We start from the raw sequence: 264157 nt of genomic DNA, 5'->3' as shown, positions 1-264157 counted from the left end.
GGAGGCGGAAAAATATTTCCATTCACATTTTCTACCGATCGGCCGCCAAAATCTAATTTTCATGCTTTTTTATTAATAATTTTGATTTAGGGTTTGTCCTAACTAAAGAGAGCAGTTACATGTGTAAGTTCTTTTTTTTAAGCTTAAAAACGATATGGTATCTCGTGAGGTCTAAATATTTCTTTCGAGCGCAAAGCGCGAGCTCAATTTTTGTTATACATGTCTTTCATGTACAGATGTAATTAGACCAAAAAATGTAATATTTTGGGCATTTTTTGTAATCATGAACAAGGCGCGTATCTATCTTAATGCGATCAAGAAGCGCGAGATATTTTGAATATACTGACCTGCAAAAGCACCCGATGCAGTGACTCATGAATAAAATACATATCTCACCAATCAAATAGTACAAGCGAAGCGCGAGCTGAAAATTTTTAATATCTCGACATAAACTGGACATTCTAAGCACCTTAAGCATGAATAGGATGGGTATATAGGCCTAATTTATTGATGCGAGAGCGAAGCGCGAACTGAAATTTCGATTTTCCGAACTGAAACCAGGACATTCTAAGTACTTTTTGTCTTCGTAAACAATGTTTTTCTAACTAAACATGCAAGTGCAAAGCACGAGCTGAATTTATTAATATACAGAAAAGGGACCTATTAATGATTGTTTGCAGTGACTCATATATAGAATATATATATCTCACCAATCATATAATGCGTGCGCGAAGCGCGAGCTGAAAATTGTTTAGATTCTGATTGAAAATTGGACAGGTTAGCAACTTTTTGCAATCAAAGGATGAGTATCAAATCAAATAGTTAATGAGAGCGCTAAGAGCGAGCTGATTTGTAAACTTAAATTTTCGACCTAAAACAGGACATTCAAAGCAATGTAACAATGAATAGGATGGGTGTAATATGTCTAAACAATTGATGCTATAGTGCGGAGCGCGAGCTGAAATTTGTGGATATTTAAACATGAAAACTGGATATTCTAAGCATGTTGTTCAATCATGAAAATGATATGTAAATAACTGAACAGTCGATGCGAGCGTGAAGTGCGAGCTAGAAATTTTGATTTTCCGATCTGAAAGCTGGACTCTAGGCACCGTTTGTAATCATGAATATTCATGCTGGCGAATAGCGCTATCCGATTTTTTGTTAGTATATTGCAGTGACCCATAGAATGAATGTCACATGAATAGAATTCATATCTCACCAACCTATATACCCTAAATGGTATACAAATTTTGTAACTTTTCTGCTGATGCTCAATGATAATTGTATTCCCGAATTTCTACTTAAATGCAATATCATTATCCAATATGCTACGAATCAACCTTCAAATCTAACTAATTTCCTTCATAAATCTTGCTGAATTATTGAATGTGTCAATGATATCACATACTTTGGTTTACATTTTACTGTAATTGTTTTGTCTATGATAACTTTTCTCTTTTCACCGATTCCTCAAACAATTATTTTATATTGAACAATTTTTGAATCATTGATTTTCTGTAATGTATTGAATTCATTATTTGTATAGAACCTAAATTACTCTATATTTTTATTTAGTGTTAACAGGGCCATGCTGTTAAACAGTCAATCTGAGCTTGTTATCCTGTATAAATATACTGTAATAAATAAATTAATTAATTAATGGATGGATGGATGGATGGATGAATGAATGAATGAATGAATAGATGAATGAATGAATGAATAGATGAATGAATGAATGAATGTGGATGGATGGATGGATGAATGAATGAATGAATGAATGAATGAATGAATGAATAAATAAATAAATAAATCGGCCTTGCAGACAGACTGGTAGAACTGGCTTAGTGGACAATGGCTTTTGTTCAAAATTCCTTCATGGATGCATCCCTCTGTATACTTGACTGGACTGACCAGTGTAATTGACCATTGAAGAGTCAATTGGGGTTTCAATTATGTACCCCCAATAGGAGGCTATCTTTTCAAGCCAGGGCACATGATTTTGGCGGAAAATGGACAGAAGCGATTGAACTTTTGAGGAAGCAGGTTGTCTTACCAGTGTGCAATTAAGTGAGTTGATGGTTATTGTTATTTTATGATATTACTGGTATATTTCTTAACTTCGTATGATAATGTGTTTACTTATTGCTCGATGATTAATGATGCCCATGGAATTTTAACTAACATTAATGACTTTGCAATTGTTATAATTCTACAGTGCATTATCTAGTAATGATTGGATAGCATACAGTACATGAACACAAGGTAAGCTTTTACTGGTTTATGTTGATGTGATTGTTTTTTATAATTGTTTAACATATTTCAGATAATACCATCAGATCTGGTTCATGATGTTCATTGTAGTATATTGCCCATTTTACTCCTATTTAGCTCAACATATGATTTGCAAAAAAAGGATATTAGTACTTGTAGGTCTAGAGAACAGCTACGGGAATTGAGAGGTGTGTTTTTATTTAGTCACATTTGTTTTATTACAAAAAAACACATGTCTTGTTATTGTGCAATATATCCAGGAATTATTTAAATTGTTATATTCATACTGCAATTTGATTACTGGTTACATTTTAGAACATATACATTTGCTCAAACCTCATGTGTGAAGTTATAATATATGGCATTTTGTGACTTATAACCATACTGCATTGTATCACCTGTTTCTTAAAAACTATTTGAAATGATATGAAAATTGTGATTTATTATTTTTTATCAATATGTATTTACAATGTAGATTTATCATTTGTATTCCACAGCGAGGCTGTTGATTTTCTTGAAATAAACTGAAATTCCACATACTGCAGTCTGGTTTTTGCCTTCTGTCAGTAAATATATTTGGCATTTAATGAAACAATGCTAGCGCGAAGAGTTTGCTGATTTTTTTTTATATTATGACCTAACAACTGGACATTCTAAGCACGTTATTTTTTATAAAGATCAAGGTATATGTATCTTATCTTATGGAAATGCTATACGCAGATGTGGATCACCTCAAAATAAGTTGCGGCAATAAATACTTAATGCAAGTTGTCAATCCAATTGTTGTAGTTCTTGGTTTTTTGACTAAACATAATTTCATATAAAAAAAATACAAAAGAAGAAGTGGGAATATGACATCATTAGCCCACCTAAAGAATATTCATAAAGACATGCCTAGAACTTTTTCACCGGAATAATGCAAATCTTTAAAATTCAATAACCCTGTTTAATATTTGTTGTCCGATTTTGATCAAATTTTCAGCATTTAGCTTTGTGAATATTTCTCTATGAATTGAGAGGTAAACATCTCCAGCCTGGACCGTCCCTTTAGTACATATCAAGGGTCCTGTTCAGGTCACACCCTAAAACGAAACCAAAAGTTTATTTTATTAATTAGACATCTGGCCTGGTACAGTCATATAATACAGACTGACGTGTATTGTATATAACTTTCTATCATTCCCTTCAGGCTATATTCCCAAGAGTTATACTTGCACCTGTTAGTATTTTACATAACTTTCATTCAGACTCTATGCCCAAGGACAGATTTAAATTGCACCTTTAATTCATAAACTACGAAATACATATTCCAGTGGCGTAATGAACCAACAATTTCGAAGGGGCTACATAAGGCGTATCTTATAAAAATTACAAAAAAATCGGTAGCGAGCAAATTTCGATATTTCTATTCGCAAAAATCAAATTTTGTAATAGATTTTGATACAAAATTCAGAAAATACTATCATATTTCACCCTTTTCTCTTATTTTTCTTGGTCGTGAAAACTTTTGAGATCAAGGCCCCCCCCCTCCCATCTTTACGCCAGTGATATATTCCCTTATGACGACCTCGTTTCCTTCGCTCACTCCTGTTCAGATTTCTATAAAGAAACATGCGTCTAGTGCCCAGGGGAGCGTTTCATCAATATTTTAATCAGACAGGTCGTCAGATCTGACATCTTTCCCTGATTTTGATTGGCTGAGAGGTACTGTTCCTATGGTAACTGTCGGATAAAATGGGACTTGTCGGATAAAACTTGAGACTTTTAAGTCCTTTCATGAAACGCCCCCCTGTTTTCAGATCGGAAAATCAAAGCAGAATAGGCATCTTACTATGCAACTGATGCGAGCGCGAAGCATGAGCTGAAATGTTTCGTGTTCCGAATAATTTTTTTTACATTAAATATTATTTGTAACCATGAAGACAATTGGGTATCTGATCAAATAATTGAAATGAAAGTGAAATAATATACTGATTTGAGAAGGGCTCTTTCAAGCTCTGATTCCTTTTCTAATTGTTATTTCTCCCTCTCTCCCATAATCGTCTTTTTTATGTTTTGCATGATGTTTACCCACTTTGCCTGTATGCATTATATCATAGGGATGAAAAAAATTAATGATGACTGGTGTTTGGAAGGGTGTATGGTGTGTATCTGTTTGTGTGTATGTGCGAGTGTGTAGTGTTAGAGTTTTCCTCAATAATTCAAATTAACCAATTTATAATTATGTATCTGAGTAATATTTCACCCTATAATTTTTTTCTGTATTATGTATTCATATTGAAGATATTTCTGTATATCACCAACTTATCATTTGATTACAATTCGTTATTATTTTCATAAACTTAACTTTTTGTATTATCACCTGGTAATAATTACGATTATCATGTTTCATGTATTTATTCATGTAAGTTTGAGTGCCTTTTACTTTGTACATTTTTATTAATGGCACGGCCCCAATGTAAATCAGACTTTGTATCTGTTTGGGGTTTTTTATGTGTGAAAACAAAATTTTTATCTTTCTATCTATAACTAGGGGAGAGGGGCGACCCCTTTGCCCCCTCGATCCGCCTATGTATACTGACACGAAAAAGCGTTTTAAGGACTTATATATGTGTAATCCATGAAGAAGATATGTAACGTATTACTCAAATATTTGTATCGCGAATTGACAGAATTCCTATTATCGTAAAGCAGGATATTTTAAGTCGCATTTAATCCTTTGGGCAGGATATGTATCTCACTATAACAAGGCTATTAAAGGATCAAGGCGTCCATGGTCGAATATAAAATTGGCCCCCATAAGATTGGATATCACTTCGGCGCCCCCAGGTCAAACTTTAATTCAGCAGCCCCCTGGTCACAGTAAATTTGACGGTCCTAAGTAGAGCATCACTTTGGCGGCCCCCCTTTCTAGTTTAAACATCAATCGGCGCCCCTTAGTAGAATATCAATTAAACGTATCCTAGATTGAACATCAAATCAGCGCCCCTAGTTATAGTATCAATACGGGACCCGCCCTGGGTTTAACAAAAATTCGGCGTCCCTCTATGTCGAACATCAATTTGGCGCCCCCTTTGTCGAACATCAATTTAGAGCCCCCCCCCCCCCTCTTATGTCAAATATCAATTTGGCACCCCCCTATGTCGAATATCAATTCTGCGCGCTCCCCTATGTCGAAATTAAATTCGCACCCTCCTATGTCGAACATCGATTCGGCATCCCCTCTGCCGAACATGAATTTGACATCCCCCCTCGATCGAACATCCATTCGGCACCCTCTATGTCAAACATCAATTTGGCACACTCTGTGTCGAATATAAATTTGGCACCCCCTATGTCGAGTATCAATTCTGCGCCCCCCCCCCCCTATGTCCAAAATCAATTCGCATACCCCTATATCGCACATCGAAATGGCACCCCTTATGTCGACCATGAATTTGACATCCCCCCTCGATCGAACATCCATTCTGCACCCCCTATGTTGAACATCAATTCGGCGCCCTTTACCATCCGAACAACCTCGACCATATCAATTTATGGTTCATAAATAAAATGATAAATAAATAAATAAAAGGAACGCCGAATTTTTGTTTGACAATGGGGCAGGGGGCGCCGAACGGATGTTTGATCTAGGGGGGTTAGCATCACACTGATATTCGACAGAGAGTGTGTGTGTGTGTTTCAGTTTTGTCAGACGTGTATCAATCAGAAGTGATTATTTACGTCTGGGACCGACCTTTAACGTCACCATCCGAAAGACGTGACAGGGCTCGAACCTCTGCATCAATTTGTAACTTCCTCACAGCTTGGATTACAGGCGCACGCCACAACGCCCAGAGAGGGTGCCAAATTGATGTTTGACATAGAGGGCGCCGAATTATTCTTTAACCTAGTTATGGTTCATACTCACATGAACCATATCTTCTTTCCAACGACAACTCAAGTCACATCTTTTTCAATTATCTAGTTTTCTATTTTATTTATTTGATATGTATTTGTTTTGATGATTTTTGCTATCACTGTTTGGTTGACTTGGCTAGCCTATCTGGGGCCTGGTGGCCTCAAGTGCTATACTAGAGCTTCTGTGAATTATGTGCTGACCGGGCTTGTCCCTTAAATTGTTGGTGAACGAAGCAGCAAGCAAGAGGCCACCAGGCCTCATCTGGCGCAGTTGAGAACACCAATAGTTGATGCAATTTAATGTTTAAAATTCTATACTTTTTGTTATTTCATATTTTAATTTTTTCTGACCATTGCAAGAAATGTGATACTTTTTGTGTATGACGCATATAAATAACCGTTTTTATTATTATGTCGAATGTCAGTTTGATGTCCCTTCTAGATCAAACAATCGTTCGGCGCCCCGCTATCTCAAACATCAATCCGGTGCCCCCTATGTCAAAAATGAATTCAACCCCCTCCCCCTAGGAAAACATGAATTCTGTACCTATGTTGAACATCAATTTCGTGCCTTTTATGTCGAACATCCGTTTGACTTCCCCCACTTCTATATCGAACATCCACTCCGCGCCACTAAGTAGAACATTAATTTACCCCCCACTAGGTCATAGAATAATTCGGCGCCCCCTATGTCAAACATAAATTTGGTACCCTCTTTCTTAATTATCAGTTTTATGTCCCCCCCCCCTAAATGAAACATTCGTTCGGCGCCCCCGCCCCCAAATGTCAAACATAAGTTTGGCGTCCCTTTTTAACAACTAGGCGTCTCCAGGTAAAACATCAATTTGGGGCCCACCCCAAGGTTAAACATCAGTTCGGCGCCCCCTATGTCAAACATAAATTTGGCACCCTCGATGTCGAATATCAATTTTGCGCCCTCCCCTATGTCCAAAGTCAATTTGCATACCCCTATATCGCACATCGAAATGGCACCCCTTATGTCGACCATGAATTTGACATCCCCCCTCGATCGAACATCCATTCTGCACCCCCTATGTTGAACATCAATTCGGCGCCCTTTACCATCCGAACAACCTCGACCATATCAATTTATGGTTCATAAATAAAATGATAAATAAATAAATAAAAGGAACGCCGAATTTTTGTTTGACAATGGGGCAGGGGGCGCCGAACGGATGTTTGATCTAGGGGGGTGAGCATTCATCACACTGATATTCGACAGAGAGTGTGTGTGTGTTTCAGTTTTGTCAGACGTGTATCAATCAGAAGTGATTATTTACGTCTGGGACCGACCTTTAACGTCACCATCCGAAAGACGTGACAGGGCTCGAACCTCTGCATCAATTTGTAACTTCCTCACAGCTTGGATTACAGGCGCACGCCACAACGCCCAGAGAGGGTGCCAAATTGATGTTTGACATAGAGGGCGCCGAATTATTCTTTAACATAGTTATGGTTCATACTCACATGAACTATATCTTCTTTCCAACGACAACTCAAGTCACATCTTTTTCAATTATCTAGTTTTCTATTTTCATTTATTTGATATGTATTTGTTTTGATGATTTTTGCTATCACTGTTTGGTTGACTTGGCTAGCCTATCTGGGGCCTGGTGGCCTCAAGTGCTATACTAGAGCTTCTGTGAATTATGTGCTGACCGGGCTTGTCCCTTAAATTGTTGGTGAACGAAGCAGCAAGCAAGAGGCCACCAGGCCTCATCTGGCGCAGTTGAGAACACCAATAGTTGATGCAATTTAATGCTTAGAATTCTATACTTTTTGTTATTTCATATTTTAATTTTTTCTGACCATTGCAAGAAATGTGATACTTTTTGTGTATGACGCATATAAATAACCGTTTTTATTATTATGTCGAATGTCAGTTTGATGTCCCTCCTAGATCAAACATCCGTTCGGCGCCCCGCTATGTCAAACATCAATCCGGTGCCCCCTATGTCAAAAATGAATTCAGCCCCCTCCCCCTAGGAAAACATGAATTCTGTACCTATGTTGAACATCAATTTGGTGCCTTTTATGTCGAACATCCGTTTGACTTCCCCCACTTCTATATCGAACATCCACTCCGCGCCACTAAGTAGAACATTAATTTACCCCCCACTAGGTCATAGAATAATTCGGCGCCCCCTATGTCAAACATAAATTTGGTACCCTCTTTCTTAATTATCAGTTTTATGTCCCCCCCCCTAAATGAAACATTCGTTCGGCGCCCCCGCCCCCAAATGTCAAACATAAGTTTGGCGTCCCTTTTTAACAACTAGGCGTCTCCAGGTAAAACATCAATTTGGGGCCCACCCCAAGGTTAAACATCAGTCGGCGCCCCCTATGTCAAACATAAATTTGGCACCCTCGATGTCGAATATCAATTTTGCGCCCTCCCCTATGTCCAAAGTCAATTTGCATACCCCTATATCGCACATCGAAATGGCACCCCTTATGTCGACCATGAATTTGACATCCCCCCTCGATCGAACATCCATTCTGCACCCCCTATGTTGAACATCAATTCGGCGCCCTTTACCATCCGAACAAGCCCGACCATATCAATTTATGGTTCATAAATAAAATGATAAATAAATAAATAAAAGGAACGCCGAATTTTTGTTTGACAATGGGGCAGGGGCGCCGAACGGATGTTTGATCTAGGGGGGTTAGCATCACACTGATATTCGACAGAGAGTGTGTGTGTGTGTGTTTCAGTTTTGTCAGACGTGTATCAATCAGAAGTGATTATTTACGTCTGGGACCGACCTTTAACGTCACCATCCGAAAGACGTGACAGGGCTCGAACCTCTGCATCAATTTGTAACTTCCTCACAGCTTGGATTACAGGCGCACGACACAACGCCCAGAGAGGGTGCCAAATTGATGTTTGACATAGAGGGCGCCGAATTATTCTTTAACATAGTTATGGTTCATACTCACATGAACCATATCTTCTTTCCAACGACAACTCAAGTCACATCTTTTTCAATTATCTATTTTTCTATTTTATTTATTTGATATGTATTTGTTTTGATGATTTTTGCTATCACTGTTTGGTTGACTTGGCTAGCCTATCTGGGGCCTGGTGGCCTCAAGTGCTATACTAGAGCTTCTGTGAATTATGTGCTGACCGGGCTTGTCCCTTAAATTGTTGGTGAACGAAGCAGCAAGCAAGAGGCCACCAGGCCTCATCTGGCGCAGTTGAGAACACCAATAGTTGATGCAATTCAATGTTTAAAATTCTATACTTTTTGTTATTTCATATTTTAATTTTTTCTGACCATTGCAAGAAATGTGATACTTTTTGTGTATGACGCATATAAATAACCCGTTTTTATTATTATGTCGAATGTCAGTTTGATGTCCCTTCTAGATCAAACAATCGTTCGGCGCCCCGCTATCTCAAACATCAATCCGGTGCCCCCTATGTCAAAAATGAATTCAGCCCCCTCCCCCTAGGAAAACATGAATTCTGTACCTATGTTGAACATCAATTTGGTGCCTTTTATGTCGAACATCCGTTTGACTTCCCCCACTTCTATATCGAACATCCACTCCGCGCCACTAAGTAGAACATTAATTTACCCCCCACTAGGTCATAGAATAATTCGGCGCCCCCTATGTCAAACATAAATTTGGTACCCTCTTTCTTAATTATCAGTTTTATGTCCCCCCCCCCCTAAATGAAACATTCGTTCGGCGCCCCCGCCCCCAAATGTCAAACATAAGTTTGGCGTCCCTTTTTAACATCAACTAGGCTTCTCCAGGTAAAACATCAATTTGGGGCCCACCCTAAGGTTAAACATCAATTCGGCGCCCCCTATGTCAAACATCAATTTGGCACCCTCTATGTCGAATATCAATTCTGCGCCCTCCCCTATGTCCAAAGTCAATTTGCATCCCCCTATGTCGAACATCGGTTCGGCACCCCCTATGTCGACCATGAATTTGACATCCCCCTCGATCGAACGTCCATTCTGTACCCCCTATGTCGAACATCAATTTGGCGCACTCTACCATCCGAACAACACCGACCATATCTTCTTTCAAACGACAACTCAATTCACATCTTTTTCCAATTATCTAGTTTTCTATTTTCATTTATTTGATATGTATTTGTTTTGATGATTTTTTCTATCACTGTTTGGTTGACTTGGCTAGCCCATCTGGGGTCTGGTGGCCTCAAGTGCTATACTAGAGCTTCTGTGAATTATGTGCTGACCGGGCTTGTCCCTTAAATTGTTGGTGAACGAAGCAGCAAGCAAGAGGCCACCAGGCCTCATCTGGCGCAGTTGAGAACACCATTAGTTGATGCAATTTAATGTTTAGAATTCTATACTTTTTGTTATTTAAGATTTATGTTTTATTTCTGACCATTGCAAGCGCTTTGATACTTTTTGTTTATAGCGCATATAAATAACATTTTTTGTTATTATCTCGAATATCAGTTTGATGTCCCTCCTTGATCAAACATCCGTTCGGCACCCCGTTATGTCAAACATCAATCCGGTGCCCCTATGTCAAACGTGAATTTTGCGCCCCCTAAGTCAAACATGAATTCATCACATCCTATGTTGAACATCAATTTGGTGCCCTTTATGTCGAACATCCGTTTGATTTCCCCCCTTCTAGATCGAACATTCACTCGACGCATCTAAATAGAACTTCAATTCGTCCCCCCCCCCAGATCAAACATCCGTTCGGCGCCCCCGCCCCCAATGTCAAACATAAATTCGGCGTCCCTTTTTAACATCAACTCGCCGTCTCTGGGTTAAGCATTAATTCGGCGCTCCCCTTTGTAGAACATGAATTTTGCACCCGCTATATCGAATATGAATTTGTCCCCCCCCCCCTACGTCGAGTATCAATTCTGCACCCTCCCCTATGTCCAAAATCGATTCGCAACCCGCTCGGTCGAATAACGATTCGGCACCCCTTATATCGATTCTGCGCCCCCTATGTAAAATATCAATTTGGCACCCTCTGTGTCAATATGAATTTGGCACCCCTTATGTCGAGTATCAATTCTTCGCCCTCCTCTATGTCCAAAATCAATTCGTATTCCCCTATATCGCACATCGAAACAGCACCCCTTATGTCGACCATGAATTTTACATCCCCCCTCGATCGAACATCCATTCTGCACCCCCTATGTCAAACAAGAATTCGGCGCCCTCTACCATCCGAACAACTATGTATTTGTTTTGATGATATTTGCTATCACTGTTTGGTTGACTTGGCTAGCCTATCTGGGGCCTGGTGGCCTCAAGTGCTATACTAGAGCTTCTGTGAATTATGTGCTGACCGGGCTTGTCCCTTAAATTGTTGGTGAACGAAGCAGCAAGCAAGAGGCCACCAGGCCTCATCTGGCGCAGTTGAGAACACCAATAGTTGATGCAATTTAATGTATAGAATTCTGTACTTTTTGTTATTTAATATTTTTATTTTGTTTCTGACCATTGCAAGCGCTGTGTTACTTTTTGTGTATAGCGCATATAAATAATCGTTTTTTATTATTATGTCAAATATCAGGTTGATGTCCCTCCTAGATCAAACATCTGTTCGGCGCCCCGCTGTGTCAAACATCAATCCGGTGTCCCCTATGTCAAAAATGAATTCTGCCCCTCCCCCAAGTCAAACATGAGTTCAGCACCTCCTAGATGTTGTACATCAATTTGGTGCCTTTTATGTAGAACATCCGTTTGACTTCCCCCTTCTACATCGAACATTCACTCGACGCCCATAAGTAGAACTTCAATTCGCCCCCCCCCCCGCCCCGCCCTCTATGTCAACCATCAATTTGGCACCCTTTGTGTCGGATATGAATTTGGCACCCCCTATGTCGAGTATCAATTCTGCGCCCTCCCCTATGTCCAAAATCAATTCGCATCCCCCTATATCGCACATCGAAACGGCACCCCTTATGTCGACCATGAATTTGACATCCCCCCTCGATCGAACATCCATTCTGCACCCCCTATGTCGAACATCAATTCGGCGCCCTCTACCATCCGAACAACCCCGACCATATCAATTTATGGTTCATAAATAAAATAATAAATAAATAAAAAGGACGCCGAATTTTTGTTTGACAATGGGGGCGGGGGCGCCGAACGGATGTTTGATCTAGGGGGTGAGCATTCATCAAACTGATATTCGACAGAGAGTGTGTGTGTTTCAGTTTTGTCCGACGTGTATCAATCAGAAGTGATTATTTACGTCTGGGACCCACCTTTAACCTCACCATCCGAAAGACGTGACAGGGCTCGAACCTCTGCATCAATTTGTAACTTCCCCACAGCTTGGATTACAGGCGCACGCCACAACGCCAAGAGAGGGTGCCAAATTGATGTTTGACATAGAGGGTGCCGAATTATTCTTTAACCTAGTTATGGTTCATACTCATTTGAACCATATCTTCTTTCAAACGACAACTCAAGTCACATCTTTTTCAATTAGCTTGTTTTCTATGGTCATTTATTTGATATGTATTTGCTTTGATGATTTTTGCTATCACTGTATGGTTGACTTGGCTAGCCTATCTGGGGCCTGGTTTCCTCAAGTGCTATACTAGAGCTTCTGTGAATTATGTGCTGACCGGGCTTGTCCCTTAAATTGTTGGTGAACGAAGCAGCAAGCAAGAGGCCACCAGGCCTCATCTGGCGCAGTTGAGAACACCAATAGTTGATGCAATTTAATGTTTAGAATTCTATACTTTTTGTTATTTAAGATTTATATTTTATTTCTGACCATTGCAAGCGCTGTGTTACTTTTTGTGTATAGCGCATATAAATAACATTTTTTGTTATTATCTCGAATATCAGTTTGATGTCCCTCCTTGATCAAACATCCGTTCGGCACCCCGTTATGTCAAACATCAATCCGGTGCCCCTATGTCAAACGTGAATTTTGCGCCCCCTAAGTCAAACATGAATTCATCACATCCTATGTTGAACATCAATTTGGTGCCCTTTATGTCGAACATCCGTTTGATTTCCCCCCTTCTAGATCGAACATTCACTCGACGCATCGAAATAGAACTTCAATTCGTCCCCCCCCCCAGATCAAACATCCGTTCGGCGCCCCCGCCCCCAATGTCAAACATAAATTCGGCGTCCCTTTTTAACATCAACTCGCCGTCTCTGGGTTAAGCATTAATTCGGCGCTCCCCTTTGTAGAACATGAATTTTGCACCCGCTATATCGAATATGAATTTGTCCCCCCCCCCCCTACGTCGAGTATCAATTCTGCACCCTCCCCTATGTCCAAAATCGATTCGCAACCCGCTCGGTCGAATAACGATTCGGCACCCCTTATATCGATTCTGCGCCCCCTATGTAAAATATCAATTTGGCACCCTCTGTGTCAATATGAATTTGGCACCCCCTATGTCGAGTATCAATTCTTCGCCCTCCTCTATGTCCAAAATCAATTCGTATTCCCCTATATCGCACATCGAAACGGCACCCCTTATGTCGACCATGAATTTTACATCCCCCCTCGATCGAACATCCATTCTGCACCCCCTATGTCAAACAAGAATTCGGCGCCCTCTACCATCCGAACAACTATGTATTTGTTTTGATGATTTTTGCTATCACTGTTTGGTTGACTTAGCTAGCCTATCTGGGGCCTGGTGGCCCCACGTGCTGTACTAGAGCTTCTGTGAATTATGTGCTGACCGGGCTTGTCCCTTAAATTGTTGGTGAACGAAGCAGCAAGCAAGAGGCCACCAGGTCTCATCTGGCGCAGTTGAGAACACCAATAATTGATGCAATTTAATGTATAGAATTCTGTACTTTTTGTTATTTAATATATTTGTTTCTAACCATTGCAAGCGCTGTGATATTATTTGTGTATAGCGCATATAAATAACCGTTTTTATTATTATGTCGAATGTCAGTTTGATGTCCCTCCAAGATCAAACATCCGTTCGGCGCCCCGCCGCTATGTCAAACATGAATCCGGTGCTCCCTATGTCAAAAAGAAATTCTCCCCCCCCCCCCGACAACATGAATTCAGCACCTATGTTGAACATCAATTTGGTGCCTTTTATGTCAAACATCCGTTTGACTCCCCCCCCCCCCTTCCTTCTATATCGAACATCCGTTCGGCTCCCCGCTATGTCAAACATGAATCCGGTGCTCCCTATGTCAAAAAGAAATTATGCCCCCCCCCCCCAGGCAACATGAATTCAGCACTTCCTATGTTTGACATCAATTTGGTGCCTTTTATGTCAAACATCCGTTTGACTCCCCCCCCCCCCCCTTCCCTTCTATATCGAACATCCACTCGGCGCCACTAAGTCGAACATTATTTTACCCCCCCCCCCACTAGGTCATAGAATAATTCGGCGCCCCTATATGTCAAACATTAATTTAGCACCCTCAATCTTGATTATCAGTTTCATGTCCCCCCCCCCATGAAATATTCGATGGTGCTCCCGTCCCCAAATGTCAAACATAATTTCGGCGTCCCTTTTAACATCAAATAAGCGTCTCCAGGTTAAACATCAATTCGGCGCCCCCTATGTCAAACATCAATTTGGCACCCTCTATGTCGAATATCAATTATGCGCCCTCTCCTATGTCCTAAGTCAATTTGCATCCCCCTATGTCGAACATCGATTCGACACCCCTTATGTCGACCATGAAATTGACATCCCCCCTCGATCGAACATCCATTCTGCACCCCCTATGTCGAACATCAATACGGCTCCCTCTACCATCCGATCGACCCCCGACCATATCAATTTATGGTTTATAAATAAAAATAATAAATAAATAAAAGGGACGCCGAATTTTGTTTTGACAATAGGGGTGAGCATCAAACTGATATTCGACAGAGTGCCAAATTGATTTTTTACATAGAGGGCGCCGAATTATTCTTTAACCTAGTTATGGTGAACCATATCTTCTTTCAAATGACAACTCAAGTCACATCTTTTTCAATTATCTAGTTTTCTATTTTCATTTATTTGATATATATTTGTTTTGATGATTTTTGCTATCACTGTTTGGTTGACTTGGCTAGCCTATCTGGGGCCTGGTGGCCTCAAGTGCTATACTAGAGCTTCTGTGAATTATGTGCTGACCGGGCTTGTCCCTTAAATTGTTGGTGAACGAAGCAGCAAGCAATATACCACCAGGCCTCATCTGTCGCAGTTGAGAACACCAATAGTTGATGCAATTTAATGTATAGAATGCTGTACTTTTTGTTATTTCAGATTTATATTTTATTTCTGACCATTGCAAGCGCTGTGATACTTTTTTGTATAGCGCATATAAATAACCGTTTTTTAGTATAATTATGTCGAATATCAATTTGATGTCCCTCCTAGATCAAACATCCGTTCGGCGCCCCGCTATGTCAAACATCAATCCGTTGCCCCCTATGTCAAAAAAAAATTCAGCCCCCCTCCCCTAAGACAACATGAATTCAGCACATCCTAGATGTTGTACATCAATTTGGTGCCTTTATGTCGAAGATTCCGTTTGACTTCCCCCTTCTAGATCGAACATTCACTCGACGCCCCTAAGTAGAACTCCAATTCGCCCCCCCCCCCCCAGGTCAAAGAATAATTCGGCTCCCTTTATGTCAAACATCAATTTGGCACCCTCTGTGTCGAATATGACTTTGGCACCCCCCCCCCATGTCGAGTATCAATTCTGCGCCCTTCCCTATGTCCAAAATCAATTAGCATCCCCCTATATCGCACATCGAAACGGCACCTCTTATGTCGACCATGAATTTGACATCCCCCCCCCTCGATCGAACATCCATTCTCACCCCTATGTCGAACATCGATTCGGCACCCTCTACCATCCGATCGACCCCGACCATATTAATTTAGGTTTATAAATAAAATAATAAATAAGTAAAAGGGACGCCGAAATTTTTTTTAATTTATGGTTCATGAATAAAATAATAAATAAATAAAAGGGACGCCGAAATTTTGTTTGGCAATGGGGGCGGGCGCCGAACGGATGTTAAATCTAAGGGGATGAGCATCAAACTGATATTCGACAGAGAGAGTGTATGTGTGTTTCAGATTTGTCAGACGTGTATAAATCAGAAATGATTATTTACGTCTGGGACCGACCTTTAACGTCACCATCCGAAAGACGTGACAGGGCTCGAACCTCTGCATCAATTTGTAACTTCCCCACAGCTTGGATTACAGGCGCACGCCACAACCCCAAGAGAGGGTGCCAAATTGATGTTTGACATAGAGGGTGCCGAATTATTCTTTAACCTAGTTATGGTTCATACTCATTTGAACCATATCTTCTTTCAAACGACAACTCAAGTCACATCTTTTTTCCAATTATCTAGTTTTCTTTTTTCATTTATTTGATATGTATTTGTTTTGATGATTTTTGCTATCACTGTTTGGTTGACTTGGCTAGCCTATCTGGGGCCTGGTGGCCTCAAGTGCTATACTAGAGCTTCTGTGAATTATATGCTGACCGGGCTTGTCCCTTAAATTGTTGGTGAACGAAGCAGCAAGCAAGAGGCCACCAGGCCTCATCTGGCGCAGTTGAGAACACCATTAGTTGACGCAATTTAATGTCTAGAATTCTATACTTTTTGTTATTTAAGATTTATATTTTATTTCTGACCATTGCAAGCGCTGTGATACTTTTTTTGTATAGCGCATATAAATAACCGTTTTTATTATTATGTCGAATGTCAGTTTGATGTCCCTCCTAGATCAAACATCCGTTCGGCGCCCCGCTATGTCAAACATCAATCCGTTGCCCCCTATGTCAAAAAGGAATTCAGCCCCCTCCCCCTAAGACAACATGAATTCAGCACCTCCTATGTTCATCCTCAATTTGGTGCCTTTTATGTCGAACATCTGTTTGACTTCCCCCCTTCACATCAAACATTCACTCGGCGCCCTTATTTGCCCCCCCCCGGTCAAAGAATAATTCGGCGCCCTCTATGTCAAACATCACTTTGGCACCCTTTATGTCGAATATCAATTCTGCGCCCTCCCCTATCTTCAAAGTCAATTTCCATCCCCCTATGTCGAACATCGATTCGGCACCCCTTATGTCGACCATGAATTTGACACCCCCCCTCGATCGAACATCCATTCTCACCCCTATGTCAAACATCAATTTGGCACCCTCTACTATGTCGAATATCAATTCTGCGCCCTCCCCTATCTTCAAAGTCAATTTCCATCCCCCTATGTTGAACATCGATTCGGCACCCCTTATGTCGACCATGAATTTGACACCCCCCCCCCCCTCGATCGAACATCCATTCTCACCCCTATGTCGAACATCAATTCGGCGCACTCTACCATCCGAACAACACCGACCATATATTCTTTCAAACGACAATGCAAGTCACATCTTTTTAAAATTATTTAGTTTTCTTTTTTTCATTTATTTGATATTATTTGTTTTGATGATTTTTGCTATTACTGTTTGGTTTGACTTGGCTAGCCCATCTGCGGTCTGGTTGCCTCAAGTGCTATACTAGAGCTTCTGTGAATTATGTGCTGACCGGGCTTGTCCCTTAAATTGTTGGTGAACGAAGCAGCAAGCAAGAGGCCACCAGGCCTCATCTGGCGCAGTTGAGAACACCAATAGTTGATGCAATTTAATGTATAGAATGCTGTACTTTTTGTTATTTAAGATTTATATTCTATTTCTGTCTATTGCAAGCGCTGTGATACTTTTAGTGTAAAGCGCATATAAATAACCGTTTTTAGTATAATTATGTCGAATATCAATTTGATGTCCCTCCTAGATCAAACATCTGTTCGGCGCCACGCTATGTCAAACATCAATCCGGTGTCCCCTATTTCAAAAATGAATTCTGCCCCCCCCCCAAGTCAAACATGAGTTCAGCACCTCCTAGATGTTGTACATCAATTTGGTGCCTTTTATGTAGAACATCCGTTTGACTTCCCTCTTCTAGATCGAACATTCACTCGACGCCCCTAAGTAGAACTCCAATTCGCCCCCCCCCCAGGTCAAAGAATAATTCGCTCCCTTTATGTCAAACATCAATTTGGCACCCTCTGTGTCGAATATGAATTTTGGCACCCCCCCCCCCCCCATGTCGAGTATCAATTCTGCGCCCTCCCCTATGTCCAAAATCAATTCGCATCCCCCTATATCGCACATCGAAACGGCACCTCTTATGTCGACCATGAATTTGACATCCCCCCCCCCCTCGATCGAACATCCATTCTCACCCCTATGTCGAACATCGATTCGGCACCCTCTACCATCCGATCGACCCCGACCATATCAATTTAGGGTTTATAAATAAAATAATAAATAAGTAAAAGGGACGCCAAATTTTTTTTTATTTATGGTTCATGAATAAAATAATAAATAAATAAAAGGGACGCCGAAATTTTGTTTGGCAATGGGGGCGGGGGCGCCGAACGGATGTTAAATCTATGGGATAGGCATCGAACTGATATTCGACAGAGAGTGTGTGTGTGTTTCAGTTTTGTCCGACGTGTATCAATCAGAAGTGATTATTTACGTCTGGGACCGACCTTTAACGTCACCATCCGAAAGACGTGACAGGGCTCGAACCTCTGCATCAATTTGTAACTTCCCCACAGCTTGGATTACAGGCGCACGCCACAACGCCCAGAGAGGGTGCCAAATTGATGTTTGACATAGAGGGTGCCGAATTATTCTTTAACCTAGTTATGGTTCATACTCATATGAACCATATCTTCTTTCAAACGACAACTCAAGTCACATCTTTTTCCAATTATCTAGTTTTCTATTGTCATTTATTTGATATGTATTTGTTTTGATGATTTTTGCTATCACTGTTTGGTTGACTTGGCTAGCCTATCTGGGGCCTGGTGGCCTCAAGTGCTATACTAGAGCTTCTGTGAATTATGTGCTGACCGGTTGTCCCTTAAATTGTTGGTGAACGAAGCAGCAAGCAAGAGGCCACCAGGCCTCATCTGGCGCAGTTGAGAACACCAATAGTTGATGCAATTTAATGTTTAGAATTCTATACTTTTTGTTATTTAAGATTTATATTCTATTTCTGTCTATTGCAAGCGCTGTGATACTTTTTGTGTATAGCGCATATAAATAGCCGTTTTTATTATTAATATGTCCAATGTCAGTTTGATGTCCCTCCTAGATCAAACATCCATTCTCACCCCTATGTCAAACATCAATTTGGCACCCTCTATGTCGAATATCAATTCTGCGCCCTCCCTTATCTTCAAAGTCAATTTCCATCCCCCTATGTTGAACATCGATTTTGCACCCCTTATGTCGACCATTAATTTGACACCCCCCTCCCTCGATCGAACATCCATTCTCACCCCTATTTCGAACATCAATTCGGCGCACTGTACCATCCGAACAACACCGACCATATATTCTTTCAAACGACAATTCAAGTCACATCTTTTTACAATTATCTAGTTTTCTATTTTAATTTATTTGATATGTATTTGTTTTTGATGATTTTTGCTATCACTGTTTGGTTGATTTGGCTAGCCTATCTGGGGTCTGGTGGCCTCAAGTGCTATACTAGAGCTTCTGTGAATTATATGCTGACCGGGCTTGTCCCTTAAATTGTTGGTGAACGAAGCAGCAAGCAAGAGGCCACCAGGCCTCATCTGACGCAGTTGAGAACACCATTAGTTGACGTAATTTAATGTCTAGAATTCTATACTTTTTGTTATTTCAGATTTATATTTTATTTCTGACCATTGCAAGCGCTGTGATACTTTTTTTTGTATAGCGCATATAAATAACCGTTTTTATTATTATGTCGAATGTCAGTTTGATGTCCCTCCTAGATCAAACATCCGTTCGGCGCCCCGCTATGTCAAACATCAATCCGTTGCCCCCTATGTCAAAAAGAAATTCAGCCCCCTCCCCCTAAGACAACATGAATTCAGCACCTCCTATGTTCATCCTCAATTTGGTGCCTTTTATCTCGACATCTGTTTGACTTCCCCCCTTCGCATCAAACATTCACTCGGCGCCCATAATTGCCCCCCCCCCCCCCCTAGGTCAAAGAATAATTCGGCGCCCTCTATGTCAAACATCACTTTAGCACCCTTTATGTCGAACATCAATTCTGCGCCCTCCCCTATCTTCAAAGTCAATTTCCATCCCCCTATGTCGACCATGAATTTGACCCCCCCCCCCCCCTCGATCGAACATCCATTCTCACCCTATGTCAAACATCAATTTGGCACCCTCTATGTCGAATATCAATTCTGCGCCCTCCCTTATCTTCAAAGTCAATTTCCATCCCCCTATGTTGAACATCGATTTTGCACCCCTTATGTCGACCATTAATTTGACACCACCCCCTCCCTCGATCGAACATCCATTCTCACCCCTATGTCGAACATCAATTCGCGCGCACTGTACCATCCGAACAACACCGACCATATATTCTTTCAAACGACAATTCAAGTCACATCTTTTTCAATTATCTAGTTTTCTATTTTATTTATTTGATATGTATTTGTTTTGATGATTTTTGCTATCACTGTTTGGTTGACTTGGCTAGCCTATCTGGGGCCTGGTGGCCTCAAGTGCTATACTAGAGCTTCTGTGAATTATATGCTGACCGGCCTTGTCCCTTAAAATGTTGGTGAACGAAGCAGCAAGCAAGAGGCCACCAGCCCTCATCTGACGCAGTTGAGAACACCATTAGTTGACGTAATTTAATGTCTAGAATTCTATACTTTTTGTTATTTAAGATTTATATTTTATTTCTGACCATTGCAAGCGCTGTGATACTTTTTTTGTATAGCGCATATAAATAACCGTTTTTATTATTATTATGTTGAATGTCAGTTTGATGTCCCTCCTAGATCAAACATCCGTTCGGCGCGCCCCGCTATGTCATACATCAATCCGTTGCCCCCTATGTCAAAAAAAATTCAGCCCCCTCTCCCTAAGACAACATGAATTCAGCACCTCCTATGTTCATCCTCAATTTGGTGCCTTTTATCTCGACATCTGTTTGACTTCCCCCTTCACATCAAACATTCACTCGGCGCCCATAATTGCCCCCCCCCCCCCCTAGGTCAAAGAATAATTCGGCGCCCTCTATGTCAAACATCACTTTGGCACCCTTTTATGTCGAATATCAATTCTGCGCCCTCCCTTATCTTCAAAGTCAATTTCCATCCCCCTATGTCGACCATGAATTTGACACTTTCCCCCCCCCCTCGATCGAACATCCATTCTCACCCCTATGTCAAACATCAATTTGGCACCCTCTATGTCGAATATCAATTCTGCGCCCTCCCTTATCTTCAAAGTCAATTTCCATCCCCCTATGTTGAACATCGATTTTGCACCCCTTATGTCGACCATTAATTTGACACCCCCTCCCTCGATCGAACATCCATTCTCACCCCTATTTCGAACATCAATTCGGCGCACTCTACCATCCGAACAACACCGACCATATCTTCTTTCAAACGACAATTCAAGTCACATCTTTTTACAATTATCTAGTTTTCTATTTTAATTTATTTGATATGTATTTGTTTTGATGATTTTTTCTATTACTGTTTGGTTGACTTGGCTAGCCTATCTGGGGTCTGGTGGCCTCAAGTGCTATACTAGAGCTTCTGTGAATTATATGCTGACCGGGCTTGTCCCTTAAATTGTTGGTGAACGAAGCAGCAAGCAAGAGGCCACCAGGCCTCATCTGACGCAGTTGAGAACACCATTAGTTGACGTAATTTAATGTCTAGAATTCTATATATTTTTGTATTTTTCAGATTTATATTTTATTTCTGACCATTGCAAGCGCTGTGATACTTTTTTTGTATAGCGCATATAAATAACCGTTTTTATTATTGTGTCGAATGTCATTTGATGTCCCTCCTAGATCAAACATCCGTTCGGCGCCCCGCTATGTCATACATCAATCCGTTGCCCCCTATGTCAAAAAAAATTCAGCCCCCTCTCCCTAAGACAACATGAATTCAGCACCTCCTATGTTCATCCTCAATTTGGTGCCTTTTATCTCGACATCTGTTTGACTTCCCCCCTTCGCATCAAACATTCACTCGGGCGCCCATAATTGCCCCCCCCCCCCTAGGTCAAAGAATAATTCGGCGCCCTCTATTGTCAAACATCACTTTGGCACCCTTTATGTCGAATATCAATTCTGCGCCCTCCCTTATCTTCAAAGTCAATTTCCATCCCCCTATGTCGACCATGAATTTGACCCCCCCCCCCCCCTCGATCGAACATCCATTCTCACCCTATGTCAAACATCAATTTGGCACCCTCTATGTCGAATAATCAATTCTGGCGCCCTCCCTTATCTTCAAAGGTCAATTTCCATCCCCCTATGTGAACATCGATTTTGCACCCCTTATGTCGACCATTAATTTGACACCCCCTCCCTCGATCGAACATCCATCTCACCCCTATGTCGAACATCAATTCGCGCACTGTACCATCCGAACAACACCGACCATATATTCTTTCAAACGACAATTCAAGTCACATCTTTTTACAATTATCTAGTTTTCTATTTTAATTTATTTGATATGTATTTGTTTTGATGATTTTTGCTATCACTGTTTGTTGATTTGGCTAGCCTATCTGGGCCTTGTGGCCTCAAGTGCTATACTAGAGCTTCTGTGAATTATATGCTGACCGGGCTGTCCCTTAAATTGTTGGTGAACGAAGCAGCAAGCAAGAGGCCACCAGGCCTCATCTGACGCAGTTGAGAACACCATTAGTTGACGTAATTTAATGTCTAGAATTCTATACTTTTGTTATTTCAGATTTATATTTTATTTCTGACCATTGCAGCGCTGTGATACTTTTTTTGTATAGCGCATATAAATAACCGTTTTATTATTATGTCGAATGTCAGTTTGATGTCCCTCCTAGATCAAACATCCGTTCGGCCCCCGCTATGTCATAACATCAATCCGTTGCCCCTATGTCAAAAAAAAATTCAGCCCCCTCCCCTAAGACAACATGAATTCAGCACCTCCTATGTTCATCCTCAATTTGGTGCCTTTATCTCGACATCTGTTTGACTTCCCCCCTTCACATCAAACATTCACTCGGCCCCATAATAGCCCCCCCCCCCCCTAGGTCAAAGAATAATTCGGCGCCCTCTATGTCAAACATCACTTTGGCACCCTTTTATGTCGAATATCAATTCTGGCGCCCTCCCTTATCTTCAAAGTCAATTTCCATCCCCCTATGTCGACCATGAATTTGACACTCCCCCCCCCCCTCGATCGAACATCCATTCTCACCCCTATGTCAAACATCAATTTGGCACCCTCTATGTCGAATATCAATTCTGCGCCCTCCCTTATCTTCAAAGTCAATTTCCATCCCCCTATGTTGAACATCGATTTTGCACCCCTTATGTCGACCATTAATTTGACACCCTCTCCCTCGATCGAACATCCATTCTCACCCTATGTCGAACATCAATTCGGCGCACTGTACCATCCTAACAACACCGACCATATATTCTTTCAAACGACAATTCAAGTCACATCTTTTACAATTATCTAGTTTTCTATTTTAATTTATTTGATATGTATTTGTTTTTGATGATTTTTGCTATCACTGTTTGGTTGATTTGGCTAGCCTATCTGGGGCCTGGTGGCCTCGAGTGCTATACTAGAGCTTCTGTGAATTATGTGCTGACCGGGCTTGTCCCTTAAATTGTTGGTGAACGAAGCAGCAAGCAAGAGGCCACCAGGCCTCATCTGGCGCAGTTGAGAACATCATTAGTTGACGCAATTTAATGTCTAGAATTCTATACTTTTTGTTATTTAAGATTTATATTTTATTTCTGACCATTGCAAGCGCTGTGATACTTTTTTTTGTATAGCGCATATAAATAACCGTTTTTATTATTATGTCGAATGTCAGTTTGATGTCCCTCCTAGATCAAACATCCGTTCGGCGCCCCGCTATGTCAAACATCAATCCGTTGCCCCCTATGTCAAAAAGGAATTCAGCCCCCTCCCCCTAAGACAACATGAATTCAGCACCTCCTATGTTCATCCTCAATTTGGTGCCTTTTATGTCGAACATCTGTTTGACTTCCCCCTTCACATCAAACATTCACTCGGCGCCCATAATTGCCCCCCCCCCCTAGGTCAAAGAATAATTCGGCGCCCTCTATGTCAAACATCACTTTAGCACCCTTTATGTCGAATATCAATTCTGCGCCCTCCCTATCTTCAAAGTCAATTTCCATCCCCCTATGTCAACCATGAATTTGACACCCCCCCCCCCCCTCGATCGAACATCCATTCTCACCCCTATGTCAAACATCAATTTGGCACCCTCTCTATGTCGAATATCAATTCTGCGCCCTCCCTTATCTTTAAAGTCCATTTCCAACCCCCTATGTCGAACATCGATTCGGCACCCCTTATGTCGACCATTAATTTGACACCCCCCCTCGATCGAACATCCATTCTCACCCCTATGTCGAACATCAATTCGGCACTCTACATCTACAACACCTGAACCACAAACCACAACACAAATATTTTTTTTCAAACGACAATTCAAGTCACATCTTTTTCCAATTATCTAGTTTTCTTTTTTCATTTATTTGATATGTATTTGTTTTGATGATTTTTGCTATTACTGTTTGGTTTGACTTGGCTAGCCCATCTACGGTCTGGTTGCCTCAAGTGCTATACTAGAGCTTCTGTGAATTATGTGCTGACCGGGCTTGTCCCTTAAATTGTTGGTGAACGAAGCAGCAAGCAAGAGGCCACCAGGCCTCATCTGGCGCAGTTGAGAACATCATTAGTTGACGCAATTTAATGTCTAGAATTCTATACTTTTTGTTATTTAAGATTTATATTCTATTTCTGTCTATTGCAAGCGCTGTGATACTTTTTGTGTATAGCGCATATAAATAGCCGTTTTTATTATTATTATGTCCAATGTCAGTTTGATGTCCCTCCTAGATCAAACATCCGTTCGACGCCCTGCTATGTCAAACATCAATCCGGTGCCCCCTATGTCAAAAAGGAATTCTGCCCCCCCCCCCAGACAACATGAATTCAGCACCTCCTATGTTGAACATCAATTTGGTGCCTTTTATGTCGAACATCCGTTTGACTTCCCCCTTCTATATCGAACATATAGCGCATATAAATAATTTTTTATTTATTTTTATTATGTCGAATGTCAGTTTGATGTCCCTCCTAGATCAAACATCCGTTCGGCGCCCCGCTATGTCAAACATCGATCCGGTGCCCCCTATGTCACACGTGAATTCTGCTGCGCCTCCTAAGTCAAACATGAATTCAGCACCTCCTATGTTCATCCTCAATTTGGTGCTCTTTATGTCGAACATCTGTTTGACTTCCCCCCTCAAATCGAACATTCACTCGGCGCCCTAATTGCCCCCCCCCCCCAGGTCAAAGAATAATTCGGCGCCCTCTATGTCAAACATCACTTTGGCACCCTTATGTCGAATATCAATTCTGCGCCCTCCCCTATCTTTCAAAGTCAATTTCCATCCCCCTATGTCGAACATCGATTCGGCACCCCCTTATGTCGACCATGAATTTGACACCACCCCCCCCCCCCCCTCGATCGAACATCCATTCTCACCCCTATGTCAAACACCAATTTGGCACCCTCTATGTCGAATATCAATTCTGCGCCCTCCCTATCTTCAAAGTCAATTTCCATCCCCCTATGTCGACCATGAATTTGACACCCCCCCCCCTCGATCGAACATCCATTCTCACCCCTATGTCAAACATCAATTTGGCACCCTCTATGTCGAATATCAATTCTGCGCCCTCCCTTATCTTTAAAGTCAATTTCCATCCCCCTATGTCGAACATCGATTCGGCACCCCTTATGTCGACCATTAATTTGACACCCCCCCCTCGATCGAACATCCCTTCTCACCCCTATGTCGAACATCAATTCGGCGCACTCTACCATCCGAACAACACCGACCATATATTCTTTCAAACGACAATTCAAGTCACATCTTTTTCCAATTATCTAGTTTTCTTTTTTCATTTATTTGATATGTATTTGTTTTGATGATTTTTGCTATTACTGTTTGGTTTGACTTGGCTAGCCCATCTACGGTCTGGTTGCCTCAAGTGCTATACTAGAGCTTCTGTGAATTATGTGCTGACCGGGCTTGTCCCTTAAATTGTTGGTGAACGAAGCAGCAAGCAAGAGGCCACCAGGCCTCATCTGGCGCAGTTGAGAACATCATTAGTTGACGCAATTTAATGTCTAGAATTCTATACTTTTTGTTATTTAAGATTTATATTCTATTTCTGTCTATTGCAAGCGCTGTGATACTTTTTGTGTATAGCGCATATAAATAGCCGTTTTTATTATTATTATGTCCAATGTCAGTTTGATGTCCCTCCTAGATCAAACATCCGTTCGACGCCCTGCTATGTCAAACATCAATCCGGTGCCCCCTATGTCAAAAAGGAATTCTGCCCCCCCCCCCAGACAACATGAATTCAGCACCTCCTATGTTGAACATCAATTTGGTGCCTTTTATGTCGAACATCCGTTTGACTTCCCCCCTTCTATATCGAACATATAGCGCATATAAATAATTTTTTATATATTTTTATTATGTCGAATGTCAGTTTGATGTCCCTCCTAGATCAAACATCCGTTCGGCGCCCCGCTATGTCAAACATCGATCCGGTGCCCCCTATGTCAAACGTGAATTCTGCGCCTCCTAAGTCAAACATGAATTCAGCACCTCCTATGTTGAACATCAATTTGGTGCCTTTATGTCGAACATCTGTTTGACTTCCCCCTTCAAATCGAACATTCACTCGGCGCCCATAATTGCCCCCCCCCCCCCCAGGTCAAAGAATGATTCGGCGCCCTCTATGTCAAACATCACTTTGGCATCCTTATGTCGAATATCAATTCTGCGCCTCCCCTATCTTCAAAGTCAATTTCCATCCCCTATGTCTATCCCCCTATGTCTATGGATGAATGAAATAGTGAACTTGACTCCAAACTTCAATACATTGAGAGTCAAGAGGTGACTAAAGTGCAGACTAAACGATCATCAGCATCCAAGCAAGATAATGTGCTTGTCACCTAAGGAATTGTGTGGTTGTCAACTATTCAAAGATTGAAGATTCATGATATAACTGACTCAGACAATTCAAGCCTGGATATTTGTTACTATTGTAATGTATTGATGTTACTTGTCATGAAATAAAATTTTGAGGAAGTTGTTCACTATTGTGATTGAAAAAAGAAAAACAAACTTTTCCAAGGTAAATGTATAGGTACATATAGTACAGAGCAACCTTGATGTCAAACATCGATTCGGCACCCCTTATGTCGACCATGAATTTGACACCCCCCCCCCCTCGATCGAACATCCATTCTCACCCCTATGTCAAACATCAATTTGGCACCCTCTATGTCGAATATCAATTCTGCGCCCTCCCCTATCTTCAAAGTCAATTTCCATCCCCCTATGTCGAACATCGATTCGGCACCCCTTATGTCGACCATTAATTTGACACCCCCCCCCTCGATCGAACATCCATTCTCACCCCTATGTCGAACATCAATTTGGCGCACTCTACCATCCGAACAACACCGACCATATATTCTTTCAAACGACAATTCGAGTCACATCTTTTTCCAATTATCTAGTTTTCTTTTTTCATTTATTTGATATGTATTTGTTTTGATGATTTTTGCTATTACTGTTTGGTTTGACTTGGCTAGCCCATCTGGGGTCTGGTTGCCTCAAGTGCTATACTAGAGCTTCTGTGAATTATGTGCTGACCGGGCTTGTCCCTTAAATTGTTGGTGAACGAAGCAGCAAGCAAGAGGCCACCAGGCCTCATCTGGCGCAGTTGAGAACATCATTAGTTGACGCAATTTAATGTCTAGAATTCTATACTTTTTGTTATTTAAGATTTATATTTTATTTCTGACCATTGCAAGCGCTGTGATACTTTTTTTTGTATAGCGCATATAAATAACCGTTTTTATTATTATGTCGAATGTCAGTTTGATGTCCCTCCTAGATCAAACATCCGTTCGGCGCCCCGCTATGTCAAACATCAATCCGTTGCCCCCTATGTCAAAAAGGAATTCAGCCCCCTCCTCCTAAGACAACATGAATTCAGCACCTCCTATGTTCATCCTCAATTTGGTGCCTTTTATGTCGAACATCTGTTTGACTTCCCCCCTTCAGATCGAACATTCACTCGGCGCCCATAATTGCCCCCCCCCCCTAGGTCAAAGAATAATTCGGCGCCCTCTATGTCAAACATCACTTTGGCACCCTTTATGTCGAATATCAATTCTGGCGCCCTCCCTATCTTCAAAGTCAATTTCCCCCCCCTATGTCAAACATCGATTCGGCACCCCTTATGTCGACCATGAATTTGACACCACCCCCCTCGATCGAACATCCATTCTCACCCCTATGTCAAACATCAATTTGGCACCCTCTATGTCGAATATCAATTCTGCGCCCTCCCCTATCTTCAAAGTCAATTTCCATCCCCCTATGTCGAACATCGATTCGGCACCCCTTATGTCGACCATGAATTTGACACCCCCCCCCCCTCGATCGAACATCCATTCTCACCCCTATGTCGAACATCAATTTGGCGCACTCTACCATCCGAACAACACCGACCATATATTCTTTCAAACGACAATTCGAGTCACATCTTTTTCCAATTATCTAGTTTTCTTTTTTCATTTATTTGATATGTATTTGTTTTGATGATTTTTGCTATTACTGTTTGGTTTGACTTGGCTAGCCCATCTGGGGTCTGGTGGCCTCAAGTGCTATACTAGAGCTTCTGTGAATTATGTGCTGACCGGGCTTGTCCCTTAAATTGTTGGTGAACGAAGCAGCAAGAAAGAGGCCACCAGGCCTCATCTGGCGCAGTTGAGAACACCAATAGTTGATGTAATTTAATGTATAGAATTCTGTACTTTTTGTTATTTAAGATTTATATTTTATTTCTGACCATTGCAAGCGCTGTGATACTTTTTTTTGTATAGCGCATATAAATAACCGTTTTTATTATTATGTCGAATGTCAGTTTGATGTCCCTCCTAGATCAAACATCCGTTCGACGCCCCGCTATGTCAAACATCAATCCGGTGCCCCCTATGTCAAAAAGGAATTCTGCCCCCTCCCCCCCAGACAACATGAATTCAGCACCTCCTATGTTGAACATCAATTTGGTGCCTCTTATGTCGAACATCCGTTTGACTTCCCCCTCCTAGATCGAACATATAGCACATATAAATAACCGTTTTTATTTGTATTATGTCGAATGTCAGTTTGATGTCCCTCCTAGATCAAACATCCGTTCGGCGCCCCGCTATGTCAAACATCGATCCGGTGCCCCCTATGTCAAACGTGAATTCTGCACCTCCTAAGTCAAACATGAATTCAGCACCTCCTATGTTGAACATCAATTTGGTACTATTTAAGTTGAACATCCGTTTGACGTGCCGCCCTTCTAGATCGAACATCCACTCGGCGCCCCTAATCCCCCCCCCCCAGGTCAAAGAATACTTCGGCGCCCTCTATGTCAAACATCAAATTGGCACCCTTTATGTCGAATATCAGTTTGATGCCCCCCCCCCCGATCAAACATCCGTTTGGCGCCCCTGCCCCTAATGTCAAACATAAATTCGGCGTCCCTTTTTAACATCAACTCGGCTTCTCTAGGTAAAACATCGATTCGGACCCCACCCTAAGGTTAAAGGGGAATGAAACCTTTGGAACAAAGAGGCTTGTGTAGAAACAGAAAAATCACAGAATAAGAATCAAGAAAGTTTGAGAAAAATCGGACAAATAATGAGAAAGTTATGAGCATTTGAATATTGCAATCACTAATGCTATGGAGATCCTCCCATTGGCAATGCGACAAGGATGTGTGATGTCACTGATGAACAAATTTCCTTTTGATGGACTATAAAATACCCTCAAAATGTCTCTTTTTACTTTTTCTAATGATGATACAAACTCTTTATCCAAGATGTATTCTTATAAAATATGTATTACATGCCCTCATGTAGAAAGAACACATGATCTATGGATAGATGTGATACAAGAGGCATTTCAAGTGAAATATACACTAAGGTAATGGGGAGAGTTGTTCACAAGTGACATCACACATCTTTGTCGCATTGCCAATTTGCTATCTCCTTAGCATTAGTGATTGCAATATTCAAATGCTCATAACTTTCTCATTATTTGTCCAATTTTTCTCAAATTTTTGTTGATCTGTTTCTTTGATTTTTCTGTTTTCACACAAGCTATCTTGTTCCAATGGTTTCATTCTCCTTTAAACATCGATTCGGCGCCCCCCTTTGTCGAACATCAATTCGGCGCACTCTACCATCCGAACAACACCGACCATATATTCTTTCAAACGACAACTCAATTCACATCTTTTTCCAATTATCTAGTTTTCTATTTTCATTTATTTGATATGTATTTGTTTTGATGATTTTTGCTATCACTGTTTGGTTGACTTGGCTAGCCTATCTGGGGCCTGGTTTCCTCAAGTGCTATACTAGAGCTTCTGTGAATTATGTGCTGACCGGGCTTGTCTCTCAAATTGTTGGTGAACGAAGCAGCAAGATAGAGGCCACCAGGCCTCATCTGGCGCAGTTGAGAACACCAATAGTTGACGTAATTTAATGTATAGAATTCTGTACTTTTTGTTATTTAAGATTTATATTTTATTTCTGACCATTGCAAGCGCTGTGATACTTTTTTGTATAGCGCATATAAATAACCGTTTTTATTATTATGTCGAATGTCAGTTTGATGTCCCTCCTAGATCAAACATCCGTTCGGCGCCCCGCTATGTCAAACATCAATCCGGTGCCCCCTATGTCAAAAAGGAATTCTGCCCCCTCCCCCCCCCCCAGACAACATGAATTCAGCACCTCCTATGTTGAACATCAATTTGGTGCCTTTTATGTCGAACATCCGTTTGACTTCCCCCTCCTAGATCGAACATATAGCACATATAAATAACCGTTTTTATTTTTATTATGTCGAATGTCAGTTTGATGTCCCTCCTAGATCAAACATCCGTTCGGCGCCTTGCTATGTCAAACATCGATCCGGTGCCCCCTATGTCAAACGTGAATTCTGCGCCTCCTAAGTCAAACATGAATTCAGCACCTCCTATGTTGAACATCAATTTGGTACTATTTAAGTTGAACATCCGTTTGACGTCCCGCCCTTCTAGATCGAACATCCACTCGGCGCCCCTAATCTCCCCCCCCCCCAGGTCAAAGAATACTTCGGCACCCTCTATGTCAAACATCAAATTGGCACCCTTTATGTCGAATATCAGTTTGATGCCCCCCCCCCGATCAAACATCCGTTTGGCGCCCCTGCCCCCAATGTCAAACATAAATTCGGCGTCCCTTTTTAACATCAACTCGGCTTCTCTAGGTAAAACGTCGATTCGGACCCCACCCCAAGGTTAAACATCCATTCGGCGCCCCTAAGTAGAACATCAATTCACCCCCCCCCCGAGGTCAAAGAATACTTCGGCACCCTCTATGTCAAACATCAAATTGGCACCCTTTATGTCGAATATCAGTTTGATGCCCCCCCCCCCTATCAAACATCCGTTTGGCGCCCCTGCCCCCAATGTCAAACATAAATTCGGCGTCCCTTTTTATCATCAACTCGGCTTCTCTAGGTAAAACGTCGATTCGGACCCCACCCCAAGGTTAAACATCCATTCGGCGCCCCTAAGTCAAACATAAATTCGGCGACCCCCCCCCCACATGGAATATCCATTCATTGCCCTTAAGTAGAACATCAAATCGGCGCCACATCATGTCTAACATCAATTTTACGCCCGCTATGTTAAACATCAATTTGGTGCCCTCTTTTATGAACAGCAGTTTGACATCTCCCCCCAGATCGAACTTCGATTCGGCGCCCCTAAGTAGAACATTAATTTGCCTCCCCCCACTAAGTCAAAGAATATTTCGTCGCCCCCTATGTCAAACATCAATTTGGCACCCTCTATGTCGAAGATCAAGCAATCTTGTGTTGAATATTAGTTTGATGTCCTTCCTAGATCAATTATCTGTTCGGCGCCCCACTATATCGCAAATCAATCCTGTGTCGCCTATGTCGAACATAAATTCGGCACCTCCTATGTCGAATATAAATCTGACATCCCCCCTAGATCGAACATCCATTCTGCATTCCTATGTCGAACATCAATTCGGCACCCCTAATGTCGAACATGAATTCTGCGCCCCTAAGTAAAACATGAATTCTGCACTTCTCATGTCGAACATCAATTTAGTTTGACGCCCCCACCTCCCTCTAGCTCGAATATCCGTTCGGCGCCCCTTAGTAAAACATCCATTTGGTGCCCGCTCCCCTCCCGATTAGGTCAACTAACACTTTGGCGCCCCTATGTCAAACATCAATTTGGCACCCTCTATGTCGAATATCAGTTCGACGCCCCCCCCCCCTAGATCAAACATCTGTCCGGTGTATCTCCCTCCCCCATGTCGAACATGAATTCCGTACCCCTATGTCACACTACAATTTGGCGCCCTGTATGTCGAATATCAGTTACATGTCCCACTTAGATCAATCCGGTGTCCCCTATGTCGAACATGAATTCTACACCCCCTAAGTCAAACATCGGCGACCCTAGATAGAACATCAATTCGGAGCCCTCCACCAGTTAAACATTAATTCGGCCCCCCCCCCCCCTTTGTCGAACGTCAATTCAGCATCTCCCCCTATATCGAATATTGATTCGGCGCCCCCTCCCCCTATGTCGAACATTCGATTCGGCTCCCCCCCGATCGAACATCAATTTGGTGCCCCTAAGTAGAACATCCATTCGGCATCTCCCCCTAGGTTGAAGATTTATTCGGCGCCCCCCTATGCCGAGCATCAATTCTGCGCCATCCTATGTCGAATATAAATTCGGCACCCTCCTATGTTGATTTTGCGCCCCTCCCCTAGATCGAACATTCATTCGGCGCCCTTAAAGAGAACATCAATTCTGCGCCCCTTATGTCGTCCATAAATTCAGCCCCCGCCCCCAGCTATGACAACTATCAAATCGGCCCCCTGTCGTTGACATCAATTCGCCCCCTCTCCATAGGTTCATCTTCGATTCGGCGCCCCCTCCCTATGTCGAACATCGATTCGGCACCATTATTTCGAACAAAAATTCGGTGCCCCTAGGTAAAACATCAATTTGGCGGCTCCTTAGGTTTAAAATCAGTTCGGCTCCAAACTATTTCGAACATAAATTCGGCACCCCCAATATCGAACATTGATTCGGCACCGTCTATTTCGAACATCAGTTTGACGCCCCCTCCCGATCGAACATCCATTCTGCCTCCCCCTATTTCGAACAATAATTCAACCCCCTATGTCAAACATGAATTTGGCTCCCTCTATGTCGAACATCAATTTGACGTCCCCCCCTAGATCGAACATCCATTCGGCGCCCCTCCCCCTTCCATCTCGAGCATCATTCTGTGCCCATGTGCTGAACAGCAATTCGGTGCCCCTAGGTAAAACATCGATTCGGTGCCCCTATGTCAGACATCATTCAGCACCCCTCCCCCTCCCGATGTCGAACATCAATTTGACTCCCCCCATGTCGTGGCGAACATTCATTCAGCGCCCCTCAGGAGAACATCGATTCGTAACCCCCCCCCCTTCCGGTTGAATATCAATTTAGCGCCCCCTATATCGAACATCAGTTTGATTCCCCCTCCCCGCTAGATCGAATATCCATTCTGCACCCATGTGTTGAATGTCAATTCAGTGCCCTTATGTAAAGCATCAATTTGGCGCTCCCTATGTCAGACATCATTCAGCACCCCCCCCCCCCCCCGATGTCGAACATCAATTTGGTGCCCTCTATTTCAAACATCAGTTTGACGTCTCCCCTAGATCGAACATCCATTTGGCGCCACTAAGTAGAACATCAAATCGGCGCCACCCCCTAGGTCAAACAATAATTCGGCACCCCCTATGACGAACATGAATTCGGCGCCACTTTTGAACATCAACTTGGAACCCCCTAGGTAGAACATCGATTTGGAACGCCCCTCTCCCCCGGTTGAATATCAATTTAGTGCCCCCTATATCGAACATCAATTTGATGCCCCCTACCCCGCTAGATCGATTATCCATTCTGCACCCCTATGGCGAACATGAATTCAGCACCCCCGATGTCGAACATCAATTTGGTGCCCTCTATGTCAAACATAAGATTGACATCCCCCTATATCGAACATCAATTCTGCGCCCATGTGTCGAACATCAATTCGGTGCCCCTAGGTAAACATCAATTTGGCGCCCCCTTGCCAAACATCATGCGTCATCCCCAATGTCGAACATCAATTTGGCGCCCCCTTGCCAAACATCATGCGTCATCCCCAATGTCGAACATCAATTTGACGTCCCCTCTGTGTCAAACATCCTTTCGGCGCCCAAAAATAGATCATCAATTCGTCCCCGCCCCCAAGTTCAATATCAACTTTGCGCCATTCTATGTGGAATATAAATTCGGCAGCCTCCTATGTTGAAATTCAAGTTGGCGACCCCCCTCCCCAATGTCGAATATCATTCGGCCTCCCCCTTATGTCGAACAGAAATTCGTCACTCCCGAGGTTGAACATCAATTTGGACCCCCTATGTTGAACATCAATTCGGCGCCCCGAGGTAAAACAATTCGGCGGCCCCTATTTGACGCCCCTAGTCATACATCGATTCGGTGCCCCACTAGGCTGAACACCAATTCAGCGTCTACCCTTTCTTTCTTTCTTTCCTTCCTCCCTCCCTCCCTCCCTCCCTCCCTCCCTCCTTTCTTTCTTTCTTTCTCTTCTGTCCCTCCTTTTTGTCTCCCCTTTCTTTTCCTCTCTTTTCTTCCTCGTTTTGGCGCCCCCCCCCATTCGCTTCGCCTACCCAGGGCATTCGGGACCCGAGACCCCCCCCCCCCTTGAATACGTGCATGGTTAAGAGCATATTGGCAGGATGGAAGGAAGAAAAAAAGAGAGGAGGGGTGCAAGGGGAGTAGGGCATGTGAGAACCTAATCGAGAAACTATTTGAGGGGGAGTGAGAGAGAGAGGGGATGCGTTTTTGAGTGGATATATACTGAACCGATGGAAGCACAATCATGTTTTAAGTTAACATTTTAATCGTCATTAAGATTATAAATGTACAATGCATATTTGATATCAAAGGGAATAGACTAAGCCAATAACTCGCAACTGGATTATTCTAAGATTTTCTTTGGGAGATGAGTAAACCAAAGTGGCCTACGGGAGTTGTAGGAACTTTCAACTACTCTACTTCCAAACAATATTACCCCATCGACATATTTGCTCAAATTCTGACATGGGGGAACGATTCATCATTCAGCATGTATTTATGTTTTAAGGACCCCATGGAAGAACAGGGGTATCTTATTGATACCGCTGAAATGGGCCATCCTCCATCTGTATGTTATGTCAAATAGATCATGTATATATCTTTTTATATGGAAATAAATACAAACAAACAAACAATTGTTGTCTGGTAACTTTCCTTGATTTTGATTGGCCGATAAGCACTATGGTAACTGTCTAACTTTCACACGTCTTTCCTGAAACACTCCACACAGGCTACCGGGTCCCTTCTAAGGGTTACGATTGGTTCAAACAATCGTAACTCTATGGAAATCAATCGGTGTCATTTGCACAATGCCCTTCGTAAACAAAGAGAAGCACAGTGAATTTTCAAGAAAACAATAATGCATGAACATACATCATAGTTAGAAAATATTTTTGAACAAACATAAATAATGTACGTTGACGTTGCTGGCCGTCCATAGTTGTGATTGATCGGATCAATCGCAACTCTTTGTAAGACGGGGCCCTGCATCCTCAACTGCTAATTAGAACGATAACGACCATATCATTGTATTATTCGCAAAAAAGAGAAGCTAAGAATAGTAGAGTTTGGACATAGCGATGTCGGGGTTTTAAAAACGTAGACAATGACCCATCCTAAACACCGCAGCTCGTTTTTTTTAACTATAAAGTCTACACCATCCTCGTATTAAACTCGGGCAAAACCATGAGAGAATATCAAGAGTATCAAGTCTTTTCATTTGTCAGAATGCTTTAAAAAAAAAATATGTCATATATTTTCCTGCCGCTGACGTGATTGCTCAGCCTCGAACCGTTCGACGAGCACGAACTCGTCATTCGCATTGATGGTACCGTCCAGCGCACTTCCTTTCCTCATGACGCTACGGAGCGATGTTGGCCGACCACTACGACAGCATCGACTGCAGGCACATTCGCCTCTTCGACAGCGTAGGCACCATTCTTCGCGACAGAGGATGAGTCGTTTGACATGGGGGTTGAAGCTCGGGTGTGTCATCCCGTAAACGATCGGGTGGAGGCTGGCTGTCATGATGGCTACCGTCTCACTCACCTGGGAAGCGATCTCCTCTGTTAGCTGAGAATAATAAAATGATAAATGTATGATGAGATGATTAGTTAACTGAGTTCATCTCGTCAAGAGAGAGAGCGAGAGGGGAGAGAGGGAGCGAGAGGGGGGAGAGAGAGAGAGAGATACAGAACATTATTGTCTTGTTTGTTTGTTTATTTATTTTCCGATTATTAAAAAACACAATGCATAAATATATATAACATAAATACATAACATAAATAGCATTAATAGAAATAAACAAAATGAATTGCAAATAATTATGTTGAATAGATAAGATAACTAAAATTATCGAAAGGATTACCTATTTCAGAGTTATTGACATAAATTACTCTGTTCTTCCATGGGGTCCATAAAAAAATATTGCAATACAAAGAAAATTTGATATTGAAAAACTAAAAAGAAAGAAAAGTGGGAAAGAAAAAACAAATATATAACAAATGTATAATTGAATATTGAAAAAATTGGCAACGGAACTATTCAAGGAGTGCTGTATTGTGGGGTAAACCCAGGAGCGTAGGTAAGCAGGGGGGTACACGCCATTTTACATTTTAGAAGTGAGTTAAATGTGATTTGCTCAAATACATGTATATTGGAACCTTTTCCCTATTCCCTGTCAAGACATTTCTCCGCTTTTTTTCTGTCGATATAATCAAATCCATCGCCGAAATCCCTTAGCCATTCATCTAATTAACGTTTCAATGCTTTAAGTTTTTTAAGGGTACTAAAATTATGGATAATGCAATATTACTATGGAAATCTTTCTCGCCAAATGTTTAGTTGGTGGGTGACGAAACTGGTTGACGAAGATGAGTGACGAATAGAAATCCTATGACAAAATGCCATTTTGATGATTGTGTTTTATATTGGGTAGATCTTTTGGTTCATTGCTTTCTGAATATAATAAACTATAAGAAAATTACATTTCCATGTTAAAAGGTTATTTTTAATTTGCTCGCTCATTTTGCCTTCTGATATTTCCCTGGAATTTATGACACACGCGACATACTCTGTCCTTTCAAAATTTGACGTTGCACGGCTATAAAGCATAATTATCAGATTATATATAAAGAAACTCTTTTAGAACTTAAACAAGAAGACTCTCAGAATGGTTATTTGATTTTTTGTTTAATGATCTTCAGAATTTGGTAAGTAATTTTTACACCGCTTTTGGGGTTATCATGGCGATGTTGCTAAGTTTGTAATTCACGTAATATGCATATGGTAGTCTGGTACTCATTTCATAAGGCTTTACGATTACGGCAACTATCATGGAAAATGATCTTGACTGGCTGCTAATAACGGGCCGAAAGTCTTAATACACCTATGAAGGGAATGGAGAGCGAGCTATTTTTTAAAAAGAGGTGGGGTGGTACCCATCACAAATTACTTAAGATGCGCTCCATAATTGCATGAACCACATGACTTGAATTTCGTAGAGGCCCATTCCTGTGCAGAACCTACTTTGCCACACCCACGAAATGCAATCATTAAAGGAAAAGTCCACCCCAACAAAAACTTGATTTGAATAAAAAGAGAAAATTTCAACAAGCATAACACTGAAAATTTCATCAAAATCGGATGTAAAATAAGAAAGTTATGACATTTTAAAGTTTCGCTTCATTTCACAAAACAGTTATATGCACATCTCAGTCGGTATGCAAATGAGGAACTGATGACATCACTCACTATTTCTTTTGTATTTTATTATATGAAATATGAAGGTTTTTTATTATTTTCATTTGTATTTATTTTTTATTAACAGGAAGAAGATTGTTACAATGGTGTTAAAAAGTTAGTAAACATCACCAGAAAATTAACATATTTTAAGGAGTTCCGGTTGTGCCATCTTTTCAATATCTAATTGTGAAATCGGGTGATAAAATGCTACATTCAATAAAGCTTATTTCTCTGGGCTCGCAAGACATAGTAGTGTTGATGTCAACATTCAACACTCAGCATGAAGGAGTTTATTTTCTGGTTGGGGTTCAGTAACTTTATAGCACCAATGTATACGATCAAATAATCCTACATCTTTCCTATGAAACTCGCCTTCCATTCATCTCGCCCCGTATCAAGATACTGTTGACGAAACCCGTATTTATAAACTGTACAAGTGTCACTTAGGGGGCGGTGCCACCGATGGACAAGAATGATTTCTCAAAACGGGGAAGAATGGGGAAAGAGGGAGAGATGGAAGGGAGGAATATTACAAAGAGAGGTCTGGATCATTAAAACTTTACAGACCTACTATGTCTATTTTTTTCCATTTTGACAAAAGCATGACGTCACTATTACATCCCCCTTCCTAATATCCCGGTGCCACCCTGGGGAGCATTTCATGAAAGGAATTGTCAGACGTTTTATCCGACAAGTCCTGTTTTATCCGACAGTTACTATAGTAACAGTGCTTCTCAACCAATCAGAATCGAGGAAAGTTGTCGGATCTGACAACTTGTCGGACGAAAATATTGATGAAACATCCCCCTGGTTTCAGTAACAGTTTCAATCACGTTCAAACCAACCTTGTCAAGAGGTAGAACCATGAGAACAATACTCGTAATGTAAAGACATCCGAAGTTGAATGTGAAGATGATGACGATGAAGACAATTGTCTTCAAGATCTTCAACTCATGCTTGTGATCATCCTCGGCCTTCGAGGTCGTGGTCGAATCCATCGACGATGCACCACCGGCCTTGATCTTCATGGACTCGAATCTGCGTTTACGGAGTTTGTGCCTGATTAGGAAGTAGATGACGGTGATGATGAGGAGAGGGGCGATGTAGGAGCAGACGAATGAGATGATGACAGCGACGCGGTACTGCGGATCAGAGTACGCGCTCGCTGCGTCGGAGTAGTTGCCGTAGAAGACGGGGGCGCAGATGATCAGCGAAACTATTTTATAAGAAAATGAATTATATTTGTATTTGAATCTATAAGCTGAAAGAGTTGTATAAGTATGTCATATCAGCTGGGCCAATAGCCAACATTTTGCATACAATCAAAACAATATATTTCCTCCTGGAAGTTACATATCATTTGCATTTTCACTCTAATTTCGATGAGTCATTAATCTGGCAGATAAATAATTCTGCTTTATGAAATGTACTACCGCTAATTTGCAAATTATCACCTCCACTCAAGTGAAATACAAATTACCAAGATGTTCTCAAGTTCAAAGTTTCGATAATTGTCATTAAAAAGCTACACCAAAATGATGTTGACCGATTCGGCCCCCCCCCCAAAAAAAAAGTCCCTGGCCCGGCATGAATCGGTCACTGCTGGTTCTTATTAACACACCGTTTCAATGCCAAGAAACACAGAATTGATCTAATGAAATTGTTTGAAATTATCGAATTCTTAGTTACCTATCCAGACGGCGATGCACGATATAACAGCAACCCTCGTTCTCTGGAACTTGGCGGATTTCTTTGGGTCGACAATAATCTTAATGTATCTCTCTATCGACAAGGCTGTAAGCATTGCACAAGTATTGTTCGTGATCACCTGTGTTATGAGATGGGGGTGCAAGAAAAAGTCTTTGTTGAAACATTGAATTCCCAGGCCGTTCCTCTTTTACCAACTTTTGCATGTATGTAATTGAAATGAATATATTGAAAATTTAAAAAACAACACTTTTTAGCATTTATTCAAATAGGGGCGTCAATCTTTGTTTTGGATTCGGGGAAAAAGTGGAAAAACATTTTTTTTTAAATGGGATAGATTGGTATTTTCAATATTATCTTCATGTCGAGTGCAATGGTTTTATAGGGATTTCTAATGCTCTTTAAAACATATTTGAATTCAATCACGAGCTATTCAGGTTGTCAAATTATGTGGGAGGCAAAGCAATGTGACCCACCGCCTCGATATTTTCATTGGAGCTAGGCGATCCCCCCCCCCCCCTCCCCTCATGGATCAACGTCTCTGCATTAAAATGAAATATAATTCAATATCTACACAACAATATTTATATGTATTATTTGATTTATATCGATGGTAAGGAGGAACCTATTGTTATAAAGAATGTACGGGATGTAATACAGGGTCATTCCCAATCGTGTGCTGTTGATTGGTTGAAAATCAAGTTGCGCATGATTTTTTAGAGTTGCGATTGATTGCAACTCTTTCTGCAACGGGCCACAGATCCTGTAGCGAATATGAAAATACATATGCCCTAAATGGCCATAAACGGTGATATCCCTTATTTAATATTCTACCAAAGTATCCCTATACAGCATATCGATACACAATCCAAGCTTACTAGATAGTCACTAAAAATCCTGATGATTTGTTAACAATATTCCCATTAAATGTTTAAAGGGGAATGAAACCTTTGAAACAAATAGGCTTGTGTAGAAACAGAAAAATCAAAGAATAAGAAAAAAGAAAGTTTGAGAAAAATCGGACAAATAATGAGAAAGTTATGAGCATTTGAATATTGCAATCACTAATGCTATGGTGATCCTCACTTTGGCAATGCGACAAGGATGTGTGATGTCACTGATGAACAACTTTTCTTTGGTGGACTATAAAATACCCTCAAAATGTCTCTTTTTGCTGTTTGTTATGATGATACAAACTCTTTATCCATGATGTATTCTTAAAAAATATGTATTACATGCCCTCATGTTGACAGAACAATGACTTATGGATAGATGTGATAAAAGAGGCAATTCTAGTGAAATATATACTAAAGTAATGGGGAGAGTCATTGGCGGCGGAAGCCAATAAATTTAGGGGGTGTCCACCTGAAATTTTTGGATGGACACATGTAAAAAATAGGACAAGCGACCCAAAAATTTTTGAGAAGCAAAAAAAAAAAAATAAATAAAGGTCATCAACCTAAATTTTAGGGGGGGACAACACACGTGTCAAGGGGGTCCACGTGAATTTAGGGGGGGACGCAGGAAAAAAAATTGACAAGCAAAAAAAAAAAAAAAAAAAAAAAGGTTATCAAAACAAAATTTAGGGGGGGACCGTCCCCCCCACCTAAAATTTACTAAAATTTAGGGGGGGACACGTCCCCCCCGCTTCCGCCGCCTATGGGGAGAGTTGTTCACAAGTGACATCACACATCTTTGTCGCATTGCCAATTCGCTATCTCCATAGCATTAGTGATCGCAATATTCAAATGCTCATAACTTTCTCATTATTTGTCCGATTTTTCTCAAACTTTCGTTGATCTGTTTCTTTGATTTTTCTGTTTTCACACAAGCGATCTTGTTCCAAAGGCCTATGTCACCAAAATTGCATAAAGTGGTGATTGCCAACCATTTTCAAAAAAGACGTCTAGAACGTTTGGAAACCTGAAGCAAGGGACCCTTTTCGACGCTTTTCCTCAGACGAGGATGTGAAGAGTGACAGCCCCCCCCCCCCCCGCCCCACCACCACTACCACCGGCTACAATTACATCTTACACCCCTCTGTTAATTACTTAAACAAAGAGTATGTAAATTTTGGTGATAAAAGGCTGTGACGAAGTGTAATGAGGTGCAACTGGGTGTGGGGTGCCCCATGCAGTCTCATTATGACAATTCATATTACTATATAATTTGTTTCAAAAAGAAGATCTTTAAACAAATTCATCAAGGAAAAAGCTCGTTCCCTTTATCATCCTAGGGGAGTGAAAATAATGTCATCATAAAACTTACCAAAGAAATATATAGGTAAGCTGATGATGATATGAGACTGGCCGTTTGAACCCCCATCGCTAACTTAAGATAATATACGACATCGGTGATTGCCAAGATGGTGAGATAGAGAAAGTGTGTCATACAGAGGTTTGCTACGAACAGGTTCGGGAAAGTATGCATATCCCGGTGGGCGATGATCACGTAGAGCATCAGAGAGTTGGCTAGGACGCCGACGACGATGAGGCCGAGAAGAATGGGAGAGAGGACGGTGTCGAACGTTGCGATGACCTGGCAGTCGGAAACGGATAGATCTACGCCGCACGTCGACGATTCCGTTGTCGAAATGGATTCCATTATTATGACGACGTCGAATGATTCGTTCGTTACATAAACTTATACCATGAAATGACCACAATTGAAATTCAGATCATATGTCAACCGGAGTGATAGAGATCACTCTTGATAAATATGTCATCGAGGCCGCTAGTTGAGTAACATTATTGAATGAGTATCAATATTTAGTATAGCCTGAATCGCTATTTTCCTATACGATAGTGCAGACAAATTACAATGCTAGTATCAAATCTAGCTATATGTTAGGTCTTCCCTGCTTCAATTGCTGTATCGGTACGTTGACATGATATAGCACCGTGTCATTGATACACATGTTGACCATAAGATGAAACAACATCATGGATTACTTTTCTTTATCGATAGTACGATGATCACCAACTTGAAAACAAGACGATCATCGAGTTTCTCAAGAGTGATACTTGAAACTACGAGGCTATGACGATATTAGGTGTGGCATGGCTTGTCAACTTGCCAAGTACTTGAACAGACCATGATGGATCTAACATATGATGATGTTTGTTTTTTCTTGTAAATGGATATGATAAAAAGTGGTAGAATACAGAGGATGTGGGCAACTTAAATGAGGAAACGAAGGGGGAGGAGAGGGTGGTTAGGAGAAGGAAGTAGAGAAAGAAGAAGAATGCGGAAGAAAGTGAAAGAAAGAGGTAAGAAAAAGGATTTGAAGGAGAAAGTGGAGGAGAAATGGTAAATCATATGAAAAGAAAAATATGGGAAGAATGCTGGAAGGCGGTACCCCCCCCCCCTCCAACAAAAACACAATGACGCCGGCCCAGAAGGATACAACGCAATTATGTGTGTATTTGAAGGACAAAAACTTGATTTGAATAAAAAGAGAAAAAATCAACAAGCATAACACTGAAAATGTCATCAAAATCGGATGTAAAATAAGAAAGTTATGAAAATTTTAAAGTTTCGCTTCATTTCATAAAACAGTTATATGCAAATCTCGGTCGGTATGTAAATGAGAGAACAGGGGCCCGTTGCAGAAAGAGTTGCGTTTAAACGCAAGTCAAAAAATCAATCGCAAGTGATTGGTTGAATATCAAGTTGCGCATGATTTTTAGAGTTTGCAATTGATTGCAAATCTTTCTGCAACGGGCCTCAGGTGACATCACTTACTCACTATTTCTTTTGTATTTTATTATATGAAATATGAAATATTTTTCTTTTTCGTCATTATCATGTGAAATGCAGTTTCATTCCTCCCTTAACACATGGAATTCCATTATTTTAACATTTTGTGCTTCAGGCAAGGTCCTAATCATCAAATTCATAAAAATTGAAATATTGTATAATTCAAACAATAATTTAAAAAAATAGTGACATCATCGACTCTCTTCATTCGGATGTAACCGGCTCGTTCATATAACTATTTTGTTAAAAATAAGCGAAACTTTGAAATCTCAAACTTTCTTATTTTACACTCGATTTTGATGAAATTTTCAGCATGTGCTTGTCTGATTTTTCTTTATTGATTCAAATCAATATTTTTCTGAGGTGGACTTGACCTTCAACTAAAATTTTAACTATCATCGATATCACTACCACCGTCCCTATCATCAGTTAAATCAACATCATCAATGTTATTATTTTCACATCATCATCATTACTCATTAAGCTAATAGAAAGAAGGAAGTATGAAATAAAGAACAAAAATATTCCCTAAAGTGTCGGGATCCCTACCAAAATGAATATAACTGCGATTTTTTTCTTCCTGTTTTTACTAAAATATTTTCTCTTAATTATAGGGAATGGGCTCATAATTTTACAATATAAACTTTTTGGAAGATATGTGATATTACTAAATATTCAATATAAATGTACCAATTACCTTTTCAAATGAAATGAAACATTGCCGAGAAAGCGCACTAGATCTCCCCAGATGTCAAATTTCACAATAATTTCACAGAGAGTGGAGGGGGGGGGGAGAATCACAGTTACAAAACTTGTGATACACTCCAGTAGAGACAGGCTTTAAACTTGAATAAAAAATGTCATTTTCAGATGGCATTGTTTCTGCATCACTACCACCATCACCATTTTTATTACCTTGATAACATTAACTATCATCACCACCTCCATCGTCTTAATCATTATAATTATCTTCAGTGTCATTTGATCATTTGCCTAATACTGTTATCATTCTTATTCTCATACATTCTTCGTCACCTTAATCATAAACAACTTATTTCACTTCATCAACTTCTTCATCATGAATCATCACCGTCGTTGTCATTGTTACCGTCAATTTATATTCATCAAATTCATATCAAATTCAACCTTTTCTTCTCCATCATCATAACCTTCATCATCATCACCATTACCATCATGATTGTCATCACCATCATCATCACCATCATCACTATCATCATCACTATCATCACCATCATCATTACCATCAACATCACCATCATCACCATCATCATCACCACCACCATCATCATTACCATCAACATCACCATCATCACCATCATCACCACCACCACCATCATCATCACCACCACCATCATCATCACCACCACCATCATCATCACCACCACCATCATCATCATCACCACCATCATCTTCATCACCATCATCACCATCATCACCACCATCATCATCATCATCATAATTATCACTATCATCAAATTCAGATCTCAAACATCACATTTCAAAAAGGAAAGAGAAAAGTGAAATATCAAATAAAGAGATAATTACCCATTTCATTCAAAGGAGAATAAAGGGTTTCCAATAGGTAATCTTATCATGCCTCCCCCCCCCCAAAAAAAAATGCCACTGCATACTCTTTATCAAGAAATGGTAATCATGAATAAATTGACAAAATCAAATAAACAATATATGATGATATCATTTTTAATGTGATATTGAATATCAAATTATTTTTTTATAATTTGACCTGATAGACACAATATCAGATGTTTATCTTTTCTGGTTTATCATTGAGATGGACGACAATGATGGAGATGAAGCATTCATTAATATTAATTTAGAATAAATTGATTATCCAAATGGCAGTGCCAAAGACTCCATGCTCATTCATACCATGGCATGCATGTATTAATAGCTGAATTCAAATTGTAGCAGTTACTTTAAATAATAATGCCTTGCACCAAATATTGAAAACAAATGTTCCATCAAGAATTAAATTCTATTTTGAAAGTATTTTCTGTCTCGGCAATTAGCTGCCCAAGTTAATCATTGCTATAGATACACCAATACAATTTCCTACAATTTCTTTCAATTTAAATCCTACTCATTTAATGCTTACAATCAGTAAACCAAATTTGCAATTTTGATAAAAGAAATTGCATCAGATATCCAGTTTACTTCAATATTTTTTTAAAAGTACTACTAACAGAAGATATAATGTACATGAAAACTCACTTTTCCAACTAATAGATTTAATTTTGGATAGCTTCCAATAACATTAGCAATTAGACATTGATGTATTAATGTATTCAGACCTTTAAAAAGACATTCTTTTTCAAATTCATCAATAAATCAAGGTATTTGAATGCTTAGACAAACCAAATGTTTTGATGACGAAAGATGTTTTGTGAAACTGGGGTCAGAGTTCTGCAATTTAACATGATATCACATCATCTTTACATGTACAGGGGTGCTCAAAAGTTTGAGAACCCCACCAGAAAATGAACATATTTAAAGAGTTCAAGTTCTGCCATGTTTAAATATAAAATTAAGAAGCCAGGTGATAAAATATTACATTCAATAAAGATTGTTTCTCTGGGCTTGCCGAACACTGTAGTGTTGTTGTCTACATTCAAGACTCAGCATGACGGAGTGCATTTTGTGGTACGGTTCACTAACTTTTGACCATAACTGTATGTATCGACATGAGCCCAAGTGCTCGGTGGGTGTCATAGACCGGCAATGACCATAAGATGGGGGAAAACTATTCAACTCATCTCTGGAATATTTTTTAGTGGGTTAAGATACATTTCTTCGACAATCGGAGCCCTGAAACATAAAGCTTAGCAATTGACTGAGGGGCTGATTTTTTTTTTTACAGCTGATTGCATGGATTACTATGATCAATCATAAAATTTTATCCCATAATCAAAATAATAAATTGCTTTTTTCCCCCAAAGAAAATGCATGATTTGCTGACTGCATTTAAAGAAATGTCAGCCCATAGAACAGATCAAACACGACTACTGGATATTGAGACTTAGTAGACACATACATTCATCTTGAGTTATAAGCTATATATCACTTTACAGTAAAATCAGTGATATTATATCAGTTTCAGATCAATTCCTATAGCAAGATATGAGCTTTCATCAGAGAAGATACAGTAAATGTAAACTTAAAGGAGAATGAAACCTTTGGAATAAGTAGGTTTGTGTCGAAACAGAAAAGTCAAAGAATAAGAACAAAGAAATTATGAGAAATATCGGACAAATAATGAGAAGGTTATCAGCATTTGAATATTGCAATCACTATTGCTATTGTGATTCTCCCATTGGCAATGCAACAAGGATGTGTGATGTCATATGTGAACAACTTTCTCTTTGATGGACTATAAAATACCCTCAAAATTTATCTATTTGCTTTTTCTCATGGTGATACAAACTCTATCCATGATGTATTCTTTAAATATCTGTATTACATGCCCTCCATTAGAAAGAACACATGATCTACTGATAGATGTGATAAAAGAGGCTATTTAGTGAAATATATACTAAGGTAATGGGGAGACTTGTTCACAAGTGACATCACACATCTTTATCGCATTGCCAATTTGAGGATCTCCATAGCATTAGTGATTGCAATATTCAAGTGCTCATAACTTTCTCATTATTTGTCCGATTTATCTCAAACTTTTGTTGATCTGTTTCTTTGATTTTTCTGTGTTCACAAAAGCTATCTTGTTCCAAAGGTTTCATTCTCCCTTAAGTGAAATATGAACATCGCTATCTACACACATTCAGAACAGGAAGGATGTAAACGTTATGTATCTGGGATGGAATACCACTTACAGATAAAGATTAAACCTACACAAATGACCCAAATATACTACTAAGATTTATGAAGATATTTTAAATGAAAGAGAGGTAAATTAGTTGAGTGCAATCTCAAGGGCAAACACAGTTTTCATCAGATATCCCAGTCACTTTTACTCACTGGGCACGACAGATTGACCCCCCCCCCCCCGTAAAGCCTTGATAGGCCTGAAAAGGGGAGTGGTCACGGTCTGAAATCATTCAAAGACCTAAGACTAGACATCTCTGTTTGCTAACGGTATTATCACTGTTACCTATTTGTTGAATTTATATCAAGAACAAAATCAGGATCATAGTTTAAGCATTTATGATTTATTTGTTTTAGGTATAATTATGATCATCCATTGGAGCTGCATCTCTTACATGAGCCTGGTGTAAATAACATCAATAGCAGCTCTGTGATGAATAAAGTGATTTTGTGAATGCCTTGCATACAATCTTTTAAACTCACATAAAACAATAAATTCTTCAAAACAGAGAGGAGGTCGATGGCTTATCTAATAAAACAAAAGGTACAACCGCTTGACCGTTTCGGCCAAAATGTAATATAATGATAGAAGCTATTTTGAAGTTTGTAAACACTGATTGTATCTTCTCACGTTACTGCAACCAGATCCCACTTTGAAGAATGAAAAAGAGTATCACCTTTTGCCTGTTAAGAAACAGAGAAAACGAAATAAAAGTGATGAACATTTGGTCTTAGCATGGGGGGGTGGGGGTGCCTGCAATGATTTGCGTTCCCCTTTCCTTACTACCCCCTCCCTTTGGGAGGGAAGATGGAAATAAGCCCATTTTTTGCTTGTCAATATTTTTTTTTTTTTTTAATGGTAACCTTTCTTGGGGGAAGGGGTGGGGGTAGTTGGATTCTTTTAGGTATTAATTGCCTTTATCTTGTTTGTTTCTTTGATGCTATACGACATAGATTTGTTTTCTGTGCACCCCCCCCCTCTTCAATATAACCCAAAATCCAACCACTGATATGGTAAGATGATGATATCTTTCTACACAATGTATCACCCGCAAAAAGAATAAAATATGGTAATCATAAATTGTGTTGAGCTTATCGAGATTGACTTGTAAGGCAGTAAGCCAATGCTTTCAAACATTAACAACCAAGTTTTTATGTAACATTTCTATAGTGCTTTATCCAATGTTTTTAAGTACTGCATACTATTACCCCAGCCTTACCATGACTACCCATAATGGGAACTTGTTATCGGTACATCTAAACAACTGAATAAGCTAGATTTTGACGAGATATCAGTTGGCAGTTCAGTCATAGAACCAAATTCTAATGTAAGATATCTTGGATTATTTTTTGACTCGCAATTGAATAAATCTTGAATAAATGTGTGTAAATCTTCATTTCATATGATATACAACCTCAGACGTATACAGAAATACTTTGACAATGAAAGCATGAAGACAATTGTCCATGCATGCATGATTAGTAAGCTAGATTATTGTAACAGTTTGCTGTATGGGCTACCATCATCTCAAATTGGGCGTCTTCAGCAAGTACAGAACGCATGTGCACAGCTGATTTGCAGTCAATCTAGATTTTTAAGGATTACACTGTCTGCACTGGCTTCCAGTTCGCCAACGAATATCTTTCAAGAATTTGTTAATCATATACAAGGCACTACGTGGCCAAGCCCCCAGTTACATTTCTGAGCTTTTACAAAGAAAAGTTCACAGACACTCTCACAACTTGCGTAGTTTTCAGGATAATTTGCTTCTTCATATCCCCACTCATAATACAAAGATAACTTTGGGAGATCATGCTTTTGCCTGTGCAACCCAACAATTATGGAATAGTTTGCAATGTAATGTAAATGTAATAAGATCCTGTCCAGTAGAAACGTTCAAACTTAAACAAAAAACTTATCTGTTCAAATAATTCCCATACATTTCTTTTCCCCCTTTTCTAAATTTGTCCTCAACCATTTCACTAGCTCGTAATTGCAGCACAGTAGGATATATGCACATAGTTTCTGCGCTACATAAATTAGTATATTATTATTATTACTTAAGCATTCAATTAATTTATTCTTAAAAGGTACCCATCTACTACCCCTAAATGGAGATCGACAAAATGTACAAAAACACCTTGTGCAATGATGCCAAAGGACCTACTGCCAATACAAAGGAAACTTACCCATCTTGAACCATTTGGGTACTTTGGTGGAGCCAATGGCCGAGTTGGATGGTGAAGCTTGCCTCTTCTGTTGAGTGGATGATGATGATGACCCAAGGTCCCCAGAGGTCGATGGCCTGTCTTCTATTGACGACAATGCAGCTGAACCAGATGTTGATGAATTGGATGTACTTTCTGATGATATTGATCTTGTAATGCCAGTATTCATACTGTGTATTGAATAAGAAATAAAATCACCAAATTGATGTCTAAGCATACATTCGGAAATTATTTTCTTTTCAAAATCATTCAGAAAGCTTCGCCAGTACTCAAACGATATAACATGAACATAAAGGCCCATATTCTGAAGTCAGGTTTAACTTAAACTCAGGTTTAAAGTTGTGGTTTAAGTATGAAATAATGAAAAAATTATGATTTTATGTAATAACATAAGAAAATGGAAAGTGGAGATGTGACATCATCAGCCCACCTAATGAATATTCATGACGACTGTTTAGACTACTATAGCTTTATTACTTGTTGACCGATTTTGATGAAATTTTCAGTATTTTGCTCAGTGAATTTTACTCATCTATTAGGCTATAAACATTTTCAGCCCGGACCATCCCTTTAAACTCGACTTCAGAATAAGGGCCAAAATGTTTTAATATTTGGAATCAGAATCACAGATGTAATAGAAGCCAACATCCCATTCACAAAAAACATATTTCCATCCATTTATTTTATTCTAAAATGTACATGTATATTAAACTTGCCCAATAATATGCACACTGATTTCAAATCCATTCAGAGTTTATCACAAGTAGAATACATTAACCCTTCATTGAACAATGTTCAGAGTCATGTCATAGATTCGATAAGATTAGAGAAGAAATTGATGCTCTGAATGTTGTCCCTGACACTAGGTTTGTTGATTCAGTTGACGAAACTATTCCTCTCTTTGAAAGCTTTCAATCATATACTCAATCTGATGTGTCCAAGCTTATTATGAATTTCACTAACACATCCTGTATGTTAGATCCAATCCCGACATGGCTTCTAAGAGATAATCTTGTTCAGTTATTGCCATTAATCACCGACATAATTAATAACTCTCTATCTACAGGTAGTTTCCCTTTAGGAGCACATTCATCAATTGTTAGACCTCTGTTGAAAAAGCCGAACTTGGATAAAAATGAACTTTCAAACTACAGACCAGTTTCTAATCTCTCCTTCCTTGCTAAACTCATTGAAAAAGCAGCTTGTTCACAACTAGTTCAACACATCGAAAGCAATAATATGTTTGATTCTGTTCAATCTGCTTACAGGTCGCATCATAGCACAGAGTCGGCATTGGTTAAAGTTAAAAATGATATCATGTTTTCCCTTGACTGTAACAGAGTTGTTTTGATCGCACTTTTAGATTTATCTGCTGCTTTCGACACGATCGACCACAAAATTCTTTTATCTCGTCTTTACAGCAGAATAGGTGTGAGATCTACAGCTCTGTCATGGTTTGAGTCATACCTCACAGGATGGTCCTCCAGAGTTAACATTACTGGTAAACTATCCAAACCCACTAACCTTGATTTTGGTCTTCCGCAAGGTTCGGTAGTAGGCCCTATCGGGTATTCTATATACACCCTACCAGTTGGTAATATTATTACACATCATTGTATCAACTACCATCTTTATGCCGATGACACCCAATTGTATATTTCATTTAATCCGAAAATCCCAGGAGATTTAGTTGTCGCTCTGTTTCGACTTCAGAACTGTATCTCAGATATTAGAAACTGGATGACAGTTAATAAATTAAAGTTAAATGACTCAAAAACAGAATTCTTCATAGCGGCCTCTCCACACAGTCTACGCAATCTGCCAGATCTGAAGTTAACAGTCGGCGATATATCCATAAGCCCTTCAGTTACTGTTAAAAATCTTGGTGTAATTTTTGATAGAGAAATGTCAATGGTGGACCGTGTTTCTCAAATATGCACTACTGTAACTTTTCATTTAAGGAATATTTCTCGAATTAGAAGATATATTACTCAATCTGCCTGTAACAATGCAATTCGTTCTCTAGTTCTGTCCCGTTTAGATTACTGCAATGGTCTTCTCTCTAACATTCCCGTTACTCAAGTAGATCGCATTCAAAGGCTTCAAAATTGGGCAGCTCGAATAATTTATCAAGTAACAAGATTTAACATCTCTAAACCACTCCTTGAATCGTTACACTGGCTTCCCATACGACATCGTATAGTTTTTAAGTTACTTTTGTTAGTTTTTAAGTCTCTCAATAAGCAGGCACCTTTATATCTGCGTGATTGTTTGACCCTATACACCCCTCGCAGGAATGTACGAGCCTCCAGTGACCCATTCCGTCTCACATGTAAAATCACTAAGAAACTGGCTGGAGATAGGACTTTTACCGTAACCGCTTCAAAATATTGGAATCGCTTACCTTTTACTCTTAGACAATCACCATCTGTTGCTTCATTTAAAAAGGGACTTAAAACCTTTCTTTTTTCCAATCCAGATTTTTAGGATTGTACGTTTTCATTTGTATACATGTAGTTGTAACAATCTCTTTTTCTTCTTGTAAGCGCTTTGGGCCATTCTGGGAAAAGCGCAGTATATAAATAATAATAATAAAAATATGTATACTAATGAAAATGTGGGTGTGGCTTGTATGACACACCCCTTCCATTCCCCCTGATATGTAAACATAAAGATTTTATACACTATCTTATTGCCCATTATATAATACCTACGTTTTTGCTACGACACATTCCGCTTGAAGAAGGGATGCCAAGTCGCCCAGAGCTTCCTCGTGGAGGTAATGATCTGGAATAGAAAGAAATAAATCAGAAGTCAAGTTTGGGATCCTACCATCCATTTAGGGATGAAAATCATCTTCAGCATTGTTCACATTACAAATATTTCAAAGTACAATAGTCATGTACACTATGGAAGTGACATGGCTGAGTGGTCTCGGGCGCCCAACAAGACACATGAAAGTCCATGGTGTGAAACGTGATGGGTGATTCATAAAGGTGTTTGTAAGTTAAGAGGGACTTTAAAAACGACTGGTGATACCTTCATCACATTTGCTCTACGGCTGCCGTATGGAGAATCGAAAACAGCCGTTTTCACATTTTATGTACGAGCTACATAGAGGTGGTTTGTATAAAAATGAATAAAACGGCTATATTTGACTTGCCGTACGGCCGCCGACGAGAAAATGTGACCATGGTATGATCCTTTCTTGTGGTAAATAGTGTATCCATTGGCGATGGTTTGGCTTGCAAAAAAGGTTCACTAGTCTTTCTTAAAGTTGCTCTTAACTTACAGTTTTATGACCCCCCCCCTGATGGGGGGGTCATAAAGCTGCTTGTAAAGTTATGCATGACTTTATGGATGACTGGAACATGTTCTCAGATGCTAAGTCAGTTACATAGGAATATAACATTAAGCACAAGAAAGGGTCACCAGTCATGCATAAAGTCATTTGTAACTTATGATCAGCTTTATGAAACACCCACCAAGTCATGACATGTATGTCCTGGAGCAATGTGACATTGAAGAGCCGTCCCAGGTGTAAACAAAATAATCTGATTAATAGAAATACATGTAAAAATAAAAAACCGATTTGTCACTGAAACAGATGCTGGACTTTTGTGGACTGTTCAGAGCTAGTGTCCCATCCCTGTCTGCAATTAATAACAATTAACAATGATAATAATTCTTCAAATCAACATGGTATAAATCTCAAGAAAGTCAGTTTTATAAACTTCTTACCTCTTATAACTTGGGAACCAAAATGGACAACAGCAGCAGGAAACAGCTTTGCCTGGAAAATATAAAATGTCAACAATCTTTATGCTTAAGAAAAATATGAATCTTATTCATTTTTCTTTGATGGTAAAACACACACAAGCCATTTACCAAACAGAGGTTCAATGTCTCAAACTGTTGGAGATGAGTAAATAGCATAAATTTCTATATTCAAAATAGCCAAACAGGTAAATAATGCAGAAATATAATTTACCAAAAACTTAAAAAAAGGGATTGTCAAGCATCTGAATGCAAAATGTGTTGTTTGAAGAAAAACAAATTATTAGGGTAATGGGAAATTAACTCCAATTATGTTAAAACAGGAGAATATTGGGCTTTCTAGTTAAGAAATAGAAGTCATATGTATTGTCATGAATAACTTTCTGAAATGGGCCCATAGTCTCAGGCCATGAATTCCTGGCATTCCAAGATGTACATGAATGGCACAAATTTCTTTTTCTAAAAGTGATTGTTTTCATGCTAATTTGTGAATTTATTCCATTTTCATACGTATGAGCAATAGATGGCTAACGTAAGTTTGCTTGGCTATTGTTCACAAAGCCATGTACATGTATATTGTACATTTCAATGCTTTTTGAAAAATATCAAAATACAGGTTTACAATACCTTGAAGAGGGTCTCTGACATATCTTTCAAGACTGTTTTTGGTGGAGTTGTATCTAAAATATCACAAGGGATAATGAGAAATAAATAAATAAATACATTTTATTCAATCAATTCTACTAGAAACAAAACATAGGATTAAGTTTCAATGTTTAATTTAAAAAAAAGTTTGTCAGGTTAAAAATACTCTCAGCTATGATGTATGGGTATAGCTGAAATGAAATAACATCTGTAATGGAAGTGCTGTACTTGCCAGTTAAAAATACTAGTACGCAAATGCACTGCATTGAATAAAATGTTCAATTTCAACTTATCTGAATTCAGATTTCTTTAGCACCATGATGGTATCTCTGATAATAAAATCAAACAAAGGATTTCACAGTAATTAACATTGGATGGTAAAGTTATGATAGTACAGCTCTTACACAACAGGGCCAATGACCCTCCACAGAGTAAATTATTCTTGTGTTATATTTATATTATGTTTTTCTTAATCCACAAGTACGATAAAAGATGATAGGAGTGACTTACAAAGATAAAATGATTGCTCTTTGTCCGCTAAATTTGATTTCACAAATTCCTTCACAGCTTCAACTACGGCAAACAAAAGAATAGGAAAGTATGCAACAGTCAAAACATGAAATATCAAAGGAAACATGATAGAAAACTGAATTATTTTGTACCTAACATAAACATATACATTTTTAGCATTATTTACATAAAACAGGTTTACATTGCAGTAACTTACATCAAAATCTTTATGTGCAGTTGAATTTCAAGTTAAATGGAATTAGGGAATCCCTGTCTCTTCACTATCAAAGCCTTTTTTGTGATTTCAATTGATAAGACTTTGACAAAGATAACTGCAGTCCCTACAGGTGTGAATCACTAGAGAGAAACACAATATAACACAAGACAATGAAAATTACTCCCCTTCCCCTTACAAAAATAGCATTAAAGATGAATGCCAGTTGTAGTAGCGATCTCAAAATGACTTTATTTACAGAATCCAATATAATGACCACCCAAGTGTCTGTATGAATAAAAAATATGTGCCAAAGGATTCTTGAAGAAATTGTGTAATTGCTGAGAAATAAGCTAAATTAGCACGGATTCAGGCACTTCCGTCAGGTCTTTATTCCAGCAATACACTGTCTACGTGAGCCTATCTGTTTGGCGATCTTCAGAGTTATATTTTTTCGGCTTAGATTTTATGATTTTACAAAGTTCAGTTTATGTAACAACACCAGATCTAGATCCACGATGACATAATCATACTTAACCTTGGTTTTACAGACTTTCTCACGTAATCAGTGTTTTACTGCAACTACTTTCATTTAGCTTGAATCCATGGAGAAGACTCATTTGTTACAAAAGTAAAATCATTGAATGAAGAAGATATCCTCAACTTACCCGTTTCCTGAGGCCTGAAGAATCCCTGTAAAATGATCCGGTCTGGAAAGTGGATCCTAACAACAACCTAGAATACAAATCATTAACAAATATCCAAATCAATGTTTTTGTAAAACCTTTGATAAGAAATGGTTAAAATCCATGGCCTGGTATGACTGCTAAAAAATCATATTAGGCATTTATATAGCGCCATCTATCTAGAAATATTCTATTCCAAGGTGCGTTGTTCTTATTATAATTACCCCCGGCTTTAGCTCGAGCTGCCTTTCAGCGCTCATGCTTTCAAGGAATTAATCCTGCCGGGTACCCATTCACCTCACCTGGTCGAGTGCAGCAATGTGGATAAATTTCTTGCTGAAGGAAATTATGCCATGGCTGGGATTCAAACCCACGACCCTCTGTTTCAAAGTTAGGAGACTTATCCACTGGGCCACAATGCTCCGCCCAGTACATGATAAGAAAAAGAAATGACTACAATAAACACCATACAGAAGAAAAGAATAGGAGAAAGACAATGAAAGAGTAGATGATAGTATTCTTGGTGAAAAATAAATCTTACCTTCTCATATTTCTTCATCTTTATCTCATCCTGAGCTTCTCTCATGGCCTTTGTTTCTAGTTGCTTTCCTGAGTCAGCACTATAAATGGAAAAAAGGGATTGTCATTTAGTTCAATGTAGATTCATAAATAAATAAAAGTAGTATTTGCTCTTCTTTTGGTCAGTCAAGGATTCAATTACTTGAAATAAATGCATAAATCACCTACTTCTGAACAAAAGGGTATCAGATGGAAAAGTTGACTTGAATGAAAAGAAAAAAGCTTTGTCATAATAGTACTCTATCATGATTCTATCAAAATCTTCTAAAAATTTACAATTGAAAAAAAATCATAATATAAAAATAGTTGTAGTTGACATCATTGCCTCCTCTATTTACATACTGCCCTGGACATACGTATTGCTGTTTTGTGGAAATAAGCAAAACTTTGTAACACAAATACTTTTTTATTCTACAGAAGGTTCTTTTCTGGATGAAATACAAAGTGTTTTCCAAAAGACTGATTTGTTTGAATGAAGAGAGACATGGTAAATCCCAAGCACAATCCAAAGATATTACTTTACACATCAAACGTTTTGATTCCAACCCTAGATGCGAATTGGTTGATTCAAACAAACCTTTGATGTCTGAGATCAGAAAGCCTCTTCCTCACATCATCAACCGTCAGATCAAAGAACTCATCAGGAACATCACTAGATTGGTCAAATTTGATCTGATCCTGGTCTGGAGAAAAGACTAGTTGATTCCTCTCACAAGGCTGTGATAATAATAATAAAAAAATCAATATTTGATTTTGCATTTTATTATTTTAGTAGTTAAATCATCAATACTAAAACCATACCAGTTGACGCTATCTTGAGACTAATCGAGTCAATTTTTCAATATCATGGATGAAATTACTTTTGTGATGATTAATATGATTCACAGGAGTCTGAATAAAGAATAAATGATATCCATACCTTTGAACTGATGTCTTGCTTCATTTTTCCTTTGCCTTTATCAGTTGCATCTGTGTTCTTTGGTTCTGGGAACTGATACAATGGAAAATTGTGTCATGAAGTGCAAATATAAATGATTATAAATGATATAAGAAAAAAGGAAAGAGAGAGAGAGATAGATACAAATTGTAACAATATATAACTTAATAACATAATTTGAAATTCTCATAAAACTTGAACTGCTAATGAAATGTATATTTGTTTGGTAAAATCTAAAGGTAATCTACACCAGAGGGATTGAGGCTGTTTCAAACAGAATCAAGAGTGACTTAAAGAGCACTTAACATCCCAGTTGCATGTCATATGTAACACACCAACGCACTGATCGTATTGTAGATAGGAGCACACTCATTAATGCTAATCTATCAACAAATTTATGCCTTAAATGATACACATGTTGACATTAGACAATTTATTCTGAAAAACAACCACAGTGGAGCGTTGTGGCCCAGTGGATTAGTCTCCGGACTTTGAAACAGAGGGTCGTGGGTTCAAATCCCAGCCATGGCGTAATTTCCTTCAGCAAGAAATTCATCCACTGTGTGCTGCACTCGACCCAGGTGATGTAAATGGGTACCGGCAGGAAGTAATTCCTCAAAAAGCTGTGTGCGCCTTAATCGGTTGCCTAGCTTAGCCGGGGTAATAATAATAGCAGTGCCTTTTTAAAGCGCCATGAGCACCGAAAGGTGGACCTGTGCGCTATATAAGTAGCCACCATTATTATTATTAATAACAAGATTCATCCATCCACAATGGTTTACCTTAAAGTCAGCAAAAGCATGAACAGGTGGTTTGGGTTCTCTCCTACGAGGAGGTTGATGGTTCGTGACTCCTTGTGATTGCTGTGTCATAGAATCCATCATAGCTTCCTCCATTGACTTCACCATCTGAAAAAAAATAACAGTGAATTGCCAAACAATGTACATATATCACTTTCCTTCAGGAACATATTAATCAAGGTCAATGGTTTATAACATAGTATTTATTTTCCAAATAAATACATAAATAAATATAAAATTTAACTTTTACATGGTATCGAATACACAAAACATAACCTAGAAAATGATTATATTTACCAAAAGTCAACCACTGACATAATATATACGAATATACAAGTGCATAGAATTTAGAACATTTTGTGCCATCAAATTGACATTTAAATTAAGATTGAAATTTGAATTTGAATCGGAACTTGAACTAATATTGGAAATTGAAATAGAATTGGAATTAACGTCACTAAAGGAAAATATAATGAGGCAATGGATGGAGTATAATGAGATCCTTTGTACAAAGAGTCACAATCACATGTAAAATTTCCAAATAATCAGGCAAGCATTTTTACCTGTGTATGATTTTACAGATGTGTTAAACTAATCAAAAGCAAGTATTTTTTACTTGTGTATGGTTTTACAGACGTGTTAAAGCACATTTCTCTCTGCAACGCAGGCACTGTAGAATGTTACTGTTGAGAATTAAGTGACCCTTCTTCTTTTTATTTAATTCAAGTTGGCTGCGCAAAGTGGTCACATGTTTCGTTTCAATGGGTCATTTTGATCACAAAATAAACATGAAATATATACAAATTAGTCAAAAACGCAATCAAATTTTAGATGAGGAATATGTGATTTCATTTCATAGTAATTTTTGCATGAGATGAGATCTGTGTGCTGACCAAATGGCTAAATTATAGACACACAGTAGTGTGTAAAGATCATAATTGAAATCTATTTAAATGACAGAACATTTGCTTTTGATCTAGAAAGGGCATGTTGGCATAATTTGTAATAGTGACACAATTACCTGTGTTGCCATTTTCAGTTTTTCAAACTGGATAAATAAAAACAATAGCTTTTCGAACTGGACATATAGAAAATTTAGTTCTGACTTGTAACAGAGCTGCCAACCTGAAAAGGAACATTTCAGTATTTTTGAAGCAAAAATCAGTATTTCGGTGAGGAAATCAGTATTTTCAAAAATACCATAGGACCATACATACAACTGAAGCTTTAGAAATCAGTATTTTACATGAAACTATCAATATTTTCCTCACTTTTCAGTACTAAATACTGAAAATAAGTACCACTTGGCAGCTCTGGACAGGTTATTGACTAACCTCTTCTTCTTTTTCAAGTAGGTTTTGTATCCTTCTCCTTGCGTATTCATCCAGGGTCATTCCTTCCTGCTTCTCAATGTCCTTCACAACTTTCTCTGTTTTCTCTTCCTTTGACATTCCTTCTTCTTCTCTGCTTGTAGAAGGTTGGTGGCTCTCTTTAGGCCTTACACTCTGATCTTGAGCTACTGTCCTTTCTTGGAGTGAGTTATCACATTCAATAGCAGGAGAATCAGCCTGTTCGGATTTCATTTCTATTGCATCAACTTCCATTGCAGAATCGTCCCTATTATCAGAAGTGGTACAGTCCATGGCTGTAACGTTGGAACTGGTTTTCTGGGCAAGTTCATTAGTGGGAGGTGCATTTTCAGTCAATGGAGGTGCTGGTTTTGATTGAATACTTGTTGGCAAATGGCATTCTGCCACTTGGCCACCCCTTTGTGCAGCTATGGACTGATCTGATGATGCTGAAGCTTGTACTGTGGTGGAAGAATCCATTTGATTTGAGGGGTGAGCAGGAGTATCAGCAATTGGCATTTTCTTTGGCTGGACTTTCTTTGGTGGTGGTGGAAGTTCAACTTCTCTATGCAATAACCTAAGAAACATTGAATTATGAAATAAAAATATGTGTCTTTGTCTAATAGAATAATTCATTTCTATCTAAACACAAAGAGTTGTATATCGTTAATGGGCTACGAAAATGCTGTGTCTCTGAATTTTATATTTTATGAACAACTCAGAAAAAAGTAGTACTCTATAATTAAGGCATACATTATATTCCACACTTTCCGATTAAAAACAATTATTCTAAATCTAAAATCAAGTTGTTATTTGATTTGGTCAAGAGCCATTCAGGTGACCAATCATAATTTCACCAGCAAAACAAAATTCATCAGAGATCAAAATAGTTTGTGACGTCAGAGTAGACTAGTTTTTTTTTACTATTTTGCATCCGACTGCAAATCATGCATTCACCCAGGAACTGGCAAGCCGATGATAAATCAATTTTGATTAAATTAGAGCTAAGCCAATCTAGCTTTTGTCCAGATCATGGAGATGAGCCACTTAGTACTAGATTACCAATATTTTTCATTCAAACTTAAATATGGAAGGGATACAAAACAAATATACCAGGCATTTCTTTCAAAAGTGTAAGGGAAATATTTTATCCTCGGTTGGTCTGGCACTCTTATTGCCAGACCAATTTTGGATAAAAATATTTCCACTATACTTTCTCCAACCCAGTATATTTGTATAATGCATCTGAATCATTGATATTGCAGTTTGCATTTAACATGACCCAGGAATTGAAACCAACCCCCTTCCCCTTCAAACCAGCTTAGTGGATTACATCATTACCTTATAATAGCTCTTCCTCCCATCAGCCCAAGGCCTCTCAGTGTGGTTGCTCTTAACCATTCCTCACCAATAACCTTGAAAAAGAAACACAAAGACAACTAGAACATCAATGTTAAATCAACACCCACTGCTGATATAGCTCAACAACACTTTTACCATAACAGAAACAAATGTTCATATTCACATTCAAAGAATGCATTCTGACCCTTGCTTAATTTTTTACTAAGGTTAGACATCTTTTTGGGAGTGTCATTTATGTATCTGCATAAATTGACTGACTGAACCTATGGCTTGTGTAATGAAAATGAAAAGGAAATTTTGATTTATTTGTGTAAATTAGAGACTGTGCATGTCATTCATTGAGCCTAAAATTTCATATTAAATAAGATATTCAATACAAAATATGCAACTCCCAAGAAATGATAAATGAATTAAATATAAATCAGATATCAATGAATAAATGAGCCCAGTACCTCCTCTGTCATGTAGATACAGATTGGATGGACAGATGACCCACTGCCAGATGGAGGACAAGTCAAAGAAGGCCTGTAAAGAATAAAATATGAGAAAGGAAATTACTATGCAAGCAGAATAGCTTCACACATGTTGCTTTAAGAGAAACTTTATTTTGGCTTAAATGATAAGCTTATATTAAATTCAGAAGGATCGTAAATTGATAAAATTATAACAATATGTACCGATTAGTGTTGCTTGACGTAGTGAAGGAAACAAAATATTGTTCACACATTGACAATTCAATGTACGGACAATATTGAGTAAATTATATGTCTTCTCATCTATCATGATATTGGTACATGGTCATTTTCAAACAAAAGTGGACATGGGGGTGAAAATTAAAACTTGCTAGAAATTAGTAGGCATTAATGGTTTTTGAAACTAGACATCTCAAAGTATATTTTTCCATTTCAGTTATGTAAAATTATTCATTGTGTCTTGAAATACAGTGAATTTAGTGCAAGGGAAATTTAATGTTACAAAATGTTGATTTTTGCATTAAAATTTACACATTGCCTATCACAATATAAAATTTGTATTAGAAGCATATTTGTTGGCAAGATATTAGCTCTGTATTGTATCTAACTCCTAAATAACAAAAAAAAATTATCTGAAGTGTTTTTCTGAAAAAAGTAGATCTTTAAAGTTTTCAAAACTGGTTGTCGTGTCACTCACGTTTTAAAGAGAAAAAGTTTTCTAGAGCTGTGTATTCTGAAAATTAATTTATCCCAGTACAGGAGCAAATACAGTTTTCCCATACCTTATTGTATATAAAGTAATTTGGTCCATTGTGTTAAGGTTAAGCTAAAATTAACTGTTAAAGTTGTGTCGTGTCACTCACAATGTCGTGTCACTCACGAAATGTCGTGTCACTCACGGTCTCATATCGTGTATAAAAAAGGACATCGAATAATTTTTAAAGCATTTTACTACATAAATTCAATGATGGAGTCAAAATGTTGTTCCTGACATCATTTAGGCCTATGTAAGGCTAATATTTTTTCTGTTTTCCCAACTTCACCCCTATCAATGGACATATAGAAATCGACATTGAGTTCATCCATTTTCTTTCCTCTCCATCGTTTTTTTCAGTTTCAAAAACCCTGACAACTTTCCATTCGTGTGAATACTCGGATCCTAATTCATATTTTGATGACGTACTGAGATAAAAGAATATAATACCGTAATCAATCAACACAAAAATATGAATATATTAAGAGAAAAACTACTATACATAGTAATGAACAATTGAACATATTTACAGTGCATAAAGATTTGGTGATGGTTCAAGTTAGTCAGGTATGACTTGAACATTCTCTGTCTCCATTTACAAAAATGAGTAGAACGTTCACCTATCTTTTTGGGAATGTTATTTCTTTGTCTTACTAATTAAGAAAGTTTAAAGCTAGCAAGGTCTGGGATCTTATTTTGAAATTTGCAGAAATCGCTAGAATATTCTAATGGTAGAAAAGTGTATGACAAGATCTCTGTGAACACCAAACATTCTTTCAAAATCAGATGAAAATCTTTCCCTTCTGATTAATTGAAATGAACTCTTTTTGCCACAAAGCTTGTATTCGAGGACATGAAATAAAATTTTTTTTTGCAAGAACATCTGAGGTGAAAATATAAAGAGATTTAAAAGAGCATTTTGGATATTGCTTGAAGTAGCTACATGCCTGGTTCAAAATCATTCTTTGTTCGGCCACGATTCATACCACTAGTGATGATGTAGGGCCTGCACAGCAAACTACCAAGCAGTGTTCAGGAGAAAACCAATGCTTGATGAGTTGAACTATTTAAGTTTCTCAAGGATTTACTAATAGTCCATCTGGAGTGTGCAGCCAAGTAACTGTGGTTTGATACAGTGTACAAAAAAAGACGTTGAAGCTGCCAAGGACTATTTGGACAATGTCTAAAATATTAAAGGAGGATAATATCCTCATCAAATATTTCAAGAAAGAAGAGTCATGCATGACATCATTGGCTACCAGACCATGCCAGAGGATGCGAGTGACAATTGAGAATACCTTTCTTACAAGGAAAAATGTTTCCATCCGTTGTGGATGCTGAATTGTAAACCTGTAAACTGTCATATACAGATAGGGAGAAACAGTTAAAGTTTTGAATGAAATCAGGCCACAAAAAGAATGTTTGAGTTGATGCCAATGCTAAGACCACATAGCACCTCCTTCAAGTGCCTCCTCATCCAAAGAGGAGAGTGGTATAAGCTCGAGTGTGACAATAATGTGGTATGGTATAGGGAATGTGAGTTGATGGGCAAATATGACCATAAACGAAGAATTAATCATCAGAATGACACATTATCAACTTTGAAGAAGGCAGTTGTTATGTAATTAAGCTTGTTTTATAGTTGATGGGATTTCAGTCTTGTACATCATGCCAAAAATAATTTCATTGTTGAGATAAATGTTGTATTTTTGCACTTGTCGTGTCACTCACGTTTTGGGTGTCGTGTCACTCACGGTATATAGGAGGGCACCATTTTCCCTAGAGAAGGTTTGATTGATACTAACTATATGTGCTAAATAGGTACACTATTTACGTACATGTATGGGTACTCGCAGTACTCCTGGTCAGCTACTTGGGCACGAATCCAATCATAAGTGATAATGGTCAGAAACCCATGTCCGAAATTTGTCGTGTCACTCACGCACCATTTTTCGATCATATCTACTAAACTAATTGTAGAATTCAAATCAAACTGGCAGTGGCCCATGCCAGTCCTACATTGTATATAATATAGTAGTCATGATAGATTCATAACCTTTAAGTTTAAAGATGTGATCCCTTAACCGTCTCCGATTGTCGTGTCACTCACGTTTGAAAATGACCACATGTAAAAATCAACATTTCAATGTGTTTCAGACAGTTAAATCTGTGTAAACATTATTCTTATCAATCCAGATCTCCCAAGGCATATTATTGTAAAATGAGGTTCGTTTTACTCAGAATAGGAAAGAAGTATTTCAAATAGGATTGTGCACTATAACAAGAAAGTAGGTGCAGTGCAATAAAGTCACCATGAAAATAGGAAAACCTTATCAAACAAAGATGTCAGAAAGGTCTAAATTCATATTCTTTCCTCAATAATCAGAATGGTTGAGAAGTCTGCTACTCCAATCCAAATCAACAGAGGCCAAGGAGAGGGTCGTAAAAATGAAATCCCTAACCAATATTCACTCCAGGAAGAGTTCCTGTTACAACAGGCACCCGAAGTGGAAAAAAAAAATATAGGCCTATATATTAGGGTTAGGGTTGCTGTCACAAAGGAACTCTTTGCTTACCTCCATCTCGATTCTAATTTGAGTAAACCATTACTTTGTGAATGTTCCCTCTACTCTCACCTGTCACTACTCTGACCATCCCAGTGCTCTAGAATATCCCATAGGGAGGATGAAGACTCGAAGCTATGCTGAAGTCGTTCACCCGTGAATAATTGCAGTGCCACCGTGGTGGAGCCAGACCGATTGCGTGGGACGTCTGATTTAACCAGCTCCAGCTTGGCATTGTTGGGTACATTGGAATATCGGAAAGGAACCTGGACATCAAGGATGGTCCTCTGGTGTCTGAAAGTCAAGGTGAAATAAAAGCAATCAACATTGGAATATCAGAGAGGAACCTGCCTACACGGTCAGTTCATGATGAAGACCACTCGCCTATGGTGCCCAGTTTTGTTCTGCCAAAGATATGACAGAATTAGCAAAGCTACTAACTAACCCCAGTGATCTTTTAATAATAATAAGCTTAGATCCATGATGAAATTATCCATCAGATGTCAAAGGTCCAAAAGATTCAATGTGTAATCATCAGAAAAACAACAAAATCAAGTCTGTCTTGGATTTTTGCATTCACATCATTCCCTATATCAAGAAATGCAAGCTAGAAATATTGCTCTTAGAGGGGGTTTGTTCCAAGATATTCACTTTTGAATGAAAATAATTACAGGTACTTATCTTATTGAATGGTGAACAATTTTGCAACTCATTCATAGATATTCTCATTTTTCTGAGCATCACCATTTATAAATTAAGCAATTATACACTTTATGATTAATAAAAATAAATGACATACATCCTTTTTCACAAAGAGATGGATCTACTGTGCAACTAAAAGCAACAGGATTTATCTCTTCTCATAAAAGAAAATAATATTTACAGATGCTTATATTTTCAGACCTGTACCACTGTAGTTACATACAGGTAATTAGAATTCTTTAAAATTTAAAAACTTTGTGAGGATAAAGATACTAGCCAGGGGCCATGGAACGATTTTCAATGTGGGGGGGCTGACCATGCAAAATTTTTACAATCCTATGGTAATTTTTATGTTTTTGTACATGGTTTTTGATAAAAGTGGGGGCTGAAGCCCCCCAGCCCCCCCCCCCTAGTATACTCTATCCAAAAATGAAAAAGATAAATTGTCAGGATTCCCTAGTAGTGACAACTATTATACTAACCAATACAATTCACAAATACAGATTTCATAATGATATGCATCTAGACAAAATAGCCCATGACTTTCAAGACTTTGCTCACTCCCTCCAAATCTTTGAAAGACTTACTTCAAATTGTGATCATCTGCATTAAACTTCTGTTTCTGACACACTGTCTCGATGATCTGAAAACGAAAATCAATGACATATTATTATATACCCAGTTGTTGTGTGTCCGGACAGGTTGTGTGTCCGGACGATCGATTTTAGAAAGTCATTTCGAAGAATTTACAAGTGAAGTTTCATCAATTTTTAGTACAAAATGTTAGTAAATATTATAGAGAACAAAATAGAAGATGATTTCAACTATTGAATTCATATTTTTAGTGTAATCCAAAGACAAAATAGAAGGCTTCAAAAATATTAAGTGTCCGGACACCCGACCCCCCATCCTACAAATAATTACAGAAGCTTTATTGCAGCCGTCACAAACCTTTTTTTTTAAATTGGACAGATTAAATGTCAATTTTTTTTCTCTTTTTCATGGAAAAGAACTTGGAATCACTGCTGTAAATCTAAACTAGCTACCTCGAATCTAATATGGATCTTATTTCAAAAGTTGTGCCATAGCATAGCCATAACTCGTAGGCGTAGCTGCACATATAGAGTCCATTGTACTTTTGTAGAAATTTTTTACTTGCACTGTACACTCAACACTTGACAAGCACAAGATATGACAATACGCCAGTGGCAGACTGTACCAGACTGGAAGAAGAAGAAGAACTTAGCCATAGCCATAGCATAGGCCTAACTGTTACTGCTACAGTGCAGTGTGGGCGGCGGCAGGGCTCTTTCACACACACTATCAGTATCACCGAGTCTTCATATAATCTAGCCCGGTGGTGACGGGCAAATTAGCAATAGCATACCCGTAGCTGTTCGCTAAGCCGCTCTCCGATGCGATGGATGACACAGCGCAATTTCTCATGTAGCACAAATGAATTATTTTCAAATTTCATTAGTAAACCAAACACCCTTGCACAAACGATTTTTTTACTCATTTGAATAATAGCAGACTTACCTCTAGGATTCTCGTATTAGGAGAAACTTTGACAATTTGTCGTCGTCCATTCGGACACAGGACGTTCACGTTGGATGCCATATTTTCACTCTTTAATACTAGTCTTCTTCGAAGCTTTTTAACAAAAACAACTTTTCGCTTATATCAAGCGCTTGAGCCATATGAAAGGGGGGGGGGGGATTCGACGGGCACACAATTTACAATAATAATACATTTTGTTGGGGAGGACTCAGGAGCGGGGTAAAATTCAGGTTTTGGCCTGTTATTAAATTGGAGAATATTTGGATGGGGGGCCAGTTTACACAGGGAAGCATGTCAGTTACCAAAAACTTGACTGCTATCATCCTACAGCTTAGTTAATCCAGATTCCAAATTAATATGAGTATAATAGAGATAGAGTTAAATATTGTGCCTATTAATATAGCAAAATCCCAAAGCAATCAAAGATTTACGACATACATGTAGAATTTTGTTGTGGCAGGGTGGGGGCAGAAGGGACCATCTCTTGCTGGATAAATAAGAAATCTTGAAAACCTAGAATATTAATCAATCTATTATTAGCTGAGTGTGATAGTTCATGTGGCATTGTTATACTTTTTTAATGCAACATATTGCACCACATCTATTTGCTAATGAAATGCCATTCATTTAGCAGATTAAGTTCCCATCTCACAATATCCTCAGTTCTGTATATTTATTTATGTTTACAGTCATAATAAATCTTTTAACTAATACAGTCATAAGTATTTTACACATTTTTGATATATGGCATTTATTTATAGTTGAGGATATATGGACTAATTCTCAATTTAAAAATGTATGAATAGCCCAAGATATAATCCTTTAATCTTTTTTCTTACATACCATTTGTCTGCCTGGCTCTCTTGACTTATTTCTTTTAACTTCATTGATTATGCAAATTTTTTGAAGGATAATTTTAACAGTCATCACACAGACTAATCAAATAAATAGACCTTGAACAAAATACCTGTATGAAGACCAATTAACTTCTTTATTTCTGAACTTCCTATGGCTTATGTAACACAACTGAGCACATATCGCTTTCTATGATACAGGGTTTCCTTTTTAAACCAATTAAGAAAGCACTATGAATAAAAACTTGAGTCACTACTGATACAATTGTATTTTTTAAATACAAATAAATAAGAAATATAACTACTCCAAATTCCCTCTCCATACCTAAGAATATCCATCAAAATCATTATGGGCTTTATTAAACCTTTAACAATTACATAACTGTACTGTATACTTTTCACTCCAAGGGTTCAAGATGATTTAAAGAGTTGAATTAAACAAGCAAAACACTAAAAAGTAACTGACATGAGACAAAAAATACAAAGTAATATGCTAGCATTTTAAAGCTTATGTTATGAGCCCCCCCCAAAAAAAAAAGTGACAAAAAATTGATGCCAAAGCCCACCTTTGTATTTTACTCTAAGAAAACATAAATATTTCACTTTCCTTCTCCAAGAAAATAAGGCTGTCACTCTGAAAATTATGGCAACAACTTCAACTCGGGCCAATCTCATCAATCGCCATCTGAAGAATCCTACAACACCGAACATCAATGTAGTACAAATATAAAAGAAGGTTAATCTCGATTAGAAGGATAATCTCAATTATGTAAAAAAAACTTTTTCATTTTAGGTAAGCCTTTGTTTGGCCCGTCAGTGTGTAAATTCATTGCTTCCACACAGTAACTTACGGTATTCCAAAAACAAGGAGCTAGCTCATACATCTATGAAAATGAAATATTAAAAATATTATGTATTAAAGTAAAGGTGTGCTGATGACATCATTAACTTACTCTCTTGCCCACCATAATTTCACAAAACAATGTAAACTTCAAAATTATATCACTTTGTTGCGTAATTTTGTTGACAAATTTATTGTTACACTTGATTAATTATCACTTACTTAATTTAAATCAACTTGATCTCAAGGACACAAAACTAGCACTTCTTGAATCCTGTAAATTCCTACATTTTCTCTACAATTTTACTCAAAGATGACCATTTACTTATAAAGGTATATGTGTTGACCATTTAAAAGAATTACATATCTATCAAATTTGTACAGTAAAAAACCCTTATCAAATGTGACAAAATTTAATGGCTAGTTTACATTTAAACTTATTAATTCTAACGAAGTACTTTTAATTTACGTTGATTTACATAAAAAAAATCTTATATTAATTTTCAAAATAAGATTGCAACATTCTAAACAACTATGAAATAAAGTTCATTATTAAATCACCATATTCCTAAGTTAAATACTTATTACCACACATAATCACCACAATTAAAAATAAAAGAAATGTGAAAAAATACACAGCTCAAAATAATGAGCATTTCATCCATTTCAGTTAAGTAATTTAACATAACATCAAAATATATATGCATTATATCATGAATAATGATTTGAAGTCTCAAATCTTCCTTATTAGTCCAGATAGGGCATTGGCGAATGGAAGCTCTCTTTCCCAAAGCTAACACAGAGGGCGTCCAGACTCGAAAACCAGTGCCAGGTGAGATGAGGGGATTAGCACTGGGTTAGGGATTGCGAGTCAGGACGCTCTCTATGTTAGTCTTGGGAAAAAGAGCTTCCATACACCAACATCCAATCTAGACTACTTCCTTATAGGATCTGGGGCACATTGTAATAAGAGTTGCGATCAAATACAACTCAAGAAATCAAACACAACTTGATTTTAAACCAATTAGAAGTGCGTATTGGGAACTGAGATTGATTTGTGTGTGTTTAACACCCCACTCTTTCTATCATGTGCCCTAGATAATGAAATTCGAAGCATCACATCAACACCATGAAACACATGGTTTATACCTCATATGAATATATTAAAAAACAGGCGAAAACACTGAAAAAAAAGTCCAGGATTCCAGATTAAAACATACATCCACTGCTGTGGAAAAAGATCACACAATATATCAAGTGTCATAAAATGGAATAAAATAAAGGGTTGATTCTCATATTGATCTTCCACTCAGTTAGTTTGAAAACACAAGCCTGGCACCCTCTAATCACAGCCACACCTAGACTTCAAACCAATCAAAGCTACATGTAATTACTTAAAATGGCATATCATTAGTCATTTTGAAGTAAGTGTGTCTGTAGGATACATAATGACCAATGAAATCTCTCATTATTCTCTCCCTTAGAGCACAATCTTTAGTCACCTACTTATCAAAATTGATAGTCCTACACTAAATCATGTGTTTGGCACTGGGTTGTTTTTTGGTCATAATCATTCTTACTATCATGCGTATCCATGTGCTTTTGCATGGTTTAGTAAAACAAGTTACATGTACCATAAGAAACATACAAGTCCGATCTCTACAGTATACTAATAATATACTTTGTTAGGTATTATTGCTTTAAAGTATAGCACACAAGTTATCTCAATGAATTCTGATGACTTGTGAGTTCAAAAACTATAATGGTACCTGTAGAAACGAGTGCAATCATTGGACTTTTTAAATTGTACGAGTGAGCTGGATCAAATGCATTTATACCATAGAACCTGTGCTTCTCATGGATTATAAAAAGTTAACAAATCTTTGTGAATTCTGGCCTATAAGAGGATTATTTGATGTGTCTGACTTATCTTACATCAACTATTAAAGCAAGTTTGACTTTTACTTATCTCTAAATACAAAATATCAATGGCAATTGTCTGGCCGAAGATGAACTTTCATAACTTATGAACTATAATTTTTTGTTTGAGTTTCATCACAAACACACACATTAAGCTGCTTTTAAAAATTATATTGTACATTACATATACCAAGATGAAACTTGTTCATCTAAATCAACCTACCATGGTATCAAGTTCTCAAAACAATTGAGACCACTCCAATGTACAATAAATATGACACAAAGTAAATGAAAGCCCACTCACTGCTATTCGAATGACAACAAAATAGCAATGCATTAGAAAATCCACAAAGGTAATTACAAAGTGAATATGCAAAATCTTTCTGCCCACCAGTGATATACAGCATGAGTCGTCTTGTGGTAAAATGTACCAGGGAGATCCACAAAAGGGATATAATATATCTGGGCCCTGTCTTAGAAAGAATTGTGATTGATCCGATTAACCACAACTATGGAAAGCCAGCAATGTCAACATCTTAAATACATGTTTGTTCAAAATGTTTTCGAGATATAATGTATATTCGTACATTCATCGTTGTCTTAACAACATGATGTACACCATTTTGTTTACAAAAGAATTTGTCCAAAATTTCGGTAGGGAAATTATGACTATGAATTTCCATATATAGTTGAGATAGATTGGATCAATCATAACTTTTTGTAAGATGGAGCCCAGAAATATAGTAATGGATTTGTTAGGATATAAAGAAATGAATTAAAGCCCGTCTTACAAAGTCTCTATGGAAATCCATCAGTCATAATTTTTTCTACAGGAAATTTGCAAAATGTCCTTTGTAACCAAAAGAGATCACACCCAATTGTCTAGAAATCAATGAATTTATGGATATTCATTCATATCTAGAATTTTTTTTTTTTAACAAACCTTTCCATAGTTGCGATTGATTGCATCAATTGCAACTATGTCAACATGTATTATGCATGATTGTTCAAAATATTTTCTAACCTATGATGTATATTCATGCATTGTTTTCTGAAATTACTGTGCTTCTCTTTGTTTACAAATGACATTGCGCAAATTTCCTGTGGGAAAATTTATGACACTGATGGTTTTCCATAGAGTTACCATTGATCGTATCAATCGTAACTCTTTGTACGACGGGGCCCTGATTTGGTCTCTCCTTTAAGGACCAATCTGTTGAAGACTGGACATTTACATAAAAAGATCAGACTTCAAAGTTCATTCTTTGTTCACATGTTGAAACTAACGGATCAACTGTCATTGTTTGTAAATAATCCTCATCTTACAAGAAACTCTCTGCCTTCTACAGCCTACAGGTCATCGTAGAGATCATACTTGTCTTTCTCGTAATCATTGACCGACATACCAGCTCCTGGAGAGGGAAACAGAGAGAAAAATGAAAGGTTTTTCAAACTGCAAGAAAGACATCAGTTGATAAGCCAGTTACTTAAAACTATATGGATCCAAAGGGGATTCACAACCACAGCTAAATTGTACGTTGCAAAGTGCCCCTGTAGTGTAGGTTGCTATTACATTACAAAATGCAATCTAGAATGGGTAGGAAAGGGAATAAGAGCTCTCATTCTGAAACAATAGTATAACCTCAGAATCACACTACATATATGACAACTTGAATCCCTCCACAATGCATAGCTGAAATCACACACAGCAATTATCTATAAGTTCCATGAGCACCTGTCCAGATGGAAATTAGCACCATAGAAGACTTACTTTCAATCAGCATTTATTATCATTATCATGATTTTGAGATACTGTAGATATTGTGTTGCCAAAAAGGGCCAAATAATTGTGCAACCTTGTAATTTGTGGAGGCATTGTGTCTATTGTTGCTGTTGTTTGATACTTATAAATATTCATGTAGGAGCAATTCATATATGCTCTGCTGTACTACTACATTCAAAATACACACATTATCTATTGAATGCACTTTGCATTTCAGAGATACAAAACAAAAGATAAGAAAATAAACAAGTTGGCATGATGGAATGACAATAGGTGACCATGCAGAACAAACAGAATGAGGGAAGGAATATTAAAGTCATGCTGGAGATTTCAAATCATATTAATGAAATAAGGATAAGATACAGGTGTAACACATATTCCTTTTAAGCTCCCAGCTAAAAAAAATTAAATCAAAAAATGGTCAGAGTGACAAAAAATATGAAAGATAAAATAAAATTCTTGCTGCTTGATACATAGAAGGTACAAATAATCTAAACAAGTCACCGTTGCTTATTGGGGGTTTCACCTTGGTGTTCAAATCTATACCCATCTCCAATTTCAAATCATTGACTAACAAATTCTGTCACTCTTATTCATACCCGCTTATTCTTTAAAAACATCAACGGTTAGTAATTGATCTTTAAATGAGCTTTCACAATTGATTGCATTGATCATAATGTCTAATCAATCATTGAAATCAGTCTAAGAATCAATCACTGTGTTTGGGTTATTGGGCCCAGAAGTTTGCTGATACTATAAAAAACAAAAGCACTATATCCATAGAGAAGTGTTTCACAATACTGCAATTCAAACGTACCAGCTCTTACATTTTGAATAAAGTGTGTTTTGTCACAGTAAACATTCTATTTAAAATGTAAGAGCTGCACTGTAGTACACACAGCACTATTGTGTGTACTGTATTTACATTAAACCATTAAAAAATATTGGGTATCATCTGCACCCCTTTCAAACAGTATCACTAACAAAGCACAAAACAAATATATATTCAAGATTGATGAGATGTTTGTAGACCTACATTAAGAACTAAAATATGAAAATGAATGATGCTGATTGAGACATACACTGAAAACTATAGAAACATCACTCATAATCAAGTTGAATAAACGCTTTTAGCACAGAATTTCTATGGTTATCAAGGATACCATAGGAAAAGAAAACAGAAAAAAAATGAATGAATGTAAGGTCAAGTTCATATTGCAAAATGGCATATGAAGGATAAAACAAAGAGAAGGGATGCATGCATGTATGATGCACAAAACAAAGTTACATCAAAAAAAATATTTCAGGGATGTCAACTCTCACTTTAGGTTATAGACAGCAATGAATGACAAAATATAAGCACAGGCAAATATATGATCTGAAAAGATATTATCTAAGTAAAAAAAATGAGCAAAAAATGAATGTCTTTGAAGAATGTCACACAGTTCACATTGAATTTATTAAGTATTCTAATATTCATGTTGTTATTACAAGAATACTTATCAGTACAATTTATTGTTTTTATATTAAACAGTATTTTTATAAAGGGTGATTGAAAACAGCAGTATAACTTACTTCCATCATTGGACCATTTCTCTTTTTTTTTAAGAAAAATGAAATGAAATTCTAATGATTTGTTCAATGTTACATCAACAGAAACATCAGAGTAAAAACTTCTACTTCTCACGTCCTTGTTTAATAGATTTTAAGGGAAACTGTACTACCCCAAAAACTAATTTTGTATTACCGGTATGCAAAATGAATTTTCATGCATGCAAATATGTTGATAATTCCAATTCATCTTGTTCCACACACCTGGAAATGTCACTCATAAAACAGATAATACTGTACTTATCAATGACATGTTGGAGAATGATGAAACGGCACAAGCATGGCAAAGGGAAGAGAAGATTGAAGGTTGGAGGGGGGTGGAGGGAAATATCACGTTTCAAAGTCTAAATGAATGCAACACATACTGCATAACAATAACATCAACATGTATTATACCTTCAATGCATTGAAAACAAATTGGGCTGATCACAACTACTAGTTATTTATGATATCTACAAAAGGGAGGAAGAGAAAGAGAAAATGTTTGGAAGAAAATGAAGGAGATGTTTTTACAATTATGAATAATTTATTGAAAGCAAAAGAATTAAGAATCATGAGTGAATATTGACACCAAGACCATGATACAGTGATCATAAGAAATATAAGTATATCATAAAAAGACTATTTAGATGATGATTGCTCATATAATAAATTTACTTTTCATCAATAAATAACTTTTCATAAGGATAGTTTCTCCATTTTGTTTCTCGAATATAGATATGAAAAATATTTTTAATGAAGAGAATCTATGCATACTGTGCCCATTTCCCTTGCAATCTATCATTCATTCAAAGTCAACAAACATTGTTAAAATAAACAGAAAATGTCTTAAATCAGCAAAGATATGGAAGCACCAATATTGGCAACAAAATGGCAGATTACTAACTTCTACACATATTTTTTGTCCATTTCAATTTATTCAAAAAGAAATATGCAGCAAGGAAAGAGAGATACCGAGTGTTGCATCTGAGAAATAAAGGTTTATTTCAAGGCTTGGAAATTGCTGAAAATGAAAAGCCTTGATGAATGCATCAAATTCTCCTCTGTTTGAATTACAGTGACTACAAGGTGGAACTTGATGTAACATACAATAATTTCACAAATTTTGAACTTGATTGACTAATGATTGGTACACATAAAAGGTTAACAACGACAAACTGATGGATGAAACACACTTTTGGATCACTTTGAGATTTCAATATCAAGTTAAATCAGTATCAGAGATATTCTAAAAATCATAAAGCCTCATTGCACAAGGTAACATATCTCATTTCAATAGAAGCATTTGGAAAAAAAAACTATTCAATTAAATTCAGGCTTTTTTCAACCTGTGATATAGTTGTTTAAACAGAATGGAAGCATTGAAGGTTGTTGGATGATTAAAAAAAAATGATAAAGTGAAAACTTGTTTGGTGTAGACAATCACAAAAGGTTAATGTTTTTTCAAGAATGGAAACAAGATGAAAAACATTATCGAAACATGATAAAGAAGGTAAATTCGTGGGAATTGAAGTCTTTGAACATTGAATAAGAAATTTAGCTTCTGGCTTAAAAAATTTGAATAAAACCATTATGAGTAAAAATTTTATAATACTGTGTGACAAAGAAAGTTTACCATCCATCCATGGGGGCCATTGTTCTAAGAGTGCAATTACAAGAATGAAAAGCAACACATGAAAGAACAATAAAAAAACTACTAGAAATTGTTTAGCAAACTCAGTTCTGCAGCAAAGACAACAACATTTAAGAGGGAACATATCGAGTTATTTCTCTGTGCATGTCTATTATGTATCACACAAGGCGCCCGTTGCAGAAAGAGTTGCGTTTAAACGCAAGTAAACAAAAAATCAATCGCAAGTAAAAAATGCGCGCTGTTGATTGGTTGAAAATCAAGTTGCGTGTGATTTTTGGAGTTGCGATTGATTGCAACTCTTTCTGCAACGGGCCCAAGATCCCTTTTCTTTATATAGCAAATATACTGATGCAATTACAATGGAAAAATATGTCTTCATCAATTTTTCACCTTTCTTTCTGATGAAGAGTGTATGACTTTCTGGACTGTGTATCATATTTTACTTGACTAAACTAAGATGATATGGAAACTTAGATGGTCCTTTCGGAAACATACTTATTTTCAAAGAATGTTCACTCGGTGCTTCACTGACAAGCTTTCTACTACCATCAGGGTTAAATAGCTAATGCACATGTATTTTTTGTTTGCTGTTGCTTATTCTAAATCTAGTGATATTTGGTTAAAAGTTCTCCCCTCTACACACATTCTGGGGAACTTCCCCACTTCATAAGGACTTACAATTATGGTAATTTTTACTACTAACTACCATGGAAACTTTGATTGGCTGCTAAGCCCTGTTACCATCGTAGTTGCCATGATTACTACAATTGCCAGTCTTTGTGAAACTGGGCCATGGAGAGTAAGCATGACTGTAAAACTCACAAACTACAACGACTTAGTGAAAACGAACATGAAGATATAACACCAAAAAATACCTGGTTGGTTCATTCTGGAGTCCAGCTCTGATTTCAGTCGCTCGACTTCAGCATTGAGTTTTCTATATTCCTACACAAAGAAAGGAAAAAGGTAAACCAGTATGAATGTAAAAATGGACATTTTGAACACAACTAGAATAATCAAATTCTAAAATTCACATATTGTCTGACCACACTTATAAGTGAGCATTGAAACCGTAGCTCAAACTGTACAAATGGTTAAGCAACATATGAAACTGAAGTTGAAAATCATTTCGATAGAAATATAGAAAGAGTAGAGGGGACTACTTGCTGCAAAAATACTTTGTTATTGCAAATGATTTGTAAATTACTGATGCTTCTCTTTAAATGAACCACCATAGAATAAAAAAAGTGAAAAAATTGGGCCTTTCACAAAAGAAATTGTGTAAACTTGAGTCAATGCGATCATTGCAATGAAAGACAATGACATCACTTACATCTTTACATGTATCAAGACTTGTGAAATCATCTGGATGCGCCTCATGATCTTGTTTGGCAGGAATAGGCTTGAAATTAGGGCTAAGAACGAATCCTGCAGACTCAAAGATTTTATGTAACATCTTCTTATAGCCCTGCATATCACAAAGAGAGAAAGAGAGAAGGGGCAGAAAATAAAGGAAACAAAAGAGATGGTTATAAAACACAGAAAATTAAGATTTAAAACTATGATAATGAATGGTACAAGTACCGTTAAAACAAGCAGATTCAACAGAGAAATTCAAATCCATGTTAAAAACCTAATTTTTTTTGTTAAATAGCCTTTCCCTTCGCATGTGAAGCCCCTCAACTGTCTACTGTGAACTATACAATTCCTTCTCTCTTTCTATTTTTTCCTTAGCACTTAGAGACATGTTTTGTGATGAGCGCTATACAAATAATATTAATTATTAATTATTTCTATTATTGGAAATTTGGAATCAAAATTGCATGTTTGCTAACTGAAGAAACAAAAATATTTCATGGACATCTGCACTGTCCTCACAGGTAATTAATCTATTTTGGTCTACACATACAGTTACTGACACTTTAGCCCACCTCAAGTACCTATATGATGTGTCATTTTTAGCAGATTAATTGCACGACCCTGTTCAGATAGCATGTTTGGCAGACAAGAATTTCTGCCTGTGATCTAACTTCCCTTACATCTAACAACATTCAAAAATCGTTTTATATATATTTATAACTTATCATTCAGGAAAGGAGGGCATATGAATTTACTAGTCATGTTTCTTTTTAAAATAATGAACAGCTTTATCTCTTTCACCTTGGGACACTGTTTTATGATCCATCTACTCCATAATAATAATAGCCAATATTCTTACAGTGATTTTCCTTTTAAATAAAGGATAGAATTCATAACTTAACTAGGAATTCCACATTTTCCACATCCTGAGGAGTATTTGGTCTTGTGTAAACATGTCTGGTATCAGTACCTAACTACTGATAGAATGGATCCTACCCCAGACACAACAAAAAACAAAATTAAAAGGTATAGGGACGTGTTGCACAAGAACTGCATTCAAACACAACTAAAACAAAACCCCAAAACAAGCCCAAGTCGAAAATGAGCAATTCTAACTGATTGAAAAGCCAAGTTGTGTTTGATCTTTAGAGTAACAATTGATTGCAACCCTTTCTGAAATGGACCCCTGGGTCCTGTAACACATGTCTTAGTGATTGCTCATAGGACTGATTTGTACGATTGATTGTACACATTAATCAATGAAATCAACCATAGAATTCAGCCTCGTGATCAAAGGGCCTGGTCTTCTTAAATCCAAGTTGTGTTTGATTTTAGAGAAACATCTGATTGCCACTTTTTCTGAAATGGACACCTGGGTCCTGTAATATAAATCTTAGTGATTGATCATGGAGCTGATTTGTACGATTGATTATACGCAATGCTCAATGTAATCAGTCAGTCCCACCATCAATTGCAACCCTTTCTACTACCAGGTGGGTGTTTCATAAAGCTGTTCGTAAGATAAGAGCGACTTTAAGAACGACTGGTGATCTTTTCTAGTGGCAAATGGTACCTTCATTGGCGATGGTTTAGCGCGCAAGAAAGGTTCACCAGTCATCCTTAAAGTCATTCTTATCTTACAAGCAGCTTTATGAAACGGCCCCCGGACCCTATATATAGTCTTGAGACAACCTTGAGGATGTACCTGTTGGGTCACTTCTTCTCTATATAACCTTCCTTCTAACTCGTTCCACTCGGCTTGTAAGTCTTCATCCAAGTTGGGATAAACTGGAGAGAGAGTAGGAAGATATACAAACAAATTGATAAACATAAAGGCCCGTATTCTGAAGTCGGGTTTAACTTAGACCATGGTCTAAATCTGTGCTAAAATTATGGGAAGCCAAAAGTGTCAAAATTTGTATTAAGTTGTATTGTTGCTTATGTTTACTGTGCTCTTTCTTGATTCATCGATGGTGAAGACAATCATCTATTTATACTTCCTAGACAATTATGAATGATTTGAGAGCCAAATGAGCTGAATTATGATATCTCTACTGTTAGTGATTTATGTAACAATTGGCTATCCATACTTAAACCACCACAACTTTAAACCTGAGCTTAAGTTAAACCCGACTTCAGAATACAGGCCAAAGATTCTTATGGTGTGGCCATGCTTTATTAGGGGGTCATTATTTGTAAGTAATCTACTACTAAATGTTAGGCCTACACGCTGCATACCAGTAATAGTATTAAGAACGTGTCAGCGTTGTACACTAAACAAAAACACTTTATCTGATTTACAGAGAACCATCAGAGACTTTAAGGACTAATGACAATTAAAGAAGAGCATTTTAATCTGTCTTACTAATGGAGTGTTGCAAGAAACTTGCAATTGATTTGAAGTCAACTTTAGATCCCCAAATCAATCATAAGTCTTGCTAATATCAAATTTGCATTTGGTCACTGAGCTGCTTCTTGTATTTACAATCATATGTCAATTTGTTTTAGTTAAAATTGATCTATCACTTGTAAATATGCAACTAAAATTTACAATTGAATGCAAATATTTTCTTGCAACATCCCCTAAAAGTTGTGATAGATTCAAATCAAAATCAAGTTGTTTCTGACCCAAAACTACCCCTACACAATGTGACATTATATCTATCTTTGACAGATGAAACCCAGGAAGTCTTTGAATGGACTCTGATTAATACTTTGTTGAAACAAATTGCTCTAAGCGGTGACAATTAAGTGCATTACAAGGCCCTTGCAATGAAACAGAAACGGTGATTTTAAACTATCCGCAGAATTGCTGGTGCACCTATATTTTTTTATTTCCATGAAACTAATTATGCATATTCAAATGGGCAGAGATAAAATTTTGCTCATCTTATCATGTAATTATAATAATGACAATAGTCAGTTTTATAAAGCACATATATCACATAACTTTGTCTCTATGCACTTCAGAATATAAAGGAAAGAATCAGATGTGCTGCTAAGTTCACTTCATTGAATCGAGGTACACTTTGATTAAGAAAGAACTTGTTTTAAATTGTTCTAATGCATCAATGTATTTGGTACTGTAATAATGACTCTACATCATAATTGATTGGGTAAAACTATAATATATGGATGGAGGTACTGGGCAATTTCAAGTCTGGTGTTGGCATTGGTGTTGGTGTTGAAATTTTGGATTGCTTCCCCTAGCTCCAAAATCTATTCTGAATTTGTAAAACCGATTCAGATCACATTATTGACATCTCAAAAACTAGTGAGTGACTTTTCAGGACCATATTCATTTTATGTTTGGTGTTATACTCGTGTAAAAATTGACCTAACACCAACACCAAAAGGTCAACACTAAACTTGAAATCACCCAATGTCATGAAAGGGTAATGATATCATGAAACTAACCAAGCATTGAGTGTTCATGGCAAACCAACGGCGTACGGAAAGTCATGGCATATTCACATGTAACAGGTTCCCCAACGGAGTCTATCTCATTCTTTGTACCACATTTCAGTTGTACCTATCAAAGAGAGAAAAGGACATTCCAGAAAACAATGTATAACAACACTGGGAAATACAAATATCAGTAATTGTCAATTAATAACTACCACAGTATCATGATTTATCTGATTGTCTGATTAGAGGGTTGTGGGTTTGAGTCCCAGGCAAGGCATCACTTCTTTCACCAAGAAATTAATCAACAATGAGCTACTCTTAACCCAGGAGACGTAAATGGGGACAAGGTAGGAATCTATTCCTTGAAACATGAAAGCGTGTAACAGCTGCTATGCTAAAGCCAGGAAAATTATGCTGCATCACTGAAGATGGCTTAAAGACTTCAGATACAGTGAGCGCTTTATAAGCAAAGTATAATGCTCAAATGTGAGTATTTGGAAGGCATTTAGACAAAGAATGCCACTTATAAATCCCATGCTGGCTGGGATGGCAGTACAAATTTTAACAACCATTCAACTTGTATTTCTAATAATGTTAACAAACTCCTTAGACATTTTTCAAAGACAGGGTCTAATATAATCTTGTCCCTGAAAGTATGAAAATTTATCAATTAAATAAGGTACTCACTTTAATTTGTCTTGTCTTTTCTCCACACTCATCACCATCTTTAAATACCATGGCATGGAATGTATTATTAACTATTTCCCATTCTTCATAGATCCTGTATAAAAATAAAAATAAATGTTATACTTCTAGTATTTTAGATCACATTGCTCCAGCATAACTACCCACAGGATGTCAAAGAATAAAAGAGAAGGGAAAAATGGTGGAATCAACTTTAATGAGTGATGCAGGTCAATCATTTGAGACATCTAAAGATCATTGAGTTAGAAAAAAAAGACTTACCAGTAAAACTTTGGAAAATATAAATGGTTAAATAAACTATTACCTAGACCTTTCCTCAAAACTAAACTAAAAGGCAATTATAATCAATCAGATACACCTTTGTCTCTTTGCTTGACAATGCTTGTACAAGAAAATGTTAACATGGTTTTATAATTCCTCAAATAAAACTCTTCATGGTTTATTTCCAGAAGAGTAAAATGATGTTTATTCCCCCCCCCCAAAAAAAATAAATAACATTAAAATAGAATAAACTTACCCTAGAATACCACTGTACGGATTCCATCTTAAACTCTGCTCATGTTGCGTAACATTTTGAAAAGGACATAAATCATACTTGTAACTATGATGTAAAACAAAAAAGAGGGGAAAAACATATTGGAAATGAATATATACAAACATAACATAATTAGATAGAACAGCATATTCTCACAGTATACATAGTATTATCTCATCACATCTAAGGTTATTCTGTGTAAGAGTAACAAGTTTAATAGTGATTTATTAAACCAATGCAAATAATATTCATATTTGGTTCAGAAAGATTACGAACAAATATTAAGAATTAGTAAGAAACCAATGATGTATGGCTGCATGATATCCCCAAAATTTAGAAATATTTTGATGAGAAAACTTCTTATATAATGCTCTAAGGGTTTCAAAAATAAGGCAAACACATACACTCATCTAAAACATATTTTTAATACTTCATTCAGAACTTTGCATCAATAGAAATCAACTTGAACCTTGATTGCAGGGGTCCTTTAAATGAAAAAAAAAGATTATGTAGATTGGATTGTTCAAGTGCAACTGTTTATCACCTGTACATTCATAAATGCTGATGCTACATATGTCATAGAGCAAAAAGACACTTATCATGACTAATGGTGGATGTTTCATAAAGCTGTTCGTAAGATAAGAATGACTTTAAGAACGACTGGTGATCCTTTTTTGTGGTAAATGGTATATTCATTGGCGATGGTTTATCGCGTAAGAAAGGATCACCAGTCGCTCTTATCTTACGAACAGCTTTATGAAACGGCCCCCAGGTCAGATATTCAAATGGTGAAAGGTTCAGGGCCCTGTTGTACAAAGAGTTACAATTGATCCGATCAATCGCAACTATGGACGGCCAGCAACGTCAACATCTATTATGCATGTTTGTTCAAAATATTTTCTAGCTGTGATGTATATTCATGCATTCATTGTTTTCTTAAAAATCTACTGTGCTTATCTTTGCATACAAAGGACGTTGTGCAAATTTTTTCGTAGAAAAAATTATGACACTGATGATTTCCATAGAGTTACAATTGATCGGATCAATCGTAACTCTTTGTAAAACAGGGCCCAGATCACATTATGACAACACAGATACTCACTCATTTTGTACTAATGAAAAGCATTTTCCTTTTAATCTCTGTAAATGTGGCGGACCTGCAAAATAATTATAGCATAAATACATCTTATATGTTTAATTCAGAAGTAGAAGGTCACATTTCATAAAGATTTGTTATAATGATTTTAAATGCACAATTTATTTCTACAACAAATTTACTATCGTCCAATCAGATTGAAGCATTTCATTAACTTTTAATTGTTAAAACAAATTCCTTATCATAACAAGTTATATGAACTGGCCACTGCACTTTTATCAACTATACTGCCTACATTAAATGAGATTCTTTAAAATTTTCTTCCAATGAATGATATGACATTGAGTAATAAAAAAAAATCAAAACCAAAATTGGCAAAAGTTAAAGTGTAATCTCATATCACTCTTCATAGAGAATATGTCCCATTTCAAATAGTTGATGCATAGTATTTTCAGTTTTCAATGTGCATAATTCTCTACCTTTTTTTTAATTTTCATTCTTTTTACGTGTGCATTAAATCTAAGATCAGGAGTAGAATATCTCTGACTTCCATACCTGAAAAATTTGAAAACTGAACTTTAGGAACGAGTGTTTTAGGCTGGGATGGTGCATTCCATTGTTGATTTCTGATGAGAGAAAATAATGAAAAACATGATTTGTATCAGATGCACAAAATTATTATGGTTATAAAATAGGTACCCAGTGGCAAAATGATATTGGTAGTCCTGGTCAAGAACAATATGTAGTTCGAAACAAAATACTTCATCATAAATATTTATTAATTGGGAATATGTGAGGATTCATTTATGCAGTGAGTGATGCTATAATTTTGCAAAAACACAGTAAACATACAGAAGGTATATTTGAATCAAAGGGAAAATTTGGGCTAGTAAACTATATCTCTACAGAACAATTGTTAACATGATCAATAATATCTTAGATGAAGTACTGCACATTCCTGCACAAATGAATATCTACTAGCTGGTCATTAGTATAAATGCGGGGAATACTTTTCTTGCTGAATATTATAATTATTTCAATTCAATTCAGCATTTATTTCCAATAATGAACGCCAAATCTATGCTATTTACAAAACAGCTTGTAGTTTTTCTGCCCCAACCAACCAATGATGAGCCTATTTCACTTCCATTAATATAAGTTCAAAAGCACTTACTAATCAAAAGCTAAGTCAAGATACACTACCAGTAACAATTCTTCAACTACCAGTTTCAATCAGAGAACAAAAGATTTATTCCACTGAAACTATTGTTCTCTGGTTGAAAGAGGTAAACAGGTAGTCAAAGAATTGTTAATGGTACTGTACTTTCAGTAACTTACCCTAGGTTTATTGGCTCCTCAACAAGTCTCATCCGAACCTCTTCACCAGAAACTGACCCTAGTATTTAATAACATTTAAAGGAACATTTTTTTTTATAAAATAAAAATGAAAATAAAACACTGGCAGACTGTTAACATACAGGATTGCGTTTAATCTTAAAAAATATTCATTACTCAACTTCCACTTATAATGAACATCATGGGGGACACAATCATGGCAAGTGCTGTGACTCTTCTTTTTCTTCTTCATCCTTTCCTTACTAATGATTTTTTTTCATCCTCCTTTTCTTCTCCCCTCTCCTCCTCCTACTTCGTTTCATTCTGTTAAATATTGATTTTAATTTATATTTTGGTGTCCTAATTCACGACTAAATTAAGGCTTGTTAAACCTTGTTAAATACTGTTTATTCGTGTTATTTATAGTTTGCCATAAGAAGCTGCTGAAAACTGCTTATCTAAAAAAAGAGCCAATGGAGTAAATTAGAGAGTCAAAAGGGGCCTAAGCTTTCGATCCTAGCAGAATCTTCTTCGGAGGCAAAATGACAAACATATAAAGTGGAACAACCACTGACATGATGCTACAGGGCATCGAATCTTTAGGTACCCGTCCTGACTCAGTACGCACTAGCAGAGAGAAGTTCTGGATGAGACGACTTCGCACCATCCAACCTCATGGCCTGAACATCCAAGAGAGGAACGACTGATCAATCCTTCTTACCCACTTTCCATCTGTACCCACATATTTTCCCCCCCTCAGCTTTTTTAGATTAGTTACATCATAGTTTTTGCCTCTACTTTCCTCCCATATCTCACATAAGCTCAGCTCCAATTTTTCCTCTCTTTCAGGTGATATAATAATTTTTTTATATATATATATTTTCTCTCCCTTCATCTCTTAGATTTACCACTTATTTATTTTGCTTATTTTCATGTTTACTATGTTATTTTCTTAATACACCCCCTTACTCATACAGCATCAGTTTCCTTATTTGCTTTTACCCTTTTAGGCTCTTGCTTCCCTTCCAAATATTATACAGGTTTTTTTTTTTCTCTCTCTACTGTATAGTCTTTTGTTTTTCCCCCTCACACCCAGCGGATTACAATACCAGTTACACCATTTCCTTTTTGGATATGTTTATATAATTTTATACTTACAGATTTATTTTTACACTTACTTTCTTCTCTTAGTTTGTTTAATGCTCTTACATACATACTCATGTCTTTTGCTTATTATCAGTTGTTCTCCATTCTTTACCTTTTTTCCCCCACTCTTATGCACCAGTTTACCAATTTATTATGCCTTTCTTTGTTTTTTTGACCCACCTCTCACTAATTCTCTTGTTATTCATCTCTTCCTCACACCCTCTATCACTGTTTTGTTCCAGATCCTGTTTGATGTTGCCTGCCTCATATCTTAATCCCTCTAGGCTTGAGGTCTTTCTTTGGCCTTACTTACAGTACACTAACTTCCCTTTGTGTCTGCATACTCCTTTTCTTTCATCCCCTTCATTAACCTGATTGGTCATCTCCTCACTAATGCCCCTTTTGTCTCCCTGTTTTCAGTGCTGCTGTTGAATGTCTGTGGTCTATATTATGGTTGTTCCACTTTATATGTTTGTCATTTTGACTCCAAAGAAGATTCTGCTAGGATCGAAAGCTTAGGCCCCTTTTGACTCTCTTATTTATAGTTTACAATATAATGATAGCCTACTGTCTAAAAGTGGCAGAGTGGTCTTGAAGAGGAGGAAATGAGGGGTAGATGGAATATACAGGTTAATTACCGTTTTGGTTTAACTATTTTTTGAGGGGAGGGGTGTCCTATTTCACGACTAGATTAAAGCTTTTCTCATTCGTATTATTTATAGTTTGGGATATTAGGATAGCCTACTGTCTAAAAGTGGCAGAGTGGTTTTGAAGAGGGAAATGAGGGGTAGATGGAATATACAGGTTAATTACCATGATTACTGATATTGTTTTGACTGATTTTGGTGTCCTATTTCATGACTAGATTAAAGTTTGGTCTTTCGTTAAAAATAAAAACATATTAAGATAAATGTGGTAGAGCGGCCTTAAAGAGGAGGGAAATGAGGGGTAGATGGACTGTTTTGTTTTACAATATACTTTGTGCCATATTTCACGCAATTCATATGATTCTGACTTTTGCGAATTCGTCAACTCGACTGGCCATAGAGCGCTTCGAGTGGGTGGATACTAGTCTGTACATGACTTGTATATTGTACGTGTAGGCCGCGAAACCTATTCAGATTTTAAGGCATGGTTTGTTTTGCTCAGTAGTCAAGCCGAACAGACCACTCCTACAAACTGTCTCACATAATTTTCATGCAATCATACATTCTCGAAATCTCCGGGCGAAAAGTACAAATTGCACGTGCATCAGATCGATAAAAGTATCCGTATATTGTAATCGACAAATTCCCTAAATAATTCGCGCCTATAATTATTGCAGTGGCACTGGGCCGTGTAATCAAACTCTCTCCACATTAGCCCCCCCCCTCCTCTACATGACCTGCACTGAAGTTCACGTTCAACAGATAGAAGAAAATAATTCGAACATTAATTGGCCACCCTTCGATCTCGCATTTAATAAGCTGCACAGGGGATATCATGGAGCTAAAATTAACCCGCTTTCAACTCAATAATATTATGGACAAATAATTCTGTTTGTGACGAGTTTTCATTATTTTATGATTACACGAAATTAGTGTGGCCGTGTAGTGGTTGCAATTGGACATTGATATACTTACCCCCCCTCCCATGAATGTCTACAAACAGTTCATAAAAAGTTCCTTCTCAAGTCAATATATCAAATAATTTCAGCTCCTGCTTTTTATGACCATACCACATCTTGTTTGTGATTACAAAAAAAAATATTTTATAATGTCACAATTTAGGTCTAAATTGCCAAAATATTTCAGATCGCGGGATTGTGAGAGCAATCAGCACTGGGAATTAAACCTAATTGTGGGCCTAATTGACGAAATAAAGAATAAAGCTTTGATTGTTTGCAAGTGCACAAATGCTAGCAATTGATATATTATTAGCCCACGTGTAGATACTCTACCCACGTGGCCACACACACACTCCCTCTATCTCTCACATCTACGAAGAAGCCAAAACGTAGATCGTGTGTGCCTTTCGCCGTGCGTGGCATGCATGCACGCACTGTACTGGCCTATAAGCTGATTGGTCGGAAGTGAGTTTGTACATGCGCATAATGGTGCCGCAGTCGCGTGCAGGGCCAAGTGAATGAAGTGTTGGCTAATATAGGGCGTGGCTCATCTCAAGAGTAATTGACGAGGAATACTTTCTTGCACGCGTATCCTTGGGCACGTATCAATCAAACTATGCCAAATAGCTGTCTGTCATGGAGTAAACTACAAGATCATGTAATTTACAAATAAATTCTCAGCGTGCAATGCCGGTGCAATGAAACTATGTTGCCAGTTCAATACTGTGATAGACTACACACGCACACACACGCATGCAAACACTCCGTGCATTGGCAAGCTGGCTAGATGGAGTGTACTCACGCTCGTACCCAGCCTCAATCTGATTGGTCAAAAGTCACTTCTTATGCTCACATATCGGCGCAGTACGGTATTCGCGTGCATATAGGAGGTCGTGCTAGAGATTTGTGTACATCCCTGTGTATAGTTTAAACTAGCTTTGCCTTGGCTTGCCGATCGAAAGCCGTGGCTCAAGTCATGGCCAGCTTGCAGGCACGTTTTTCAAAGGGGGGGGGGGGGGCTGACCATGCAAAAAATCCCAATCATATGGTTATTTTTGCGTTTTTGTACACTATTTAGGAAAAAAAAGTGGGGGGAGGGGCTGAAGTCCCCCAGTCCCCCGGTTCCGGGCCCCTGCAAAGATCCTATTATCTAGTAATTGATTATAAATATGCAAACTCCGTGATTCCTGTAATGAATGAGTGTCAAGGTGGCGACTTGCAGCATGTTAATGGTCATTAGCAATGTATGTTTCCCTCTCAGAATATTCATATCTTCATCTCCTCTCTCTCTCTCTCTCTCTCTCTCTCCCTCTCTCTCTCCCTCTCTCTCTCTTTCCTTGTGCATTTTAATTCTAAGCTGATTTGGCAGAAGTGTCTTCGTATAAAAAAATAATGGAAATTATTACGCAGGCGCGCGCACTTTGGTCGTCTGTATATAGTAGGGCGAGTGCCTCGGGGGTTGTGTGTGCATGTAGACTAGCTTCCATATATGGTTTTAAAAGGCGTGGTTTGTGATGAGCTCGCTGAGCAGAGTGCGAGCAGGTGTCATTCAGTGATTCTGGATAGTAAAGTACTACAAGATCCAGTGCAATCTACTCTTAAAATTCACAGCATGCAACTAACATGACTGCGAGTAGAGTAAAAAAAACTTTTTATTTATTCCACTACGCATGCTCAATATTTTGCCCTATGAGAAAATATGGAATGTACCATAATTTACAAAGGGTAATTACTGATTAGATAATGCATTGTGCAATCAATGCAAGGAAGTCTACTGCCACTTCTCGACTACATGTACAAAAATGACATCATAAACAGTGTATGCTCCATGAATTAAGGGAGGGTTTAGATTTCGTCTAATTTTCAATCAAGCATTCACTTTGAAACTAAAATAGGTCTACAATATACAACCCCATTGAAATATCAAAATGGAAAGGTCTTGCATAGTAACAAAGTTCAATGCTATATTTTGCGCATGCTCTAAAACTTGTCTGTGATGCCATTGGTTCATGGAAAATATGAGATTATGACATGGAACTAATACAAACCTCATAGGGGTGTTAAAAGTCATCTTGCGACTTGACAATAATTAGGCCCTTATCGTTTTTTATTATTCTATGAAAGTCGGAATGACTTCGAGAAATCGGGAAATCTATCATTTGTGGACCGATATACAGGATATTATTGGTGATGCTAGGAAATATTATAAGGAGGTGTTTTTGGACAAAAAATTTGAGACACTGGAACAGATGCTTAGTGGCAGCATTTGTTTTTGTTAATGGCCTTAACCCTGATGTATTTTTAGACTGGGCAACGCTTATGGAACTGTGTAGAGAAAGGTCAAGTTTCAACCACTTTAGAGCGTTGTTTAGATTGTTCAAAGGAGGAAGGAACTACCAACTCTATGAATGGAATGTATCGACAGGGCGCTACGAGTTTTTGGATGGAACACCCAAATATTATTAAACAGAGGTAAGTGCCCCTACTTTTTTTAGTAGAATATTCCTATTATTATGTTAATAGTATAATTATGCAAATTCTTTTCACTTAATATTTTTGGCGGCAATCAAGGGTATAAATAAGGGAAAATTGGAGGGAAATCACCACTTTGCCAACATGTCTTGGAGTAAGCGCCTTCCAGACCCTTCGACGGGGGGATTCGAACAATGGAAAAATCCATTCAACTTCTACAACCTTTTAATCAGTCTTGATGACAAGTCTTTGTATAGTTGGCTGAAAGAAAACCGCCTAATCACTGCATCAGTCAACTGTGCAGTCTGCACCAGGAGGTGCAAAGAAGTAACTAATGCGAAAAAAAAAGGTGACGTTATCTGGAGATGTCGAGGATCGGTCACTTGGCCTCATTCTACAAGCCACTCCGTCCATCACAACTCTATCTTTGAAGGCTCTCATTTCGATGTCAGAGAAATCCTGGTCTTTATCAGGGAATGGATACTATCCTCTTCACTCCATCGATGTTCCGTGACCACTGGATGGACTACAAACGTACTGCAGTGGACTGGGCGAATTTTATGAGAGACATTTGCTGCAAATTCGTCAACGAATTGTACTATGGTACCTTTCCGGAACAATTTTTCGGGGGAAGTAGAGATTGATGAAAGTCTATTCGGATGTAGGTGCAAGTTCAACCGAGGGGATCCTCGTGGTGTCAAGGTGTGGATTTTTGGGATGATTGAACGCTCCTCGAATCGCATCATCATCTACCCCGTGGACGAAAGGAACGAGGCCACTCTAATTCATCTCATCGAGCGTCACGTCACCAAGGGCTCAACGATATACAGCGATGGATGGAGGGCCTACAGCTTGTTGAACAGGACGGGGTATCAACATTTCACAGTCGAGCATAAGCATACCTTCAAACAGCTGTATGAGAACAACGACACTGGAGATGTAAAGGAAGTTCACACCAATACGATTGAGGGAGCGTGGAAACTGGCGAAAGACCACTTCAAGCAGATGAATGGCACTCGTCTCTCCAACTTCGAAGGGCATCTCTGTGAGGGGATCTGGCGAAATAGGGTCGCTTGTCAGAAGTTGGATCGTATCTGCAACTTCTTCGCCCTCATCCAAGAGTACTATTCACTGGTCCGCAAACCATCGCTAGAAGTTCGCTACCCGGTGTTTGACTCTTGGAATGCTCACCAAGAGGAAGATAGGATAACTAGAGCATTCGAGCCTGAGATTGAGCAGATCCCATCAGATGAGCCAACACGAACAGAGCCGATGGAGCAACATGAGAGACAGCGACCAGTGTCTGGAATGCCATCAACCTCTAAGGAGCAAGTCATCACCCCGCTACCCAAAAGTCCATCTCGTCCCTGCCTGGCCATGAAGCGTCACATTATGAGTCCCGGTCGCAAGTCCTCAAAAGGAAAAAAGAAGGCAGCAAAACGGGACAAAACTACCAGTACACTATGCCACCCAGCCGGTTTCATCCCTGTGGACAAAAAGGGAAAAGCAATTGCAACAAAGACATCTGAACGCCCTGGCTACGGAAAATGTGACTTCCAATATGAATTCTCATCGGACAGTGATTTTCAGTAAGAAACTCTCTAAATATTCTTTTTCACGAGCTAACCTATTCAATCCTTGCTGAAATAATTAAGAATACCTAACTCCATGAAATATGTTTTTATTCCTTTATAAAGTCTAAAGTGAAAATGATTATTTTCTCAATAACTCTTTCTTAAAGAAATTAGACTGAAATTATAAGATTCCATGCACATTTTGCAAGCCGTATATTTGAATTTATTTATAGTGAAATAATTTCTGTATCTTTTCCAAAATATTATTCAATGTGGCGTTCCTTTACGTGAAACTGCAGTGTACGGATCCTAATATTTATGTGTGATTGCCCTTTTGCTATAGGGCTGCATGACTCTGTGTTGACATTCGCAGAGTTGTAATACTGTAATGTACACATTTTTGAAATGTCGCATAGAGACGGCGTGCCCGGGGAAGTCTTTAATCTAAGCTTTATTTAGTCAGTATGCTATTGAATTGAAAACACAACCTATAGAGTAGTATGTATTTCTCGTGATAATTTTAATTATGAATGAAAACATAATTTTGTCCGTTAAAAGTCTAATCAAGCATTATAAATCAGAAACATTGTTGTTTATATTTCAAGACCGACACCCTGCAAGAAGTATTTCGACTGCTAACTTAATACACCTATATCACGGAAGTCAAGATGGCAAATGTATAAAGTCATATACAATGTTTGGGATTCGCGAATGGGTTTGATGTTATTTGGCCCTACGAGTTTGCTGGATCGAGGCACAAGCATTCTATTTTCACTCAAATAATGTTGTGATGCTTATAACGGATTAATTTGCATTATATGTAATAAATAAGAGTTTCGAAAGTTCAAGATAATCATATCAATCATTTCTGATGGAAAGGTCAATATTGAAAATCTCTTTTTGACAACAATTAATAGTCTGATAAATGCTTTAGCATATAATTTTTGTGATTCATGTTCAATGAGTGGGAACTTTTGGTATTAAATAAATAAATGTGATTAAACTTTAAAAAATGAAAATATACTTTTTAAATATTTTATGTTCTTATTAGTGACATTGATGTTTTTTGCTGCAACATTGGTCAATGATGGTAATCTTATGTGCTGATTGCTTAGAAGTGTGAATAATTCGCTGCACTTAAAGAGTCTGACTTCATGATCTTTGCTCTGGTGGAGCATGCTTTCAAATGACAATTGAATGAATATAAGGTGCATATTAGCATATTAGCAAGCCTTAATTTAGTCGTGAAATAGGAAACCAAAATACAAATCAAAATCATAATTTAACAAGAGTAAACAAGCTTTAATATAGTCATGAAATAGGACACCAAAATCAGTCAAGACAATATCAGTAATCATGGTAATTAACCTGTATATTCCATCTACCCCTCATTTCCCTCCTCTTCAAAACCACTCTGCCAATTTTAGACAGTAGGCTATCCTAATATCGCAAACTATAAATAATACGAATGAGCAAGCTTCAATCTAGTCGTGAAATAGGACACCCCCCCCCAAAAAAAATAGTTAAACCAAAACGATAATTAACCTGTATATTCCATCTACCCCTCATTTCCCTCCTCTTCAAGACCACTCTGCCACTTTTAGACAGTAGGCTATCATTATATTGTAAACTATAAATAACACGAATAAACAGTATTTAACAAGGTTTAACAAGCCTAAATTTAGTCGTGAATTAGGACACCAAAATATAAATTAAAATCATTATCTAACAAGGGTTAACAAGCTTTTATCTAGTCGTGAAATAGGACACCAAAATTAAAAGTAAAATCATTAGTTAACAAGGTTTAGCAAGCCTTAATTTACTCGTGAAATAGGACACCAGTCTGTAGAAACGCATGGAGAAACTCTCCATAGACTTGTACACAGTGGACACCTATTTCCCCACGTAACTTCTCATTGACATCCAACCACCAATTAACAAGGTTTAACAAGCCTTAATATAGTCGTGAAATAGGACACCAAAAACACTCTAAAAACACTATTTAACAAGGTTTAGCAAGCCTTAATTTACTCGTGAAATAGGACATCAGTCTGTAGAAACGCACAGAGAAACTCTCCATAGACTTGTACACAGTGGACACCTATTTCCCCACGTAACTTCTCATTGACATCCAACCACCAATTAACAAGGTTTAACAAGCCTTAATTTAGTCGTGAAATAGGACACCAAAATATCAATCAAAATCATAATTTAACAAGGGTAAACAAGCTTTAATATAGTCGTGAAATAGGACACCAAAAACAAAATAAATCACTAGTTAACAAGGTTTAGCAAGCCTTAATTTACTCGTGAAATAGGACACCAGTCTGTAGAAACGCACAGAGAAACTCTCCATAGACTTGTACACAGTGGACACCTATTTCCCCACGTAACTTCTCATTGACATCCAACCACCAATTAACAAGGTTTAACAAGCCTTAATTTAGTCGTGAAATAGGACACCAAAATATCAATCAAAATCATAATTTAACAAGGGTAAACAAGCTTTAATATAGTCGTGAAATAGGACACCAAAAACAAAATAAATCACTAGTTAACAAGGTTTAGCAAGCCTTAATTTACTCGTGAAATAGGACACCAGTCTGTAGAAACGCACAGAGAAACTGTACACAGTGGACACCTATTTCCCCACGTAACTTCTCATTGACATCCAACCACCAATTAACAAGGTTTAACAAGCCTTAATTTAGTCGTGAAATAGGACACCAAAATACAAATGAAAATCATTATTTAAAGGTCAAGTCCACCTCAGAAAAATGTTGATTTGAATCAGTAGAGAAAAATCAGACAAGCACAATGCTGAAAATTTCATCAAAATCGGATGTAAAATAAGAAAGTTATGACATTTCAAAGTTTCGCTTATTTTCAACAAAATAGTTATATGAACGAGCCAGTTACATCCAAATGAGAGAGTCGATGATGTCACTCACTATTTCTTTTGCTTTTTATTGTTTGAATTATACAATATTTCAATTTTTACGAATTTGACAATTAGGACCTCCTTGCCTGAAGCACAAAATGTTAAAATAATGCAATGCCACGTGTTTAGGGAGGAATGAAGCTTCACTTTACATGACAATGACGAGAAAATCAAAATATTTCATATTTCATATAATAAAATACAAAAGAAATAGTGAGTGAGTGATGTCATCAACTCTCTCATTTGGATGTAACTGGCTCGTTCATATAACTATTTTGTTGAAAATAAGCGAAACTTTAAAATGCCATAACTTTCTTATTTTACATCCGATTTTGATGAAATTTTCAGCATTGTGCTTGTTGAATTTTTCTCTTTTTTTCAAATCAGTTTTTTGTTGGGGTGGACTTGTCCTTTAACAAGGGTAAACAAGCTTTAATATAGTCATGAAATAGGAAACCAAAAACAAAATAAATCACTAGTTAACAAGGTTTAGCAAGCCTTAATTTACTCGTGAAATAGGACACCAGTCTGTAGAAACGCATGGAAAAACTCTCCATAGACTTGTACACAGTGGACACCTCTTTCCCCACGTAACTTCTCATTGACATCCAACCACCAATTAAAGGTCAAGTCCACCTCAGAAAAATGTTGATTTGAATCAATAGAGAAAAATCAGACAAGTACAATGCTGAAAATTTCATCAAAATCGGATGTAAAATAAGAAAGTTATGACATTTCAAAGTTTTGCTTATTTTTAACAAAATAGTTATATGAACGAGCCAGTTACATCCAAATGAGAGAGTCGATGATGTCACTCACTCACTATTTCTTTTGTTTTTTATTGTTTGAATTATACAATATTTCAATTTTTACGAATTTGACGATTAGGACCTCCTTGCCTGAAGCACAAAATGTTAAAATAATGGAATTCCACGTGTTCAGGGAGGAATGAAACTTCATTTCATATGACAATGACGAGAAAATAAAAATATTTCATATTTCATATAATATTTTATTATATGAAATATTACATATTTCATATAATAAAATACAAAAGAAATAGTGAGTGACATCATCGACTCTCTCATTTGGATGTAACTGGCTCGTTCATATAACTATTTTGTTGAAAATAAGCGAAACTTTGAAATATCATAACTTTCTTATTTTACATCCGATTTTGATGAAATTTTCAGCATTATGCTTGTTCACTTTTTCTCTTTTTATTCAAATCAAGTTTGTAGAAATGTATGGAGATCTCCCCATAGACTTGTACACAATGGACACCTCTTTCCTCATGTAATTTCTCATTGTCATCCAACCGCAAAATAACAAGGGTCAACAAGCCTTAATTTAGTCGTGAAATAGGACACCAAAATAAAATTAAAATTAATTAGTTAACAAGGGTCAACAAGCCTTAATTTAGTCGTGAAATAGGACACCATTAAATACAAACTATTCACATAATTTAGTTTCCTTTTTCAAGACTAGTCTATAGATATAATTCAGAAGTCGATTGAAAAAGTGTCCCTCGCTGTAAAAGTCGTTCAATAGAATATTGTGTGAGGAGCAAGGAACCAGAAGCGAATGCTCTGTGTGGAGAGTTTCGCATCGGGAACAAAAGGTTTCGCATCAGATCTTTTGAAAATTGTTGACTTGAAGCGAGGATTTCTTTAGAAAATCATGGACATGGTAAGGTAGATCCCGGTTCAAACATGTCAAATAAGTGTCCAATAGTGTCCAGTTTCCTAAAGCACGGAATGGCCGGCTGATCTTATTTTGATCATCTTTGATCACCATCAATATCAATCAGTATCGACATCAAATTCACAATTTGACTTAAGCCTTATTCCCTTAAGGCAAGCTTATGCCCAACCCCGGGGTTCACACACCGAACACAAAATGAAACGGGTGGGACTAGTCTTTGCTGTGTTGGCAGGCATGATCGCCAATCAAATTGGTAAGTGCTACATACTCGTTCCGATTTTCCCCAGTAAAACAAAGCCAGAGAATTGGCAATAATTTTTCATACGTTAATCTACGAATCATCAAAATACACATACCTTTGTCTAACAGCAAAACAGCTTGAATGAAATAAAACAAAATTTTCTGGGCACAGTGCGCGGCCATCTTGACTCGTCACACTCCTTGCAATAATTCCCGGATGTTATTTTTTGTTTGTAAACATGAAGGTCAATGCACTTTTGCCCCCCAAGAAAACGGTATTTTCATTAGTTTGAAGAAAGGAGCAGAATAAAGGATCCGGGAATAAACTATGTAAGATGATTCGGGGGGGGGGGAGAAATTAAAATATTGAAATAAAAAAAGATGTATAATCGAAAAAAATAGGATCGAGGAATAGAAGAGAAAAAGGGAGGAGGAAGAAGAGGGTGAGGCGAAGGGGGGGGGGGTCGCCGGAGGAGAACATGCATGTACGAGAAAATGGGAATAGGAAGGGAGTAAGCAAGTAAGCATGAGAGGAGAGAGAAGTTATATAGAGGGTGGAATTAGAGGAGAAAGAGGAGGAGGAACTATTATGATCGAGAGAAGAGAAGGAAAGGGAGATATTGGAACGGTTGTAATTTTCATTTTTTTTTTTTTTTTGGAACGAGAAAAAAAAGGAACTATAAAATTTTGACGTGAAACTGAAGTTCCAACCAAAATAACTCTGTTTTCATGATGACATCATAATTATGATTCAAATAAATAACAGTCCATTTACTGGGAGTGTTTGCAAACGTAATATTAACTCAGTGGGTTAGGAGTGAAATTGTATGAAACTGAAACTATAGTGGCTATTACATTTTTTTCCCGAGATCGGATCGCATTTGGAACGTTGAAAGTGCACGTACCGAGCCTTTATCAGGTTTACCTTAATTTTAATAACTTGTATAACTTCAGCCAGTGGGCACCGGCCGGGTGTGGTCGGGCATGGGGATACCCCCCCCCCCCCCTTGATGGAACCCCATAGATTTGAAACAATGGAGAAAGTAGAGTATAATCTGCCTTAACCCCAACATATTGTCTAATTGTCCCCACTGCCCCCCTTCCCCTAAAAAGAAATTGCCATGCAATTTTTTTAAAGATAGTAGGTATATCCTAAACGTTGCAGGAGAAGGAGGCAGAGGATTTGGGTGTCAGGATATTCAGGGGATTTCACCCCCCCCCCCTCCAATATGATTGTGAAAATCAGACTACTTCATTTCAAAAATGAAGGAACGGAGAACACAGAATATGTGTAAAGGTCATGATCACGATCATCGTCAACAAAAGAAAACAGTAGGCCACAGCATGTCGATAATACAAAAATGTATTTTATTCAGTCTTTTGATAAGAACAATTCATTTTGGCGTAAATTCATGGATACTTTTTTTTAAGTAATAAAAAAGTTTAATCACAATTGAATGATTAACACAGCGCAATAACAATTTTGAAAGTTATTCAATCGTCAAGTTACAAATGGATATCGAATTGCAAAACAAAAATAAAATAGATGTATAATAAAATGTAATCAATTTTACAGTTAAGTCTGAGATTTGTTTTGTTCACATCATCAATCATACATAAACAATTCTGAATACATGAATCAAAATTTAGATTTTTTTATAATATCGTTATAACTACAAGGTATAACACATGACATAATTTATGTTGCAGGGAGGATTGAAAAAGTTTGAGTGGAAAAAAATGACTGGAATGGATTTTAGAAATAAATACACAAAATGAAAAATAACGTTTAATGTTTTTTTTAAGTCGATCTATGCTGGTATACTAGTTGCGAGGCGTTGGAGAATATCATCTCGCATAAACTTTATACCACGGTCTTTATACACGTGACTCGCAAGAGGTCGAGGCCAGGGTCGGCAATATGTGGCGACGAGGCCGGCCTCGACTACGTCCCCGTTAAAGTGTTAAGGGTGATTTAGATGCGGTAAGAAAGGAGAACGAAGACAATTAGAATACATTAGTAGAAAATGAAAATAACACTGTATATGAGCTTGTTATACGCAAATGTCATAGAAATGTTTTAACAGTCAACCCCCAAAATGAGAAAAAATACGTCATCTGAATGCCATAATCTTACCCCAACACTTTTATCAAAATGCTCTAGCTGGAACTATCCTTCAATATAATTTAAATGCGGTAAATTAAGGTCTTTCATCTACAATAAAGTTATCAATAATCATTAAAGTTCATCCTTCTCCTCTGCCTTCTTTTTTGATTTAGACTTTGATGATTTTTTGCTCGACTTCTTTTTATCTTTCTTCTCATCTTTGGCTTCTTCCTTCTTCTCCGCCGGTGGTTCGTCGGCGGACTCGTCGACAGTCTCGTCAGCAGTCTCTTCTTTACTAGCTTTTGTCGCGGCCATTATTTTTCGTTTGCTCTGCATGGTTAGGAAGGAAAAAAAACAACTAAAGCTATAAAATCGAACGAGGCCGAGATTGAGAAGGAGAGCATATACAAAGAAAGGAATATGGAAATATACCAAATAGGAGTTCAAATATCTTTCCCTTTTTTTAATTTTAAAGGAAAGGGTTTTGGCTACCTTTCTGATTCGTGATATTAAAATTTGATTTTTGTTTTTCTATATCAAAGACTAAATTATTAATTTTATATCACAAAATCCATTTGATGCTATAAAATGAGAATAAATGTTGTTTAAAAGTGCTTTCCAATATCGGAATCCAAAATATCCCCAGCCTGAACCTCTCTTATTTTGTCAGTGCGAATTAGACTATACTAACCGGTCCTTCATATTTATTTATTCTGAAATTAGAACGATCGACGCCTCGGCAGATATCAGTGGTGATCCAACAGAGTTCGATTTCCTGCTCGTCTTCAGGAAGACCGTTCATCAGAGCAGCTTTGATCTCTGTTTTATAATTTTCTGTAAAGCGAGGATGTGGGGGGGGGGGGGTATTCAAGAAAAGAGAGAAAAGATACCAAGTATGTAAAATCGGAAATGTTAATAAGATTATGATGATCGAAGGCACGATTCATTTCTAAAAACATATATACATATCTTAATAGTTGTGGCCCTGAGACGTGTCTTCTATATGATTATTGAGTTACAGGTCTACACTAATTATTTGATTTGATTTATTTTATTTTATTTAAAACACGTTAAAAAATCCTCGACGATAACAATAATTATAACTAGACATTCGACATTCTTTTAAATGTCTTTCTGATGAGATAGCGATTCAACTTTGAGCAGATTGTTTCTGTGTAAAAAAAAATACAAATACAAAATACAAAGACATGAAAGTGAAACTTCGTGGGATAATATAGGCGAAATAAGAATTCCATCGGTTGATATATGCAGACAGTAATGTGTAATTATTGAATCACATTTTCGTATTTTTCTTTATCTTCCTAACTTTCACCAACATTGTTTTCGTCGTCGTCATTAACATCCTAGTCATAATTATCATTATCATCACCGTCGTCATTACCATTATTAATATTAACATCGTCGTCGTCGTCATTATCACCACCACCACCACTGCACCATCATCATCAACAATATCATTATCATCATTATCGACATCATCATCATCATCAACATCATCATCATCACCATCATCATTATCCTCATTATCGACAACATCATCAAAATCATCATCATCAACATCATCACCATCATCAACATCATCACCATCATCATCATCACCATCATCATCATCATCACCACCATCATCATCAACATCATCATCATCCTTTCCCTCATCATCAATCCTCTCCTTCCTCCCTCCCTCTTAGTTACCCCCTGATCCGATCCTAGCCCTACTAGTCCCCTCCCCCCCCCCATCTCGTTCTATCTCTCGGCTCCGCATCTTACCTGTCCAATAATCACAAACTTTCTTCATAGTAGGTGGACTGAACTCGTATTGATTTAACCTCTGTGCCTCACAGATCCCTCGCATTGAATTTGTCACTGTCTTTTCTGTTCTTTTCCCCTTCCCAAGGATCTTGTTCGTCTCTTTATTCATTCAAACAACAATGGAAAGATGAAATAGCTTTTAATGTATAGTTGGATATTCTATGTTTTTTTTTTCTTTTAGAGAGTAAAAATTTTGTAATTATCATATATTACACAAGTTAGAATAATAAGTATTTTCATAAACAAACAGTAATGAAAATTACCTTCCTTGACAATGATTCATACAAGGAAAACGTTTTACTCATAATAAAAACAGTTATCATAAGTATAACAATCCATACTAAATAAATCGTACCTATCATTGCTTCAGTGCAAACATCAAAATATAAAATTACGGAAACAAAATTCAAGCTAAATAAGCATCAAACATCAAAATTATGAAGAAGCAACATGAATAGGTGAATCATGATATAATTGATTTCAGTTGAATATTGTGTACCGTAGATAGTTTTTTTCATTTATATATTTTCATTATTATTCATGCTGATGTTGCCGTTGATTATTAATATTTTCATTCATTCTTAAAGTTGTTTTTTCATAAACACACCACGGTAACAATTATGAATCATAAAAACATATCTTACTCGGCATTCAGTGTATTTGCAAAGACATATAGGCCTACTATATCATAAGCCTATTAAAATAAACTTAATATCATCCTCCCTATTTCAATAAAACTTTCTTACCTGCTATTACAGCATGACAGCCTTCACAAACAACCTCTGTAAGTAAAAACAAAATAGATCTCTATATTTGAATCTGGGTAATATCAAAAGAAAAGATATCGAGCCGCAAATTATAACTGCAGCTCGCTCCTATGTTTACCTCATTTCCACAATTTGCCAATAATCTCGTCTGAATAACATTTCATGATATACTTGTTCCTTCAACTTTATAACTCTCTCTCTCAATTAACTCGTTCCCAGACCTAATACTAACTACATGTAATTTAATTGTATCCACATGCAAGACTTGACTTGTTCCCTAAAACTGTAAGTTGTGGTAGAGCTGATACTATCGTACATTTAAGATTCATTAACTTTCGTTACCGGTTTCTTACCTTTAGCAAATTTGGTTGGTTTCATCTCACCGTGAACGAAGTCAACAGCCAACAGGATGACGACCACGGTCGAAAGTAAAGATGGAATCGAGAAGCTCATCATCATTGTAAATGTTAAGGCTGTATAATACAGTAAAAAAGTTTGAAATTGAAAATGTCTCTTTTAATGTACCAAATTATATCCCGAGACCCGTGCGACAATCACGGCTTATTTATTTGGCGAAGAGTAAGCTGTTGTTTCACAACATATAGGCTTAATTAATTGTTATGATCGAGGAGGGATAATTGATAAATATTATTCAAAGAGAGATGCAGAGAAAGATATGAACAGAAGAGCTGGTATATGGAAAGAAAAAAAAAGAGGTGAAGAAAAGAAAGAAAGAAATGGAGAGATGGAGGGGAGTGAGAAAGAGAGGGGGAGAAAGCTAGAGCTGCATGCAGCAGTCAATAAAAAAGTTTTTTTCCAGAACTGTTAGTATTAGAATGCATGCGAGCTGAAAATTCATTATCAATTCAATTAATTAACAAAATTAGCTCGCGCGCGTTTCGAACTCGATCGCATTATTTTATTTAATGAGATTATGTGTGTATTATACTGGACATATTCCTGTACTATAATTGCATGTCATTTTTAACATATACTAGCGCTTCGCAATCGAATTATATGCTTAGGAGATTTTTATCCTCTTCGTGAATTCAAATAATACATAGAATGTCCTTTTTGCAAGTCAGTATTCAAAATATTTCAGCCCGCGCGCTTCGCGTTCGCATCTTCTTTTAAAAGTAAATACTTATTATTATATTGTTTGTTGATGTACTATAATTACATGTCATTTTTAACATATACTCGCGCTTCGAAATCGAATTATTTTCTTAGATTTTTATCCTCTTCGTGAATTCAAATAATGCATAGAATGTCCCTTTTGCAAGTCAGTATTCAAAATATTTCAGCCATATGGAAAACTAGCGGACAGAAGGTCCTCGCTGCACGCGCGCACCCTTATAACACGCAGAATTCCCTTGCATCATACCCCTTTTTCACAAACAAATGTGTATCAAGGACAAGCGTTGATTCAGTTAGAATTTCCGCCCCCCCCCCTGAAATGAATGTTAATAACTTCTATCAGATGACCATAATTTTTTTTACATTCAATTGGTGGGAAATATGGCACTTTATTACATTAAAATCACTAAAAACCATCCATAGTCAGGAATATGTATTGGGATAATGGGTTATTGGGACATTTTTATAGTACCCGGGTGGATTACATCCGTCGTCACATCGTTGGGTGATGGTATCAAGAATTTCCGCCCAGATTATGATAAAGGGCACATTGTAAGGAAAATACTCATGAAAGAACCATGGAGATTGGTTACTAAGGAAATAGTGCACTTTTATCATCAAATCAGAGGAGATTTTCTTTGTGATACTGATGTCCGAAGAGTGAGCAAACCTACACTCGACGTGCATTCAACACATAGGGCTGGACAGAGCTTTTGTGTACGTCGGTGTGTTGTTCGAGTCACAGCGGTTTTCTAGCTCTTTCCATTGCAGTGCTGAACATTTTATTTGGAATATATAAATATATATACCTTGTCAGTCCGAACTATGGATATAAATATATCAGATACCATTATTTTTGCCAACAAAAATCAATTTTATTCTCTGAATTGGATATGTCTCTGAATGTTGTGACGGGTCCATTATGTATACGAGGGGTGCATCCTAGCTTATCGCTGCATTGGTAAGTCTGAAATTTAAGTTTGCCTATTCATTTCACTTTAAATGATGTTAAATGTAAGGATAATTTATGAAATCGACATAAGATATTGCAAATCAACGCTGAAACATTATTTGTGAAGACCTTTTATCCCTCTGTAATGCTATTTCCCCCATAAAGCCGCAATGGAACATTCTGCACCACTAGTCATACGATGATCGCGAGGTCTGCAAACGTCGTCTGCTATGTTTTTACATGTCCGGTACACTGTATGCAAGTTTTCGATATGCGCGCGCTTCGCGTTCGCATCTTCTTTTAAAAGTAAATACTTATTATTATATTGTTTGTTGATAAAATCAGCTTTTCATTGTGCACGGATGGCGCCCCCCCCCCTCCTCCATTTGACAACGCTGGATTCGCCGCAGGACATTTACCGCTTTAGCTCGGACGGGCCTCATGAGTAGGCCCATGCATAATTATATAGCAACATAGCAGTCAGAGCCCTCGTGAGATCCCGGGGGGGCCACTTCCATTCACGAGTGGATACCATGCGCGACCATGGGGTCTCGAAAAGCACCCTAAACACGTAATTTCCATTTTCTGAAAATGCACCCCTTAACAAGTATTGGCGTGTGAAACCCTACCCTTAACAAGTATGGGAAACAAAACGATACTCTTGGCAAATATTCCCTGAAATGAACCCCTAAACAAGTACAGGAATGTTTTATTGTTACGGGTCCTTCGGTCGTCGCGGCTTTACCTTATTTGGTTTAGTACGACCCCACCTTCTACACCTCGCGCAAATCGGACTCTAAACACGAAGTTTTGGGGCAAAAAGGACATCCTTTATAAAACATTTTAATTTTGTTTTATCATCCCCGCATATTCGACCCTAAACACGTAATTTTCCTAGCGAAATAGATACCCTTTTTTCATTATTTTTGTTTTTTTGACACCCTTATCACGTTACGTACGTAACGTGCCCTATCGTGAAAAAGACATCCTTTTTACGTGTTTTTTTGGTCGCGCATGGTATCCACTCGCCAATGTAAGTGGCCCCCCCGGGCGTGACATATACTAGCTGCATGACCTTGTACACCAACACGTGGTTGACAAATCAAGAGACACGCCTCCTAACCATCACAATGCAATATATACAATACTCGTATTTATATGTTCACAAATAATGAAATACCATGGTTTTAACCAATCGACTTGATATCTCGACATATAAAGCCGATTTGCTCGTAACATAATCATATACATTATTGTTAATTAGGCAGAATGTAGATATCACTTATATCCCCGGCTTTATATCCCATCGTACAACTGTACAATGTGATATACTCATGATTATATATACAAAAGTATTACATAATTATACTAGTTCAAAACATATCATTCAGAAGTCAATGATAATTACTTACCAATGCTGCGGGATCAATTACAGCACCGTGGTTTAGCACTGCTCGCCTTCTTGTACAACTTCAATGTACCACTGATCGGAACTAAGTCTTATTTGAAGAACACGGTTAAAGTATATTACAAGCTTGTTAGAAATCCCTGCAGGTCTGTACACACGAGAATGACCTTTGAGATCATAAAGGTCAATTGAGGTAGCTTGAGTAATGTCATAAAAGAAGGAGTGAACTTTGATCCGAGCTGTTATCCATTTCTGAGGCGCAAACAAAGATTTAGGGAACCAGTCGGTGTGGTAGTATTATACCAACAATAAGAGGTAATCAAACATTGTTTATTCAAATAAAATGTATTTTATCCCAAACTTATTAACTGAAAGCAAATTACTTTAGCTGCATGCAGTGTTGATATTACATCGCTCATGATAGGATCTATGATTATGAATGTTAATTTCGACTTGTTAACATGATAACGATTAATAGGGCAACAGATGGTGAAAATTTGTAGTATAATCGATAATTGCAGATATTTAATGGTAAACTCGATCCCTTTAACTCGGTCGTGATATTGTGAAGATACATTTACCGATAAATTTTGAGTTAGAAAACCCAGCTGGGTTCAGGATTGATCGATACCATGCACCCTATATCTCTTCCTCCCTCCACCAGCCAAAACAGGTCGTCACGGCACAACCCTCTTTTGTGTGGGGCATGCAGTCCGGGAGGGAACATTTTTTTTCATTATTACTATTACAAATATTCTAATAACTTTTCTCCCCTAAGATTTAATTAAGCATCCTACAGGGTAAGGGGCGCCCCGATCTAGTCTGCAGGCACAGACCCCGCAGACCCTGATTGAAACTTTGATCAACAATTGTGTCTCCACGCAAAGACTAGCACGTACAAAACTTGACGTTAACGAGAGGTAGGCTGCACGTTGCAGACCCGTAACTCGAGCGAAGGGTTTGCCCAGAAGACTACCACCGATCCGAAACTGACGCAATTCCACTATTAAATCAAAATTACCCCTCTCGTCTAAGCACATATTTAGATGCAATTCCGGCATCTAAATAAGTGAATAAATGAATTGTGACCGTTTTTCAATTCAATTTAGAGATGAAGAGGAGTCTTGAAGACAAGCCAATAAAGGTAAACACAAGCTTTGTCAGTATATTTGCTTGATACAAGGTAGCAACTAACATATAATAGCTATATTCTTGTTTGCTCTTTGAAATTTTGAACCAACGGATGAACGCCAAGTTTACTCCAGAAAACCAATGAAAGAATGCCGCGATAATGATGAATGAAATAAAGATCAAAGTTCAACTAGTAATATTTTAGTTAAATGCATACAATTATTCCAAAAGTATATTCAACTTTATATCGAACGCGTGCATTAAAGAGAAGGGATAGGCCTACATGACGAAAAGGGGGGAAATCAACTGATCTCTTTTTCACTTGAGATGGCCATTCAATTTGTTAATTTACGACGAATCTTAAAAGTTGAAACAAATAAAATGTTCAAGAGGTTCAAGGGATATTATACAATGTAATTCAATACAAAATTTCAAAGGAAAATTTAAAAAATATCTTCTGAATTCATATTAGATTATCGTTTTTTCCCAAAGTAATGTAATTCAGAACTTAATATGTAAATCTGTTTATCAATTTTTCTGATTAATCGTTTTATGATTTTTGTATATATATAGTGTATACTGAATCATTTATTTTCATTATCTATTTAATGTTATTTTTATGTTTTGTATTCATTATATATATATATATATATATATATATATATATATATATATAGTAACAAAATATGCTGGAGATAAATGGTAATGCTTTCAAAGCCAATATAGTTTTATTTCCTCGAATTTTCGACGGACCTCCGTCTTCTTCAGGAGTATATACAATGTGTGGTATCAATCAGAGAGCCTCTCTGATTGATACCACACATTGTATATACTCCTGAAGAAGACGGAGGTCCGTCGAAAATTCGAGGAAATAAAACTATATTGGCTTTGAAAGCATTACCATTTATCTCCAGCATATTTTGTTACTATAGTATTAGAGAAGCCAATACGTGAAACTTCAAGATATATATATATCATTGTTCATTTCTGTATTTCATCTTGTTTTTTTATTCATAAAAAGTACCAATAAAAGGGGGTCTTCACCCTACAAGCTCTGCTTTTTAGTTGGTCTCCTTGCCTTTCGATTTCATGGTATTATTGTATTATAAAAAAATGGTTTAAATGTTATATTTCGTAAATATGTATATTGAACTATCATTGTAAATGTAAAAAGATTGAAAGAGAAAATAAATGAATTGAATGAATCTAGAGAATTTGTACGTATTGCATATTAATATAAAACTTAGTACAAATGAATTTTTCTACAAAACGACATAATCAAACCAGCTCATACGCTGCCAATAAACAAAATCATCATGAAGACACACATCTTCTCCCACATAAGTTGATATCATTTTTTGCAGTATATGCTTATGCTTGTACAATCAGGAGGTATTCATTGCGTTGATGTAAAATTTGATGTCACATGAAGACGATTGCAAAAATACCTTTTGACAAACACTGTGTGTTAACTCTCATTGGCATGTTACAAAAAACAAGTCTTGAAATGAACCTTTTGCGATATCCAATAACACAGAGAATAAATTGGAATATTTATAATTCTACCTGTGTAGAGAAACTAAAATGTTTGAAGAGGTAAGTACCTGGTTTGCTACTTGTTGACACAATTATTGCAAAATGTATTATTGAATAATTAGTGCCTAATTTTTCCAGTGAGCCTATATTACAAGACTACACCTTTTTTTTCATTTTAATCATATAAAGATTATTGTAATATCCCCCCCCCCCATAATGCTTGCACACTATTTGAAAAAGAGGTCATAACAATAACACAGCAACAAAAAAATGCAAATTTCTCTAATAATGTTCTGTGCATCCATTCAGCTTTTAATGACTCGAATTTGCAGATGAACAGTTTGCAAACAATGAACGTGTATAAAAGTCATTCGTGCTACCGCTTCGCTGAACTCACAAATACATGTAGCATATTAAAGTTGAGACTTGTGATGTCAACGTGAATGCCAATCAACTAATAGATTTGATGTCTAAGCACCACTGAAATAGTTGAAGCTAGTAAACCCAGGAGAATTGGGGAAATGAGTGTAAATATCGGAAGGGAAAACTCAACATTTGATAAGATCTGACCGAGGCAATATTTTGACTTGTGAGAGATCATATCATGCATGTTTGCAATTTAAATCATTCTTACAAAAGAATAAATAACTAAATGAGGTGGTTATTGTTCAAAGCTTCCATTGCAATACTCTGACAGGATACATCTGATTTCTTTTTTCCATAACCAAGCAAGCCCAGAAACTGTTTTGAAGACTTTGAAATGGATTTTACCTGTATGACTTAACATCACAGACAGATGTAGGTCCATAATGGGATCCGAACCCACTTTTTTCTCAGGGTCATCAATTATATACCACTGTGCCATGCAGACCAATTGTTTGCCGTGTTGCAATTTGTTTATATCCTTACAATTTGTCCTCGTGAATATTCCAGAGGTATATTCTTTCAGAAAATAAACCATGTTCTTAAAGCCTTTAGGCTTGCTAGACTTGGACAAAATAAGATGCTGTCAGGACACTCACTATATGACTTCTCAAAAGGCACTAGTGATAAACAAAAAACGCAAAACAAATTCTTGAACATTCGTGTTACTGTTTGAAATGCACATTACAAACTGAATCATTTAATCATGCATACTTGCTTGTCATTTCTCTGTTCACTCTGCTAGAAAAAAAAAAACAATATTCCCAACTTTTATTTCAAATAATTACAGTAAGAGAAAGGGAAAAAAATGTAAATGCTTCACTCATTATAACATCAATCACTTTTCATCAGAAGGGTCTATAGAAATATTATTTGACATTGTATTCTTATAAATTCACACATTGTGGGCAACTAAAATAGTGAAAATGGTCACTTGAATAAATAGAAATATCTTAATTAAGAGAAAAAAATCAGATATCACAAAGAAATAAGACAAAGACAAAAGAAATTATGCATATTTTGGAAGAGGATCGCAGTCAATGAACGGGCTGCTTCATAATTAACTGTTGGAAAAAACATCTAAAAGCTGAAAATCATGTGAGGGGCGAGTATTACAGTTTGGCGTCGCAATTATTTGTATTAATTGTTGACCATAAATCATCGATCAAGATTAAGTTTGCACCAAAGATTAAAAATAATTGCTATAAATAAATGTCGGAGATAAGAATTAAGACTGTAACCTATAACTGACACCCCTGTTTTAGGAACACATGAAAATCTATTTACATTAAAATGAGTTCACTTGACAGCTGAGAGTAAAGGAGTTTGTATGTACAACAGCAGAAAAACATAAACATATATTTCTTCTATATCTAGTTTTCTAAATTAGTAATAATAAAACTTAAACATCAATTGAAATATAATGGATGCACAAGAATGTTTTATTTAGGAAAAAATACAGGTGCATGTACATATTGGGTTACAACTTGAAAGCATTCAAATGTACATGCCAATGTAAAATTTACCTACCACAAAATGCATACATTGATTAATTGACATATTTAAAAAAATAATCAAAATAAAGTGACATTGAATGACGATTGTATCTGACATCAAAATTGAAGAAAGTATATCAACTTTCTCCAGTAGCAAGCCTCTAAAAGTTATTCAATTATAATTCATGTCTTAATATTTTTTATTAGATTTGTGACCGAGTCTAACAATTCATGTGTTTGCAATGATTCCATTTAATATCCTTTTTTTCCTGTGGCATAAATAAGAGATTTCATAACTATATAGAACATATCCCATTCCATGAAATGACATAGAGTAAAATAAATCAAAGGCGAAAAGAATTAAAACTGAGAAAGTGTAGTAAAAAAAGTGTTCTCGACCTTTGGGAAGTTGGTTTGAATACAACCCCAATACCTAATACAGTCACTAAAGCAACTGTGTATCAAAAACTTGATAAGTCAACATTTTCTCTTCATATTTACAAAGTTCATGACATCGCATGTATTACACCATAATGAATATGACATAGCCCAGCTAGGCCTTCAGCTCCTCTCTTTATTATGCTTTCTGTACCCAACTGCCAATACTGTGCATGACACAATAGTCAGGAATCAAATCACATCATATCAAGTGTAAAGTATACTCATACAGTAAGTAAATGGCATTGAGATAATTGTCTATCTTTAACACAAGCACTGCGTTTTTAATACATCAATTAATAATCTACTATCTATCTACATTATCAAAGAAGGGAGAAAATATGAGAAACTAAAAAAAAATATGTGATGATGATCTATCACATTCGTATTTCACCGAGTTCTAAAATAATGCAGAAGTCTGATCCACTTGACGTGCACAATATTTGTGTGCTTTTCACAAGATTTAAAATCAAATCCATGCTGCTATATAGTGTAAAAATTATATGTAAATTTTGTAAAACACCACAAAAATCTAAAGTCGAGTATGAACAGGAACAAAAAAATACATAAATGAAGTGATAGACACAAATACAAGTATGATTTTTAATTTACCAAGAGTATCACATGAAAGTGGCAAATCTTGCGAGAAAGGGAAGACAACTTAAAACAGGGATGGGAGGAAACAATAATTACTGTGTACAGTCATATAATATGGATAGAAAATATACAATTTACTGAATTAAGAGGAAAACTAGCACATAACTGACACTAATTTTTAATCCAATGAACATGATATGATTTCGGTAAAATACGCATTTTTCAAAAAACCCTACCTCAATTATCTTTGGCGTCAGGTGCAATCGGTAGTAGGGTGCAAAAATGCAAATACTGGTATATCGATGTTTAGTGATATTGCGCATCTATACATTGAAATGTAATCCAACACACCATTGGTACTCATGAAGTTATAGAAGAAAATGCAGCAGCAAAACAGATTGAAGGGATGAAATCAATACCAAATTATTAAAAAAAATAATTTCAAAACTTCAAAATTGTCTTCTTCTCTGTCCAATTTTACATCAACCTCAACAGGTAAATGATCTGATATTTTCTGCCAACATTTCAGTACATGCTTGTCGGATTTTCCGTTATTTAAGAATGTAGAATTCATTCAAACTATGATCATGATTTATCATTTTAAGTTTTAAATAATTTCAATGAAACTACAAACCCTACATTCTAAAAAAAATACAAGTATGTATTTTTAACTGAAGTGATCACATAAAGATAACTCAACAAGGGCGCAAGTGTTTCAGCTACCATTACTTTCACGCATGTCCAAGGGCAACTCCCAACTCACCTTGAATTTACAACGTGGGACAGATTCTATTAAATATCTAAATACATCTGCAATTGATCTAACATTTTTTGTTTTATCATATGTCCCTCTCTTGCAAGTCAGCTCACATTCATGTGATATGGCAAGTACATTCAAATACATTCCAGTTGGAAAGCGAATGTCTGCTCTATGTGAGACAGAAGAAATTTTATACATCACTAAGACATAGTCATCTGCATGTACAGGTGAAAGAGAGTGTCTCCCTTATGCTGGTAATGAGAGCTTCTGTCCATAGATAACTGTAGCAGAAAAAAAATGAAGGAAAGTAGTTAATGAACAATATAAAAAAAATTAACTTGTTGCATTTCATGTCTGCCTTTGTTTTGATGGCAAATGTTGCAAAAGACATATGTTGTAAAATAAACTATATTTCAATATGGGCATTAAGATATACACATTCATCCATTCCCATGTCTATTGGGAGTGTAAAAGGGTGCTAAATATTCACACCATGAACATGTGAGCCAACAAACTTCTTCCAGCTAGGCAACATAATATTTATTCACAAAGAATGTATTGTTTTTTCCAAACGAAAACATTAACGTAGTCACTACAAAAATAAAAACAAAGAGTTGAATACCATCCATCATGTATTTAGAGCAACTCAATTACGGCTAAAAGAAATCTTAATGCTCTAGCAATTCTTAAACAGCTAAAAGACCAATCTAATTCTAAAATATCATTTGAGCCGTTAGTGTGAGTGAATCACCACAAGTACAGTCGATCTCACATTTCAATGTCATCTTTAAAATAAACATCCAAATAATATGGATGTTTAATGATTCATATGAAGATCTCCAATTTTTGGTAGGATATTCAAACAACATGCAAGAATCTCACCTTTTGTAATGTACAAATAGAAGAAGTCGCAGTAGAGTATCGTCTGTACACAGCCTGCGACAATGGCAATGAGATCAAAGAACCCCTCTGAGTAAAAGCGGTAGATCCAGTTGACGATGTAGAGTGCCCTGTATGCCCCTAGACAGAAGAGATAGTGGCTAGTGATAGTTTCTGCCTCTCCAGTCTTGCTAATCATGAAGAGCTGGGGCATAATGGCGACTGATTCAAGATAGATGGAGAATGTCCAAAGGATCTGTGCAAATGAAAGAAAGAATGAGCCAGTTTAGAATCAACTTCCAAACGGATTACTCTTGCGATTATACTTTTTCAGAATCACATAAATATAATTCTATTTACAAATTCTGGGCAATCAGAGGAACATATGTTGTTAGCAGACAAATACTTGGTAGGATATATTCAATTAAGGCTTTAGGTTTAGTTCCAGTACAAATCTTGATCTAGTCAAGTTGGTAAGTTGGTTGAGGGTTTTCTTACAACAAAATAACCATATAAAATGAAACAAAAATCTTTGGATGTGAGGAGAGAGGGTTAACATCTTAAGTTCTAATTACTCTATCAAGTAATGGGTAAAACATAGTCCACAATCCATGTATTGACATTGTTTGTCATCATCACATATTTCTATCAACTTAAAATTTTAACTCAAAACAAACAGCTGGAAGGAAATAATTCTGCTATCAACTATAGCATCATTACTGGAAATGTTGAGCAATCAATCCAGACATTTACAACAACAAAAAATACTTCGTAAGTTCATAATTATCTTTAAATCTAGAAGCAAACTGCACACAGATATATAAAATTCAGCACTCTACAGGTCTGTTTCAATTTCATGCACATTGTTCATCTATAATTCTCAAAGCATAACAAATTTGTGTACCTCAAGTGGGGTGAAGTCATGATTGACAAGAAAGGCAAGTCCTCCAACAGGAACCACCAGGAACTCTGCCCTGAAGGTGTCATGGTTGTGGTCATAGGTAGCCTTGAACTTGACATAGATCAGGTAAACGGTGGCATAGGCACAGACAATATAAATCACTTTCATTGATGTATTGTACACAGAAATAAAGCTAGTGAAAAGATCCAAATAGCGGGTGGTGAAGACCAACGCAAAGAGCAGCTGGGACTTCCCAGAGATACCTGAAAAGACACACAAACACAAAATCAATTACATCACGTTTAACATAAGCCCTGAAAAAAATCTATGAATAATCCACTGCAAACAATATTGCACATTCTTAAATTTTAATTCTAAATTTATAATAAAATAGAGATGTTGATATGTTCTTTAAAAATCATTCCATCAACCAAAAATAATTTTTTTTTAAAGAATACTGCAATTTACATATTGACATTGTTGGTTTAGAATAGATAGTATAATGTACACTTGAGTTGAATGCTCGAGCACCTGATCAATGTAGCTGGGCTGAAATTATGGATCTAGTCTTCTTTTCTACTATTCAACTTTTCTATATTTTGTCTATTTTCCTCAGTGCATACAGACCACTAAGCACTTAGTAAGCAGTGATGTGCCATGTGTGCTGTACAAGCACTGATGTAATAGTAAGTCACACATACAGTAGACACACTGTATTAAGTGTGAAACAATGGTGCATAATTTTTGTCATTATATCCAAGTAAAATCAAATTTGATTTTGATGAAATTGCTATTGATATTACAAAATTGCTTGTCCTTATAAGAATGAATTATTAGTGTGTTTTGATCATGTATGTCACAACTGTATTCAAATGTAGTCTCACTAGTCTGACCTTCATTATCCTGCTGCATTATTGAACTATTGCCCATCTGTACATGTATACCCATATTAGAGTTAATGCAGCTTGACATAATTTAAAGGTTAAGTCCTCCCCAGAAATGTTGATTTGAATAAATAGAGAAAAATCAATCTAGCATAATGGTGAAAATTTCATAAAAATCGTATGTACATGTAAAATGTATATATTTTTTTTTTATTTTTAACGGCTTTTCAGTCAAATATGACAATTTAAGCTGAAATTTAAATAAGAAAACTATGACTAGAGTTAAAAATGTTTCGCTAAGTTATTTTTAATGAAACAGTTATATGTATGCACAACTCAGTGTAATGCAAATTAGACAGTTGATGATGTCCCTCAATCACTATTTCTTTTGTTTTTTATTTTTGAATTATACAATAATTCATTATTTACATATTTGACAAGGATCAACTTGACTGAAACATATAGTATTACAACAATGCTAATTCCACATGTTCAGAAAGGAATTTATCTTTGCTTCACTTGACAATGAGGAGATTGCAAATCGCTAAATGCTTTCTAATTTACTACACCAGTACTTGGCAAACGAACCCAACTTTATTTAGACATTGCATAGAAATTAGAGATGTTTAGATGAAGCTGCAGCCATTGCCAGTCAGGGGAGTATGCCGCATGTCAGATAGGAAAAATGCATCAACAATAAACGCATGAGAACTCGGCAACATAATGAGCTAGCTATTTAACTGCCAAATCAAACTGCATGTGCAGCCAAGTTCTGAAAAGACCCAAGATACTCTGACCTACATGAGTCAAGGAGATCAGATAGACTCACAAAAATATCGGGTAGAAAAAACAAAATAAAGATTAACATCTTATTTTGTTTTAAAGGAAATATATGAGAAGAAATAAGAAATTGAAGGACATAAATTTGAGACAAAACACTAAAGACAGTGAGGTTTCAAAAATGGGGAAACAAAGAAGGGTTAGATAGATCTCAATTCTAATGTCTAACTTTCTTCTAGAAAAGTTTACTTTCATTTTTTTTAAGAAATAAACATCCACAAATTATATACAGAAACTGGACAAAAATTTATGAGTAAATCTGTCTACATGTACATGTAGATAAACTGACGGAAATGAGGCCAACAAAAAGCAGTGATATCCAAGGCCAAGCAAAAAAAATTGTCTTTGTGACATTAATAATAATATATGATAAAATGGCTGTGCAGCTCTATGTGGGCAGAAGAAGAGTTTCAAATCTGACCAAAAAAATGAAGTCCCAGGGGCCCATTGCAGAAAGAGTTGCAATCAATCGCAACTCTAAAAATCATGCGTAACTTGATATTCAACCAATCAACAGCGCGCGTTTGGGACTTGCGATTGATTTTTTGACTTACGTTTAAACGCAACTCTTTCTGCAACGGGCCGGGCCCCTGGGGCATAAACTAGTTTCAGCCCATTGAATTTAGAGTAGACCCTGGCAGCCTGGCTGTTCACTTCTTGACTTGAGCGCCTGGCCTAAAAATCTTATTCTAAATAGGCCTTACACTTTTAAGTAATTAAGTAAAAGAGACAAAACAAAAGTTGAGTCAGCAAATATTTCTGTGCAGTGTGGGCAGTACTACTTCACTACTACAGCCTCCATACTTTAATATACGTTAAATTTGCCATGCCCTACTGTAAGCGAGAGTTTCTATCTACCGTACCCATTCTCTGCACTGCACAGCAACGACGGGTACGGAATGGCCCGGCTGCACACGCCGCACCATCGGGGTAAGCGCGACCGGGTGTTCGCTGTATGCCCGATGGCTGCCATGTCATTACCGCCCTAATCAGAATTCAGATCACATTTTTGCACAATACTTCAGTCAACATGGCACAAGATTTTTTAGAAGTCAAAGCATAATTGGATAATAAGATAAAATGAAATATAAATACATTTAAAACATATAGGATTTCACAGAAGATCGATTTCAAACAAAAGAAAATAGGGTCAATTTTAAATCTGAGTGACATGACAATTCATTCTACACGCTTTCGCTATGGAGCAAAAGCGGTCATTTGAAAAGACAATTCGATCAGCCGAGACAAAAGGTCATCAATTTAACGAGTAAAGAGTTTTCAACGTCAGTTACTTACCAGCACATGACCTTGTTTTCCATATCTTCCATAAAAGCAAAATAATTGCCAGTAGATGGGAAAGATCCCCGACTAATCGAAAGATATTCATGATCTTCTGTTCAGTTTGTCTGACAAGATCGGAAGATGGCTTTGCTCAGTTGACGTGGCGAGCGATGCTGAACCTCAAATTATGACTGCACCGCATGCATTCACGCTGTTAGCAATTTTTGCAGGAGAGCAGCGAAAAGTTTAGAAACACGTATCAAACTCGACACATGGCAATCTGTCACTCAATAGCAAACTGCAAAAAGTTAGTTGTTTGGGTTTTTTCTTGCTTTTTTCACAAACTCATCATGAGATTTTGTACCAATAACGTAACCTCAAATACGTGTTTAGAAGATAGAAACGTTACTTCATTATTTTGAATCCAATGAAAATAGATATGAATAATGTATAAACAATGTCTATTAAAATTGCTGATCTGTCTTTTTATTCCATGTCTATGATGTGGCAGTATATCATCGAGGAAGTACTTCCTCCTATAAAGGTTTCGAAGTTCCAGATGCTTATATATTTTGGAAGTTGACAACAAGACTGTTTGAGGCTATAGTTCTTTGTACATGCCTAAAAAAATAAGAAAATAAAAATTAACCCGAAGCAAATGATAACCTTGCTAGCCGGCCTGCAATTAATCATGTGAATTTATCGGGACTCGCGATTGATTAAAGCATATCAATTTGTTGTGTACAAAAAACGCTCCTCTTATAAGGCATAGAAATGGGACGTTTAACGCACAGTCACTAATAATACGCGCCGCTGTCTTCGCATCGTGAAGGCAGTCTTGGTGTATAGTGGCGGGCTGCTACATTGCGGTGCAGGGGTGTTCAACTTGCATATCGTGAGCGCACTCAGCTGCGTGTTTTCACTTCTCCTTTCTCCCCTAGTTTCCCCTTTCTCTCCTTTTCTTGTCATTTTTCCTCGCATTACTTGTTTTCATAAATTTCCCTCTCACTTTCCTTGTTTTCTCACTCCCTTCAGTTTTGTAACTCTTCTTGATCACTTGCATTCATTGGCACACCCCCCGGTCAAAAATGGTACGGTCCTATCCAACATACACTCAAGTCGTCGCTGTACAACGTGCAAAATTCTTCACGCGCTGCGTTGCCTAGCTATGCGTGTGTACTGTGTACTATACTGTATACACACAATGCCATCGGCTGAACCCGCCAAACTATAGTGACCAATTATTGCAAAAGCTTTTGCAAATGTGAAAAGTGACAGAGGTTTTTTTTATCCAATCAAAATCATTCTTAGGTATTTGCAATCTACAGCATTTTCTGCAAAATGTCTTTTTTTGATAGGGTCTATTGTGACGTATATATTTTTTTACAACAATGTGAAGTCGCACCAAACGTTTCGTTTCCCGCACTTGCCCATTGGCTCATGTACAAATGGATTTCCAAAATCATCAAGAAAGGTTCCAAAAACCTCAAAAGTGACAGAACTTAATTTGACTAAAATTAAATGAAAATCATATCATGTTCAAGGTGAGAATCTGCTCTATTCTATTCTGTTTTGATAGATCACCTTGTTGACGCGTTTGGGAGATATCTTAGCAAATCCCTCAAAAACGGCGTATTTTCTATTATTCTCCATAGGGAAATAATTTAACACGCTACGCACTGCAAAAAAGGAGCGCAAACAAATTGATATGGAAAACTATCAATCCCAACAAAAAGTTGATTTGGATAAAAGAATCAAATCAACAAGCATAACACTTAAAACTTCATCAAAATCGGATATAAAATAAGAAAGTTATGACATTTAAAAAATTCGCATAAAAATATATATATATATGCACATCCCAGCTCGCTATGCAAATGAGGGAACTGATGACAATTTCTTTTGTATTTTATTATAGGAAATATTATAATTTTCTCCCCATTGTCCTGTGAAACAATGTTTTATTTCTCCCTGAACATGTGGAATTACCATGGTTTAACATTTTAGGGTTCAGTCAAGTTATTGTTAAATCTGTAAAAATTGAGTACAATTCAAACAATAAAAAACAAAAGAAATAGTGAGTGAGTGACATATCTATTCTCGCATTTGCACGTGACTAAATTGTGCATGTAAATATTTTGTGAAAAATAAGCGAAGCTTAAACTTTTATGTCATACTGACTTTCTCATTTTGATAACATTTTCAGCATTTTGGGCCTCCTGTTTAGTCACAAAGACTTCTCATATAGGCCTATGTTCACAAATCAAATTGAATGATTTCAGTAAACTATTACGGCACCTCATTTGACGCAAATGAATGAATGAAAAAATATAGAGAGAGAGGCATGCATGAATATATTATGTGTGTGCACATGTGTGTAGGAGACCATGTTCATAAAGTAGGCCCCTATAGCTTGTTTGTTTGTTTGCTTGATTTCTGCGTTCAGATAGTACAAGATCAAATGTGACATAATTATATGCAATAGGCCTATACAAAATAATTCATAGGCCAAACAACAAACTATCCTAATATGCCTACATAATGAATACAAAATAATGATGTGAGCATATAAATTTGACCCTGTTTTATATAATAATAACAATCGTGAGCGGTTAAGCTTGAAATTGATGGCGGCCAGGCCATTTGAATTTTTTTTTCATTTAGTTGGCCAATTTGTAATGGCTTTAAAAAATTCATCACTTTGCTTCAAAAACAAAAAATTATAGTCTCATGCCCGTCGTTCTATCGCCAGTGTTTTTGGCCCTAACTGAAAACCACTTACATAATTATATCAAGAAGAAAGTGTCATAATATCAGTGAATTTGAAATATGGCATATGAAAATAAATAGAGCACAAATTGTCACATATGGGAATCTAACCAAACAAAGCTCTAGCCTTTTTTATCTTCTACATTTAATTTCCCCTTTATTCTGACTCTAAAATTTCAGTAAATAAGTTTATTGATTAATTAATTAATTTATTTATTTCTTCATATATTTATTTGTTTTTTATTGTTTATTGATTAATTCATGCATTCATTCATTAATTCGTTTATTCATCTATTTATTCATTTATTCATTACATTTATGTATTTATTTAAATATTTATTAATTTATTTGTTTATTTATTAATCTATTTATTTATTCATTCATTTATTTATTCATCTATTCATTCATTTATCAGGGTCCGCAGAACTGTTCTAAAAGTGGGGGGGGGGGGTGGCTGACCATGCAAAAAAATCACGATCAGATGATCCGATTTTTTCTCTTTTGTACACGATTTTGTAAAAAAAAAAGTGGGGCGCTAAAACCCGCCCAGACCCCCCCCCCACGTTTCCGTGGCCCCTGTTCATCCATCCATTCATTCATCCATCCATCCATTCATTCATCCATTCATTCATTCATTCACTTCATTCATTCATGATTCATTTATTTATTTCTACTTCCAGGCAAATTATAACAAACATGACAGATACAACAGAAGAGAAATATAAATTGATTATTGAGCACCAGCCAATTCATGTGCACATAACAAATTAAAAATTCTTTCGTGAGGTTGGCTGGTGCCTACATGGAATATCGTACATGTAAACATGTAGGCCTAATATGAAGGGACAATATGAAGGGACAAATAAAAACATGGTTATGGAATTATTTGGGGGCAGTCTGCAAAGTATTATACGCATACATTGGCAGCGGAAGCCAAAACAATTTAGGGGGCGCAGGAATGACAAGAAAAAAAAATTATCGACAAGAAATTTAGGGAGACCGTCATCACCTCCCCCCCCCCCCCCCCGCTTCCGCCACCTACGATATGCATACATCAAATACTTTTTGAGTTGTAGCCTTGTATGTAATTTTTGCCATTTCAATATCGACATTAAGAACTTAATGTATGGGGAAACTGATCGAACGCCCATATAGCGCAACATTTTTAAAATGATTGGTTAACATTGGTTTGACTTTTAAAAAATCTGAGCTAGAAGGACACACTTGTCACCTGTGTCTGAGATATGTTACAAAAATGAAGCCCTGAAAAAATTGCGTTCGAAAATCATTATTTAGTGCTTCAAAAATTGAAATATAAAGCGACCGGAAACACTATCTTAATTTCATCCCATACAGTTATGTGTACTATTTAGGCGTCTATATAAAATGCCTACAAAATAGGGGTTTGCCTTGTAGTTTTAGCTTTTCATTCTCAATAATGGTTGTTTTCAGGGTTTATTAGTTCTAATACTTGCACTTGTACATTCATCTTGGTTTGAGAATTTCTTAAATCGGCTGCTCACAAAGTTAAACAATACCTTTAAAGCTACTACCTGATGGTTGAAATTATGTAAGTTTTGTATCAAAAGATGCCAAAGACCCCCCCATTATTTTTTTAATGTCCTATTTTTATATACTATACCAACAGAGAGTATATATATATATAATGTGTATGAATATGACGATAATATTTAGTGGATTTAAAAGATCAATATTACATGTGCTTCAAGCTGTTGAAATGGATATCGTTGGGCCTGTAGGACTATAGGACTATAAGCTGGAGATCGCCGCCCTTTAATTATTAATTAGGCAATTATAATTATGCATGCAGCTATAAAATTTGAAAAGATTTTTCTTAAATTCAACATGCCAAACCTCCAAACTCCATACATTGCCTGGACCTGAATACAAAAATCCCATCCCGATCCCCCCCCCCACCCTTCTTAATTGGCATACCTTCTTGATTGCAGCGCCCCTGCGCTGCGCTGCGGCTGCGTGCACTGTATATATGTCTGAATATATGGCTTGTCATAATACATTTTACCAAAATAATATTGTTTATCTGTCGCTCGCAGGCGTAGCTTGATCGACTCGTCAACTCACATTTGCATCCACGAAATGTCGTCCCAAGCAGAGCAGAACAGCCTTGCTGCTGAGTTCATGTCGAAAGTGAAGATTGCTGACTATCCTGATTTAGGTAATTATTGCATTGTCATTTCATGTTTGTATGTGGTTGGTTCTGTCGTCATGGTCGGGCCTTGGTCTAGGTCTCCTTTTACTTTTCATGAAGCCATCAAATTTGTTACCGGCGTGTGCGATTCTCATGTATGATTGTTTTATATATACCATCACGTTTCCGTGTTATATACATTGTAAATTCACATGCGGTAAATTGCATTGTAGATATATAGGATATTCATTGAGTGTCAGAGTGCGAGTGAGCTGGGAAGTACGAAGTGTAAGTGAGAATACAATTACCTGTCGGTCCAACATCGGCATGGGGGGTAGCCAGGAGGCTCCTAACTCTAGTCTCCTAGAGAGCACTCATTCAATGAACAAGATCATGATTTATTCATTACATTCCTTGTTTTTAATTTGGCAATAAGTCATGATTGACTACTTTCATGACTTTTGCGGCAAGTAGGTAATAATTTTCTTAAGACAGGGCTCGACACTAGCGACGGTCCCAGACCGGTAAAAATCGCTGTTGGGCCAGTAGATTTTCAGAAATTGGAAGATTTACTGGTCCGACATGACCAGTAAAAAATATCATTGTCGATCGGGCCAGTAATTTTTCCAAAAATAGCAAGATTTAAGGGTCCGACATGACCAGTAATAAAAACCATTGTTGGGCCAATAACTTTTGCCGAGAAGGCAGAAATGGTCAAATTCACAGCAAACCATTTCCCCCGTTAAATTCTGCAATTCACACACAGAATACACACAGAATGAATCGCACGTGTTACTAGAGTACTATACAGCATGCATACAGTGTACATGTAGTCAGCCACACAATCCACATGGTGAATTCTCCACTGGCCGCACGAACGAAGCCTGGCTAAACTCTGGCAGAAATCTCTCACAGAACTGTCAAAATTCACGGTTCATACTCATGAAAGGCTCTTATAATGTCCATATTTCCTAAAAATTGGAGTAACTCTGTCATCTGTAAGCAGTAAAAGGGTAAATTTTCACTTCTGTTTGGTTCAAACAGATCGGGTCTCGGGTGGTATCGTCTGAATACATATTAGCCCCACATATGCATTTATGTGTGTGTTGATACACTTGGTTTCTGACTTTCTTTCGTAGCTATTTTAATTGAGCCAAAAAAGAAACATAAATTATTTATGATAATAGTTTTAGCTTTCTTCCTCTGTTTTCTTCCTGTTTTCTTTCCTTCTTTCTTTTCAATCTTTCTTTTAATTTTTTTTCTCTATTTCTTTCTTTCCTTCCTTCCTTCTTTCCTTCCTTCTTTCCTTCCTTCCTTCCTTCCTCCTTTCCTCCCTTCTTTCCTTCCTTCTTTCCTTCCTTCTTTCCTCCCTTTCCTCCCTTCCTTCCTCCTTCCTTCCTTCCATCCTTTCTTTCTTACTTTCCTTCCTTCCTTCCTTCTTTCCTTCCTTCCTTCCTTATTTCCTTCCTTCTTTCCTTCCTTCTTTCCTTCCTTCCTTCCTTCCTTCCTTCTTTCCTTCCTTCTTTCCTTCCTTCTTTCCTTCCTTCTTTCCTTCCTTCTTTCCTTCCTTCTTTCCTTCTTTCCTTCCTTCCTTCCTTCTTTCCTTCCTTCTTTCCTTCCTTCCTTCCTTCCTCCTTTCCTCCCTTCTTTCCTTCCTTCTTTCCTTCCTTCCATCCTTTCTTTCTTACTTTCCTTCCTTCTTTCCTCCCTTCTTTCCTCCCTTCCTTCCTCCCTCCTTCCTTCCTTCCTTCCATCCTTACTTTCCTTCCTTCCTTCTTTCCTTCCTTCTTTCCTTCCATCCTTTCTTCCTTCCTTTTCTTCCTTCCATCCTTTCTTTCTGACTTTCCTTCCTTCTTTCCTTCCTTCTTTCTTTCCTTCCTTCCTTCTTTCCTTCCTTCCTTCTTTCCTTCCTTCTTTCCTCCCTTCTTTCCTCCCTTCCTTCCTCCCTCCTTCCTTCCATTCTTTCTTTCTTACTTTCCTTCCTTCTTTCCTTCCTTCTTTCCTTCCTTCCTTCCATCCTTTCTTTCTGACTTTCCTTCCTTCCTTCTTTCCTTCTTTCTTTCTTTCTTACTCTCTTCGTTTCTGTCTTGCTTTCTTTTTGTCCTTCATTCCTTCGTTTTACGGGGGGGGGGGGGGGGGGGTCACGAAAGGCTAGAAAAATAAACTTGCGCCTTTTTTTTAATGTTTTCTTTACTTTTTGGGACCAGTAGATTTTAGGTTCGGACCAGTAAAAATTTGAAAAACTGGGTATCTACTGGTCCGACATGAATAGGTTGGACCAGTAGAAAAAATGGGATAGTGTGGAGCCCTGCTTAAGATCTAACATTAGTGTTATTTTTGTTATTCCTTTTTTTCTATGAAAGAAAAAATGAATGAAAAATTTAATAAAATGTAAAAAAATATATAACCTTGTTCTCAGCCCTGTTACTTTAGTCTCCATCATGACTGTGTCAGTCTGTGAGTGGCATAATAAGGTTGGTAATGTTTGGCTTGTTTTCTCTTTTTCTTTGGGACAAATGCTTGATTTTTATACACTGTCAGGTTCCAGCACAGCTAGGCCCTACTTATATAACTTGGCTCTTAAATAAATTTGATTCTTTTGATTATTTTTTCTAAATTAGAAATAGATTAAAGGGGGAGTGAACGGTGTGTGGTCTCTCAATGACTGTGTATTATAAATACATGGGCCTAGTCTTAAAATATATGTTTTCAGACATCTACTAATGCTTTATGTAGAGAGAATAAATTGACCTATAATTGTATTTTGTGTAGAGAAACTAAAACGTTTCAAGGGAAAAAGTCATTGTTTTGCTACTCGGTAACATAACTATTGCGGTATAAATCCCTGGCTCTGTGTGGAGAGGAAGCACACGTTAGTGAATTATTTTTACTCTCTAGCACTTGCTCACTTCCAACTATCCTGCCTCTTCATTGGAGCCTTTCAAGCTGGAGGTGCAGTGTGTCAAGCTTCGTTAAGCTTCAGTCTGGTTTTTTAGCTGCACATAGAGTCCATTGTAGAAATTTTTTACTTGCACTGTACACTCAACACTTGACAAGCACAAGGTACGATAATACGCCAGTGGCGGACTGTACCAGACTGGAAGAAGAGAAGAAATAAATGTATTGAGTAGTTAATTAACATGTTATCATTCAAGTGGGTCTGATATTACTAGAATACACTATCATGATGGGTCAGGACACTGGCCAGGAATGAGTAGTTGAGGAATCAAGATGGGGCTATTGGTTCTTATCTACTTTAAAATTTAAAAAATGAATTTTTTCTTGCCATATTACTTTCCACCCATAGAGGGTGCATGCAAAAATATGCACAAAAGTCAAGTTTTGGAGCGCTCTGGACTCTGGTGAATACAAAGATTATTCCCAAAATACTACTAATGAAAAATAAATTGCAACTGTATAGAAATTATAATTATGCGTCACAATAGTGACAGTTTAATGATTTTTTAAAGTATGTGCTGTGTATGTACTGCATTGGTATACCATAGTCCTACCTGTAGAATCCCCACAGGCAGGACCTGGAGGCAGGATGGTTGAAGTGAGCAAGTGCTAGAGACTGAGTAAAAATCATTCACTAGCGTGTGCTTCCTCTCCACACAGAGCCAGGGATTATGCCCCATTTATATGTGCATTCCACAGTGAACATGTCATGGCATTGCAATTTTCACCCTGGAGTCGAGATATCTACTTTCCCTGTAAGAGTAAAAATAAGATATAACGTTAGCCCTAAATCATGTAAATGGGATAGAACTTCATTTCTGACGTTTGTAGGAAAAACATCAATTTCATTTTAAACAAATATTCATTTAAAAAACAAGAAAAATGTCTTTATGAGAAGATGGGAAAAAACATGCCCATGTAAATTACATGGCCATCTTGTTCTCTTTGTTAGAAGCTAATCTACAAGATGCATATAGAGGGCGGCAGACAAGTCGACTCCAAGTGATGACTCAAATTGTATACTAATGGTCCAAAATTGGGATTGGCCCAGAATTAGAAAAAAAAGAGATATCCTCATGAATTAATTGACATTGTCCTTGTTTATGTCATGATATCACTTCCCCTTCCACTCACACTAGTGCGAGGTTAGTATTATGTACCCCTTCATGCACCTGCAGGATATACATGCAAATAGTAAACTGCCGATAATTCAACGTTAGCCTTTAATTTTCTGTAATTTTTTGTCTTTAAATGTCTTTCAAAAAATAAAATTTACATCATTTTTCATTGAGTGTATGGCAATTTTCAATTGCAATGTTTATTTTTCAACTTCAATCTCAATATTTCATAAGAATAGAAATGTATCAGTTCTTCATTCAAACCTTTGTTTAAGGTAAAAAGGGGGGGGGTCTATCAAGTATGCCCCCCCTCCCTCCTCACTTTGTTTTGTCTGACTCTCTCCCATTCCCTCCCTTCGTTTCTTTTTACCTCTGCATTGTTTTTTGATTAGAAGCTAATTTCCTTGGGGAAAAATTAACGCAGAACATGTGAATTATGAAAGTCATACAAAAAGTTTGAGTTGAAAATGAGAGAATAGAGGAGTGTGAGAGGCATAAAGGAGTAGAGAAAGACTAGAAACAATAACTTGATCAACCAAATGCAAGTAATTGGGGAAATAGATTAGTAAAATGAATACCAGTAAGTATAGATATGAACAAGATTGTTTATACGCACCTGCACTACAAGAACAAGAGCCTTTTTTATGGAATAACAATTTGTGAAAAATTCCACACATACACACACAAATAGTGTGTTAATCTTCGTCAGGGAATAATTTTCCTGGTATCGCATCACAAGTTTTGAATTTTTTTGAAAGACTGCTATGCATAAATAGCATATTTTTACATAGGACTGTACATTACTTAGTTGAGAGCTTTTCTCTAATAACCCAAAATGCTATTCAAATTTGGAAATCAAAACTATTCCCTGTATCATCTTGAAGTCACTATCTTGAAGCAGCACTTACTCTGGAAGAAATATTCAAAGGGGTGGTGGTCCTTTGGGAAATAATTTTCTGCAGATGGATAAACTTTGAACTTATAAGACAAAACAAAATTTACAAGTTAGCCAAATATAAGCAGATATGAAGAAACATTAAATCACTTATTGAAAATCTCTGACTTTCCTACAACATTTTTTGATTAATTGAGAACAATAGGGCCTTAGTAAACATCGAGTGGAGTTTGAATTAAACAGAACATAATTGCCAAACAATGTAGTTTTGATGGAAGCATGAGGCACTCATAAGTTCCACTTTTGACTATATTTTAGTCAGAATTATATTTGATGTGTTAAATTATTCACCATGTTCAATTCAATTTTAAGGTTTTGCTTAAATGTTATAAGATAATTGCTGACACTTCTATTCTCTTTTTCACATTGAAGGGAACCGATTTGAACCCAAGACTTCCGAGCCTATTACTCGACCACTCGATACTCTTGATGAAGTATTGTTATGGCAGCCAGATGACAAGTTCAATGTTGCAAACTCCCCTCTTGCTACCCCAACGATCCCCGCTGGACCTCGACCTATGACCCTTGTGTGCCATGACATGAAAGGAGGTTACATTGATGACCGGTGAGCAAAATTTATTGTATGAGAAGTACAGATAAGGTGTATTCAGAGACTGCCTTGATTACTAGAGTACCTCTTGTTAAATTACAAAAACTTGTTCAGGCTCTAAAATACACAATATTTATTTTCCACCAAACTGACCCAAAGAAGCTCCTTTCAGGCTAAATTCTTGAAGCATATGTGCAGTATGGTCTGCATAAGCAGGCAATGCGCAGGACCTTGAAAAATTCCTGGAAAAATTCTTGTAACTTTGATAAGTACCTACTATTTACCTGGGATATTTTGGGGGGATATTACGCATAATTTTCTAAATCATACTGCCAAAATTACCTGGTATTTTCTGATCAGGGCAAATTTCCTGATCAGAATTGAAATTGAAGTCTGAACAAAATTAACTCAAATGCCTTGTATTGTAATTGATTACTGGCCAAATTAATTGCCGCATCAATTGATGTCATGCAGAAAGAGTCATATTTCATCATACACATGTGTGTTCCTCATGCACCTATGAACTACCCAAAATACATTTTGTTGTTGGAGTAACAGGACTTGCTATTTACCCTTTGTTTTCTTCAAATTACCTTTGTGCTATAATAACGTAAAGCAGAATGATTGATTGCAAAATTGATTTGTGTACTTAATTGCCCATATGAAGTATAAAATGATTAGCCTTAGGATCAAGCATAAAGCTTTGTGTTATGATATCCTGAGCCTGTTATTTTCTGTCATGTACAGTCCTAATCCAAGTCCTCTTTCTTTTCTAAAGTAAAGCGTATATTTTTATTTCAATAAGGAAGACGTTCTCAATGGATACAGTGTTATGGTGGCCTATGTTTTTACTTTCTTGGGGGCCCATTGGCTTTGCAGAAAGAGAATTTGCATTCAAACACATCTATGAAAATAAAGTGAAAGGTTTAAAATCTGAGCTGTGGATTGGTTTAGAATCAAGTCAAGTTTGATTCCAATTCTTTCTGAGACAAGAAATGCTGTTTTTTTTTAATTAGCAGGTGGTCTCTGTGAACAGATATATATTTCAATAAGGAGAACTTTCCAAAGGGAACAAAATGATGGTGTTTGTAGACAGGTGACCCTTTCCTTTTATACATACATGTAGGTGATACCTAAAATAGGTTTTGATTTATAGCAGGTTTTGTCCAGCAATTTGCTTTTACAATATCCCCCACCATTACCTCATTCCATTCCTTTTCCATCATCGCAGATTTGTCCAGGGAGTGCCCGTCAGCTCCGCCTACCGTTTCTACCACTGGCAGTACATCGACATCTTCATCTATTTTAGCCATCATTTTGTCACCATTCCCCCACCCTGCTGGACGGATGCTGCTCATAAAAATGGCACCCTCATGCTTGGTGAGACCTACCCCCCCCCCCCCTCTCCCTCTGCTTCAAGCCTTTCATCCTATCCTTCCCCTACACTGCATCACTCACTTAAATAGCCCTCAAAATCAATTAATATCCAACAAATTATGTGGCATCAAGGCCCTTGAAATAGAGAAAAATAAAGGTTCATTCCCTTCATTTTATATTTTACCCTGAAAGATCGATTTCAGGAATTATTAGTTCATGTTAAAGGTAAAAGACAGTAGATACAAATATTTCATGAGAAAGTCTTTTAAATCAAAGTAAATTAACAAAATATTATCATAAATCAAGATCTGGTACATTCATGTTAATTTATCTTTGTAAAATCATGAAATCTTAGCTGAAAAGCGATAATTCTAATGATCACAAACACAGAAAAGCATATGTGGGACAGTGTATTAATATTGCTTCGAAAAATACCAGACATTTGATGGAATTCCTTGCGTATTTTGCTTATTTCTCAGCAATTACGTATTTTCTACCAAAGCTATTTTGCACATATTTTGTTATTTATACATATAAGCACTTTGGCAGTAATTTAATTGGATTCTGTTCGATTTCAATTTGAGATACCACAACTGGTATTTATCTTTAAGTCTACTTAAATCAATGTGTACCTGTGGGACAGGGTCACATGTTGGCCAAGCCACAAGTACCTAAATTGTAATTGTATTCTTCTCATTTCTCATTAAAGAAAAATGTATTATATGCCACCAGATAATACAACAACAAGTTGTAGAATCATTGATTTTATTACTTACTTATGATTTGGGATTACTTTTCTTGTCTGAATTTAATTCTTTAACTATCAGATCCAAGATGGAGTTTTAGGGCATTATAAGTAATGCAAGAGTTATAATATATATATAACTTGATTTATCCACTTCATTTCTTATTCTCTTGGTAGTCACTTCTTCATATCATCTTGATTTTTTTTCTTTTCCACTAGAACTTAGAGACCATTTGTAATTGTTTGTAATTATCAATACACAAGTAGTCTACTTTTGTAGTATGTTAGAAGAATTTATATCAGTGAATTAATGAATGAATTTCATAACTTTGCTGTTTGAATTATTCTTTGCCTATGAGTAAAAGTATTAGCTCTGACTGTATACCAATCTGCAACATATTTTAATGATAGGAACCGTCATCACAGAGTGGCAAGACGGTAAAAAGAGGTGTGCAGAGATGTACGGGAGCGAGGCAACCTACAAGAGATTTGCCGACAAGCTGGTGGAGATTGCAAAGTATTACAACTTTGAAGGCTGGCTCATCAACATCGAGAACCCAATTCCAGTAAGCATTGTTCCTGTTTGTATTATACTTTCATCCACCTACAGTTGGTTTTGAATGGATTGTGACAGGACTCAAAGGAGTGGTGCAGGTGGTCATGATGGTTATATGTGGTAGTGATAGCGCACTGTGGACTTGTTGTTAGTTTGTTGATGAATATTGTAATAGTTATGTTGATTATTATTGTGATGATTATTGTGGTAATCATGCTGATTCGCTTGAAGCTATTGGTAGTGTTTCATTCAATTTAGATTCATTTGTGACTCAAAAGTGTCTAAATTCGCTCTGGTAATGATCTATTTTTTTTTACAAAGTAAGATTTTGAAGCACTATGTCATTGTTATATTTGAGAGGATTTATCAATTTAAATCACAAAGCAGTATTCAAGTAAAATTCACTTTTGATTTAACGAGCTATATTATATCACTTCTCCAAGATCACAGATATCTAACCGTATTACAGAATGGTTCTTCTTTCCTCTGTTTCTTTCAACAGCCCGAGCACATGCCCCAACTCCTAGGGTTCGTTGATTACCTCACTAAGCAGATGCACCAGCATATCAAAGGGTCAAAGGTCATCTGGTATGACAGTGTCATAGCTGACGGCTCCTTGCGCTGGCAGGACATGCTGAATGATAACAATAGGTAAGTATTTCACTTTTTCTATTGACAATGTTAATACTAGAATGTTATCACAGGTTTTCAAGAAAAAGCGGAATAGTTTGAATGATACTACCAAGATATTTCAATTTTTGGATATGTGTTTGATTTTAATTCTGGCCTATTTCTGATATTCAGTCATTTTCAAATATCCCAAATTTGGGTGACATGGAAAAAAAAAACATTCTGTTGGGAATGATGCTTCATACAGATGTACATTATTTGGGAGAAGATCATCGATATGAAGTGTAACATATATGATGACAGCTTTCAGGTTTTTGTCTCACCTGCGAAGCAGAGTGAGACTATAGGCGCCGCTTTTCTGACGGCGGCGGCGGCGGCGTCAACATCAAATCTTAACCTGAGGTTAAGTTTTTGAAATGACGTCATAACTTAGAAAGTATATGGACCTAGTAAATGAAACTTGGCCATAAGGTTAATCAAGTATTACTGAACATCCTATTAGAGTTTCATGTCACATGACCAAGGTCAAAGGTCATTTAGGGTCAATGAACTTAGACCATGTTGGAGGAATCAACATCTAAATCTTAACCTGAGGTTAAGTTTTTGAAATGTCATCATAACTTAGAAAATATATGGACCTAGTTCATGAAACTTGGACATAAGGTTAATCAAGTATCACTGAACATCCTGCATTAGTTTCACGTCACATGACAAAGGTCAAAGGTCATTTAGGGTCAATGAACTTTGGCCGAATTGGGGATATCTGTTGAATTCCCATCATAACTTCGAAAGTTTATGGATCTGATTCATGAAACTTGGATATAATAGCATTCAAGCATCACTGAACATTTTGTGCAAGTTTCAGGTCTCATGATTAAGGTCAAAGGTCATTTAGGGTCAATGAACTTTGGCCGAATCGGGGGTATCTGTTGAATTACCATCATAACTTTGAAAGTTTATTGGTCTAGTTCATTAAACTTGGACATTAGAGTAATCAAGTATCACTGAACATCCTGTGTGCGTTTCAGGTCACATGACCAAGGTCAAAGGTCAATGAACTTTGGCCGAAATTGGGTGTATCTGTTGAATTACCATCATAACTTTGAAAGTTTATGGATCTGATTCATGAAACTTGTACATGGGAGTAATCAAGTATCACTGAACATCCTGTTTGAGTTTCAAGTCACGTGATCAAGGTCAAAGGTCATGTAAGGTCAATGAACTTTGGCCATGTTGGGGCTTTTTGTTGAATAACCATCATATCTCTGTAAGTTTATTGGTCTAGTTCATAAAAAGTGGACATAAGAGTAACCATGTATCACTGAACATCTTATGCGAGTTAGAGTAATATCAAAGTCAGCACTGCTGCTATATTGAACCGCGTGATGCAGGTGAGACGGCCAGAGGCATTCCACTTGTTCATTAAATAGTTGGTTGCTTCACATTTGTGAGACATACGGGTACTCGAAGAGAGAGGGGGGTCTGAACAGAAGTGTGCTTAGAAAGCTAACTTTGAAATGAAATTGAAAGGATAGGAAGCACTAGATGTTGCTCAAAAAACTAATCAAATGGTAGGTTGTAAGAATATATAGTGTCACAAACTTTTGACATTTCAGTTACATATTTTCTGAAGTCCTATCCCGAGCATATAATTCTCTTGCCATGCCACATGCCTTTGGTGATTTAGAAAATTAATATTGAGTTTTCCTATTTCGTTTGTTGAATCCCTTTTGCAGGATCTTCTTTGATGCCAGTGATGCTATCTTCTTGAACTACACATGGAATGAGAACAAACTCGCTACCTCTGTTCAGAATGCTGGTCCTAGGAAGCATGATGTCTATGTTGGGGTTGATATCTTTGGAAGGAATTGCTTTGGTGGAGGAGGCTGGAACACTTACAAGGTATCCTATCTCATTTAGTTAAGTTCAATTTTACTGGTAATCAATGAATGTCCTGCTGGTTTAGATATGCAACATCTAGTATATTTTATAGATGCACAGTGTATTGATGTGATATGAAAAACTTATGGCTTACATTTTTGCACTTCTTCATTACATTTGTTTTAAAAGTCATGCACCACGAAAAGAACAGCTTAAAACTCAGAAGACACCTCCCTCCCCCCTTTTATCTCTCTGTCTGACTTGCTCTCTCTTGCTGTTTGCCTATCTCTCCTGAATTCAATCTCTCCGCTCTCACTTTCTTCTCTCTCTTTTTCATTCTCTCCCTCTCCCAATTTTATTTGTTAGTCATACCATGTTTCCACCTGTTTCCATTCCGTCAGGCCATGGAAGTGATCAAGAGGCAGGGTCTCTCGACAGCCATCTTTGCTCCAGGCTGGGTCATGGAGAAACTAGGAGAGACAGACTTTATCGCCAACCAAGACAAGTATGTTCAATCTGAATCATTGTTTATGTATCTCTTTTTGAATGTCTACGGAGCAGAGCATCTGCTCTGTAAATATGTATAACAACACAAAAATGAAATTCATTTTCCTTGACTTGTGAGTTTTGGGGCCATTATTCCCAGCTTTTATTATTCTTTTGCCTGTTGATTGATTTTGTTGTCCTTTCTTTTCTTTATCAGGTTCTGGTCTTTGCTTGATCCTTATCTGTACACCCATGGAGTCTCCTCGCTTCCCTTTGTCACAAATTTCTGCAGGGGATATGGAGAATTTGGTTTCAAATGTGGAAATGTAAGTTTCATCTGGATTATTATCATAGTTTCTTTTTGAGAAAAATAGATGATGTAATGTTATCATAATAATAATGGTGATGTCTTATAGAGCGCACACACCTTCCTGAGACGCTCAAGGCGCTAGCACAGCAACGGTTCCTCTTACAATGAATGTGAGGCTTAAGAGAAATTTTGTTGTGAGACCGCTAAGCAATATTCCCTACAGCGTCCAGACATGACAAGACAAACCATACCACTTGTGCTGTGATAAATGTGCACTGTTCACTTCAAATTGAATGAGTTGTCGTTTCCTGCCAATTTCCCCACTCAGGAGGTGATGAAGAAAGCATGGTGTAATCTGAGCAGCCAGCAGATCGTACCAACCTATGGAACTGAGCAGTTCTGTAACACAGAGGGCGCTTCAAAGAAGACATCCATGCAGTACCTGGTGTCCGATGGCTTCAATGGGGGTGGTTGTATTGAGATCCATGGAGGACTGGCAGCCAATCAGATCACCAGATGCAAGTAGGTCATGTGTAGTAAAGTACTGTAAATGATCTCTATTGAAGTGGTTGGAGGAGATGGTATAAAGAGAAACTGGATTTGATACACATGTTTGTTTATTTGCCAACATGCTTGGATATATTTTATTTATTTCCCTTTCAAAAAGTTCATATAGAACATGTAATGTACTTGTGAGCGAGGATAGGTTTGGGTTGGAAAGCTGGAGTAGGAATGAGATAAAATGAGTAGCTAGAGTATAAGAAAAAAAGTGCTTTCATTCATTACAGTGCATTCCATAACAAAGAGACAGGTCCACCTTGTAACTTACGTTGATCGTGTTAATCACTGAGGACTCTGACTTAAGTATGAATTTAATTCTTTAGATCTGAATTGTTTTTGTACCGAAAATAAGTAAGCCTTGAATTCAATACGTTTTGATTTGTATAGAGAAAACTAAAATGTTACAGAGAGAAACGTACTTGAAGTGCCACTAGGTAACATAATTACTACAGTGTTAATGCATTCACTAGAGAATTAGCATGTTATCATTAAAGTAAGCATGTAATTACAAGACTACACTGCTGATAATGTTGCATTATGGGATAAAACCTTGGTCAGAGTTTATTAGTTGAGGACTTGAGATGGTGCTATTAAGGTGCTTCACTGTTCTCTCATAGGTTGTTTGCTACCGGTATCTCTGGATCACACCCTCTACTTGTCTCATACACAGTCAAACATGCTGATAACTGCAAAGTATGTCTTTATCTATCTACACCAAACAAGGACATTCTACTGTGGAATACATCAGGTAGGAAGAAACTTTGATTTTCGCTTTATTTGATTGATATCTAGTTAGAAATACCTAGAAGTGCAATTGGCTTTTCCAGTCTTATTTATTCCACCTTTCAAATTTTGCCTTGACTTTATTTTGATAAAGTCATAACAGTATAGGGTATTGATATTATGCATATATCCACCTTGTTTGGTTCTCAAGATGCCCTGCAGTGTCATGGCTAAGCTAGACTTCTGATTTTATTGCTCACAGGGTTTTCTTTTAAGAATTCCTTTCTTTGCATACCCGATAAGGAACTGAAACTTTGAAATTGTATAATCTTTGATTTACTAACATCAAATACAATTTTTTTTTAAATCATCAATTATAATTATCATAACACATTTTTTCATACAGATGACATGAAGGCAGGTGAACAGCCTATGAGTACATATGGCCTGAGACTGTCAGCCCTGATCGACCAATCCACCGTACCTGATGCCATCAAGTCATCCGAACCCACCATCTTCTCTCCTCTGGTCGGCACCTGTCACAAGATCCTCCAGGATGCATTCTTTGGCATCGATAGCTCAGTGATACCGACCCAAGGTTGGGTCACAAGGTGAGGTTTCTGAAGAGATCGTCCAGGATCCCTTTGTTGCAATATGCTTTTCAAGGAACATATTCGCAGTTCAATGATCTTCCAGGATTAATCCATTGGTTTACAGCTCAGTGATACCTATGTTACAAGGAATCACCTGGAGTTGCTGGTTGTTTTCACCCTTTGAACGGGTAATGAGGTAGAATGCTTCATAAGATGACAAATAACATGCTTTTTATAGTGTTGTTACCTCACTCCTCCCTTACATTTGTTGACTTGGTTGAGCTGCTCAGTGGATCATGCAGAGTCCTATTTATTTTCACTTGAAAGGAATGATCTAGGATTCTTTTTCTGGCGGAAGACGTCCTGAGTTAAGTCACAGAATCATGACAAGAATGATTTCTTGATCAATCAATAGATATTGACTTTTTCAAATTGAATTCTTAATTTAAAAAAAGTAGTGTTAACACCCAATCTAATGTACCCCTCACTCCTATTTAAATTTGAATAAGTTTTTTTGAGAATTATTTTTGTTTAAATATGATTGAGAATGATTTGTTCATCACATTCACCCAATTTACAATGATACTTTAAACCTTATTGATTGTGCTTTCATTTCCTTTCTATGGAACATAGGAACTACCTTCTACCAGAGTCTGTGCTGGTCGCTGGTGGTAAGATCACTGAGATTGGTGTACTCTGCTTCTCAGCTGATCCTGTTGAATCTTACTCAGTCAAGATTGGTGAAATCAAGGTGAGTAAAATACAGTCACACCTGAACACTTTCATACAATGTTGTACACCTTTCTTCACTACACAAACTGCTCAAGCCAGTCATATGGACTAGAAAATTATTCAGGATGGCCCCTGACATTAGGGTGTTATGAAGTTATCCAGTTTTGTTGATAGAAGCTATTTATAAATAAATAATGGAGTACCCTAACCGTACAGGCACAGTGGTGTTTAGATCCAGTGGATATTAGAGGAAATGGATATAGCCTGAACTGGAATGGTAACTGCAAAATATCAATTAGACCAAATTGTACAACGCCTAGTACTTGGCTTGTTGTACGCAATCAAATGGGAGGCTGACTGTCACACATTCGTACCGTTGCACACAAGACGTACCATCCAAAATGTACCATTGCACGGCTTTAGGAGGTGACGTCACAATGCGATTTCATTGAATAAGGTGACAATTTTTTTTCATATTTTCGCTAGATTCCGAGCAGTTGTACAACACAAATAGCGAATATTCTTATTCGTGCAATGGTGCGAGATTTCGCATTCGGTGAAAGAAAAAAACGCTCTATTCAACGAGGCATTAGCCGAGTTGAATAGAGCATATTTCCTTCGCCTCATTCGAAATCTTGCACCATCGCACTCATGCCTATTCGCTATTTGTATATTGTTAGTAGATAAACTGTTTGTAGACGAACTAGAAAAAGTCAATGTGTAATGAGCACATATGGAAAGTAGACAAAGTGGGTGAAGATCAATCAGCAATTTACCTTTTGATGTTTCCCTGTAATTGAGAGCATGTACTAAAAGAAAATGGCTAAATTAGTACCACTTTTCTATTCTTTTGTAAGCATTCTTTATCTTAAGTTTTTTTTTCTTGTATACAACTTGTATGGAAAGAGTTTGTCATTTTTTTTTTAGATTAGTACCACTTTTCTTGTCTTTCATAAGCATTCTTTATCTTAAGTTTTTGTTCTTTTATACAACTTGTCTGTAAAGAGTTTGTGATTTTTTTTAATTGAAATATTCCCTATATGAATATTGTATTATTCATTTATACCCAGGTCGTCAACCCAAGCTCTCTTCGAGACCAAACACAGCAGGTCACTGACCTCTCTTGTTCAGACATCACCTGGCATCCCCCCATCGCTGATGTCGTTGACCCCCATACCGTTGTTTCCCTCTGTGCCACTCTATCATGGTCTTACCCTGCCGGCCTTGGGCACCACTTTGACATTTACTGCTCTGGCGTCGAGCGCGACCCGAACCAGAGCCGGGCCGTCAGCAAGAGTGATAAGCTCTTCGTCGGGAGGGCGCACTCGCACAGCTTCCGCGTGTGCCACCTTCTCATCCCGAAGCTGGAGAAGAAAGGACAAGTGGACAGCATTGAGTTCTGTGTGCAGCCGACAACGAGGGCAGGCTTCTCGGCTCCTCTCCTAGGGGTCTCCAGCTGTAAAGTGGTATACTCCAATTAGTTAAGAAGATTTGATTTTCCATGAAATGCGTTTGAGGAAGATTCAGTCTCTGCTGATTTTTGACCTGGTTGTGTGTGTATGATTTTGGCCAGCTTCTTTTTTTTGTTCAATTGCAATAAGATACCTTGTTATCACCACTCATCCATTTGCTATGTGTATTATTATTTGCTGCAGCTATTGACCTGTGATAAATGCAATCTGTTATTGCTTTAACAAAGAGAATACGGGTATGGCTGTGTTACAGGTGTTGATAAAGAGATTTAGATCATTCTGGTCCAAACGGCCAAGTTTATTCTCTTCCTGTTTTAGGCTTTCAATTGATAATGATATTCCTGGTTGCAATGTACTCAACGGTTAATAAAAGTCAGGTAGTGTTATTATCAGTATGATATTCAGAGCAAGAGTGTTATAGGTGTGCATTCATTCTGTCGTCTTGTTGACTACCCATTCCATTAGGGTAACCAGGTACCTGCTCTGATAACAGATAATGCCTTTCTTATTTTAACAGTCCTCAAGCATGCAATAAGTTGGTGTGACTTCAGCCAGGATTTGATTATATTTGCTCGCTCCCAGCTAGATTATAGACTCCATTCCCCCAACAAGGATTATCCTTTGATTATAATTTAGCATTAGTGCTCTTTAAAACATGAAGTTTAGTTAGTTAGTTAGCTTGTGAGAGTTACTATGGATTTTGAAATGCAAGAGTGATTTCCCCCAATATTTTCTCCATTTATCACACAGCATGCCTCTAATACAAAAATAGATATATCCAATATGAAAAAGTGACTGTAAACCTATTTAAGGTGTTCATTGACTTTAATTGCACATTTTGTAATGTATTTTACATTATAGAGTCTAGATGTGTATTAATATTACTTGTTTTATTCAAGTTATCTATGCATTTAAAGAATACATTCCTTATGTTTCTCTATTTTATGTTTCATTTGTGTTAAAAGTACAAAATTTTCCAGTACTACTGTGCAATCTCCTACCCACTTTTTGCATTGTGCATCAGTTACCACCAATTATCGGAAAAGGCCATTTAGTGACCACAGAAAACAAGATTAATCTATCTCATCGCTTCTATCGTAAATAGAACCTACATTTCAATGTAGTTATGATTGAATATTCATTTAATCGTACTATTTCCTAGCATTATCAGATAATGTGCAATTAACATACTGTTTAGAATCTGCAAGCAATGTGGCTGGGATTTTTTTTTATGGATTTGCTTACAATTTTCGTTGACATAGTAAATTATATCAACTGAAGCCATGCTCCTCAGGCTACAAAATGTTGTCACTTTTGGCAGCTATTCAGTTTTTAAAGCATAAGGGGTTTTTTCAGAGGCTAGAAAGAATAAGAAAATATTGTGATTATTTTCTAATTGTAGTTCATTTCATTGTCTCACAATTATAGTTAATGTAAAAATCATGAGTATGTTTGAATATCAATGGAATTTCTGCATTTTGACAACTTGCATTCTATCATGGCTAGGCTGAATACAGATTTGCCTATATTTTTAAAGATGATTTTATGAAAATAATGCGTGCCTTCTTAGAATTGTTTGATATTTTGTGATGCATGTTTAAAAATATAAGTAGAATTTGAGCAGTTATATGCATGGTAGTCGGAGTCTGTAAATGAAAACATGTATGTACTTAGGGTTATCATAGAATGTCAATTGCCAACCTTGCATAAGTCCTACTCTCATATGGCTTGAAAGTTTGTAGGTCAAGAAATTGCATACCTGGGGCCCGTTGCAGAAAGAGTTTCGTCTAAACGCAAGCCAAAAAATCGATCGCAAGTCCAAAATGCGCGCTGTTGATTGGTTGGAAATCAAGTTGCGCCTGAATTTTTAGAGTTGCAATTGATTGCAACTTTTTTTCTGCAACGGGCCCCTGGCCTTATAAAGCTGTATGAAATTCATTAAGTATGACTTTATGTCTGTCTTTATAGCATTTCAAGGCAGATTTTTTTTTGAGGTATGATATGCATTAAAATGGTAATTGTGATACCATGTTAGGCGATATATCAAGGACCCAATATAGTCTGTTTATTGAATTTTCAATGTCGCAATATTTTGATATTATTGTTGAATTATTCTGCATCCTAACATGAAATCATGTGAAAAATGTGAAATGAATTTATCATCAGGAAGTGAATTCGTTTACTACATAATGTGTAATATAGTGTAAAGCTATTTTGGCATTTGGTCCAATGATTTGACTTGTTTAAGATGAGAAAGAAGAGGAGAAGGGGGATTGGAGAGGGGCAGAGGGAAGGGGTTAGGGTAGGGGAGTGGTGGGAAGGTGAAACAGGTTGTGAGGAATAGTTAGGAGGAATTTCCGCAACATTTGCTCCGGTGACCATTGCTCTGATGGAAATTCTGCATGTTAAGTCAAACATAAAACCCAACTTCAAAACTAAATAAATTCTAGTCCTAATCTTTACATTATTCTGAACCAAAAACTCTGTTACTAACCCAATTTTACCCCTATGCCCTCTGAGGTATCAAGACCCAAGCAAATGTCTTATCACTGTTAGGAGTGCATTCAGATTTAAATGCCCTTAATATTGGTTACTAGTAAGAATAAGATTTTATAAATGTTAGAAAAATCATGAGAATCGTGAAGAAAATAGAGCATCTGCTCCATAATTTATGTGTGCATGGAAGTTAATAATGAATTAGTTTGCCATAAATGTTTTTTATTTCTTTTGCAAGTTCATCCAACTATTTTCCTGCCAATATTACTATTTATTTTCGTATGACAGTCTTGTGTGCTTTGAGCAAAGATAACCTGTAAGGATGACAGAATACATGTTTCCTTTAAGAGTATTATTATTATTATGATTTTTATGTACTAAGATACAATAGAATATTTGTATGCACCTGACCTATCTTATCTAAACAAAACCAATGTATTGCTATGCATACCTGTACCCAAAATATTAGACTGCCTTAAATGTGATCTAATGATACACTTGTAAATAGACATTGCCTGTAATGTTATAATCCAATTAATTTAGCTATGTTTCTTTATTTGTAATTTACTTATGACCAGGCAAGCTTTTGTGTGAATCTCTATGTGTATTTTATGAATTTGTTTTGTTTCATGATACTCTATGTTGTGGTACTCTGTGTATAATTGTACTGGAAGAAACCTCCAAGCATGCTGTGAACTACTTAGAAAGACTATTTTATGATAGTACCAATATTAATTTACTTTTTTTGTTCTCATTTTGAAGTTATTTTAGTCATCTATTTTTCTACATTTTGATATGACTCTAAGCTTTTGTGTGTGTATTTGCTGTTTGTCAATATATTGTGTTGTTTTTCCATACATGATATTTTAAAGTAATGCATGGTGTTCTCTCGTAGTGCAGCTATAGTTTGATATATCTAAGAATATATCATAAATATAGAGATAGATTACTTGAATATGTAATCATATTTCAAAATACATTTAAAATTATATACATGTATGTCTCATGTTACTAGATGTATCAAACTAGTAACCCTCCATTTATAAAGGGAAGATTGTTAAGATTTCTTCTTCACATAAATATTTATATGCTCTGAAAATCAAGAGTAAAAAGTTAGTGGATTTTATAGCAGATGGAAATCTAGTCAAAGGATTTATATGAAATAGAATAAATAGAAAAAAATACCCCAAGTAGAATGGACAAAATTCCCAGCCATTTTTTTTTGTAGATAGAGTTAAGGCTTTGTAGATAGCCATAGTCTTTCAGTGGTGATTATGAATGAAATCATGTAAAATGGAAGGTCTTAAAATGCAATAGGAGTGTAGGTGTTATCTCTAACTATCTGGCTGCCTTGTGTGTCAATGTGCATTTATGCAACCTAATCTAACCAGTGGAATAGTTTTCACTGTACCATTACACCCCTCCATAGAAAATGGGTGATGCATTATTCGTGCAAAAATTAAGGAAAACAAGCAAACTTGTAATTCAAATAAAGAATAACATTTATCATGCCGTCATCCTGTGGGCACCAAAGGGAAAAAAAAACAAGGCTTGCAGCTGTCTTGTATATGCAGGTACAAACAATTGACTTTGTTTAATTTAGATGTACAGAAGTGAGTATCATGATTTGAAAAAGAAAAGTGTGTCTTTCAATATGCTTAGTTGTGTGTTGTGATTGTAGTGAAATTAGTGAGTGCCTATGGTCAGCTAGAAACAAAGGAACTCATTCAATAGCATGCATTGGTCTAGTTTGAGTATTTTTAAAATGCTACTATTTTTTCACTGACTAAATGATTAAGAAATAGGGAATTTTAAAATCATGACTTTGTGACCAAATTGAATTATATATCTTTATTTCTATATATTTATCAAATTTGTTAGTAGCAGTTTTGTTGTTTTGTTTGTTAGAACGGTGATTTGCTAAAGTTTATTTCCATAGATATGAAGTACATTTATTTATTTTTGTTGTTAATAAAGTCAAGTTCCTAACCACACACATTCTGTATCGGACCTCATTTTGTATCTCTGTGCTAATAATATGCAACATTATAGCACTAAGTGCTGCATATTATTTCCCCGGCTTTAGCACAGCTACACTGATCGGACACTCGAGCATTCAAGGAATTCCTTCCTACCATGTACCCATTTACTACACCTAGGTGAAGAGTGGCAAATGTAGAAAAACACCCTGTCAGTGCTGCAGTGGGACTCAAACCCCGGACCTTGCAATTCAAAGTCTGGACACTTATCCACTGAGCCACAAAACCTCAACAAACAAGCATATAGAAGTATCTTTGGATTATGAACATTACAGTTAAAATGTCACAAATTTAAACAGTTTTATTATGTAGTATGGATTTCTTTTCAAGGCCTCTCGAGGTATGCTATGTACCTGGTAAGATCACCTCCGTTTCCAGTGGCACTTCCCATCTAATCAAAACAATTATTTTCTGAGAAAACTATTGCATAGTTCAAAGGTCACCACTATATTCGTAAGCACTTCCCATGAACTTCAGACAAAAGGGGTAATTAGAAATTATGCTGGGTGTCCACTGTGCCCCCCCCCCCCATGATAGGTATGCTAGTGATTTACATCCAATCTCTTTCAGAAAAAAACTGATGTTACAAAGCTGACATCATGTTTACATCATGTGATGTTGGCTATTATCTACTAAAAATGATGTGGTGGTGGTGGTGATTTTATACCTGACTGCTAAGAAAGCATGAATGCTTGTAAGCAAGCAACCAGAGGACCGACGGCTTAAGGTCCTCTCAGAAGGACCTGGTACTGAGGATTAATGCCTTACCAAAGGGCACTAGCGCGCCAAGTGGGAATCGAACCCGCGTCACCGGAATACGAATCTCCCGCTCTGCCGACTGAGCTATCGCTCCTCCTCGATGTAAAATTATATTTCAAAGTCCATCTAAGAAAAATTTGAATTGAATTAACAGAGACAAATAAAACGAGCACAATACTGAAAATTTCATCAAAATCTGATATAAAATTAGAAAGTTTTGACATTTTCAAGATTTGCTTATGGCTCTCAAAACAGTTATAAAATTTATGCATAACTCGGTGACATGCAAACTTTTTGTTGGGGCGGACTTGCCCTAAAAAAAATTGAGTCATTTATTAATTTGGTGGAACATAATTTATATTGTTTAGGCTATAAACATATACCTTAAAATCATATCCTTTACATCCGATTTTTTTGTTCATTTGATACTACGGAAAAGAATAAGATTTAAAAGCGACATATTAAAAATGATGCCTTTATGTTGCAATCGTTTAATTATTAAAACTTCTTGAATCAGAATGAGGGTTATTTTTTTTATTTCATTGTAAAGTCAACTTTTATTAAAATAAGTTGTGAAGGAAATATTTGAACTGGGTACAATGGTACATCAGTTTACTATTTCCCTAATGTAAAGGACCATTAGTAATGATTGAGATATTACGATGATACAAACAGGATTGCAGTATTTTCCGGGAGTATTTTCAAAATTTCATCCTTCCTCGTTTCTCAACTTTGCCTTCTATTACTCATAATCTTCGAGAGGACATTACCCTTAGATACCAGTTACTTCCACTCCTAAGCAATAACAAGTGGTCAATAATATAATAATGACCCTCACACAGCACAATCACCTGTGACTCACCACAAATTCTCCGAATTGGTACCTCTCCCTCCCCTCTATCTTTGTTTACATCCTCCAACACATTTGGGATGAAAACTACTCCCGGAAACTACTACTTTCATTTCTGACACACTTCTCAAAGTTTTCTACTCTAGTAAACACGTGTTTTGAGAACGTCGTCAAATAACTTAATACTTTTTGTGGATTTTATCATCTCACTTGGAGCAAATTTCATCCATTTATCTTTCATCCCATCTCATATTCAAGTTTTCGTACTACCGTCTTTTCAACAAGAGAAATAACCAAAATACCGCTTGTGCTAGCCAAGTTAGTTTTGTGATAATATTTTTTTGTCAAATATTGGGATCGTGCAATAATTGGAACACTTATTGGAGGACTCTGTCGGATGTCTCTACACGCATAAAGTCGGTTAATGGAGAAGAGCTTATTACCATTTCATCTTATAACCAACCCCCGCTTCAGGGTTTTTTGTGCTTCTTTGATAAAACTGAATATCAAAGTCATCCATTATGTGTTTTTGATTTGGCAAATATTTTGTCCCGGAAGTGAACAGATATAAAAGTGCAATATGAGACATGTATTGACAAGAAAAATAAAAGTGGGGCTCGATCTCTCTGGAAATGCAAGAATTGCCGGAGAAGAATTAGAGTACTGAGGCCTACTATGAGTGGTTTGTTGTGGGGGGGAGGCCGAGGGGGCGGGGGCAAACATGAAGAGGTGTTTATACTAGTTGGACTAAGAATCTCATATATCCATCTGCTCCGTAGGCCTACTTGTACTTTCCTGGTCTCTGGCCTCTATCTACTTGTTGCTCTACTTCTCCCCCCCCCCTTCCCCCCTCTCTCTCTCATATAAAATTTATTAATTTCCCTCTGTTTTATTCAATACTTCTCCTTTCCTCCTCCTCATCTTCTTCTCCACCCCCCCCCCCCCTCCCCCGAGCTAATGGTATAGCATAATTATGCTCATTCATCGGACCCTCTTCATTCTCTACTCAACTCCCACTCCCTTTATAATGCCTCGAATGATCTATTTTCAGAGAAAGCTACCATTTTTCATAGTATACCCTTGGTTGAAAGGCATGCACCACCGTCGCTCATATTTTGACACATCGCCCGTTCTGGAAAAACAATCCTGTTAAGCATGCTGTCCAAATTTTCAATAGAAGTGGCCCATATGGCGCCCCTGGGAAGCGTGTGTCATGATCCCCACTGGCAGCACCCCTGGAATTCTGGTAGGCGTGGCAAAATGAAGAAATATGACCAAAATGACCCACATTTCGTAGCCTCTTTTGGGGTGCTTGTCAAATATAGATCCGCATATCACCCCCTGTAAAAAAAAATCGTTCCATGCAGGCCCCTGAACTAGCCCATGGCCAGCACCACCCCTGTCCCTCCCTTGTCTTTGATCTTTTTCTTCCTCTTTTCAATCTCACTTTTTTATTCTCCTTTTTCCCTCTTGTTTTCCTTTTATTTCCCTTTTGCTTCTCCTTATTTTCCTTCCCTAATTTTCTCCATCATTATTCTCACTTTCTTCTCCCTTCTTCCGTCTCTTTCTCCCTCGACTTCTCTTCTCTGTTTTCTCTTCTCACAGTCATTCAAATAGGGCCTTTTCATGGCAGTGTATACAGCCACACGCGTGTGTCTTTACCATCCAGCCACACGCGTGTGGTTATATCCAGAACACCTATCTGTGGATACCGCCACACGCCGCCAGTAATAACAGTAAAACACGTACGGTACTGGTATGTATATGTAGGTCTGACCGTCTATATCACGATCAAAATAACCTCATTTCTTCATTAAATTCTTACATTCTAAACCCCTTTGATATCCTTAGATCGTTTCAATTTCATTCTCACCGTCTTCTCTCCTTGCTTTTCTTGTCTTGTTACAAACGGTCGTCTGTTTAACAGCAAATTCTCTTTTTCTACTTGTGTCGATTCTGGCTTCCTTCGCGGTGGCAGACCCATACAGCGTTAGCGCAGCACAGTGCACAGTAGTACTAGTAGACACACAGTTTGGGTTTACGTAAACCCAAACTGTGTATGGGTCTGCCACCGCGAAGGAAGCCAGAATCGACACAAGTAGAAAAAGAGAATTTGCTGTTAAACAGACGACCGTTTGTAACAAGACAAGAAAAGCAAGGAGAGAAGACGGTGAGAATGAAATTGAAACGATCTAAGGATATCAAAGGGGTTTAGAATGTAAGAATTTAATGAAGAAATGAGGTTATTTTGATCGTGATATAGACGGTCAGACCTACATACCGGTACGTGTTTTACTGTTATTACTGGCGGCGTGTGGCGGTATCCACAGATAGGTGTTCTGTATATAACCACACGCGTGTGGCTTGATGGTAAAGACACACGCGTGTGGCTGTATACACTGCCTGTCATTCATTGTCTACCGCCACCTCGTGTCTATACAAATAAATATTTTGTTGCACAATCTAATGTTATGAATGGGAAAATCTTGGGGAAAATGAACGCGAATTTTGTAACACGCGCGTTTTGCATTCAGTGTGTGTGTAATTTTGCGGTGGTTGGCTTTGCATGCTGCTCGTATTTCACGACAGACGAACTGACAAGACATCAGTAGAATCTTTGCAAATTGCTGACATTTTCTAACCAGACAGAGAGCTGAAGTTAGACTTTATGTTAGACGGGTAAGTTGTTGACGATAAGATGATAGAGTGAGTGAAAAATTGAACATTTGGAAAGCTTTCGAATTTACAGACGTTTTGAATATGTGACTGACTGACATGACCATGAAATTGATGAATACTGATGATGTGATGTGAATTGTGATGATGTGAACTTTCGACTCGCCATGATTTGCAGGACTGATGTTCATTGATGTTTTCATTTGTTGTATGTTGTCTGTTGTTGAGTATAATTAAATGACTGACCAAATTAAATAAAAGTATAGATCTACCGCTATATATATCTTATATTTCTATTTATCTATATTTTTCTATTTATCAAATTTCTTAGCATGGCGAGTGAGTGAGGTTTTGTTTTGTTTGTTAAAACACACAGTCATGACACATTGACACTTTTATGACAGTGATTTTATTTGCTTAAATTCACCCCGGGCATGCCTAGCCTGGAGCACTGTTCTCGCCAGTGTTGAAAGTGTGCATCACATGCCACACATGTAAATTTAGGGTGTCTGGAGAAAAAAATTATTTTTCTTATTTCAAGAAAATATCACATTTTCTTTGTGAATTTGAAGAGAAATGACCTTCTTCAGACTGACAGAAACGTAACATTTTTGAAAAAATTCCAATTATTGGCTGCAAAAAAGAAGAATGAAATTAGGTCAATTTTCAGCGTTTCTCTGCCATAGACTGTGTAGTTAAGAAACGGGACACACACAAATCCAAATTTTCAGCTTCTGAGAGCTGTTATAAATTTAATTTTAATGGCAAAAACTTGTCCATAAAGTGTCCGATAGGATTTTTTATGCTCTTTCTGATGGTATGATTTTTATAAAGATTTTGAAACCAGATCACAATGAAAAATTGCGACAAAGTGAAAAAAATTGTGCAAAACAGAAATTTCATTTTCCCATAGAAAACGCATGGGGAAATAACAATCTCAACACACACACACAAATAAGGGTCTGCAATTTATCTCTAAATCCTTATTTCAAATAATCCTATAAACTTGTCCTTACTGTCAAAAGAAACCCCTGAATTTTCTCTTTCCTTACATGCCAAACAAGTTAATAATCAATTCAGATCACATTTTTCTAGCAGCCTGAACTTCCCCCCAAAAATGTGCCATATTTTCCCCTAAATTGGCCTGTTTTATGCTGACACTTTTCAGTGTGGCTTCAGACACCCTAGTAAATTCCACAAGCTGTTTGGGTCACGCCCAAAACGCAAGCGGCACATCCAAAATTTAAAAAAAAAATTCATTCATCATCAATCTCAAAAGTAGGATGGGGGGGTCGGGTAGCCAGGCGGCTTCTAGAGAGTAAAAATCATTTATTTACTAACGTAAGCTTACTCTCATACAAAGCCAGGTCTTCCTGGTAATTGACCCACACGACGGAAGCCAAAACTTGAAACTTTCACCCCCGAGATTTCTACTTTCCTTCTAAAAGATCTAGCCCTAAATCATGTACATGGGATAAAACTTCATGTCCGACATTTCTACACCCTCGTTGTTATTTTTGAACAAGAATTCATAAAAAAATGAGAAAAATATTGTGAAAAGACGGAAGAGACTTGCCCGATGTTTACGCCGCCATCTTGCTTCCTATTGTTCTTCGCCAACGTTACAGACGCGTGCGTCGGGTAACGTCTCTAGAAGCCTCCTGGAGTCCTGGCTAGGGTCGGGTGTCCGGACACTTCGTATTTTTGAAGCCTTCTTTTTTGTCTTTGGATTACACTAAGAATATGAATTCAATATGTGTAGTCATCCGCTATTTAGTTCTTTATAATAATTAATATTTCCTAACATTTTATACTAAAAATTGCTAAAACTTCGCTTGTAATTTTTTCCAAATGACTTTCTGAAATTGATCGTCCGGACACACAACAACTGGGTATATAATGTTAGGATGTTTCAGAATCATTTCGGCAACAGACACACTGTGATCTTACATGTATTTTTGATGACCGGATAATATCCATGCATAGACACTGGCGCATTTCTACTTGATCATCATCATCATCTGTACGGGAGGCCGGAGGGTAGGTAGTCCTTTAGATCTCCCGACGTTAACACTTATGTCTAACAAGCACAGTACGGGCATGGATGTCAGACAATTAAATGTTTGCTTGATTTGACCAAAAAGAATCTAATCCGTGTTTAAATGAGTTCCATCCGGCTAGCCAGCGCACCGGCACGGCCAGCTGAGCCGGATATGCATTCTATATTTGGAACTGGGCTGAATTGTCTGCGGTGCGAGACTGCATGACATATAGTTTAGAAATATCTAAAAGTATATTTTAAGGTATTTCTAATCAATATGTCATGCCAACCCCCCACCCTTAGATCCTGCATCGTACAGATCAGAAATATGCCTAAGACTTTGCAACATCTTTCTGAAGGGAATTTTATTTAATTCAAAATGATGAAAAACACATTTTCAAATTCTCAATTTTTTGAAAAAAAAAAGAATGTGGTAAAAATAAATAAATTGGCGAGCGGCGTGAAACAGCTGCCGATCTGATGACCAGTTACAGGTTTAAATAAAACTTAAGGGTAGGCCCGTTTTGAAAGTCCATTTTTGATGCACGTGTACACGGCGTGTTTTTCGGTCGTGTACACGTGTACACGTTGTAAACACTGTGAGAGCGAGTTCTGTTTTCATGTCGACACGGACCCGCATCAATATGTCATAAAAAGGGGTCTATATAGCCTAAGTCACGGTTTTAAAGCTTACCTGAGAAGTTTGAAGTATCAATCCACAAAAATTGGTGCAAATTAAAAGTTTACTCGGCTTAGCAGCGCATTAAATTAAGAATGCAAAAGAAAATCAGTGCAGGGCCCTAGCTATCGCCGACGCTCGGTGGATGCGCATTTTGTATACTGTACCGTACATGCATGCACAGATCGCTGCAGAATAAGTGTAACTGAAGTTATCGATTAATTTTCATTATTATGTTGCCAATTTGAAGAGCGTTTGTTTGTAGGCTTGTGTGCGAGCGTATAACACGTAAGTTGTAGCGATGATCGCTATCGCAATTGGTGATTCTCAAATTGACTCTGAGTGTGATTGAGCAACGCTTTCGAGCTTTTGAGACGGGAGCAGACCCTTTTCGTGCCGATTTCGTGGTACAAAAACGTGAGTCTCCAGAAAGAATGTGGATTAAATTGGCGATTTTGAAAGTGAACTCACTCTGGATTAATTGAAATATGTTGACATATTAGTAATTAAAACATGTGCAGTGTCTGAGAACTAAGATTTAATGTGAGGCTGTGAGCTTGTTTATGCAGATGCTACCGTGTACACGGTGATGGAATTTAGTACACGTGCACTGACTTGACCGTGCGTGTACACGTGTACACGTGTACCCGAAACGGGCCTACTTAAGGGTTTGCACTTAATTGATTCTGTACTACCAAATTTGACCCATTATCAGTTTTTTGTTCCAAGTTTTTTTGCAAGAAGAACTTAAAGGAGAATGAAACCATTGGAACAAGATAGCTTGTGTGAAAACAGAAAAATCAAAGAAACAGATCAACAAAAGTTTGAGAAAAATCGGACAAATAATGAGAAAGTTATGAGCATTTGAATATTGTGATCACTATTGCTATGGAGATAGCAAATTGGCAATGCTACAAAGATGTGTGATGTCACTGATGAACAACTCTCCCCATTACTTTAGTATATATTTCACTTGAATTGCCTCTTTTATCACATCTATCCACAGATCATGTGTTCTTTCTACATGAGGGCATGTAATACATATTTTTTAAGAATGCATAATGGATAAAGAGTTTGTATCATCGTAAGAAAAAGCAAAAAGAGACATTTTGAGGGTATTTTATAGTCCACCAAAGGGAAAGTTGTTCATCAGTGACATCACACATCCTTGTCGCATTGCCAATGGGAGGATTAGTGATTGCAATATTCAAATGCTCATAACTTTCTCATTATTTGTCCGATTTTTCTCAAACTTTCTTTATTCTTATTCTTTGATTTTTTTTGTTTCTACACAAGCCTATTTGTTCCAAAGGTTTCATTCCCCTTTAACCTTTACCCAAAATTCTGGAAGAGTGCTGTGGATCCCAGCAGTCAGGCTTCCAGTTCTGTGCCATTTTCATCCATCTCAATGATTGGTGTGGTGTCTGCTCGGTGTCATTTTTGGCTCAGATCTCTATCTTAAAGGGGTTTGCTACTCATATGGTGAGCTGAACCGCTGGTCTGCCCACACCTTGTCCAGTCTGATCTTGAAGCTATTCACAGTCTGAGCTGTAACTACTTCTTCAGGGAGTGAGTTCCAGTCATTTATGACCCGCTGGCTGAATGAATCTTGCCTCAGTTTGGTCAGGCATCTGGGTTTAGAAAGCTTCAGACTGTGACCTCTTGTATTGCCTGCTGAAAGTTCAAAGAAGGCATCTCTTGGGATGCGTTCAAATCCATGAACAATTTTGTACACTTGGATCATGTCTCCACGACGTCTGCGGTACTGAAGGGATGGGAGGTTGAGTGCCTTCAGTCTCTCTGTGTATGAGTGATTCCTAATAGCATAGATCATTTTGGTTGCTCTCTTTTGAACTTTCTCTATGGATTTAGCATCACGAGAGTTGCCATAATCCAAGATGGGTCTGACAAGTCCTTTGTAGAGCCTTGGTATTGTAAATTTATCTCTGCATTCAAAACTACATCATATACATGAGAGTACGCCATTGGCCTTTTTCACAGAAGAAAGAAAGAAGAAGAAGAAAAATGGGCATCTGTTCTGTCCAATGCAATTTTTGACAGTCTTGTTGTATTGGACAAGGAGGCACGATAGCTCAGTCAGTAGAGCGGGGGTTTCGGATTCTGGTGTCTCGGGTTCGATTTCCAAATGGTCTGCCCTTTGGTAAGACATTTATCCTCATTACCAGGTCCCTCGGAGAGGACCTAAAGCTGTTGGTCCCCTGGTTGCTTGCTCACAGGCATTTGTGCTTTCTTAGCAGTCAGGTAAAAAACCTAGGTATGAATGACGGTGGATGCTTGTGAAGAAGGCAGCCTGGCTCAGTGTGTCTGAGCTACACATTATAACATCATACATGTATGCTTGTACACAGATGGCTAGCCATCTCAAACACGGCGTGAGGGACCTATGCCCTATATGCACAACATGTTTTCCCCTAAAAACAAGGGTTCTGATTTTTTAATGAACATTCTCTTTTTTCCCTGTAAAATTGCACCCAGGTGGTGTTGAGATTCCATACTTGCTCTGGCTACAACTGCTATGAGCTATGAGCGATGAATTCCACACTAATTGAATCACTAACTTCAACCCTGGATTTAATTCTAATACACTACCCTAAACCTAACCATAAATCTTGTATTATAAAACCTTATTGCAACTCTAACCCTACATCTTAGATCTTGTACTCTTAAAGCCCAGAGCAGTTGCCGCAGGAGGAAATGTTGCTCATCGATGTTGATTACTAGATTATGATTAGTTACAAAATTTCAATCATTCATAGACCTATATTTTGATGAAAAATGTATTTTTGGTGATAATCGAGAATTGATTTTTAGGGTATACATGTAGGTTACCTGTACAGAGTAGAAGAATGACTATAGTCTATAGAGGTTGTGTACTGAAGTAAAGCATGACAGAGTCCACCAGAACGACATAAGAAACAGAGACTGTCACTTTTGGACTAGTGCTAGGTGAGTATGCAGTTGGAAAACGGATGTCCATTGGAAAGGATGAAAGTGATGGTGATGATGGTGCGACTGTGTACAGTTTTAATTACATTTGGTGTTTTTCTTTCATATTACAGAATAATTTAGACAAGGAATGGAAAAAGAATGGACCACTCTTACGAGAAAGGTAGCTTTTTAGTTCACCTTCTTTGAATTTACTTGTGAACTATTGTATTTATTATTGTGTATTAAAGATTGTTTTTGTTGTTTACGTATATTATTGGAGTTAGTTGAGTACATGAATATGTAACTTGATGTAAGGATAGCAGGCTAGAGAATGCTCCATTTGTGGGGTGTTCATTGGACTCAAAAGCAGCACTTGATCAAGATTTTTTTTCTAAATTTCTTATTTTGTTTTTCACAATTGTTTTTATTTTTCAATGAAATTTGTCAATGAAACTCCTGTGATAATAAATCATGGCATAAAACTTCTATCTACTATATTTAACAAGCAAATGTAATGAAGATTTTAGGGTAAAAGATAATTTGTACTAGTACTGGATTTTTACACAAAATCATATGTTTGTCCCAGTTCTCGGTCTGATGTAGTACATACACAGAATTATGTAATATTTTGTATCCACTTACCTCGGTGTCACAGATTTGGGCTCAAAAGATTTGCAAGATTTGAAGAAGAGAAATCCAGAATCACCTCGGCAAGTGGTTTTTATGTTACAGATTTTTCAGTAAGTGTTACTTGTGTAGTTGGGTTAAGCATTAATGGAGTAATGGTACAATAATTGTATATGTGATGTCTTACATTTATTAGAAATTTCTATGAATTTTCATTGCTTCTAGGTAAAGGGTTAAGACGAAGCAGGCGTGGAACAGATGATGTGTCTGACAGTTACAGTGGTGTGGAGAGAGTGAGAGACTGGGATAGGGGGAGAAACAAGCATGATGGTGATTGCAGCCGAAGATCAAATTCACCAGGACTAAGGGTTCCAAGATATTCCCATCATGGAGATGAAATGTCTAGAAGCAGAAGTGTAAGTGAGGACAGCTATCATCACTGTCATAGTGATGGCAGTGGAGGGCCGAAGGCTCGGAAACAAAAGATAAAGATCCTTCAGAGACCAAGGCATTCTTCCAGTCAGAGATACAGATCGGATCGGGATATGAATTCTGGGTTTAGGGGATCATCTCCAGATGTAGTAGACCTTGATGATGTTGGATCGAGTAGCAGTCAGGAGGTGTCTGGGGCATCGTCCAGTCAGTACATGACTGCAGGACAAGACCCAAGCCCTCCAAACACCATGGATGGTGAGAGACAATATGAAGCAGAGAAGTGTCCAAAGAATGTTGGTGAAGTGCTGAAGCCGGAAGTCAGCGGTGATGCCACTTGTGCTCCGAATCCACTCCATGGAGGACTTCCTCATTTGGCTAACCTAGCAGGACTGCAAGCAACAGCAGCCATTGATGCAAGTTTATCTTCGAGTATTCAGCTTCTTCAGTATTACCAACAGCAGCAGATACTAGCAGCACATTTAGGACTTACAGGTCTTGGACAGGCTGGTTTGTTCCCTAGCCTACCCCTTGCTCCACCATTACCATTGACAATGCCTTGTGCAAATTCCCTTCACACCCCTTTCCTCCCATGCTCTTGTGTAACTTGCCAATCAGCCGTGCTAGGCCAAGATTTGAACCGACTGCTGCCTCAATATGGTCAAACTGGACAATATGCACCACACATGCCTTCATTGCCAGTGCCTCACCAACCGGGGTCAGCTCCACCACAAGGCCAGGATGTCCAAGCACTACTCAGACTTCTACACCAGAATGATGGACATGACGTCCAAGCAACTGTGCCGCAAAGCTGTCAAGAGTGTGCTTATGAGCCAGAGTGCAATACTGCCACATGCCATGCCCCTCATGCCAATAAGCAGCCACCACTACCACCACCACCACCGCCAGAAACGCCATCACCGCATCAGTCTTCCAATCCTCCAGTTGGTCAGCAACCACCTCCTGTCCAGTTATACCAGGGTATGCCGGGTAGTCCTTTCAGACAGACCGGAGGGTTGCCACCAGGTTCAGGAGTTGGTAGCAACATTACACCCCTGAGGCAAGCCCTTACTGGAACCTTATGCAGTAGTCCTATGCATTCACTGATTACTCAGCTGAATGAAAGTGGTCTCTCAACAGTCAGTGCCATCCAATTCCAGAGTCCTGACAAGCTCAACTCTTCCAAAGGTATGCACCAAATATATAATGAAAGGACACATTCTTCTTGTTGAGTCAAACTTTTAAGTTAAGAGAGACTGAATATATTTTGAAATAATGGTAATCAGGGTCGCTCAAAGAAAATACTGTTTACATGACAACAAATAAAAATGCAAAATTATATAGGTTTGATCACGGCCAGATGTATTGCACAATCTTGAATGATGATAATGATGATATTGCAACTTTCTAGTGCTAATTATAACATTGTATTACTCTGGCTAAACATTAATATTATTGGGAGCCCCATGATGCATGGCACTTGAGTCATATGATATCCATAGGGAAATGGTTGAACCTGCGTTACCTCTCTCTGTCTCCAGCCGAGGAGAATCCCCCTATTGGAGTCTTCTGGGACATCGAGAATTGCGCCGTACCAAGAGGAAAGTCTGCTATGGCTGTTGTTCAACGGATCAGAGATCAGCTCTTTGCAGGACATCGGGAGGCAGAGTTCATGTGTGTCTGTGATATCAACAAGGAGAGTAGCACCATCATACAGGAACTTAATGATTCACAGGTAAATACTAGTACATATTAGGTAGTTTTCATTCCTCCTGTAATTGTGATTGATAATTTAGCGTTCTTTGAAAGGGCAGTTGGTGTCCCATAAGGTTCTTTTGTTTGTCCCCTTCTACTTCATACAATGTGTACTCGGCATTATTACCTTTGATATGGCCAATCTTGTAATAAATAGTGTAATAAAATATTGTAATGAATAGGGTATAAAGACATAAGTACAGTTTTTGCGATCTACATCGGTACATGAAGCAGTTGTGTGAAAAAGTAACAATCCCTGCCTTAAGATTCTAATCTTTGGATTCATCATGTGATTTGTTGTAGGTGACTGTTGCTCACATCAATGCTACTGCAAAGAATGCAGCTGATGATAAGCTCAGACAGAGTCTAAGAAGGTTTGCTGACACCCACAGTTCACCGGCAACTGTTGTACTCATTTCAGGTAATCGCTTTAATGGCTCATCTTTTATAATAATAAAGTGTGTGTAAGAATGCTTTGTCCCTGTAAGGGTAAGGTGATTCCTTTTTACAAAAATCCCACAAGTCCACCTTTGCGCACCTTTGCTCTGTTGATATCGTTAATGCTCATGCAGTAAGAAGATATGAAAATTTTTGTGTTCAGATACAGAGATGATTTAACAAAAACCCCAGAGCGTTTTGTGATAATTTAATGAATCTATTGTGAAAAAGGCAAATGTTTGAATTAACACATGTATCTACAGCTGGATTACCAATATGAGAACAACACTGAAAACAACTTTGTATTTTCCTTGTAATACATGACCTTCAAACTATCAACAACATACCAAACATGACAAGTTTATTTGTGTTGACTAGCATTGCAAGTGTTAGACTTTCCATTGTTGAAAATGCGTATGATCAGGATGTAACTTCACAATTTACCTTTCTTATCTTCTAATCCAGGTGATATCAACTTTGCTCAGGACCTTTCTGATCTGAGGCACAGGAATGGACTAAATGTGGTCCTGATCCATGGATTCGCTGCCTCTGAGGCACTCAAGAACTGTGCCAACAAGGCTTACAGATATGATGAGCTCCTAGCGGACCTTCCCTTTAGGTCACCAGCAAAGGTAAGACAAGATCTAGCATATGATTAATGTGTTTGGTCAAAGGCACTTGAGAACTGTGCCAACAAGCTTGACAGATACAAGAAGCTTCTAGCTCAGAGGCAATCAAGAACTAACTGCCCATGTTGGCAGTCATTTGTTCTAGATTGAATAAAAATGGGAAAGTTTGTATATTCCTAAAGTAAAGTTCATATTATCACATTTTTTACAAGATATCTGTGATCATTTTCTAAAAATAAGTTTAGCTTTTTTCTCTCTTTTTCATTGCTTCTCTGCTTGTTCTTCCCTATAAATGTGTATTTGTGTCTTTCTTCCTGTCTCTGTTCTCTCTTTCATTCTCACCCTTCCCCCTTTTGCCCCTCCTTCATTATTCTCTGTCTCCCTCTCACACTTTCTCTCTTCTTCACTTTGTACCCTTCTCTTTCCTTTGTTATTCTATCCACCCCTCTCTCTCACAGAGTGTTAGTGAAAGCTCAGAGTTGGTAGTTCACAATCTTCCAGTGTGGAAGGATCAAAGTATCATCAGGACGCGGCTAAAACAGCTATCAGACAACTGTGGTGGCAAAGTTGGCAACATTGTCAACAGTACAGCATTTATCAAGTTTCCAAGCCATGAGATAGCATGCAGGTTCGTTGCATCATAATCATGGAGCTTTAAGATTGTTCTAAAATGTTTAAGGAGATAGGGATACAGCTGCATGCATAATTCTTCAATTGCTCGCAGTTTGGATATAACTTTGCAACCTGTTTTTGTGTGAAAGTTGCAATGTCGAATGGCTTGTGAATTATAAATCTTGACTTCTATATTATTCACTTGTAATAAACTACTTTTTCACCACTTGAAAAATATAATTTGGTAATATTGATTTCACCAGACTATCCAAATTGTAGGGGGATCAAATGATTTTGTTGAAATAGTTTTATATAGTGAAATGTAAAAAAAAATGATGAACCAACAGGTTAGTCAAGGTAAAAAAACAGAATACTCGCAAGATATTTTAAATATAAAATGGTCTGTTTGGTGCCAGAAGAACCCTAATAGGCTACCCAGTCTTTCTGTAAATAAACATGGATTGGAAAAAAATACTTGATACATTTACAGACTGGCCATACTGTAAAGCTTGCTGCATTGTCAAAATGGAAGCAGAAGCAGAGAGGGAAGAATAAAATATTTGAAGTAAAACAATATCTGAGAGGATTGGAAACAAAGCTTTGGAATATGAACCTGTTTTTTATATGATTGGTAACCAAGAAGAGTTGCCAATTATGTATTTTATTTCATTTTTCTTTCGCATAAAGGGCTAAGAAGAGACTGGAAAAAGAGAGTGTGTATGGGAACGTCATCACCACGTCGTTCTGCCGCATCAATCGATCTGGTTATGGTAGTCCGAGGTATGGAAGGAATAATGTGAGACGAGACAGTGATAGTTATCATGATAAGAGCTGGAGAGATAACCAGGAAGAAGTCTCTAGTCATGGTGAGCAATCCTCTACTGTTTGGCTCTTGGATATTCATGGACAACTTTTTTGTGTGTGTAAAATGAGAAGAAAGTGACAGCATTTTTAAGGTTTTGTATGGTTGTAGGAGAGGCTTTTATGATGGTATGGGTTGTCTGCAAAAAAGTGACTTAGTGCTACCTACCATTATTTCTGGTTTTTATTTTTAATTATATGAAGTTTCATCTATTCATCTTTTGTAAATATGTTCTATGTTCTTAAAAAAAAAAAAAAATATTTTAGATTAAGCATTCAATATAATTGGAACACTCATATTCATTTCCATGCCACCCATGTTTTATGCACATTGCTGTTTTATGAAACAACATCAGACTTCTGCAACCATATTTTCAATTTGATTTTTCTTTACTGCCAATATTTCTTTTGTTGTTTGCAACATAGAAAAGCAGTCTTAACAAAAACGCAAAAATGACTATACGATTGTGATTTTTTGCATGGTAAGCCCCCCCCCTCTTTGAAAACCGTTCTGCGGCCCCTGTGAAATACCTGCAAATACTGAGAAATAAGTGGATGAATAGAAGGAAAACATTCTAAAGTGTTCTTCTTTTGAAATCTTGTTTTGCTATAGATTCAAGTAGTAGTCAAGGAACCAATGAGAACCAGAAGGTGGAGCCAAGCATTCCAAATATCAAGCCATTCACCGGCCCCGCCCCCAAACCAATCCCCGTCTCGGTCGCCGAGCAACGGGATTGCACAAGCCCTCTTGGTGCAGGAAAGACAGACATGAAAGTCAGCAGTGGTCTTGCAGCAGCATTCCGTCCTATCCAACCCACCTCTGCTCCACCACCTGCCCCACCCCGTCACACCCCGACTCCGCCCAACTGTGAAGGCATCAACTTGGTCATGGACGGAGCAGCAATGAGGCAGTACCCCACCCAAAGTCAGCATGGTCCCGACCCTTCGAACAAGGCGTGGTCCGAATGGAAACCTCTCATCCCTACTCCGCCGCCTCCCTTGGATCCTCCCGGTCCCTATGATGCCTTCCGACCGATCCCGTCGGTCCAGAGGATGGCAGGGGCACCTGGATCTCACTTACATCTCAGGAAAGATGGCACACCCGGTAACCCATACCTCAAGGGGTCATATAGGTGAGTTGCTAATATCAACTATAAACTATTCATGCTTTTATACCATATAAGATTTGATTACTAATTCATTTCTCTGTAGCATTAGTACTGCCTATTCTCGTTGAACATCTCGTCAGCTATGACTACAACAAAAAAGAATGAAATAACACTTATTTAATGAACAGGAATGAAAAAAAGAGGTAATATATCCTGTATTGTTTATTGCTCAGAGTCCGATGTCTGATGATATATGAAATATACTTTGCTTTTTTAAAATTTCTTCCTCTTATTCTTTTTCTACATCATTTCTATCTCTCTGTCCATCCTTTTTCCCTTCCATCTCATCTCATTCTGTCTCCCTTTTTCCTCTGTCACTACAACAGAGCCCCATCCCCCTTGATGGTTACCAGTAAGCTCAAACCCAGCTGGCAGCAGCAACAGCAGCTTCAGGGAGGGGGATCCATGGGGTCAGTGCCGGGGGTCAAACCCTGGACACCCATGCCAGGCATCGATCTCCTTATCACCAATCTGGATTGTCAGATCACACGTAAAGAGCTAAAGCGCCATCTAGTGGCAGCCATCAGTGAGCATTGCAAGGTAATTATGACAGATTGACCTAAATTCTCTATGGGTGGATTGCTAAAGAAAAGTTTCCAGCAACTCTTTGTCTGTAAAGGCCACTGTTTTTTTGGAAATTACCTTATAGGCAATTCTTTTTATTTGGATCAACTGTTTATGCTGTTTCCTACTGAAAATGTATGGTTCATTTACAGAGCCTATTTATGAATTGATTGTCACTGGGTTAGGATACTTGCTTTGGTCTTTCTATACGGATTTATGACTGTAATTTGCACTTGAACACAATGATTGCATCATCTTCCATGTGTGCACAAGTGTAAGACAACATTTTGCCAAATAGAATTAAAGCATCAAGACACTACATTTGATAGCAACAAAAAGACTCCTTTTGTAACGGGCATTGAAATAAATGAAAATGAAGTTCTAAAAAATTATTTTATTTGTGTAAATATACATTGACTCAAGATTCTTTATTCACAAATCCTGTCTTTGATTGATAATCCATTTATTTCTTTGAAGGTCCTTCATGTGTTCCTGGCAGCTCCTGCTCAAGGATATTTCCAGGCTGTGGTCAGGGTACCGTGTATGGGTGATGCCATTGGAGTCCTAGCCAATGTCAACCGTCGTCAGATTGGTTCTAGGTTGGTCCATATATCTATCATGCCTCCCGGTGATTCTAATGCTGATAGACTCAGGTAAGTGTCAATGTCATCATCAATCCCTCCCCCAATGTAACTGCTTGTCTATGAGATGACCCAACATTATTTTTGACTACTGACAATGGCTCTTGCTTCCGTTAAAGACAAATCTCAGTTTGAGAAAAGTGTCCTTTATACCATGGTCACATTTGTTCTACGGCGGCCGTACGGCGAGTCGAAAACAGCCGTTTTATCAATTTTGATTCAAACCACCTATATGTAGTTGGACAGAAAAATGTTAAAACGGCTGTTTTCGACTCGCCGTACGGCCGCCGTAGAACAAATGTGACCATGGCATTAATGAATACACACTTTTATCACACAGTTTTAAGTTCACATTTTGTCACTGAGCTTACAGCATAATAAATCCATTGTATTGAATTAATAAGTCTACTCTTCATGTATATTACTTGACATAAACCGTTAGCTTATTAATGCAGTAACAGGGGTCATTGTAATTAGCTAAAGAAATCTGTAACTCTCAGCATGCCAGAGTTGCCAATTTGCACTAAATAATACAAATAAATGCCTTATTAGAGCTGTAATTTGTCTAACAGGTTAAGAGACCAATTTATGCTTGTCTCATTTATGCATATATGGTTTATAATGATCTCATGTATTTGAGAACAAGGTTAAATTGCATTGAATTTTTTTTTCAGGATGATGATTATTCAGATGCTACAAGAAATTCCTGGAATGAGCATGCCACTCTACAAGCTCAGGCAAGCCTTTGAAAACAAGTAAGTCTTTCACTTTGTGCATTCAAGAAAACTAAATATTGTGAAGCCATATTTTGGCCTGCACCCACAAATATCTTATCAAGCAATATGCAGTAATCATCTTTTTGTGTACTGCAAACTCTGACTTATGTTATTAGAACAGTTGAGACTGGTTTGGGTAAAAAAAAATTCTCATATTTTAGAGTTTTGTAGCTCTTGTCACAGAATAGTGTCCTGAGCTGAACCAAAAATGTAATCGGCTGAATCAGACAAACCAAGCAATGAAAATCACTGAAAAGTTTCTTCTTGAAATGTTGCCATTGCCACTTTGAGGTATTATCAATGTGAGAACATTTTCAAATGGAGTGAAAAAAATCAATTAATATTGGAATTTCTGGGTGTTTTTGTTGCCCTTTCAGGTACCAGCAGCAGCTCCATGTTAGTGACCTGTATCAAATTCCTGATACAGTCACTATGCAGGAGACTCATGGTGGGAAGCTGGTCTGCCTGACAGCACTCAGCGCATCTAACTCACCAGTACCAGGCAGCTATAACTCTCCCATCGGCTGGCAGTCACCATCCATCCCTTTCATACCACAGAGGTGAGTGAGAAGCAGGATGGGAATGATGGTGGTGGTGATGATGATGATGGTGGTGGTGGTGGTGGTGGTGATGATGATGGTGGTGGTGGTGATGGTGATGATGATGATGATGATGATGATGATGATGATGATGGTGATGGTGATGGTGGTGGTGATGGTGATGGTGGTTATGATGATGATGATGATGATGATGATGATGATGTTGCTGACAAGGATGGTCACAATGATGGTGATGGGGCAGGAGGGCAAGATTGAGGATAATTTTATATGTGATTAGTGATCTCAATATTGTTTTATTTATTCATGATTACCAGAGATCAGGATAATAACCAAGTAAAATACCTCTCAAACTTTTTTAAAGTCCTCCCCAAATAACCAACTTAGCTTAGTTTGTACCATTAAATATGTAGAACACGTATTAACTTCCACTAATGTTCGTGTCACAGAGAGCCGAGTCCCGAGCCGTCAGAACGTTTCTGCAGCCAGCATGACCCGGAAGGTCAGAGCCAATATAGATTGCTTGATACTGATCTCTGTGTGATGGTATCCTATCAGGTGTTTACTGCTCAGGTCACGACACTGCTAAACATACACCATGGTTCACTTTCTCTCCTTAGGTAAGCTAAAACAGCTGGTTAAAATAGAAATTATCCCTGCAGAGTAATTTTCAAATGATACTGATAAATACAAAAGGAGGTGCATGGAAACTTAATCCAGGTTTCATACCTTCTAAAATAATATACATGATTTAATATTTTTAAACTTGTAACTAACCTTGTTTTATAAGAATGAACATCTTGAATTATATCCCAAAGAATTCAAAACTCTTGTTATTCAGTTGGTATTTTATATCTGAACTGTTCAGCATTGCTTGTGATATTTTTTAGTCATGTGGACATCCCCCTCCCTTAAAAACACAAGAAACATAAAATGTTGGTAGAAGTAGGTTTGTTGTGCGGTTTGTTATATTGGGGCCTTTGGTGAAATGATGACTGCTTTGTAAATGCTGTCTATTCTTGATATAAGTAATAGATAAATTTTCTTTTTCCTCCACATGATAGCTTCCCACTGTGCTACAAGGCAGAGTTCAATGACCTTGATGAGGATTTTGAGAAGGGGATTCCCCTAGAGCACCTGTTGAATTCAGTCCCTGGTGTCAGGGTAGCATTCTGTAGAGAGGGATTCAAGGTGGTCTGCTGGAGCCAACAGAAAGAGGACATCATCCCTGATGGTAAGTTAATCATTACTTGTGGGTAATCCTGAGTTATGCAAATGTATTAGTAGTGGTGGAAGCGAACCACATAATTAAGATATGAAAAACATAAACCATAGTGAAAGTAATTATTTCAAGAGGTAGTAAAGCTTGCTCACTAAGCTAAAAGTATACCTTAGTTAATACCGATTGGGTAAAGCAAACAAGTGAACTTTTGGGGCGTTTATGTAAGATCTGCCCCCATCCCCTTCAAAGGTGAGCCAAACCCTCTATCTCCTGGCTCTGTCCCATTAAGGAAGTTGTAGAGCTCCTCAAGCTTTCTACCATGTATACTTTCAATTCTTGTTTTTGAAATGGACAGCACATTCCCGCTTTCTACTTGAGCATAATACACCCCTTATTCCCTGGCCCCGTTCTAGTTCACATCAAGTTTATCAAGCTCTTGTAAGAAGTATTGACTCCAATCATGAAAAAATATTAATTTTTTCTTCGAGGGGTAACCAATTTTCTTCTCTGCCAGGTGGATCACACCCCTCCCTTATCTGTGTTCTATTTCATCAAGAGATACATGTATTTAGATTCATCCACTAAGTACTGCTCCTGTCCACAAAACAAACTACTATGTCCTACTCATGTTTTTGCAGATGGCCAACAGATTTTCCCTTCCGTGTTCGGGCGGACCACGCCCCTCCTTCCACCGGCCTTGTTCCAGTTCAGCAAGGAGGTGGTGGAGCTCCTAAAGCATTCAACAAAGTGCCGTCTCCCATTCACTCGCTTTGTCCCAGCATACCATCATCACTTTGGAAGGCAGGTTCGGGTGGCAGACTATGGCTATCTCAAGCTCATTGAGCTCTTTGAGGCAATCTCACATGTCCTGGAGGTAAGAATTCTAATCAATTAACAGTCGATGATAATAATGATTATTAACTCTGTGAATGAAGATGTAAATTGAAGAAACCTGCTGGAATAGCTGAATATATGGTAAAGTGTGCAATTTCTCTAACTGCTACTTCTCTGTAATTCTTCTGTAACTTTGTAATTCACTGACCAATTGCGCAATTAACTACTCATAATCATTGCTCAAGAGAAAAATACTTTTTTAAGTTGAGGGAGAATGGGAGAAAACAATGAGACTGTTATAAGGTGATGCATTTTCCCCTATTGTTACTCACTAACATGATGTTGATACTGCTTCCCAAAGACACGTTCCTAGCAGAGAAGTGTTGGAATAGCAACTCAACTTTCACTAGAAATGGATTCAAACTTTAAGTAGATATAAAAGGGAATGCAATTATTGCCAATTTTAGAAGTGAAAGCAAGTATTTTTTTTCTTTACAAAGCATATGTACATCTATGAGTTAATGTTTTTATTTGCCTTGATTTTCATATAATCACATCATACCACACTATGTCCATTTACATTGATTTTTTTATCTCTTCTTTCAGATCCTTGGTGCTACTGAGAACAAGACCCTGACCTTGACCCATCGTGCTCAGGTCAAGAGGTTTGGACAAGATCTTCTCAAAGTCCTCAAGTCACAAGCCAGTAAAAAGGTAGAACAAAGTCTCCAAGCCCCTTCCCCAATTTAAAGGTCAAGTCCACCTCAGAAAAATGTTGATTTGAATCAATAGAGAAAAATCAGACAAGCAAAATGCTGAAGATTTCATCAAAATCGGATGTAAAATAAGAAAGTTATGACATTTCAAAGTTTCGCTTATTTTTAACAAATTAGTTATATGAACGAGCCAGTTACATCCAAATGAGAGAGTTGATGATGTCACTCACTCACTATTTCTTTTGTTTTTTATTGTTTGAATTATACAATATTTCAATTTTTACGAATTTGAGGATTAGGACCTCCTTGCCTGAAGCACAAAATGTTAAAATAATGGAATTCCACGTGTTCAGGGAGGAATGATACTTCATTTCACATGACAATGACGAGAAAATCAAAATATTTCATATTTCAAACAATAAAAAACAAAAGAAATAGTGAGTGAATGACATCATCGACTCTCTCATTTGGATGTAGCTGGCTCGTTCATATAACTGTTTTTGTGAAATGAAGCGAAATTTTGAAATGTTATAACTTTCTTATTTTACATCCGATTTTGATGAAATTTTCAGTGTTATGCTTGTTGAATTTTTCTCTTTTTATTCAAATCAAGTTTTTATTGGGGTGGACTTGTCCTTTAAGTGGAGATGCCGATTGTTCATTTTTGTAGTATATTGTACAGGGGGGGTCAGCTACTACAGGTTTAATGGATTTGTTTTTTTCCAACTTGTATTGCAGTCATTATATTAGTAGAAATATACTTGTCTACTATATTTCAAGTTACAAATACTGTGTTAATAAAGCTATGCCTTTCCAGCCATCATACTTCAGTGATTTTGGTATCCTTACCTAATTGCTTCGTAATTTTTTTTTTTCTGGGGGGTATCATATTTGTATAAGCATTTATCTAGTTTATTCAAAGGTATCTTACAATTAGAAATTTCTTGCCAGTGTTAAACATGAGTACTCACCAGTGCTTTCCACCATCCATTAATCATTGTCCTTTTTCAGGTGACTATTTGTGACTTTGCTCCTGCGTTCCAGAGGTGTCTAGGTCGTCCATGGGACACGGCTGATTACGGTGTCTGTGACATCCAGGATTTACTCTTTGACCTACCAGAGAACTGGGTTACTGTGAGTATATCTAATATGGTAATATTAGACATGTAACCATTCTCGTCTCAGTTTTTGGAAATGTATTCCACTCATGATTGAAAGTGGAGATGTGCTGGCTTCTTATAATATGTACTGGATGCTTTCAGGATGACAAAGCAGATGTATCTTGTATAATTATAAGCTGTGATCTTGTCTAATTCATGATTGAAGAAATTCCATGAATATTCTGATTCCTCCTATGATTTTGAAATATTAGTCAATTTTGAAAGAGATTAGTGAGTTTCTACTATTTTCCCCTTTTCCAGTAAAATATTCAAAACTGGCTAATATTTCATGATTGAAGTCATAATCTAAACTCTTTCCACATTTTAAGTGTGATTTTTTTTCTCCATCTTTGCATTAGATTGAGTGGGATGGTGATAATACAGTGATATCAATCCCAAAGAGAGGTAAGTTTGGCTTTTGTTTCCTTACAATATCAGTGGGGCGTCGTGGTCTAGTGGTTTTTCAATCAGAGGGACGTGGGTTTGAATCCCAGGAATGGCATGTTTTCCTTCAGCAAGAAATTTACCCACATTGTGCTGCACTTGACCCAGGCGAGGTGAATGGGTACCCGGTAGGATTTATCTATATGTCTGCTCATCTATAACCTGGGTAATGATATACCAAGTATCAAGTGCAGTAGATTATGTGCAATTATAGTAGCTGCGCTATACAAATGGAACATATTATTATACATATGCAGGTGTGATGACAGTAAAAGGAGAAGTAAGAATTAACCAAGAAATTGTAGATTAAACATTAAAAAACAGAACATCAGGATTCAGGAACAACTGTTTTTAAAAGAGCCTTTTTAATCGGCTTGTGAAATAAAGATTAATTGAATTGAATTGAACATTAACCCTAAAAAGACTGGGGCGGGCTGATTCACCCCCCCTCAACCTTTTTTCGCGATAAATCCGCCGCGCGAAATTTTTTGACCGCGTCGCAGGCTGACTTTTTACTTTCAAGTCTTGCGCAACTTTTGAGACCAAAATTGTGACCCCCCGGGTATGCGGTTCTAAAATTACGCAACATTTCGTAAGGGCATGTGGACCCAAAATTGCTCAAAAACTTGAATTTGTGTACAAATCCAACGCAAATAGTGTTCTTAGCCAAAATTCATAAATGTATCATTATTTTTCCTTTTACTGCTTAAAATCAATTAATTTTATCTTTTTTATGGTCAAAATAAAGTCCCCAACAATTTCCATTGCAAAAACAATAAAAAACAAAAAGTAGAAAAAACAGAGAAATACATAAGAAATTTAGAAAACAATAGAATACATAAGAAAATAAATGTGATTTTGAAATTATTTTAAAATCAATTTGATCAGATGCCTATCTAGAGTATGTGAAACAAAAATTAGCATTTCAGGGGCATTATTTTATTAATTAGAGCAAACTTATGATTTTACGCATAAATGAGCATAATTAATGAGACATGAGATTTTTTGCAGAATTTGATGTTACAGTTTTGTAGATAATGCCATGCGTAACGCGTATGCAAATTTTCGTCGCATTTGCACGATCGACGGCCGAGATCATAAGGGGGGCTGAATCAGCCCCCCCCCTGTCTTTTCAGGAGTCGAAATAGCCCAGTCTATTTAGGGTTAAGGAACATTATACATTGACTGTAGGCCTCTTTGCACTTCACAGGTGTATATATTATCCTAGTTATAAGATTAATGCACTTTCCCCAGGAAGCCAAGCTCGAGCTGAGGTACTGATAATACTGCGCTTCGTAATAGATCCTTTCTAGATAGATGGTGGTCTGTATATGCATATTAGTAGTTATAGTAACATTTCATCTGTCAACTTGAAAAGTAACCTTTAATATCTGTATGTAGTGTAATTGGATCAATGCAATTTACCCAGGAAGCTTCAACATTTCAATATTAAGTAAGGGAGATTGGGGTTAGTTGGAACGCAGGGTAAGTTGAAACATTGTAATTTTCTTTAATGCCTGTAAAATAAGTTTATGCAATACTGCCCTCAACAGTGTTGTATTATTGATAGTAATAAACTGAGGGCAGTATTGCATAACTTTATTTTACAGGTGTTAAAGAAAATTACAATGTTTCAACTTACCCCGCGTTCCAACTAACCCCAATCTCCCCTAGTATGTAAACATGAATAATAATTCACCTTATATGAAGTAGACATTGGGGTGTTAATAGTATATCAAATTCTGTTTAATCTCTCTTTCCAGAGCAAACAGAGGAGGAGCGAATACGGACAAAGAAGTTCACGAGGGAGATCGTTGACCTCCTGAGTCGTCAACATCGATCTCGTATCACATTCTCCAAGTTCATCCCTGCCTACCATCATCATTTTGGCAGGCAATGTCGAGTTGGGGAGTATGGATTCAACAAGTTGGCTGAACTGTTGGGGGCACTGCCAGAGGTGGTACAGGTGAGCTATTTGAGCCGTAGTTTGACAGAAGCTGACGTCCAGGGCTAGGCATTTTTACATTGGTTGTTTTCATTGAAAGATCTGTCAATGGGACTTCGTATGAGATCTATCCTGCTTTCATTTTCCACAGTCTCTCTTCTTTTTTATTACTATCACAAGATTTAATTGTTCCTTTAATGGGGGGATTTGTGAGATTTCGTATTTCAGTAGGTGAATATAGTTTATATGAAACACTAAACTCGTGCTGATTTTGAATCGAGTGATCCATTCTAAAGTATTGATCCACAACTGATCTACAATGTGCTGCACTCAATCCAGGTGAGGTAAATGGGTACCAGTAGGAAGTAATTCCTTAAAAAGCTGTGTGCGCTGTGAACGTCTAGCTTAGCCGGTTAATACAGTGCGTATCAAAAAAAAGTTTACACTTTGAAAAAGCCCTGGGAATTAAAAAATATACAGCATGTGGGTAATTTTTTCACTTATAATTATGGGTTTGGGTCTCATCTATCCAATGAAGGTAAAAGTTTTGACAGAATGTTACACTTGAGTGAGCACTGTCCATTTTTGTAAAGCTCGCAGAAATCTGTTTGCGCAGAAATGCTTGTTTTCACGCTGTGTCAAGGGGAAAGGGCGAAATCAAACTTACCCTGCGAAGCATTTCTCATAAATTTCCTTAGCACTTTTAGCCAATTGAAATAAAACGGATACATTCAAGCATTTTGTAACAATTTTGCCGCCCAAATTTGAGATTTCAACACTTAGTAAGCACAACCTTTACCCTTTTTGTGCCAGCTGGATCTGAGGACATAACTGAATCTGAACAAAAGTTTATATCAGACATCTCCAGCATTTTTTACTAAGTTTTTATCATTTAAAGTTGGTTTACATTTCATTTTCATTTAATACTTGTTTCTCTACACTTTTCCCAAGCTTGGCAATGATTAACAAAATGAAAATCAAGCCTAAGCCATTTCATGTAAATCACAGCTCAGTGTAAAGCAAATATCGTCACCATGGACTCGGTGTGTGGGGGAGTGGGATGGGGCGCAATGCACTCGTCGAAGTGTTTTGGGCAAGGAAACAAGTTTAAAAAGGTAAAAGATATCTTCATATCAATTTTACTTGCTAATTTCCACGTGTTCTTCATGATTAAGGTCTACTTTTATTCGCATAACTATTTCAAAGTTCTGCGCAAATCATTTTTCACCAACTTTTCAAAAGTAAGTGGTGCTCACTCAAGCAGAAATATTTTTCGACAGTTATATCGTCATTTGCTTAAGTGGATCTGTTGCAATGCTAAAATGTGGAAAAATCGTCAGGATATTACAAACATATAATTTTACAGGATTTTTTCTAAGTGTAAACTTTTTTTTGATACGCACTGTATAGGAGCGCCTTGAGCACCTAACAAGGTGGATATGTGCGCAATATAAATACCCTATATTATTATTTACAAGTCTTTGCTGCAAGAACTTTCCAGGTTGATAGACCCCACATTAATCATCATCTTATTATCATGAGTGGTAGAGCACCTGTCTACAATGGGAGGGGGGCAATCATACCAGAGAATTTGAAAATGGGACCTTGTAACTTTCTTGTCGTGCACTGCATGTTAGAAGGGACGTGTCATAAAAACATTTGTTATCGCAGGGTTTGCTATAAAAATGTGACATGTGATGGCTGATAGTGGTATCCCAGGTAAATAAAAGTTTTCATTATAGTGTACTTCTCTTTTCTTGTCTCTACAGATTGAGGAGTTTGGTGACGAGCGCAGTGTCCAGCTGACCGAGCCTGAACGCCTTGCAGTCATGGCCCGTCGTATCTGTCAGCTCGTACCAAGGAACCGTCAGCATTCCCTAGCCCTCCATGCCTTGCTACCTGCATACTGTAAGGTCTTTGGCCATCCTGTATGTCTTGAGGACTATGGTGTCCATGATCTAGAATCCCTGGTCCGCAGGTTCTGTCACATTGTAGAGGTACTCTTTCATTTTTACCCCATCAAACTTAATGCATTGTAAAAGGAGCAGTTAAGGAACGTCTTATTGAAGGACATAGTTCTGTTGTGGGATTTGAACTCAGTATCTTGTAATTTGTTGTTATGATGCTACATCTTTATAAATTGTCCACTTGTTCTTTAGTGTAGCATAGTGAAACCTGGGGGTGTTTCACAAAGATACAATGTAAGTACGACTTGGAGTCGCACTTATATGTCGACACGTACAAGATATGCAACACGCAATCTTATTGATCAATGCGCAGCAGTGCGTGTCCTCTTTGCTTGATATGACCAATGCAGTTATGCCTTTTATAAGGCAAGCAACTAGGCATTTAAGTGCGACTTTTTGAGTCGTATATAATTCTTTTGAAACACCTCCCAGTATATAAAGACCACTCAGGAAGAACATATAAATCAAATTAATGATTGATTGAATTCAAAGGAACCAAACTTGTACTTTCTTATACAGGTGGTCCTTCTATATAGATGGTTGCTAAAGCAAGTTGGACCGTATTAGTACAGTAGCCATTTTATGTAAATATATGTTTTCTCAGCCTGTGTAAGGAATTATACAGGTAGTTGCTAAAGGGAGTTTGACTGAATTGATGTAGTAGCCAGTTTGTGAAACTTGATATTCTCTTGTTATCTAATTCTACATTCTTCAACCTCACTCTTCCATCCTCATTGGTTCAGATCGTCACCGAAGATGATGACAAGCGTCTGCGATCGGTAGAGCGCCAGCACCTGAGTGACCTGACCCAACGGATCCTGGTGGTTCTCCTGGAGGAGCCTCATGGGAGTGCATCGGTGGAGAAGGTGGCAGAGCTCCACAAGAAGCTGTGGGGAGAGGAGCTGATTGCGACCGAGTATGGGTACAGTAGTGTGACGTTCCTGCTCAAGGCTGTACATCATGTGGTTATGGTAAGAGATGGCAATGCACTAATTCTCTGATAGAATAGTATTCATTCATTTCAGATGGGTGTTTCATAAAGCTGTTCGTAAGTTAAGAGCGACTTTAAGAACGACTGGTGATCCTTTCTTGTGGTAAATGGTAGATTCATTGGAGATGGTTTAGCCCGTAAAAAAAGGGTCACCAGTCGTTCTTAAAGTCGTTCTTAACTTACGAACAGCTTTATGAAACGACCCCCTGATATACCATGTGCATGTTTGTGAATCCATGCAATGCCAAATATTTCATCACATTTTGACATTACCAATCGAGTATTGGAATATAAGAAAGATCAAAGTCTGTGATAGTTTGTGATCAAGAAAATCTTTATGATATTTGTGCTTGTCTTATGGGAATTTGGTAAGTGTTTATTTTTGGTGCTTGTTTTAGAGATCCCAGGATTGCACAAGCAAGATGGGCTCATGTAGCAATCAATAATTTCCCTTGTTGAATCCAATTTGGACAGCAGATGGACTCTGTTTCTTCATTCTCAATCTCATCTTGTCCTTGTTCTCAAACAGGTGAAGGACGAATGGTCCGATGACCCCCACGCCGAGCTGACCCCTACCTACCAGTTTGCCCGTAGCGCCCGAGAGGTCCTGCTCTCTGTGCCCAACCTGACGTTGACCCTCCAAGCCTTCATGTCTCGCTACCACACCATCCATCACTGTGAGCTCCAACCCCATGACTTTGGCCAGACTACTGTCTCCTCTCTCATCTCTTCTGTACCAAGGGTGCTGACTCTGGTTGGGCGTGGCGCTAAGAGGGCTATTACCCTCAATCCTTGCTGTGTTGGTGAGTTCATAACACTTTCATAATGTGAATCCTCTCCAGTGGCTTCTTTTTCATCTCGTTTGTCCACATTATTTATGCTACAACTACTGGCATTTTTAGAAGGTACCAAAATCATTGTTTCTGATTGGCACAGAGCTAATTAGTCAGTGGAAATTACGGACAATTTGTTTCATGGAATATTTTCCAGGATTGCAGCCGGCATTGCAAGAAACTTGCATTATTTCACAAGTCAATTGTAGGTTCCAAAATGGATCATGTGCCTTGCAATCCATTGCTGGTTTACTTCTAACCATTAGAGAGTGTCAATCTCTCATTTTCACATCTGCAAGCTGCGATTGATGTGTGCAGTTTAAAAGCAAATGGCTTCCTTTTTATTTTTAGATTGTCACTTTGAAATAACCTAGGTTTACTATATTTGCAAACATTAACTTGGCTACTTTTGTTTTCATTATCAGCATCCAATAACATGCAAGGTTACCCAGATCACTCTTTTACCTCGGAGCACAATAAAACATCTCCCAGTGATTGTACAGGTAAGTTCTTATTCAATCAAAATCCTATAGGCTGTATTGATAAGTAATATTATGTATCTAGTTTTGTTTCTCTGTTAATTTTTGAATAGGTGGAAATCCCATTTGGGCTGCACAATATTGGATATTTTAGTATACAAATAATGCATGTAAGCGCGTACATGCAGGGCCAAATAATGAACGATGTGCATGAATAGCCAATGGATATACTGCACCGAGGTCTGCAGGACCTCGGTGCAGTATATCCATTTAGTGAGTCGAGCACAGAGTTTATTATTAAGGGCCTCTATGCACAAGAATGCGTGCATTACTTGTTTTATACAACCCCCATGTTACTGAGTTGCCCCAAATGCTATATTTCATCTAAATTCTAGATAATTCCAGACCTCGCACTATCCTGCACTATGACGTCATAGTGCAGGATAGTATTTTTGGAATGACGTCAGAGTGCAGGATAGTGCATTTTAGATGCAATAGTGCTATTCGCTGAATATCATGTGATCCTATTTAGGGCTGGGACTAAAACCCGGGTACCCGGGTCCCGCCCTGAAGCGTCGGGTACCCGGGTAGAAAAATCAATACCCGATACCCGAAAATTGCTCACCAGTATAACGTACATTTGATTTGTATTGCGTAGTGTAAGACATGATTGTAAACTCATCACAAAAGTACACAAGTCTCATTCTGAATCTCACCAATTACCCTCGAAATATCCTTAAATATAGTTTTTCAAGTGATGACGATGTGACTGAGATCGTTCAATCGTCGCCATGTTTCTTTTGCAGCGCAGTGACGTCATCCAGCCACTGCGACGCAAGCCAATTTATGAATGAAAATATAGTAAGCATGCGCATTGCAAGCCTCAGCCCCACGCAGTATTCCGTCAAAAAAAGTCTGCAATACTTTGTCACCTCGTACCAAAATCGACCTAGAATTCCACTTTCCTTTATTTCATATGAATTATGAAAGGTATTCTCAGAGGATCTGTTTTCTCACCGATACCACACAAGTAAGCAAATTTTATTACTTCTTGCTTTTCCGTCAAAATCTTACGAAGTAGCGTCGATGTTGCATCGTGTTTGTGAGTTTGTAGAATCTATCGCTACGTGAACAAAGTCAATTGATTTCCGGGTTTCGGAGCATACAAGGCGCCAGCCAATCACGTTCTTGATACCATTTTCAGTTTATCATAAACCGAAAATGGTAACCACTGATCTGAGATCAGTGATGGTAACACGATCGTGATTGGCTGGCGCATTCGACGCTCCGAAACCCGGAAATCAATTGACTTTGTTCACGTAGCGATAGATTCTAGAAATTCACGAACACGATGTAATATCGACGCTACTTCGTAAGATTTTGACGGAAAAGCAAGAAGTAATAAAAATTTGCTTACCAGTGCGGTATCAGTGGGAAAACAGATCCTCTGAGAATACCTTTTATATTTCATATAAAATATAGAAAAGTGGATTTCTAGGCCGATTTTGGTACGAGGTGACAGAGTATTGCAGACTTGTTTTGACGGAATACTGCGTTGGGCTGAGGCTTGCAATGCGCATGCTTACTATATTTTCATTCATAAATTGGCTTGCATCGCATTGGCTTGATGACGTCACCTATGGGGTTTTTCCACCAGTCATATTTCGAGCGACATGATTTTCGGGTACCCGGGTACCCGCCCGAAAATTACCACGGGTACCCGAAAAGAAAAAAACCCGAAAGTCCCAAGCCTAATCCGATTTGGACCAATCAAATTACAGAACATTCTTGGGAGTTGTATAATATTTAATTATTACCAGCTATAAAAGCTACATTTCGAACTTCTGATATGTAGTCCTACATATATGTAGATGTCTGATGATATTTATGTGCAGCCAATTTGATGAAATGGCTGATGTGTTTATGGCTTTATGACTGAAAGAAATTTGAAGCAAAGATTATGAAAATGTTTTATACAAAATGTAATGTTATCTAGAACATAATACTGGGGAATATTTGTTATTCATAGCACACAATCAATGAATTTGAATGAAATGATCCAAAATGTTTTTACATTGGCCATATTTCAATTGAAATGCATTTCATTATTTTCCATGTGAATCTGCCTTTATCTTGATTTGCTGTTATAACTGGAATTATTCCTTCAATGTCAAAAGAAATATAAAAGGTTAGTACTAATGTATTTCTTGCATCATATATTATTCATTTTCAGCACCAAGTTCAACAACGAGTGAAAAGGAAAGTGGAAAGACATCCTCAAGTAATTCTACCTCAGGTGAGCAGATTTATCTTCATTCAATTCAATTCGGTTTATTAGATATAAAACAGAATACAATGCTGTAGTCCGAAGACTAATTGTGCAAAGTTTACATTGAATATTATTTACATTTGAAGATTGTATATACACTTAAAAAAATATTCACATATAAATGAGAAACAGTTGGTTGATTGAGTCATGCATAAGTGAGATTTCAGTAGATAATAGTACTAGCATGGGATTCAAATAATTGTGTATTGGGGAAAACTGTTTTAAACTTAAAATCATACAATGATTTCAGTAGATAATAGTACTAGCATGGGATTCAAATAATTGTGTATTGGGGGAAAACTGTTTTAAACTTAAAATCATACAACAAAAAGGTCAGAAAAATAATTTAGATCTGATTTCTATTATGAAGTTATGAAATAATAATTAATGATTAAAAAAATAATAATTTCTATCATTTCTTTTTGATTATTCACTCATTGAAATTGTCTTCATTGGATACCTGCACTTATGCATGAATTATGATCATTACTTGTAAAATGTACTCAAATTTATCTGGCTCACATTTATGATGAATTAATTGAATATCAAAATTGTTCAAATACGCAATGAATTTACAGATTTCCAATGAGTTTCTTCCTGAATTGCGCACTTCACTCGTGTCTTGTATTTGTACAATGTTTATACTTATGTTTCGTTCATGTATCTGTTACAATGTTATGTTCACACCTATGTCATGTTACCCTGTATCTCGTTGGACAAGAACTGATATCCTGGGTTTATATGTTTATTACCTTTGTTATATGATTTATCAATAAACAGGTGATTTATAAAAAAAAATACAATTAATATAATTATACTTGCTTATATAGCGCATAATACTTACTTTGTAAGAAGACTCTAAGCGCACTACAGTATATGCAGCATAATTACCCTGGCTTTAGCAGTGCAGCTGTTACGCGCGCTGCGTTTCAAGGAATAAATTCCTGCCAGGTACCCATTTACCTCACCTGGGTTGAGTGCAGCACATTGTGGATCAATTTCTTGCTGAAGGAAATTAGAAATTAGAAATGAGTGGACGCCTTATCACTCTCACTCTTAACCTTTTATTTACAAGACAAAGTTAAGATCGATTTGAATCGGTTGCAATCCAAATATGATGGATCCCTCTTCTCCTAAACCACAGAGTCTGATGGAGCCAAGGGATCCAGCCCTCCTGCCGAGTCTGCTCCATGTGATCTCCTATCTGGTGGAGCAGTGGCTCCTGCTGACCAAGCTCCTTACCTGGAGCCCACCCTCGCTGAGGCTCCTCTTCCTCCGCCAGCTCCCAAGGATCTCATCAGCTTCAACAGCCCTAAGTTTTCTCCATGTAAAGGTAAGGAGATTTTAGTTGTTTCCCTAGCTGGTTGATAACACTTTGCTTTATGCAGCGTATCTGAAGGTGATAGGCAAGGCGTTGAAAGTTTGCCCTTCATTGATATTCTTAAACCTAGTTTGCTTTCCTGATTTCATTTTGAAAACTTTGCAAATTGATTTTGCTGGATCTCCACTTCAACTGATATTTATTTATTATTATGGTAGTAATGAAATTGGTGCAAACATCATGAAATTGAACACTTGCTAATTTATTTCCCAACCTAGTCAAAATAATTTAAATGCCTCTATACGGAAATTATGGTTGTACAATGAAGTGGATTTTAACATTCATGTCGATGCATTTTTGAAGGTGGAGAATATTTATTGATGCCTTTGGACTTTCTGGATGAATAATGAGCATCTTCTTGCATATAAGGATGTAAAAATTGAACATTTCACAAATAATTGCAAGACTACTCATATCTCTCTCTCTCTGTAGATGTCCAGAGTGCATCTGGTGACCAGGAGAAGATAGAACACATCGATCTCATGAGCCTTATTCATCTTCTACCAAACCAAACCCGCTTCAGCGTAAGCCAGCTACCTCCAGACCTCTGCGCCCCTCTACCGGGCCACGCCCTTCAGTCGGGACCAGCCTCCGTACCCCACTCAGCCTCCACCTCCTTCTGCGTGGATCAGGGTGGTGATGACGGCGAGGTACCCCACCATCTTCAGCGCCAGGCGTGCTCTCTGCCATCATCTGCTGCTTCGTCACCGAGGCGTGACATCTTGAGGGGACGTACCCGCTTCCGCCTTGCTGCAAACTTCTCATTGGGTTTCCATGAGGATCCATAAAGCATCAGAGCTTCTGTGGTTTCGTGTAACATACATTTTGCTTCCAACTCTTGTCTGCATGAAGCAATACCAACTGTTAATAGAAATGAATGATAATTGTCTTAATACATGTTTTATATTAATTTGTTTTTTACTCAGTGACCCTCCAGTATTCAGTATTATTAGGACTGTGGTTTGTTATGTTGGCATGAAGGTTTGATGTCACAGTTAAAATGCAGTGACTCTTTAGGCATCGTTTCACAACCCTCCCAAGGTCATATTTGCTGTCATTCCACTGAAATGCCTGTTATCTATACTTATGACAGCATTGAATGGAGTGTTTGTAATCTTGTCCTTGTGACGATTATGTGACTCCTTGCCATATTGTACATAAACGTGTAAGTGATATTTTTATCATGTGTACAGTCAGTCGTAATTTTGTTGATAATTCATTTTACTGCAGTACTTCCAACTCAGGTGCAACATGTGACAAAACCTTGTGACTATCATAATGGATATAGGTTATTTTTTTCCATTTATGTTTGTTGTAGCAGGACTACCATTGATGATTTTGGTAAGCAATAATGGTAGCTATGCTTATTCCATGAAAGAAATATTTCAGTGGCTTAATGAAAATTGTAGGAAAGCATGTTGACAGCCTAATTGATTTCTTCTGTTTCTTAGAGCTCAATCTATTATTATTTGCTGACAAATTATAATCAATTCATCTCAAGGGCTTGCAATGTGGGAGAATAGTTTCAATGATGAGCTTTATTTTTAAGGTTGGTCACACCGCCCGAGCGTTGTTGGAGCGGTCGTGGAGCGGTAGGAAAAGAGGGTCAAATTTCGCTCACAAAATTGGGGAAAAAAATTTTAAAAAAGAAAACAATCGAAATCAAAAATGGTGAATGGTAGCGATCGGTGATGATTTTTTTCTCTCCGCTCCACGACCGCTCCAACGACGCTCGGGCGGTGTGACCAGGCCTTAAGCAATCAAAATATATTCATTGGTGTGTTTAATGAAGAAAATATACTTCCTGTTCTAAGATTGTTATCCTTGATTTGTTTCATTCTCAAATTTTTGCAGCAATAGTCTGTCAGTTAATTTTTTTAAATTGATTTACAAAGTGTCTCAAAGAAATGCATAAAATGTGATTTAATTGTGAGCATTGTAAAAGACAATCATTCGAAAAGTAAAAAGAAAATCTCAGATTTATTAAAGGCAATTTCTTTGAATACTTTTCATATTCTTGATTCAAACTTGCCTTTTGTGGAATAGGGATTTGACATAAAATCAAAGAATCAATATTTAGGAAAAAGTTCTAAATCTTGGCTTGGGAGAATGAAATATGTTCTGCACCAATGTATTTGTTTCAGTTAACAACTCTAGATAAAGAAATTTTGATGCTGAAGCTTATTAATTTGGGCTCTTGATTTCAATGTAAATGTAGTGATAATTTTTTTGATAATTTTATGCATTCCTTTATGTTTTACATACTTGCCACTGCCATGCATTTTTTTTTTCTCTACGTTCATATAAGATGTGTGAAGCTTGTTTGCACAAAGGTATGTTAAATCATTTGTGTGTAAACAGAGGTGTTACTGATATGTAAAAATATATATTCTGTAAAGAAAGAGTTCTAAATACATAAGCATGTCTTGCTGTTAGATATAGTGAATAGAGGTGCCCATTGTGAATGCAAGTTAGTTTGCCGATGCTAGTATTTTTCTGTTAGGGTACATTTAATACATAGACATGTACATATTGAAATGTTTATGTTTGGAGTAAATAAGGAAGAATTGTGCCATATTTGTAGCAAAGCAAAACAAAAACTCTTGCTAAAATGGCATTTTTTATTTCAATCATCCTTTTTTTTTCATTTATATTTAAGAAAATAGTTGCAGGTTGTATATATTAGTAGAATTATTAAGGAAAAATGATACACTATGTGCGATATGATAAAATATTTGTATTCATGAAAACATTTTAATTAGAAGTTGAAAATGTTGGTTCAAAGATTATTTTTGTGCAAGGTGAGAGGAAATCATCGAAAGGTTTAGTATAAGTGTAATATTTGTTAAGACTAACAAATAGCCATTGGAATTGGACAAATTGGACATTATTACACTATTAGAATGAGAGTATTGAATGAGAGTTGATGGAGAAGATATGTTGCAAAGATGGTATTTGCAAAAATATCTAAAGGAAAGTTTGCAGCTAAACTTGATGAGCTTGACAAGGAATTTGTCATTTGTATGTGCTTCTTATATACTTTTATTTTTACATCTTATTTACTTGTTGTACTTTGCTATCGATGTGAAGTACCATATGAAGCAACATTTCTGAGTTTGTTTCATGTTTGTAGAAATCAATGAAGCACTGTGCTTCATGTGAAGAAAAAAAAATTGTGGGGAAATGATTCATGACAAAAATGTACTTATGCATGTCTGTTTGTTCAACTTTTGAAGAGTCCAACCAAAAAAAATCATTATTTGAAAGCAAATTAGAAACTACAATAGTCAAACTGTAGAATAGTTGCATTACGGTGAATTATAAAACTGGATTTGCTGTTCGCATTTATTGTATTATTTTTAATAATCAACATAAATTTCTGTTTTTCAGATGTTACTCCTGTGAATTTTGTCATTTAAAAAAGAGATAGCTTAAGTAAGATCATTACATACTTAAAATCAGTATGAAATGGTAACAGATATTTGCATTCTTTAGGGAACTTATTCTATTTGAATTTAGCAGCAAATCATTAAGATTTGTATATTTTATTACAATATGAAGTACTTCCAAAGAAGAACAATAATCTTCTGTAGTGTAGTTAGTAACATAATTTGTATACTGCCTCATTTTTATTGCATGTAGTAAGTAAGGAGAATGAATGATTATATGGAGTAGAATAGCAGTATGATATTTACCAGATTTATTTGTGATAAAGAAAAGGATCTATTCTAAAATACCTGTATCGATATAGTTTGTTCTTTCAAGTTGTAAAGCAACTTCCTTGATTTTGAAGACACTTTGTTTACTGAAAAAAAGGGTTCTTCAGTAGATGACGTAAACCCTTTTTTGACTTGCAAGTAGCGGACAATTTCATATTTCATGTATGTGGGAAACCCATGTATGTATGTCTACACATGTAGCCATACATGTACATGTACATGTATGTACTAAAAACATTCTTTCCATATACACTGTAAGGGCCACCTTAGTAGCAAATAAAAATGTTTCTAAAGGAACATTTATGAAACCTATATGAAGTGACCACTTCTGCTGGGTACGTAGCAGAAAGCCTTCATATTCGTACATATTTTGGCTGTATCATTCTTGTCAGGACACTTCAGTAAATCGTAACTACTATAGGAACAGGATTAATAGCAAATCAAAAGGATTTATTCCTTGGAATTTACCAACAAAATTAAAAAATAAATTGTCAATTGTTATAATGTTTGAGCTAGATTTGTGTCAACACACTTGCTGTATTAACTGTTGCCATATTCCCCAAGGAGTGGTTTAGGCACTTTTATGTGTTGACAATACTGTAGTATGAACTTAAGAATTTGGAAATCAAAGGGAGTACTCGAGAATCAAGTTAAAATGTGGTTTGATCCTTCTGTCTCTTGCTCTCTGGTTTTTCTTTTTCTTTAAATAGCACATTACTTTTCCTTTGTCCTTTATTTGCATTTTTTATCTGGGAAGTCCCATTTAACATGTTTGATGGAAAGATATCTCTTTTCAGGTATTCTAGTTCTGAATAATGGCTTATCTGGAAATGGAAATGTATTGTCTCTCTTAATAGATTCGCCAGGATTTTGGTTTGAATTGCGCAAATTGGATGTGATAATATTTGGTCAGCTTCATTATTGCCTTTCATTTATGAAATGGGCCTTGTATTCAAGGGCTCTTGAACACTTGAAATATTTCCTCTTCAAGACCTGTCTGAAGATAAGAGAACATGAATGATATGGTCTTCAGATGATAAAGACAGTCATAGCTGGGAAGAGGATACGGAATAGAATGTTCTGTTGTATGTATTTGGAGGTACATGTATCAATAATGACTGTGCATGGATTTACATGTAGTTATTTGCCCATTGCATAGGTCGTAAAGCCTGCATACAGATAACAGATGTCTTCCAGTTTAATAGGATAAGTGTAAAGGATCAGGTAGATGTTTCATAAAGCTGTTCGTAAGTTAAGAGCGACTTTCAGAACGACTGGTGATCCTTTCTTGTGGAAAATGGTATATTCATTGGCGATGGTTAAGCGCGTAAGAAAGGTTCACCAGTCGTTCTTAAAGTCGCTCTTACAAACAGCTTTATGAAACGGCCCCCAGTTTGAGGGTTCAGTTGCGTAAGTATGTGATTATATGTATGCCTATGGGCTAGCTCAGTGCAAGGCAAGTTGTTACACCATATATGTGTTCACTTGTAGACTGCAACCCAGGAGTCCGTAGTCTTCTTCCAAGTATCTCTCACATTGCTTTATTGCTCAAGACACACTTCCAGTTCCCCATGGCCAGTGGTGAATCGTTGCATGGACAGGATTCACAAGGGGCAGTCTTGGGCTGAGACTACAATAGTGTTGTAGCCAGCCAAGTAGCCTCCACTGGCCAGTCACTTGGATGGAAAGTGGTGTCAGTGAGCTATTGCAAAGGATGAGGGTCTATTAAGAAGATGCTGGTGAAAAGCCTGGTTGGTCAGAAGTGAAATTCATGTATCTTGTCATGTGGAAGTTCTGAGTATTAGAGGCACATGACATATCTGTATTGAGGACCAACAATTTTTTTTTGTATGGTTTCTATTGTCATCACTGGAGGAGATGGAACAAGAAAAAAAAAGATTTTCCCATTGAAACTAGTTTGTTTTATTATCACTCTCAAGGTAGATTGTAATCTTAAATATGTGTATTGCATTTAGATTGCTTTATGAATAAAATAAAGGCCATAAGTAATGGAATTAAGATGAATGAGAAAAGTAATAGATTAATAATAGATGAAAGTGGATGAATGAGTTTTAAGGGATTGCTATTTTGAGTGTTCCCATTTTCCCTTCTCATACCAATTTTAGATTACATGTTTGGTACTTTCATATTCATGGCATAGAATAAGAAATGCTCATTTACATTGCACTAAATTATGAGAATACTTTGTCTTGTGTAGATTCTTTGCTGATCCTTTTGCTCAGAAGAAAGTGTTTATTTTTGTTTATTTTTTTCTGTTCTCATTTCTAGTGTGCATTTTCTTTTATTGCAAACAGATAAGGTTTTGCACCTGTATATATGTCTTGAATGTCCATGATCATTCTCTTCTTTTTGGGAAGGATCCATTACCAGCGGCTGTGTACTATCACCTATGTTAATATCACAATTCATGGTGAATCTGAATTCAGAGTTGATACGTTCATATATTTCTATCTGTGTCGAGCCAAAGAAAGCCCTGTAATTCAATGATTCATTTTTTTTTACTTTTGCAACTATCATGAAAGTTATATCAAGTTTGTGCCAATGTTTTCTTTGGTTTTTTTTTTCAAGGGGCATTTTGCTGGGGTTTTTTGTTGTATACTTGTACTGAACATTGTTATATTTATATGTATCATACTTGTCATCTCTAACATTTCGACCATCACTCACTACTATTATTATCAGATAGTTCATAGTGTTGCATACATGTACGTTTTAGAATAGACACAAGGAAACATGGAACTTAGTTTTAAAAGAAAATATCTTGGCCAGATAAACCCTCTAGTCGGTCTGCCAAATGTCTCATATTTGACATGTGTACATTTCATTGTAACAATATGTTTTAGTCTTTTCAATCTTATCTCAATCTAATGAAGCGAGGAGATTTGGGGCTATGATTTTATTTTCCATTTATGTTTTATCTGTATTGCCTTTTTTTTGTTTTCTTAGTTTTTTTGCCGTTTTGGATGGCATACAGTAGTATTAACAATTCCTTAAAGCACTCAATACATTATAGAGATTGGCACATCTCTATCCAGTTTATTAATTTTTGTGAAGCAGGGAAAATTAATTGCTTTATGAGGTCTGTTTCTGTTTATTTCAAGTTTCTTGATTAAACCAAAGCAATTTACAGGGACTGAGCAGCAATTTAAGAGAGCTTATTATCACATTTAGTAGGGCAATTCACTGTTTATTTTGGGGGCCGTCCTAACGTATAAGTGTTGATATTCCTTCTATGAACAATATTGATTGTGTTAGAAAAATGTAAGAGCAAAATAAGAATGATTTATTTTCATAAGGATTTTTCATTACTTTGATACTTACTTTTTTTAGTGAATTATCTTGAAAAGAAAAATGTCAATGAGACTTCTATATTTTGATTGATTAATTTGGAGTTTAAAAAACAAATTGGTTTAAACAAGTTTCTTATATTTTGATATCCAGTTTTTTTTTAAGAAAAGGCAAAAATTGTTTCTTTGTTATGTTGGTTTACAATGTTTTGTTTGTGAAAAATAATCTATGAAAGAAAAATAGTCACTCAGTTGTGAGGTTGTGTTTTTCTATGTATAATTTGGAATGGGAATTATTGTCCTTATTTGATTATGTCACAATGGAAAATAACATTCTTGTCAAGAATGCGCCTTGTTCTACACCTGATGAGTCGGCTTTTTAAAATGTGTGCTACATCCTAACATCCGACAGATGTCATGAAATTTCATGCCCATCTTGGAGAAATTACACATTCTTAATTATAACAAATTTAGAGTTGCTTTTGTAAATAGTTATTTTAAAAAACTGAAGGCCTAATGTAAATGAAAAACTTTGTTTTCTTTGAGCTAAGAAGCAACACACAATTACTTTCATTTTTAAAGGGATTTTTACATATACTGCGTCTTCTCTGATGAAAGCTCATATCTTGATATAGGAATTGATCGGAAACTGATTTAATATCAGTGATTTTACTGTAAAGTGATATCATATAGCGTGTAATTCAAGATGAATGTGTGTGTCTATTAAGTCTCAATATCCAGTAGCCGACTTTGATCTGTTCTATGGGCTGACCTTTCCCCACATGCAGTCAGCAATTCATGCATTTTCTTTGGAAAAAAGAAGTCTTGTCAGTTTTAAATGTTTCTGATCTGTTTTATATACAACTTTATGAGGGAAATGCTTCACACTGATTCTATTTTGTTTCTGACCTGTTGAAAATTAATCCTCAAAAACCATTTTATTGATGGTCTACCAAAACTTGGAAAAGAGTTTGAATCCCTTTACAACTGAACCAAGTATTTTGATTGTTTTTTTTTCTTTTCAGACCAAGTATGATTCATTCATATATTAAGTTCAGACAGAGATGTTCTAGTTGAACAAGTACTGATGTGGATACCAAATTTATTAAACTTGGACAGATTTGCATTTTTGCATAAGATTAACAAGAAGCTATCAGTATTGTTGTTTAAGCAGGAATACATTACAAATTTCAGTTGTCTTATTCCGCTGTGTTGACATTCCATTGTGTTTGTTTTTTTATGTTGAAGTAATAAATGATCTTGGTGACTATATATTTAACCTGTGTATTTAGGGGTTTTTTTCCATGTGTTTATTACAGCCCTTATGTTACATGATACCTTAGGTGACTATCTCACCTGCCTTGGCTTAAAGGCATTTTTTGGTGATTTGATGAGCCTGGTTAGATCATAGAGATTTCCCTGGTCAGATCAGGTTATTCCTTGGTCAGAATGTTCAAAGGGGGTTGATATGCTACAAAGTGCAGAACACACAGCAGTACTGCATGCATGCAAACTTGGAATGGGCTGAAAAGCACCCTGTTACATAATAGTGTATTCAAAACCACTGAAGTGAGACCAATTAAATTTTTGTAGAAGTTAGAACATGATATGAGCTTCCTAGTTCCAGATATTTCATTGAGAATAATAATTATTTTTTGAAGTAATTTAGCCGCATATAAGGGACATTTTTGGGGGGACGCGCTGTATACCCTGAATTCCTAACTTAGAACAGATTATACACAATTCAATAATGATTTTTTTATGATAAAATTTTCTGACCAAAGACAATATTGAAATAAATCTTAAAAGACAATCTGCAGATCCACCAAACTTTGATAATATAAAGGATTAAGCCACCCTCGATCAGATTTGTCAAAATAAAAACTTGGCAAAGTTTCGTAGTGTTCATACATAGCAAATCAAATAGCCCCCACCTGTATATTAAAATCAAGCAAAAAAGTCAGTTTGCAAAGGTTGCTGTTAGTGTCAGCCATGGGTTGATAGAATTATGATGCGCGTTAACCATGGGTTATTCTAACCTCTTAAGAATTACCATTAATTGATGTTGACAGCTAGATTAAATTAACCCAACAAATGATTTAAACATAGGTTAAAATCAGTCAGTCTTCAATAATTTTAGCCCACCATTATCATTAAATCTTGTTACCTATTAAAAGGATGAGCATTATTGTCTAGAGAAGCCTCGATTGTAGCATGTACTGTCTTAAGTCTTCCCCTCCCCCTTACTTCCATGACCTCTCCCTCCCAAGATCCTCTCTTTACCCATTCACTCTTTTTATCTCCCTACTCTCACCCTATCTCTCATTCATCTTCCCCTTTACTCAAAGTTTTGCAATGGGTAACTGTGACAAGTAATGTGTAAGCAGATTATTCCCAAAATAATAGAAAAATAAACACTTATATGGTGTTGCAAGAAACTAGCAATCAATTGCAAGTCTATTTTTGGTCCCTAAATCACTCAAATGTCTTGCAGGTAATTGCAAATTAGTGATCGATTGCTAATCTGTGTGAAACAAGAAGTTTAATCTGATTTGCTATAACTAACATTGATCTATCGATTGTAAAATTGCAACAGTATATTTGCACTTGATCGCAAATATTTTCATGCAACATCCCCTTAATCATACAACAATCACCATTATCTTAATAGATTTTGGGTCTCTTCTCATTTGATACACGTTGTACGATGCTCACATGACTGAGTTCAAACAACTAAAGAAAATGTACCAAAGAGGAATAAAAAAACCAAAAAACATTGTTAACTATAGTTTAGAAAGAATGTCATAATTGATTTTAACTTCGATTACTTTATGATAAAACATCAATAATTCCCAGTCGTGTTTTGAGGAACATTCTTTGCAGTATATAGGGATCTTTGTAACCTCTCACAACTATTGTCTATATAATACATTATGAAATCTCCCTCAACAAGTAAGCTCTATGATACAAAATGCAAAATATACATCAGTATTTCTCTTTGTTATCTCATTTTATTGTAACATCACTACCATTCAAAAGAAATCTTTCCTCAAATAATGGTTTCCTTTGTAAGATGCATGGCACATTCACTGACATCACATCAAACACTTTAAAAACATATACATATATCTATATACAGCAAGAGTTATTATCAAATGACTTGATAAAATTTCCACATAATATTTAGAATGCATTACAGGTACATTCAAAACATTACCACATTGACTGAAGCTTTATTTCATGAACTAACATGTGTGTTAATATGTGGATGCCATGGGAACATTACTACTGGGTTAGCTCTATGCGCCTTGTCAATTCCCTGCGGTGTTCAGAAATTCATTGTCTTTCCAAATAACATGGGTAAATTATTTTTTTTTTTCGTACATTGAGCATAATAATCAATATAGTTGCCCATTTACTTCCCCCATATAGTATTAACACAAGACTAAGCAATCAAAACCACCCATCCATGTCCTTCATGACATGCAACAGTGTGCATTTGAATATAATAACCTATCAATGACTCAATATGTTGAAATTTTTATGTTAAATTGAATATCTTTTCTTTGAACAGTCATTCATTTCCCTGAATAAGGAGCAATGAATATCCTTGCACTCATCAAAGGAAGCGCTGATTGGTGGTATGTAATGTAATGAACATTCTGGTGCACTCCAAGGGTCAAAGGTCACAAAGCATTTTCCAGATGTCATACTGAGGTTGGCTCGCCCGTCTTCCCTTCCACATATCTGATTGGTACTACAAGGGGAAGAAAAGAAAAAGAATATATATTTAGAACCAAGATATATAAACCATCACATACTGATTATTAGAACAAGAGTGTCGCTATGGCGAGCACATAATACGCCCGCCTGTAACATGGAAAATGGAATTATTGGTCAAGCAAGAAAAGTGGAGGTGGCGACTTCACCTTTGACCTTCTGACCTCAAAATCAATAGAACTGGGATATATGGTAGTATCACAAACACCAAATTATATGAGCCTAAGTTAAGTTAAACTAAATTATCACATTTACAAGGACTGCAGAAGGGCAAGATGAAAACATGTCAGTGTGACCTTGACCTTTTGACCTCAAAATCAGTAGGCTTCCTGGGATCCATACTAGTATCATACACACCACATTATATGGGCCTAGTTAAACTGAAGTTATCACGTTCACAGGGACTGCAGAAGGGGAAGATGAAATCATGAAAATATGTCACTGTGACCTTGACTTTTGACCTTTTGACCTCAATATCAATAGGCTTCCTGGGATTCATGCTTGTATCATACACAACAAATTAATGAGCCGAAGTTAAGTTAAACTAAAGTTATTGAGTTTACAAGGAAAAGTTAACAGACGGACGGACACCGAGCGTGATACCATACACTCGCCTTGCACTCTTGTTTACAAGTTTAGTATTACAACACCACCTTTTAAGCCAGGATATCATTCTTATCTCACTGTGCTTGAAGTAATTGCAAGTAATAAATTCATGAACCCTGTATAAAATAAGGAATGAAACTTTATTTTTGAAAATCCTAAAGTTGATTTATTCTCCTTAAAATGTAAAGAGAAGTAAACCCATGCATCTCTTTGGCAAAATATAGACAATGTCATTTTCAGATCACTGTAATTTAGCTTAGTGATACAAGATTGCAATTCTTCACAATTTTTGCAAACTACTTAAAATAGAAAACTATTTCATAAAAAAAATAAAGCTCAAAGATGCAAGGGGTGACTACTTACTTGGATATTTGTTTGGTATAGCATCAGCATCTCTTTTCACTTTATCCCAATAGGAGTTAGGAACAAGTAACCACGTGAGAGGCACTGTGTAGTGTGGGAGGGAGAAATAAATGGGAAGATTTTGATGATTATTGATGCAAACATGAAAGGGATATTTTGATACATGTTATGAAATATGAATGAATTTAAAAATAGATAAATTCCATATCATTTTATAATATTGACTGGCTTTGATGGGAACATAAAATATATTGCCTGCAACAGAATCATACTGGGCTTCGTCTTTAGATGAAGACAGCATGGTTCTTTTGAGGTCATTATATTTGATGTTCCAGAAAGGGAAGCCAGTCAATATTATCATTACCTATAGCTGTATGTGTAATTCTTGCCATTATTTGGGCAACTTAATCTATTTGCTTGTCATTCATTCTGATTCTAGGTTATTCATGAACTTTATAAATTAATCCTGGCAAAGTATTGTGATGTAAATTGGTAATTGTTGCCACGCAGCCACACACCACGTAACGCGTGAAAATTCAAATCTTGCACTTTGGTTTGATTATTGAATACCTCTACATCAATATCTTAAAAATAATTTTGAAAAGATTGAATACTCACATGTTGAACCTAGAAGGCAAGACACAACTATAACAGGCTCCTTATCCCATGAGAACTTGAGGAAAGGAATGATACCTAACACAGAAAACAAATGAAAACCACCATGAAAAATATTTGGAAAAAAACAGGGCAAGACAATCACTTTTAACATTCTTGCCCATATTCTGAAGTCCATTTTAATGTATGTCAGAGTCTACTTGCTAAATGACGTGAAGCAAAAATATATATCTCTAAGACTCTGTACAAGTTTGCTTCTATTGTACAAAGTATCGCTCGATTCATTGATAAATTTCAAATTTTAGTTTCCACATATTCCTTTAGATCGAAGTCACCTTATTCTTTTTATTATCGATTCCAACACTCATTTTTCATCTTTTGTCTTAGCCTCTTTTCACTCACTCTCTTAACATCACTGCTTGGCTTGCAGAATGGGGGGAGGGGAAAGAACTGCACCTGTGGGACGATTCTCATTTCTGTGTTGCTGGCAATGATGTTTTGTCCATTTAGCTCAGCTCAATAGGTCGATTTGATGCTGTTGACTCAATTGCAAGGCACTAATGCAGTTTCGGAAAGGCCAACTTTGAGAGAATTTCCAACCAGTAATTGTTCTCAAATGTCAGCAAGTCTCTGAGTCACTTTTCAAGGACAATACTATACCCAATGCTTATCCAAATATCGATATCGGGAATGGCTGTATTTCGGCTTCAACCTCAACGTCATCGCCCAAAGCATACTGAAGCCAAAGATATTGGCTGGCATGATGAATTTCATGGATTTTCACTGACGCGCGGCAATGTTTACGTTCAAAATATTATACGCTGTGCGTGCATCTGAGCTGGGACCCTGTGTGCAACATACAGCTGAGCAAGGCGCGAGGTACCATTTTGTCAATGTATTTTTTGGCACATAATTTATAAACATGATATATTTTGCTTTTTCAGAAATTATATGGAATTTCTGTAACTTTTAAGTAATTTTTATTATGTTTTAGGACTTGAGGTGAGGATTATTTTGATGTATTTTTTATGAAAAATTAAGAGCTTTGACCCTTGTCTTCGTAAATTTTTTGTCCAAACTCATGTGGCCATCTGACCATGGGAACGGAACTGACATTTTGGGCACAAATCCTTGTCGGCCAGGTGCTGACATCTCCTACATTTTGAGTTGTTGTCATAATTTTCATTTATTAAACTATATTTTCGATCGTAGAATTGAATTCTCAGAAAAAAATGGCTGCCAACATCGGCTCGCGAAAGTGCTATTTTTTCGCAAGGACATCCACGAATATCAGGAAAAACGCACTTGTTCACTGCTACCACCCTGCCTGTGGGGAATCTACAGGTAGGACTATGGTATGCCAATGTTGTACAGAGCACACACTTTAAAAAATCATTAAAATATCACTTTTGAGACCAAAATTACTAATTTCCATACAGTTGCAATTTATTTTTCATTAGTAACTTGGGAATAATTTTTGTATTCACCAGAGCGCTCAAAAACTTGAAATTTTGGGCATATTTTTTGTACGCCCTCTATTGATGGAAAGTAATATGGCAAGAAAATTTTCATTTTTTGATCTCTATTTTTAATTAAGAAAAAAATAATTCAAAGAATCAAATTCAAATAAGAGTCAAGTTGTATGAATAATAGGTGTAATGGAAACTGTCGGTGTAAAAAAATCAAGCATATGCCTCAAAGAAAAAGAGAAAATAAGCCCAACTTTGCCACCCTTATTTTGCCACACATGGAGATATAAGTGAGAACAAGGTTATATTATAACCTTGTTCATTGAATGAGTGGAAAAACGTGAAAAATCAACTTTTTGGGGACCCCTTGTTTTTTTTAACTACAATGTTAAGAAGTATCGATGTTGATATCTTTGATGCAAGATATGGTGATTTAGGTAAGAAAATATCACTTTTTATTCAAGATTTTGTCCATGTCACCGGATGAATTAATAGTATGGGAGCTGAGTTAGTCATCCCGGGGGGGGGGGGGGGGGGGGGGGGGGGGGGGGGGGGGGGGGCACTCGACCAAAAAAGTGGTGGGGGTGTGCCGCGGGCGAGACAAAAAACGGGGGCCTTGGAGCGGGCTTATTGTAAAAAGGAGGGTCCTCGGAACGGACTTCGGAACGACAAATGTTTGTGAAAACGGGGGTCCTTGGAACGGATCGCCAGCGTGTGAGCGTGTATGCCTCCCTACGGAACGGTCATGCGTGCATGATGCAGCTAGCGCGGCCTCCGCCGGGGAGCTCTGCGGCCGCTTTTCACCAAAATTGCAGCTCATTCAACGCGATCGGAGCGGCGTAACGAAAAATATGCGAAGCTTTGGAGCGGATTTCTCTCTTCTTTTTTCTCGGTAAGAAGAAAATGCTATGCCTTGGAGCGGCTTTCTGTGTTCTTTTTCTCAACAAGGCAAAAATGCTATGCCTTGGAACGGAAATTTGAGTGTAAAAATGGGGGTCCCCTCCGCGGCACATACCCACTATGCATTATATACTGAGTGCCCCCCCCCCCCCGGGTTAGTCATATCCTAGATCCTTGTTCATTCATTGAAAGAGTGGAGTTAGTGACTGTGTAGTGACTAGTGTACGTCTAGTGTGTTGGTGATTTCAGTGGTGTATTGCTGAGTCTGCCGAACGGCCGCACACCAACCCCCAGCCATGCACCGACGCAGTTAGTTACTCTTCATAACGACACAAGTTTGGCTCAAAACTGTAAAGAAAATTGATAATTTTGGCTAAGTTGTTCGTGGGAAAACGACAGTGCGTGTAGATTGGCAATGGCATCCCATCCCTGCATGCCCTGGCTCACCCATGGGTTCAAAGCATCTCGCGTGCGAAGGAATATCAGTCGAATGCAACGCGACACACACGACACAGTTAAACTTTTCTGGGCTTTTGCCCACATAAAATATTACTTAAAATTTTATATATCACATTCTGCTATGACACTTACCGAATCATTTAGATCCTTCCGTGACTTCTCCTTGAAGTTTCTTTTAAAAAACATGTATATTTTCTTGATCTTTAGTGAAGATTTTACGGAGATGAAAACTGCTCAGCGCGGATATCAATTTTCGCCTAAAGAGGGCGCGCGATTGATATTCATATCAAAGACACGACAAGGGAAAGACTAGGCACCTACACTACTTCTACACGCAAATCGACGCAAGGCATTACGCGAAGTCCGTGAAGTGTCCAATCTTTTCATTGTATAGACTTTGGGATACCGTATACGTATTATTGACGTTCGTTAAATCCTGTACTGCTGGTTTCTTTCCAGGCATGTATATTATTTTCATTTTTTTTTATTAGTCATCTTTTTAAATTCATTGCAAATAAGTGTTATCATCACCAATAATAATCTTTAATTATGTTATTGAAAGTATTTCAATCATTGGTGCCCATAATTAGTAAATTAATCATAAGGATTGCGCATTCAAAGAATTTAGATACAGTTATAAAATTACCGAGGAGCTGAATCAAGTTTGTGAAATTATTAGCGCCACCAACGGGCTTCCTTGTATTTCCGTGGAAGAGACAAGCGAAGTCACTTTCGAGGCCGAGGTAAGCGAAATTTGTTTTTTTTAATGATTATTATTTTATTATTATTTTCATATTTCTTTAATCTATTGCTACTTACCGGCAAGAGCCCCGGTGCGTAGCGAGAAGGAGTTTCGGCAAATATTACTTCAGCAATGAAGCGATGTTTGCCGACTACTTTGAAATCCAGGGTCAAACACGGTCTATTGTACGAGGTTAGTACATACTAACCTCGTACAATGTGTGAGTGGCCCTGGCTCAGCTTCATGGAGATTATCTGAAGGTCAGAGCCTCCTGGCTACCCTGACCCGAGCTACGCCTTCGCTTCTTCGGGAGCTCCCCGTCCGCGCCGCGTCCCCGACTTAACCGCGCACTGTGGCTGTAGACTCGGGTGACTGACGGAATGATTTTTGACAAGGGACATGGAATTGAACACTCGGGACTGGGCTGAAGTGCAGTGGATGCACATAATACACGGAAGGGACGGAACGTATACAGGCCAATAAACAGGTCTTGACATAATTCATTGTTATAAAAATCGTATTAAAAACATATTCTAAGAACTGAAGATAAATCAAAGTTTATTACAAACTCATAAAGAGGTTAAAATTACCTTTTCTCCAAGCCTCTCGGGCCGGTGAGATCACTCGAGTTGCCATAATAATGCTAAAAATGAAGCGCGCCAGCTAACGGTTTAAATCACTCTGGCCGGTATTCTCAAAGGAGGTTTAGTTAGCCCGGGTTAAAATTTAAACCATGGACTAATTAGCCCAGGCTAAATTTTAGTCCATGGTTTAAACCTCGGTGGTATTCACCAACGGTGGTCTAACTAAACCATGGTTTAAATTTTAGTCCATGGACTAAAATTTAAACCATGGTCACTGAGCATGCTCAGTTACAGGGTGATTTCTGAGCATGCTCAGTGCAAACTTTTGTTGCATATTAATTAATTAATTAATAATCATGGAGGATTCGGGAATTAATAAGAGGGACAGGAAACCAAATTGGCAGAATTGTGAGAAGAATTATTTGATTGAATTAATTGCAGATAGGATCCATATAATCAATAATAAGACTACCAATCACACAACAAATTCTAGGAAAATCAGTGCATGGAAGGAGATTAATCAACAATTCGTAACCAAGTATGGAGAGAAATGGAGCTTAGCTCAAATGAAAGACCAATGGAAAAGATGCAGAGTCGCTGCAAAAAAGGAATATGGCATTTACGCTAGAGAAAGCAGGAAAACTGGAGGTGGGCCTCCACCAAAGACCCCCTCCCAGATGACTCAACTAATAAAGGACATTTGTCCACATGACTTCACACAATTATCGAATCCCTTCGATGACGACGCCGATCAGGACAATGGTGCGATATCGGCGTTGGAGTTTATCGTTGGTCGTCATCGCGGGTGAGCAGCTGCGCTGTGCAGACGATCGTTAATTAATTTTTTTATTTACTCAAGTTCACTTTTAGAAACCGAAAAGTGTCACTTTTCCTGCCTTAAATCTATGAAGCATAATAAGGTGATAAAATAATCCCCCCCCCCATAAAAAAAAACTACCCAATATTAAAAAAAAAAAGGATAGACAGTACATAACACAGAAGCAATGAGAAGTCTTAACCAAAATCATGTTTCCCAAGTTCAAACAGATCCGCAGCGCTGAAGTGAATAGTCCCGTACAAGCAAACTTGTGTCCTGACGACGGTTGCCAAAACTTGAAGTTAGTTGAACTTGACAAAAATGGCAATCTAGATCTACATTAAAGTTTAAGAATTTTCATTACCTTAATGTTACAAACTCAATCGTATTTCAGCCCACGAATTTGTGGCATTGATCCTTAGCAATTCACGTAGGAAGTCATGATTTCGTCTACCCAATTTCTGTCAATAACAAGTGATGTAGAATCTCGTTTCGTTTATAATCGAGTTCAAAATGGGCGCTATATATGGGATGACCGATGACCTGGCGCAGACTGCTTTGTTTTTTATTGAGAGAGTTCAAGAGTCATCAATCAGACTGACTGTCTTACTCCGCGCACAAAATTCAAGACTTCCTTTATATTCTTTCACAAAGAATTTCCCATTTATTTGGTCTTCTACCTTATTAAATTGGATTGTGAGAGGGAAACAAAATCTGAAAATGCCACATCTACGTTAGATATGAAATGCTTAATTTTCCGGTATGACTGTTCAATTTTTTTAATGTTTGTTCATGATAAATTGTAGCAATTAATTTTATCGGCGTATAAAATAAGTATAACCAACTGGATGAAGGGGAGGCATATAGCTGTATACTCGGTTGACTCGATTAAACATAGATCTACATCCCTCCTCAATAGGTACTCCGTCTCATACCCTTCCTGAAACTGAAAAAAATATAGATGTGGATTTGATTTTATTGATTAAAAGTAGCATAGCAGGCCGCGAGGCATAATAAGAAAAATGTCTTAAAATCAGTGGCAGCACCAAGATTTTTTGAATGGGGGGGGGGGGTGTGCGAAAGAATTTTTTTTTTGGGGGGGGGGCAGAATTAGGCACCGCAAGCATTTTTTCTGGGTTCGGGGTTAATCTCGAAAGCGAGGGAACAAAGCAACCAAGCTATAGTCCATCATGGGGCATTTTTGCATTTGAAAAACTGTTCGAAGGATCCGATCGTGCACATCGTGAATTTTTGAAAATTTTCAGTAAAAACGGGAAGTTGTCTAAATCTTTGGTTAACGTGACCCCCACCCCCTTGAATACATTTATTTTTGCTTGTTTTTACCATTTTTTTTTACAGTTTATAAAAATATTTTATTCGGGGGGGGTAGGGGGGCTACATTCTTGAATGGGGAGGCAAATGCTGCCCTTGGCGCCGCCACGGAATAAAAGCCGTGGGTGGGGGAAGCGTAAACAAATTATTATGGCAACCCAATTTTCTGTTTCCTCCTTTTCCTTTTTCCCTTACAACCTTTTTTTGCCCCCACCCCCCGTGATCTATATGTCTGTAAAATATAGCACAATCATCCCCTCAGGTAGGCCTACATGGACAGTTTCGTACATATGGGGAGATTTTTTGCTCCTTTGATCTGAACCCCCCCCCCCCCCAAGAATAAATAAAAAAAATTAAAAAATAACAATGAAAACAAAATTATGAAGAAAACATACAAACCACTTGCTTCTCTGCATTTTCCTGTTGGATTTCCTATTAAGATCTGTCAGAAATTAGAGGATCATCTGTTGAAAAGGGGGCTCATTCGTCGAAACTGGCAAAAAGTAAAAATAATGGTTGAAGGCCTCCACTTCCAGATTCATGACTGAAACATGGGCTTTTCATCAGAAGCGTTGTTTCAAAATACAAAATTTTGAGGATTGGTTTTTTAAAAAAATCTAAAAAGTTGCAAACAAGCAAGGCGAACAAGTCAAAATGTTGTCCGTTATTTTTACATAAAAACAAACAATTTTTCTGATAGTGTTATCATATTTTCAGTCTTAATTTATTTTTCATGGTCTTGGAAATTTTGGGTTGGTCCACGGTCGCAATTGTACGGCAGTGCTTTCAATTTCATTTCATTTTCTAATTAAAATTCATCATTGCATTTAAAATTTTAACTATTTTGAATTCTTTTTCGATTCAAATCAAGGTCCTGCACACCCCCACAACGATCATGTACTCCCGTCATGCCCCTGGAAGTCGATTGCTCCACAGATCTAGAGGATGGTGAATTGAGGTAACTTAAAAAATGTATTATCAAGAATCTCAGTGAATTTATTGATAACTATGTCTATCCTCTTTTCATGGAAAACATGAAAACTGAATGTTTCGAATGCACTACTTGTATTCCGAATTAAAAGTATTTTCCTATTCCAATACCATCCTGAAATTTATGCGATTGGATACAGAATGTGTACATATAATCAGGGGCTTAAGCATGATTTAGTCGGAACACACAGTGACCCAAAATTGACCAGAAAAGTACGTGGTAGGTATGTACCACTGGCAATTAAAAAATAGGGGGTCGGACCGCAGAGCAGCTCGTCAGGAAAGTACTTGTCCATGGAACTTGTTTTAGAATGTTTCCAAAAGAGAGTCCTTGGTACTTATTTATTATTAAAAATGGACTGGCATTAATAAACATGACAAGTTATGAGGAAATATTTGTTAGGATTTCAATTAATTACATTTTTCCATTATGACATATGCATGTTGCATTTCTAATTACCAGCCAATATACATTACTATTCTTTACTCTACTCAGCTACCAGCAAAAGAATGTCCAATCTGCAAATTTTGCATTCCTAGACTCAACCGTCAACCATCAACCATCAACCTCTGGAGCAAGGTATTTTTAAAAGGAATACGAACTCCTATTCATTACATATATGTTCAATTAATTGAGAGATGAAAATTAACTTTTTATATCACTTACTTAAAATTTGTTCATTTTATTTCAATATTTGATTTACTCATTCCTTCTTTTTTTCTTGATGGGGGAGGGGGTACTATGGCACACTTTTTATTCATGAAAACATTAGAATTAATCTGATGAATCTATATTTTTTCTTTCCATAATGATACAGGAATGGATGTAGAATAATAAATGCTCAATTTCTAACCATCAACCATTCATGACTATTCCTTACTCAGCTACCACCAACAGACCGTCCAATCTACGAATTTGGCTTCAAAAGACTCAACCGTCAACCATAAACCATCAACGTCTGGAACAAGGTATTTATCTGACAGGATTAAGGATTCCTATTCATTGATCTATTAAATATATATTCACTAAGCAGAGATGAAAATTAACTTTTATATCACTTACTTGAAACTTGTCAATTTTAGTTCAATATCTGATTTACTCATTCTTTGTTTCTTGATTTAGTTTTGTGTGTGTGTGGGGGGTGTATGTGAATCAGTTTCAACACTTTTTATGCATGAAAACATTTTTCTTTCCATAAAGATATAGGAATGCATGCAGAAATAACATGTTAATAAATGCTCAATTTCTAACCATCAACCATACATTACTATTCCTTACTCAGCTACCACCAACAGACCGTCCAACCTACGAATTTGGCTTCCCATGACTCAACCACCAACCATCAACCATCAACCTCCGGAACAAGGTATTTATCTAAAAGGATTAAGGATTCCTATTCTGATCTATCAAATATATTCAATAAGCAGAGATGAAAATTAACTTTTTGTATCACTTACTTGAAATTTGTTCATTTTATTTCAATATTTGATTTACTCATTCCTTCTTTCTATCTTGATGGGGGGGGGATGTGAACCAATGTCCAAACTATGGAACACTTTTTATGCATGAAAACATTAGAATTAACCAGATGAATATATTTTTTTTTCTTTCCATAATGATATAGGAATGCATGTAGAAATAACATGTTAATAAATGCTCAATTTCTAACCATCAACCATACATTACTATTCCTTACTCAGCTACCACCAACAGACCGTCCAACCTACGAATTTGGCTTCCCATGACTTAACCGTCCACCATCAACCATCAACCTCCGGAACAAGGTATTTATCTAAAAGGATTAAGGATTCCTATTCTGATCTATCAAATATATTCAATAAGCAGAGATGAAAATTAACTTTTTGTATCACTTACTTGAAATTTGTTCATTTTATTTCAATATTTGATTTACTCATTCCTTCTTTCTATCTTGATGGGGGGGATGTGAACCAATGTCCAAACTATGGAACACTTTTTATGCATGAAAACATTAGAATTAACCAGATGAATATATTTTTTTTTCTTTCCATAATGATATAGGAATGCATGTAGAAATAACATGTTAATAAATGCTCAATTTCTAACCATTAGCCATACACTACTATTCCTTACTCAGCTACCACCAACAGACCGTCCAACCTACGAATTTGCTTCCCATGACTTAACCGTCCACCATCAACCATCAACCTCCGGAACAAGGTATTTATCTAAAAGGATTAAGGTTCATTAATCTATTAAATATATTCAATAAGCAGAGATGAAAATTAACTTTTTGTATCACTTACTTGAAATTTTTTCATTTTATTTCAATATTTGATTTACTCATTCCTTCTTTCTATCTTGATGGGGGGGGGGGGGGTATGTGAACCAATGTCCAAACTATGGAACACTTTTTATGCATGAAAACATTAGAATTAATCAGATGAATCTATTTTTTTTTTCTTTCCATAATGATATAGGAATGCATGTAGAAATAACATGTTAATTAATGCTCAATTTCTAACCATCAGCCATACACTACTATTCCTTACTCAGCAAACAGCAACAGAATGTCCCATCTTCCCTAACCGACTTAACACCGTCAACCTCTGGAACAAGGTATTTATTCATTTCAAATTTGTTTCATACATTTTATTCAATATATTAAGTGAGCTGTGATGGCAATTAAAGGAAAATCTAACCTTGTCTGAAAGCAGAAAAATCAAACAATCAGATAAACTAAAGTTAGAATTAAAATGTTAATTGAAAATGTTCAAATTAATCACTTAAACAGTTTCAAGTTATTTCAATGGCTAGGCAAAACAAAGTAAATGGGGAGGGATGGAGATTCCTAAGCCTGACTCATGCACCGTTCATCAACTGTCACCTTTTTCATCTGCTAAAAACTACCTGAAGCAAATATGAATAAAGGATAGTTAATGAATATTACATCCTCTTACAATGTTCATAACCAATCCAAGTTGATCAAACAATAGTTTACCAGAGTAATGGCAAACATTTTAATTTAATTTTGAATGAAACTCAGGTCATCACATTTATTAAAAAAAAACAATTGCTACAAAGCTTGTAATATTCAGAAATTTTAATATGAATTCAACATTTACAAACCAGAATTCAAATAGTTGGTATGTAAATAAAATCATTATCCGATCTTGGAATCCCTTAATTTGATTGGCTGTAGGTTTTTACCATGGTAGTTACCATTCAACAGTTCCATGGTTGTAGATAATATATATTATAACATATGCATAAACAAAATATAATCTAATGCTATTTCAATTTATCTTGAATTCATCTTCATCAAAATAAAAATAAATTGCAGGAATTCTATTCCTGAATTTACCCTATTTACTCTTTAAACAACTTATATTGGACTCTTCATTCAAAAAGGGAGACTTCAATTCCACCTATTCTTCCAAGAAAAATTTCCAAGCCTACTGGACCTGGATCTACTCTGCAACCAACAAACCCCTCAAGGTATTGTAATTTTATTCAAATAATTTAAAGTCCATCATATAAATTCATTGATTTTGAAAACTTTTTCATGTGAATTTGCCTTCTTGCAAATTTATGACAAAATTCTTGTGACAATTTAGATAGTGGAAAATACATGTACATTCATAAACACATAAAGAAATTCATTATTAGCCCAATTCTATGAAAAAAATGTGATACATACAATGAATTACACATGAATAAAATAAACAATATGAAATATATTTAAAAAAAAAATAATCAAATACTTAACAAAATGAAACATAACTGTAACTAATAATTGACCGATGCACCACTGTACTTCAAATGCTAGCATCTTCTTTATTCAACAATGAAATAGTATAGGGAAACTATTTTTTTTTTGAATTGGGTTGTGATTGAAATACATGCTCCATAGCACAAAGGACAGAGATCTTGGGTTACATATTGTTTAAATAGTCCAGGATATATTGGGATGAGAACTTGAAAGCCCAAAACCTTGTAGGAAAAACACATTAAATGTTTTTATTCTAATTAAATTATAGGAATACAGAAACCAAACCATCTGCCAAGAGAAGCTTGCACTATCTAGAACAGCTGGAACCAAACACAAAGAAAAAAAGTCTCAGTCCAGCACAAGAAGTAATGATTGAATTGGCAAGAGAAGAGCATGCATGGCTCAAACGTGAGCATGAATTAAGAGTTGAAATCCTTCAGCTAGAAATACGAACTGCACAATACAAGGAGAGGAAGCTCGTAGATCACTTAACAAAGTCAATGCTAATTTGAATTCAGATCCCTAAACTATCTATTTCATATATTACAAATTAATAATAATTTTTAACAATATGAATATGTGTATTTAACTGTGCATGCCATAACATTCTTAACTACAAGTCTACTACTGCTACTTCTGTTCAATGAATCTTTGTTTAAGATTGAAGTTAACTAGAGTATAATTATTTTTTTCATTCTCATCTACAATGAATGAAGTAGAGGAAGTGTCTGATTCCAGAGAGCCTCTGGTCTCTTCTCATGATACACAATAGCAATGCAACCATGACCTAATAGTTGTTCTTATCTACTTTTTGCAATTTCAATAGAGTAAATTGTATGAGCAGCATTTATCTATATTTATCAATTGACTAATGTTTGTGTATTGAATTTGTATATACCGCATCGGACGAATGAAATATAATATATTCTATACAACAATGAAATACATAGTTTACTCATTGCAATTTGAACTCTATAGAGTATATCATATGCGTAGGAATAATCTATATTTCTCAAATGATGGTTGTATATTGAAATTGTATAAATAACATTGATGGAATGGAATATGATATACACTTTTTTGTTCACATGGTTATTCTTTGCAATTAGAACACAAAAGTATTTGCAGAAATAATATATATTTACTGAATGATAAATATTTGTATTGAATTTGTATATACTGCACTGGAAGAATGAAATGTAATACATTCTACACAACAATAACATAAATAGTTACTCATTGCAATTTGAACTCTAGAGTTTATCATATGAGAAGGAATAATCTGTATTTCTCAATAATTGTTTGTGTATTGAATTTGTATATATCACATCGGGTATGAGCAGAAATAATATTTATTTATTGAATGATAAATCTTTGGAGTGAATTTGTATATTCAACATTGGAAGATTGAAATATAGTATATTCTATACAACAATAAAATACACTACTTTGTTCATAACTACTCATTGCAATTGAACTCAAAAGTTAATAATATGAGTACAAATAATCTACATTTTTCAAATGATAAATGTTTGTGTATTAAATTTGCACATCGGAAGAATGGTATATGATATATACTTTTTGTTCACATAGTTACTCTTTGCAATTTGAACATGAGAGTATGAGCAGAAATAATCTATATTCATCTATATTTGTATTGAGTTTGTATATACCGTATTGGAAAAATAAAATATATGTATATATCAGATTGAAGGAATGAAATTTATATTCTATATGACAAAATAAACAAATTTGTTCACATATTTATGCAAGCTATGTTTCCATTCTTTAAATTTCATATATTGGTGACTACAAATAAATCTGCTAAATTCAATAACTTGACCAGAAATCTCTTTTATAGTAAAAAAATGTTTAAAAGATGAAAATATTACATCTTTTGCGTGTTTTATTCTGGAAAAAATTCAATTTGAGCAATTATCATATGTTATGGAATAGGCTTCATCAACATGCTTGAAGAAATCAGGATAAACACACAATAGATTGATATCCACTACTTGTCGTAAACTAGTCAAAGACCTCGTAAAGTATAGAAAAAGGCTATTGTAGGCAATGGTGACAAGGCAAAATTATCAGTCACCGTTTGCTCGAATCATTCAAGATGGTTTTGAAACTAAAGCAAAAAGGAAAGTTACATTCAAGAGTTTACATCATTGAAAGAAGACTGAAAAACCCCAACAATTCTATGAATGCTACGGCTAACCAGGTGTGCTTGGTGTACATATGAGATATGTTTACATCAGGAGTGAATGGTGAGAAACAATAAATGCCAGTTAGTGTATAAGCTGTTCGTGAGCAGGGTTTCATTCAGCTACTATCTTATCACATTCCATGTAAATTTGAGTATGATTACTAGATATTTGCTAATAATGACCATGATGGAGCTGACAGAAGGAAAAACTAGATGAAGATTATATTCCACTGAACTATTACCTGCTTGATTTCCTGTCCCTCGTGTTTAATTCGCGTATCCTCCATGATTATTAATTAATTAATATGCAACAAAAGTTCACTGAGCATGCTCAGAAATCACCCTTTAACTGAGCATGCTCAGTGACCATGGTTTAAATTTTAGTTTATGATTTTTACATTGACTTTGTACACAAAATCATGTTTTTGAGCAATTTTTGGTCTGACATGCACTTACATAACGTTGCGTAACTTCAGAACCACGTACCCGGGTGACGCAAAATTGGTCTCAAAAGTTGCGCAAGACTTGAAAGTAATAAGTCAGCGAGCGGCGCGGCGAAAATATCGCGCAATTCGTTGAGGGGGCCCCCCCCCCGGCCTAGATAGGGTTAAGTTATCTTGGTGAAACCAACTCGCTCATTTAATAAGCTTTGACCTGCGGACTTCAAATTTGAACTTTGCCTAGATTTTTTAAAATCTATTAAATATTGCACAGAAACCAAGTGAAGGGTCAGAAGGATGGACAGGGGCAATGCATAATGCTCCCTGCGGACTTCGTCTGCGGGGGCATAAAAATATGTGCCAAAGGATTCTGGAAAAAATTGTGTAATTGCAAAGAAATCAGCAAAACGAACAAGGGATTCAGGTCAATTGTTGGGCATTTTTCAAAACAATAAAAAATACTCTCCCACATGTGCTTATCTGAGTTGCTGATCTTGAGAGTGATTTTTCATTTTTCAGCTGAGATTCAGGATGTCACAAACTTTAGTTTATGTAACTGTACCAGACCTAGATCCACACTGTTATGGTGACAATTAAGTTTGGTTTGCAGACTTTCTCGTAAAATCAGTGTTAACTGCAACCACTTTCATTTATGAAGCCCTAATACATAATAAAATGTAGCTGCATGAAACCCTGCTAGCTGGAAATATAACAAGTACCTTGACAGCATCATAATTCTTGGAATTTCACCGGAGTAACTGAAAGAACAACTGTTGCCTGAGCAGATGGCACTGAGTGGCTACTCTGGAGATTCTAAGGGTGGGTAAAATGGTCCTCAATAATCTGTTCTCTCCTGAGCCTACCAGCGACAGCATCACGGAGGCCAGGAGGAAGGTGGTCAGGTGGCATTGCATCATCAATTGGCTCAAGTTCTTGAATATCTTGCTCTCCACGAGTGAGAGAGATATTCCAAAGAACCGAGCATGCCACTATAACAGTAAAGGTAGTGTCCACCTTCACGCGCAGATCATTGAGGCAAGGGAACCTCCTCTTCCAACGGCCAAAGGTGCGCTCAATAACGCAACGTCCTCTTTTGTGGGCATTATTGTAGCGCATCTGTGGCCCTGGATGAGGATGTAGGATGGGGGTCATGAGGAACGGGAGGCAGGGGTACCTGAAAAATGAAGAAAAACAGTTATATTTTAACCAATTTGTATTACACATTACATTTATGAAAAGTACTACTACTACACATCTAAAAAAAAAATTAAATGAGATATTCCAAGAACCAAAAAAAAATATTAGATTCTAAATTTATTTCCCTTCTTCTGTGTGTATTTGCTTACACCTTTATAAATAGAATTTTCAGCCGATTAATTTTGACCTTCACAATGTGACCTGAGACTCATGCAAGATAATCAGTGATACTCGGTTACCCTCATTTCTAAGTTTCATGATCTAGGTCCACATACTTCTTAAGTTATGATGATATTTCAAAAACTTAACCTCGGTTAAGATTTCAATGTTGCACCTTTATAAAATGTATATAATCACATAAAAAAAAATCTTACCCACTATCTCCAAGTAGCCACCCAGTACCTTCTGCCCTTGCCTCCAGCTGTTGTTTCAGCGAACTCTCAGAGAAAATCCTTGAATCATGAGTGCTGCCAGGCCACCTTGCCACGATACTTGTCATTTTCCCAGCATGATCACAGACAACCTATTCATGATTCGAGGAGAAATAAAATGTTCAAAATAGAAAGGTCAAGAACAAACAATATTTAGCCCCCCCCCCCCATCTCTGGGCTTGAAGGTCAAAAGGTCAATGTATTCAAACTAGCTCCTATGTAAAAAAAAATGTGTCATTTAGATAGTGCATCTTATTCCCTTTCAAATGATACCACTTGCATGAAATTGGGACTGCCCGTTACCGTGCAAGGGCCATTAGAAAAATGGGAAGTCACGCCCAATTTGTCAGAAAATAAGAAAAGGGCATATCAATTACCCTATAAACTGAATATGAGCAAATTTGGAGACAGTACAATTAAGCCTAATGACATTTTCAAAAACTTAACCTTGGTTAAGATTTCAATGTTGACAACACCATTACCATCAGTAAAATGGCACCTGTAATAGTCTCGCTTTGCTATGCAAGTGAGACCAAAAAAAAGATATCAAAAACTTTTCCTTATGTATTTTTTTGAAGATCTTATATATTTTTACATTCTTTTTTTTAGCTCGCTTTTTTAGTATTTTTTCGATGGAAATCATTGGTGACACTATGACTTCAATTGCTCTTAGGAACTTACAAAGTCTGGCTACATCTTTTTGTGTTAGAGATTTATCGAGAAAAGTGTCAAGGGTGGGGGGGGGTAAAAAAATCAATTGCAAGTGCTCTGCAATCTAACAATAATGAATATAGTATGTTTCCTAAATGAATACTACTTATGTTGAAGAATTTCGAATTTTCAAAATAAAATAAATAAGCATATGAATCCATCCCAAGACTAAAAGAAAACATGGCTTTTTGAGAAGCAATTTGAGATAACTGTTAAAAATACAATCATTCTAACCTGTACATTAACTGAATACCTGTTTTTCCTGTTAAGGAAAAACAGGGCTTGTTCCCCACCAGGACTCCTGATGTACACATGGGTCCCATCTATAGCACCGATGACCCCGGGAAAGCCGCAGTACTCATAGAATTGCTGCTGCGTTGTTTCAAATTCGTCTCTCGTTGATGGAAATCTCATGAATTCCCGTTTCCTTCTTGCAATAGCTTCTGAAACCTTCTTGATGACTCGGCTCACAGATGGCTGAGATATTGATGCCTCGTCACCATGCATAATTTGAAATGAACCTTCAATTAAACATAGAATAGGAGAAATCAAAGAGTCATTTTTTTAAATATAGCATGTTTGTTTCATTCTTGTATGTAAATCAGAAAAGGCTGGAAATGTTCTATACACTGTTTCAAATAAAGACGGATTTGTTGATTTGTCAACAGAATTGAAATGTTTGGCATGTATTATGTTAAAGGACAGGTCAAGCAGAACAAAAAGTTGATTTGAATCAAAGAGAACAAGGCTAAAGCGATTTTGTGTCTCGCCCACTTAAGAAAATAACCATGAATATCGTGATTTGCGAGGGCACGCAAGAGAATTATATCGAAACTTCATTGTGAAATGACTGGGATGGAATAACACTTGTCATTAAAGCCTTGCACTTAAACTTTAATGCTGACCTGTAAATGACCTTTGACATTACCATGTGACCTCCGACTACAGCATAACATGCTGGTCCTCCAAGTCCATCTACCATCTAAGTTTAGTTGAAAAGAGACTTACGGTTGCAGAGTTATGTGTCATTAGGTTTGTGACGGACGGACGACATTTGGATCCCTAAGTCTAGCCTTCACCTCTGGTGGGCGAGACAAAAATCAAACAATAATACTGGAAATTTTATCTGAATCAGAGGTAAAATAAGTATTCCTGCCAGGCAATAGAACAAAAAAAATCCAGAAATAGAAACATTCTTAGATTTCCTATTCAATACTACATAATTTTTTTAAACAGAAATAGGAACACAGTTTAAAATGGCAATAATCATTTACACAAAACAGGAATATTCCTATTTAATAGGAAGTTGGCTGCTATGATAAATTTTTGACATTTTAAATTTAGCTGATTTTTGCGAAATATTCGTATGCACAATAGAGTGCTGTAAGTTTCTTTTTTACTTCTAATTCTCATTAAATTTTCAGAGTTAGGCTTCTTTGATTTTTTTTTTCTTTTTATTCAAATCAAATTTTGGTCAGAGTGGACTTGGCCTTCAAGAAAACAGCTGTATGACTTTATAACCTTCAATAGTTTTTAATTTTGATTATTAGCTATGATTTTATTTTCTGCTTATAGATATTAATATAAAACATCAAATAACTAGATCTACACTTTCATATTTACTTACATGTAAGTTTCTGTTTCAAATGTAGAAGTATTTTTTACCATATCATACATCTGAGCAAATAACTAAAGTAGATTAAGGAGGAAGATTCTGTTTGAAATTAAGAAAGACATGATAACATGCTTACTTATAATATACATAATACTTACCTACGGCATAAAAACGCAGAGCAGTCATGACTTGTACCACAACAGGTAGCGGATTATTCCGATCGGTGTTCCTACTGAGATCTTCTTCAAGGATGTTGATTAGGTAGAGTGCTGTGTGTTTTGTAAATCTGTATCGCATCTTGAAATCACGATCGTCGTACAGTTCAAATGGATTCTTGCGATCTGTGAGTCCCCTCTCTGGCCTCATTTCCGCCTGTACAAGCAATAATTACACGAGAGAAAAAAAATCAAATATGAAAGATGATTTAGCAATTGTCAGTGCAGCTAATCTTGCACAGTATCATGTCAATGAATAATAATGACATCCAATGATAGATATACATGTAGCTGTCAAATTCCTCAACTTCCAGTTTGAAGAAAAATTAAAGTACACTGTAGTTAGAGTGACCATTGATTTCTCAAGAAAGACTGTACCAAGATCAATATCATTTAGATTTAGGACAAGCTCCATCAACTTAACTTTATAAATCTAAGCTGAAACACTATCAAACTGTAAATTGCCATGGGACTGTGAATTAATATTGCTAGAATACACGACATCTGGCTGGAATACAGTGCTTATTTTGTTAATCTCTCAGAAATTTGAAATTTCTTCCAGAATTCTTTGGAAAATAATTTTCATTCATACATTACAAACAGGCACTTTGGTTGTCAATTTATTGGATTATGTACATACTCATTTTTAAATTGTTACAACTTGTTTTAAAAAAGAAAAAAAGAAAAACCTTAAGAACGTACCTCTCTGGCCCTGTCAAGCTGACGAAGGCGGTAGAAATTTGCCATATTTTCAGTCCAAAATGAAAGTAGCAGTGATTATGTTGATGGCAGGGAAAACGCTAGTGGATGCTGCCCCTGTCAGGGCCAAGATACAAAAGGTAACCAGCTTAGTCGTGACTCCTTCAGAAAAAAAGGAAAATGTCACAGCATTCATTACTAGTGATATGGTCTCCTTTAACCCTAACAAGACTTAGGGGGGGGGGGGGCTTACTCAAAATTAGTATTTTAGAGGCATTATTTAGTAAATTATAGCCAACTCTTGATTTTATGCATAAATTAGCATAATTGATTAGCAATGGGATTTTTCACAGATTTTGAGCTTAGAGTCTTATAGATTATGCCATGGGTAACGCACACGCCAATTTTTGTTGTGATTGCATGATCGACAACCAAGATCATATGGGGGGGGGGCTTAATCAGCCCCACCCCCCTTGTCTTCCTAGGCGTCGAAATAGCCCAGTCTATTTAGGTTTAAAGTATGGATAAACATTGTTGAAATTAGACAAATTTGCTACTGACAGAATAGTATATAGAGTATAATAGAGTATATTCAACAAAACATGAGACTTTAATATTGGAGACAACTTTTGGTGAATTCTGTTTGAAGTTATCAATAAATAACTTACTGCTTGAGGGGAAGTAGTCTTTTGCACAGCTGCTGTGTTGGAGACAACCTGCACTAGAACTGTAGAAGTGATTGCATATGTTGATGGCAGGGAAAATGCTGGTGGATGCTGCCCCTGTCAGGGCCAAGATACAAAAGGTAACCAGCTTAGTTGTGACTCCTTAAGAAAAAAAAAGAGAACAGGAAAATGTCACAGCAATCATGATTACTAGTGATATGGTCTCTTTAAAGGATGGATAAACATTGTCAAAATTTGGAAAATTTGCTTCTGACAGAAATAGAGGTACAGGATATTGCATCTTTTTCACGAGTACATTCAACAATACATGGGAGTTTTAGATGAAATAAAACTCTCCAGAACAAAGCAACAAATATACGTTTGCCGTACGCCATGCTCGATACCACCAAGCAGGCAGAACCTGTGTGGACTGGAGTAGTAACGTGAAACACAGAGAGAAATGCCAGCCCAACAAGAAGAATTTTTCATGGTATTGTGGTACACTAATGAGACATGAACTTTCTATCATCAATATCTTGATATTTGAATATAAAGCTTAAGTGATTCCTGTCTGACCTAAAGGTTTGCAATTTTAATTGCAACAAGAGTTGAAATGGTGATTTTTAAAAAAATCTATCATCGAAAAAGTTACAAACTGCGTTTAATATCCACAAAGTTTCATCCATTACAATATTTCTAACAGTATTCAATCTTTGCTATTATTTTTGTACAAAAAAATTCAAAATTTATTGCATTAAAAATGCAAAAAATACTTTCCATTGTGTACCTGATTAAAATACAATATATACACTATTTAATCATGTTAATCTCTGCAATATACCAGTACAATGTACAGTATTTCAAAGAATGAAATGAGCTAAAAATTTCTGGATTGATATCTTTGTAGCGTTCTGATATTTGTAAGATAATCTTATTTTGAATAAAGAAAAAGGGTCTTTAACCAAAAATGAAGGATTTCGTACCAGAAAAAAATTTGACAAGCAAAAAAAAAAAATCTGCAAGTACAAAGGAGCGGCTCATCGGGGTGGGGGGGGGGTTGGGGGAGGGAAACGTCCCTTTCATGGGTTGCAACTCTCCAGGGACATCCCCCCCTAGGAACACTAATACCTAGATTTTGATCCAGATCTGCACTAGAATCTAGCCTAAGATCTACGTGTAGGCCTAACCTTAGATAGTACTCTAGATCTAAATTGGATCTAAAGTTGGATAAAAGTTATCTAAGTTAGATCTAAAGTTAGTAGATCTATAAATGTTAGATCTTGTCTAACTGGCTCTAACTGTTGTGTTGTTAATACAGTTGACAATCTTCCTGATTAAGAAGTCTAGATCTAGATAAGATGTGTCACAGGGGAATATAACCGAGGACACTCAAACATATTGCGAGGTTATACTCAGAGGCCACGGAACGGTTTTCAAAGTGGGGGGGCTGATCATGCTAAAAATCACAATCGTATGGTCATTTTTGCGTTTTTGTACACGGTTTCGGAAAAAAAGTGGGGGGTCTGAAGCCCTCCCAGCCCCCCCCCCCCCCCCCGGTTCCGCGGCCCCTGGCCCTGATACTAACCTCATGAGGTTAGTTATAAATACTAACCTCGGTCCTCCCACCATGAACCGCATTTCAGTGGATTTCTAACGCAGAGATGCCAAGTTCAAAGACGAGCTATGCGTGAGATTTTCTGTGAATCTGAGTGAGATCACAGACATTGTGTACAATGTCTATGGGGATAGGCTGTGATAGTTGCGTGAGACAGAGATTTGAGGGGATGAACAAGAGTCCAAAATGCTTGAGTCTCACGCATAATGCGTGAGACTTGGTAGCTCTGCTAACGTCAGTGGGTCATGCGTGCTTGGATCCCACTTCTCCTGAGTCCTGGTGTTCACAACACACAACTTATTTATAACTCGTTACATGGCTTGATTTTTCTGTGCGCGGTGGCATGTATGAACCCTGGCTTGGGTGACCGAATACAAGGTTTTAATAACCTTGTCGTCCTTGCAGTTGCATTGCACACAAGTGATGTGAATCATGTGCGATCTTCGCATAATTGGTTACCTGGCTAGGGGCAGATCCAAGATTTTCAAAATTTGTTGACAAATTAAGCAAAAAAAAATTTCAACCACAAATTAAGGATATTTCAAAATTTGACAAGAAAAAACTTAGTCTAGGCCTCCTCTGGATAAAGATCTATTCTAGGGCAGATCTAATCTAGTCCTAGTTGTAGTTCAATTTCAAAACAAAAAAGAGGGGGCACACCTCTACTTTAATGGCATTATTACATAACAAATTTTAATTTTGCCTCTCAATAAATGTGCCCCCCCCCCCTCCTGGATCCGCCAGTGCTTAGCCTAAAACTTTGCTAAGCCGGCCGGGGCCGAGGTTAGGCTGGCCGACCCCACCCCCCCCCCCTATCCGAAATCTTCCAACACACACGTAAACGTTCAAATGGGACTGTAGGCGAACTGTTCGTGCGATAAATACAAACATTCAATAGCGGGAAACATCATCTTGTTTAATCATCGTTTATACTGCATTTGAAAGTAGAATAATAATTTGTAATACAGAATCTCACTCCTTAATAAAGAGGCAACAAAATACTTACGTTTTCGGCGAAAATTACCAAAAACTGGTTCAGTGAAATATACATATAACCCGAAACTAAATCGGGCTCTGTTCTGTCTCCGATGACTTTTGAGCGGGAAAAAGAGTGAAAAAAATTGCAGACGATTAGGCAACTACGCATGCGCACGAAATTTAGTCCATGGACTAAATTTTTTAAACCACCCATGAGAGCTGACTAAAATTGATGACGTAAAACGACGCGTTTAGACCACGGACTAACTAAACCCCCGACTAAATCACCTTTGAGAATACCAAAATTTAGTCCATGGACTAAATCGGAGGTTTAAACCACCGATTTAGTCCATGGACTAACTAAACCTCCTTTGAGAATAAAGCGTCGTTCATCCTTATCAGATTTTCGCTCTTATTTCATTTTTTTCTGTCTGTCTTTCTTTCTTTCTTTCTTTTGTTCCAGGAAAAATTTGAAAGCCACCAAAAATATTAAAGGGAAATTATTCCATGCATACGTAAGTAAGTTTTCATTTTGGTGATTTTTGTGTGTTTGGTGGGTGGCTTTCAAATTTTTCCTGGAATAAAATGTCTTCGGTTTGGCAGTGAAGACTTTTTTTTGTGGGGGGGGGGGGGCTCGACAAAATTATCTGGTACAAAATGCCCCCACCCCTTTCCTTTGATCCATTCCTGATACTTGAGTTTTTCTTTAGAAAAAAAAACATAAATGCACCAGACTCTAACATTTATCCCTATATTCAATAATTTGCATGTTATTTTTTTCTTAGCCAGACTAAGTAAGTGGATGAGGGCGGGAAGTCCTTTCTCTATCATCAATGGACAATCATGGTAAATTGGCATAAACACAACCATTCCCCTTAATTTTTTTCGCAAGTTTGAAAACTCCGACGAGAGAGAGAAAAAGAGTGGAGAAGGGGAAAAAGAAGAATAACAAAGTATAATTATAAAGAAAGGGGAAAAAAGAGACCAATTGTTTTTTTCCTTGCGTCTTTTTATCTTTTTTTTTAATCTAAAAATCTCCCCCCCCCCCTTCGCTCTGTCTTTGTTGTACATTTTCCCCAAAGAATTTCGGGATGGATTACTTGCAAAAAAGGATCCAAGTAGGAAAAAACATAAATGAGAAGTGCTCACTTGCTTTGTTCGATGGATATACAATGTGTCTCGTGTCTTGGTACAAGCCATAGCCCTGGGAAGCGGGGGTGGGGGTGCTGAAGCATCCTCAAAATTTTCCTTGGGGGTGCTGCGTGTGTTGTTTTTCATATAGGCAGCACCTTTGGGCAGCACCCTCTGGAAATCTGTATGATGACACTAAATAATGTAATGAAAATGAATGACATTTTGTAGGACCCCCCCCCCCGAATTTTCTTACACAGTACTTAAAATAGTGCTTAAATTCGTCCTTTTTCAGATTGGAATATCAATTATTTTTAGCTGGCGCTTCGCGCTCGCATTTATTGATTTTCATGATATAAATGATGTATTTAGAATGCCCAGATTCTACGGTCTAAATCTAACGGACATTCAGATAAGCAATTTTTTTTATTAAAACGTGCTTAAATCATAATGTTTCCGATCAGAATATCCTGATTTTCTTCTAGCGCTTCGTGCTCATATAGGAAGATATCCAATTACCCATGCTTTTTCTGATTTACAAAACATGAAAAGAGTGTGTTTAGATCTGATATCTCAATTTGTTTCCACTTGCACTTCGCACTCGCATCATAATTATAGTTATATACCTGTATATCCTGGGGAGCGTTTCATGAAAGTTGTCAGGACTGACAAGTTGGCTTTCTCCGACAGTTACCATAGTAACAGTCAGAGGTAAGTGCCTTACATCCAATAAAAAACAAGGATTTCACTGAAATTCTCAGCTCCGACAAAGGCTCTAGTCAGTGCTGACAACTTTCATGAAACACCCTGTTGCACCCACAAATGTAATAACGCCCACAAATGTAATAACGCCCACAAATGTAATAACGCCCACAAATGTAATAACACTTTACCCACAAATGTAATAACGCCCACAAATGTAATAACACTTTACCCACAAATGTAATAATTTTTGATCGCCCACAAATGTAATAATGACTTTACCCACAAATGTAATAAATTTTAAGGGATTTTTGGCGAATCCGTTCTAAAGTAAAATCCTATAGTAATTATATAGCACAAAAGTGCAAAGTCTTTTTTCAGACCGGTTAATAAAACTTCAAAGTACAAGTCCAAAGTCTTTCTTCCAGACCCGGTTGTTTCAAAAATTATAATATAAATCCAAAGTCTTTTTTCCAGACCCGGTTGTTTAAAAATTGTAATATAAATCCAAAGTCTTTTTTCCAGACCCGGTTGTTTCAAAAATTATAATATAAATCCCAAGTCTTTTTTCCAGACCCGGTTGTTTAAAAAATATAAAAGTCCAAAGTCTTTTTTCCAGACCCGGTTGTTTCAAAAAATGTGATATAAATCCAAAGTCTTTTTTCCAGACCCGTTTGTTTCAAAAATTATAATATAAATAAATCCAAAGTCTTTTTTCCAGACCCGTTTGTTTCGAAAATTATAATATAAACCCAAAGTCTTTTTTCCAGACCCGGTTGTTTCAAGAATTTTAATAAGTGCAAAGTCTCTTTCCTGACCCAGTTATTTCAAAATTTATAATATAAGTCCAAACTAAGATACGATAATGATATTCCTGTGGAAAAAAATGGGAATCGAGCTTAGTCTTTTCTCCAGACCCAGATAATTAAAACTGGTGGAATAAATGTCTTTGTTGTTGTTTCAACTTATACGGTGTATATTGTGAATATATGCACTTAGAGTAAATTGAGAATCAAGCGTAGTCTTTTCTCCAGACCCGGTTACCTGTTATTTAAACATTATGAATAACAGTTTAAAAACAGTATAAAGACCCCATAATCTTATTAATGCTGGATATAGCGTAGTCTTTCAGCCCGACCATTTTTTTCTTAAAAACGCTAATAGTAAGAATTAAAAAAAATCAAAGTTTAAGACCAAACAAACCTTCAACCTAAGAACCTGTTTTAAAAGAGGTTTAGAGTGTTGTCTTTATTCCAGACCTAAAACAGTTACGAAAAAAGAATCTTCTAACATAAGACCTTATATTCTTATTCTCGTGGAATAACACGAGGTTTAAAACGTACTCTTTCCTCCAGACCCGGCTATTAAAAAAAGTAACTGAAAAACTTCGAATCTAAGACCAAATTTCCAAAGTTTCACCCAGTAAAAATATGTCTTTTTTAAAAATAATACTACTACCCTTACAAAACATTGTAATAACGCGTGGGTAAAGCAGACATCCTTTCTCCAGACTTGGTTACTATTTGAAAAATAAAATAGTTTTTACAAATATTCTAAAACGAATATCCAATAATCTAATTACTGTGGAACAACATGAAGACCGATTATCGAAGATCGACTTTCCTCCAGACATAATTATTTCAGGAATAAAAAATCAATAAAACTCAACCCCCAACAACGAATCTAAGAACCAACAATCCTCCAAATTAAGACCATGCATGTAGAAAAGCACACGTTTAGAGCGTTGTCTTTATTCCAGACCCGGTGATTTAAAAATGATTTAAGCAATCCTAAAAACAAAAGACTCAAATTCTTATTCCTGTGGAATAATACGAGTATTATGCTTAGTCTTTCGTCTGGACCCGGTTATTTAAAAGATAAAGAAATATTGAGAAAAAAATTGACAGCTGAGACTAATCTTCAAAATTAAACCCACTTAAAATGCTTGGGCTTAGAGTGTTGTCTTTACCCCTCACCGACGTATATTATAACTTTTGAAACGACCGGGTCTGAAAAAAAAAGACTTTGGACTTGCATTATAATTTTTGAATTAACCGGGTCTGGAAAAAAGACTTTGGACGTATATTATAATTTTGAAACAACCGGATCCGGTAAAAAGACTTTGGACGTACATTATAATTTTGAAAAACCGGGTCTGGAAAAAGACTTGGACTTGTACTGTAATATTTCATTAACCGGGTCTGGAAAAAAGACTTTGAACTTTTGTGCTATATGAACGCATTACTATAGGATATTAGTTTAGAACGAATTCGCCAAAAATCACTTCAAATTTATTACATTTGTAGGTAAAGTCATTATTACATTTGTGGGTAAAGTGTTTATTACATTTGTGGGCGTTATTACATTTGTGGGTAAAGTGTTATTACATTTGTGGGCGATCAAAAATTATTACATTTGTGGGTAAAGTGTTATTACATTTGTGGGCGTTATTACATTTGTGGGTAAAGTGTTATTACATTTGTGGGCGTTATTACATTTGTGGGCGATTATTACATTTGTGGGTGTAACACACCCCCCTCCCAGTTCATGATATATACATAAAGTGCTTAGAACGTACAGTTTTTAGGTTAGAATGTAAAAACTTTAATAGGCTTGCGCTTTGCGCTCACATTATTTAGTTGTTGAATTATATCGTCTAAATGGTAATGCAAATAGTCCTTATAACAGATTAACAGGCCCCTTTTCGATCAGGCCAGAACGTATATAAAAAAAAAATCGGGACAAAAGACCTTTATTTCTTAATTGAAACCCCTTTTTTTGGCTTGTCAAATTTATCAGCACCCCCCTGTAAAAATAAAATCGTACCTAGGGCCTTGCAATTGGCAATGGAAAACAAAAGCAGAACGTGCTGTAACGGGTGCATAGCCAATTGTTTTGTTACAAAGTACCCCTGAATGGAATAGGGGGCCTGAAATATCTCTTTATCCTTTTCCCCTTCCCTTTAAAAATTTAATCCCTCCCTCTTTCTGCCCTCCGTCACTTTAATTTGGACAGCTTGTGTCTTACTTGGGGAACCTGCCCCATGTCCAGTCTATATCCCTGATCAGTATACCCGGTCAGAATAGTCGGAGTATAGAATTTTTGATAGTGCTGTCATCACACCCCTCCTTGTGACTATGGGCATGCACAGAAAATAATTTTCGGGGGGCCCGGGGGAAGAAAGAATCTCGTATAAGCAAGGAAGTGAAGAAACCCCCAGAAACCAAGCTTGTCATGGTCTTCCCTTGAACGAGTCCAGAGACAAGCAGCCCGATTTGTAACAAATACATATGAAAGAGAATCAAGTGTTACCCAACTGTTAAATTCACTCAAATGGAATTCTCTCCAAGAGAGACGCGAAGCACACCGTTTAAGCTGTTTCTTCAAAATGTTACATGGCAAACTGGATATAGACGCCCGAGCAAATACTAAACCTAAGCCAAACAGGAACAGACGGGGACATTCCTTCCAGCTTGAGGTACCTTCTTCCAGGCTCGATGTATACAAGAACTCTTTCTTTCCCCGCACAATTGCATCATGGAATGATCTCCACCCTACCCTGGTATGTCAAACCGACCCAGATAAATTCAAAGCTGCAATTCTAAAAACTCCCTAAATCCACCCTCAACCACCACAACCTCCAGTTAAAATTCCATCAGGAGTATTTTGGAGGAATTCCAACCAAGTACCAAGTACCAAATTGGGGCCGCGCTTTTAAATTTTTAAGTGAACGTTCACACTTTTGGTTAATTTTTTTGAAAATTTTAAGTAAAATAGCGTACATTATCAACATTTCTTGAGGTCAACGGCTATCATCGCCCTACATATCAGTGACTCCAACCCATCTCTATTCTCCAACCTCACCGACGGCCTAGTCTGCTATGCAGACTCTGAATGGCTCGTGAGGTGGGATCTGCTACTGGTTTGCGAAGCAAACCAGCCTGAAAGGGTGAGCGAAGCGAGCCATTTCACTTCTGCAGCATCAGTAGACCTAGTCTGCTATGCAGACTCGTTGAATCAGCTGAGGTACACACACTGCAGATGTGGGTCTACATTTGTAGACTCACCGTGGGCCCTTGTCTCTACAAACAAATTATCACAGAATGATTTAGCGATATTTAAAGTCACTTCATTTGCAGTACAATGCACGTGTGCAATACCGGCACTCAATCGCCAGTAATGTACCGGATCGGTACGGTACGTACATGTACATCTTTTTTTTTTTTTATCTAGCACACCTAAACTGCGTACAGCTAGCTGTAATACCGGTACAATTTCGAGCTTTGCCAAATAGATAGACGGGATATTTCTTGCCGGGATCTGTTTCCCTTGTTTTCCATTTCACCCTTTTGGAAATACCTTAGGATTAACTATGGATGATGATGACATCCCAACATTTTCTTCACAGGCTGAAGAATTGGATTACTGGAAAAGTAAAGCCCAAGAATTAAAAATAAGGTAATATTGTAGTGCGGTACATCGATTTTCGAGAGTGCGATAAACTTTGTGTTTATGTGTGGTTGCGTTCGTAGGCGGGTCTACGGCATGGTCTATGGACCGACCGCTCGCGCTCCCGGCTAGATTCTGGCATGTCTCCGCTCAATCGACCCGGGCCTAGCCTGTAGCCAGAATAGCTATAGGTTGGTGAATATCGATTCATAACCCCGGGTTCATAACAGAAAAAGAGTCTTATATTTGTCAAAACGGCATTATCGTGATATAGGTAACCACCGTTCCTTCATCACAGCAGCGCTTTATTCAGTCGCACGCACGGTTCCCTATTTCCACCTCCATTCACTTTGTACACAAATCTATGAGTGGTTTCCTAAACCACGATTTGGCCGTCAAAACTTGTTTTATTTTGCATGTCATACCGTATCGGCGTATGGCAAGTTCCTCCAAGCTCCAAGTCTGCGCAGTCCCCCTTGTCTGCACATGCGTGTATCTGCGCAATATTACTTTTTTTTCTAGTATTTACTCATACTAATAATAGTATAGGCACGTATTGTATTACCGGACACTATCATATTTCCGGACGCGCATATTACTGCGTACGAAATCAATTCGTTCTGTAAGACTTCCGCAGTTCAATTTCACAGATCAATTCAAAGAACAAGATTGCAAAAACAAGGCGAAAAAATCAAACTTTACCTTATTTTTCTCTGAAATGACAGAAAATGCTTAAAATATCATATAACATCATGAACATAGTTTTGCATTAACAATTGATTCCAACTGATCTATTTTCTGATGGAAATACGGACCTAATTATTTGCCGAATTTCAATCTCGTCCGCTCCATCGCTCAGATCGTCGACGGCCGCGGCTAGTTCACAAGGTACCCGGTACCCCGGCCGTGCGCGAGGTTTACCGTGCATAGAGAGCCGTCGACGATCGACATTGCATCGATAGAACTTGATGTCTGAGGGTCACAATATGAACGAGCATTAATACTTGAAAGTGCCATATCGAACGCGCAATAATAAAAAAAAAATGAAATTAGTTTATAGCAAACACAAATTTATTACAAAGATCTGCTCAGAATCGATATAAGAAAGCAGACAAAAACTTAGAATTTACTCATGATATATGATATATCATGAAAAAATCACATGCAATTCTTTCTTACATCATCATAATCAAGAATATTTTGACCCATCCGGCGCGCGTCCGGAAATATGATGTAATTTGTCACGCAAGAAAATAATTGTTTTTCGCGAAGGGGTATGCGGCAAGTGCGGTGCAGTTGGAAAATATAAAATTATTTCATCATATTCATAATTTTCAGAATATTTGGAATAGCAAGTGATAATTTTTTCTTGATTGTATTTCCTCTAGTTGTTATTTTTAAAGCACTGAAATAACAGTGTCCGGCAATAGGATACACTACCATACTAACTACCCAGTTGTTGTGTGTCCGGACGATCAATTTTAGAAGGTAATTTTGAAAAAATTACAAGTGAAGTTTTTAGTACAAAATGTTACGAAATGTTATAGAGAACGAAATAAAAGATGATTATGATGGTGGGCCCTAGCCTGGAGGCATGTGGGGAGTGAAAGTCATAACATACTGGTACTGTACGTATGGTCACTCCCCACTATTAAACGCCTGGGACCCTTACCTATATTTCCCCACATACGGCCCGGGTACAAAACCAGAAACTTTCGCCCCCGAGAATTCTACTTTCCCTCTAAAAGATCTAGCCCTAAAGCATGTACATGGGGTCCAACTTCATTTCCAACATTTCTGCGATATTGATTTCATTTTTAAATAAGAATTCATAAAAAAAACGAGATTTGTTATGAAAAGATGGGAAGAGCTTACGGCCGTGTTTACGTCGCCATCTTGATTTCTTTGTCCGCTTGGCGACAGCACACCCTTACTCCACATCCCCTTTACAACCAAACACATATGGGCTTATTTATTTTTCATCTTTAATGAACCATGAACAATGACCCCCCGGTGATTCTGAAATAAAGAGTCGCCCCAAAGCATTGGGTTTTGAGAATTTTTAGGGGCGATTTGGGCTTTCATGGGGCGAAATCGCCCGTCGCCCCCGTGTAATTTCTGACGCTGACCAAAACAAAGATGGATTTCCCTAGGAAATCCATCTTTTGAAACAAAAATCACATGAATTTTATAAATTTTATTGATTTTTACACCTTCCTACGCCTAATGCGTAGGAAGGTTTTAAAAATTATATTAAAATATTAAAAAATCAAGGTTTCTTACCAAACTGATGCAGCGTAGACCCCTCGATCCACATGTAAACTACGGAAATACAATAGCGTCGACCCTTGAACGGCTTATGTATGACGTACTTCCGGCTAGCAATGCCATCTTGATGACGAATTTATAGATAAAAATTATTATTTCCATATACTAAAAGTTATTACGTAATTTTAAATAATTGATATTATTAGTGGTAATTATTTATAATCACGTAATATATTTCAGTATTTGTGAAATAATAATTTTTATCTCTAAATTGTTCGTCAAAACGGCATTGCTAGCCGGAAGTATGTCATACATAAGCGGTTCAAGGGTCGACGCTATTGTATTTCCGTTGTTTACACATGGATCGAGGGGTCTACGCGGCATCAGTTAGGTAAGAAACCTTCATTTTTTTTAGATTTCTATATAATAATTTTTAAAACCTTCCAACGCACTAGGCATAGGAAGGTGTAAAAATCAATAAAATTCACACGAGTTTTGTTTCCAAAGATGGATTTCCTAGGGAAATCCATCTTTGTTTTGGTCATTCTCTTATGCCTATATGGGAAGAGTGTCAAGACGTCAATGATGAAAAAGTATATTTCATTATATTAAAAGTCATCATCATTGCGTCCTCAAGACTAGGGCTGGGGCCCGTTTCTCAACACCGTCATAAGTCTAACTTTTTGACTAAATCGGAGATAGTGAGCTACTTGTCTGCTAACCGTTTCACGAAGCCCTCTTTACCAAGATCGGGTACAACAACCTCACTAAATATTTATGACACCTCCGAACCTGTCATAACTTATAATACTGACGTAGTGGAATCATGTGGGTAGACTATGACATGCAAAAGTGCCTAGAAATTTGAAAATTATAATCTTACGTAATCAATCATAGAGGTTGAAAACAAGTGGGATAATGCATTCAATGATCATTGTAATACAAAGAAACTATAAAAGCTATCGGTAAAATGCCACAAAACCATTCATTTTGAAATAGTAAAATGATTAAATCGATGAATATTCTACCATGTAAGGCCATCCATAACTGGACTTGCATTTGTCATTTTCAGACCCCTATTAACATTTGGATAAATTCTATCCCTAATTTATGCATAGAATTTGTCAAATCGTAAGTTTCGGTATCAAAGATTTAAAAAAAATATTGTCAAACTATATTTCGATGATGTTCAGAATCGTAAAAGACCGTCTAATTATCATAATTTTACAAAGAAAACCTTTAATGGTTTACTGTCGTAAACTATTAAAATTGGATATCCTGGGGGTACCCATCTCAAGGTCCTTATGTGTTCTTTTAGTTGTGAAATAAATTATTCAGAATTTCATTTTCTCAGCAATTGAATGCTTCAGTCTTCATGGTCTAAGTATGTACATGTATGATGCATAATTTACCTGTGCTGTTATTTTGAAAAGATGTACATGTATTTCCCAATTCATCCAAATATTTGCAATTTTGTCATAATTTTTCTTTTTGAAAATTATGCTATTTTGTGACTATTAGGCTACTACGTCTTGTCTGCTCTTTTTACCGATAATATCGATATCAAGGTATTCTAGTTAGGAAGCCTTTCGTGAAACGGGTTTAGTAAGATTGGAGCTAGCTCCATGATTGGGTGATAAAGATATGACTAACTTGTCCAGGTGTTGAGAAACGGGGCCCAGCTCACCGTGTGTTTACCCATACTCATGCCATGGGACTAGGGTAGATTATGGTTAAAATATCTAGCAAAATAAATTGTGAAAACAGAAATTATGCACTTACCACGATTATATGGATGAAGGTCTATCGTGTGGCAGTATACTGACATCGAGGCACAGACTGGAACCTCAAAAAAGCTGAAAGTACTATCGCGATACCTCTCCTTATTCTTTCAAAATTTGTATAACAAAATGGCCGATCGAGACTGGGGTAGAAGGAGAGAACTTTTCATTTTTTTTCTTATGAAATAAGAAGTCCTTCCCTGAAAAGGTGATTGGAATAAGAATAGAACAATCAAACAAGCACAACGCTGTGAAAAATAACAAAGTTATGACATTTGTTTTCGCCTACATGAAATGTACATTTACATGTAGTGATAAAGGCCCACAGAAATGTAAATGAGAGACTTGAGAGAGAATCTTTATGAAGTCACCTCCATTTACTCACTTGTCACTACATACATTGACTTTTCTTTTGTTTAATTTATACAATAAACTTTATTGTAAAACATTTGCAGCTTTTACAATAAGGACTCAAGAGACCCTTCATCAAATCACAAGAATGATACTGTGAAGGGATGAATCAAACTTTGTTTCTTATTATAATGAGGAGAAAATGAAAATGATTATTAAAAGAAAAGTGATTGTGTGAAATTCTCTATGATTATTTTGAAAGCTAATATTTGTAATAAAGTACAGAAAAGAAAGAAAATGTACACCATTTTGTGAAATTACAGCAAAACTTCCTGCAAAGTGAGAATTGACCAAGCCTCCATGTACATTTACATGTAGCTATTTTTTACCCCCCCCCCCCCACAGTCTCAGTATAATCCTGTCTCACTGGATACACATGCACATGCACGTATTGCAGCTACATGTACATGTATGTAAACTACTGTAAAGTGTACTTGGAATTCCACCTCTCCCCCTCCCCCAATAGCCAATTGGCATGTTGATGGACAGGCCAAATAGCCCATCCTATTCAATGCTGATTAGATCTCAGCACTAAAGCTGGTGCATACATGTACATGTGTACAGTTTGTAATAAAAGTTAGGAAAAGTCAAACACAAACATATCCTGACTGATGGGAGGAGAGCTACTAAAAGGCATTCATGGAATCTGTGATTACGCATAGAACAGGAACTGGTATCCCAATCAATGACGTGGAAGGGGACAGCTACCGGATTCTGGCCTGCTTGATGGGAACTGTTGAAGAATACTGTATGCACGTGCATTACATGTAATTGCCATAAACACTTCAGAATGAGCCATGATGTACATTAGCAACTTTTTTAAAAGAAGAAGTCTGCTACACTAAAAAAAAGTTGATTAAAAAAGCAACATTCGAAAATGTACACCTGTATGTAATCGTACAATGTAGGCCTATGCATTATATGCCATACATGTAAAAGGCAGAGTATACACAAGTATGTACATGTATGTCTTGTTTCAATGTTTGCATGTACATCTCTATTTCAGTTTAGAGCTTTTGCAACTTTGACATTCATCTGTATCTGTCATGAAATGTCAAAGACTGTGCAATCATTATTTGGCTATTCAGATAAACTGTTCTGTCAGTCAAGGCACACACCCTGTCTAGACTGCTGCTTGGGAGTCAAGGTGTACATGTACATTTACTTTTATTTACTATTCTTCTGAAAGCTGTACAGGGAGTTGGGAACTACCTGGTCAGTACAGCATGTACATGTACACTGTACAGTGTATGCCAAAGTGGGTACATGTACAGTAGTCAGGTTTAATGTGTTTTCCTGTTCATGTCCTTTTCCATTTTAATAGCATTAAATGGGTTTCACAAAAAAAAAGATTTTAGTAAAAACCTGTATCATAGATGAATTGTTTGTGCTATCATGGTAATGAGCAAATTGTAATGTTGTGGGTATAAATTTTCAGGGTCCAAAGCAAAGGGGAAAGTAGTAACCGGGGGGGGGGGGGGGGGGGGTTGGAGGTTAGCAGTCAAATGTATTGCTGTACACATGCATGACCAAATTATTTCCAAACACCCTCTAAACAAGTTTTTCACGGGCTTCATTTACACATTTGGCCCCTAAACAAGTTGTTGCCATAATATGCCCCCCTAAACAATTTTGTACAATCGGGTAGGCCTACAAGTAGGTCACACCAACACTTTTCAGAAATGAGGAGGAAAAAGCCCAGGGAAAAAAGCTTGGGGAAAACGTACCCTAAACACGTTTTGGTCACGCATGTGTACAGCAATTAATTTGACTGCCCCCATCTCCCCCCCCCCCGAGTTGTACTTCTGTGACATCACAGATCTTGTTCACATTGCCACTGAGAGTATCTCCATAGCACTTTTTTTGGCAGCATTCTCAGCTGACATATGTGTTTAATACTTTATTTCCTTAAAATAGTTTGTCCAATTTTACTATGTAACTTTTGTTGATCTTTTTCTTTCATTTTTCTGCTCTCTTTTACTACAACTTACAAGCTAAGTTTTTCCATGGGATTCATTCTCATTTGAAACAACTTGTCTTTCTTGTTAAACTCTCATTGCAGTCTAAACGAGACAAAGGAAGAACTAGAGGAATATCAGATCAGTAGTCAGGAGTTGGAAGCTGAGCTGGAGACACAACTAGAGCAGTCAGAGGCCAAGGTCAAAGATCTCACAGTTAGCAAAGAAAGATTAAGTATAGAATGTGATAATTTAAAGGTAAGACAGACATGTTCACAAAAAAAAGTATTGAGTAACATAATGATTAAATTGCAATACATGTAGGGGCCACATGTAGAAAACAGGCTACAGGTAGAGTCTGCAGACCTACAGTCAGTAGGCCTACATGTAGGCCTTACAGGTAATCTCTCAAATTTTTTAATACACTTCATTAAATTGGAAAATCTGCTGGAATTTACACTTAGTTTAGTTCATCATGATCTCTAACCAGGGAACAGGGGTCACCTTTCATCAATATGGTGACTTGACAGGTTATAGTATATACATGTAATATACATGTAGAACAAAAATAATCTCATCTGGGCTCCGTAACACAAAGGTTTGCGATGAATTGCAAAAACCGCTCTGATTGGTCCCTGGTCAGTATTTTAAACCTAATGCGTGTGTAACATTGATATTTATTGGTCAGTTCGTTTAGCGATTGATCGCTAATCTTTGTGTTATGGAGCCCTGGATACCATTTTGCTATTTTTCCAAATTTGGCCTTTAGAATTGTACTGCAAGTACATTGAATTAAACTTTTACATGTACATGGTGAATATGACATGGAGTCATGGACTTTAAGGAAACCACTATGGAACATCCTTGAATCTTTTAAATCAAATAATCTTTTTGGGTTTCAGTGAAAGAGACAAAGTCTTTTCATTTGTGGTATAAAGGTACATGTAGACGTTACCATTCGTCAGCTTTGTTTCGGATAACCTAATTCGGATTTGAAATAATGTAGTTTATCCCTCCACTTTCTCCAAATGTAATTTGTTTTCCCTTTAATAATAAATGGATCCAAACAACTGTTCTACAAAGCAAACAGTCAAAGAATTTGGTGGTTTACAAACTTCGTGTGGGAGATATGATGTACATTTACAGTACATGTGTACATTTACTCACATATCTTTTTTTCTTGTACAGGTCGAAGATGTGTCATGTAGCATACCTGGATGTTAAAATAAACACAATTTTTATTCTACAATATGTAATATTGAGCATCCATCTGTAGAAGATGATTGCAGAAAGTTCAGGATTTCAGATTTCATAATATACAGCATGCACAGTGCATACAATGAACAAAGTTGAAAGAACAAATTGTGTTGAAAAAAAATTCCCTTGAGAATATCAAACTCAACCCATTTCTTACTTTCGCTGCATCATCAGTATCATGTGATACTATTCCTTTGTGCCCAAAGATATATATTAATAAACCCCCCACAAAAAACTTCTCATGAATGCAGGAAAAACTGGAGATGTCCCAGAATAACTACCTACGGCAGATCAACGAGCTGCAGGATGAACTAGCACAAATTAAGGCCATCCGGGAGGAACTTCAGAAATATATCAGGGAACTTGAGCAGACAAATGATGATTTAGAAAGAGCCAAAAGGTGAGTGTCTTTCTTTCTCCCCCCCCCCTCTCCTTCCCCTTCCCAATCTCTCTAGGACAAGTCCACCCCAATAAAAAGTTGAATTGAATGAAAACAGAAAAATCCAACGAGTATAACACTAAAGCGGGTCATTCTTAACTTAAAGGTCAAGTCCACCCTATAAAAATGTTGATTTGAATTGACAACATTTTTATAGGGTGGACTTGAAAGACCCGCTTTAATAGAATTCATGAAGCTTTTGGCAATCCAGTTTTTTGGGGGTACGCGTTATTTTTGTTGCTACAGTACATGTATGTACATGTATTACCACTTCAGCACTTCAATGTGAGGTTGTAGATCTAGGAATAGGATGGCTTTGGGTATATGATTATGACTCAGTTGATTGTTTAGGATTAGAACCATCATTCATACATGTACGCATACACTTTACTAGTAAATAAAATTCAGGATATCCGATAGTTATATTTGAATAATCATCACTTCATGATTTGACCTGAAATTTAATCTGCATTTTTACAAGCTGTAAAGTATATTTGCCCATTTTGAATTAAAATATCATTATAGTACAGCACACATATACTGTACAGGTACATTGTAGTCATACAAGGCTATGCAATATGTAGTAGTTTCTTATGGAAGTGTGCTTATCATGTAATTGTTGATGCTTGCTGCAATTCAGCTGAAAATGTGAGGACACACTGTTTTATAACTTTAAACTATTAAAGTTGTATCAACCTTTGAACCTTTTTTTTTTAAATTTAAAACTAAGATGAATTGACTGGGTTTATGGCATGTCTCTGAATATTCAGACCTCAGGCCAATCTGTAGTATACCACGGTCACATTTGATCTACGGCGGCCGTACGGCAAGTCGAAAACAGCCATTTTATTCACGCAACCTGTGTCATGTAGAGCTAGTACAAAAAAATGTTAAAACGGCTGTTGCGCAACTCGCTGTATGGCCGCCGTAGAGTAAATGTGACCAAGGTATTACACTAAACTGTGTACATACATGTAGGTGATACATGTAGACGTGGCATCTCATTTTTTCCTCAATATCTTTAGTTTATCTTGCATGTTCCTGCTACATACCAGGGCCGTCGCCAGGGGGGGTGCGGAGGATGCGAACGCACCCCCTTCAGAACCAAAAAAAAATAAAATAAAATAAAAAAAATTAAAAAAAAAAAAAAAAAAACGGAGGGGGGGGTAGGGATACTTGATGGCTCTTTTGAAAAAGATCTGGCCGGCGGGCTATATAACTGCATGAAATTGAGTTAATACGTTGTTTTTTGTGTTTTTGTGTTTTTTTTTCATAAAAAGCACCCCCCTAGAAAAAAGCTGGTGACGGCCCTGCTACATACATGTACATATGATTTTGTACATTTACATGCAGTTGATACATGATACAAATTTTGCATCCTGAGCACTATCTTCAGTTTGGTATGATAACAGTGTTAATTTATGGGGTAACTCCCAAAGCAGCTGTTTTGTATAGGCTGTCAGTACATGAACAGGATAACATCTTCATGTCAGATAGATCTGCCATTGCTCCCGTGATATGCTATCAGCAGCTCGTTCTGCTATGAAATAAATAAATCAAATTTCCTGGGTGCAGGGGTATGAGAGGAATGTGGCCTGAAGTTCATTGCTCTGCTATCGCCCCAATTCATTTCTTTTAACCCATGGCCTTCCATAAATATAGAGTATATGTATATCATGTACATAACAAATATGCACACATTTTGAATGTATATGTACATTACATGTCGACCTACATGTAGTTGGACAGTAAACAGCTTGTCATTGGGGCACTTTTGCATTTTGTAAAGTGAAATTGAAGGATTTTTTATATTTATGCACACACTGTTGGTGAATTTTGTGAAAATTTTCATTAAAAATGTGTAAGTTTTCAAAATTTCTTGGGGAAGGCAGCTGCCCCCTGCTCCCTTCCCCATTTGCTGCGTACAGTGACTACGGTCACATTGGTGTAATGTTGGAGGTGAAACAGAGGTTGGATTGTGAATGCCGGTGTGCATGTGTTTTGGTTTTATGGTGACTGCATACATGTAAATATTATTTGAAAACACAAAATGAATGGGAGATTGTTGACCTTTACAACATGTAAGTGAGATTGATTTAAATGCCATTCTGGCAAGTTTGTTTCTTTGAATTTAAATGATGAAGGCCACAGGGAGAATGTCTTTGTCAATGGACAAAATCATTGTCTTACTTTTTGTCTGTGGAGTAGAATTGGCACACACGGTTTTATTGATTTTAAATCTCCCATGTTTATTGATGGTGCTTTGTGGCAATGCAGTGTGATTTCTCTTTATCAAAATCATGTACATTTTTTCACAGCATAGCCAGACCCCTACGTTGCCGTACAAACCGTTTGTGACATGCACAACAGGACAGTAGTCCGAATAAATGTAGTCTACATGTAGCAGTTTTATGCCTACAATGTAAATGTAGCTAGGGGGGGGGGGCACTTGAATTACATGTATATTTTGATGGGGGTGTGCCTCACAAAAACCTGAAGTGGGATAGGGAATAATTTTCCTGGGATCGCATTGCAATTTGCCCTGGGGCAATTCCATGATAAAGTGGACATGACCATCAAATTTTAGAAATGGTCAAACCTGAACAAGTTTGGTATCATATTAAAGCTAAAAGACTGAATTTTTCAATTCTGTCCATAATAACGAAAAATTTGGTCCTTAAGATGCCAAATATGCAAATTAAATTAGCATAATTAATTTTTGTTTAAATGTGTGAAAAATGCATTAAAATTAAATATGTGTAGCAAGTGTTCCATTGAAAGATTCATAAAAATCTAAATGTGTTTTTCTGAGTTTTAGGGCTGAATTTCATAACAGGTTCACCAAAGTTCAAAATTTTCTTTGCGTTATGCTTCAGCGAACATTTAAACTCTCATGATAAATAATGTCACGGTGTTACAGTAAAAACTGATGTTTTTTAAATTTTATGAAAACTACACAAACAATATAAAAATCTTTTAGTGCCCAAATCATTCTCACATATAACTATCATATACAAGTACTTACAAGTTAATTAGTCAGTTTGTTAATTAATTAAAAGTTACTTAAATCATGTCACGGTGTTACAATAACTGTAACACCGTGACTATAACACCGTGACCTACATTGCTATTGCACAGAAAGCATAGTAGGTTCCTGCCAAATGATGTTTGTTGAAGTGACCAGCTGATTTCTGTCAGTTGGGATGGAGGCTTGGCTGTTTCCAGGAAAGGTATAAACAAAGAGACCATGGAGAAAACCACAAGAAGATGAAACCCATGCTTTTATTGCAGGTTTGGATTCGGGGGGGGGGGGGGCACTTACATTGACGAGTGGATACCATGCGCGACCAAAAAAACACGTAAAAAGGATGTCCTTTTCACGATAGGGCACGTTACGTACGTAACGTGATAAGGGTGTCAAAAACACGAAAATTATGAAAAAAGGGTATCTATTTCGCTAGGAAAATTACGTGTTAAGGGTCGAATTTGCGGGGATGATAAAACAAAATTAACATGTTTTATAAAGGATGTCCTTTTTGCCCAACACTTTGTGTTAAGAGTCCGTTTTGGGCGAGGTGTAAAAGGTGGGGTCGTACTAAACCAAATAAGGTAAAGCCGACGACCGAAGGACCCGTAACAATAAAATAACATTCTTGTACTTGTTTAGGGATTCATTTCAGGAATATTTGCCAAGTGTATCGATTTGTTTCCTACATGTATACTTGTTAAGGGTAGGGTTTCATACGCCAATACTTGTTAAGGGGTGCATTTTCAGAATATGGAAAATATGTGTTTAGGGTGCTTTTCGAGACCCCATGGTCAAGCATGGTATCCACTCGTAAATGGAAGTGGCCCCCCCCCCCCCCGGGGTTTGGATACATCAACGACAAGAATGACTGATGCACCACCATCTGAGGATGCAATCAAGATCGGAGACTGCATCTTGGTGCAGTATGAAGGTGCTCGGCAGAAATCGCTCAAATATGTGGCACAATTGATATCCAAGACGGTGAATTTCATGTCATACACTATCATAAGAGTGATGAAAGGGGTACTCTTTTTGTTGCAAAGGATGTCACTGACAAGTATGGTTGGGTTGAAGAAAAACAAATAGTGAGAAAGTTGCCAGCACCTGTTATGGATAACAGAGAGCGGTACAACTTTGCAATGCCAATCCAGGAAGCAAACTAAAAAGAACTTCAAGAAATCTTACAAATTTCTATAACATCTTGGAAATTGAGCGAATATCTACATGCAAGTCTGTAGATGCTGTGTGTTAATTTTTCTTGTAATTGTTATGGGCTCAACTTATCTTTGTATACGTACATGTACATGCATAATTACCATATAGTTGCAATTAAAAGTATATATCAGTTTGCTGAGTGTTTCTATTATATTAAGCTTTTTTTCTTTGTCTTCTTGTAAAATTGTATTTCAATTAATCTGCATATTTACATTTAAGTTTTTCTGCATTAGAGAGAGTTCATAACTTTTTTAGTAAAACTTTTCCCGTATCTTATGAATGAAACATGGGGGCCTACAAGAACCGTCACAGTGTTACAGTGTATATAGTTTTATTTTTTGTTGTTTTTGTTAGTGAAATTTTTAACTAGATTTTTCATCCTCATTAATTACATGTACTCTGATGTATGACATAAATTTTATTGATAAAAGATTGCTCAATGATACCTTTTAGATTACTATAGGTTAAGGAAGAATGATATGAAAATTCTACATACGTTTTGACATGCAGTTCAGAAGTCATGGTGTTACAGTCACGGTGTTACAGTGCATTTGTTTATAATATGTATCATCATTGTCATGTTTATTGATTATTTTTCTATAAACTACTTGGTTATTACTGTCAAGTCTCTACTGTATCTCAACAACATAATCTCTTTTTAAAATGTTCAGTAACTTCACAGTTTATTAAATGAATCAAGTACGAGAAAATGCATGTCCATTTTGAGTGTTACAGTTGTAATTAATTATGCATAATTCATTAATTAGCATGAAGTTAAAGATTTTTGTTGTTGTTGTAGGTTACTTGTGATTAGAGTCATAGTTACATAATCCAATTTTTTTCAAAAGATAAATAGTTTGTTGGTATTCCACATTTAATGAGTAAATAGGTGTTCCAAAATGTCACGGTGTTATCCTCGCATTGCCCCCTGGCACATTTTTGAAAGACTGCTACATGTATAGTCTTTTGTAGCATATTTTTACATAGGGACTGTACATTACTTTGATATTTGAGAGCTTTTCTCTAAAGACCAAAAATGCTATTCAAATTTGTATTAAAAGCAAAATTATTCCCTGTAGGGTCTATAAAGCAACTGACTACAAGGTTAAAGTATAGGGCCTTGTGAACTAAAAACGGTGCCGTAGTATAGAGAAAATATGAAGCAATGCGTGCAGCTGCAAGCTTTGCTATGTTCGCGCCTGACAATCTAGACATGGCTTTGGAACTGAGATTTTTCATGAACGGAAATTTTGTCATTCGGAGTATCTAGGAAACTGAAAATTACATGTACATGTAGGTCTGAAAAAAAGGGGTCATCAAAGTGGTACATCCCCGTACAACCAATACATGTATGTCAGTGCCCCCCCCCCCCCTCCCTGGACTTCTACATGTACAGTACATGTATGTACATGTAAGCCCTTTATTTTATGTTGGGTGCCTGATTTTAAGACTTATTTTGTCTTCTTTGGCTCCCCCACAGTAATGTACATTTCTTTGTATTTATTTTGATCAACTCGGTTCACTTTCCTTTTTCAATTATGTTTGTTTCCTATTCTGTACATATTTGTAATTTTTTTTTTTATTATTGTGGAAATAAATGATTTGATTTGATATAACTAAACAGTGATCATAGAAATCATAAAAAAGTTCTTGTTCCTATTACATGTACATACTCATGCATGGTGTGTCCCCAAGTACATGCATGGAGTTGTGAGGTTGTGAGGACAACTCCGTGGTGCATCTCCTACATGACTACATACATATACATGTACCTGTATGGGTCCAGTGTACAGCGAACTCAAAAGAACAATCTCAAGCAAATCACATGCTTTGCTACCTGACTAAAGAACCCAGACAAGCATACTTCCTTTCCTTTGTGCATTGTTTCGAATCATTGTCTAGCGCAAGGCTCAGTAATTTGATGATTAAGAGTTCATTATTGGTCCTCTTGTTACAACATAAGATAATTGTTTAATGTATGGCATCAGGAAGCATATGTACATACATGTATGTGTAGTCAAGAAACTTTTTTGTATTAAAGACAGACAGAAAAGGGCGCAGTCAATTATTGTTGGCTCAATTAACCTGGCGGAAACATACATTACTATTGCCAAACATGTGACTTTGCCTGTAGATGTACTTGTAATACATGTACCGGTAGTTGGAAAATAGTTTTGTGAACTTCCTGTTTTTCACTTGTCAGTGGGGAAAACAGATGATTGTAGAAGATTTTGACCATTTTGACAGTTCTGTGTTAAAAAAAAAGAATTCAAATACGCTCAATGTGTATGTGTACATGTAACGTACATGTCCATGTATGTGTGGGTTACTGCATGCATTGACCTTCAGAAATGTTTTATGCCTGTACATTTACATGTACATGTAGCCCTATGTACAGTCAAACGGTGTACCACTAAGTTTGTAGGCCTAGTTAAAAATTGTAAAGGTTCAGGTACATGAAATGTACATTGTACATGTATGTACATGCACATACTGTAGGCCTTCATTGTAGCCATTGTATGAGAAAGGAAATTAATAGGCCTTTGAGTTTGGCATAATGTAGTCAGTAATTTGTGTAAAAAAAATCAGTCCTCCAATGTACCTATTCAAATCTGTTCAAATTGTCAATTCATTCTGAACTGGCATTACACAGACCATGTGCACAGGAGGTGCAATCATAACGGCATTCAAAGTGGGGAGGGGCTGACCATGCAAAAAATTACAATCATATGGTCATTTTCACGTTTTAAGGAAAAAGTGGGGGGGGGGGTTGAACTGAATTCCCCCCTCTTCCGTGGCCCCTGTATATTGATGGTACGGGACGTGGTCTAATAACCAATAGGTTAAAATACCCATTTTCTTTTCATTCATTAACACTAGTATTAGTTTGATTAGACCACATGGTATGGACTTAATGGCTATTGGACAAGTTGGTTATTAGACGGAATGGCATTAGACTAAAAATGAAAGTAGACCATGTGGTGAGTGGACGAACTGATGGTACATGTAGACCAAATGATAGTAGACGAATTGGCATTAGACGAATTAGAAATAAACCAAACATTTTACCTGTGTACATGTAAATGTATGTGTAGGCTACAGTAATACATGTACATGTACTTGTTCATAATTCAATGAGAAATGTGACTCAAGCTATGATGTACAGTAACTGAGCTGGATCTGTGACATTCCAAATGAATTTGTCACCTTCACTGGTGCACATAACAAGCAGCTGGGAAATACACTTCATTGTGAACTTGACATTGTTTGGCTTTCCACAGTATGATTACGAAAATCCTTGGAGCGGTGTCGGGTTATTGTGCCACTGATGATTCATTTATTTATCTTCGTTTAATTGCATTTCTATTGCTCTAAATGTTTACATTTCACCATTCACTAGACCCGGCAAGATTTTGATATCATATTTTTTTTTTATCACCCTGGGAATACTTCAAGCTTTTTAGGGTGAGCAAAGTGTCAGGGTTATTTGGGGCCCTCTCTTTGTTAATATCAGTGTGTGCAAGCATCGTACCTACTTGACTGTATAGGCTTTTAGGCCTACATGTATGTATGTACATACTCGTAGGCTTGCATGTAGTTTGAGAATGATGGGAGATGACATGGACTTGTTTAAAAATACTGGACAAATTGTATTGTCTGATATGCATGTACAATTTACTCTAGTATTTGAAGCATTACAGAAATGAATTGCATATTAAACTCTATTGTCTTTAATAATACATACCGGTTCATGATACATGTACAGTACATTTATTCACATTCTATAATTGTAGATCAAAAAGTTTTTTTTTTAATATGTTAAAGGACAAGTCCACCCCAACAAAAACTTGATTTGAATAAAAAGAGAAACATTCAACAAGCATAACACTGGAAATTTCATCAAAATCGGATGTAAAATAAGAAAGTTGTGATATTTTTAATAAAGTTTCGCTTATTTTCAACAAAATAAATAGTTGAACGAGCCAGTTACATCCAAATGAGAGAGTTGATAACATCACTCACTATTTCTTTTGTATTTTATTGTATGAAATATGAAATATTTTTATTTTCTCGTCATTGTCATGTGAAATGAAGTTTTATTCCTCCCTGAACACATGGAATTCCATTATTTTAACATTTTGTGCTTCAGGCAAGGAGGTCCTACAGTGTAATCGTCAAATTTGTAAACATCGAAAAATTGTATAATTCAAACAAAAAACAAAAGAAATAGTGAGTGAGTGACACCATCGACTCTCATATTGGATGTAAGTTATGTAACTGGCTCGTTCATATAACTATTTTGTTGAAAATAAGCGAAAGTTTGAAATGTCATAACTTTCTTATTTTACTTCCGATATTTATGAAATTTTTAGCATTGTGCTTGACTGATTTTTATCTATTGATTCAAATCAACATTTTTCTGAGGTGGACTTGACCTTTAAGGCGTAGAACAGCCAAGTTCTGATACCGGAAAATAGTATGGATACTTACACGATAATTTGACATGTATTTGACTCTGTCCACTGTGACTGTATTTAAAACAGTGAAAAAGCAAGCCATTATTTGAAAGTATATCACTTTTGCTACTTCATTCTTGTAATGGCTAATTTGATTTCCAATAGAGTTACAAAGAAAATTTGATTTGGTAAATTATACATGTACATGTACATGTACTTTCATTTTTTTGCTGTTGTTAAATGTCTATACTTTGTAAAGTTCTGTTAATCAATTATTTATAGCAAGATTCACTAAATTAAGGTTTGACTTTCACACATCAGGTGTGGTGATATTTTTCAAGAGTGAAGGGGTTGCCTGTATTGTGACTGAGTGAAGAGGTCATAAACTGCCTGGTTGGTTCCTAATTGTTATTTTTTTTAATTACCGTAATAGCAGCATTAATACATTATGTGCAGACATGTAGTCTAGAAAATAGAAATTTGAACTTTTCAACTTTTGTACAGTATCAGAGGGGTTTTTTTTAAATGAAGAAGAAATGAACAGTACATGGGGAAGGGGGGGGGGGTGTAAATAAATCTTTTGCTCAAATTGTATTTTTTTATGTAGTTCAGTTTCATTCATAATATGATTTAATGTGAACAGTGAATTTATACACTGTACATGTACATCGGTTAAATGTTTTTTGGTCATAGTGCATGGGTTCTGAATCAGAATGACACAATTTACAATTTGCACACATATTACAAGCCTACAGACTACCGTACATGTATCTTTCAGATTTCAATTTTTAAAGGACAAGTCCACCCCAACAAAAAGTTGATTTGAATAAAAAAAGAAAAATCCAAAAAGCATAACACTGAAAATTTCATCAAAATCGGATGTAAAATAAATTTTAAGTTTTGCTTCTATTCACATCCTGGTCGGTATGCAAATGAGGAGACTGATGATGTCATCCACTCACTATTTCTTTTGTATTTTATTACTTGAAATATGAAATATTTTAATTTTTTCCTCATTGTCAAGTGAAAGAATGATTAATTCCTCCCAGAACATGTGTAGATAGCATTGTTTTATACTATATGGTTCAGTCAAGTTGGTCATTGTTGTCAAATCTGTAAAAAAATGAAAAATTGTATTTAAAACAATAAAAAAACAAAACAAATAGTGAGTGCTGGACATCATCGAGTGACTCACCTAGTTGTGCATATCACAGTTTTGTGAAAAATAAGCAAAACTTTAAAATTTCATAACTTTCTTATTTTACATACGATTTTTATGAAATTTTCAGCGTAATGCTACATTGTAGTTTGAATTTTCTCTATTCAAATCAACATTTTTCTGGGGTGGATTTAACCTTTAAAATTGCTTTGAAATTGAATCAGAGAATTATGAGATCCCCTGTACAATGTAGGCTACAAACAGTGTAGGCCCAACATATAATATGTGTGTCTGTTACAGACTCTGTTGTACTAGGCATACATAGGCTACATGTACATGTACCTATTCTGTGAGCTGAAAAGAATCTTATCTTGAAGTTAATCAGATTGTCCTTCCTTTCTGTGGCCACAGATCCTCTTTGTTTGTCAAAGGAATTAAAAATAGGATTAAGATTATCTTATAATGTGGGATCTCATTAACATATAGCTGTCTATCATTCTTCAATCAAATGTTAGATACATGTAGGCCTACCCGGTACATGTACATCAATAGCTCTATGTGTAGGCCTACATGTACATGTAGGAGCCTTCAGGCTGAGACCACAGAGTGTCTCCATGTAGTGTATGCCCACTTAAATTACATTGATGTCATCATTATGTACAGTGTACAGTTGTAGGTCTATGGGTCTTTTCACACATGAATCTTGAATCATCATTTTAATGATGATTGCAGTCTGTCTTTAGAATCATCGGACCTTTCACACGCTCACTTCAAAACTGATTTGAATTTGAATCCTGAGCGAAGGCGGTATGTGTCCTTGGTGACTTGTCAATCAAAGCACTGCATCGCAAATGAACTAAAATGAGTGCATGACAATCGCATTATCTACAGAAGTAAGCTCCGCCCCAAAAATAGTGGTCAAGCCTTTCACACAGAAAATTCGTACCATAATTTGAATGAAAATTAACAGGAATTCACCTCATGAGTAAAATTTGAATTTGTGATTCTACATGTAGTTTGGTTTCACACGTGCTAAAATGTCGTCATTAGCCTTTATTTTTTACTGGAATCATTCAAATTATGATTTTATTACCGTGTGAAAAGAGGGTACATAACTCTGTATATTATCTTGCTGTACATTATACATACTGTAGTAAAGAGGGGGGGGGAGTAATTTGGGCCATCCCTTTTTAATTGTAAGTGCTGTAAAACCCTGCCCCCCCCTTCCCGGTACACATTGGCCGAATTCACAAAGGTGGGTTTGAAAACCCACAGTTGAGTCCACGGGTTATGCAGATTTCCTATGTAAATCACGCTTAATTTAACGCGTATCGGGTGCGTGTATGAAAAACGTCCAATCCTGATGCGTGCTTTTGTCACAGTGCGCCAAATTGATGCCTGTTGCCGTGGTTATCAACACTATTTTATTCATGAGTCCACTGTTTTTATTAATGAGTCCACTCTTCAAACATGTTCATGTTCATAAATTCATGAAGTTAATGTATGCACAACTTGTTACAGCTTATGTATTATGAGTTTTCATACTTTAAATTAAAAAGCAAATATTGAGAAAATTTTGGTATTCTCATCATTTAAGAAAAAAAAAAGAAAAACAAACAATGAATTTCTAATATAGACCCTAAAATTATCCTACATGTAATTGTTCCAATATGTGGATGGTTACAGTTTGTTTTCATGTTTAAGAATACATGTCTTTTTTATTTCTCTCTCTTTCTTTCACAGAACAACGGTAACATCCTTAGAAGACTTTGAGCATAGACTAAATTCAGTAAGTCATTATTATCTTATTTATCAACTGCTGTACAGTGTATAATCTACACAGAGACATATAGCCTTTAGATGTTTTTCAAGAAATTAATCCTGCCCAGTTGGCCCATACATGTAAATACTGGTAACCTGGGCCTGGTGCAGCACAATGTGAATGAATCTGGGATTTGAACCCATGGCCCTCTGTTTCTTCAAAGATGAGAGTCAGAACCTACAGACCATGCTACATGGTGGAGTGTCATGATCTGGTTTAATACAAATCTTGTTTTTCGGTGAGAGGGACGTGGGTTCATCTCACCCATGGCGTGTTTTCCTTCAGCAAGAAATTTATCCACATTGTTCTGCACTCAACCCAGGTGAGGTGAATGGGTACCTGGCACGATTTATTCCTTGAATGCAAGCGCCTAAAAGCAGCTGGAGCTACAGCTGGGGTTTTTACAGTGCACGATTGAATAGGAAACTAGTTAAATCGGTGCCTCATATTAGAATGCTACATTGTATGTACTGTATGTATGCTGGTTAAAAACCAGAAGAATCTGTATTTAAATGCAACTCTTGCAGAAGTAAAGGAAAAACATATTGTTTATAATGGCAGGAAATGTGTTTAAATTTACTTCTGAATAATGGAATCGTGATTTATCATCATGTGATCTGAAAATTTGTTGCACATGTACATGCAGTTGTGGGAAGGTACAAGTATCAAACTACAAGGTTTTATGTACAGCTGTCAGTAAATGATATCAGAAAAAAAATTCTGCCCGGTTCTTTTTTTAAGTGTCTTGTAAATTTCATAATCAAAGATTCATGCATTCATTCAATCAAGTATTCAAGTACTTTGTACAATGTAGAATTTTGTACTTCAGTTCTGGTAGGGCGTTGCTCAATTGGACGGCATGTAATATTCAGTTTGATTTCAAAGCTTTTAGGTCGATCTCCCCATGAGGATTACACCTGTCTGTACATTTGCAAGTATTTCTGACATTTCATTGAAAAGCAGTTCAAAATCTGACATTCCTTTGAATAAAAGATTACATGCTCCAGCAAATAACAGTCAGGGGCCCTGTTTCTCCCCAAAGAATGATTTGTAAAGGTATTTTAACTTCTTAACAATGGTTATTTACTTCTGTTTACCCCCTATAGAACAATATGTGAAATTGAATTATATTTTTTCAACCCTAGGGACAGTTTAATTTTATTTTTTTTCCCATTCTATTTGATATTTTATTTTTTAATTCCTTTTTACTTTGGATTGCATAAATAAAATGTCTAATGCCCTTGCTTGACATTGAGAATAAATTTAAAGTCATCAGTACCACGTTCTGTACTCTAACTTTACATGTATGTACGCTGACACTTTTGCAGTGGATTAGTTATATTTGTTGTAGTTTTGCATGTCCAGTAATGCCAAATATTCTACTTCTAAATTTTGTCTTTGGTTTGATTTTTTTTTAGGTTTATCCCCTATTCATTGTACATGTCCAAGCCAAGTAGTACAGGCTTACTACTTGGAGATATACAATAAATAGGGGGTGGAAAAAATATGTTCGGGGGGGGGGGCACTTACATTGACGAATGGATACCATGCTCGACCAAAAAAACACGTAAAAAGGATGTCTTTTTCACGATAGGGCACGTTACGTACTGATAAGGGTGTCAAAAACACAAAAATAATGAAAAAAGGTATCTATTTCGTAAGGAAAGCTATGTGTTTAAGGTCAAATTTGCTTGAATGATAAAACAATATTCAAATGTTTTATAAAGGATGTCCTTTTTGCCACAACACTTAGTGTTTAGAGTCCGATTTGCGCGAGTTGTAGAAGCTGGGGTCATACTTAAGCCGACGACCGAAGGACCCATAACAATAAAACATTCCTGTCCTTGTTTTAGGGGTTCATTTCAGGGAATATTTGCCAAGAGAATCGTTTTGTTTTGAATACTTGTTAAGGGTAGGGTTTCACACGCCAGTAGGCCTACTTGTTAAAGGGTGCATTTTCAGAATATGGAAATTACGTGTTTAGGGTGCTTTTCGAGACCCCATGGTCGTGCATGGTTTCCACTTGTGAATGGAAGTGCCCCCCCCCACCCCCAGATATATGTACAAAATTTTATTTTACATATACTGTACATGTTTTTCTCTCAACATGAAGGTTTTGTGAAGGTCCATGTGTGATATACATGTACATGTACGTGAATTTCAAGGGATTGTATAGAAGTGAAAGACACCATATGGCTTCCGCTTGGCACCACAGTCATGACAAACTAAAATGTCACATTCATGTGAGGAGTCATACCTTGTGGGAAAAGTGAGATTTTAGATTGATGCTACTGGATTCACCAGTCAACATTGTCACATTGACTGACATGGGAAGTTATTGCTTAGCAATAGTTAACTGATAAACCCAAAGTGACTCAGATTACAAAGATTTATTTCTTTCTCATGATCATGCCATCCAGCGCACACACTGTATACCGTACATATTACATGTACATGCATCTTTTGTACAGCGTGTCCCACAAAAATGCTAATGACACCCTACATGGGTATATTATTGAACTTGCAACATATTTTTGTCTTGCAAGATTTTATCTTTATACCCTCAAATTGCAATTAATTTTCTACAATGCATAAAATTGAAGTCAGTTGTATGTAAAATAAATTTATGCTACATTTAGTTTATTAATAAAATTATGTACAATATGATTTGGTTATTTTCAAATTTTATTGATTTAGAGTGCCATTAGCATTTTTTGTGTGGGAAATACTGTACTAGTTGTGTGATCATAGGTTTCTCTCGATCCTGTGTACATGTTCATAGACCAAATTTCTGTGTCATTTGTACGTGATCCACTGTTTGAATATGTACACATGCAGAGGCCCTACATCATGTAAGTGAAATGTATGCATTTCTTTTTCATGCTATAAAGAATACAACGTGGGTCCAAAGAATGAATGCTTCCAGGAATGCTTGCATTTCGATTCCTTATCAAGGGGGCATGATGCATTCAAAGAGCTCTATAATATCTCCTTGTTGTAATTTACAGTGCCAGGGAGAATAATATTCCCAATCCTACAGTACTATGCAAATGTGTTAAATTACACTATCAGCATTGCTTGCATGACTGGCCATGCCAATACTTCCACTGGGCATTTCCACAACCGGCGGCGGCGAATGACGTGTACAATCGTCAGAAAAGATATTTCAGGGGAAATGAAATCTAAAGGAACTGTGTAGGCGGTCTGGCTTGGTCGCGTACCAAGGTTGCTCAGCAGGTCTTATTATGAAAGATATATTTTGAATCAATAGATACTGCGATCTGCGATACACAGTAGATCTATATTTGAAGTATTTTGCTATCTGAAAATTTTGTTCTTTTGATCTTCAGAGTACACTTTATCCAGTGATACATAATATGTGTATTTCATTTGCCACAATGACATAAACAATGTCATGCACATGTGTACATGGGTCCCCAGCATGGGTCTTGCTCACAGATGTCTTTTAATTTTGTTAAAAAGCACTTCAAGTTGATTTAGAAGTATAGAGCCCTTGCAGGTTATTGTCTACGCAATATCAGTGATTATGGAAAAGGAACTACAGGTACATGTAGTTCCCTTCTCAATAAAAGATGAAATTGCATCTGTGTGCTTATATTTGGCAAATACATAAGAGTACATTAAATTAAACCATGAGAAATATTAAAATGAGAATGCAATCTCGCATGCAGTTGTCTTTGAAGCCCTTGTACTGTAGCTATCTAATTTATTTGGCCTAATGCATCTTCGCCTGAAGCTGAGCTGTCGGTGCGGGAGATGCTCGCTTCTTATTCTAATGTACCTGAGTCATCCAGTGCTCTTAATATTGGACTCAATCTAATCCCTTCCCGTCTGGTCCTATCCTAATTAAGAAGACCTCAGAAACAGATGGGTACAATATGAAGTCAGCCCTTTATATTACTGCGTACTATCTTCACTGTTAGAATATATGCAATGAAATGCCTTGTACTTTTCTGGATCATAATTTGGGTATTGTGTGCCTGTTAATACAGTTTATTGTAAAATGTACCTTTTTTTACAATATAAGTTGACCCTGGCATCATTTCATGAAATTACTTAAAAAAAAGAAAATTAGGGTAAAAACCATAGGCCTATTATTGAAGGTTTGAATAATAAATAATCCATATATTTTTTTATCAGACATTCCTAGTCATAGTATGCATGCACATGTAGCTCAGCAGCAGCAGCAGTGGTTGTAGTTATGTAGTACATGAAGTATTACTAGCAGTAGTATTTTTACAATGATTATTTTTTATGTTGACTGACTTGACTCAAATAATTGATATGTTGCTATGTCTAATAAAGTAGCAAAGTGTTCATCATTAACTTTGTACTGGACATGAATATTTGAGATCCATTTCCTTATTTGCTTTTCAAGGGGAAGATTTTTACTTCAGAAACTCAGAAAATCAGAAACTGAAACTGAAATTCTGGAAACCATTTACTTTGAAATATTATAGTAATGCTTGTCATTTACAGCTAAAGAATATGACGTTTTATAGTACACGTATGGATATTAGCCATTAGACATTGTTGATTTGGAAAACTAATTGAATGATTGATTTACGTATTTGTCTTCCTCTGTTACTTTCTCTTTCTCTCTCTGTTTTTCAAAATAAATTTCTTCCTTATCTTCTACATATCATCTCCCACACCCCTAACCTACCTTTATCATGTTTCTCTTTTTCTGTCTTCCCTTTGTCTTCCTGTCTTTTACTTCTCTGTCTTCCTAAACTCTCAATTCTCTTAACTCATCACTCCCCCTTTTTCATCTGGTTTCTTCCGTCTTTCTTACCCCCTCCTCTTATCATTCAAATCTGTATTCTTTTCCCCTATCCCTCTTGCCTGATCTTCCTATCTTCTGCAGGCAATCGAAAGAAATGCCTTCCTAGAGAATGAACTTGATGAGAAGGAGTCATTAGTGGTCACAGTTCAGAGGTTAAAAGATGAAGCAAGAGGTAGGTTTATTTCTAGAGAACAATGCTACAGGGAAGCTGAGCTGGCAACAGGGCCCCTTCTTACAAAGAGTTGCAATTGATTCAATCAATCACAACTATGGAAGGCCAGCAATGTCAACATATATACAGAATGCAAATTTGTTCAAAATATTTTAATGTATATTCACATTTCATTGAAGATTCAGTGTGATTATTTTTTTTTACTATGGCAAAATTTCCTGTAGAAAAAGTTATGTTATGGTTGGATTTCCATAATGTTGAGATTTATTGGATTTATTGCACCTCTTTGTAAGATGGGGCCTATAATGATTATTACCATTGGTTGGAGTGGAGTCATTTTTTTTTATAGTGTGAGTGTTCATAGAAGTTGTAAATTTGAAGACAAGTTTGATTATTACATAGTCAGGATTTTGTCAGGTACAGTATATTTGTAGAAAATACAAAACCTGTCTGACATAATCATGTGACTTGTCCTGAACTCACCAGTATCGGTAAATTCATGTTCGAAAAAAATCCATCAAAGATTTTCAAAGTTATTAGAATTTTGACTACCGGTATTTGGTTTATGACTTCATTTGAAAGCAGCTTCCCATGTTTCGTGAATTAGAGAAATCAATACAATGTCATTTTCTCAAACTATTGAAGATGAGTTTTACTCTACCTACAGTTTATCAACAGACAAATTATTTCACACTCACTCCTGAAAAATGAAATTTTTAATCATCTTGAACCGTTAAGATCTAAAATTTACGCTTTTTATATTTCACAACATATGAAGCAGCTGCTCATAAATGATGCTACAAATCAAAAACCTAAAATTCTAAAGACTCTTTCTTTATAGTCTTTAGGTGGTTTCAGACCGCCTCGAAGTTCGCCAGTTCCAGGTATTCTCTGATCGGGAAATTTACCCCAATCAGAAAATACCAGGTATTTTGGTAATGTGAAAGCAAACTACGCGTAATTTCCCCGAAAGAAAATACCCTCTAAATAGTAGGTACTTGGCGAAATTACGAGAACTTTCGTGGGTATTTTTCCAAGGTCGCAGGTATTTTGGCGATGTGAAAGCAAATTAGGGGAACTTTTAGCCCAGCGTGTCGGGCGCGGCTGCGTGGGTGGCTGCTGGGCTAGTGATTTTGAATCTCGCGCCTTGCCTGCTTATCAGACCATACTGCGCATGCTCGTAACTTCGGGAACTTATCCCGAAGGATGTGTTTCGGGGCGGTGTGAATGCAGGAATTATTAACAGGTATTTTTTAGCCTTAAAAAGTTCCCATAATTTAACAGGGATTCTTGTGATCGAGGCGGTTTGAAACCGCCTTTTGATAGATTTTCCTCAAACCCTCCCCAATATTTTTTATTACATTTTCTACAAAATTTTCATCAGTGTGAACTTATCCTTTGAAGTAGAGCCTTTGAATCAGCTATAAGATCCTGACATTATTGAGAAATAGCTTGTCTAGTACAAAGCATATAATTTGATGCTCTATGAACTTAATAGGCATACTCTGATAACTTTACATACAGTGCATATTTCATAAAGGGAAGGGGAAGTCAGCGATATCCTACCCTGGCATCACAAGCGTGTCCAATGAAAAGTGCTGCAGGGGCAACTGTTCATATTAAAAACCCTTTACATTGCAAACAGTACGTGTGGTGAAAAGCAGGAGACTGTTCCATACACAGCAGTACAATGTAAAGGAAGTGAATATCGTTATCAGAGGATCACTTTGAAAAAAGCGATCCTCTGAGTCTGATGCACACAAGCATCCTCTGATTACACATTTATGTAATTGTAATACTTGATATATTGTAATACCAAAATTCACCAAAGATGATAACTATAAGCCATTAAAAAAAAAAATAGCCAGGTGGCTAAGTCGCTGCCCGGAAAGCAGTATATAGCAGGTTCGAATCCCACTGGTTCCAATATTTTCTGACTTCCAATGATTCCAATGATTTTCATTACAGATCTTAAACAAATAGGAGTAATGCTGGAAAATTTGTAAACAAAATATAATTTCCTCCTATTAAAGCCTCTTCACTTTTATCATTAAAAATTACTGAAAATAAAGAAAATTATTGGAAGAGAAATATTGCATACTTATGCACATTCTGTGCCCATAGATACCAGGGGCCGCGGAACGGTTTTTAAAGTGGGGGGACTGACCATACAAAAATCACAATCATATGTCATTTTTACATTTTTGTACACGGTTTTGGAAAAAGTGGTGGGGGAGCTGAAGCCCCCCCCCCCACTATGTCCCCCTGCTTCTGTGGCTCTTGGTTACTACATCATTATTGTTCATTTGATGCAAAATGGTTTGAAGAAAATAATCAAATTCGCAAATATGCAATATGATGAGAATTTACATTTATGTGTAGCATCCAGCGTTATTTCATATTGGCAGATTTATTCAAAAAAATATTTTCAGTTTTATTTTTTTAATTAGGAGAGGTAAAAAGGATATGGAAGCAAAATGCTGCCAATTGAGGAATGAAATCTGTTGAAATGAGGCTTGCAATAATTCATCATGATGAATGGGTTGAAACTAGTAGTGTTCCCCATCTATTCCTCTGTAACACTAGGTGGTTTTTGACCGCCTCGAAGTTCGTCAGTTCCAGGTATTCTCTGATTGGGAAATTTACCCCGATCAGAAAATACCAGGTATTTTGGTAATGTGAAAGCAAACTACGCGTAATTTCCCTGAAAGAAAATACCCGCTAAATAGTAGGTACTTGGCGAAATTACGAGAACTTTCGTGGGGATTTTTCCAAGGTCGCAGGTATTTTGGCGATGTGAAAGCAAATTACGGGAACTTTTAGCCCAGCATGTCGTTGGGCGCGGCGGCGTGGGTGGCTGCTGGGCTAGTGATTTTGAATCTCGCGCCTTGCCTGCTTATCAGACCATACTGCGCATGCTCGTAACTTCGGGAACTTATCCCGAAGGATGTGTTTCGGGGCGGTGTGAATGCAGGAATAATTAACGGGTATTTTGTAGCCTTAAAAAGTTCTCGTAATTTAACGGGGATTCTTGTGATCGAGGCGGTTTGAAACCACCTACTGCATTAATAAGGAGTAATTGCAGGAAACTTTAATAGGGGTCTGTCAAGGTGAAAGATTACTACAAAGGGATGTTCAAGAGGATTCGTCACTCAAGATCTTGTCAAACAATGCTCTTGAGGAAACATGTTGTGAGTGTATACAATAATAGCCTGGGAGGAGAGTGCAATAGAATTTCGTGTTTGGCAAATAAAACAAGATCAAGATGCACTATCCTTTTTGAGCTTTTAAAGTATTCAGAGAGCGTATGTGTATTCTGCCTTGAATATTATTTTTTTATCTTTTACAGAACAATGTTATTCGGTAAAGGAAATAATCTGTTGTCTCACGATGATCAACATCTTCCGTACTAACAATGTTATTGTTATGCAACTATTTGAAGTATAGGATTATTTTCACATTATAGGCCTACATATGAACATGGTGTGTATCGGACGGACTGCATTAAACCATCTACATAAACTACCTGCATATACTTCATCTTAGTTTAATGAAGTCTTTGGGTTCATTAAACTTATGATTCACAGTCGTCATTCATCGGCTCTCAGCCTTTAAAGCTTCCATATACAATGACAGGAAAGCAATTATATTTTTGATACACAGTATGTCATTACACAAATAGGTGAACTCCTGTCAATGAAAATAATATAGGGAACTAATTGAAAATAAAACATGAATGTGAATATAAAATTTTCAATCCCATTCTTATGACTACCTGCTTATAAATAATAATGCAAAAGATTATAACCCCTGTTTGTATTTATATTGAACAGATCATATGCAGTAGACGTGCACTGATGTGTATTCATTAATTAACTTATGCAGTATTATGCGCATAAGTATGACTCTAATACTCCTTTCATAAACCCAATTATGTGGCTAATAGCAGCATAATTTTGGCGTAAAATGGGAGGACCAGAGTTATCCGCATTATTTTGATGCTGCAATTATCTGCATAATAGCAGCATTGGGACCAGATTTTGACTTTATGAATGCATTTCGAAAGTAATGCGGATAATTGCCATGGTGCGGTCACAAGGTCACCCTTTCCCAACACAACCGCATCGGAGGGGGCGTGTCCATTTGTCATGACGATTATCCGCCTTTTTCAGGACGAGCGCTCGTAAGAATAATGCGGCTTATTTTCGGAGTTTGTGAAGGCAATTTTTATTGAATTATCCGCATTACTCTTGGGGGGCTAATTGGAGGATGAGTTTATGAAAGGGGTATAAGTCACTCTTAAATCTTCTCTTAACCCCCCCCCCCCCTGGTCACAAATAGGCTCGTTGACCAATGTACAGATTCTATGCATATATACATGTATGCATACAGTACTTCATTTTACTGTAAGATCATGCATGTACATGTACTGTCTGGGTCTAGGATATTGTTGAAAAGTCACAGACAACGTGACAGGTTAGAAAAGAAAACATAAAAGCTGATGTACACACACCAAATTATTCAGACCTACATGTACCAACCCCTATTAAAATGAAGATACAATGCCTGAATGGAGGGGGGGGGGGTATTATCTACTTTGCATTCATATACATGTAGTTCAATAGAGATAACTAGCCTGCCTGGACTGGTATTATTCAACATAAATCCAAAATCAATCATTGTAATCCTATCATGGTTTGCTTCTATTCAAAAGCTTGGATCATTTATTTCAATTGGAAGGTCAATCTATGGGGGTTGTTTCACAAAGAGCTAGGTTTGAATAAAAGCCATGCTTGAATGTCAAGTGCAGTGAGTGAGGTCTGGAAGCGCTGCAATATTCATATAATACCCATGGTTGTATAGGCCAAAGCCAATCCATGCCCTTGAATGAGTAGTACATGTAGTAGTAGTAGTAGTAGTAGTGGTAGTAGTAGTAGTAGAAGTAGTAGTAGTAGTAGTAGTAGTAGTAGTAGTAGTAGTAGTAGTAGTAGTAGTAGTAGTAGTAGTAGTAGTAGTAGTAGTAGTAGTAGTAGTAACTATAAAGACATGTGATCTCATATTCTCATTGATATTGCCACAAGTTTTCCTGACTTTTTTCTTTGAAATTTTGTCCAACTTTATACCAAATTTTCGAGGTTCGGGAGGTTCCAAAATTAACTTTTGGTAAATGTCAGACAAGAATTGCTGGAAAACATGATTTCATATACAAGTCCAATACAAGTGTCCTTACACAACAATGTTAGCAAAGGGCAAATTATGTGGTATGGTACTATTGTTGATACCATCAATATTTGAGGACAGCAATTAGTGAATGATAGGTCTCTTCACTCAATACATTCCAGTGGTTACAGAGTCCAGAGACTTGATAGATCTTTACATTTGATATTGATTGATAGATGATAAAGAAAGGATTGTTTGCTCTGTGAAGATAGATGTTTGCTATTCATATGCAGTGGGGGTCGGCTTACAGCTTTAGTAAGGCTGTTCTGAGTCTGATGTTCCACTTATGAATATTATGCTCTTGTTTGTTGACGACAATGGAAATTTATCAATGTTCAGACATCTGCGTACATTCAAAGGACAATGAGTAATAAAGCTACCTTTAGAGTTGCAATGAAACATAATGAAAGTTTGTCTATTTCCAGAGGATACAAGGTGCAGAAGTTACCCTTGCATGTACATGTTGAGGGAATGTTTCTCTTGGTATCGCATCACAATTCGCTCCACATTTTTTTAATGACTTCAACGCAAAATTTCCTTTGTGTAGCAATTTTTTGTTAAAAAGGACTGTACAGAACATAGGTGGAAAGCTTTTTCTTAATACAACCATCGAATCAAATTTGAGAAATAACATTCCCTGATACTTTATTAATTCTCTCAGATTAATCTACAAAACTTACTCAATTTTTAAATCTTATAATTAGATATGAGATCGGAGATCGCTGTGAAGGGGGTATCAGAACCCATGCCAGACAACGATGCAGAGGTAGCAGCGAACGGAAGACATACGCCCTCTGGTGACCATACGGTGGATAACAAGGTCCTTCATGAGGCAGAGACGAATACCACCCCAGGAAAAGGTAATCTGACCACTAATTAGCCCATACAGGAATTGCTTGGCACTTGTTGAAAGCTATTATGTCCTATCAGGTCAACCTGCTAGATTAAATTTGTTTATTAGGGACAAAGTTAGAAACAAATAGGGAAATCTAATCTGACTTGAGAAACGTGACTTGCCCATTTGCCTCTAGAATTTGTAAAAAAAACTGGGATAATTTTAGTATTAAATCAAGCAAAATTTGAAAAACCTGTAAGATTGAGAAGTGGTTCTGTTTTCATAAAGTGATGTCATTTTCCAGAATTACGATGGAATCTATAATTTTGCAACATTTAGAGCCACAGAAAATACTGTTTTCTGTATTGATCATTTTCCTACTATCAACAGTGGAATCTGTTATTTAGATAATGATTTTAATTGAGAACTTTGACCTGAAAATAAATTTAAGACTCCAATAGCATTATCGGATGCCATGATATACTGGTGGCCATGAAATTGGTGTGATAATATTTCCCAAGGACAAAGTTAAAGAAGCTAGTAATTATTCTGATCTTTTGGTACATCAATACAAGTGAGGCGCTGGCAGGAAGTGCTTAAAAACATGCTCCTTAATTGGCCAATGAATGTCATGGTTGCTAAGAAACGTGAGGCATTAAAGTGTGAATTCAATTAACAATATTGAAGTGGCAGGAGACTTAATTGCACCTGAATCAATAAGATTAGATTGAATATGTACCTTGAAGAGACAACCAGATGGTAGTCTTATGTGGATAGAGAGGATAAAAGAGCGGAGAATGAAGATGATATTAGGGATATCAAGAAACAGTTTAAGATGGAAATAAACATTAAGGAGATATTTCACATTGTAGAAATTTAGTTTCTTTAAATGGATAAGTGGAGAGAATGAATTTAAGAAATAATAGAAATGGGAAGATTAGAAGGGATAAATATGAAAACTAAGAAATCTGATATTATACATACATTTCTGGTATAAATTGTATGTACGTGTATATCAAAGGGATATTTCCTTGCTTTTTGCTTTGTTTTCTTTTAAGGGATACAAGTATCATTTTCACTAAGTTTCATTTTGCTTTCACCACATACTAAAAATCATGTGATTCAATGGATTATTCTAATACAGGATATTTTTCATATTTTGTGGAATTATTTTCCTGTGATTTTCATCCTCTAATTATTCATTATATTAATATCCTTTTGTATCTATCCACTCCCATCTTTACACTGTTTATTTCTTTCCTTAACCTCTCCACTTTTCCCTTCTTTTCATCACACTCTAGATCTACAATCCAATTCAACAGGAGTAGCTGGCAGTGGTAACGCTCCTCTCACACCCTCAGCCAGAGTATCTGCACTCAACATTGTTGGGGATCTACTCAGAAAAGTGGGGGTAAGTGTTGGCTATTCTCACGTAGGTTCATTGGCAAGTTAATGAAATGAAATCGCAAAACTAGGTGAAGAGCCAAAGTCTGGGCAATTTGATCACTGCGTGCTTTGTGTTTTAACCAGATGCAAGTCTTCAGGCCCTGAAAACTTCCCATTTCATTTTTTTTTTAAAGATTTCATATTTATTTTTATTTGTCATTTTATGTAAACAGGGTAGCCCTTTCAGTTATGAGAACTGCTTGACCAAGGGGCCCTGTATCAACAGAAATTTAAAAACATAACAAAACAACGATACAAATTGTCAACAAAATGAACATAAATATCAATGAGAAAAAAGGTAATACATAAAAAATAAATAAAAATCCCTAATAGACTTCTAACAACATAAAGTAGTATGGCTTTAAAATGCTCTGACTTTTAGTCCCAATGAGAAAGAGCTACTGGGACTAGAAGTCAGGTTTAACTTAGACCTAAGTCAGTGGTAAGATTATGGGAGCCAAAAATTCTGTTTATATTGTATATTAGTTCATGTTTTGTTTTTATAATGAAGAAAAATACTTCAGTTATCATTCCCAGACAATTATGAACATTTTGTATAAGTTAATAAATTGGATGTGTACTGTTAGGGCTTTTTGCCAAAACTGGCTCTTCATACTTAAACCACATCTTTAAACCAGGGTTTAATTTAAACCTGAGTTCAGAATACGGTCCCATTAATCATGTTAATTATTACCATTGTTGTATTATTACTGTTTTTATAGGTAGAGGGTAGGGCGGGTGGTTGGAGGATTGAAAGTAGCCCCTATAATTGAATCATGATTAATTTTATATTTATATGTTGAATATATGATCATAATCATCCTAATTGTGGGATCATTCTTGGTGTGAACCTTAAATGCTTCTAATTAAAGATTGTATGGGTTTGTTTGCGTTTCACACGCTTTTTGCATTATGCATCATTTGGTAGGGTAAATATTTAATGATCCTTTTCCATTTAAGAATGCTCAATTGGTAAATGTATTTGCCAAAATGGTACAGTAATGTGTACACCTACTCATTAATTTACATTTAAAAAAGAATTAAATAGTTTAATATGGAGATCTTTGTCACTGAAGATTTTCTATATCATCATATTATTTTAAAGCATTTCACATTTTCATATTTTTATTCAAATTTGATATTAAAGAAAATTGAATCTACAATCTGACTTCATGTAAGACACATTCCATTGGACAACTAGCTTTACAAGACACTATTGAGATAATGTTTAGTTTACTTTTCCTCTAAGTCTTACCTTGGTACAAAGGTAGCGATTAATCGTACGCTTGATTTTCACGATTGTACACCGTACCCTATGCAATGAATCGTAGAAAAATGTGTCTACAATCATTGCTAAGCTTTGTGTTGCGGGCCCCAGATCATCTTCGGTAATCATACCTTTCATTCTGCAAAGAGATTTTGTAAGAACAACTATATTTATATTTACTTTGTCATGTGCTGTATTCCTTTCCATTTCAGGCTCTTGAGAACAAGCTTGCATCATGTCGGAATTTTGTCAAAGAAAAAGAGGTTCCTCGGAAACCTGGCAGTCCTGTCGACACACCAAGGTCAGTTATAAGTTGATATGGATTACATAGGCATTGAAAAAACTTCTAAAATTGTAATTTAAGCATTTTTATTTCTTGATTCTCAAACTTATTGAAAAGTCTTTGTATCTCTACTTAAGATTAAGCTAAATTTGTGTATTGTAACATTGTAACATGTTTAATTTTGTGTGTATGTGCAGTTATTGAATATCCTACACTGTACACTCAGTATGTGGCCCATTAAAAAAAAAATATTTGATGAAACTTACTGCAATTCCTAAAATGTTTTGTTTTTCCTACAAATTTAATCTTAAGTTAGCATATATCCCCTGTTATGAAATATCTATTGATATGTCTTTTTATGTTTTATTTTATCTCATGCACCCTAGGCAAACGAAAAGAACGCCAAGAGCCTCGACCACGACGCCGTCTTCAAATTTACCCGGGGTCGTGAAGATAACTGTATGAACTGACTCCAACTTATAGAACAATATAAAACTTCTGAATACTCCTATTATAAAGGATGTTGCTTTGAAATGTGTATTCGACTGCAATGCCCCTATAAGGGTGTGGCCCTTGATTGGTGCAAGGCGGATGGACTACTACAGGCCAGCTTGCACTGTACAGTTTAATACCTTCAGGGCCAAATTCACAAGACACCTCTAGGAATGCTGCAAGGTCGTTGCGCACACTGCATCAGAATGCCTTCCATCTGTCAAAGCAGCCTTTGAAGAACTTTGGAAAGTGGATCCTTCGCCAAGTGGAGGCGGGAAAGGAACTTTGTAGATTTCGTATTATAATGTCATGCCCTGATTTTTTCCGTATGAACCACCTAACCCATTGGCTTCTGAAATCAATAGAAATAGTTCCCAGGTCTTTGTATTGGGACTCCTGGTTTCAGAAGCCATCAGGGTAAATGTATACCCTATTTACACTGTCTGTGTGTTTTCATCAAGAATCTTGTCAAGTACAATGTTGGCATGAATCCATTGGAGTTCTATTTTTACATTGTGATAAGAGAGGTGTATGTCTCAATATTATTGTGGAGGCTGACAAGGCTTTGGTCCGTTGCTATACTTCTGTCTGTACCACTCTTGTTTTATCCAAAATCTTGCCTATTGGATGCCTTCGTTTTATACCAGAAAGGCTCGAGAAAGTAAAGCTAACTTTTTGAATGATGCAGCAACCCGCTGTAGATCTCCGGGATCAGCCGAGGAAGAAGAAGAAAGGTTGTAATAAGCAACATAATTGGTCAAGGTTCATGACTTTCAACATTTTTGCACAATGCACTACTGTGCATAAGCAGTGTACATGGAAATGTGACATCACATACTGATATATCATCAGTCAAGTGCCATGATGATAGACACTAGTTGGAACACATGATAAAATTGTAGATCTACTGTCATTAAAGACTGTTTCATGACATTAATGCTCTGTTACATTATGATATAAAACAAATAATGCACATGTCCTCTCATATGTGAAAGTAAATGCAGAGAAAATTCAGTTTCTGATGGCATACACTGGGCGCAGTAGTACAAATCCTGTCTCACGATACCTTATGTCCACTGCATTATACTAACACACTTATTTGATTGTTCCGTGTGTTATGCGTATACTAAAATGTATCCCTTTTGAAATTTTCATCAATGACAGCAAAATAGGGGCAGCTGACTCTATATCGAGCTTTCATATTCTCATACTATTACATATTGAAGTCTAACATTGTGATTTAAACTTAAGGGACAAATTGCCTCGAACATGGTAGGCAAAGAAAATACTTTTTTTATGGCAGAAAAAAAAAATTCTCATAGATAAATCTTTCATGTACAAAGATTATATATATATGTAGTACTTCTACACCAGGCACATTTTTATCAGTGGCCAGTGTTGGATTCTAGCGAGCCTGCCAGGTGACATGAAAGAGAAAAAAATTATCTGTGGATTATTTCATGGGAACGAAATAATATTTAACCTGTATTTCAGTTTGAACTATATCCGGAGCAATAAAAATGTTTTTGAACTCTTGTAGAACCTTTTTTCTGTATGTGGTCACAAGAGGAGTGTTGCCCTGTGAAGTCTGCTCTTCACCTACTGGCAGCACACGGGTGGTTGTCGATGTTCTGTCCATCTGGTTTCCTGTGGTCTGTCCACTGCTACTTGACTCCATATTGTCCAATGCTGATGTGCTATTCCTCTGCTGTTCCATTCTTTGTCCATCTCTAGGTGGAGGCAAATCATTGGCTGTCACTGTTCTGTCCATCTGGTTTCCTGTGGTATGTCCACTGCTTCTTGACTCCATGTTGTCCATTGCTGATGTGCTATTCCTCTGCCCTTTCATCCTTTGTCCATCTCTAGGTGGAGGCAAATCATTGGCTGTCTCTGTTCTGTCCATCTGGTTTCCTGTGGTATGTCCACTGCTACTTGACTCCATATTGTTCAAGGGTGGTATACTGTTAAACTCCAACGTTACGTTCAAATCTGCTTCTCAAGGAGTCAGGCTCCTGCTAAAAACTACTTCAGAGTCGATGCTTGACATTGAAATGGAGTCTAGTGGTATGACGTCATTGTTATCCACAATTTCACTTTCTTCAAAGACAACTGGGAGGGAATCATCAGAGATTGCACTGTCCATTGTCTCACAGACACAGTATTCTTTGTGGCTAGATACAATCATAGAATTGTCCATTTCCGAGTACTGTATAGATGTCCCACATCAAGTTGATCCTCAGGTTCTCTTTTCCTCTTCTGTTCTTCCCATTGGGGAAAAACCAATCCAAAACCATACAAAGGATTTCTTTTAAGGTACCATTTACCTCAAAAGTGTCATGTCTAGTACCACCTCCAGAGGGAGCTTTCACTTGCTTGAAGGTCTTTGCTCATGCATTGAAATGCAGCCACCCGACTTCAACCTGTCACCTTTTCTTTTCAGCACATTCATTTCCCTGTTGAGCGCTCGATCTCGAAAGATTTACTTTTTGTATTTTTTTTCTAAGGCGCTCAGATAACGATATTTTGTTCCTTTAGGCCTTGCGACACAGCTGGAATTTATGTAGGCTTTCACTGCAATGCAGTTCCCATGCTTGGTAAATAGTTCTGAAGTTGTTCATCAGAGAGAATTCCAATGACAGCGGCATCAATCTATATGATATATAAAAAAAACACAAATGATAAATAACTGCTCCTTGCATTAAATCATAGACAATAAATTACAACTAACTCACTGCACAAATAAATGTGTTATACCTATTTTCACCGGGCAATTTCAGCTCTTTCTGACTTTTATTGGCTGACCCCCTCCTTGGAGATCTGGATTATGAATAATATTTCGAGGGAACAAAATATTTATTTTGTGGGAATGAAAGTAATGTTTTGAGTGAATGAAATAATTATTTTGTGGGAATGAAATAATATTTAGTGGGAACGAAATAATATTTCGAAGGGAACAAAATAATCCACAGAGAATTTTTCTCCTTCGTGTCACCTGGTGGGCTCCATAGGATTCCTGTTGACTTAATAATTCATCCAGCTTAATAGCATAGAATGCTATGATCCACATTGCATGATTCTAATACATGCAAATCAATCTGCAGTAGGTTGTTGCATACATTTTTTTTTCTAGTGAAAAAGCAAATATAGTCTTTCTGTTGAACAGATGACATGTTAGGTTCATTCCATATTGGGTTAAGAAACTGAAGAGGGCCAAATATGGTTTAAATAGAGTGGAGTGGGGGAAAGAGGCAATGAAAAGAATTCTGCTTTTGTATAAAGGAAGAGGAGGAAACAAGTATTTATGAATAAAAAAATGTTGGAACTATTTTCTGTATCTTTTTAAATATACAGAATGAAATTATATGATGCAAGCAATTTTGGAAATAGTATTTTTTTGTTCTTTTCTGAATGGTATTCAATATTAGGAAGTTTCAGCTTGTGTGTGTATTTTTTTCTTTTTAGGCATGAAGAGTTAGTTAGACATGCTATCCAATTGTAGTGAACTAATCAGTAAATTATTAGGCTATCAGTTATTGGACAATTGCAGTTGTGCTTTGTATCTGTAACTGTTGCATTTCTACGTCGTGCCATTCTGCTCTGGAAAAAAAGTTGGACCAATTTCTGTGTCATGTCTCCAGAAAGCATTTCATTCTTATGAACGTGACGAGACATAACCTTTAGCTGAAGTCAGTTGATGTGCATTTTATCATTAATAGATGAATTTGTCTGTTGCGATGTCAATATATTTTTGACATACAAAACAAATAGTGTTTTCGAAATATATTTTTATCTGCGACTGGTTTCAAATACTCTTTTTAGTCCTCATTCTGTTTTATCAGCTTGAACAGTCTCTAACCTTGCTCATATAATACCTGACATAGCTCTGCAACAATTTTATGTACAAAATCAGTGGGAAATGAAGCATCAAAATTGTTTTGGAGGGAAGAGGCATTTTTTGGTCCCTATACATGTGAAATCTGTGGACCAATCATATACTTACAAAGAGTTAGCGCAAAATACTTTGTCAAGATCTGCACCCACAAACTCATGTTATCATTCAACATTTGCTCATGATGCCATAATGAAATCATTGTGATGTCATATTACTAGTTTGTCTCTGCAATTTTTTTTTTCAGTGTGAAACAAATGATCTGTGTTTATGAGCATGAGTGGTGCGATAATTCTCACCATGTGTTGAAAATCTATTTTAAAAATTGTTGCTCGGCTTTGTCGCACCATATCTGAGCAAGGTTTATTTGTTGCCGTGTCTTACAGATAAATACAACTAGACAGTCTGAATTCATAGCAATTTATCAACAATATATTTTCAACTCATCCCCAGATATTGATTTCCAGAGAGGTCTTTATCAAAATCACAAAGTAAAATTTTATAAAATGAGAAACATGCGTGGTTGGAACTTGGAAGTATTGGCTGAAATAGGGATTATAGTTTGAAGATCAAGTATTATTTCAAATTGACTTTAGATTCGATGAACCATAACCATATTCTTATGGTCAATGGGCACAACTACATACCAGATGGCTTCATTTCACACTTTCCTTTAATCTTCAGTTCTTGGGTCTGCCCAGTTGTTCGTAAAAAAAAACGCTGACATTTTCTTGAAATTTGTCCCAAGTTAGGCTCATAAGCTTAGTTGATTTTTGAAATGTAAACATGGAATGTACTCTTGATTTCATCTATACTAACCAAGATCATTTACCTGTCCAATTGTTATTTATTAATCTTTTTCAGAGAATTGTAATCATCTTACCTTTATCCTGTATACTTTATAATAGTTAGTGCAACACAGTGAAATCTGCTGACAAGACTGTTTTAAGTCTGGTCCTTGGGTTTGACTGTGTCGTACTTCAGACATTGGTCCCATGTATTTCCTTTCATCTTAGTGAGACCTTTCCTATACTCTCCACTCATTGAAAGTTACATTTCAACCAATGCATGATAGCCTCTTGATATTTATTATCTTGTGTCCACATTATATATTCAAAGTGCCATCATAATACCCTCATTTTGATAAACATTGTATCCAGTATTGTAACTCTGGTTGGAGCCTTCCACCTTTAAAACCTTCTGATGAGCACTCAAGGACTCAAAACCTTACCCTCCAGCAATAATTATCCCTTTGATAAAGACAAAGGCTTTACTTTGTAATATGTAATAATGTAATGTCAAATTATGTTTTGTTTGGATTACACTGCGAGAAGAAAATCACTTTTATGCCGATTATCCCACAGTTACCACTATCAGTCATAAACTCTAAACAAGACATTTTTGTTTTGTGTGTCAATTTTCTTATGAGGCTCATTACACTTAATCATAACATGTATGTGCTTAATTAATTTTATTTTCTTTATATCTATACTTATGTTGTAGTTCCTAAAATATGGTGCTGTTTCTGTGTAGATATAGATTGTTATCAATAAGCAAGGAATAATTTGTAACCTTATATGATTTATATTGTTTCTTTCTATTTTATGGTGTGTGTAAGAATGCCTTGATAGGAACATCAATTATAAACTTTGTTTTTCAAACTTGAGTTGCTTGAAGTAAAAATGTAGCTCAGAAATTTGAGAATTTGCAGAAACTTGCTAGCAATTATGCAGGGTTTGAAGAGACTGCATGCAACAGTGTTGAAGAGTCTGTTAAAGTACATATTGGTATGTTGTAGTACTTTTAGGTATCATACAGTCATGCTCAGAAGTTAGTAAATTGCACCAGAAAATGAACATATTTCAAGTTCTGCAATGTTTTAGATATGTAGGCATATTCATGAAGCCAGGTGATAAAATATTAGTGCTATAGTTTTTTTCTGGGGGGCATTTCATCAATATTTTCGTCCGACAAGTTGTCAGATCTGACAACTTTCCTGGATTCTGATTGGTTGAGAAGCACTGTTACTATAGTTACTGTCAGATTACATAGGACTTGTCAGATAAAACGTCTGACAAGCCCTTTCATGAAATGCTCCTCACCAGGTTTGCCAAACATTGTATTGTTGTTTCCATTCAACACTCAGCAGCATGAAGGAGTGCATTTTGTGGTGTGGTTCACTGAATATTGAGCAGAACTGCATATAGCATAGTCGAGTGGTACCATGTATTTCATGATCCCCATGAGGTCCTCTGCTCCAGAAATAGACCATTCAGCAATCAAGGTATTACCAGGATGTTTCAACAGTTTCAAGACCCCCTTGAAGTACTCCTTGCCCCATACAAAAGAAACAATGATTTTTTGAGCCGTACATCTATTTCAAAACATTTTAAGATGCAAATTGCTCTTTAAACAAAAATTAACATTGAAATGTCTGATCAATGGAAAATGTGAGTTTTAAACATTTTGAAGTGTTCCATATTGTCAATATCATAAAATTGTCATTGAGTGATGTTCAATAGTCAACAAGCAAGAGGGATGCGATAACCTGATTTTCAGTTGCTGTTAACTTTCTTATCAAACACTGAAGAACCATTCTGGAAAATATCTTCAAGATCATTGTAGACCCCCAAGGAGCCAATGCTGTTTAAAGATGGACACCTTGCTTGTACCCAAAAGGACTGAAAGAATTGTTTTTCATGGGAATGTACATGCATCAGGACTGACATGCATATAATCATATTGTCAAAATTAGGAATCAGTTTACTATTGAACGTGTATATCATGAAAATTAAATATTGAGGCATTATTTAGGGTGCAGAAAAATTACAAAATATTTCTTTAGGGCACTCTAGAATGAAGAATGATAACTTGCTTAGGGTCAATTTTAAGAGTCCATGTAAGTACAAGCTTGGTGTCTACCTTGTAATGGTAGTGGCCCTCAAGGAAAGACTATTTAGATATATTTCAAGTGTTAAGATGTTTTGGGTCTTGTTATCTCTCATATCTTTCATTAAGAATCCAAGAGGAGAAAACAAACCTTTATTCGAAGTTAAAGCATCCCGCATTGCACCACTACCTCTTGGTACCTTGTGTTTCATCTTTAAGTGATTGTCGAGCCGTGTTACTCTTAACTGGCAAATGGGACATTCTTTCTTTCCCTTCTTTGGTGGCTCACCGCCATGAGTGGTCGGCTCCCTAAGAAAACCAATTCATTGTAAACTTCATGTGAAATGATCATTATTCACTGATTTTTTTTTAATGCTAAAAACATTTGATTGGCTTTGCTCTTACAACTATTATATAGATTACTTCACTCATTTTTTACAACTATTAAATCCCCTTCCCCAAAAACAAAAAAAATGCCATCTATGTATACTTTTTACCATTAATTGGAACTTAAATGATATGTCCCTTGTTATTTTTTTCCTTGGAATTATGTTATTTCTTTAAAAGAATCCCTAAACCTTTTAAAAAGATTGCAACAACAAGATTTGCACCATGTTCAGAATTACTGCTTAGACATAAATTATGGGTTGTAGTGGGCTTGTGTTTGTTGAAGTATTGTGTTGTAGAAACATCACGGTCCGGTGGTACTGACTCTTGCCTTTCAGTCAGAGGGTTGGGGGTTTATCCCAGCCACAATATTAATTTTGTTTGGAAAAAAAAAAATATTGTAGCTGGAAATAAAGCTGGGATGAATGATTTGAATTTCGCACCTCTGAAAACAATATTCTAGATAGAATGCAATATATCAGTGGCAGATTCAGGATTTTGAAATAGAGGGAGAGCAAATAGCAGAGGACAGTTTTCTTAGGTTTAACTATTTTGATTAGTATGTTCAATAGGCAATTTTCAAGATATATAGGGGTTTGTGCTCACCTTTTGCCCCTGTGTGGGCCTAGAACTGTATATGAATGCTTATTGTTATTGTTCTCCCCGAGATTATTGGAGTGTTAAGAGGGAAGATGGGCAGACCCACATCCCTCTCCTCATGCGACTTTTCCTTTTTATCTTTCTGTGAAAATATTGGACACATTGCCAAATGGGTCTTACAGGGGTACCGATAACCTCAAATATTCAATGTGATTGTGTATGTAGGTTGACATAGCAATTATAACCTTAGAAGGTGAAGCATTCTTGTAAAAATTTAAATAATTGATCATTTTAATTGATCACCTTTCGCTTTGGCATAAGTTATTTTTTTATACCTGGTTGTTTGCTCGAGAAGCAGCAAGTATGAATTTTCAGAATTGTACAGATAAATATTTGAAATATATAAAGCAATGTAAGAATTATTTAAAAGCTAGACCGATATGAATGAATTACATGCTGGAATGTGAAGGACATATAGTGTATGTAAAATATTATATTGTGCATGGCGTGGGTAAAATAAAAAAGAATATACCAATATTCTGCACCTTATTATCCCAGGTAAATGGTATAGCATTTCTGTATTCGTTGTGGAAATCACTGTGTGTATTCATTAAGTTTGTAAGTGTATGTATGTTTGAGAAAGAGAGAGGAAGAGAGAGAGCCAATTTATAATCATATAAATGAGATGGGGGAATATACAAGATAGTCATTTACCAAACTAATTCATTAAAATTTATTTCATATTCAGATTATATTTCTCTTCCCATTTTATGGTAAAATTATTTTGAATATATATGTATTTTTTTAGATAACTGGATCAACAAATTTGTACTTGGTAAATAACTTGGCAACTAGCACTCCCTTTAAAAACCTAGGTTTAAAGGAGAATCCAGCCTTGATAATGAATTTTTTTTTTTAATAAGAAACACACAATGGACCTGTTTAAATATCACTATTGACAATTTGGTGAATAGATGTACTAAAGACCTCCACTTTGTGAAATGTAGAGAACTGCAAGTCCACCCTAATGAAATTCAATTGGATTTGAATAGAGAAAAAAAACAAGCATTACTCTGAAAATTTCATCAAAATCGGATGCAAAATAAGTTTCAACATTTTTAAATTTTCACAAAATTTAAACCGGTAGGCAAATCACAGCCTATTGCATTTTATAATATAAAATGAAGAATATTTTAATTTTTGCAGATGTTATGTGAGTCGCAACAAGAGCAATTCCACACTAAAGGAGCAATCAAACCTTATTTCACGTTATTAAGAAAAAAAAACAAGTTATTTCCCCTATAATATATAGGGGAAATAACTAATTATATTCCCTATAATAAAATACAAATGAAATATTGTGTGGGTAATATCATCGGCTCCCTCATCTGCAACCAGGTAAGCATAACAGTTTTGTGGATATACTTTGAAACGTATATTGAAGTCAGATGGATTTTTTTTCTTCAAAATTCTCCTTCCCCCAACAAGGGACAATAAAAAGATAGAGAGTTGAACCCTTCAACTAAGGACTACCATAGTAATTAACACATTGAATATGGCAACAAGGGAAAGACAAAGACAAATCACTGAGTAAGCTCTTTTAAAAAATACTTATCAAGTTTAGTATAGTTTAATGTTCAAAATACAATGTTCATACAACATTTATCATTTATATTCATAAAGTACTTCATACGTGTTTCACAAATATAGTTAACTTGCACATGGTGTCACATGTATCGTGAAGCACTTTATATCCAAGTAATCTGTCAAACACTTGTCAGATTTACTTTTTACCAACAATCAAACACATTCAATTTAATTACCATCATGATTGCATAATTCCATACATCTTAATTTTATGATTCCTTTAATGTTTTCACTGTTTCCTTGCTAGATTGGCTGATAATAATAACATTACCCAGGAAACTTTGCAGGCACCTTGATACCAATCAGATTATAAGATATGCAAAACTTTGGCTTCATGATTGAAAGAGAACTTAATAACATTCAGGTAACCAAAAGCAATTGATCATATGGGGGAATCCATTCCAATACAACTATACCAAATCAATGATACAAAGAATAAACCGTGTCCAAACAAATATCCAATTCTGTCAAGACTAAAAGTAAGATATCAATCTGCATAACACACAGCACTAAAAAATAGCCTTTCCTCTCAGAAAAGTAATGTTTCTCACTTCATATAACATAACATAATCTTGGAGTATACTTTGTGCGGTAGAAAGAATTCAACAAGACCCTGTTTTGTTGGCTGAATAAATAAGAAAGAAAGAAAAGGGGCAAACAAGGTTTCACTATCAGCACACTAGCAAAAATTACAAATACTGGTAACATTTGTGAAATACCTATTCTGTTGATGTTGTGAATGCTTTTTTGTAAGACGTTTTTTTTTTCTTTTACTACAAGAAAATATATAATTATTGAATTCTAAGCATTTGTATAAACTCTGCAGAGTGCTCACAGCAATATGACATTAAATTGAGGCTGATGAGTGAATTGGATTTAAAGAGGTAAGCAAAAAGTAAACACAATAAATAGACTGATGATAAATGGACAAGCAAGGGTAAAGTGAAATGTTTAAACCTGAATAGGGGATCTGAATATATGATCACAATGGAGTGCTTTATCTCAGCTGGGAAGAAATTACTCCAAGTAAATGCATTACCCAATTTAGAGCAATTAAAATTTATTCAAAATGTTCTGATTATAGTTTTCATGGGTTCTGCGTTTGTTGCAAAAAATCCTCGGGTATCTTTATAGCATATAGGTAAATTTATCTGGTGCAGAGAAAATTGCAATTTTTAACTACTGAATGGGACCTACATGTATACAAGTGCCAATATGAAAAACTTGCATATTTCATGCAGCAATTTCCAAACCCTGTAATAATAGGATTCTAAAATAAAAGCTATGGTGAGGAACGATGCCCAATGCCTCATAGCTATAAGAAAATAGTAATGGAGAAACTAATAAGAAGTCTTCCTTAGGTGTCACCCCAACACATAGGCGGCGGAAGCGGGGGGGACGTGTCCCCCCTAAATTTAAGTTGGGGGGACGATCCCTAAATTTTTGGCTGATGAACTTTTTTTTTTTTTTTGCCTGTGTCCCCCCTCAATTTTTTTTTGCTTGTCAAAAAATTGTGGTGGTCCAACCTAAAATTGTTGGCTTTCGCCGCCAATGCCCTAACATACAGGTCATGTTCAATATTAACATTAACAATCATTAATTGGCAATGTATTCTTTGAAAACATCCAACTTTTCCTTAGAACAATATTAACCAATACAAATTCTAATTGATATTCAATCTTTCAAACTCTCATCAATCATTGCCTCTTGTGCTCGGAGCTCCTCCATCTTGAGTCCAATAGTTCTTCTCACATTTCTCTCTTGCTCCTCGCTCAGTTTCACCATCAGATCCTCAAACTGAGACAGCGTTTCTTGAACAGCCTCCTTGGCATCTTTGAGATCATCATTGAAGTAGACTGTGCCTTTGGCCTCCATCTGCAATTAAAATAAAAGAAACACATTCAGAATTTGGCACATTAGTAGCACCCCATGGAAAATTATACACACAAAAAGTTCATTTTACATAACAAATCTATTTTTCATATTGAAAGATCAACACTTCAATCTTTAAGCTTTTTACAATAACAGAATGTGTACAAACTGAGGGGGGAAATGTAAAATAATAATTGGCATTTATATAGTGCTTTATCAATCTACGACTGTTCAAAGCGCTTCACGATTATTATTACCCGGTTACTGGATTCATAGCATTTTAAGCAGCCTGTTAGGCGCAAACTTGCTAAACCAACCACAATAACAGTGGTTTCCTACTGGTACCTAATTAGTACCTGGGTGAGAGTGGCAAAGTGTAGATTGGTGCCTTGCCAAAGGGTGCTAGGCCATGGTGGGATTCGAACACACGACCCTCTGATTACAAGGCAAGAGTCAGAACCGCTACACCACAGTGCTTTCACCTGGCTTAAAGCCGGGAAAACATTGCTCTGTATATAGAGCAATAAAATATAGATGAACAAACAAAACTCAACACACATTAAATTAACAAAGAAAAATGTGCTTCTAGGTTCTATCCCCAAGATACAGTGTATTGTGATTCAAACTTGATAGATCTATACATGCCAGCCTTAATTCAATATCATCAGTTCACAAAAACAAGGACCAAATAACAAGAGTCTATATTTACATCTAATGAAGATAGTAAACACTACCTTGATGTAAACATATTCTCCAACACTATCAGTTTTGTTAATAAAAACTTTTCAAAAGATAAGATCTGAATCTTTTATTATATCCATCAGTTTTACTGACGACCTTTTTTTTTGCTTGTCAAATATCTCAGGCACATTCGCATCCTGGAATGACTGACAATGTTAAAAGTGACTCGGACTCTGGATCCGTATCTGTTCATATTACACTTACAGCATCTTCCAAGAGTTCTCTTGTCTCCATAAATTTGTCAGTCAAATCGTCAATTTCTCTTTTTAATTCCTTTTCAGTTATTCCTGACTTCTCATTTGAACTTGAAGAAAATTCTTGGGAATAAATAAATTTAAGTCCTCTGACCCTGGGATCCCTGCATAATAATTGTCTGTTGCACATGATGATGTCATTGTTGAAGAGTAGAAACTTTGAAATAGTTGACACCCTGTCCACATTCAGCCGTTTGCTGCTGCTGTGAACCCGTGATGAATGGCCACCTAACGTTACATCCGCGCCCGCTGGCCACGTTGGCGCCGCAGACCACGGACCGGAAACTCGCGTTTTCCTCCCGAGCAAACACGGGGCCGACCGGCGGATCAAGGAGGCCATCATCACACAGGAGGTGGAGATGCAGCTGCAGAATCGAATAGCTCGATGGATTAACTTAAGACTAATAGGCCTAGTCTAAACATGACATACGCAAGTAAATCAAATGAATATTATGGGAATACAATGCTTATCAGTTAGCCTAAGTCTACGCATTAATCAAACACTGAAATGAGTGTCTTGGCTGGTTGGCCCCGGACTTGGCACAAAACTAAAAGTAATTTGTCTCACATGGACGCTGCCATTTTGTTAAATATGAGGCTCAAATATATATCATAATAATGTGCTTCACTAGCGTAAAAAAATATTCGTTTCCCAAATTACAACTATACATAAATAAAATACAATAAAAAATATTTTTATATGAGTATTACATCTTTGAAAATTACCTTACAATAATTTATTTGAAAAGAAAATGTAAATTCAAGTTATTCTAGATTCATGGCTTCCGCGAAGGATGTGATACGGTTGAATATGTGGGACTGATTGTGAATAAACCCTGTGTATCATTGACTATTTTGGTAAGTAAATATCATTATTAAACTTTCTGATTATTATGAAATAATGAATATATTGATTTTTTCAAGGAAAATGAGACTGCTATTCAATCAGATAAAGAACTATTTATGGTTTTACATGTAACATGATGATGGTGGCGAACGTCAGTCGTGGACAGTGCATTTTGCCATTGAATATGCACGCAGTGTGATTTGTGCACATGCGTCAATGTACACAGTGCAATGCAATGTGAGTGTGACAACGAGTGCATGCTGTATGCATTATGCCGCTGCCAAGCCAAGGGCCAAGGCAAGACCACTTGCACACTTCTTGGGGCACAGTGAGCATGCAGTGTGAGCTGGCTGTGGCAATGACAAACTGGCATACGATAAGCATAGCACACTTAGCAGAAAACTAATACAGAGGAGGTAGAAGTTGAAAAAGAAGCCAATTTTAATTATTACGAGCATGAGCCATGAAGAAGTAGTGGAAGCTAAATCAATGGAAATATGTTTAAACATCTGTTGGATAATTTTGATGGGGGAAAGATTTAAAACCTCCATTTCTCAATGCATGTAAAGTTTCACAAGTTTAAACTGTGATAATCGTCAATTAACGGAAGTAAAGATCAGAAAACCTACACAGTGCACAGGAGAAGTCCTTTATTTCCGTATACCCAGTTGTTGTGTGTCCAGACGATCATTTTTAGAAAATCATTTGGAAAAATTTACAAGCGAAGTTTCATAAATTTGTAGTACAAAATGTTAGGAAATATTATAGAGACCAATATAAAAGATGATTACTTTCATTTAATTCACATTTTTAGTGTAATCCAAAGACAAAAAAGAAGGCTTAAAAAAATAAAGTGTCCGGACACCCGACCCCCCATCCTACCTGATGTGATGACTGGAGTCGAGGTGCTGGTCCAAAAATTGGAATTTCCCAGAAAACAATATCCTCACAAACAAGTCCTCTAAGACAAATCATGTCTTGATCAGAAATTGAGACTGTCCTTGACCTTGTTTATGCCTGGGGACAGTTTTTTTTTTTACTTACCCTTGCCGGACATAGACGGCAATTTCGGGGATCGAGAGTGCACTTAATTCCCCCCAGTTCACCTCCTTTTTTTCATGACTTGCCGTCCTCCAATAATCTTGTTATGAAACTTGATATGTTTACATTGACTAAGTTAGCTCACTTAATTGATGCCGGCACTTGACAGGTGAATGAACTTTCCTAGATTTCTTGTGTGGAGGAATCTTTGAAAACTTGAGACAGTCTCTGTAAACTGGGACGATCCCAATTTTTTTACCTGCGCCTCTTCTGCCAAGCCAGGCTAAAATTTTTAAAAATAGGTGCAGGGACAGAATTGGACATACGGAGTCAGTGCTGTAGTCTAGACTGTAGTACCTCACAACCTGCCCAAATTTAATAAAAGAGACATTGTCATGGTAAATAAAGTCTAAAATAAGATTGATTTTATTTAGACATAGTTAAAAAACCAAAGTTACACTACACCACTGTTCAAAGACTGATTTCCATTGGAGCTGTGTAGAACCTAATATATAATAATAACCATTAAAAGCAGTGTCCAACAAATATAATATCCACAATTATGTTGACATAAACAGAAGCATCAATTAATAAAATATAAAGGGATCATATAAAAATGGGAGGAGGGGGGGGGGGGGAGGAGGGGGGGAGAAGGAGGAGGAGGAGGAGAAGGAGAGGAAGTCTTCCAGGAGGAAGAAGAGAATGACAAAGAAATGATATACCGTTCACAAAGACATCAATGATATACAAAATGAAATATATCACAATAATAAAGACCAAATTCTGACAGAATAGATAGTGAAAGATTAAATAGCAGAGGGAAAAGGGTAATTATTTTATTTTATAGTAACGTGAACATACAGAATTAAATTATAAAAATTAAAATGCTTAACTTTTTTACAATGTTTTTTGTCAAACTTTCTGTTTAGTTATAGATAGAACATTAAATTACCCACCAATGACATTGTTAATAATCAGTATCATAAATAAATCTTGTTGTAGATCTATTTACCTAATTTTTATTACAAAAATTATTTTGATATTGATAAAATTAACTTTGATTCTGTACAATTCCTGTGTTTTTAAATCCATGTGTGTGAGAGCCACTGAATTGCACTGCACTGCAGGCATTATGCAAGCCACAAATTGCAGTGACCGTGGCATCATGCTTGAACTCAGGGTCATTCTTTAAAAAAATGTCACAGTTATTGATATTTACAACTGAACCACGTAGGGCCCACACCCATGCAACTAATTGAACACAAAATGATGCACACTGCATCAACTTTCAGTGATCAGCAGCTCCTAGATAAAAATATATATGCAGATTACAATTGACTTTGATCTTAGCTTAAGATACCATTCTTCTCTAAGTTCCTTTAAAGCAGCACTTAAGACATATCTCTTCCGTAAATAGTATGATTTTTACAGTTAATATGTCTGTAGATAAGTTAGTATTTTAGATATGTAAGGTATAACGTTGGATGTTTAGTTATGTAAGGTAGTTAAGTTAATAAGAGAGTTTAGTTTATTAAGTTAAGTAGTTATGTTTTTGAGATGTAAAGCGCTTAGAAAAATTTTGTTAGGTGCTATATAAGAATGGATTATTATTATAATAATAGAAATAGAAGTTAATAGAATTGTTCACATTTTCAAGCCAATGCATCACTTACAGATATAATGTTATAATGGCAATCTATCCTTGTTGCTCACACAAAATCTATAGAAATGATGCATGATATATGCAATATATATC

The 264157-nt window shown here is 36.9% G+C and overlaps 13 protein-coding genes and 1 long non-coding RNA gene across 16 annotated transcripts in view; 6 read left to right on the top strand and 8 right to left on the bottom strand.

Moving 5' to 3' along the window:
- Positions 1 to 36384: 36384 nt before the first annotated feature.
- Positions 36385 to 43193, bottom strand: LOC121423025 (G-protein coupled receptor 54-like). Its single transcript, XM_041618295.1, has 4 exons — positions 42365 to 43193; positions 40079 to 40217; positions 39235 to 39605; positions 36385 to 36718 (listed from the first exon to the last, which is right to left on the bottom strand). Exons 1-4 carry the CDS (start codon positions 42698 to 42700, stop codon positions 36395 to 36397), a joined length of 1170 nt encoding a protein of 389 aa, XP_041474229.1. The 5' UTR covers positions 42701 to 43193; the 3' UTR covers positions 36385 to 36394.
- Positions 43194 to 48064: 4871 nt separating this feature from the next.
- LOC121422642 (tether containing UBX domain for GLUT4-like) lies at positions 48065 to 66954 on the bottom strand. The gene is made up of 17 exons (XM_041617802.1): positions 66837 to 66954; positions 65885 to 65940; positions 64668 to 64889; positions 61257 to 61329; positions 60784 to 60857; positions 59428 to 60019; positions 58076 to 58201; positions 57276 to 57347; positions 56934 to 57073; positions 56319 to 56397; positions 55760 to 55826; positions 54878 to 54940; positions 54350 to 54402; positions 53687 to 53738; positions 52660 to 52732; positions 49907 to 50115; positions 48065 to 48400 (listed from the first exon to the last, which is right to left on the bottom strand). Exons 1-17 carry the CDS (start codon positions 66915 to 66917, stop codon positions 48390 to 48392), a joined length of 2043 nt encoding a protein of 680 aa, XP_041473736.1. The 5' UTR covers positions 66918 to 66954; the 3' UTR covers positions 48065 to 48389.
- A 4786-nt stretch (positions 66955 to 71740) lies between these two features.
- Positions 71741 to 95843, bottom strand: LOC121422975 (N-acetylglucosamine-1-phosphotransferase subunit gamma-like). Of its 2 annotated transcripts, XM_041618228.1 has the most exons (12): positions 95737 to 95843; positions 83941 to 83998; positions 83158 to 83228; positions 82609 to 82663; positions 81489 to 81572; positions 80954 to 81047; positions 80276 to 80390; positions 78564 to 78646; positions 76833 to 76967; positions 76375 to 76444; positions 74263 to 74318; positions 71741 to 71884 (listed from the first exon to the last, which is right to left on the bottom strand). In XM_041618228.1, exons 1-11 carry the CDS (start codon positions 95801 to 95803, stop codon positions 74302 to 74304), a joined length of 849 nt encoding a protein of 282 aa, XP_041474162.1. In that variant the 5' UTR covers positions 95804 to 95843; the 3' UTR covers positions 71741 to 71884; positions 74263 to 74301. The 2 variants fall into 2 exon arrangements, with proteins under 2 accessions (XP_041474162.1, XP_041474161.1); XM_041618227.1 differs by lacking the exon at positions 74263 to 74318.
- A 1142-nt stretch (positions 95844 to 96985) lies between these two features.
- LOC121423325 lies at positions 96986 to 103964 on the bottom strand. The gene is made up of 6 exons (XM_041618679.1): positions 103826 to 103964; positions 100678 to 100797; positions 100304 to 100339; positions 99516 to 99656; positions 98419 to 98561; positions 96986 to 98057 (listed from the first exon to the last, which is right to left on the bottom strand). Exons 2-6 carry the CDS (start codon positions 100781 to 100783, stop codon positions 97860 to 97862), a joined length of 624 nt encoding a protein of 207 aa, XP_041474613.1. The 5' UTR covers positions 100784 to 100797; positions 103826 to 103964; the 3' UTR covers positions 96986 to 97859.
- A 2815-nt stretch (positions 103965 to 106779) lies between these two features.
- On the bottom strand, positions 106780 to 115172 carry LOC121422190 (ER lumen protein-retaining receptor 2). The gene is made up of 4 exons (XM_041617079.1): positions 115003 to 115172; positions 111986 to 112245; positions 111085 to 111337; positions 106780 to 110483 (listed from the first exon to the last, which is right to left on the bottom strand). The coding sequence occupies exons 1-4, from the start codon at positions 115091 to 115093 to the stop codon at positions 110449 to 110451; spliced, it is 639 nt and encodes a 212-aa protein (XP_041473013.1). The 5' UTR covers positions 115094 to 115172; the 3' UTR covers positions 106780 to 110448.
- Positions 115173 to 119815: 4643 nt separating this feature from the next.
- On the top strand, positions 119816 to 137663 carry LOC121422446 (cytosolic endo-beta-N-acetylglucosaminidase-like). The gene is made up of 13 exons (XM_041617491.1): positions 119816 to 119953; positions 125330 to 125522; positions 126739 to 126887; positions 128041 to 128195; positions 128688 to 128836; positions 130552 to 130717; positions 131098 to 131201; positions 131400 to 131508; positions 131821 to 132014; positions 132671 to 132801; positions 133183 to 133387; positions 134003 to 134120; positions 135172 to 137663. Exons 1-13 carry the CDS (start codon positions 119875 to 119877, stop codon positions 135580 to 135582), a joined length of 2163 nt encoding a protein of 720 aa, XP_041473425.1. The 5' UTR covers positions 119816 to 119874; the 3' UTR covers positions 135583 to 137663.
- Positions 137664 to 144195: 6532 nt separating this feature from the next.
- On the top strand, positions 144196 to 174677 carry LOC121422263 (meiosis regulator and mRNA stability factor 1-like). 2 transcript variants are annotated; one of them, XM_041617177.1, is made up of 27 exons: positions 144196 to 144396; positions 150194 to 150243; positions 150915 to 152309; positions 152663 to 152856; positions 153180 to 153297; positions 153780 to 153946; positions 154402 to 154571; positions 155243 to 155421; positions 156030 to 156549; positions 156912 to 157125; positions 157627 to 157802; positions 158465 to 158545; positions 158944 to 159126; positions 159573 to 159743; positions 160188 to 160357; positions 160984 to 161219; positions 161786 to 161893; positions 162907 to 163029; positions 163415 to 163460; positions 165263 to 165465; positions 167214 to 167441; positions 168155 to 168382; positions 168932 to 169205; positions 169661 to 169738; positions 171948 to 172010; positions 173188 to 173376; positions 173857 to 174677. In XM_041617177.1, the coding sequence occupies exons 2-27, from the start codon at positions 150222 to 150224 to the stop codon at positions 174210 to 174212; spliced, it is 5892 nt and encodes a 1963-aa protein (XP_041473111.1). In that variant the 5' UTR covers positions 144196 to 144396; positions 150194 to 150221; the 3' UTR covers positions 174213 to 174677. The 2 variants fall into 2 exon arrangements, with proteins under 2 accessions (XP_041473111.1, XP_041473112.1); XM_041617178.1 differs by lacking the exon at positions 144196 to 144396 and adding an exon at positions 150061 to 150080.
- A 9324-nt stretch (positions 174678 to 184001) lies between these two features.
- Positions 184002 to 190060, bottom strand: LOC121423222 (NADH dehydrogenase [ubiquinone] 1 alpha subcomplex subunit 3-like). Its single transcript, XM_041618540.1, has 4 exons — positions 189976 to 190060; positions 185819 to 185893; positions 185201 to 185284; positions 184002 to 184208 (listed from the first exon to the last, which is right to left on the bottom strand). Exons 1-4 carry the CDS (start codon positions 190019 to 190021, stop codon positions 184159 to 184161), a joined length of 255 nt encoding a protein of 84 aa, XP_041474474.1. The 5' UTR covers positions 190022 to 190060; the 3' UTR covers positions 184002 to 184158.
- A 2929-nt stretch (positions 190061 to 192989) lies between these two features.
- On the top strand, positions 192990 to 194058 carry LOC121423246. The gene is made up of 3 exons (XR_005971250.1): positions 192990 to 193076; positions 193605 to 193688; positions 193994 to 194058. It is a non-coding gene; the product is annotated as an uncharacterized LOC121423246 (long non-coding RNA).
- A 1110-nt stretch (positions 194059 to 195168) lies between these two features.
- On the top strand, positions 195169 to 197372 carry LOC121423215. Its single transcript, XM_041618535.1, has 4 exons — positions 195169 to 195308; positions 195645 to 195707; positions 196500 to 196586; positions 197129 to 197372. The coding sequence occupies exons 1-4, from the start codon at positions 195169 to 195171 to the stop codon at positions 197370 to 197372; spliced, it is 534 nt and encodes a 177-aa protein (XP_041474469.1).
- A 2391-nt stretch (positions 197373 to 199763) lies between these two features.
- LOC121423326 (putative nuclease HARBI1) lies at positions 199764 to 208007 on the bottom strand. Its single transcript, XM_041618680.1, has 7 exons — positions 207664 to 208007; positions 205046 to 205204; positions 204381 to 204539; positions 203622 to 203835; positions 202083 to 202369; positions 201081 to 201229; positions 199764 to 200683 (listed from the first exon to the last, which is right to left on the bottom strand). Exons 3-7 carry the CDS (start codon positions 204423 to 204425, stop codon positions 200323 to 200325), a joined length of 1056 nt encoding a protein of 351 aa, XP_041474614.1. The 5' UTR covers positions 204426 to 204539; positions 205046 to 205204; positions 207664 to 208007; the 3' UTR covers positions 199764 to 200322.
- Positions 208008 to 213717: 5710 nt separating this feature from the next.
- On the top strand, positions 213718 to 256556 carry LOC121422897 (nuclear distribution protein nudE-like 1-A). Its single transcript, XM_041618135.1, has 9 exons — positions 213718 to 213926; positions 220440 to 220593; positions 221844 to 221992; positions 233634 to 233679; positions 238601 to 238691; positions 244616 to 244771; positions 246048 to 246157; positions 247672 to 247760; positions 248129 to 256556. Exons 1-9 carry the CDS (start codon positions 213841 to 213843, stop codon positions 248205 to 248207), a joined length of 960 nt encoding a protein of 319 aa, XP_041474069.1. The 5' UTR covers positions 213718 to 213840; the 3' UTR covers positions 248208 to 256556.
- A 2650-nt stretch (positions 256557 to 259206) lies between these two features.
- Positions 259207 to 261121, bottom strand: LOC121423275. Its single transcript, XM_041618604.1, has 2 exons — positions 260464 to 261121; positions 259207 to 259521 (listed from the first exon to the last, which is right to left on the bottom strand). The coding sequence occupies exons 1-2, from the start codon at positions 260854 to 260856 to the stop codon at positions 259321 to 259323; spliced, it is 594 nt and encodes a 197-aa protein (XP_041474538.1). The 5' UTR covers positions 260857 to 261121; the 3' UTR covers positions 259207 to 259320.
- A 143-nt stretch (positions 261122 to 261264) lies between these two features.
- LOC121423274 (ubiquitin carboxyl-terminal hydrolase 36-like) overlaps positions 261265 to 264157 on the top strand; it is a 22339-nt gene continuing 19446 nt past the window's right edge. The window contains exon 1 of the mRNA XM_041618603.1: positions 261265 to 261371. The gene's annotated coding sequence lies outside the window, so the exon portion shown is untranslated. The remainder of the gene's footprint in view (positions 261372 to 264157) is intronic.

Source organism: Lytechinus variegatus, chromosome 10, assembly GCF_018143015.1.
Source record: "Lytechinus variegatus isolate NC3 chromosome 10, Lvar_3.0, whole genome shotgun sequence".
NCBI lineage: Eukaryota > Metazoa > Echinodermata > Echinoidea > Temnopleuroida > Toxopneustidae > Lytechinus > Lytechinus variegatus.
This window is presented reverse-complemented; position numbering and strand designations above follow the sequence as displayed.

Bases quoted from the DNA above. Each gene is read 5' to 3' on its own strand.
- LOC121423025 (XM_041618295.1), bottom strand. From the start codon at position 42,700: ATGGAATCCATTTCGACAACGGAATCGTCGACGTGCGGCGTAGATCTA. The intron at 40,218-42,364 runs GTAAGTTTTATG...CTCATAACACAG, and splicing joins CTTACCTATATATTTCTTTG to GTGATCACGAACAATACTTG. The intron at 36,719-39,234 runs GTTGGTTTGAAC...TATTATTCTCAG, and splicing joins TGGTTCTACCTCTTGACAAG to CTAACAGAGGAGATCGCTTC.
- LOC121422897 (XM_041618135.1), top strand. From the start codon at position 213,841: ATGGATGATGATGACATCCCAACATTTTCTTCACAGGCTGAAGAATTG. The intron at 221,993-233,633 runs GTGAGTGTCTTT...TTTCTTTCACAG, and splicing joins GATTTAGAAAGAGCCAAAAG to AACAACGGTAACATCCTTAG. The intron at 246,158-247,671 runs GTAAGTGTTGGC...TTTCCATTTCAG, and splicing joins ATCTACTCAGAAAAGTGGGG to GCTCTTGAGAACAAGCTTGC.
- LOC121422190 (XM_041617079.1), bottom strand. From the start codon at position 115,093: ATGAATATCTTTCGATTAGTCGGGGATCTTTCCCATCTACTGGCAATT. The intron at 111,338-111,985 runs GTACACAAATTT...TCATTTGCACAG, and splicing joins ATGACTTCACCCCACTTGAG to ATCCTTTGGACATTCTCCAT. The intron at 110,484-111,084 runs GTGAGATTCTTG...TTTCTGCTACAG, and splicing joins CTATTTGTACATTACAAAAG to TTATCTATGGACAGAAGCTC.
- LOC121423275 (XM_041618604.1), bottom strand. From the start codon at position 260,856: ATGATGGCCTCCTTGATCCGCCGGTCGGCCCCGTGTTTGCTCGGGAGG. The intron at 259,522-260,463 runs GTAAGTGTAATA...TTTTAATTGCAG, and splicing joins GAGAACTCTTGGAAGATGCT to ATGGAGGCCAAAGGCACAGT.
- LOC121422446 (XM_041617491.1), top strand. From the start codon at position 119,875: ATGTCGTCCCAAGCAGAGCAGAACAGCCTTGCTGCTGAGTTCATGTCG. The intron at 126,888-128,040 runs GTGAGACCTACC...TTTTAATGATAG, and splicing joins AAATGGCACCCTCATGCTTG to GAACCGTCATCACAGAGTGG. The intron at 128,837-130,551 runs GTAAGTATTTCA...TCCCTTTTGCAG, and splicing joins ATGCTGAATGATAACAATAG to GATCTTCTTTGATGCCAGTG.
- LOC121423222 (XM_041618540.1), bottom strand. From the start codon at position 190,021: ATGGCAACTCGAGTGATCTCACCGGCCCGAGAGGCTTGGAGAAAAG. The intron at 185,894-189,975 runs GTAATTTTAACC...TTTCTGTGTTAG, and splicing joins CCGAGAGGCTTGGAGAAAAG to GTATCATTCCTTTCCTCAAG. The intron at 184,209-185,200 runs GTAAGTAGTCAC...TTCCCCTTGTAG, and splicing joins TATACCAAACAAATATCCAA to TACCAATCAGATATGTGGAA.
- LOC121422263 (XM_041617177.1), top strand. From the start codon at position 150,222: ATGGACCACTCTTACGAGAAAG. The intron at 152,857-153,179 runs GTAAATACTAGT...GATTTGTTGTAG, and splicing joins AGGAACTTAATGATTCACAG to GTGACTGTTGCTCACATCAA. The intron at 169,739-171,947 runs GTAAGTTCTTAT...ATTCATTTTCAG, and splicing joins ATCTCCCAGTGATTGTACAG to CACCAAGTTCAACAACGAGT.
- LOC121422975 (XM_041618227.1), bottom strand. From the start codon at position 95,803: ATGGCCGCGCACTGTGCCCAGAAAATTTTGTTTTATTTCATTCAAGCT. The intron at 83,229-83,940 runs GTAAGTTACTGA...TTCTCTCATCAG, and splicing joins GAGGAGCCAATAAACCTAGG to AAATCAACAATGGAATGCAC. The intron at 76,445-76,832 runs GTAAGTGATGTC...TTCTTTGTGTAG, and splicing joins GTCTTGATACATGTAAAGAT to GAATATAGAAAACTCAATGC.
- LOC121422642 (XM_041617802.1), bottom strand. From the start codon at position 66,917: ATGGCATCCAACGTGAACGTCCTGTGTCCGAATGGACGACGACAAATT. The intron at 57,074-57,275 runs GTATGGATATCA...TTATTATCACAG, and splicing joins AGCAAGACATCAGTTCAAAG to CCTTGTGAGAGGAATCAACT. The intron at 54,403-54,877 runs GTAAGTCACTCC...GTGATATTTTAG, and splicing joins AGAGCAATCATTTTATCTTT to ATACAACTCCACCAAAAACA.
- LOC121423215 (XM_041618535.1), top strand. From the start codon at position 195,169: ATGTTAATAAATGCTCAATTTCTAACCATTAGCCATACACTACTATTC. The intron at 195,309-195,644 runs GTATTTATCTAA...TTCCTTACTCAG, and splicing joins CCATCAACCTCCGGAACAAG to CAAACAGCAACAGAATGTCC. The intron at 196,587-197,128 runs GTATTGTAATTT...ATTAAATTATAG, and splicing joins CAACCAACAAACCCCTCAAG to GAATACAGAAACCAAACCAT.
- LOC121423326 (XM_041618680.1), bottom strand. From the start codon at position 204,425: ATGGCAAATTTCTACCGCCTTCGTCAGCTTGACAGGGCCAGAGAG. The intron at 202,370-203,621 runs GTAAGTATTATG...GTTTAATTGAAG, and splicing joins TCTGCGTTTTTATGCCGTAG to GTTCATTTCAAATTATGCAT. The intron at 201,230-202,082 runs GTTAGAATGATT...AATCATGAATAG, and splicing joins GGTATTCAGTTAATGTACAG to GTTGTCTGTGATCATGCTGG.
- LOC121423325 (XM_041618679.1), bottom strand. From the start codon at position 100,783: ATGATGATGAGCTTCTCGATTCCATCTTTACTTTCGACCGTGGTCGTC. The intron at 100,340-100,677 runs GTAAGAAACCGG...TTTTACTTACAG, and splicing joins ACCAACCAAATTTGCTAAAG to AGGTTGTTTGTGAAGGCTGT. The intron at 99,657-100,303 runs GTAAGAAAGTTT...GAATGAATAAAG, and splicing joins CTGTCATGCTGTAATAGCAG to AGACGAACAAGATCCTTGGG.